This window comes from Eucyclogobius newberryi, unplaced genomic scaffold, assembly GCF_026437365.1.
Source record: "Eucyclogobius newberryi isolate DKJ021-1_F unplaced genomic scaffold, fEucNew1.0.hap1 SCAF_2, whole genome shotgun sequence".
NCBI lineage: Eukaryota > Metazoa > Chordata > Actinopteri > Gobiiformes > Gobiidae > Eucyclogobius > Eucyclogobius newberryi.
In genome coordinates, this window is record NW_027315834.1 from 31,591,073 (window position 1) to 31,879,430 (window position 288,358).

Below are 288,358 nucleotides of genomic sequence, written 5' to 3' on the forward strand. Positions count from 1 at the left end.
TCGTAGGCTGTGGAGGGAGCTGATGTGGTTACATAATGGGAGACAGGACAGTAATCCATAACTTGTTCTGATCAGCAGCTCACAAACTCCCATCTCCTCTGGCAGGTAAATGGGGGGCACAGGTGAGGGATGGTCATATTTATTTGGCATATTTCAGATTGCAAACACCTGCTTAATGTGAGTGGTTTGTTTTATTCATTTATGATAAAGGAGATGAAGCTCAACGGCCAGAGCACAGAGGAGATGATCATGGGCTTCAGCAAAGTCATCAGTTTGTCATAAGCTCCTCATCAGTCAGAGCCAGCATTTCCTGCAGCTGCTGAGTGGAAGCCAGCGCAGATGATGCTGCAGCCTTCCATCTCGCCAGGACCTGCATGCGCCTCCGGGACCCTGAGCAGGTCAGATCACAGCTGACCCTTCTCACACTGGACACTCCCTTCAGACAGGAGGCTACGGTGGACCAGAATCTCTCCCCATAAGATTAGTAGCAGTAGTATTTGTTGTAGTAGTAGTAGTTGTTGTTTTAGCATATATTTTTGGTACATGCTATTGTAAAAAATATTAACTCTATTAACTGACAGTCCCAGATGCTAGCGATGGGGTGATAGTACAAGCTGGACACATGTGTCCTTAACAGATTGAAATTCAGTACATAGCGCTACCAGCTCTAGTGGTAAAACCTCATAAATTATGAACAAGTAAGTATGAGGAGTGACAATAACACTAGGTCTGCAGTAAGCACAGCACGTGAGAACCACACTGGACCATATGACAAGAAATACGTTACATTTTGGGTTGGAACCACTTTTTCTTTTAAATCATGCCAAACCAATCCAATCTTGTAACCACCTACAAGAGCGCACATGTGGTGCAGCGTATGCATGTATTCCCTGTGGACACATTAAACTTAACCCAAGCATTGGACATGACAAATTCAATCCCTTAGGCTTGCCTCTGCTGAGAGCCGAGATGGATGGATTTCAGTGGGCGGCTTACCAGAGCAATGTGGCTGCCACTGGACTGCGTAGTGTTGGGCTAAAAATATTGGAGCCGTAAGATGTGGTCACTTGCCCCCCAGTGCATCTGGTTTTAAGTGTCCCCAAAGGCATCTTAGGCATGAGGACAAGATGAAAAAGCAGGAGAAACTGGTTTAGAAGGAGAAGATGGTTATTTCTAGGCCACAAGGTATCTTACAGTCATTACCAACTTCCCTTTGCGTTTGCCAAAATAACTATACATAGCATTTTTTCAACTGGAGATCGTATGAATTTGATTTTGAGGTTAAATGTTTGGAACTTAATTTAAACTTCATTGCTACTCAACCAGACCTCGACATTATAGGAGCAGCTAATCAGTGTTGACAAACCTGTTTAGGTTTACGGCCCATCAGAGTGTAGTGGTATTGAGTCCTAATTACGGTCGTCAAGTGAACCCATACCAGGACGCTAATCAATAGGCTTCCTGAAACTAATATTGAGACACAACATTTCAAAAGGTATCAATACTGAAACATTAGGACCTTTGCTTTTGTTTTTGAATGGCTACATTAGTGAATAAATTGCACTCATTTTGTGAGAAAAGTACATGGTTTACAAGGTACAAGGAGGGGACAAATGCAGAGGACACATTTTCCAACAGAACAAGAAAGTATACCATTAACCATAAACCTTAATTGAGCCTTTTCCTTAGTATCAAGATTGAGTTTGAAATGTTGGTATTGTGACAACACTAGTCATGCATGTTAAGAGTATTTTAAATGTTTTATTAAATTTTTTACCATTTGTTTCTGATGCAGTACTTCATAACGTACATATTGGGGCAAAGATCAAGCTATATACTGTACAACTAAACTGGCAACTCATACATCCCTGAATCAAAGACGTGCTGCACATAAATAAAAGTGGTGATGATGATTTCCCCGGAGAGCCGTGAATCGCTGCATACCACACATTTATATACGGCCTCTGCAAAACAGCTGTCCAACCGGAGCTGTCAACCCGTCGTGCTGGCCAACTGCCCGGCTATGTGTTTGAGCCACACGCTGAGGAGGGGAAAAAACGATTACAATCATGAATACTTCATAGCTTCTCTGCTCTTGGTCGACACTTAAGCCTTGTAAACTCTGGATTTATCTGTACTCAGCTCAAATAGTCCTGGTTTTACAGTTGAGAAATCTATAGCGGAGATTAAGGGTGTTATATAGAGAATAAAAGAACACAGTCGGGCGACACAGGTGCCATAAAGAATGAACATCGATTAAAAGGCATGATACAGTATTTTCACAGCGTTATAGAGCAGCCAAGACCATAAGGATCTAGACAAAAAGTCAAGCGGGGCAATAAAATAAGTAACTGTATGTGAAAATCAAAATAGAATTTAAAGATGTGGTTGCTGTTTTCATTTATCAATAGTAACAAAGCAAAACGAAAGTGCCTTCAAAGCAGTCCAGACAGTCAAGGCATGAACAACAGGTCATTGAGTAAAACACGTATAACAACTCATGACGAAACCGGGATGGCTGATGTTGTTTGCGTACATGTGACATCATCATTATGAGCATTTTGAGTGTGTTTACATGCGCTCAAATAGTCCGGGTTTTTCAAGTATCCTGCTATTATCTATATCCATGTAAACACTATATGATTCAATATTTTTCTTTTTTATTATAAGGGGAAAAAACACTCTCAGGCCCAGATGAAATAAACAGAACAAAACCAGAAAGTGAAGAGACAAAATCAAAGGGAATAGAATACTAGTAATCTCTGTTCAGCACGTAATCTCATACAAATTTGTACATATCTAAGTTCAACTCAAAAGTCAAATTGTCCACATATCCAGATTTCTCAAAACGGGTGCTGAGAATGTGCAAACAGAAGAAACAAATTTGGCTGCAGCTGCTAATTTCCCAAAATGACTCAAATGTTTTATTGTTCTTATTCTTATTTTATCATTATAACACATTAAAGCTGTCTATTGTACAATACAGCCATTTTTAACAACAAACCCATTTCTGTGACTGCGTGTTTTGCTTTCGGACTGAACTGAAACTGTGTGACTTCTCAACCGTTAAAAATGAATGCGCTCTACAGCCTCACGCTCTTCTGTGAATGTATCTGCAGATATGTTACGCCATATCCGTGCCGCAGTTGCCATAGTTACCACTCTAAATATCAGGGAATACACTGCATCGGTATGTTTACAGAGCGCATCCTGGTTACTCTGAGCGCATGTTGACGTCATATTCAGAATACCGTCATGACCAGGATGAGGCTCATAACAGGGAAACTCGAGCACGTGTAAACGCAGTCTATGTCGAAAAACATTTGTCCTGTGTCAGTATTTCTGTAATTAGTGAAAAGTTTTTTTGGTTGAGGCTCAAAAGGATTTCATTTTCTCTGGGATATATTTAATTTAGGTTTTCTTAACTGTTTCTAACTCTATTTATTCTGCTGGTCGGCTGTATGCCTGTAACGAAAATAAGTTCCCATTGGGGATCAAATAAGGGAATTCAGATTGTGATGTTGTTGTCAATTACAAGCCAAAATTACTTGAAATTGTTAAGAAATTCAAAAATAATTTGCATAAACACCCGCTCTTACACAGGTGACAAAAAAAAACAACACAAACCCAATTCATTCATTCAGCAATATCCCTGCAGCTTCTTACTATAACTTTATTCAACACCAGAGATTAACTAGAAAATTTGCAATGGCTGAAGCCATTGATAGAGTGTCTGCGTCTCTCCCTCTCTCCCTCTCCCCCTCCCGTGTGTGTAGGTGTCCCTCTCTCTCCCTCTCCCTCCATCTCCCCTCTCTCTCGCTCTCTCTCCCTCTCTCTCTCTCTCTCTCTCTCTCTCTCTCTCGCTCGACTGGCTCCGTCACAAAAGCCTGAAGAATAAAGTCTAAAGAATTCCGCAGACAATCATAATGCCCAAATTCATTTAAAATGGGGAAAAAGTACTAATACTTTTGCAAATTCTGTAAAAAGTACAAGTTTTTCAAATGTCAAAAGTAATAGCACACGTACTACTGCGAAAGTGATCGTAATGAGGTATAACATGTTGAAATCGGTTGAAGCGTTAAGGAGCTGAAACTGGCTAAATGGAAAATCACGCAGACACTCAATAATAAAAAATGCGTGACATCACTCAAAATACAAGAACATATAGTGCCTGCGTGACATCACGCAGACACTCAATAAGGCAGTTTTGTGAAGCCAGTCCAGACCAGTCTGAGGACTACGAAAAGTCTGAGGAATAAAGTCTGGCGGTAATGCAACAATTGGATGCCAAACGCCATAAAACAACAACAACAACAACAAATAATAATAAGGTTCAACATTTGGTGATCATAAGATTAAATATGTCTTCCAAAAACAGAAAACAGTATATCACTCCTGTATATACTCCACATTTTTAATCCCTGATTTCTTTCACGCTGAACACATGTTTGATGAGCAAAGGTTTAAAGGCTAAGGAAGACAGTGATATCTAGTGTGCACTTGTTTAATGGCAGTAAACAGCAGCAGAGTGCTCTGTTCTGTCACGAGGAGAACTCACCATGTCTCAGTACAAACTGTATAGAGCTATTCCAATCAGGAGGTGACAAAGCACTTCTCGTGCTTGTGGTGTTGACCTTCTCCTTTAGAACATTCTGTTTAGACCTTTCTGTGATTATGACAGCATTTATGTGTTATGCCATACATTAAATAGATTATTTCTTACTTTAATAGAATTGATATTTTGAAACAGATTGTAATAAAAGATCCTCCACATGGCATTCATGTAAAGCAACCGTGGTATTGATGGGCTGTTTGATATATCGAGGTATCAGAAAGTATCGATCCTTGCGCAACAAAATGTATACTTAAAATGTCTCCTGTATTTTAATGCTTTTTATGTATATTTTTGTAATACATTCTTCAGATTTTTAAGTTTTCTGCACATATATTTACGAGGTTAAGGTTAAGGTACACTTTATTGTCCCCTTAGGTATATTTGTCCTTTTCATTTGACCCATTACTACTGGTATTCATAGTAAGTAGTTTCATACTATTCATGTTAGTTCAAGCATAGGTTGAAAGAAAATAATGATGGCCAACGTCAAAGTGTTCATGGTTGAGGACTTTCAATGCATTTAGTACAAAACTCATTGGTATCAGTATCAAATCGATGTTGCGATATCTGCCATAGTATTACTTGGTATCAAATCAAAAAAAAAAAATCTGTGGAATCGCCAACGTGTTGTGTGAGCGCTAAAACTGAAATGGATCAAACGTAAAAAAAAACAGAACAGTTGTAGGCGCACGGCCCACACCAGCAGCTAATTCAATTCAACGTTGAGACCTAACTTGTACTGGATTGGGGTTTTAAATAATTTCTTTAGATTTGTGAAACAATTAACCTACATTATATGATTTTATTCCAACTAGACATTTAAATAATAACATTCTAAAAAGCACCTAACTCTAACCCTTTAATTGTGATTTATCAGATTTCAAAAATGTGATTAATCTGATTAAATTATGTAACCAATTGCACTATTAAAAGGAAAAAGTGACGTTTGTATAGATTTTTTAAAAGAGGGCTTTTGAAACTCCATTGTGTGTGTTTAAAAATATCCATATACCTGGGGGTCAGAGTGGGCACACGAGTATGGCTGGTGTGGGCATTTCTTCAGGGAGCAGACTGCATTCTCTTTGAAGCGCAATCCAATAAGTCCTTTTATGCAAATGTTGTTTAAGATATAAGGAAATCCAGCCTGGAGGTTAACATGCATGTGCACCGCCCACCTCTCAGTGCTCTTTACTCTTCTCTCCCTTTATGCATACAAACAATGTGCAGAAATATGTTCATTTATGACATTCCATAACACCACGTTTTGGTTGATTTACTGTGTCCATATAGTGGTCACGACCGCTCATCCTTAGTGTTACAACATTTTGTATAAGGTACAGATAATTTTGTTTAAATTATTAAAAGAAAATGTATTAATTAAAAAGGTATATAGTCAAATTACACAAGTAAGGGATGTGACACTGTTTAATAAGTAGTAGTAAGCAAATTAGTAAAAAAAAATTGTTAAAAGTAAATGTTCTTAAGTAAATGTAACTGTGAAGCATTTCTGAATGTTTCCAACTACAAAATTCTCTTTTCAATATTTCTGTGAGGACAACTTTTTTAGGTTATAGTTGTCATATGTGGCATTAATTGTGGCATTAATCCTAATATGATTCACTAAATTGCTCGTTTCTTTCTATTTAATATTGAATGTGTAAACATGAACAGAAACATTGTTTCTGTTTGATCACAAGTGTTACTCGAGGTTACCCCATGGCTCTGGCAATTTTGTGCTTTCTATGGAAGCTGCAAATTTGCATAACTTTGCAGTTGGCTGGGCTGTGGTGAGATAAGGTTCTGTGGAAATCTCTGGTGATGTGTTCTAACACACACAAATGCACTTATCGGAGAGAGCAGAAGATAAAGAGAGGAAAGTTCACAGAAAAGCCAAGGTCATGTCAGATGATTAACAGTAAAACCCTCAAAAGAATTTCCTTTGAATATGAACAGATGGCACTAAGTAACAGTATCGACTATTTTGAGAGCTTGTTGTTAATCTAACTTTTACATACAGCCTACTTCAGAAAATAATAATAAAAGTGTATTGGAACGCACTTCTATGTTATTTTGAAATAATTCTCAGATATGTGCACATGCGCTCACTACAGCCTGCTGTTATCTCAGACGGTGTGTTGTTGTTTGGTGTTGTTATATCAAGGACATTGCAGTGTGCAGGTTGTATCTTGTTCCACTCGTACACACAATGTGTTTCAGTGGGCTCTTGTTTTGATTGTGTTTGCTTAAAACATAATGTTGCAGATTCAACAAGGTGTACTAGTTGGGTTAAACACATTTCAAAAGATTACAAACTATTTACTTCAGAATCAGAAAAAGGTTTATTGCCATTGCTAATGAACATAACTCACAAACGATATGAAAAATAACAATATGAACTTGCTTTGTTGATTCGGTGCAACATAAAACAATGAACAATGATAAAACAACCTATATAAAATCAAAAAGAAAAACAATTTAATCTGCTATAGGATTAAAAAAAATAAATAGGCTCCTGTAAAAAACACTCCCATACTTTAAAAAACAAGATTACTCTACATAAAATAAAAAGAATAACAATTGCATTAACATAGAATAATCAAAATACTATAGACATACAGTACTACGATAATTCTAAACAAATTCGTTCAACTTTAATAAAAGCCTTTTAGTCAGGTGCATAACATGTTTGCTGGGAAGGAATTGGCACTTTTAAGTAAGCAAATATTCAAATTGTTCTTTACATCTTACACCATTTGTCCTGTTCTCTTGTAATAACTTGTTGTGCACAGCTCCCGCGCCAGTCAACAGGAATGTCTAAAAGTCTGTTTGAAAACGTGACTCCTCCTCTCAAACCTGAGTCTGTTGTGGTCGCATTACCGCCATGTGCGCTTAAATGCATGTTTTATTATAACAACTTTGCCCTGATTGGTCCGCGCGATAAACACGGTATTTTTATACGACATCTCATTGGCTGCTGCACCCGACTCTGTAGTGAAACACAGCGCAGAGCTCCTAGACAAGAGATCCATGGGCGTCTGTACTATGAAAAAGTAGTCCCGATTCGCGCGCGCACTTTTCCGCTATAAAACATCGGTAAATATCAAGTTGAAATAGCGATTCGCGACGCTCGTTCAAACGCACACGCACGAATGACGGGTTTGACTCCGTGTGGTGTCCGCGCGGGATAAAGTGTCGAGTTTGTATTGGTGGCGGAGGGATACGTGTCTCATGCTCCACGTCAAAATATTGCCGTGTGGAGACCGCGCCAAAGCTCAGACACAGCGGCGACTCTTGGAGATATCAGCGCAGTGCGGAGCGTCTCTGTGCGCAGTTTACCTCCTGATCTGCTGCTGTGCGCGCACCTCTCTTTGCTCGCTCTTTTTCCACTCTCTTGTCGGGACTGTTTTCATCCGAGACACGCGGGTCGAGACACGGAAGACGCTTCTTTCATATCGTTTTTTTGTCAAGAAATGTCGTTCAACTTTGCGGTCGTGACCCTCGTCTGACGGGGCGGTGCGGCGGGAGTTGCCGCACTGTTGGACTGGATATATAACAAGCCTCCACTGAAGACGCGCCCCCGCATCCACGCATCAAACTACGACTGGATATCTTTTATTTATTTTCTTTTTGTTTTGTTTTTGGGGCTTGAATACTGTCATCTGACGGGATAGGATTTGATTTCACCGGCTTTTCCTTTCGAATATGTTGCTGTCAAAGTTTGGCTCTTTTTCGCACATTTGCAACCCGACGAACATGGACCACCTCCCCGTGAAGATACAGCTCCAGCCCGGTAGGTCCACGGCGCGGAATTTCACTCATTTTTTTTAACTTTTCATGTTTTTTAGTTCTCGTAATGGGGGGTTACGTTTTTTTTTTTTCCCTCGGCTAATTTAGATCTCTAGTGTCGTAAAGCCGAGTGGCGCAAACGTTACTCAACCTGACCCCGGCCGGCGCGCGCGCTTAGCAGGCTATTGCGGGAAGACGACGACTCGTAAGCGCATTTACTAACCGCCCAAACTGGCCCCGTTTCTGTTCGCAGTGAAAGCTGAGAAGGAGCCGTTCGAGAAGGTCTACCAAGTGGGCTCCGTGCTGGGCAGCGGGGGCTTCGGCACCGTGTACGCCGGGAGCCGGATCTCTGACGGCGCGCCGGTAAGTGGCCCGTGTATTTACGACCGTCCATGTGCCGCCATCAAAGCGCTCGCCCTTTTTTCCCCCATCTCTGTTACGCATGTGATAACGCGCATTTCCGCTGCGTAGGTCGCGCTTTTTTCCACTAAACTTGAATGTTTTGTTTCCTTTTAGGTCGCTGTGAAACACGTCGCGAAGGAGCGAGTGACCGAGTGGGGCACAATTGTAAGTATTCTTCTTCCCGTGTTGTGTGCGTGGTTTGTTTTGGTCCCCCCCACCCGCGTTAACGTGTGTGGGGGATGCGAACCAGCGCGCGAGCCCGATGTAAACACGCCCGCGAGCGCGTCTTAAATGATGATTTTTTTTACGAATTGTCTTTTCCTTTTTGATTTTTTTTTTGTTGTTGATCAGAACGGAAATATGGTGCCGTTGGAGATCCTGCTGCTCAAGAAGGTCAGCTCGTCGTTTCGCGGGGTCATCAAGCTGCTGGACTATTACGAGCGTCCGGACGGCTGGCTCATCGTCATGGAGAGGCCGGAGCTCGTCAAGGACCTCTTTGACTTTATCACGGAGAAGGGCGCGCTGGACGAGGACACGGCGCGGGGCTTTTTCCGCCAGGTGCTGGACGCGGTCAGACACTGCTACGGCTGCGGCGTGGTGCACCGGGACATCAAGGACGAGAACCTCCTCGTGGACCTGCGCACCGGGGAGCTCAAGCTTATTGACTTTGGCTCGGGGGCGATTCTCAAGGACACGGTCTACACGGATTTCGACGGTAAGGGGCCGCGTCCGTTTGCACGATTTGGTGATTCGAGGCCGGGGGGGAAGGAGAAGAAGGGCGTTTGTGGTGTGATTAGTGTTTGCATTCGAGCGGGATAGGCCGCCGTGTGGCTGTTTGGCAGAGCCGCGTTTTGCCCTTGATGCTCCCGTGCTATATTCGGCCATGGGAGGCGTTCACGGGGCTGTGACGCAGTGTCTGTTTTTGGTAGAGGGTTTCCTCGCCGTTTACGCCAGTAACACGTCCTGGTGATGTTTTTTCTTTAATGGGGGGGAGACAACTGCGTATGTTATGATTGCAAACATAGGACGTTATCAATAGGATCTTACTATTTTTTGGTGTTTTTTTTTGTATCTGTGAGTCATGTTTGTCTCGACGCACTGACTGTACTTCCTCTCTTTTTTTGTAACGTTGTGTCGGGAAATCGTGTGTTAGTTCTGTTCGGTCAGTGCCACGTAACAGCTGTTTGTTGTGAAACCTGAGTCGTTGGTTCACGTGATGGGCTCTCGTTGCACTTTTTTTGTTTGGTATCCAAGTTCCCTATTTCCTTTCCGAGCAGAGCAGAGCAGAGCAGAGAGAGGAGAGGAGAGGAGAGGAGGAGGAGGAGGAGGAGGAGGAGGAGGAGGAGGAGGAGGAGGAGATGGAGCAGGTCAGCTAGTTTGTGTACTGTGGCCAACTAGAAGATGGAAAGCATTTCAGCCATGACTCAGCCTTTTTAAACACAGACATTTATTTTGGTCTTTTTTTCACTGCGAAGCCTAAACCTCTGCGTTCAGCACCAAATCCTGCCACCGCTCAGTTCCAGTAACTCGACACCCACATAGTCACTCATGCACATCTCTGCTTCACTTCCCGCCGGGCCTCACTAATGAACCGTCCCTCTCTGTTTTACAGGTACCAGAGTCTACAGTCCACCCGAATGGATCCGCTTCCACAGGTACCACGGGCGGTCTGCGACTGTGTGGTCACTAGGCGTGCTCCTTTACGACATGGTGTGCGGAGATATCCCGTTCGAGCAAGATGAGGAAATCCTCAAGGGCAGGCTGTACTTCAGGAGGAGGGTTTCTGCAGGTAAATGTCACTCCTAGCAACTTAGAAATGTGTAGGCTCTATCGCCCTCTAGCTTCTGCAACCGGAACAACTCACATTCTGCATAGACACGCTCCTACCAAGCTGTTCTTGTTTAATTATAATGATAAGAATCTATACACACTTAGATTGTAAAATGCGTTATACGTGACTATTGTCTATTAGTACTTTATTAAAGATGATTAATTTTATTTATTGCAACCACAACCACTTGACTTTGAACAAGGCTAGTCAAATCCTACTTTATAAACAGTTTAGATCTCCCTGGACACACTCTGTGTAACAGCTCACTGAAAACCATGTGTAGTCTTTCCACTGGCTGCCTGTGCCACCTACACAGTAGCATATTGTAAATCCACTCGCCGTGAGTCACTCTAGCATAGCTCGCTGTTCTCGTCATAACACTCTATGACTAATGATATTACATTTTAGAGCCTCGGTTGCTCTCTAGTCTATGTAAACAGAACAACTCTCAGAATAGTTACATTCAAAATGGCTTGCTCGGTCTTCAAGAGGACTAATAGTGTTTTTTCACTTGTTTAGAATGCCAGCAGCTCATCAAGTGGTGCCTGGCTCTGCGCCCGTCGGACCGGCCCACACTGGAGCAGATCTGTGACCACCCCTGGATGAGAACTACAGTGGTGGAGTCCTCCCCCAAATCACCAGAGGAGCCCAGTGTGAACAGTGGGGAAATCCGGCTACGCACCATTGACACAGACTCTTCGTCAAGCACAAGCTCGAGCAAGGAGAGCCTCTGAGGGTGGACCCCAAAACTCTGGACTCTGTGAATTCAAAATGGACATTGAAAATAGACTGTCCGGTCCACTGCAGGCTGAGAAAAATGTACTTTAAGTTTCCTCTTTTGTAGGGAATTTCTAATTTATTACTTTTTCTTATTATCTTCTTTTACTTTTACATGTTTCCTTAAAGGGGAACATTAAAACTGTTTGGGTGGTCTTACCAGCAATATTTATTTCTTCTTTTTAATAACTATATTTGTTTTGTTACTAGGCTGGTATATGCAGCTGGCAAGGCCCTCCTACCAGACATGACTGCTCTCATAGAGCTCTGAAAAAAACCTTTTATTATTATTTAAATGTGTTCATTTTGATTTTGGAGTGCCTTTTTTTAGAACGCTGCTTTTCGGGGGGCTTTCCACGTATCAACAAGTCTATCTTATTGTGGATTGTCCAGGGCCTGGCAGTGAAGTTGTGTTGCACGGTGATGGCGAGCCTACTTGACCATCATTGTACAACCAACCTGTAACTCAAGAGGCTTAAAAGACAGGCGAAATGAAGGAGATGGTAGTGGGGGCCGTGCTACAAAGAAATACTTGAAATACACTCTTTTAAACTGCTGCTCACTCACTCAAGCCTAAACAGGTGTTTTGGAAACTGGATCCTGTCATTTCTGAATGTCTCCAAAATGTCAATCCTCACAAAAGGACCCCTCTGTCCCCCTCCTCTCTCCTTCTCTGACTTGACTTTGACTATTCTCTTAAAGCCTATACCGCCATATCACTGCTACTACAACACTACATGCCCCCCGCCCCCTGACCTCCCTCAGGTTTTGGGGGAAGTGAGAAATGCACAATCAATGCAATATTCATGGACTCAAAAATATTGTACAGCTTGTTTTTATTTTTGTGTGTACATTTTTCTCCCACTTTGCATTTTAATTTATTCGTTAAAAATGTAGACATTCCACACTCTTGTGGCTATTTATTTATTTATTGTCTTTGCTTAAAACCCCCCTTAAAATTTTGGCATATCCTACTTGGCCTTTTATTTTCATTCCTAACTTATTTTTACATTCAACATTTTTTGAGATGTGGAGGATGCACTGAAGCAAGTTGTTGATGTTGAACAGAATAAAACAGTTTACTTAAATTTGAGAGAGCAATGAATGTTATTTAGAGTCTTTAAATAAATACGTCTGTTGTTATGTCAAAAGTATCTGAAAATCCATCTAATTTATGTTATGTCCAAATGATTTATGTGAAAGCAAAGAAAAAAAAAAGTGCTTTCAAAGTTGTCACAGCCTCAAACTCAACACCATCTTTCTGTTTTGCTGTGGGACTTGTGGCTCTGAAGGATGGATATTGCTATTTTTTGATACAAGAATTTCAATTAAACTCCCATTTTTATGTACAGAAATACACCCATGCTTGTCTTGTCTCTTTAACTTGATTCAAAACACACACACAAAGATTTTATCTGACAAACGCTCTATTCGTGTCTGACTTTAGGCTACTTTATAGTTTACATCTTAGTCCAGGTGTTCATTTGCTTGCATATAGGAATAACCATACATTAAAAAAACGCAGAGGAAAAGACAATCAGTTAATGAAGACACTCTCCAGTCTCTGATAAAGGTTTTCCAATTGGTGAGACACAATATGGCATTTGTGTATTTGTCTTATTGCTTAAGTGTAACATGAACAATATTACATAACACTTGTATAGTAACAGAACCCTTGCTTTCTTCTCCAGCGCTCCCTTGGGGTCTGGCCAATGCAAATATATACTTGTCCTCCGCTACTGCAGCTAAATGACTGCAATCCATACACTGTCTCCAGTCATAACTATATATCAATGTGACTAGACCATCTGCATGGGTGAGGAGAAACAGCACCGCTCCCGCTCTGACAGGCTGCAGAAACCTCAGTACTAATCAAAAACAGATGACGAGGGGAGAGGAAGGGGCGCTCCGCATATACAGTAGTAGAGTGGAGCGGCTCTAATTGGATTTCCATGTTACGCCCCCAGCTCGGCCCACTTCTACAATGGCAGGAGTGGATGAAGAGGTTATGGTTCGTGATTCGCCGTGTGTGATGTGTGAGAGGGTCCCAGTAGAGAGCAGTGACATGCGGTGGTCTTTAAGGAGCCAGTGCGTGGATTTCCTATGATGGATGAAGAGTGAAAATAAGCCTACAATAATTTCATTTTGTTCACTAACACAAGGGTATACGAAAACAACAGATGAATGAACACGTATACTCCAACAGGTTGTGTTCATGTTCTAGAACGTGATGATCTTAAATGGGGAACAGGAGCCTGAATCCCCTCTTTGACGTGAAATATCTATAAGGTAAATTCATAAATGAATGATTGATTGATGATTTCTATTAGTGACTGGTGTTTTTGTATTATAGCTGCCCCCCCTCTGTATTAAATATCATAATGACGTGATGTCATCTGAAACCGTTAAATTAGTTAATTAGTCTAGACTGCTCAAAACTAAAGATTTGTTAACCTGATTCATATCTCTGTATTTACTGGGCCTATATCCACGTGAAGCAAAAACTGGCACAAAGTTCAATGTCTTTAAGAGATAAGATTAATATTACAAGTTTGTGAATCCAATCCCCAACACATAACGATCAGGTTCAATGTTTGTGGACTTCTATTTTGTTCAAAAACAATAAAGCTCTCACGGAGTTAGATCGGTCCTTGCCCACCCCTCAATTCTGTATTTGTCATTGTACATGGAAGTTGAACAATGTAAGGCAAGTTTATTTGTAGAGCACATTTCATACACAATTCAAAGTGCTTCACACGACAGGAAAAATGTGTTAGAATTACAAAAAAAATTACAGAAATCACAAAACAGTTTAAGAAATAAAAGAGAAGAGTGTAAAGAAAAATCCTTTCAGTCACATGCACAGCTAAACAAAACTGTTTTTAGCTTAGATTTGAACATTGTCAGAGTAGAAGCCTGTCTCACATCTTCAGGAAGACTGTAATGTCATTGATCAGACGGCTGGTGTTACACATTATGGCCGCACCACCTTGAGAATGCCAGCTTTCGCCTGATCTCGTAAGCGACGCAGCGTTTGGCCTTGGATGGGAGACTGTTGGATAAAACCAGGTGCTTCGCTCACCCTTCCTCTAGTGTTGAAGTACACAGTGAAAATGAGAGTGTGTGAAAGTGATATCACATGCTGTGTAATGTGTTTACATCATGTGGTATTATGTAAGCCCATTCACATGTCTAGACCGTCAACAAAAAATCAAACATATTGGGTAAGCTGATATGTGGTGGGTAAAGGCCATAACTGGGTGGCCCAATTCCATTTCAATCAGATAAAAGACCAAAGGCAACTTCCATCACCCCCAGAGAATCCAGTCAGTAATGAGAGTGATATTTTCAATTAGCAGTGTCAGTTTTATTCCCCATCCACATATTTTGTAACATCCCGCTATATTTTTGCCAACACATACACCATTTGACTAAGTTTACGATTCGTTCTTTCCTTTGAGCCTCACCAAAATGAGTTTCATGCTTCAAATGTTTTTATCTGTGAATAAAAAAATGCACAGATGACATCTTGGTGAGACACTTGCACATGCTTAATTAAGCCTTGCTGCCTGACTCCATGTACAAGTGGAGACATATGGGCACTTGAGTACTCAATAAGACAGCAGGCCCTTAAATCTTTCCCTGCATTTATTCAAGAAAGAAGACATTGATTTATACGCACAGGAAAAGCAGTGTAGTTTTTATTGTTTACGTCTTCAAAATCATCTCGACACATTGCACGAGCTGCTTGCGACCTCAAAGGAGCAATCAGCGTAAATAACACTTTGTTAGACAGCAAGAATATGTAAAATAGGCCTTCCAATAAAATTACCTGCTTGTTAAGTCGCCTTAGCACTGTAAATTCCATCATTAGAGCATGTGGCACTACCAATACCATTAATGAAAGTGAAAAGTTGACTTCTTGCCTTTTTTGCGTATTAAAAAAACTCTCTTTTAAATGATTTGTCAAACTCATCTCATTTGCATCTGTGGTGAAGAGAAGGATGCATGCTAATGTCCCATTGTCTCAGTGTCTCTGTGCTTTTGACATGCAAATAACTCAGTAACTTGTCTTCATCATGGGCCTTCTGCTCAGACTATAGGACTATAGGGGGTGTGATCCGCTCCTACTGTGTAATCCTCATTAAATGTACAGGGCAGATGCCACACTGTTGTCTTAGAGGGTTCAAAGCCTGATCACAATGGCTGGTTAATATCATCCATCAATGACACTTAATGCCACTAAACTCTACTAGACAAGATTCCTCTGCATTTTTGAGTGTAAATGTGAAGAATCTGTGTGCTCAAAGTATCTCAAATCTGAGAGAATTCTTCATCATAATTCCTTCAACACAACGGTTAGTGGTAAGAAACTTCCATCCAATCTTCACTTAAGGTCTCGTGTCCAACCAACAGTGGTACATGAAAACATCTTGCCCAAGAGCACAATGATTGTTCTGGAGGGATCAGAATTGGATACAACAACCTCCAATTCGCTTTACTCCGGAGACATCCAAACGGTCGAATGACATCGAGGACTAAATGTTAGTATGTTACTATGTTCGTAGGACTGGCAGAAAGAGGACACACACACACACACGCACACACACACACACACACGCACACACATACACACACACACACACGCACACACATACACACACACACACACACACACACACACACACATACATACACACACACACACGCACACACACACACACACACACACGCACACACATACACACACACACACACACACACACACACATACATACACACACACACACACACACACACACACACACGCACACACACGCACGCACACGGTTTATTCCTGGTTTGAGCCCAGTTTACGCCATGATCTAGTCCTGGTTTCGATCCATGTTATAGTTCTGCTTTAATCCCAATTCGATATGGTGTTTTGTGTGTGTGTGTGTGTGTGTGTGTGCAAGTATCAGCGTAGCCAAAGACTTTCTTGAACCTCGGCAAACGCTCACTGCTGCCACTATGCAAATGTTTTGGGTCGAATGACAATTAGTCTAATTGCGCTTGTCTGAGAAAGTTAATATTCCAGCAAAGTGTGCTTCTAAATGTCAGTCTAACTCTTTAGGTCCATGCTGTTCCTTAAGTAACAGCTTGCATTGTTCTGTAGATCTGTGAAAGTGGCATTTGTGGCGCTAGACTCAGCAGCAGCAGGCAGCAGGATGGACAAAATCTGGAACGGTTCGTATGAAGTTTTGGGCATCAATACAAATGGAAAGAACACACGGAACATCTTATTTTCGCAGATTTTGCAATGTTTTACTTAACCAGTCTGAAAGAAATTGGATTAGGTGTTAGAGTTAGGGAAGAGGTAGAGTTACAGTTATGTCCATAGGCTTTTAGTGCAGTATTTACTTGTATTTATTATAAAAAAGTGCAATGTTGCTGTATTCACGGCCAGAGAATGACTGTAACGTCACCATTCGCTAGTGTCCCACCTTAAACAAATCCATGCAAATCAGCGTTACCTTATAAAACCTTTATTTCATCACTGTCTCAGGGAGTATTAACAGTGTTCATTGTTGTTCCTTGTTCCTCGTTTGTTCGGCCTCTTAAATTCAGCTTAAGGTCATGTCTTTGTCCCCCTCCCTCCTACATTCTACAGCAAAACGAGAGTGTAATTAGCAGATATTTTAGGTGACAAGTTGCCAGACGCAGAGGAAGAGCCAGATGGACTGGGGGACCATGGACACAGATGGGGGGTGGGTGGCACAGGCTAGAGCCATAGCACCAAGACATAGATATAGTGATACTAGTGATACTCACACTACAGTCATGTGACCTTACTATGTAGTATTAGTGTATGTTTGTGCATGCATATGTTCAAGTTGGTTGTGAATGTGTGTTTCTTATACACACCTAACCTCCCACTCAAAAACAGAACAGCAACGTTGCCAAAACAAATATAGTGCAATCTTTTCTGTAAAGATCTGGAACTCTTCACCAGCTAAAACCAAATCCAAACAAACCATGACCTAATCTTACCAACAGACCACCACCAAAGAAGGAATGAGCCGGGCAGTGAGACAAGCTCGGAGCCCTTTGCAGGTTATTGTCTCAAAGTCAGATTGGTTTGGTATAAAACAGGTTGCCTGGCAGTGCAATCCTTCAAGTTCTTTGTATACTAAGTGATTAGGAATGCAATGCCAGGCAACAAAACAGGATCTACTTTGCTTCCATTTGGAGTCTTCCCATATCCATTGTTGCATAATGATTAGTGCATAATATTGTTTGAATTATCCGGAATTGCTTATTTCTCAGACACATTTTGACCTTGATGTTGTACCAGTAAGTGCTGTGTTTTGTGTCTGTTTGTTGCTGTGGGAGTCATGGGACACCTGGTTTCTGACCCAGGAGGCCACCCTGTTGCCCAGAGCACAGCGCCTCCTCTGGGATGTCCTGCTTCATTAGACACAGGAGCAGTACCTGGGCCGACTGACCATGGGGGACCCACTGTCGTCAGCATCAGCGTAAAGAAACTCATTGATCTGGAACCACACCACACACTGTTTCTGCTTTTCACACTTTCAACACGTGCAGCGGTAACTTTGAAATATTCTACTTATGTCAATATTTGATTTAATTAATGTTGTGTTGCAGTTATTTAGATTTGGATAAAAGTCCAAGACAAACATCTACTGTGATAGTCGGATTGTGGACATATAATGTTATCACCAAGGGGGAATAAACACTGTGTACTGGCACTTTAAATACTCATAGTAAAGGTCTCAAGGCATCAGGCTGACACTTTGTTGCTAAGCACCCACACAACATCAACACAGGCTCAGAGCAGGTGAACTCAGGTGACCGCAGCTGTGCCGAGTCCGAACAATTAATTCCATCGTTTTAGAGAGAAGATGGAGAGAGGGGGGGATCGAGCAGTTATTGGAAGGCACTGGAAACAAAAGCAAGTGAGAGAAAGGTGAGGGAAGATTAGAGGCTATTGGAAAAGTTAGAGTGTGTATTTGGAACAATAACAAGATAATCAGGTTGTAATATGATCAAAGTAGAAGTTGACCTCATGAGCGGAGTGCCCTCTGGCTTTTGTCCATTCAAAACAACAAAAGTGACTATTAGGAAAAATATGGCATCACATCAAACAAGATTCAAGAAAAGGTTGTCAACATGATGAAGATGTGCCAAGGCAATGTCTTATCCCTCAAATGCACAATTGTAATGCCCACAATAAACTAAAATATCATAGTCAAGGAGTAACATCTGATTTCATTTTTAGATCCAAATCACCAGCTAATGCAACACCAAAAGTATAATTTTACAAATAGTTTTCACTGCTCTAAAAATTAATATCTCAGTTAATTTCATTTGAAGAAGCGCTCTGCTATAATAGTACATTTGAACAACTGTTACAATATAGAAATTTGGAAATAAAAATATTTAATAATAATGGATTGGTCTTTTCCAGACACTCAAAGGCGCTAAAAGCTGTGGTTCCTGTTTTTCACACAACAAACAGAAGTAAGTATCAAAATCTGTCAAACTACTTCCCAGTTCTCATAAACCTTTTGGCCCATTGACAACTTTTTTCACGTAGTGAAATGAAACCAGGGTTTGAAATGAAACTAGGGTTTCATTTCACCACAAGGGCGTCCTGGTCTGCCTAAGCCCAGCCAATCAGAGTGTTGCTTTCGACCGTTGCTTCCAGGTTTGTTGGAAAATACAAAATGTATCCAGTTGCAACAGAAAAGTCTTATTACTCCAATTTTAACAATTCTGTGCATTGTTCACTGTATATACTTATACCACAGGAAGCCACAGCTGCCAGTGGCAGACTGGCAGAAGCAGGGCTGCAAATCTGTGCCATCAGTCCCTTTGCCATTCACAAAACACATTCATCAGAATCAGAATCAGTTTTAATGCCATTGTCAGTGAACAATTCACAAAATAGAAACTTGCTTTGGCGTCAAGGTGGAACATAAAACAATGTATAATAATAATAATAATAATAGTAAAAAGTATAGAATATGCCTATAGATAAAAGAAGGGCATGTAAAATAAAATGTGTGGAATGAAAGTGAAGTCAATACAATATATGGAAGGTAAAAAGTATTATTTACATGGAGTATTAAGGTGGGTAGTGTGCCTTGCCCAAGTTGCTTTCCCCGAGTCTGCACTGGTCGGAGATGAGATCACCTTCCAGTTTGTGAGAGAATAATATCTGTTAGTTTCCTTTTCTGACTGATCAAAAAGAAATGGCTATAGTCAAAAGGACCAAAAATCAGCAAAACAACATTGGTGTAAAACTGGTAAAAAAACATAATATTCAAATAAACACTGAAACTGAGAGTGTGCAGGTGAAGCTCTATTGTTTCTGTAACTGGGTCTGAGTATCTGACATACTTGAACTGTTCGGGACATGTTGTTGTGTTTGGAGTGCAGTGGTCACATGGTGCTCAGGTTTCCTCTCTCACACTTCAGCTCAGATGTAGATGCCGTGTGTGCTGGATTCTGTGGGAACTCGCTGATGAACTTTGACCTCATGATGCAGGTGAACTTGGGAGTAAAGAAAAACAAAAATTCTACTATTACTTTTGTACCACTTTACCCTAAACATACTAGCACCCATATAGCAGAAAAAATAATACGTTCTTGTTTCTTTTTTGTTTATGATACATTTCGTAAATATGTCATTTGGTTATTGTATTAAAATTCCTTTATCAGTCCTTCCATATTGGAAAAAACGATATGCAAATGTGGAGATGAGAGTGCAGCTCAGGGATCACTCGTTCCTCTCTCTTCTTTGTGTTGAGGCGTTTCTGTGTGCGACACAAAAGGTCTTTCAGAGCTCTCGTAGTTTGAAGCTGCCGTAAACCATGTATTTATTAACAGTGACTCAGATGACAGTGAGGTGTGAAACTATTTGAACTGGTTTCACTTCAAATCTCCAGGGAAAAGAGACACGTCTATATTTTCAATCGAGCCAGTTTCATGTAGAAGCATTAGTTTATTAACCTGACTTGAATGTAAGTTAAAGGTGCACTGTGTAACTTTTCTATGGAGGGTTCACCAACTGCTTGCCATTGCTTTGCTAAGAATGTTCAACAACATTAAACATATACAGTATCTCCATGGAGACAAGTAGATTGGGCCACCAGGTCAAGTTATACGATGAGAATGAATGTTTTTCAAGATATTCTTCAAAAATCTGCAATTGAATAACTGCAAGACAGAGCAGTTTCTGTGGACTATTCCAGCATGGCAATGCCATTTCCATGGAGACACGTGGCAGACCCTCAACCTGTTACACAGTGCACCTTTAGAGCACAATTAGTTTTTGCTTGCAAAATAAATATAGTATTGTACCAGTCACACAAACTGTGTTGACATTTCAACAGTGAATGTGCATTTGCTACATGCATAAAATAATTGCCAATAAAAAGAACAATGGATGGAATAAAGTTGTTTTTTTTGTTTTTAAAGGGTAAAAGTCTCTAATTCTGAACATATATGGTGAACCAATGATTAGTCGGTTCACAATGTATGTTCAGAAGTGTGACACAGTTACATCTAATGTGTGTTTTTGTACAGAATGTATTACCCTCATATCGTTGTCATAGAGCTGGAATGAGCTGCATGTGGCCAGTCAAAACACAAATATTTCTTTACCCACAATCATTAATAACAACTGTCATTACCACCATTTAAAGTGGCACATAGGCATTATGTTAGCCAATAAGAAGCAGGTGGTTTGCAATGACACAATGCTTCAAGGTATTCATTCCTGACTGAAGAGGACTGGTTTAAATAGGGACTAAATTCTGAAAAGCAAAGACTTGCGGAGTTTCACCGAAAGATCAGAGAGCTAAACTGTGAAAACGGCTGTACATTCACATTCCCTTATTGCAGCTTGTCAGTGAAAAGTCCACATCTCCTGTGTAAAGATGATTAAAGAGTGTGCTTTTGCCACAGGTATGCGCCGACCACTTCACTCATCTCGCTCCCAGGAATGCATGGGAGCAAACGACCAGTGTCCAAATAACTACCTTCTCCAATCACCCCTCCACCTCAGACATCTTCACATATACAGCACTTTCCCTCTCTGTCTAAACATGAGACCCGGGAGGAGTCTGGGAATTAGTGGGAACAAAGAGTTTCAAGGGCAGAATTACGGGTTTGTTTGGCCCTCTAAGAACCTACTGCGAAACGGAGACGCAAATGTCATGACGTCGGCTGTAACTAAGTACAGACTGTTTTGATTATGGAGGAAACGTTTAGCGTGGACGCACAACCTGCTGACTTTCACACCAGAGTTCATTGGGATCACATTACCTCCGGCACATTCCTCTCTCTGTGATTTTTTTCTGCTGACAAAAGAGAAGCAGGATTCGCCCTGAAACTCTACTGTTCTGTAAGGTCAATACACACGTCTTATTACAGACTCTGAGAGGCTTTTGGACATCAAATCTACGCAGAGCAAGTTTAGGGGCCGGCATAAGCAATTTATCATCAAAGCATGTGGTTTTCTTGTTTTCTTTATGTTAATGAAATCAATATTGAAAGCCATTTTTATTTGTTTTGAAAGAGGATAAAATAGGAAACTGTTTAAAAAAAGAGAGTTGATGCTTAAAAGTGTTATTTTTAATTAAGAGTTTTTTTTACAAGGGTGTTTTTTAATAAGAGTTGTTTTATAAGTTATCTGTTCTTTCTTATTCTTCTTTATTTCTTTATTATTATTATACTTCTGTACCTAATCTGTGTTGCAACATTGGAATTTCCCCATCGTGGGACAAATAAAGGTTATCTTATCTTATCTTAAAAATTATGGAATCACACAAGAATTTATTTAATTCAATTCCTGTAATAGTATTTTGTATTCCCCCCCCGTCCCAAATCAGATTGCATATATATACACCTAGCCCTAGTTTGAATAAAAGAACGGATTCGTTTTCCGTTTGGTTTTGATTTCAACGGTTGTTAATTTGTGTGGGAAAAGAGAAGGTCAAACTAGACACTATATGTAGAGCAGCACATAAAGGATGGAAGTTCATTGAAACCTGCGGAGCACACACAGTTAAAGATAGAAGATTAGAAAGACAATCGCGACTTTATCAGTACAGTTTACCAGAAGCAGCTGCAGCACTACATGTTTACCACATTTGTAAGCTGCTCACTATCAAGTACAGTTGAATGTGTTTCGCTAGACGCACATTGACACAAAGCCTTGCACAGATACGTTTACAAAATACTGCAAGTCATTTGGCAAGATTTGATTTTCTGTTCTAACCAGTCACGCTGCTCTTACGAAACAAATGGGTGTCAGTAAAGTCCCTGCACTCGATGTTTCTGTGTCACCTCAGTCAGTAATCCGGTGTTTTACAGTGGCTTGCAAAAGTGTTCGTACGCCTGGGATATTTCCACATTTGTCACGACCGCAAGAACTTTAAGAAATTGTTCGAGCATTGTTTTGTGAAAGGGCAACTCAAGTGGCACACGATTGTGACGTGGAAAAGGAAAATTGTATTGTATTATGTACTTTGTTGTTTTGTTTTTTACTGAAATGTGCAGTGTGCAAAAGTATTAAACCAACAGTGTAACCAATTTCTGTCAGAAGTTGCCTGATGATTGCTGAAAGATTGAACGTTGACCTAATGATTCAATAGCTAATCTCAGTGTGAATGTTGCTGATCTGTGAAGGTTATAAGAGAATTCTGGGGAGCAAACATCATCATGAAGTCCTAGGAACACACCAGACAGGTCAGGGAGAAGGTTGTGGAGAGCTTTAAAGCAGGTTTGGGTTATAAAAAGATTTCCCAAGCTTTGAACATCTCACGGAGCGTTTTTCAATCCATCATCAGGAAATAGAAAGAGTCTGGCACAACTACAAACCAACCAAGACAGGGCCGTCCACTAAAACCTACAGGCGAAACAAGGAGAGCACTGATCAAGAGGCTCCAATCAACTCCAATCAAGAAACTGCTGTTCACAAATACTTTCCATCAAATCTGACTGAGCTTGAGCTGATTTGCTGAAGAACGGGCAACATATTTAGTCTGTGGGTGTGAAAAGCTGGTTCATACCCGAAAAGACTTGTAGCTGTAATTGCAGCGAATGGCGGTTCCATAGTATTGTCTCAGGGAGGTTGAATACTTTAGCATGCTGAACTTTCCAGTTGTTTTATTTAATTATATTGGGAAATCATATATATTGTATTATTTTATTTTCACTTCACAATAGTGTGCCGCTTTGTGGTCAGGTTTGGGGTCACGACGGCACAAGATTTGGAAAAGATCCTAGGGTAAGGAAACTATTGCAAGTCACTGTAGTTTGGATTCAGCATTATTATTCGTCACAATATCAAACTTTATTTCGCAGCTAAGGAATATGTTCAATACTTGAAGCTCATCTTAAAGGTCCAGAAATCAGATAATAATGAGATTTTGGTGTGCATTTACACATGCCAGTGGTTCAGTGGGTTGGGCACTGTAGCTGTGGCTATAGAAGTACTATCAGTGACCCTGTGAGTAACATCACTGTATTTTATTTTAAGTTACAATTACCTAGGTTTGGTATTAGTTTTAGAATCCATATCTTTGAATGTCTGGGTATAATTTTTTGGCAACCCTATTCAGCAATTCTCCTATTGTTTAATTTTCCATTATTTATTTAAATTTTTGGCAATTTTGTCACAGTCAAGTTCAATGTTCAATGTAAATTTCAATGGAACATCTACGCAGCCTTGAAGAAGATACTATACTGCTCATAACATGTCAGTTGGTGACGCTACAGTGCACGTGTATAGCATTATTATTATTTTTCCCATTAATTGTATGTTATATAGTGACTATTCAACTTTATTTTCCAGAGGGCCAGATTTTTTGGAGGCCTCTGGGCCAGAGGTGCATAACACTACTGTAACAAAATTACAGCACAAAATATCACCAACAATAACACTATATTAACTCAATAATTTGAGTTAATATAAATATGGGCCAAAAAAATCACTTGGGGGGGCCTAATTTGGCCCCCGGGCCTTATGTTGAATAATCCTGTTGTATTGTCTTGTTATAATTGTCATCTCTCCCTGGGATGGACTTCAAGGAGACAGTGTGCACCGGAGCATAAAAACCCAAAAGTGACTCAGCGCTTTACGTCTGACTTCTTCGCCCTCCTTCCTCCGCTTCATAAACACTCCATTATTTTCATCCTCTTCGTCTTCATCACGGAACAACTGTGGCTCAGCGTGACCAAGAAAAGATCCTGTCACGACCCAGCCCCCAGTGGAGCAAAAGCTGTGACGTACTTCACCTGCTGCTGCTTCGTGCTCCTCATATTGTCCAGGTTTATTAGAATTACAGCCTAGTTTGTTCTCTCATGCACCCCATGTCCCCCAAGTATAGTGATGCTATTTAGCAAAAATAAGTATATTAGTACATTTTTTATGTTTATTTATATATGTTATAACACATTGAAATGATGTGTAAAAAAACAATAGTGGTTATGGTACAGCACACGCCAGGCTCCCAGTGCAGCGGGCCACGGGGTCGCGGGACATTTGCTGCATGTCCTCCCTTCTCTCTCTCATCCCCCATTTCACACTGTCCTGTCAATAAAGCCTACAGGCACAAAATCTTTAAGAAGTGCATTTAAAAAAACAAAACAAATTTGCCCTAAACAACATGCTTTTACTGTATCTTTTGATTGGATTGGATTGGATTGGATTGGATTGAATATAATAATTTGATTTCAATGAGACAAATAGAGGATTTATGGGGAATTATCCGTTTGAGAGTCACTAAATTGTGATATTGTGAATGGCTTGGTTCCAGGACTGTCGTAATGTGCACTTTTCACTATTAAGTCCTATTCCCACATAGTTCTTCAGTCCCAGAGCGTTGCTCACTCCTGCTATTGGCTCTCTGCATTCTATCACTACAGACAAGTGAACAGAATCAAAATGTAACTTAACTGCCAAGTGTAACCATCGAAACCAAACTCATAACCAAAGAAACAAACACACTGCATCAGACCTTGGAATTGGACTTGGTCTTTACAAAGGAAATTGCAGGATCAATTCAGTTCTGGCTTCATTCACACATGTTCCTGCTCTGGCAAAAAATTCCAGCGTGACCTAAAATATTTGGGTGTCGGAGGGTTTTAGCACATTTATCTGTTCCAAATGAGTTAAAGTACATATTTCTTTCCAAACGCATTAAAACATTGATGTGTTGTTGATGTTACAATTTTGTTATTTGGCATTGCAGATGATACATAAAATCTGAGCGATGTCCTTGTGATATAGAACGTCTAGCTCTTTTGAATCCATTAAAAAGTTATGGATATATTCTGGCCCGCAGGCTGTCTATGTGTTTTCTGTTGTCTGAGTAGTGGTGGTGTGGTCTGATGGGAACAGGCACAAACGGCTCTTATTTCAAAAGCTCATACACACATTTTAACAGCAGGGTAATTTCGAGGGTAATTTCAATGAATACATTATATACACATTTACGATACGTTTTTTGTTTTCTAGAAGTCATGCACAACTCATTATATCGCATAAAACAGCAGATAAATAATGTTTTTTACTGAAAACTAGATAAAATATGAGGATTAGAGAGCAACCTTGTACAGCATGCATGTCTTTTCCCGCTGTACCTTCTTAGCATCCACGTTCTTAGCCCCTCCTCTGTGTTGTTTACCTGGAGCAGTGTAGCCAGCGCAATGGTTGTCACAGTGATCGTGTTACAACTAGGACAGTGAGTTCTGGGAATGAGGGGAGAGCAAGGGACTCCCGATAATAAGCCTCCATTGTTCCCAAAACGCCCTCTCATCTCACCCGCGGTGTACACAGCAGTGTGTATGCACCACTTTCCCATAACAGAAACACACAGAAGCACAACTGATACTACAACCACACACCATAAACAAGAAGACAATACACTTGTCACATACTTTACGTAAACAAGGTGATGGTGGCAGATAGGGAGTTTGTTATCACAAAATAGCAGTTATGAATCCTGTAAACTGGTTTATTACACATGCTGCACGGAACATAACTGAACATTTTTGTTCCAAATGTTTCAAATTTGTCTAAGAGTGATATTTGTCTGAATAGAGAGATAGAATAAAAGCAATTTGTGTATTTATCCCAGAACTACCGAAAACGTACGGTCTAAGGACAGGGTAGAATACTGTTACTGAGGGGTTTTATTATTTTTTATTTTTCATGGCTAAGCCTTCTGAAGGGTCTTTTCTTGTGTGGTTCACGGTTATCACTATTGTGAGATGGATAAAACCCTTTGTTTATTTGACGAGACCAATATCTTTAGAAGAGAATTATAACTTCACTTCAATAATAACTGGACTGGTATGTATTGAGCAATGATAAATCATGCAAAACCAATTCATTTTCTTCAACATATAAAATGATTTATTTAAGAGCACATATTTGACATTGATATTGCCAGTGCAGATCAATTCACAGCGCTTCACTCAACCCAAACAAACACCAACATAACTGAGCCTGTTAAGCCCTTAACCCAACCTGCTTAATAAAGAGGATATTGTGGATTCTTTAGTCATAACCCACGTTTGTTTTACTGATGCCACAAAACAACAAATAATAATATACTACAGTTGTATAGTATAGTAAATGTATATTTTCTTTTAAAAAAAGTAGGATTTTTCACAAGGAAGATTTTGCATTTGTTTCAATGATCATGCAAACAAAATATGACCAAAACTGGAACAATTGGAACATAGAATGAGAGCGTAAGGACTATCGCACATACAATTGGTGCAGTGCATTCACATTCATTTTGTATAAGATACACTTATCCACACCTTCTGCCATCATTCCCCACAGTGCCAGTTCATGTGTAAGATAGACCACATTGCTGCGGTCCATGCAGACAATTTTTTTTCACTGCATAGATGATGACGCTCTCTCCACTGCAGCCCAGAAACAATTCCCTCAAGATTTGTCTTCCTCTCTGCAGCCGAGCCCTCCACAGGAAGACGTGACGTGGACAGAGCTTTATTGGAGGCATTGAGTGCAGTGCAGTATAACCTGACAGGCTGAACTGGGTCAGAGCCGGCATCACAACAGTGAAAGGAGAAAATGCGGACAATGATTTCGACCTAGATTTCTGGCTCTTTTCTGTAAGCGGCCGCTTTAAATCATGTTGACCTGACACAGAAACAGCTTTGTTTTGGACATCACCACCAAAATCACCCCAAAATCCTGAAAGCGAAAAGTCTTTGGGAGAAACAAGTGGATTTTTGTTATGCTAAAAAGACAAACTGTAGATTCTCACTTTAAAATAATTGGAAAAAACTGCAACAAATGACTTGGTTCAGAGGTCGGGTATGACTTTTCTGGTGAAGGATATACTGTATGCCACTGGGATGTACAAAGGTATTATTACAATGATATTTTCAATCATCATATTATAATTCACATTCATTATATTGGTGTCTAAAGCATTTCCACACATGTTGCTACTGAATTTAACCTTAAGTAATAAAGTACCCTTAAAACACATTTGAACATACAGCATTAACATTATAAGTCAGTGCCTCAACTACAATATCAGAACAAAAAGTAATACAAAACTGTCTGGAGCAGTTATCAGTAGACTGGACAGGCAAGAAAAGTGGAGGCAAATCTGTCTTTATCTCACAAAACTATAAGATTTAGCTGTACTTGTTTTATCCTTTATGGTTTTCCCAAAAGCAAAAGTGTCTACAGCTTTTCTAAAACCCAAAATATCTGCTGTTGGATTCTAAAAACAAAAGAGAAGCAGCAGAAGTCTCCAGGAGTCACACCGGAGGAGCAGAGATGTGGGTGAATGCATGGGCTCAGGTGCATCACTCTGTTATCCAACACTGAATGATGCTGCCAAAGACACTTCGAGAGCCAGCGCGGTTTAATAAGAACACAAGAACAGGAAGTACGGGGTTGTATCAGCAAGCAGGGATTCATAGCGGGAATATCATATCATTGTTTGCGCTTCAGTTACTATGGTTGTGCTACTTTTCTGATTACGTCGGGCAAAAATAGAGCCACAAAAGCTGCACTGCTATGAATATATATACATATACATTTAAACAAAACACATCTTAAGTGTATGTAGTGCATTTCTGTGGGTGCTGTGCATTTAGCATGTTTTATTCCATTATACTTTTACGTCTCAGGAGAACATGTCTGGCCCTGATCATTCAAGCATGCATGCTTGCGCTCTGTATTTGCTTATGATAATCAGTGAACCAGTGATGACGTCAGAAGCTACGTACAATGTAGGGAAAGCAGTGTGAAAGCACTGATAGATTCTGTAAAGCCTTGCTGACAGACTCATAGTTTTAAATATAGTATTTACCTAAATAAAAATAGCATTTTCCCTTGCAAAGGATGTTAAATGACAAATATACCTAATGGATTATCATGCTAATGTTATGTTGTGTACTTATATAAGGCATATAACCTAATATAAGTATTTAACCTTATTCATATTCATGATCATGAAATAGTTTTTTATGCATCATTTAATCATGTTTCACAAAAAATGCTTTCTGGATTTTTACAATTCATTACATTCATTTCTTGGCATTTAACTTAGTAATTCTGCAAAATGTAAAATATAGCAGATTTTCCTGAAAGTGCAAAATTGTGTGAAAGTTAAGTTGTTTTTTGTTTTGCTTTTAGGATAGTGAGGGAAATGAGTTAAAAAGATTTTAAGTTCTGATGTGATGACGGACTTCGATGATGACAAAAATCATCTACGCATTGTGTAAACGAGTATTTTGTTTTCAGTTTGTGCGTACGTACAGAACGTGTTCCATTTTAATGTCATGTTTGTGTGCCAACCCCATTCAAGGACGTGTTTACCTTCTGTATTTGCCCATCACCAAAGTAGCCATGATGTCACCAACTGCAACCAACAGCTTACGCACAATAGATAAAAGCAAATTAAAATGTCTTAGGTATCAAGTGTCTGTTTGTTATGTGACCTTTCTATTTTTGGTCTTTGTCATGGTGAATGAACAACGTAGTTAAACCGTGCTTGCAGTAAACACTCGTGGAGTACACATATACATACAGGTGAAACGCACTTCCACTAGAAGAGCAATTACCCACAGTGACATTCAAGAGCCACACTAGTCGTTTCCATTACGTCACCAGCGTCAACACAGAAGCAGCTCACCCAGACTGGACAATACTGATCTCAAGAGTCCCATCTTAAAGGGAACGGATTGTTTTGGTTTGTAAATAAAATACTTTTTAATCTGTCTGTCCCTTTGTCTTAAGACAACATTGACCTTAACATGCTGTCATCATGGGATACTTTTCTATACCATCAATTAAGGCCTTTTAATTGGATTATTTTAAGGGAATAGGCTTGGATGTTAAATATAAAATGACAATCGAGTCAATCAAGAGTTGCATCTCAAATTCTAGTACTTTACTGATTATTAAAGACATATCGTTGTTGTTTTTTCTAATTATTATCGTTTATTTTTATTCCTTTTTTACATACAGTACAAGTCGATCATTACAGAAAAAAAACCATTGTAAACTGCAATAAGTAATAGAAATAGGTCCATTGGCTTCATTTTCCTGTTCATTTCACTGTAACAAGCAGCAGATGGTTTACAGTGGCTTGCAATACAATACAATCCTGAATGTATTGTCTTAAAAAAGTACAGTGAGTTTTTTGAGTACGGTATTTGTATCTGTAAATGTAGGGTTCTAAATGTCACGTAGCCTCTAAAAATCAAAACAGCCATATACAGTGTCTTTGAGAAGTGTTCGATCCCCTAGAACTTTTCCACATCCATAAACAAAAACTTAAATAATTTGCAGTTTTTGTGTGAAATAGCAACACAAAATGTTGTGAAGTGAGAGGATTTAATGGATTAATTAAATCATTCTCTACCAGCTTTGCACACCTACAGACTAAAGAAATTTTTGCCCATTCTTCAGCAAAACAGAGAGAGAGAGCGTTTGAGAACAGTGGTTTTCAGATCATACAGACTCTCATTTGAAGATGCCAACAGGTTTTCTTCGAAGAGTTGGTTTCAACCATCATCTCATGCACTCTGAGCAGCTTCCCTGTCCAGCCCCACAGCCTGATGCTGCACCTCCATGTTTGACAGTGGTGATGGTGTGTTCAGAGTCATGTGCCGTGTTACTTTTCAGCAAAAAAAAAAGATACATTTTGGCCTCATCAGACCAGAGCACCTTCTTCCACATGTTTTTTGTGTCTCCCACTTCTGGCAAACTGGAAACGGGACAATGGCTGTTTTTCTACAATGCCATAAAGGTTAGATTTGTGTAGTGCACGACTAACAGTTGTAGTTTGGACCGATTCCACTTGAGCTGTGGATCTCTGCAGCTCCACATCATGAATGACCTGTCTGGTGTGGTCCTTGGACTTCATGATGCTGTTTGCTCCCAAACCTTCTCTCAACAAACTGTTGTAACCTTCACAGCTGCATTTATACTGAGATTAGATCACAGGAGAACTCTATTGAATCATTAGGTCAACATTCAATATTTCAGCAATCACCAGGCAACTTCTGACAGCCGTTGGTTGCACTCAGGGAAAAGGAGCTGAATACTTTTGCACATCGCACTATTCAGTGTTTAATTTTTAGTTTTTAATCTGTAAATAATTAATCCTTCCACTTCACAACTGTATGCCACTTTGTGTTGTTCTTTCACAAAAAATGCCAATACAATTTATTTATTTAATTTATTCAAGGGTACAAACACTTTTGCAAGCCATTGTAATTGTTTTCATATTTGAAAAGTGGCAACATGACATTTTGAACCCTTCATGTATCACTCGGTGTCTTCATATGTCAAATAATCACAACCAATTACAGGGATGTGGGCAGGGATAGGGGGCTGGGGTAAACAGGAATTGTCTGAGCACTCAAGCTTTAGTTACAGGACAAGTTAGGATTAACATGCATGAAACAATCAAAAATACAATTTGGACTAAAATAATGATGATAGTTAAAGAGGTTTTTGTCTCCTTTAAACTGTAAGAAAGCATTAAATGGTAAATGGTCATATCTATATAGCGCTTTTCAGGGAACCAGTCACCCATTCACACACACATTCACACACCAGATGTACGCAGACACTGGGGGCGAGTTGGGTTAAGTGTCTTGCCCAAGGACACAACAGCAGTATTCACATGAGGAAGCTGCGATCACACCGCCAACCTGCGGGCCAGTGGATCCGACCGCTCTGACCGTACTCTACTTTTAAATTAAATTGTCCTAAAATGAGCAAATAATAAATGATATTTTCAGGTTTATTGAGCTATAAAAGGAGTGGAATAGGTTATGTAGTATATGTAAACACAGATAGCTGGAGGGTGACAGGGGAGAGCAGGAAAAGAGCAATGTTGACACACTTTCATATACGTGCCAAATGCAAATGCAGGGATTGTCTTCTCCATGACATCACAACTGCCCTGAGGGACTCCCAACAACTGCAGGTTCAAATGACCATAACTCTGAACCGGAAACCTCTGCAGAAAGTCCCTCTACAGAACGTCCCTCTACAGCTTTACCGTGCATTTGTAGGAATAAATATTTGACATACAAAATGTTGGTAATTATTAAGTATCATGTCGTATAAAGCACTAAATGTATGCATAATGAAAAGCTTCAGTTGTAGTTTTTGTCAAATTTAACTACACGTACAATTCAGTTCTGATAGAAGCTGTTTGAATACATTTGAATACAAAAAAGGGTTGACCCTAAAAATGACACATTTAAACCAAATTAAAAACTATAGAAAATATACAAAATAACAAAAGACAGTCAGAGGATCGTACAATTCTCATGCCGGGTTAAATGCCAGTGAATAATGTGTGTTTTTAAGACTTAAAAGCATCAACTGAAGGTGCAGTCTTCATGTCTAACCCTGCAATTTAAAATTGAATAAAAATTTTGTTAATTGTTAATCCATGCCTGCCTCAAAAATGCATTATGATTTTATTTTCCCCTCCTCCATCTCTTCTACTTGAACTCTTAAAAAAAGATATCTCAAATTGATAAAACATGACAGAGGCCAGCACGGCTACTGAAGTGGAGAGCATGCAGCGTATTATCCAATGAAAAAATATATATATATATATATATATATATATATATATAGAGAGAGAGAGAGAGAGAGAGAGAGAGAGAGAGAGAGAGAGAGAGAGAGAGAGAGCTTCAGTGTCTCTGCTGCTGCTGGGGAGGTTTTCTACTCAGGAAGCACAGGGGGTTCATCAGCGGGGCAGAACACACAAAGACTGGTCAGGAAAAGCTGGAGGGGAGAGGGAATGACCATATATGGATGTTCCTATATTAATGCATGTTCTATCTGATTAAGGATGAGAGTCTTTGACAATTGTGCAACTAACTGTGAATTAAAACAAGGGCAAGTGGAGGAACTTTCAAAGGTCTAATGGAGATGGAGGCTGTGCTGAACATTCATTAAATTGGAAATGACAGAACATAAAGTGTTGGTATGAGATGATGAGTGACAGAGGGACAATATACAGTAGAGCTGATCTAATGTGGGGTCAATGGACTAAAGTAAGTGTACAAGTGTGGCTTAGAAGTAATATCATAATTGAATGTATACTTCACAATATTCACAAAACAAATTTCCCAAGCTCAACTTTATACATATAATTAACTTAGACAAACTTTACTGATCCACAAGGTAAATTACTTCAACACAGCTCACAAATTAAAATATAGTAATACTTTTTTTTATAACAATGAGCAAATAGAACTGGTGATAAAACTCTAAATAATAATGGTACGGCATCACATAGCATGAAATGTATATCAAACAAAGTAAACATGCGCTGAACAAAAATATAAATGAACCAAAACCTTTTCTATATAGTTCACATATTTGTTAAAAGCCTTACTGAGCAATTCATTAATATTGATATTAATATTAATATTAAAAACCCATCCCACCTCATAGATGTGGCATATCAAGATACTGATGAGACTATATGAATATTGCACAGGTGTGCCTTAGGCTGACCATAACCCTGACTACTCTGAAATGTTGGGTTTGCTTTATTGGGAGCTATATTGACAGTATCTGGTGTGACCACCGAAATAGCTGCCGAAGTTGCTGGATATTGACAGGAACTGGAACACGTTATTGTATACACCGAACCAGAGCGGCCCAAACATGCTCAATGGGGGACATGTCCGGGGGGTATGCTGGCCATGCCAGGGATGGTGTACGGATCCTTGCCACATTATCATTCTGCAATGTGAGGTGATAGTTGTGGATGAATGGCACAACAATGGACTATATTGCAGCAAAAAAACTCTGGCAATTCTCACTCTGATCGGTCAGAGCGGTCACGTGGTCTATCGCGTGGAAGAAGACCACTATTGCACATGTTCGGTGGACGGAGAACTGCCAGATGTAGCTAGCCAGTAAAGGCTAAACTGGCGACACCCGACAATGACTGCGGCAATTGAATTGAATAGGAGGCTAGCGGGCACGTTAACAACTCCATGGAGACAAGCCGGTGGCATACCACTCACCAGAACAAATATAGTCTACCTTTAACAGATGTTTATCCAAAGTTAGAGATATCTGTTACACAAAGCAAAACAGTATAAACAGTATACAGTAATGTCATTCATATAATTTTGCTCTTATTCAAGTCAGTTCTAGACATTGTGGACCAATGTGTTCAGAGCTAGTCTTTTATGTGTCCGCAACAGCTCCGACCCTGGACCACTTTAGATGGATATTACCTTCTGCAGATTTGCGGTAGTGGCAAACAAGTAGTGAAAGATCAGACATGTTATGCTGTGTAATTGTGTGTTGAAGATGGACCGGTGGGTAAAATGATAACATCCTGTGAGACATAATGAATAATTTATTCCTACATAACATTTTAAAAATGCTCATATGGTCATATCTCAGTTGAACTGTACATCCGATATTGATGAACCACATCAATAAAATATTCATGTGAAAATACAGACGCTTTAACATTCTGCATGCTTAATACATTTTGTTCATCCTTTGGTATGTTGTGAATTTAGATTTGTAGGGAAAATATTCATGTGGGGCTCATTCCCAGGGCAGGAGTGTGTGGAGAGTGAAAATTAGGGGTTAGTGTGGTCGTCCCATCCATTTGCTTTCCCTTCAGCCTTATCAGAAAACCATAATTATGATCTCGTTGTCATCAGCCAGTGTCACGGTCACCACGGTCACTACTGTCACCACTGTCCCTCTGAGGCCCAGTATGGTGGCCCGGAGGCAGGGAGGGCACAACCAGGACTAAAATATATTTGTTTAGATGGAAATCACTGCCTCCCTCAGTGATTTACTACTTCCTACAGAAGCACTCAACCCCAGGGCTCTTCGTCAGTGGAGAGCAGACCACACAGAATTGCATTAGTGGAACTGGAGATGATTTGGCCTTATAGAATGTTCATATTGGTGCGCTAAATGTCCATAAAAAGGATTTCATAGTATTGTAAGGATCAAAGCAAAATAACTTACAAGCACAGTCACTTAACACATGTTTACTTTATCTTAGATGTGGAAAAAGGCCTGAGCGAGTTTTGCCATCACATTAATGCAAACAAGCACACTTTCTGGTCCTTGGACAATAAAACACTGTATGTTCAGACACAAACAGCACACAGCGGCATCATTTTGACAACAAGAGCTGCTTTTACAATATCTATGTACTTTGGCAAACCAGATTTCTGCTTGAACAATAATTGTGTACTGCCTCTTTAATGCCATTGCAGAACACAGTAGTATAAAATAAAACACATGAACCAGGACCGAACCAGGACTGAACTGACACACCCAGGGACTGAACCAGAGACTGAACCAGGACTGAACCAGGGACTGAACCAGAGACTGAACCAGGACTGAACCAGGGACTGAACCAGGACTGAACCAGGGACTGAACCAGAGACTGAACCAGGACTGAACCATAGACTGAACCAGGACTGAACCAGGGACTGAACCAGAGACTGAACCAGGACTGAACCAGGGACTGAACCAGGGACTGAACCAGAGACTGAACCAGGACTGAACCAGAGACTGAACCAGGACTGAACCAGGGACTGAACCAGGGACTGAACCAGGACTGAACCAGGGACTGAACCAGAGACTGAACCAGGACTGAACCAGGACTGAACCAGGGACTGAACCAGGGACTGAACCAGGACTGAACCAGGGACTGAATCAGGACTGAACCAGGGACTGAACCAGGGACTGAACCAGGACTTAACCAGGGACTGAACTGACACACCCAGGGACTGAACCAGAGACTGAACCAGGACTGAACCAGGGACTGAACCAGGACTGAACCAGGGACTGAACCAGGGACTGAACCAGAGACTGAACCAGGACTGAACCAGGGACTGAACCAGGGACTGAACCAGAGACTGAACCAGGACTGAACCAGGGACTGAACCAGGACTGAACCAGGGACTGAACCAGGGACTGAACCAGAGACTGAACCAGGACTGAACCAGGGACTGAACCAGGGACTGAACCAGAGACTGAACCAGGACTGAACCAGGGACTGAACCAGGACTGAACCAGGGACTGAACCAGGGACTGAACCAGAGACTGAACCAGGACTGAACCAGGGACTGAACCAGGACTGAACCAGGGACTGAACCAGGGACAGAACCAGGACTTAACCAGGGACTGAACCAGGGACTGAACCAGGGACTGAACCAGGACTGAACCAGGACTGAACCAGGGACTGAACCAGAGACTGAACCAGGACTGAACCAGGGACTGAACCAGGACTGAACCAGGGACTGAACCAGGGACTGAACCAGGACTGAACCAGGACTGAACCAGGGACTGAACCAGAGACTGAACCAGGACTGAACCAGGGACTGAACCAGGACTGAACCAGAGACTGATCCAGAGACTGAACCAGGACTGAATGGACACACCCAGGGACTGAACCAGAGACTGAACCAGGGACTGAACCAGGACTGAATAGACACACCCAGGGACTGAACCAGAGACAGAATCAGGACTGAACCAGGGACCAAACCAGGCACTGAACTAGAGACTGAATGGACACACCCAGGGACTGAACCAGGACTGAAACAGGAACTGAAACAGGGACTGAACCAGGAACTTAACCAGAGACTGAACTAGGGACTGAACCAGGGACTGAACCAGGGACTGAACTAGGGACTGAACCAGGACTGAACTAGGGACTGAACCAGAGACTGATCCAGAGACTGAACCAGGACTGAATGGACACACCCAGGGACTGAACCAGGACTGAATGGACACACCCAGGGACTGAACCAGAGACTGAACCAGGGACTGAACCAGGACTGAATAGACACACCCAGAGACAGAACCAGAGACAGAACCAGGACTGAACCAGGGACCAAACCAGACACTGAACTAGAGACTGAATGGACACACCCAGGGACTGAACCAGGACTGAAACAGGAACTGAAACAGGGACTGAACCAGGACTGAACCAGGAACTTAACCAGAGACTGAACCAGGGACTGAATCAGGGACTGAACCAGGGACTGAATCAGGGACTTAACCAGAGACTGAACCAGGACTGAAAGAACACACCCTGAGACTGAACCAGGGATTGAACCAGGGACTGAACTAGAGACTGAACCTGGAATGAAGTTGGACTGAACCTAGTCTGAACCAGGGACTAAGCCAGGACAGAACCCTGGCCTGAACTGGACATCTTCATAGAGTCTGCATGTAGACACTGCAACAGAGAAATATTCAGGACAGCATAAGAATCAGACTATTACTGTGTTTACATTTCACATTTGTGCACATATTTACTGTTTTTCCCATTCAATATTTGTCCTTTTGCCATGTTTTCTTGTGCAAACAGCCCCTGCATTAATGAGTCGGTGTGGCGACGCTCAGGTGTGTGATCAACCCTGGAAACTGCTTGGAAATGCTTTAATTATTGAAGGGCTAGAAAGAGCTGAGGAGTGTCCTTGCGCTCTCTCTTTCACTCCATCTCTCTGTTTTTCTTTTTTTTTCCAGGATGTGACGAGGAGAGTGCAATTCTGCGTCACTGATCGGCCCACGTCATGTTTGGCTCACTGGTCACGAGCAGCTCCTGACCTAATGGAGGTGGGAGGGGTAAATCACGAGATCACATAGATGCACTTAGATGATGCTTTTGTAAATTACATGTGTGACTCAAATGGAAGAGGAATTGAATTTCTTTTGTGTAATTACACTTGATGAAAGCAACTCCTTCATCATGCACACGTGTGATAAGCTGGTTCATTGCATTGCTTCTTATGAATAATAGGATCGTTGTGTTTGATGCCAAAGTTTACATAGTATTTCAGAGGATACCTGGCCAAGGCTCTCCGTAGCTGGGATTGGCTTTTTTTGAATTTATTTTTATTTTTAAGCTTTCGCAAATGAAGATCACATTTCTGTCCAAGGATGCTGTAGAAAAATATAGCTGAGTTGTTTTTGCTGTGATATTAGGTATATATATATATATATATATATATATATATATATATATATATATATATATATATATATATATATATATATATATATATATATATATATATATATATATATATTATATTATATTGGGTTATAAGGTATTTTACTTCTTTGATGTAAACATATAAAACACAGAACAGGACAGAGAAGAGAGCAAAAAAACCAAATGTAAAGGACACAAAAACATTCAAAGAAACAAAATGACATTACAGTTAAAGGAACATTACACCTGATCAAAAGTCAAATTTACCCATTTCCAAATTAAGTCCAAATGTGATTTCTTTTCCATTTTTGTAAGTTATCTGCTTCCATTTTTATAAGTTATCCTTTTATAGGCTTTTTATTATGTTGCAACACTAGAATTTCCCCATCGTGGGACAAATAAAGGCTTTTCTTATTTTTGCTATGCATCCCTGATAATGTTAGTTCAGTCCTTTAATGTAGGTGCAGTTTGTTTCATCCTTTTTTTCGTGAGGGCTTTCCCCCCTGAGTATGACATGGTTTTCCAACAGAATTATTTCCAAATATTTGATTTTGTGTATATTTGGAAATAATTCTGTTGGAAAACCATGTCATACTCAGGGGGGAAAGCCCTCACGAAAAAAAAAAAGAAAAAAAAAAAAAAAAAAAAAGGATGAAACAAACTGTTTTTTTTTGTTTTGTTTTGGCCCTGCGACAAGTTGGCCACTGTCCAGGGTGTACCCCGCCTAAGGCCCGAAGTCACTGGGATAGGCTCCAGTCACCCGCGACCCCGAAAGGGAACAAGCGGTAGAAAATGGATGGAAATGGATGGAGTTATCTAGATTATTGATGCATTTATACAATTCGGAGGGCTTTGTTTGAGTTCTTGGTTATAATAACTCCATAGTTGTAAATATCCATAAAAGTCGTGTTTCTCAAAGGATTATTTCAACATATAAAAGCTTTTCATTCGATTTTCTTTACAATCTGGTGAAAAACATTTATATATTTTGTTATCAGACCTTAAATCTCAGGTTGGTATTATTTGGTGTAAAGCCTTGATCATAAGCCAATGAGCTTAAGATTTTAACATCTTTGTTTAGTTTGTATGATTTGATTTGCTCCTTCCAGGTCGTGAACACAGATTTTACCCAGGGATTCTCAATTCCCTCCAAATGACCCAACTGTTTGTCATCTGACAGTAAGGCCTGTACAGGAACCACATTTCACTCAATATTTTTCCATTTAGCTTCATATTCTGGCTCACACCAGTACAGCAACGCTCTGATTTGAACTGTAATAAAGTCATTTTTAAGACAATGTAAAGCCCAACCACCCTTTCCCTTTGACAGTTGAAGAGCTTTTGCCTTGCCACGCAAATCTTGAGATTGTTTGGTTCCACATATAATAGCTAGTTGGGGATGGACATTGGGTGAGTCTGAAAAAGATGGAGAAATCTTGGCAAAAAAATAATTTGAATTGTTTCAACTCTTTTCTTAGACTTATTAAATATGGAATAAGATTGCATTTTTCAAGGTCTGGCAAAAAGAGATGCATAGATTTTTGCAAAAATGTTGACAAATCCTTTTACATCTAAAACGTTTGCCATTTAAATAGGTAGGTCTTTATAAAGGTTAAGGGGGGTCTCCAGTAAGACATAATTTAGTTTTTTTAAGAAAATGCTTCACATTAGGTATGAACATTTCTGGTTTGGTGAAACAAAAACAAAAAAACAGAACATAGCAGGTAATTTGATGTAAGCAAACAAGAGGTGGGACCAAGCACAGATTTACCTCACCCCTCTTTCCTTCCTGCCCAGTTAAATTTGGTAAACCAGAGTAATGAGTGTTTTTCTTAAAGCTGTATACCCTTCTGAGGTAAACTCATCGCTCCCTAGAGAATTCTTGTTCTTTAAACTTTTGTTTGTACCCTGTATTCCAAAACTGTATTTCAGCTCCTAATTTTTCATGTAGCACTTTGGTCATGGCAAGGCAAGGTAAATTTATTTATAGAGCACAATTTGTACACAAGGCAAATCAAAGTGCTTCACACAAGAGGAAACAGATGCATTAAAATCACAAAGACACAAAGTCATGGCGGGTAAAAATAGAGAGTATCGAAAAGTATAGAAAATATTTCATTTTCTCTTTTTAAAGATAATTTCAGAGAAAAAAGATTTACATGAACAATATTTAACTTTTGATGACATTTCTAAATGATTTAATATAGGTTTAAATGTGAGGAATCAAGTGGATGCACTGTATTAACCAACATGAATGGAAGCCTCAGGGGAGGAGTCATTGTACGGATGTGGAGGACTGTTGTATGGATGTGGTAGACTGTTGTATGGATGTGGTAGACTGTTGTATGGATGTGGTGGACTGTTGTATGGATGTGGTGGACTGTTGTATGGATGTGGAGGACTGTTGTATGGATGTGGTGGACTGTTGTATGGATGTGGTGGACTGTTGTATGGATGTGGTGGACTGTTGTATGAATGTGGTGGACTGTTGTATGGATGTGGTGGACTGTTGTATGGATGTGGTGGACTGTTGTATGGATGTGGTGGACTGTTGTATGAATGTGGTGGACTGTTGTATGGATGTGGAGGACTGTTGTATGGATGTGGTGGACTGTTGTATGGACGTGGTGGACTGTTGTATGGATGTGGTAGACTGTTGTATGGATGTGGTGGACTGTTGTATGGATGTGGTGGACTGTTGTATGCATGTGGTGGACTGTTGTATGAATGTGGTGGACTGTTGTATGAATGTGGTGGACTGTTGTATGTATGTGATGGACTGTTGTATGGATGTGGTGGACAGTTGTATGAATGTGGTGGACTGCTGTATGAATGTGGTGGACTGTTGTATGAATGTGGTGGACTGTTGTATGGATGTGGTAGACTGTTGTATGGATGTGGTGGACTGCTGTATGAATGTGGTGGACTGTTGTATGAATGTGGTGGACTGTTGTATGGATGTGGTGGACTGTTGTATGAATGTGGTGGACTGTTGTATGGATGTGGTGGACTGCTGTATGAATGTGGTGGACTGTTGTATGAATGTGGTGGACTGTTGTATGGATATGGTTGACTGTTGTATGGATGTGGTGGACTGTTGTATGAATGTGGTGGACTGTTGTATGGATGTGGTGGACTGTTGTATGGATGTGGTTGACTGTTGTATGGATGTGGTGGACTGTTGTATGGATGTGGTGGACTGTTGTATGGATGTGGTTGACTGTTGTATGGATGTGGTGGACTGTTGTATGGATGTGGTGGACTGCTGTATGGATGTGGTGGACTGTTGTATGAATGTAGTGGACTGTTGTATGAATGTGGTGGACTGTTGTATGGATGTGGTGGACTGCTGTATGAATGTGGTGGACTGCTGTATGAATGCGGTGGACTGTTGTATGGATGTGGTGGACTGTTGTATGGATGTGGTGGACTGTTGTATGGATGTGGTAGACTGTTGTATGGATGTGGTGGACTGTTGTATGAATGTAGTGGACTGTTGTATGGATGTGGTGGACTGTTGTATGGATGTGGTGGACTGTTGTATGAATGTGGTTGACTGTTGTATGGATGTGGTGGACTGTTGTATGGATGTGGTGGACTGTTGTATGGATGTGGTGGACTGTTGTATGGAAGTGGTGGACTGTTGTATGGATGTGGTGGACTGTTGTATGAATGTAGTGGACTGTTGTATGGATGTGGTGGACTGTTGTATGGATGTGGTGGACTGTTGTATGGATGTGGTGGACTGTTGTATGGATGTGTGGATGTAGTGGACTGCTGTATGGATGTGGTGGACTGTTGTATGAATGTAGTGGACTGTTGTATGAATGTGGTGGACTGTTGTATGGATGTGGTGGACTGCTGTATGAATGTGGTGGACTGCTGTATGAATGCGGTGGACTGTTGTATGGATGTGGTGGACTGTTGTATGGATGTGGTGGACTGTTGTATGGATGTGGTAGACTGTTGTATGGATGTGGTGGACTGTTGTATGAATGTAGTGGACTGTTGTATGGATGTGGTGGACTGTTGTATGGATGTGGTGGACTGTTGTATGAATGTGGTTGACTGTTGTATGGATGTGGTGGACTGTTGTATGGATGTGGTGGACTGTTGTATGGATGTGGTGGACTGTTGTATGGATGTGGTGGACTGTTGTATGGAAGTGGTGGACTGTTGTATGGATGTGGTGGACTGTTGTATGGATGTGGTGGACTGTTGTATGGATGTGTGGATGTAGTGAACTGTTGTATGGATGTGGTGGACTGTTGTATGAATGTGGTGGACTGTTGTATGGATGTGGTAGACTGTTGTATGGATGTGGTGGACTGCTGTATGAATGTGGTGGACTGTTGTATGAATGTGGTGGACTGTTGTATGGATGTGGTGGACTGTTGTATGAATGTGGTGGACTGTTGTATGGATGTGGTGGACTGCTGTATGAATGTGGTGGACTGTTGTATGAATGTGGTGGACTGTTGTATGGATATGGTTGACTGTTGTATGGATGTGGTGGACTGTTGTATGAATGTGGTGGACTGTTGTATGGATGTGGTGGACTGTTGTATGGATGTGGTTGACTGTTGTATGGATGTGGTGGACTGTTGTATGGATGTGGTGGACTGTTGTATGGATGTGGTTGACTGTTGTATGGATGTGGTGGACTGTTGTATGGATGTGGTGGACTGCTGTATGGATGTGGTGGACTGTTGTATGAATGTAGTGGACTGTTGTATGAATGTGGTGGACTGTTGTATGGATGTGGTGGACTGCTGTATGAATGTGGTGGACTGCTGTATGAATGCGGTGGACTGTTGTATGGATGTGGTGGACTGTTGTATGGATGTGGTGGACTGTTGTATGGATGTGGTAGACTGTTGTATGGATGTGGTGGACTGTTGTATGAATGTAGTGGACTGTTGTATGGATGTGGTGGACTGTTGTATGGATGTGGTGGACTGTTGTATGAATGTGGTTGACTGTTGTATGGATGTGGTGGACTGTTGTATGGATGTGGTGGACTGTTGTATGGATGTGGTGGACTGTTGTATGGATGTGGTGGACTGTTGTATGGAAGTGGTGGACTGTTGTATGGATGTGGTGGACTGTTGTATGAATGTAGTGGACTGTTGTATGGATGTGGTGGACTGTTGTATGGATGTGGTGGACTGTTGTATGGATGTGGTGGACTGTTGTATGGATGTGTGGATGTAGTGAACTGTTGTATGGATGTGGTGGACTGTTGTATGGATGTGGTGGACTGTTGTATGGATGTGGTTGACTGTTGTATGGATGTGGTGGACTGTTGTATGGATGTGGTGGACTGTTGTATGGATGTGGTTGACTGTTGTATGGATGTGGTGGACTGTTGTATGGATGTGGTGGACTGTTGTATGGATGTGGTGGACTGTTGTATGAATTTGGTGGACTGTTGTATGGATGTGGTGGACTGTTGTATGAATGTAGTAGACTGTTGTATGGATGTGGTGAACTGTTGTATAGATGTGGTGGACTGTTGTATGGATGTGGTGGACTGTTGTATGGATGTGGTGGACTGTTGTATGGATGTGGTGGACTGTTGTATGGATGTGGTAGACTGTTGTATGGATGTGGTTGACTGTTGTATGGATGTGGTGGACTGTTGTATGGATGTGGTGGACTGTTGTATGGATGTGGTGGACTGTTGTATGGATGTGGTGGACTGTTGTATGGATGTGGTGGACTGTTGTATGGATGTGGTGGACTGTTGTATGGATGTGGTGGACTGTTGTATGGATGTGGTGGACTGTTCTATGAATGTAGTAGACTGTTGTATGGATGTGGTGGACTGTTGTATGGATGTGGTGGACTGTTGTATGAATGTGGTGGACTGTTGTATGGATGTGGTGGACTGCTGTATGAATGTGGTGGACTGCTGTATGAATGTGGTGGACTGTTGTATGGATGTGGTGGACTGTTGTATGAATGTAGTGGACTGTTGTATGGATGTGGTGGACTGTTGTATGGATGTGGTGGACTGTTGTATGAATGTGGTTGACTGTTGTATGGATGTGGTAGACTGTTGTATGGATGTGGTGGACTGTTGTATGAATGTAGTGGACTGTTGTATGGATGTGGTGGACTGTTGTATGGATGTGGTGGACTGTTGTATGAATGTGGTTGACTGTTGTATGGATGTGGTGGACTGTTGTATGGATGTGGTGGACTGTTGTATGGATGTGGTGGACTGTTGTATGGAAGTGGTGGACTGTTGTATGGATGTGGTGGACTGTTGTATGAATGTAGTGGACTGTTGTATGGATGTGGTGGACTGTTGTATGGATGTGGTGGACTGTTGTATGGATGTGGTGGACTGTTGTATGGATGTGTGGATGTGGTGAACTGTTGTATGGATGTGGTGGACTGTTGTATGGATGTGGTGGACTGTTGTATGGATGTGGTTGACTGTTGTATGGATGTGGTGGACTGTTGTATGGATGTGGTGGACTGTTGTATGGATGTGGTTGACTGTTGTATGGATGTGGTGGACTGTTGTATGGATGTGGTGGACTGTTGTATGGATGTGGTGGACTGTTGTATGAATGTAGTAGACTGTTGTATGGATGTGGTGAACTGTTGTATGGATGTGGTGGACTGTTGTATGGATGTGGTGGACTGTTGTATGGATGTGGTGGACTGTTGTATGGATGTGGTGGACTGTTGTATGGATGTGGTTGACTGTTGTATGGATGTGGTGGACTGTTGTATGGATGTGGTGGACTGTTGTATGGATGTGGTGGACTGTTGTATGGATGTGGTGGACTGTTGTATGGATGTGGTGGACTGTTGTATGGATGTGGTGGACTGTTGTATGGATGTGGTGGACTGTTGTATGGATGTGGTGGACTGTTGTATGGATGTGGTGGACTGTTGTATGGATGTGGTGGACTGTTCCATGAATGTAGTACACTGTTGTATGGATGTGGTGGACTGTTGTATGCATGTGGTGGACTGTTGACTGTATGTGCAGTTCGAACAAAAGTATATATATATATATATATATATATATAAAAGCAAAGTTTTGAAGTCAGAACAATTTTGAAGGGAGGCCCCAGTATGAAATGATATTATGAGTGTAGTTTAAGTTCAGTTTGTGCAACGACCAAGGTCAAAAAGAGTAATCACTTTCACTGATGATTATTTGATATACAATGTTTTGGTTGCAGTAGTGGTTATTACACGTTTAGTATTTAGTTATTACACATTTAGTATTTAGTTATTACACATTAGTAGTAAGTTATTACACAATTAGTTTTTTTAAACATAATTCCATAAATCAGTGGGTAATGTGCAATTTGGGATGACTGGCTTTGTTACTTATCCTATCTTCATTAATATTAATTAATTACATCACATTTGATTGTATTTTGTTGTTGTAAACAGAGCAGCTGCTTTCTAAAGGCTGGTACTGATCCCTCCATCACCAATGCACTTTCAATGGGAAAACACATTAGATATGGCAAACCAGGGCTGTTTTGGCAACTGACAACCACTCAACCACACGTGAGTAACACCAGTCTATACCAACTATGATATTTCTCTACAGATACACTGCTTGCATATTTGTCGCATTACCTATCCTTGATACGTTTGTTTTTTGGGAGTTCAGTGAGGCTGTTAGCTGTATTGTTCATCCACGGCTTTGCCCTCAGTCCCCTCTGAACCCGACTGAACCCCACACAAACATACAGGCATGTGAGGAATACCCACGTGCACCACTAAACGTGTTTGTGCCACTGTCACATTTGGAGAATTTGTTTGGTTTATCGTCCTGGGACATGCACAGTGCTCTTTTGTTATTGGCTGGGGGCTCAGGGTGGGGCTTGTTGTCTAAAAAGATCCTATGGGCATCAGCAACATCCTGGTCTTTTCAATGTCTAATACAGGTTGCATTCCAAGCCATTGTATTTTCACATAATACAGCAGTGAAGTGGGAAAGAGGCCATTTGTCACTGTCCTGTTTCTCCCCGCAGAGCTCCACTTGCAATCCGACTTTAAATACCATCATTAAAGTATTCTTGTCAGCGAAATGCACTTTGTTTTTGACGGTCACATACAGATTGACCGTATTGTCTGTACCATCTGGTTCAAGACACATCCATCCAGGCACAGTTTAACCTCTGCTTTAACCTCCACTTTAACCTCTACGGGTAGTCCACATTTTGAAGTGAAGGCTTATAGGAGTCATTGGGGTCAACAGGGTCAGATGGCACTCATGTGAGAATCATGAGTAAGACAGACATTTCTCAGGTTGACTTGGACTTTGGCGCCACAAGATATTGGCTAATTATTGTAAGCAGTCACACGATCCTGTAAAAGGACTCTTCGCTCTGTGTGGTATCACTTAGCCTTGGAGGTAAATTGCTGCATGTTAACTGCATTTTCTTCGTTCCCTCACTTGAATCAAATAAGACCCACAATTAGGCAATGCATAGTTGAAATGATAAAGACCTGAATTTCAAGCATAAACAGTCATCAGGTAAGAGACACTTAAAGCCCATTAGCCTCTCCAGTTCAATAATGTGGGTGATAGTAACAGGAATGACATCCAGCATGCAATTATGCCAATTCTGTGTTGATTGATTCTCTTTGCAAAAAAAAAAATAGTGCAATAAAATAGTTATAAAACATGACTTTAGCTCGGATTAAAGGTGCACTATGTAACTTTTCTCATTAAAGGTGCACTATGTAACTTTTCTGATATGCACCATGCTTGCCTCCATAAAGATGTTATTGCTTCGTCTCAAACGTCCCACAGTATGACAGCTGATGTATCTGTTTCTATGGAGAAAGACTTTACGGGCCATCACCTGCCACCACCTTGTTCCCTTTGCTGTGTGTGTATGTGTGTTAGTATATTATTAGCTAAAAGTCTGGTTTATTAACCTTGGAATTATTTTGTATTTCTTGTTCAATAGCCTGTTTCTTTGGCAGTTTATACATTTCAAATATATAATCAAATCTGGAACATCGTTCGTTAACATATAAATTCCTGTTCAATTACATATTTAGTTGTCTTTTTTTTTTTTTTTTTTTTTTTTTTTTACTATTTATTGTTTTTGAAACTCACAGCAACAAAAAATACATAACACAAAATTACCTATTTAAAGATTTAGGGAAGAAAATTAAATAATAAGAGGAAAAAAAAATATTTATACATACATGTATATACAAAATTAAGTTTACTTATGTATACACACACACACATACATTTTATCTTATGCTTATATTAGAATAATAAATAATACAAATAAATAAAACAAACAATAAGAATAAGAGAAAAAAAAAATGGCATTTTTAAATCCTGGGTTGTTGTTATTTCCCTTGACTCGTTTCCTGTAACAATAGAACATTTTAATGCCACATATTCCAGGCATTGATACATATTGCACCTTTTAAGCAACATAAACCAGTAGTCAACTGCTCTAACTGTGGGCGCCAACACCAAAATCTGAATAAATAAGTCCAAAAACGTGATAAAAGACGTCAGATTTGAGTTAACAATGAATACAGAAACAATTCTCAACATCGAGTTTAATTTAGTCCAGAGAGACCCCATATCAAGCACCGAGGGGTCCCAACGCAGGGGGGGACCATACAGGGGTAATTGCTCTGTAAACAACGGACAGTGTTGAATAAGGCCTGTATTTTCATAGTGCCTACACAAGATGCCTTTTGTTTAGAGAATAGTGCGATGTAGCCAGGTGAGAGAACCAGGGCCCCAAACAGAGACTATAAAACACGCTCTGCTCCTTTTTCAGAGAATTGGACTCGGATAGAATGAAGTAATCCATTAAACATAATCTACAGGGCCTTGCAGAAGCTCATAATGTGTTCTATTAGCTGAAGACACAATGGAGCGAACTATTATTATGGCTATATCTCGTTATTTGAATGTATGAATACACTAAAAGGGTTCTCACATACAGTGACAGTGGCAGAGTGGTCAGTGCTCAAGACTTACAATGGGTTTCCTTTGACCAAACAATGGAGGCAAATGGAGGTTAGGCAAGTACTATAAATTACCATGAATGTCTATGAGAGTGAATGGTTGTATCTATGTCATGTATTAGATTATGAGGTGTTTTGCACATTACTCCTTTCAGTACAATAAATGCAATGTTATTCATTCTAGTAATTAAATAAAACATATCTGCATTGAGAGACAAGAACATTTACCATAGTGGATGTACAGTGGAAGCGTCTAGCTCTCAAAATTTTACAAAGAAACCTTGCTTTGAAGCGTATGTTTCTTTGCTTTACGTCTAAGTGTTTGCTTCATCACTGCCTTTATACGAGCATCTGTTTGGAAATATCACATTTACATTTTACTGGCGTCAGATTCGTTATTGGTTTAAGTGCACGGAGCAGGAAAATGAAACGTGTTTTGCCATGTGCAGTTAAAACTCAATTTCATAAAGTGGCTTTTGTTGCCATTTACTTTAGCAGAGTTATGTAAAGTCGAGTGCAGGGAGTATGTCATGTCAGAGTGGATGCCAGCCTGCCTTTTGTGAGAATGCCAGTACACTTCGTTCTTCAACTTTTATGCTGTTTTCCATTTCGTATAATGATAAGTGTGGCAGCGAGTCGAGATGCTGGTGGCTCATAAGTCGACTAATGTGTTCTGTGTGAACGCTATTTCAAACTTGGAAGAATGTCAGTGCCACCTTGCTCCACAACTAGCAAAATAACTCTAGTCATTTCTTTTATCAAGTTTTTTTTCCAGACACCAATGTGAACTTAAGAACAAGCAAGAAATGTCTTAAAATTGTAGCTCCAAATTCTCAATTCAAACTCTCAGAATAGTGGTTCACCCCATTTGAGAAAAAAATTGGCTTTCCGAGCACCACCAGAGCTACAACTTTAAAACAGAACTATTCTAAGTATAAATTAGGGATAAACCAGGTCTAAAATAATACAATTGCTATACACGGTACATAAGGTCAAGCCCAAAATGTGGATTATTTTTTACTTTAAATAACTGCATAGGAATCCTCGCACCATCTGAAAATATCTCATGAACCACGAACATTCAGCAGAACACAAACCAACTTCAAAATGTTAAGGTTTAGTTGTAGGTTCTTCCTTCTCGTGGCTTCTGCCTGGCGCACGTTTTAGGATGATGGAGCGCAGTCGAACCAGTGACCTTCTTACTCTGATGTGAAAGTGTTAACATTATGTAGTAGATTGTTATTTGTAAGCCAAAATATTGCTCTACAATGTCTTCAAAACAGGTTCATTGACTTCTTGTTTAAAGAAGTCAATGAACCTGAGAAGCCCCGCCCATAGTGGCCTTTGAACTCAATGTGTGCGACGTGGAATACATTTTTTGAAATAAACATTGAGCAGTTGGCGGAGGTGGTAGGTGCAAACGGACATTTTCTGAGCACGCAAGCCTCAGGACAATACTGAACTACTCAAACATGCATACATCTCTCAGAATACCACTCTAAGTAAGCTTATGATGAGAGATAAGTCAATTTTACATCATCATTACATGTCTACTTAATTTGTAATTGCTAAATACTATATCTTTCCATCTACAGATATACAAAGTCCATTAGAGAGTTATTTGCCACAAAAAGAAGAAAATACATGACAAAATACAAGAAAGATTATAATATTTGCACATCATTGATTGTGTTTAATACCTCAGTGGGTGTAACCTGTGCGTTGTTGGAGTAGTAAAGGAAATAAATGCATTCAGTTGACCACCAGACCTATTTTGATGCAGATCTGGTGTGCACATAATGTAGAGGAGGCTAAAGTGAATATCCTCATAGGAGTTTGGACACGTCAGCCGCTCAGATTCTTGTCAGCAGCAGTGTGAGCGGACGTGGCATTCCTCACATCTGTCTCACACCAGCGTCTTCTGCTCAGAGCCCTGTAAATGGAAGTCATACTGTGAGCGTGCGCAGAGCGAGGAGACCTGCGTGTGGGACCCAAGGCTTCAGAAGAGGCGAGCGGCACCAAATTAACCCGTTTGTCCGTGTTGTGTAACTAAACCCTGAGTGATATTTTAAGATCTTTACAAATCAGTCTGAAGAGGACACCACTGTAATGGATGAAGTGGCAGCTCGCAACTCTATTATGAGAGACTTGACCTGAGAGGGGAAGTGCTTACCTGCAGCTTAGAGCTACTAATTAACCAAGCAATATCCATTTAACCAAAGAAAGCCGGCAGTTAGGGACTGGGACTTTATCTGGAAAGAATAAGTGCATTTTTATCATGTTGAAAGGCTGATGATTGCACAAGCTCGTCACTTTATCACTAATATTTTCATTCAAAGCAGAATTATTCATGTTATAATTGGTTGAAGCAGATTTTTTTGTGTTTTGAGGTTTATTAGCGTCTTTAAATGCCAGTAAAAGTACAAATACAGGAGGCCAATCTGTACTCAAGTAAAACATTAACCTTTAAGTAAAAATACTGAAGTACACATGAAAATTACATTAAAAGTAAAAAAAAAAAAGGGAACTATTTAAGAGTAAAATATCTTGATTTTGAGTCATCCTTTCAAATGTTGGTGATTTTTGCTCAACCAAACTTTGACATTTCTTAAAGTTCTTTTTAAGTTGTACAATTTCACACAGTTTTATATATTATTGTTTGCTCAAAACTCAAAACCTTCAAGCAAAATATCGCTATAAAAACAACTCCTGGAGTAGAAAGTACAGATACTGCTCTCAAATGTTGTGTTAAAAGTAAAAAGTATCCACGGCAAAAAGTACAGATACTTAAATATAGATACCATGCTTTTACTTTGTACTTAGTTGCTTTCCACCAATGGAAGAGAGTCATAAAGAGCATAACATATTTGAACAAAACACAAAACTGTTCACTTCCTTTTCTCCTTCTTTTTCAAAATTCTAAAAGTATTGATTGATCAGTGTAATCGTATATATCTTGTATATATCTTGTATATTCTTGTATATGGCGATCGGTGGTGTGTAGAATATGATCTGATATAAAGTAAGTAAATGATAGCATAAATGGCACATGACATTGCAATACAGAAGTTACACCTGTAAGAAACATCTCATTGCTCATTTGATGTCAATTTCTCTCAAATATAATGTGTCAGCACAAAAACAAACATTATGAACATCACACAAACGCAGTGCAAAGATATGAGTTCTGAGAGCAAAAATCCGACAACGGCGCGCTGTTTAAAGTCGTAGCGCGGTTTGAACAGGCTCTTGTTACATAAGTCTCTGTAGTAGTCCATCTGAGAGTGCTCTGCTGGCTCGTACCCACATGTGAGCCGCAGTGTGTGAGTGGGAGGCGGCAGAAACAGCGGAGAGGGCTGGAGCATCTACAAGAGCCATTCATTCAAAAGCTGGTTCACGCTCGCAGTTTTATTCAGATACTCGCTTTTATCCCCGTCGATTGCGAGGGCTTTGAAAGACCATTACAAGGTTGAACATCAAGTGTGCGCACGGATTGCAAGTGAAGAGCATCACCATGTTTCCACTGGATGAATTATGGCAAAAATCATCCAGAAAATGTTGTATTGTTTTAGATGATGTGGGTAAATGATAAGCTAACAATCAAAAGCATATTGTTTAAAGGCTGCATATTAAATGTAGGCTTAGCTGTGTTCAAATGCCATAATAAAGCATTGATCAGAATCAGGATCATTTATCAATCCGCAGTTGGTGGAATTTGTACTGTTTAATTGGCGTTGTTGGACGGAATGCTTAATACTGTTTTGTCAGAAAGGGGGTCATAAATGTTCCATAGTATGTCATTCAACCTATCTACCTCCATGGAGACAAGCAGGAGACGCCACCAAGGCCAGGTACAGGTCAGCTCTGTGGAGTAGCATCATAAAAACACCTGTAATTGAATAAATGCGAGATAGATAAGTGGAACAATCCTCGTAACATTAACATCACAAAATAATCTAAACAAATGTGAATCAACAATAATTTCCTCTAGGCCCTTATCTGAGAGGGGAACATCGTCTCATTCTTTAAAAACAAATAAAACAGAATGTAAAACATGGTTAATATTGACATATTCTACGTCAGTTAACTGCATTATATAAGTTGCTAAACCAATTGCCTTTTATCAGGACTTGGCACAGGCACATGGTAAAGAAATGCCTTTTAACTTTCATATCAAGTCAATATTTGCCTCGTTTTGCCATATTTCTTCACAACAAACAGCCAGTACGATGCCGTGTGCTCTGTCTTAATCTGAGAGTTTTATCAATCTAAAAAATGTCATTATTTTTAAGTTTTCTTTCTTGTAAAAATGAATGGAAAATATGAGTCTCTTTCTGTTCTGATACCAAGCGTTCCACAGATCCGTTGCCAAATCCGTTCATATTGCCAGCAGTCCATGTTAGTGTGTTTCCGTGTGGGGGCGGTGAAGGCTGGTGAGTAGGTGTCCAGTCTCCACGCTGTTTGTCGCCACATTGTGTAAAAATTCAAATCCGTGGCTAAAGACTCCCAGGAACAGGATACTGTCCAGGCTCGAGCAGCTAGTACTTGGCCACAGGAAGGTTCTTCCAGTCCAGCGTTATTATGTAAAGGGGCCAGATCAAGCTGTGTAGTCATTTGGACACACATCATTTACATTTTCAGCACTGAATGAATGGACGGAGCTTTGATTCATACACTAGGGCTGTATTTTTTCTCTTGAAACACCACTTTTAAGTTTGTGAGCGTAAAGCAGTTTATGATGAGATGATTGCTGGATAAGTCAAGGTGATGGACTTTTAAAACCATACTCTGACATCATTTACATCCAACAACACAGTTTGACTTTACATATGGTATTTTTTTTTATTTTAAACCAAATGGCAAATCCAACAATAAGGTAAGTAAATGCAATGTGTTTAAGTCGATGGAAGATGATGGAACTATTTAAGAGTAAAATATCTTGATTTTGAGTCATCCTTTCAAATGTTAGTGATTTTTGCTCAACCAAACTGTGACATTTCTTAAAGTTATTTTAAAGTTGTACAATTTCATATTTTTTGCTCAAAACTCAAAACCTTCAAGCAAAATCTCGCTATAAAAGCAACTCCTGGAGTAGAAAGTACAGGTACTGCTCTCAAATGTTATGTTAAAAGTAAAAAGTACAGATACTTAAATATGGATACCATGCTTTTACTTTGTACTTAGTTGCTTTCCACCAATGGAAGAGAGTCATAAAGAGCATAACATATTTGAACGAAACACAAAACGGTTCACTTCCTTTTCTCCTTCTTTTTCAAGTCAGGAGACGCGTGGTGTGATCGTGGTGAAGTGTCTTTGACCCTTTTCTGGACACGGGAAAACATACAACCAAGTAAAGCTATTTAGAGCACAGTTCCAAACAATCACTGTGTTGTTGAAGAAAATGTGCATTGTTTGTTTGTTTCGTATGCAAGATGCCCTTTCTGTTGCAACCAGTGAGCGGCAATCAGACCCACGTGTCCCTGACTGTGTGGCATTCCCAGTTCATTTCACATTTCACACGTATCGATTGCCCCTGCATTTTGTCACATGACAAAATGGCCCACGTCAACAACAAAAATACAGGGTTAGGTTCTGCTTTAGATCTATATGTTCCACAGACACCTTGGGGCATGTTCTTCCGGGAAAACGTAAGAAGTCACAGTGTTTTTTTTTTTTACTACACCCAAAGACTAACTGTTTTAAAGGGCCTTTGTGAAGTAAAACCCCGGACCCTGAGGTGATGTCCCGGGACAGCAACCAAGGAGTGCCACCTGCAGGAAGTTCACTGTGTACCAGGCCTTTCAAATGACTGTAACTGCAGATGCTTTTGCCTTTTATGCTGTTCATCCATGAAATAATGTGGGGCACAGGACAGTGACTAGTGCAGCCCCTAGTGGACAATGGACAATGAACTGTGGGGTGGTATCGCCCCACATACATACTTCTATATCATATGAAAAAAATATCTCTATGCACTATTTTTTTTTTTACAATGTATTTGAAATGTATGAGTGATTGTCTTTAGTACTCACACGGGGTTGACAATTCCAGGTAAATCTAATAGAAAGATTGCTGTCAGTTATTCCATACATGCTGAAAGATTTTTTTGCTTATACCATGTAGCATTTTAAAAAATCATCTACAATCCAATTTTTCTGCCGAGCACAGAGTTCAGTCAGTTTGGGTTAAATTCTAGCTCCAAAATGTGAATGAGACAGAGGTGTTTGCTGATGTCCTATGCATAAGGGGGAGGGGGAGCAGTGCTGGGTCAGCTAAGCCCTGCCTCCCCCCTCTGTCCGCTCAGCACTTTTGGGTATATATCTGCCATGAGGAGCGCCAGGTCCAGGAAATGCCACTCACTCTGCATTCAAGCGTACATATTCAACTATTCAACCCTCTCACTCCAAACGCATTATGATACAGTCGCACATGGCAACATGCAACAACCACAAATATGTCATCGTCCCTTTTTTGGTACAACATTTTTCTCATGGGATTTGTGGATGTATGAAGGGAGACACATGTCAAAGGAAAATTTATTTATAAAGCATTTTTAAAACCTCAGATGACCAAAGCTCTGTGTAGGCAGTATATATGTATGGTAATATAAAACATTTAAAATAGGAAAACAGAAAATAGGCAAAAACACAAATTTATTAAGAAAACACAAAAATAAAAACAAGAAAAAGTTAATAATTACAACACAAGATGATCTGGTGGTCTTCACAGAATTAAAGGTCAAAGTAAAAAATGTGTTTTGAGTTTAGTTTTAAACGTCTCCATACACACTGTCCAGAGCAGACATGAAGGAACAAGCTGTTCCATAGTTTAGGGGCCACCACTGAAAAGGCTCTATCTCCTCTGGACACAAGGACTTAGAGGAGGAGCAGTCACAGCTGTGAGATCTGAATATTTGTTGTATTATAATAGCATTTCAAATTGTATTCCTTCTTAAAGCATCATCATTAACAATTACCAGATTTTGATCAAAATAATCCAGACATACACACGGTTGTATGTAAAAGTAGACAAATTACAATGTGTCACCTTTTAATCAGGGATGACAGAACATAAAACACAGAACTTCTTCATGGAGCAGACAGAGGCAGAGGCTTTTCATGAGGCAAGAAACGTTTGACTTATTATAAACCAAAAATGTTATCAGAAAAAAGTATTGCTTCTTGCATAATACTTTCTAGTGTAAAGTTTCCAAAAGTATACCTTTTTCTACTGCCATTATTTCCATTCTTCGCAAGCTTAACACTCCGCAGCTTAGTGTACTTATTGAATCAGCAGCGCATGGGCCAAGTTTGACTTTCTACTCCGATCTCTGCATCACCACTGCTCCTCCCAAGTAGTTTTTAAGATAAATGTTGACAACTGCTGACTCCAGCCTAACAAATGATGCAAGGGGAAAATAAATACTTTCTCTCTCAACCCACATACAAGTACAGCGACAAAGATGTATTTAGGGTATGTCAAGCGCCCTTTCTCTTCACCCTTTACACTGCAGACTTCAGACATGACACGGACAGCTGTGTCCTGCAGAAGTTCTCTGACGACTCTGCCATCATTGGACTCATCACAGACAACAATGATGCAGAGTACAGGGGACTGGAGCAGGACTTTGTGGACTGGTGTCAGCGGAACCACCTCCTCATCAACGCGGGGAAGACCAAGGAGATGGTGGTGGACTTCTCCTGAGGCCACCCCACTGCCCCCTCACCAGTGAACATCCAGGGAAGGGACATTGAGGGAGTGGACTCATACAAGTACCTGGGTGTTCATCTGAACCACAAACTGGACTGGACTCATAACACAGACGCACTGTACAGGTAGAGCCAGAGTCGGCTCTACCTCCTGAGGAGACTCAGGTCTTTTGGAGTGACAGGGCCACTCCTGAAGACCTTCTACGACTCTGTGGTGGCATCAGCCCTCCTGTACGGTGTGGTCTGCTGGAGCAGCAGCATCACCGAGAGGGAGAGGAAGAAGCTGGACAGAGTCATCAAGAAGTCCAGCTCCGTCCTGGGCTGTGCTCTGGACTCGGTGCAGGAGGTGGGGGACAGGAGGGTCCTGGCTGGATTCACATCTATGCTGGACCATGAGTGTCACCCCCTGCAGGACACTTTCTCCGCTCTGGAGAGCAGCTTCAGTGAGAGACTGATCCACCCTCGCTGTGTGAAGGAAAGGTTTCGTAGGTCTTTCCTTCCTGCTGCTGTCAGACCTTATAACAAAAACTGTTAGTCCTATTGTGCAATTCATGTGCAATTCATGTGCAATTACTGTCGTGATCACATGCAATGGTATTTATTTATTATTTATTTTTATTTTTATTATTTTTTCCCCTCCATCCCTTGTTGGGTAATGGGAGGTTTTGTCTATAGGAGTTTTTGTTTATAAGAGATCTTCGACTGAAAGTGTTTTTCAAACTTCCTATAAGTTATCTGTTCTTTTCTTCTGTATCTACCTCTGTATCTACCTGCGTTGCACCAATGAAATTTCCCCATGTGGGACAATAAAGGATTATCTTATTTGATCTTAAGTTAATTCCAAGGTACTGGAGATGAGAATCCGACCGATAGTCGAACCTCGTATTCAGGAGGTGCAGAGTGGTTTTCGTCCCGGTCGTGGAACACTGTCCCAGCTCTATACTCTCCATCGGATGCTCGAGGGTTCATGGGAGTTTGCTAGTGGGGTGTCCTTGCCCCAAGTGGAGGAGTTCAAGTATCTTGGGGTCTTGTTCACGAGTGAGTGAGTGAGGGAAGGATGGAGCGTGAGATCGACAGGCGGATCGGTGCAGCGGCTGCAGTGATGCAGTCGCTGCATCGGACAGTTGTGGTAAAGAAGGAGCTGAGCCGAAAGGCAAAGCTCTCTATTTACCGGTCGGTCTACGTTCCAACCCTCACCTATGGTCATGAGCTTTGGGTAGTGACCGAAAGAACAAGATCGCGGATACAAGCGGTCGAAATGAGTTTCCTCCACCGTGTGGCTGGGCGCTCCCTTAGAGATAAGGTGAGGAGCTCGGCCACACGGGGGGAGCTCGGAGTAGAGCCGCTGCTCCTCCACGTCGAGAGGAGCCAGCTGAGGTGGCTCGGGCATCTGTTCCGGATGCCTCCTGGGCGCCTCCCTCGGGAGGTGTTTCAGGCATGTCCCACCGGGAAGAGGCCCCGGGGAAGACCCAGGACACGCTGGAGAGACTATGTCTCTTGACTGGCCTGGGAACGCCTCGGGATCCCCCCGGAGGAGTTAGAGGAAGTGTCTGGGGAGAAGGAAGTCTGTGAGTCCCTGCTCAGACTGCTGCCCCCGCGACCCGGCCCCGGATAAGCGGCAGAAAATGGATGGATGGATCTTAAGTTACGTTCCTGTTCAATGCTCATCCACTTTTGCATTTTTTACATTGAACCAAAGTGCCTTATGTAATGTTTGATTGATGTAGTCATTCCTGTCATCTCATCCCTCCAATATCATTGTTTGTGGAGTCCCCTCCCCCCCAAAAAAAACATAGCCATACAAACTGATATAACTCAAAGGAAATGAGCTTTATGGAATTGGACAGAGGAGGCCTGTGCTGTTTCATATTCACTCAGTTCTAATAAGGACAAAATGGTCGTGATGTTTACTGCAGTTGTGACGGACCACTCTCTTTGCTTTCATGTGGTCCGGTGGCTTTGATGGTTCACATGAAGGCTCGCGTCCTCTCTTACTACGCACTAAAGCATCGAATAAAACGGGAATCATACTGAGGAAACGGGAGGGAAATTAGAGCGTGTTTTGGTTGAGCGCTTATGGACCAGCGCCACGAGATATGAGAGTGATATAGAATCTGTTTATTAATCAAGTGGGGAATCATTTCTTACATTTGTTTAACAGCTTTTATTCTACCGAAAATCAAATAAAGCACGTCCAAAAGATCTATATTGCAGAGTAAACATAGCTCAAAAGTGTTGAACGGGTCGGATGTACAAGTATCATGCACGAGCAGGGAGTGACATTCAGCGACACAAAGCCGAGCGTATTGTGCAGCGTGTACATTTAAAATGTTGTCTTGTTTACTTCAATGGTCAGTTCTTTAGTTGAGATGGGACAAGATCTTGCAAGATACAACTGCCACAAGACGAGGAAAATGAGCTTGTGAAATTTTATTTAAATTTTTTCAATGAGTTTCCATTTAGATTGGACTAAAAATTGTTCAGTGCTGGTGGGTCACACTGTCATTCCAAAAAACAGACCTTCAATGACAGCAGAATTATTACATAGGTCAAAAACTCTCAGGCAATAATTGTGAACTGAATTTTTACACTTTTTTTTATTTTTTAATTAAGTCAGAATCTGTCCATGTCTCGAGCTTATGGACACAATCTGTCTGTGTCTCGTCTCACTCTTATTCTTTACACCTATTTTTCTTTCTACATTTTTACCATAAGGAAGAACATGGGTTTCTGTTGGTATTTTCCTTAGCGATAAGAGCTTGGGGAATGTTTACCTACGTCCCTGGGGTAAACATTCTTTTGCCTCCTCTTACACCATTTTCATACATGCCGTTTTTCTCTTAGACTAATGATGCAGATAATATATATCACACAAATATATATATATATATATATATATATATATATATTTACATTTTATTACAGTTTCACAGTGTCTTAATGTACGCTCTATGAACCGTTGCTAATGTTGGACTCAACCGTGAGCTCCTTTAAGTAAATACAGTCCACTGACCCTTCCCGTTTACAGTATATACACTTCCTTACATTCATAGTAATACACACATATATCTATGGTTTATTGTACCTACATCTCATCAGCACTGTTTATAAATCCATTATACTGCGCATACATTTTCTGCACTCAGTCTGGAGTCTCTGCTGCCTCGTCCTGAACAGTGGGAAAGTCTGTCACAATCCCACATACATTCTGCTCTACTTCATTATAAATGTTAATACAAAATGTCATTATTCAGTTGTTTGTCAGATTTAGTCTTGAATTAGCCAGTTGGGAAATGCAATTTTTTTGTGTCCCAAATGTTAATGCATTTAATCATTTATTCATACACACTTCATATATTTTGCCTACTTTGGACACGGTTTATACTTGACTTATTTCATCAAATTCAAAAGTATCTGTTTGATGGTGAAACATGTGAATAGATCAACAACATCAATGTCAAAAGTTTGTCTCTTGAGTTTCTCTCAGTAAACTCTAATTGTTTAATGCTGATAACCCAAGACACATTTCTGACTGGAGCAAAGCACAGGTTCATATTGTAAATTTAGCATGTTATAATCATTTTTATGGCTTCATTAGATCTCTATGTGATGATTCTACATGTATGATAAAGTGAACGAACATTCAGAGCATTTGTGAAATAAAGCTAAAGATTGAATAGACTTTTGCTGATTATGTATGCATTATTTTGTGTTTGCCTTTGACCTTTACGCCACCTGCGACCCTATTGCTTCCAGTCACTGATACAAACAAATGTAAAGTCCAATGGAAATATGCATAAACTGCTCAAATATCAAAACTATGCCAATCTTTACAGTCAGCGTCACCAACAAATTAAAAACTACAGTTGCATTTTAAAACAGCATTTCGGCTTCATTGCAGTGAGGTGACCGTCCCTTCCCTTTACAAAGTCTGAAAAGCCGTTTGATTGATCCAGAATGACTGACTGCTTCAATTTCTCTTCTCCGACTGCCTTGAGTAACGGTAACAATCTAAAAACTAAACAAAAAAATGTACCTGTTTAGATATACAGACGACATATCTTTATTGAAACTGCTAATATTAGTCTTTAGGACGGCGCTGTGAACAGACTGATCCCTGTGCCGCCCGTGTGTGCCGTCTGTCTGTGGCCTCTCGAATCCCAGAAAACCACTGCCTTCTCCGAGGTCTCCAAGTGTGTTTACAATCTCCACTGTCAACACTGCTCCGTCTCCCATAGCAACACGCTCATAACAACAACCAGGCTTTTTTTTTTTTTAAGGAAAGAAGGAGGAGAGATGGATTCAGGGAAAAAATGCTTTGAAGTGGTGTCCAACCGTGTGCTAGTGGAAAATGCCTTTGAAGTGAGCAGTGCGAGGTGGTTCTTTATATTTCTGCAGGTGCTAAGTGAACAATGGCGTACAGTGTCGTTTCATAGCAAACAATGCGCAATGTGAAATAGGTCAAAACCTTTGCCATGACGGATGCACGTTCTCTGCTGAACTTTAATTGGATTATAATATGAGGCATTTGCGTGCGTGTTTGATAAGAGTTTTCATCAAATGGCCTAGATTTCAATCGAAAATGTTGAAGGGGTGATGTGGCAAGTAGGAATGGTGTGGCAGATACTAGACATTTGCAGATGTCAATGTATGACCCATGAACTGAAATTAGCTTTTGACTTTTAAAATATATTTATGGGTTGTAATATAATTTGTGGTGTTTTATATGATTTTGTAGCACAAACGTAGGGCAAATGTTCAATGGAATCATGTGATTTCACTGGCGGAAACTTAGATTGACCTCAGAATATCACAGAAATATTCAAGGTGACGATTAAGGTGGTTTTGGCAAATGAAAACCACTCAGATCCATGTGAGTTTGTGAGTCTGGTTTAAAGACATTTACTTTTGGAGTTTATGATTTGTTTATGTAATAGGAGATTAGGATAGACTGCCAATTTGGTGAAGGAAGAATCGAGATTTCTTTGTTTTACTCGACAAATACTTACAAAAATCTTGACTTGACCTGACAATAGTATTTTCATTTTACTCACAAAAATATGACACACTTTATGACAAATTGTACTTTTTGTGAGGATCAAATAGAAATAGAAAAGAAAAATTCCATCCTTTGTTACATTTGTTAATCTTATTCCAGAAGCCACCTGAGCCATTCCACGTAATCCTTTTCCCGGTTGTATTAGCGAACACATTGCTGCCGACCGCGACAGAAAATAAGTTCTACACAGACTAAAAAGTCGTTTTCAGACCGTTCAGGAAATTGGTGCATTGTTGACTTGTTGGTCACATGAACATTGGATATTTTACACAACTCAATCTACTTTATAGCATATAATTGGAGGAAGACTTTCCCCTCAATCTCCATTTAAAAGGCCGGAGTTCCCGCTCGACCGGAAGTACGATTACAACAGAAGAGAAGTGCCCATCCATGGCAAAAAGAGGAAAAGTGGGCGGAATAAGGTCAATAGAAAAGCAAACAAACTGATATTCCTACCCTGGAAATTAAAAAAAATGTGGCTTATTTTAAAGACTTAAAACAGTTTAATTATGGTTTACTTCACTTTGCCTCCAATCGACTCAATCATGGAATTTGGAACATTCTGATTACATAGGATTTTAAAGGGTCTGTATCAATACATCCAAACAAATCTCACTGATATTGATAATATAATTGTCCATAGTTGTTAGGGCCTATAATCTTACTTTGTGATATATTTAAATCTTTATAATACAAAGTAGCAACTTATTGTGTGAAAAGGAGGCTGCATCTATCTGTAACCCTAAAAGAAACACGAGGAAGAAACTTTATTGAGCTATTCATTTGAAGATATTAATGCATGGTAAATTGTGATGTAAGACAGCCATATTTTTCAACGTTCTGCACTTGATGTTGATAATGATCCACGGCTTATGCAGTGTGCAGTAAAGGTGTAGTAAGTAAAGGTTTCATATTTGGGTTCATCCATATGTTCAAAGGTTTAAATGTCTAACCAGAAAATCTAGGTAAATTAGCTTTACTAAACTGTATCGACGATTTCTCTTTTCTTTTACGGAGCACTCCTCAGTTCAAAGCCGGTGCATCTCCTCTCATTTGTAATGTGAGTGAGAGATCAGAGGCCGGGCGACACTGCGATACCAGAGACCAGTACACACAGAATACTTCACCATCACAGTGGTGCTGACATTTGTACACGTGCAAGAAGATATGGGAGCTGGTTTTGACTTCAAACAAAGAGGCCACCTTTTCATTTGTCTGACATGCCAACAACAGCAGCACTCGACCCCATGCTTGGCCCAATCAGCAGAAAAAGGTGAAGCTTCATCAAAAGGTTATATCAAAATTGGGACTAATTTCGTGAGAGGTAAATTGACCTACAATGTGTCAATATTACAATACAATATGTGCACCAAATCTCACAGTTTTCGTGTGAGGAAGGCTGAATTCATTTTGTATCAAATTGTTTTCCTTGTTTAAGCCTTTTTATTTATTATTTATTGTTATTTATTATTATTTATTATTATTATTTATTATTATTTATTTATTATTATTTATTTATTATTATTTATTATTAGGCCCGAGCGCCACAAGCTGGCGAGAGGCCTATTAATCTCGTAAGGCCGTGCGAAGCACGGCTGCGAAAGTGCGCACGTAGTGCGCATGAAATCGAGCGCGAAGCGCTCGCCCACTTCCAAACACTCACTAACGCACTCCTTCACTCACGCACGCCCCGTGCATACTAATTAGTGGTAGGAAAATGGAACATTACCGTTGTAAACGGGCGAAGCCCGTGCAAAAGTGCGCACTAAACAAGCACTTTACATTCGCGGTCCTCATCCCCTTATAAAGCACTCATTTGCGCTAAGTAGCTCACAAATACGTTCCCCATATCTTGCATGTTCCGTGCATATAAGCATGTAATGCAAAAATTTAACATTATTACTGTATAGAGGGCCAAAAACACAAAGTGGGCGGAGCCCACTCAAAATTAACGAAAGTACCCGTCAGTGACCAGGGACCCACACCATGAGGTAGGAAAGCGCGAGCGCTTTCCGAAAATGTATAGTTTATGATATTTGAAAAATGGGAAACATTGTTTTCGCATCGGAATATTATTCTTTCTTCTTTCTTCTTTCTTTCTTCTCGGGACCAACCCCCCTATTTTTCACCCAGTGAACATTGACGAAAAGTCACAAAAATTTGCACACCTCTAAAAATCGTGCCTCTCTACATTCAGGCTATTTCCCTTTTCTAAAATAAAAAGAATTGGCGCGTCAGCGCCCCCAAATGTACCAAAAATGCATTGAGATAGGAAATGACCCAAAAAAAATCTGATCGTAGAATCATGAAATTTGGCGCAGAGGTAGATGGTGACAAGAGAAGTAAAACATATTTATTGCTTCAAAAATGGCTAAACATGACTTCGGAGTTTTTCCAAACGTCGTACTTTTACGAACTCCTCCCAGGGCGTTGGCCCTAAAAAGCTGAAATTTGGTGAAAATGCTACTGAGGAGTGGGATATCAAAAGTTATCCAAATTACATTGATACCTCTCACGGTCTCTGTGCGGCGAAGCCGCAAACTGTAGCTAGAATTTCAGAAATCTCCCAAATTTTACATTTCTGCCGTTTGCGCAGATAAAGTCCGAATTGCGTCAAATTAGAATCAGTTGTTAAACTCTTTGCCCTAAACCTACTTGAAGTGAAATAAATTAATTTGGCGCCACAGCGCCCCCTACAGATTTTATATGGAGGTTAAATGTTTAGTTTTGCGAAATTATATGAAATTTGACACACAACTCAATTTTAGAATGCCCATCAAAAAAGTCAATGAGACCCATGTCATAATTGTTATGGCGTTGCCGTAACGATGACCGAAACCTTCCATGTTATTCCAATGGGGAAATCGCCAGAACATGTTTACACTTTAGACTTTCACAAACTCCTCCCAGGGCGTCAGCCCTATTAACTTGAAATTTGGTGAGACTCATCTTCAGGGGTGGACCATCAAAAGTTATCCACATTTTTATTCAAAGAGTCACGGTGTCTGTGCGGCAAAGCCGCACATTTTGCCAAGAATTCAAAATAAAATAGCTTTTTGATGGTAAGGGGAGAAGATGTGACAGCGTCACAGATTCAGCAGTAGGTGTAATAAAAGGACAATTGGGGCGCGTTAGCGCCCCCTCCTCTTGCGGCGTGGCGGCGGCGTGGCGAGGGCCGATCATTGCCGCTTGCGGCTATATTTATTATTTATTATTATTTATTACAAGGCTAATTTTCAACCGTAGTCCAGGGCAGATGTTGCATTGTCTCCCTAAAAATACAAGTTTAAAATGTATGCGCAAATGATTTACAATTTTCATTCACATCCATTTGAACACATAAACAACATGCACATCCAGCTAAACGACAGAGGCAATAGACAAACGGGATTAACAAACATCCAGAACATACAGCTCACAACAACTATAACAGTGTGTTTTAATCATATTGTAGGATGTTGCTTCTCTGATGCTAATGAGAGAGAGAAAGAGGATTGGCCAAGTGTGCTCCTTCTGTCAATGTCATAATATGTTTAACACACAACTACCAAGCTATAATGTGGCTCTGTTTCCGTAAAAATGAGTTGTAATTCAAATAAAGTTCCAATTCTATCATTCGGGGGTGACAGAATCCAACCATGCCTTTCATTTTAATTAGGCTACCCTTTGATTCCTATGAAATGATTAGTTGTAATAAGAATATATCTTCCCACAATGAACCAACAGGCAGTTATAACATACTGAATAATCAAAATCATGCTTCATAAATCATGAAAATATGACGCAAATAATTAATATTCTGTTTCCTTTACAAGTCAATTCAATATTACATAGATGACCAGGGATATTTAGAGTACGTAAACGTAGCAACTCAGTAGTAAAGGTTTAGCCCTTATACACAGAACAAATACAAGCCTTCACATGTTGGTAATTTATATACATTTCTATATATATTTATGTGAAGGCTGGTGAGCAACATTTGATGGTGATTTGATGCATTATAAAATATGTTTCTATATTGAGTTAACTTCCAATTGTAACAACTCTTGCTCTTTTAAATAATTAGAAATATATTTTATGGCCATGTGATATTTCCATTTTTCTCTTTTAATAAATTAGCAAAAAATTCCACATTTCTGTGTTTTCTGTCAAGATGGGATGCTGAGTGGACATTAATGAGAAATGAAATTGACCTTTTTAAGCAAATGGCAGCAATGAAACAAAAAGTGAAACATTTAAAGGGCTGAATACTCTCCAGTCCATTGTATGTTTCATGGCCCTGAATGAACAGCTCCATCTCTTCTGCAACAGATATGTCTCATTTCCTCTGGCTCATCTATGGCTACAGCACTATAGCTTTTTCATACAGCCCCAGATGCTCCCGGCCGCGTTCCAAAGAGAGTTCAAAGTCGACCTCAACATACGGTGTCTGTCAGGTCAAGTCAAAAGGAATTCCAAGGAGCACAGCGCTCTGACCATAAACCCAGACACTGTTAAATTCTTTCACCCTCTCTCACTGCATCAAAGCAAGTCATTTCTGCTCTGATTTGATACTGAAAAATACAAATCGAAGTCAAATAGGGCATTAAAGGAGACATATTATGTTTTGTATTGAACTACACCATTAGTAGATCATCAGTGGACTTCCTGTTCAAAACCACAGAACTGATAAGCCTATTCATTGTGTCATTTGCATTTTTAAAATTATTTTTTAAAGCAGCTATGTGGCATTCTGGACCCTTCATGTATCGCCCGGGGTCTTTATTCTTCAAATAATTGCAACTAAGTACAGGGATGTGGGCGGGGATAAGTGAAAGCACTCAAGCCTCAGTTGCAGGACAAATCACTATTTAATCAATCATGCATGAAATCAATCAAAATACAACTTTGAGTAATCTAAGGCTGAGGAAACACTGTTGTAACTGGTTAAAATATCATAGTTATTTTTGCATAATATGTCCTCTTTAAGAATCCATTGTCACATATTATAAACGTCAACTACTCACTCTTCCCCTTAGAAGCTGGTAATTATGATGGCACCATTTTTTTCTCAGAGCAGTATTGGCTCTTGAGGTGCAATTTGTTTGTCTTAATGTTTTGGTTGTTTGTCTCGCTGGGTAAAAGGAGGGTTGACCACATCAGAGGAGCCAGTTTAAGACATCGTTGGGCAGTACAGGCCGCTGACAGCTCAACAAAAGCACATAGTGCCACATCTGGCTCCTAGCTTTAAAAATGCATTTTCCTCCTTCTGTGTTTAACTCTGGCACAGTGATTATCTCGGCCACACAATGGAACAAAGAGCTGTTGTGGAAAGATAGTGATGGGAAAAAGGAGCAGGGAGATTTGACTGTCAGTGACGGAAGAGGAGGAAGAGACAGGGTAACAATTTGACACGGGGAGAGAGCAGGGTGCCCTGACCAGCTCAAATAAACACAGCAAAGATGGAGAAGCCAGCGACTGTGAGTGCAGAGTACAACCTCAAAGAGTATGCATGGAAGAAGGAAGTGTTTTGAGATGTTGGCTGCTCTTTTGTATGTGTGGGATGTTGCCATTTATAACCGACCTGCTGCATTACATGAGTATTTTGCCTGTTTTTAATTTATTGTACTAATATAATACATGTTCAACGTAAGGATGTCACAATACACAATTTTAGTGTTACACTTACTGTGAGAAGAAACACAATTTTATGATAATTTACAGTACAATTGGAACCAATGTGATGATATTCTGATATTGTCACATGCCAGATTGGTTTGTAGTTTGTCCTCAAATCATCCGAGTTGTCTTTTTGAACAAACTAACGAGTAACAATGGATATCCCAGGTAAATGCATATACCAGTAGTTATTTTTTGGGAAAATGGTTTCAGCTTTCTTTTAGAAGCACATTTTGAGGACTTTTCACCATTTAGATAAGATATCTAGTTTTAAATTGTTAATTGTTATGACAATGGTGCACATTTGTGATCATTCTGAAACCCATGGATAACTTAAAGGTGCATTATGTAACTTTTCTGGTGTAGGTCCTCCACATCTTTGTCTCTATGGTTATTGCTTTGCCTGGAATTCTCCACAGTATGCCATTACATGTAATATCGCTTTTAATCAATTACAGGTGAGGTGTTGCTCAAAAATACCATTAAAAAACATGCATCCTTACGGTGAGCAGGCGGGCCTCTCCACAGACCTGACCTGTAACTTGTCCTGCTGCTGACCTCAACTTATTTTCTCCATGGAGATAGATACATTTAATGCTATAGAGTGTAAAGCAATGACATGGAGACAAGCGGGTAGTGGACCTTTCCCCTGAAAAGTGACATAGTGCACCTTTAACTTACATCTGTGGGCCTAGTTATGGATCTTATCATGTGAAAATCTGTATCGGCAAATATCAGCCACAGCAGCAGGTACAAGTATCATCAGATATAGTCATCGGCTCAACATAAATAAATAAATAAATAAACACAAAATCAATCTCAGACCATGCTTAAAATCCAACATGGCGCCGGTAATGGACTCTGCAGAGACGGTAGATCTCCTCTGTCCCGTCCATGTCCTCAGAGTAACCTCGTCCATGTGCTGCACAGCTGACTTTTACTGGCACAAGAAACCCACAACACAGTGAACCCAAAAGAACGCGGTGCCCCTCAGACCACAGCTCCAGATGCACCGGGCGAGAGTGCACGTGCGGACACACAAACCAGCCACGTCCGTGTGTTTCCAGAAAGGATTACGTTCGGCCACAACAAACAAGGCGGCCTCTGCAAAGCACAAACTTTATTCTCCTTTCAGGCGCTGGTGGGTTACACAGGCCGTCTTCCCAAAAAAATGCCGGTGGAAAGTTTGAAAAAGAAGACCTCGCTAATTTAGTCATTCCAAAACTGGGCAGACAATCCTGATTCATCATCGTCACTGAGTCATCCTGCAGAGTTCAGCCGCAAACCTTCTCCCCGTTGACTAGAGCAGACTGAAATAAAGCCATCAGTGATCCAAGATTAGAGATGGACTCGTTTGAACCTGGATAGTTTGGTAGATGGGGCCATATTGACTCCACATTTAAGATTTTAGATATTGTATCATCATGAGTGAAGCGTGACACGTTTATGCCAATGGCAGACTCCCACTGCCATTCTCCTTTGATAAGATTGGCATATTGTTGTCCTTTAAGCGATATGGACAACTTTGCCATTAGTATATAGCTACAAAGTGGCAAATTCCATAGGCTGCCTTTAGATTACTGTCATTAAATAAAACAATTGATAGTAATATTATTATTATTATTATTTAGTGGTCAATTTCTAATAAAAGTGCATTAGTCTTATATGTCTTTTTGGTGTGTATTTTGGCCAGTCAGGAAAAGTCTTGGGTCAAAATGCCAAGACAAACCTTTCCGTTATAAAAAAAAAAAAATGTTGAGGGGTTAAAAGGAGTCATATATGCTTTTGTTTTGGTAGTATTGAACTATAACACATGTAGATTACCATTTAACATCTGTTCTAAACTTAAAAGGCTTATTATTAGACTTTAAACTGCAGAACTGATAAGCCCCGCCTCTTCATGACATTTCACCATAACAAGCAGCCAGTCGTCATTTTATTTGTATTTATTTAATTTTTTTAAATGGCTTTGTGACAATTCAGAATACTTCATGCGTCATTCATTCATTTTCTACCGCTTGTTCCCATTAGGAGTCGCGGGTGACTGGAGCCCATCCCAGTGCCTTTGGGCGGGGCACTCCCTGGACAGGGGCCAGCTCGTCGCAGGGTTTTAACACAGACGTAGACACACAGACAACTAATCACTCTCATTCATTGTCATTCACCGTCTTTCATTCACTAGGGCCAATTTACAGTTGCAGTGACAGTTTCCCTCACACGTGCATGTCTCTGGACAGTGGGAGGAAGCAAGAAACACAGTGACACGGGGAGGACATGCAGACTCCACCACGTGTCATTTGGAGTCTTCATTTTTCAAATAATCCTAATTAAGTACAGGGATGTGGGCGGAGATAGGGGGGAGGTGAAAACAGGAATTTTCTGGAGCACTCAAGCTTCTGTTTCAGGACAAGACGCATTACTCAAACAGCAATCAATCAACTATGAGTGAGTAAACACCGTTGTTAAAAGCTCATTGAAGTCAATTTTGCATAATATGTCCCCTTTAAGTTCCCACAGGAGCTTGAGTATACACTATACTTTTTCCTCAACTAAAAATCAATAGACCCGCAACTGTAAAGAGCTTTTTGATACACTATAGTCCTCGTATGCAGCAATTACTCATCTGTTATTCTTGGGCATCTCGCTTTCACAACTACATTCTACAGCATTATTTTACAAAAGGAAAATCTCTCGTTTCAAAACCTCAGATCAATTTACATCCATTACATCTGTGTCTTCAAGGCTGACTCATGCATTAGTCATTGTGCTGAGTCATGTTAACCATAGCTGCTGCTGATGTGGCTCTCTCAGCCCCGGGTCCAGTCAGAGAAACGCACAAACATCTTCTGCCCTGAGCCTCTCGTGAAACAATATTTACTGCTGACTAAGGGGATTTGGAAATTTGTGTTTGTGATCTCGTTATGTCGCCACTCCTAAGATTCCACACATGTTTATACCGTAATAGTTTGATGATTCATGCTTTTTCACATTTGCTAAATCTAAAGCAAGAAGGACTGTAGATATGATCAGAATGTTTGAAATAAAATTTACGATGGAGGCAAAATGAGCTAGAACATAATACATTTTCAGTGATTTTAAAGCCTAAATTTTGAATGATGAGGACAATGTGATTTGGTTTGCTTTTCTTTTACAAAGGAAGGAAACACACACCTCAAAATTGTATTCAAGTTATGCAAAAAGTACAATTTGTGGTGCTGGATGTACTGTAATAAATCTGTAGACAAAATTATAAATATTATAGGAAGCTATTAGACAGTAAATCCTAAAATTCTCCCATTAAAAAAACAAAAATTTTTATATTTTTGGTTGTAAGTGATATAATTGTAACTATAATGAGTCACATGACAAACTAAAGATGTGTCTTATATTGTGATGTTTGGTGGTCTCTGTGGCTGGCTGTAACTGCAGATGTTATGCAGTCAGTCAGGGATTGTGCAAAAGTTTTATTGTGGATATAAGTATAAACCATTACCAAAACTCATCCACTGCACCCAAATATAAACTCAAACTTCCATTACACCTAATGTACCTTATTTTTCTGTTTCCCCAGTGACAGATAAACATTGGTCGTGCTCCTTACTGGCAGACCTCATGGCATTAAGTAATTCAGCTGTGAGGTTAAACAGAGGCAGTGTTGTAAGCGTTATGAGTGTTAAGAAGGGGGCTGAATGTGACCACCTCCCAGCTGCTGCACCTCCAGTTCAGGCAGGTCTGGACTGGCTCCGGCACCTCCACCTTCAAGGGCCTTATCAAGTCCTAACTGCTAACATCAGGAAGCTGGAGTTTTATGGCAAGGTGGGAAAAAAAAGCTTTGAGGGCCACAGGAACCCGCTGAACAAGATCTTAAAAAAATAAAAGGTCTTTCCCAATGATGTGACGAGGAAGTACAAGGAAGTACTTCACTAAAAGACTGCTTATGACAGATGTTTTGTATACAGCTGCTTTTAAAACAACATAAGTATTTGTTCCTTCAGGTGCCATGCATTCATTAGGAGCAAAACAGGACCAGAGGTGGGATTAAACCAGGACAAAATAGATTCCACATAAGACAAGAAAAAGTCATCATACTGTACCCAAATATATACCACTAGCGTAGCAGTACTGCATTTTGATGTTCCTAAGAAAGAAGCGTTTCAGCACCATTACTCCACTCGTAACTATATTTTATAACCCATTTATGTGCAGTTTTGAGAAACATAAACCCACATCAAGTCATCAATTCAGACCAATCTTGGCGATTCATCAATCGAATCATAGTCTTGCACTGCCATCTGGTGGTGAAGTCTTTTCATTACACCACATGTAAACATGGCCTCAAAAACACAATTATGAAATGAATAAGTGAAAAAATAATTCTCGCTAAATATTTAAGTTAAATTTACAATTTCAGTTTATTTAATACCTTTCCTCTGTTTAAAAAGACATGACACAAATAGTTGCAAAAATGGGAAACCCACCAAAAAAAAAAAGAGAACATTGCATAAAATGTCTCAAAATTCATGAATCTACCGTAATACCAAAAAGATAAAATACTTGTTACTGCTGTTCTTATTCTGAGGGCAGAGGATGTGCCAAGTGCTGAAGTCAAGTTTAACAGCTTTGAATTTGCAAACGCTCTTTTTGACCTGGTCCAGTCGTCAAAGCTCTGCATGTTCAGATGTTTCTGAAGGTTCTAGTGTAGTTTCTGAGGGTTCTTTTTCTGGAATCAGAAATAATACAACTTAAAACAGACTGTAGTGGGTGTGTAATGCATTTTAAGACAACATTCAGGTGTCAAGTGAAGTAAAGCCTGATGAATTCCACAAATATAACATTTATAGTAGGCTGCCCTCACCGGTTTGTGGCGTTTGCACACATTCTCCTTCTTTCTCTTCATATCCATATGCACAGATGCACAGAAAACTGCCTTTGGTATTCACACAGTCCTGATGCTCTTTGATACAGACCGGCCCCTCCTGGGAACACTCGTCCACATCTGTCCAAATACAACCAATGAATAGATTAATTTGAATCATTCATTGTATACAGCATTACCTTGTACAGTATAGCAATATATTCATTGATTAATTCATTTATTAATTGTCTACCGCTTGTTCCCGTTTAGGGGTCACGGGTGACTTTGGGGCTTAGAGAAATACATAATATACAAGTAGTGTAGAGAGTATTTTAATACATTTTTGAGGTATTGATTATTTTCACATACCAGTGCAGTTGCCGTCTATGTGCTGGTACCCGCTGGCACAGGTCTTACAGTTTTCTGGTCCTGGACCAGTGCAGCCAGAGCAGACTTTATCACAAGCTGTAGAAGATAGATCATAGATTTTAGATCACATTTTGCATCTCTCTCACTCACTAGATCTGATCATATACAATTTGTTTTTTTGTGTTTATAAAAATTCATAGATTTTACATTTTGCGTACCTTTGCAGGAGAAGGAGCCCTCTGTGTTAAGGCAATGCTCATCCTCTTTGCAAAGTGAGGGGTCTTTAGTGCACTCATTGACATCTGTACATAACATAATTGTTGTATTATAGGTTTTCATTAGGATTTTTAAGGCATATTAACTATTAAGATTCAAAAAAATGTCTCCTTGCCAACACAAGCTTCACTGTCATCTTCTTCCCAGCCATCCTTGCATTCATCACAGTCTTGATGAGTTGGTCCATCGCAAGTTTTACAGGACAAATGGCATTCTGGCAAAAGCAAAAAAGCCAACAGCTAAAGACCCATTTGGTTAAAACGAAGGGAAAAAACAGGTTTGCAACAAATATATGTTTCATTTGTAGCCTGTGTGGCAATACCTGTGCAGAGGGAAAATGTGTCATTCCTCTCTTCATGAAAGTGTCCATCGCTACAGTCTAGACAGAACTCCCCTTCATAACCAGAGTCACAGCTGCACTTCCCATTCCCTCCTCGAGTCCCATCACCATCACACTGTCCATTCCCATGACACGGGCTCTCAGAGCCTCCAACACAGGCTGGAAAACAAAGGATTTTAAAATGTTTTGCATATCAAGTACACAATATCACAGTAAAGGAAGCTCTATTAAGGCCTCACCGTTGCAATCTGGACCAAAAGTTCCCTTTGGACAGCAAACGCGGATGGTCTCAATGCAGAACCACTTGTGGACATCAGGATATTTTGCTTTCCTACATACAAAATATTGCAGCTCCTTAAAGCTCATGCAGGTTAAATTAACTCATTACAACAGTGTATGTCAACAGTCTCCAAACTTAAATGTAGGAACAGTCCGAACACAATATTACTTCCAAGTCCCAACACAAACACAAAAGCACTGTCTATTGTTGTATATTGTTGTATACAAATATATAATGAGTTGTCAGTTAATTTCATAGTTAAGAGGAGAACAGTAGAATGTGTGTTTTTTGTAATATTTAGAATTTTGATCCATTTACATTTCTGGAGGAAAGTGTCCCGTGACAACAGTTAATCTAAAGTTACACCTGTAAAGAGCTCCGCCTCCACCTCAGTTATTATTATTAGTTTTATTTGCATCTGTTGTCCCGCATTCACACTCTCATTCATACACCAGTATAGATGGACACTGGAGGCAAGGTGGGTGAAGTGCCTTGCCCAATGACACAATGACAGTATGTATTATCGCCCCCTTGTGGCGCCTGGCATTCTAACAGTCTCAAAGTCACACAGAAGCTGATAAACTTCTGCAGACATAAATCTAGGCCCATCATTTCTGGTGCACATCATACTTAAGATACTAGATGTCACTCTGTCACCTGCTTGTGTCCCTTAGATGCTTTTGCTTTGCATGGACTGTTTCCATAGAATGGCATTTCACTTATCCATCTTCATGAAGACAAGCAGGTGACAGACTATATAACAGGCCAGATCTGTGGAGAGGCAACAGTCAGAATGCATGTTTGTCATGGGCAGGGACATAGGGATGGGCCGTGGGGCAAAAAAATAACCTAAAGAATTTCCTTCAAATTGATTGCTTAATGTAATCTGCAAATTATGGAATAACTTGGTGATTAAAATAAATAATAATAAATAAATAAATAATAATAAAATGAATTCAATATTTGTGAAAACTGAAGCTGCCACTGATAGAGTAAAATGGAAGAAAGAAAAAGGTTTCACATATTTGCACTGGCCCACACTTACCTCTTAAACCACCAAGTTTCAAAATGCTCTTCGTGCTCCTCTAGCATTTGATTACACTCAAAACTGCTGCTATCACACAAGCCCTCAATAATCTCCATCAGACGAATCTCACTGAAACAGACGATACATTGATTTAAGCAAAGGTCTGTAGCTTGAAACACAATTAGAGAACACGCATGTACACTTTCCATTGCAGTACTTCATTTAACTGTAATTTTCTTCTTCTCATTTGTATAATTGAAACCGACCTAACCTACTGAGGTGCGTCTGTGTTTCACAGGAGTGCAAATACTTCCATTACGCTACAATACTCTTCCATTAAGTATTATTTATACACCGTTATTTTATACACCGCAAATTAGAGTGAAAACACATAAATTAGGTTTTCATACACCCATTTGCACCACTATAGACCTGATAATATATACAAAGATGCTGAAAATATAGATGACACAATTATGGCTTTACACCATGTGGATATTATCATGAAAGATTTAGGAGTCACATATTCCCTTGTGGCTTTTCCTGATTGTACTTTATGTTTACCTAAACGTGGCACAAGGAGGTATCTGGGACGTGTAAATGATAAGTAATGCTATTCAGGTCTGTGTAGCTCTTGAGCCTATGAAATACACATCATTTGAAACCACACGACCCACTCAATGCATCTAAAATAAGGATGTAAATACCTAAATGTGTATGTCTTTAGCCTTCAATTACAGTGTATTATCTGTCTCCCCTCACCTCGTTTCATATTTAGATAGTGTTCTCTCCTCCCAGGCAGTGTTGCCTCCTCCAAAGTTCTGCTTTGCCGTTTTCTCAAAGCCCTGAAAAAAGAAGCTTAAGAATGAGCAACAGGACTGTATTTATTACTGAGTGACATGGTAGAAGAACAGTGACACACAAAGAACAGATCTCCACTCTTGACTCTCACCTTGTTGAAGTTATCAGTGATTGTTCGACAGGTCGAACACGCACTCTTCAAGTCTTTCTTGGCCTCTGCGGCTTGAAAAATCAAAACCAGAATAATACAAAACAATAGCCGCAGCAGCCTCAGATCTAGACCCATGGACAGCAGCATTTCAGCTCAGGTCGCATGCACATCAGGGTGCAACAATACGGAGCTCCTAAGCCACTAAAGCCTCGCATGCGTCAATAACATCTAAACTACCTTCTCGGACCGTTCATATTAAATCAACGTTATCCATGCAAAGCGTGATAAAGTTGTATTTACATGCCGGCTTTGAAAACGGGATGTGTTTTACTTTTCCGCGTCAGCCTCTTAGTCGAATTGTGGCTGGTGGTGATTGGCTACAAAGATCTGTCAATCAAAGATATAACCAATTACAAGCCGCCACGCCCGGGACAAACAGTATTTGTCACGCGGAACATTCAGGAAGCCTAACTAAATATTTTCAATTATACAATTTCGCTTCAAAATATAGATAAGAGACGGGTATATTAACCTATTTGAAGTTTTAAAAATGAAGACTTTTTTTTAACAGAAGCGCAAAACGTGAATAGTACTTCCTGTCGGTAGCGGAAGTCGCGGTCACACTGAAACTGTCATGGCTGAAAAAAGGAATGTTTGGGGACTGTCACTGCTCTTTGTATTACTTTTCGTGTCTCTCCTTCATTTATGTATATGCCCTTTCACAAAAGTAGAAGAGAGCTTTAATTTACAAGCGGTGCATGACATTTTGTTCCACAGACTTGATTTTCAGAAGGTAAGAAATGCGTATCACGTTACTGTTATTGTAAAAATGTCTAAATGGGAGCTGCAACCGTACAAATTGCACACATTAAAAGCAATAATCCGAACTACATGATGAACTATGAACATTTCAATCTTGTATTTTCAGTATGACCATCATGAGTTCCCAGGTGTAGTTCCTCGGACCTTTCTTGGGCCCTTGTTATTGTCTGGTCTCAGTTCTCCAGTTGTATTTCTGTTTCATCAAATAAACGCCCCAAAATTGTATGCACAGTTATTAGGTAAATTGGTTTTATTTGATTCATTGCTTTCCATTTTGTATTTGTTGTAATTGTTTTTGTCGTTTACAGTCCGTGCCTCTTTGGGAGTGTGTGTCATTGGAGCACTTTGGCACATGCAAAAAGAGGTGAGGAGGCAGTTTGGCTCCACGGTGGCAGGACTCTTCTGCCTGACCTGCGCCTCCCAGTTCCATTTGATGTTTTACAGCACCAGGACCCTCCCTAATGTCTTTGCACTGCCTCTGGGTATGTTCTCTTCTAAATATGTGAAACAAACATATTTAATTTTGATGCACCAAATAATGATCATGTTTATTTTACAGTTCTTGTTGCCTTCACATCTTGGATGGCACAAAGTCATGGCCGCTTTATTTGCCTCTCCGCTTTTGTCATAATTGTTTTTCGATCAGAGTTGTGCATCTTAATGGGTCTGATGTTACTGGTGTCTTTACTAAGCAGAAGACTTGGGATAGTAAAGCTAATGTCCTTTGCTCTCCCTGCGGGCATACTGTCTTTAAGTAAGTTACACCTTCAATATCTTAACAGAGAATAAACATGACATGATAATCATTTTTTTCTCTCTACTCAATCCAATAATTTAACAACAAAAACAGGACTACTTTGTTATAATGCAATATTTTCTTTTGTAGGTCTGACTGTTGCTGTAGACACGTTTTTTTGGGGGAAACCGCTTTGGCCTGAGGGACAGGTTTTGTGGTACAATACTGTCCTCAATAAAAGTTCAAACTGGGGAATATCCTTTTATTTCATTTTTGCACTGGGAATGTTTTGAATTGTTGTCAAGTTATGTTGTCCTTGACTGCTTTCTCCCAAACCTCTCCCTTCCTCTGGTACTTTTACTCCGCGGTGCCTCGAGCTCTGGGATGCACTTTGTTCTTTGTCCCTCTTGGCCTCCTTGATCGGCGGATGAGGATTATTGTCTTTCCCACTGTGGGTTTTATCCTCCTATATTCACTGCTGCCTCATAAAGAGCTGCGCTTCATAATCTACACTTTCCCAGTGCTAAGCTTGGTGGCTGCTCGAGGATGCTCATTCATGTAAGTATGTCGTAGTGCTGAAAATATTCTACAAACTAAAAACGCAGTACCTCCCAAAACTGTATTATTACCACAATTCTGTTTTCTTTTCTTTCAGCTTGTCAAACTATCATAAATCATGGATGTACAAATTGGGGTCTGCAGTTGTTGTTGGTCAAATACTGGTGAACACAGGATATTCTGGTTTCTGCTTGTACTTATCCCATCACAACTACCCAGGAGGCAAGGTGATGCTAGAACTGCACAGATTACTGCCATCCCACAGAGGTAAACATATAGAATGTATTATTAACAATATTTACTCTTGATTTTCACATGTTTTTTTTTAGATGTCATTGTTCATATTGACACCTTTGCGGCTGAAACTGGGGTATCCCGATTCTTGGAGCTCCACAAAAACTGGAGGTCAATGTTTAATAGTTATGCTAATTACTTTAAAACAAAACACATGTATTCATCAATGTGTTATTACAGATATGACAAAAGTGAAGATATGAGCCCAACAAATCCAGACATCAAACAGTTTACCCACCTATTAATGGAGGCAAATCTTACCAAGATGCAACAACTACGCAGAACTCATCAACCGTTGGCGTTCGTCGATGGCTACAGTAAAACAGTCCTCAACTTGTTCCACATTCCACCAGTGACTGTGGTTCTACAACAAAAGACTGTTCTGATGGAGCGGAGCAAATACAGAGGACGAAGTGGTGGTTTAAATGGGAAATAATTGTAAGAGTAATGGTTTAAAGCCCTACTGTAATCTAATTTTGTTCAGAAAAAATAAATGTATTTTTATAGTTTACATTTGGTATTAAGAATGTTTTGTGTGTTTGAATAGTTGATTTATACTGGTACAAAAATTACAAATATTTGTTTCTATTGTGCAGCAAAAAAATGAAATAAATTTAAAATATAGTAGATTGTAAGATTTAGACTTTACATTTGACTGCCTTCCACCAATGATACTTTTATAACCAAAATCTGTGTATACTAAAGTTTACATGAGTACTCTTAGCATAAAAATGAAAACGAGTATTTGTGTGCATAAGGAAAACCTTTATTTACAAACCGCAAATTTTGCATGGTTCCAGTCTCAATGCTAAAACATTTATCAAATTAGGTTCTGAAGTAATTTGATATAAAAATGTACAGTACATTGTTTATTCAATATTAAATCCATAATTTAATCCCAGACAAACTTAAATTGTGCTTAATAGACAAATTGTATAATCAAGACAAATGGTTTACTCTCAAAATACAGCAATATAAGAACATTTCAGCAAGTTTAAGTAAAATAGAAAAGTCTATTTCTAAATGACAGTACCGTGAGCCACAATTCACAATAACATTAAATAATATTAACTTAACACATTTTTCAGTCACAGCATTTATTTTTGGGCTAAATTTCATTAAAAAAAAAAAAAAAAAAAAAAAAAAGATCCATAGTGATCCAACATCCTGATGCAATCTCAAAAATGTAAAAGAACTAAAAAAAAAAGAAAAAAAAAAAGATATGTACAGCATTTTGACCTGAAGTAGTTTTTTTGGTAAGGCACAAGGAGAGAGAGAAGACACGAGACAAAGAATATGGTTTACAAGCAACACATAAACCCCTACAACTAGAAACCCCCTCCCTCCCTGATACACTTTCACTCGAGTGAGTTTTAAGTGTTTAACAGTAGTACAACATAATTAACCCTCCAAGTCTGGCCTTTTGCATTGGAAAAAAATCAGTGTATAAATTGATAGTGTACAATTAAAAACACCTCAACTTCACAGCTACGTGGCTTGGTCCTGGTTCTTAAAGGGCTGCTAATGCTAATGCTTGATCAGTATTGAAAATAAATCATTGGCAGGTTAACCTTGAGGAAGAGCAGACCTTCCATGTTTTCCAGAAGAGGCCTAGGCTGATTGAGGGCACAGTTGACGCTTGCTGTGCTGAACAATGTTTCTGCTGGGATGATGCTGGGGGGACAACCGACATAACGGGCGGCTACTTTGGCTAGCTGGGGCCACAAAAACTTTTTAAGGTTCCAATAGTCAAGTGGATCACAGTTTTGATCAAGTATGTCTTCCTCGAGGTACTCCAGCACCGCCAACTCTGAAGACTTTGGCTTCTCCTCGTGTTTGCTTTGTCTGACGTCGTTCATAATAGACCATATGTTGTCTTTCTTTGAGTTTGATGCTTTATAAGACTCGTCACAGCCGTTGGCCAGATTGGAATTTGCATCATCTGAGGTAGTGCGGTCAGAGTCCAACTCATGGATCAAGTCTTGTTTACAACACTCCGCCTCTTCCTCTGTGAAAAGTGAAGTTTTGTATCGCGGGTCTAACATAGTGGCCCAGATGTAGCGCGTGTCGTGAAGCATTGAGGACATCCTACTGACCATAGCCTCTTTGAGAGATTTCAGCATATTGTCAATTCCCACGGTCTCGTCAAATAGTAGATCTATTTTTCTAGTGAGGATGTGTATAAGTGGTATGACTTGTCCCAGAGTGGCAGTGCGAGTGACCATCTCCCTGCTGGCCACTTCGAAAGGTTTCAGTGCATTGCAGACTGACAGCATCACCTCCCACTGATCACAGCTGATGATTTCCCTGAAATTGCACTCAATGGACAGTTCATCGATGGCTTTCCTCTGTTCCACCATCCGCTCCAGCATGAAGAATGACGTCCGCCATTTTGAGGGGACATCCTGTATCAGTTGATTTTCGGGCAGCTCGTTCTCCCTCTGGATTTCGGCCAGTTTTTCCTTAGCCTTTGCTGAGCGGTGCACACGTTCACAGATCTTCCGGGCTATACTCAGGAGGTTTTGAACCATTCTCTGACTCTTTATGGCTTCATTAACAATGAGGTCAATACTATGTCCAAAACACTGCATGGTGGCATTGCCGTGGTCTTCTAATGTGTTTCTAATGGTGGCGTTGTCAGTTACAATGAACCCTCTTTTCAGCCCTGAGGAGGTGATCCAAGTGTCCCACAGATACTCCAGCTGCTTTGGGATGTCCTGCATGTCAGTATCACAGTCTATTTGTGTAACACTGAGGAGAGCCGAGCAGTGAAAGTCCTGACCCTGAGGCTTGACCCTGGACTCATATGATGCCCAGTGTGCGTTCAGGGTCAGGTATTCTCTTGTCTGACTACCGACCCAAATACTGGTGGTGAAGTGCACAACGCCACCTTCAGCTTCTTTCAGGTGGGTCAGCACTACGTCCTTGACCCTCTCATACATGTCAGGTATGGCATTGCTGGTAAAGTAAGAGGAGGGCGGCAGAGAATACTGAGGCTGGAGGTACTCTAGTAGTCGGTTCAAACCAGCATTTTCCACAATAGCCGAGGGCTGCAGATCCAGTGCAAGCATTTCTCCTAATAGTTTGGTGATTTTTTTGGCAACCGGGTGATGTTCATCATACGCTTCATTGTTCTGTTCATATGTTAGCTCTTGTTTTACAGCAATTTCAGCAGAGGGCACATCACCTGAGATAGAAGTCTTTTTAGTTTCAAGAACATGTCCGTGAAACCTCTGCATGTGCCTGAACAAACAGCTCGTTCCGAGGTTTGTTGTTTTTTTGCCTCTGCTCATTGTGCGGTTACAGTGCAAACAAACTACTTTTGTAGGGTCAGTAGAAGAAATGGAGAAATGATTCCACAGTTTAGATGTTTTCTTGCTTAATGCCGGTGACTTTTTCTCTTTTTCAGGAGGGCTTTCAACTTCTTGTGAAGCAAGTTCATCTGTTGGGATGAGGCTGGTAAATGGCAGTGAGATTTCTTCAACTTTTGTGTTTTTGAGGACATCTGGATGTCGTCTCATGAGATGTCTCATTAAACAGCTTGTACCAAAGTCACCCCGCTTTCCCCGACTGATGACACATGGACAATATCGACATAGTGCTTTTAGTTGATCAACTGGTGACACTATAAAATGATGCCACACTTCAGACTTCACCCTTTTCATTATCTTTTTGTTTTGCTGAAAAACTGAGTGGTCCAGTGTGGTGCTCGTTCCTTCTGACAAATCGTAGGGTGAGGAGTTAAGGGATGTATTGTCTTCTTGGGCGGCCAAAGACAGATTGAGACAAGACTCTTGTTCTGAGGTGAGCAGGACTTCTTCACAATCTTCTTTGATATTGAGATTTTGGGGTATATCATCAAATGTTGTTTCTGGTGAGGATGGAAGCAGGGGAGACTTTTTAATGTCCAGTGTATCATGTAGCTGAGACCGAGACAAAAGGGAGGGTGGGGTGGTGTATGGTGGGGGAATGTGATTGCCTTGTCCATTTTCCTCAATTACTACCTCTTTATGAGCCCTCCACATGTGTCGTATGAGACAACTTGTTCCAAGATCTTTGCCATTTTTGCCCCTACTGAATTCATTCATGCAATGAATACACACTGCTTTAGAACTGTCTGTAGGTGACAAGTAGAAGTGTTTCCATACAGCAGACCTACGACGAGTGCTTGCACTTTTGGTGGTCCCAGGAAGCCGCTCTTGTCCTCCATCTGACAGTTCTTCATTAATATCATTGGAATGTGGGGTAAGGAGTAGAGAGCTGAAAGAGTCAGCGTTGGCAAATGGTTCTAGTTTTGGTTCGACTTTGGGCAACACTTCTTTGGATGACGGGTCTGAATTTTCACCTTCAGAGCTGGACAGTGAAGTGATCTTTGAGGCAGGAGCAATGACATCATCTGTCAAGTCTTCATTTTTTGGTGAGCTTGGAGAGAGAGGTATCAAGGGTGAGGTGAGAGAGTTGGTGAAACTAGCTGAAGATACTTCTGTGCCATCTGGGAGAAGCACAGTGGGGTGAGCCCTTCGCACATGCCTCATCAAACAACTTGTACTCAGGTCCTTCTCATTTTTACCTCGGCTGAACTCTTTCATGCAGTATAAACAGATTGCTTTGGTACTGTCTCGTGGAGATATGCAAAAGTGATTCCAGGCAGGGGACTTTTTTCTTGGATTTGACTGACTTCTTACAGATGACAAAAGACTCTGTGTTACAGCGTCCATTGCAACATCATAAAGTGTGCTTGAGTATCCGCTTAGTAAACTAGAATAATCCTCACAGTCTTTAGTTGCAAATGGGTCAACTGAGCTGCCGAAAGCTAAACTTTCATCATCGGGAATGTCCTCTATGCCATTTAGAGCATCACAATTGTCTTGTAGATTTTCTTCATTTCCGTTTTCATAGTTTTCACACTCCATATGATCAGCGTCAGCATCTTGAGAATCTGGTACTTTAGCGTTGTTTACCTGAGATAAATTAAGAGACATTGCAGAGTTTGTATCCAGTGTAGTAGATTGACTAGGAGGAGTGTTCTTCGTGGCTGAGCTCTTGTGCGAGTGAAAGCTGTAGGATTGGAACACGTAGCCATCCTCTCCCTCGATTCTTAAACACCTCCCTTTTGCTTCCCTTTTTTTTCTTTCAATGACGTTGTTAAAGTCACTGTCCAAGTCGTCGCTCATGTGGGAGACCTCCTCCTCCCCATCCATCGTAGCGGCCCAAAGGTTTGCGGTGAGTAAAGAGGCCAGCGCTGTCAGATGAAGGAAGGGTCAGAAGGTGTCATGGATACAGCAGCATCACACAGATGAGTTGGTTTGGATCTGGATGCGTGGGGCACAGGAGGTCTGCCTGTCCCACTCCATTTAAGGAGACCTGAGGCGGATAGAGAAAAAGACATTAATATATGATGTGAACCAATACATATGTAAATCGTAATAATCATCATCATTTTCTGTACTAAAAACAAACAAACACCCACAATCGAAATACAAAATTAGTCAAATAAACAATCATAATCAGACAAATATTTGGTCATTTATGCCTGTATATTGATCTATGGCATTATCAACCTAGGGGTCAGGGCCCATATCTGGGTCCTCAAAGATTTTAGGGGCGTCTCCAGGGGTTAAAGTTGTTAATAAGTTATCTGGTCTTTGTTGTTTACTTCTGTACCTACTTTGTGTTGCAGCATCGGAATTTCCCCATTGTGTGACAAATAAAGGCTTATATTATCTTCTTAGAATATAGATCCAAACTAGATTGTGTGAAATTGAATGAAAGGTTGACATGACGATTGCTTTTATTAAGTATTTTTTTTAATCATTCCTACTGTTCTATAACATATTAATTAAGCAGAAATGGACAATTAGCCTGACCATAGCTTAACAAGAACGTTTGGGTCGCTGACGTACCCTCGGGTCAAATGGGACCACTGATTTGTGATAGTACCACTGATTTTTTTTAAAAAAAACAGACCTTAATTAAAAAGAAGGCAGTAGTTTAATTATACAGATACTTCTACAGATTTCGCATTTTATGTCTGGGAGTTCATCATCATTGTAAATATACTATAAGTGAAGAAAACAGTACACGTATGGACATCCGTAAGTCAACAAAGACGAGGCTTTAACGGTGTATACACGTAGCACATGAGTCTCACAGAAAGAACAAACTTGCATGTACGTTTTGTTTCAGCAGAAGGGCCCATCTAGCTGGCGATCTCAACACCGGTTTTCCGGGTTTAGTCTCGGTGCTAATCAGGAAGATGTGGTGGGGCAGTAAAATTAGCAGTCCTTAGCTTCTAGATGTATTCATTTAAATGATACATGCCGGTATTATATGATCGTGCATATTACGGATAGGTGCGAAATGATATAAACAAGTGTAAAATAATTAAACCGATGAAACATTCAGGAGAAATTTGGCTTGACTACAGTAAACAGCAATCGTAGTGCTAACCATCCATGTACACCATGCTAATATGCAGTGTACAGACAGAAACAGAAACAAAACTTGTGTCACATGGGTCTGAATCACAATAAACAGATAAATATTGTAACTTAATTCAAAACACGAGGCTTGAATGACCATAACAGGCTATATTGTGTGGGTACCACTGGACAGCTAGCAGGTTAGCCGCTAGGCCACACTCAGGACACAAGCTAACCTGCCGAGGCAGAACCAACCGTGGCCACGGACGAACCACACGGATCTGGATCAGACCAGGAATGCCACGACGTCCTGGTTACATGTAACCTACTTTTAGACACATAAATATGACCGCATGGTACTTACTGTGCTGTGTGGCAAAGGCAGCGCTTGGTTTCGGCTCCGAAACAGTTAAATATGACACATTTGACTGATCCGGAGGGGCTCACTTTGTTGCTTTTGTCTCCTGCGCTCTCAGTTCACGCTCGGCCGCAGCAGTACAGCGCCCCCCAGTGGCGGACGGGCAAAAAGCAGCTTCTATAATAGAATAGATCCATATGGTCAGCACTGACTAGTGTCAACAAATGGGTCGTACCAGCAGCAAACAAGACAAAAACCTAAAAAAAAACACTATTCGCATTTGAATATTGCGCAATTGCTCAGTTGTTTCAGATTTGATTCATACAGTTACAAGTACAAATATATGGTGGATGAATTATCCCTTGTCATTGTAGTGGAAACTAAAATCTGTTAAAATCAGTTAATTTCACGTCAAGTGACTTTGAAAAAATTCTGACATTATTCAGCCAGGAGAATCCAACACTCGTGTTACTCAGTTGGGTCTTCAGTCTGTCCAATCTTTTTGGTGACGTTCGACACACTTTTAGTTGCTTAATAGAAAAATAATCAGTTTTTGAAATTCTTAAAAAGCAGTTCTACATTAATTTGCATGTATTTGTTATGGATTTTTTTTTAATTGACCTTTTGGGCGCTAGGCTTGTCACGCGGACGACGCACTCACGCACTGCGTAGTGCGTTTGTTGTTATGGCAACGTGAGTCCTCAGCGTTAGTCCACATTTTAGCCTCTTCTGCTCCCTCACAAACTCATATTACCCACAGACTTGTACTAATCTAAATCTATTTCTAATCCGAGCATGGTGTGCATTTAATTGAGTATATTCTGTTGCACAGCGCTTTGTCTCGTGAGGAAGGACACACACACAGGCTGACAAAGGGCGACGCATTAATTGTGACAGATGGGCTTTTGTGTGCGCGCTACAGCTGAACAGAAACATGACCTCGGCTCCAGGTCTGGCTCTGTGTGACTGTGTTGCTGCTGCTGCTGCGGGTGGGACTTGTCTGCTCTCAAAGCATTGTCGATGTTGGGGGATGAACCTCTGTTCTGCTGCTCTCACCACGGCAATGGCTAGCAAGCAGTTGCTACACACTTCCCTTTGCATTTAAAGCAAACGTATCCGAAACGGGTGACATTTAAACATCACACACAACATGTCTTTTAGCACTCGCTCTCGTGTGTTATCGGCTCTTGGATGAGGACGGTTTTCTCGGAGCCTGAGCCGCTGAGCAGGACCTATCGCCGCGGCTTTGTAAAGCTGAGGACAAGACTCCCTCTCCATTTGCCAACAAAACCTCACAGACGGAGGTATGTTTTCATTTAGTTCATTCTGTAGAGCACAAAGAGTCCAGCTCTTCTCCTGCTCGGTGTCTGCACGTCTCTCACAAACACAGGGACGTGCTCGTTTAAAGGGCTTTGTTGTGTTTGACGCCATTTGCTCCGGATTGGGGGCGGCTAGCTAGTCTAAACTGCTAGCTAGCTTTTAGCTCTGTTATTGTTAGCAGCTTGGCTAATTTGACGCAACGTCCGAACAAATCCATTTGTTTTTTAAGCCAAATTGGCAAGTGTTAACAAGGCTGTTTTCAAACCACAACCGTGCAGTGTGACCGCCTCCCACAGGGTTTAAATGTCCCCGCCTAGCACAGTGACCAGCCCCTAAAGGTCACAAACTACTGCAATTAAACTCTCCTCATTGTTCTGCACAGCCCATCATGACTCAAAAGTTTTTCAAATATTTAATGGAGCTTATTCACTGGCACCATTTCTCTCTTTGCACTTGTGAAATGCACAGAACATTATGGAATCACCACATCACTACAAATATTGGAATAAACAACGTTGTTATTACGTCCATTAGAGCACATATTTAATTGAAATCAATACAATATCTGATAAGTAATATGTTAAATAAAGACTGTATAATTTCAATGTTCAAGTCTGTAAATATTTTACATATGAGTTATACACACACAGTTACTATACTATTTCAAGTATACTAGTTCAAGACAAATGTGCTTCCGGGTGGCTACCTATGTTCACCCTTTTTATGAATGGGGGAGCTACGCTACCTCCATATTAAATGTGCATGTTGTAGGCCTGTTGTCTTGAATCTCCTCAAATTATAGAATGGGCCACAAATATGGTTCCACATCCCCAATAGTTGTGCATAAATGTATGGTTTTACAGCATAACATATAGGTGCATGTCCCGGGGAACCTAAGGCTGACCCCCTTCCTTACATTTTGTCTCATTATGTGTTTTTACAGCAACACGGCGTATCAAAAAGATGAGGAAGAGAGTCCGGCCTCCCCGGGCTACGGCTCCACCGAGGCCCTCGTCTCCAATAAAACCTTCTCCCAACAAACAAATCCTCACATACGAACAGGCCCAGCGCATGGTGGAGTTTGAGGTGGATGGGCGCTTACACCGGATAAGCATATTTGACAAACTGGAGGTTGTCACGGATGAGGAGTTGTTGCAGGAGATGATGGAGTGTACAAGTAACAAAGAAAATGCAGATAAACCACAACTAGTTCTTTTGAGGTCTGTAAGGTTAAAAAAGAACCAGGAGAAAAAAAACGCTGCTTTGGGAATCAGCTGTCACGGAGAAGGACACGGGACACCACCACCACCACCTCCTCCACCTCCTGGTCCCAAACTTCCTGAGCCACAATTCCGTACAATTGATCACAACCTCCAAGCAGTTCGCCAGCGCCCCACAGCTTACTACAAATACACTGACAAAACTGAAGAAGAGTTGGATGAGGAAACCGAGTACGACATGGACGAGGGAGACTACGCATGGCTGGATTTGGTCAATGAGAAAAGGCGAAGTGAAGGCATCAGCCAAGTGTCTTGCAATGTCTTTGAGTTTTTAATTGACCGCTTTGAGAAAGAGGTGTACCTGGAAAGTTTAGACCAGAGCAGTGAGAACCTTACTCCTTTAGACGTTCACTCGGTGTGTTGTATTTGCATGGTCGGAGAGGCTCATAACGCCAATGCCATCCTGTTTTGTGATATGTGTAGCATTGCTGTGCACCAGGAATGCTACGGCGTTCCCTACATCCCAGAAGGACAGTGGTTGTGCCGCCACTGCCTTCACTCTCCTAACCAGCCCGCAGACTGTATCCTCTGCCCCAACACGGGCGGTGCGGTGAAAAGGACCGACGACGAGCGCTGGGGCCACGTCGTTTGCGCACTGTGGATTCCCGAAGTGGGGTTTTCTAATTCCACTTTTCTTGAACCCATCGATGGGGTCCACGAAATCCCCTCGACTCGGTGGAAACTGGCGTGCTATCTCTGTAAAGAAAAGGGCATCGGCGCGTGCATCCAGTGCCACAAAGCGAACTGTTACACTGCTTTTCACGTGAGCTGTGCCCAAAAGGCCGGTCTGTATATGAAGATGGAGCCGGTCAAAAAAGGAGCGGCAGACGATGAGACTGAGACCGACTTTCATGTGAATAAAACGTCCTACTGCGGTTCGCACACGCCTCACGGATGCGTAAGAAGGCCACTGAATATATACAATAAAGTCAAACCAAAAAATGGATTATGTAAGGAGAACGACAAAGGGCACTCTAAAGAGAAGCTGAAAAAGAAGAGTAAAAAAATGGAGCCTGAATTGGAAAGTGATGGCGAGACTCCAGCCAGCCCAGTGCCTTTGTTTCCCACTCACAGGTACAGCGAACACATCTGTACACTAAGATTGATACGCATGATTATCCAGGAAACAATGTGATCGTTAGAACTTGAACTAGAATATATTGCAATTACACCATCTCATCTGGCAGAAATGTAAAAAGGATGATTTCTTTTCACAATTTTCCAGTCTAAATTTGCCTTGATTTAGTCTATAACGGAAACTATTGCGTTAAAAGTATTATTCAAATATTGCAATAATATCAATATCGCAGCATGTATCGTGCACATATCGTGCAGCCATTGTAGGAACTAAAACTAATAATAATGTTGATATTTTTTAGAAAGCAAAAATAAATCTAAAGGTAAAGTGCTTTATGATCAGGCTGCTTAGATCACATTTCATTCATAAAGTGTTAGTTCATAAAGAAGGTCATATAGTAGAGCAGGTCATATAGTGTTGATTGCAAAATTATGACCTTTCTTATTGTGACTTCCCTAAAGTACTCTGTGGCTTTGTTAATTTACTCGTTTCAAAATTGTGTCTTTGTCAACACTCATGAATCTCGAGTCGTAATTCCTCCGGCAAAACAGCCCACCGATACTTTGTTAACTACTGACTGGACTACTATATAGTATCTGTAAAAGGGGCTTCTGTGTCTATTAGAATGTTTACCTATATAATTTGTATGGACAGCATTTGTTAATATTAGCTGCAGTAATTGACATTTGTGTGATGCTTTGCTCCAGGTTACAAACTATACTCAACCAGGTGTCCGTTCAGAAGAAGAGGGCGTTTGTTGAACTCGCACTGAATTACTGGACGCTGAAGAGAGAGTCGAGGAACAACCTCCCCCTCATCCAACGCCTCCAGACAAACCTGCAGTCCAAGAAGAATGCACAACCGGTTTGTCCAACTGTCAGTCAGCCACTGAACAATACCAGTCTATTTGCTTTTACCAGTAGTTTTTAGAGGATACACTGAAGAGCAGCACAACATTATGACCTACACAGTCTTTTATGCAACAGGCTATGATACACTGATATGTATAATGGTGTAATTCAAAAACTGTAACCTTCATTATAAGCCTAGTTAGTTTTCTGTATACGCTTCCACCCTTCAATGTTGGGGTCCAATTTGATAGATACTTCAACTGCGGTCCTATGGTCATAATGTTACGCCCCGTCAGTGTTGTAGAATAGGCCTTAGAGCAGTTGGTTTTGAGTAGAGATTGCCATTTCCCTTTTTGTGTGGAAAATTACAAAATGTGTAGGACCACACGAAATGCGATCGGCAGAAAAAATATGAACACACTTGCTAATTACTGGGGATAAGCGTTCTTAACAAATAAACTTGAATTTACAGAAACATAACGATGAAGAGAGCAGAGCGCTTAAAGACCAAATAAAAGAGTGGCACCGTCTCAGGCACGACTTGGAGAGAGCGCGGCTGTTACTGGAACTGATCCGAAAGCGGGAGAAGATCAAGAGAGAAGAGGTATTTGTGAATGTGTACCGGTAGTTTGTATTTGACCGACCCCAAACCGGTGCCGACAATCAACCTGGCAGGTGCTGTTGGCAACGTTGCACCCAGAGACGCTCCAGATCTTCAGCCAGGTTCTCGGGCAGGAGCACCTAGCCGGGGGGGTTTAGATGAAACCCACTTAGTCACAAGGAGTAACGTGCGAGTATTAACTACTCAACCAGCCCAACTGTAACTCTTATCTCACATCGCTATGCTTCTGTGTTTTTGTGTTTTCCAGATTAAGCTTCAGGAGATCCTTCTTGAGATGCAGTTGACCCCCTTCAGTATTTTCCTCAGAGGCGTTTTGGACCAACTGCAGACAAAAGACCAAGCAAGGATCTTTGCACAGCCTGTGGACGTCACAGAGGTACTGCCGCGGGAGTATTATTCACACTCGGCTAGCTCGGTAGAACGTGAGACTCTGAATCTCAGGGACGATGGTTTGAGCCCCATGACAGCTATTTTCCCCTTCTACATTGGGTTGGACAAAATTTGTCACACTGAATAAACACATTCCTGTCCATTGCATCAAGCTTTCTAATCATTGTTACTCAAATCATATCAACTCGCAGTAAAACGTATATAAAATGTATACATGTGGAACTCTTTGATAGTTCAAGTCTGCAGTATCAAGTTAAGATATACAACACATATACCGTATTTTCCGGACTAGAAGTTGCACCTTTTTTCATAGTTTTGGCCGGGGTGCGACTTATACTTATATTTATGCTTTATACATACACTCCGGAGCGACTTATATGTGATATTATTTGTTATTTTCACACTTGCAACAACATTTCATACTCCAGTGCAACTTATATATATTTTTTTCTTCTCTATTATGCATTTTTTGGCTGGTGCAACTTATACTCCGGTGCAACTTATAGTCCGGAAAATACAGGTACAGTTGGGGTAAAGTTTAGTACACACCAGTATAAATATAATCCTTCAACATATAAAATAATGACAATGTGTGCCTCATAAGTAAGACGCTTGTGCCCATGTGAAATATTATAACGAAATAAAGCCAAGCCATACATTTCTTATCCATTTGTTTCTCTCAGTGGTGATTAGAATTATTTTGCCTGTGAACTTTGTAGTGAAATGTGGGTTTCCTAATAAGAGTGAAAGTGAAACTCGAGCATGCTTCTTGTTGACAGCAGATGGTGATATCTGATACCTGAGGCAATGGTGCTTAGGCCCGGCTAGCTCAGTCGGTAGAGCATGAGACTCTTAATCTCAGGGTCGTGGGTTCGAGCCCCACGTTGGGCGATAACCTTTTATTATCTGACTACCGTATTTTCCGGATCATAAATCATAGTTTTGAATAATAGTTTCGACCGGGGTGCGACTTAGACTTATATTTATACTTATACTCCGGAGTGACCTATATGTGATATTATTTGTTATTTTCACACTTGCAACTGCATTTCATACTCCAGTGTGACTTATATATGTTTTTTTCTTCTCTATTATGCATTTTTTGGCTGGTGCGACTTATAGTCCGGAAAATACGGCACTTCATGTCTCTGCTTCATTAGTTTTATCCAGTATAAGATCTGTGCAAAATATCACCAGTTTTTTTCTTAAAAGGCCTACGGTACATTACAGAATTTCAGAAATGTTTCTTTTTGGTTTTCCTAAATTAGTGCACGATTGCTATTGGTGCCATTACTGTTTTAACTTTATTAAGCCTGTGTTTAAGAGCAATGCATCATATTGAACCCACTAATAATAATGATGATTAATTTAGTTCTGTTTCTTATTTTATATTTTAGGTGCCTGATTACCTCGACCACATTAAACACCCCATGGATTTCTCCACAATGCGGCTGCGCATCGACGGCCAAATCTACAGAAGCTTCGAGCAGTTTGAAGATGACTTTAACCTGATCATTGACAACTGCATGAAGTACAATTCGAAGGACACATACTTCCACCGTGCTGCTATTCGGGTGAGGGATCTGGGCGGAGTCTTACTGAGAAAAGCCCGGCGCGACGTGGAGATCATTGGCTTCGACGCCGAAAGTGGCCTGCATTTGGACGAAGCTCCAGAAGTGAAAACGACGCCTACATTTTCCTGGGAAGATGGTACGTCAACTTAAAAACTGCACAAAAACTGCACTAAAAGAAAGGGTACAAAGAAAATCAAAGTAAAGCACTAACGTGATAGATCAGGAGTCAATCAGTGCCATTTTATGAGATAAATGTGTTAATTGTCAGCACTTTTCACACCCGATTTAAGTTTCGAATAACACCGTAAAAGCACAGGGTTTTCACTTGCTCACCGCACTTTGTCGTCGTTGCAGTTGACCGCGTACTCGCCCCGGCCAACCGCGCCCACCTCCCCCCGGAAGCACAGCTACAGCAGTTACTGGATAAGTTGGATCTGACCGTCGCCATGAAGTCCAGTCCGTCCCGCAGCAAACGACTCAAGCTCCTGAAAAAGGCCATCAACGACGTGCGAAACGAGATCAGTCTGAGGAGAGTCCAGCCCCGTCACCGCCAGAGTTCTTCCAACGCAGTATCCTCAGGTCACACGGAAAAACCTCAAGAAGACAGATTACAAATGAACGGGCATTATACAGACGACGACGGTATGTATGGTGTTGATGTACATTAGTGGCATCATTTGAAGGTTTTTAATGTATTCAATATATCAACTTATGAGCCACAAATGTTGGAATTGGTTTGGAATTGGCTTCACAAATTTGCCATGTTAAACGTAGACCGTATTTTCTGCACTATAGGGCGCACTGGATTATAAGGCGCACTGTCAATGAATGGTCTATTTTTGATAATTTTTCATATATAAAGGCGCACCGGTCTATAAGGCGCATTGAGCGAAACAAAACATGAACCAGACACAATCGCTTCGAGGTCAGTAAGCACAACAATCTTTATATCGGGCGCACTGGATTATAAGGCACACTGTAGTTCTTTAGAAAATTAAAGGCTTTTAAGTGCGCCTTAGCCCTGTTCACACCAAAGTGTCAAAAGCGTCCAGTTTACATTAAGTCTATGTAAATGCACGTCTTGGGCGTCCTGCGTTTTTGCAGCGCGATTCCTGCATTTTGAGCGTCTAACGCGGTGCGTCGGGGGTGTTTGAGCGTCGGCCGCAGAAAAGTTGGACAGAGCTCAACTTTTCTGCGGCAAACGCAGCGCAGCAGCCAATCAGAGATTACGCTCTAGTGACGTGCTACGCACTGCCCGGAAGAAGACCCAAAACAAACCCCGCAACGATAAAAAAAAAATCCTTAGGACACAGCAAATAATGATATAGTTGATTTTTTGGACGCGCGTCCGAGACATCTGCCTTCAACGCCCCAGTCTGAACGCGCGTTTATAGTGCGGAAAATATGGTAGTTTAAAGTGCTCTCAACTGACTATGTTTAGTGTCGAATAATGGCACTACTTTTAAGATATTGTGGGGGAAAAAAAATTGAAAAGACATTAAACTTTGCCAGGTTTTTTTGTGATTATAGGCCCAATAACTCTCAATTTCTCTCAAACTGTCCATGGCAACTACAAAATTTAAAACAAAATGCTATCTCTTTTGAACCGGCCTTCAATATCACAGATAAACAGGAAGCTGAAGCCATGGATATGAACATTGTAGTGTTTAAGTGTTAAGTTTGGAACGGGTTAAAATCATCAAACTGCCATTATAATGACTAAAACTGGACCTGGAAGTAAGAGCGACTCATCACTTATTTGACTTCCACGCACTTTATGTTCTGGATTGCTAAAATGTTTGACCACTTATCCACAAGGCACAAGAAAGCAGTTAAAGTGACTCAAACTAGGAATTACCTTTTTAAGCATTTGGATGAGTAACGAGAAAGGTTAATTTACATTTTGTGTGTTTTTCCCCCTTCTCGTCATTACAGTTGACAAATCTCTTCCTCCAAAACTCGAGCCGTCAAACTCCATTCCGCTCCTCTTCCACTCCGAAGCAAACGCCGAACCCCCGACTCTGAAGCCGATAGACATCGAGCAAGACCGCCACCACGAAAGACGCCGCATGCCGTCGTTATTCAATGAAGAAATACCCGACTTGCTTTCTGCCCCTTGCCTCAACGGACACTCGCACCGAAGTCCACCGATAGACAGACGCGCGAGCTCTTTGGACACGTCCACGGTCGCAGAGCCCACGGGCGCGGTCAACCGTCGGACTGCGGTTTTGTTTAAAAAGTCTAAAGTCACGAGTCCTCCAATACTCTTTAAAAGCGACGAGGTCATGTCCGACAGAAGCAACGGCATTGAGCGAGAGGCGGGGTCTGAAGACGATTTAGGCTCCACGTCGATATTGTCAGTGGTCATACCTAGACTTGAGACCCTCCTTCACAGAAAGAGGAGGCACAGTGGAAGTAGATATGGCGACGAGGAGGAACGAGAGGAAGAGCAAGAGGAGGAGTCGCCTGTCAAACGACTCGACACAGGTGAGCAAGTCTTTGGGGTTTCCTGGTGGCTTAGACGGGACACCGCACGAAATGGCACAAAAAAAAACAACGGAAATGGTACGACTGTATAATAACTGCACCTTAATTAGCTGCAAAAAGCATGAAAAAAACATGACTGAGAAAACAGTTCTACATTAGTTGTTTATGCCACTCTCATTACAGATTTTAGGGCAATTAAGAGAAAAATATGTTACTTTTTTTAACGAACCGTCCGGGCAAGTTTTTACGGTTATTCTTTTAGTTATAAACATTCTACACATTTTAGATTCCAACTTTATTTTCTCATATAAAAAGATGGCACCACTTTAAAAATAACTACACTTTTACTAGCCTTAATAAAGCAGACAAAAATAGAATTCGGAATAAAAAAAATATTATTCAGAATGATTCAGTTATTATGAAATGTATTCATTAGTTGTTCCTATATTTAATCATTCTAAATAAACAATTTCTGCTTTTTCAAGGCTAAAGTGGTGCCGTCTTTTATTGTATGAGAAAATCCATTTAGAGGCTGAAATGTAAAGAATGTTAACAACTAGAAAAATGACTTAAAAACAAACATATTTTTCTCTTATTGCCCTAAAATCTGAGATAAGTGCGAAGAAAACAGTTCTAAATTACCGGTAGTCGTTTGCAGTCTTCAGTTTCCTTTGAATCATAGATTTATTTTGTGTGGGGCTTATTATTAATATCAAAATGTGCTTTTAGATAATTCAACACATTTCTCACATGGAAAAAAAAAACAGCTCCTGTTTAAGAGGAGTGAATTTTCAGTCATTTGCTAATTTAAAACATCCTTCCTGATTAAATTAGCAATGCAGTGCTAAGCTTTACTGGTAGCGCTTGATTCCAACTGCATAAACATTACAATTAGCAAGTACCTCACATATATTAATCAGTCATGTTCATGGCGCAAAATAAACTGAACAAAAATGACTGATGAGCCACTTCTCTTCATTAAAATCAAGTGAAGGTTTACGCGGTTCTGTTTGCTTCTTTTAATTCTGGCCTTAATTTAGGTTAGTTTATTCTGAGCTGATATTTAGACCTGGTTTAATCCCAGCTCTCTGAAATATTCCTTGTTTTATTCATTCATACTTCTTATTGTCCTGGTTTGACCTGGGCTTCTTGCTTGGCTATTGCTCTTGTTTTGTTCTTTATTTGTCTGGTCCACATGGCATTTAACTGGGGAGAGACATTCAGCAAGATTTCAGAGCCGGGAATCGATCTCACAACCCTGAAACTCCATATCCCCTAAGCCACAGTGCTCGAATATTACTGTTTTTGGCCCGGTTAAGTCCAAACTATGCTCGCACTTCACGAGCCATTGTCTTTTTCAGGCTTGTCCAGCGCTTTCTTGGAGGAGGAGCATCAGAAGCGGCGTGCGGATTCCACCAGAAGCGGTCGACGCCGATGCGCCTCGGAGTCATCCATCTCCTCCTGCAGCAGTTTACCAGGAAGCACCAGGTAATTGTTTCACTTTGGTTCTCATTTAACCGCCGAGGTCCGAGGAACATGAGAGCGGTGAATTACTTTAACTTGTGCTGTTGTTTTACATTTAGCACCGTTCTCAGTCTTCCAAAATGTGGGAAGGGAAAACCCGCCTTGGTCCGGAGACACACTGTGGACGACAAAAGTGAATTACTTGCCTGCATAGAAACGGGGAATTTTGCAAAAGCCGCACGGTTAGCCGCAGGTGTGTTTGAATACATTTTCTCAACTGCATCTTGTTACTATTAGTTTGCTGTGCGTAGACCAGTGTCGGTGTCCACGTTTTCACAAAAGACAAATGACAGATATCATCCACATTGGAACAGAAGACATGGCAAAAAAATGGGCTTGAATTAAAACATTTGATCAAACAACTCTCATAACTCGATGAATTCGATGATTGATTGCGCCTGGCTCGTAACCAGTCGCCGTGTGGAGGTCTCTCATCTAATATTTGGGAATAAACTGACCAAACGATTATAATATTTGTCATTTCCGCTGGTGCATAACCGGATAACACTGATTACGCTGTGGCTCTGCTCTCACTGCATGGCTTTTGGAGATATGCCTGTTCTTTGTGTGTTGTTTAAACTCACACTTAACTTGTCCGGTGTTGTCCCTGCTTCTATAGAGGTTGGCAACAGCAATATTTGGATGCCCGCTAGCGCTGCAACAGTTGCACTGGAACCCCTAAAGCTAGTTTGGGCCAAATGTAGTGGATACCCTTCCTATCCTGCCCTGGTGAGTGTTTGTGGGAGCACATGCATGACAGTAAGCGACCGCGCTCTTTCTCATGAGACTTTCCATCACTTCACATTGAGAACGCTTTGGAACGTAAACATGGCACTTCATTTTCAACACGAGACTAGATGTTCACCTTCCAACGTGTAATGCATCCAACACGTCCTCTAGGTGGCAGCATATCACCGTGTAATTGACATGAAATGGCATGAAAGGGCATCAAGAAAAAAAAATGATACAGTTGCAGCTGCAAAAGGGATAGTTCAGTTTGTAAAGAATTGAATGTATGTGTGTGTGCATTGAGCATCAGGACATCATCATTACTTCTTTATTTTGTTTGTTTTGTCCATCCCTGCCGTTAGAATGGGGGACAATTCTGTTTCACGAAATGGAATCCACCAAATTTATAAGCAAATCTCTTTTTAGTTGGAAGCAACCTGAGCATTTACACGTGCTGCTCGCTGTGACGGCTCGATCTGAATCTGCAGTCATTTGTGCTCTAAATGTGTTGCAAAATCACACGGCACATTACAGTTAGATTCAAGTATGTGCTTGTTTATTTGCATCAAAGGTTTTTACAGATATTTTGCTTCGCAAGTAGCTCAGTAGCTCCCCGATTATTTCCCCCCTCGGATGATTGAACCGTCCCTTTGCACCTTATTTGCAGCTCCATTTCTACAAAACCATTTCCATTCTGTATTTGTAGCGTGCTAATGTCTGAGCCCGCTTGTGTGTAACTGTCTCGCTCTCCCGCGGCTCAGATCATCGACCCCCACATGCCTCGCTGCCAGCTCAACAGGGCCTCCATCCCACTGCCTCCCTCTGACGTGCTGCGGATCGGGGAGCAGATGCAGTACAAGGCCGAAGAGAAACTCTACCTCGTGCTCTTTTTTGACAACAAGCGCAGCTGGTGAGTGCCGCGGCCGTCCAGAGTGATTTAAGGCCACACTCGGCTCTACAAGTGGAAGCGTGTCGATCTGTCCATCAGCTCACCAGTGTTCTAGTGGCCAAGGGGCAATCGCCATAGGAACAAATGGCTTTGGCTCCAACAGAAGCTCATTTGATTCTTGCACGTCAGAAGCTAGTTATTTTACATTGTTACTTTCCAAATTTCATTCAATATCATACAACGTTAATGTTTTTTCCACATTGCCACAATTTAAAACTTTAAAATCATAATATTGATCAATCTCTAGTTACCATTTGATTTGAAGTAAAATGGCTTTTTGTAATGGTTTCATGAACTTAACATAAACTATACAGACTTTTAATCTGTGCCGTTTAACACAAACAATATTAAAATTGTTCCTCCAAAGTCTGACCTTAGCTCAAAACCACGTTTTACTTGTTTTTATACTGATTGTCTGTGGACTTCACAAACACGTCCCAAATAATTCCACGTGACTCAATCTGTCGATCTTTGGATTAATTGCCCAGTCTTAGGAGTCAAGGTCTGACAAATCACTGCGACGTGTTTGACCCTGACAAACATTTAAACAGCTCACTGATCCAGCAGAACAATGATCTTCCCAGAGTCCAGTGTGAACTAGCACCTGCTTTTGTCCTTTAGACCTTGAGATACTTCTCATCCTTAAAAGTCAGTGTTGCTTTCAGGGAAAAAAAACAAATCCACTTTGCTCATGATGTTTTTCCCGCTTCAGGCAGTGGCTTCCCAGATCCAAGCTGGTTCCCCTGGGGATAGACAAGACCGTAGACAAGATCAAAATGATGGAAGGTCGTACGTCGAGCATTCGTAAAGCTGTCCGGATCGCCTTCAGCCGCGCCATGAGCCACCTGAGCATTGGACAGGACGAGCCAGTCAGCGACCTCAGTGACTTGGACTGATGTCCTGAACCAGTACCTCGCCTTTACAAAATATCATTTATCCAAGTTTCCACAGCTCGGGGAAAACAGACCACTGCAGAAGAATCTGCTTTTATAAGTGCAGTAGTGTACGTGGGACAGAACACTTTGTTCTTTAAAGGAGTCATTTCCACAACGGAATTAAAGTGGAACATAAACGGATGTGAAACTACAGTGAAATTTTGAAAGGAAAATTACTCGTGGGCCCATAATTTCATAGTGAATATGAGAAACTTTTTTCTTTGACACTACAATTTAAAAATCCATATGCTATTGAATAATCTTGACATGTAATTATGGCTTTATCTTAACTATTCACTATTTTCACAGACCTTTTATATCATTTGACATCTCTCCCCATGCCTTGGTGGTTCATGAGCTCTTAAAGCTGAAGGGAGCTTTTTCAAACGTATTTAACACACATTACCAGGGAATGACTGAATAACTCCCAGAGACTGACTTCAAACGTCAGTGGTCTCTTATTTAATCTTTTTGTCCGGAGTTTTACATTAGAGACTGAAATGTGAACTGCACATCTGCTGAACCAGGTGCTCGCGCTCTCTCCACATTATCTCTCATACACACTCCTTAATTGCCAATATGGCTGCTGCTGAAACAAATGTGTCTTCTTTCTCAGTAAATCCGGGCTTGTAACTGTGCTTCAACTATACACTCAAGGGCATTATGCTGTTCTATTTACAAATGCATCTTAAAAAAAGAATAACGTGGCCACCCGAAATTATCAATTGGACAGAAACATAAGATACAAATGTTGTATTACAATCATTGTGCAAAGTAAAACATTTTATTGCTGGATATAATTCCGCTTGTTACATACAGAAATATTTTTTAGTTTTGGATGCAAAATGATGTAGTGACTTTTGATAAAAGATCAATCGGCCCATGACTGAAAACTGCCTAATTACCTGAAGGTTTTTGGCGCACACTTGAAGTTTTTAATGCTTTTTTTTAATATAAATTGTAAATAATGTAACTTATTTGATAGTTTTGACAGATTTGGGTACTGTACAGGACTTTTTTTAGTATTTATACTTGATGCTTCTTTGGCACTAAACTTTTTGAGTGGTGTTTTCTAAGTGTTATACTGATTATGATCTAAAAGAAAAGGCCTGAATGTTGAGACAATGGCTACAATATTGTGTTTCTGAATTGATATTCCTTTTTATGTATTTTAAGTTATTGAAGTTTATATTGGCTCCCATCTGACATACATTCATTTTGTACTTAAATACTCTCTATTTTTTAATATATTTATGCCAATTTGTTATTTGAATACATACGGTCAATGTTGTAGACACAGGACATATTGTTCTCAAGAAACCAAAAACTTTGCTGTCAAATGTGTTTTGATGATTTTGATTCATTAATTTGTGTGAAACTATTGCCAAATATGAGGTGTTTTGACATTGGACTGTTACTTGGTTTGATGTAGCTATAGCTATAGTGCCTGTGTTAACTTATTGTAAAGTATTTCCATTACTTTATTCTCCAGGAACAACAACTGTGGTGGTAATGCAATAGTGGATCTTGCCTTGTTCTTTTGTATTCTTTCATACATTGTTACTTTTAATGTTCTGTATTTTTACTGTTATTTTTTTTGCTTGCTTTCATTTTGTAATGAACATGCATTTTTTTATACACCAGTGTTTTTTTTTTTTTTTAACCAACTGTTTTGTCTTCAAATAAAAGAGTCCATTGTAAACTTGCACATGTGACTTTTAAAATGATTCTTGAGTGTAACTATTATTTCTAAGATGGAATATGTTTGAAGATTTGCTCCCTAATGGTCAAAATGACTGACCTGTGTGTGACCAACATACACGTGTTTAATTTCTCACTTGCTGCATTTATTTTGTGTATTCTTCAAGTAAATGTGTGATCCTGGCTGTCCCTTAGGAGAGGTCATTCTGCGTGTGTCCACAGAGAGGCGCTGTGGTTCTTTTAACAACCTGCCTTATTTAGGACGTATTTCTCTTCTTTCCATCGCTCCAGGGCCAATGTCTTCTTCTCCGCTCAGGTGAGAATCAAAACTGTTCACACGTGGATCACTGTGTTCATACCATGGATCTATTCATACTGTGAACATTCAGATTAGTTCAGTTCCGTTTGATTAAAAAAAATTAAAAATCTCAAGTAAAATTACGAAGAAGTTTATTGACGTGAGAACAGGTCTTAAACATCTAAGAACACGCCCGACTAGAAGCACTTAATATCAACAAGGATCAGAGTCATCTGGTTAATACAAATTCTTAGAATTGCCTTGTTTATGATTGGATAATGATCTCTATATTAGTTATTTAATGCGTGGCCTTCACGATTGCACTCGGCTAGTTCCGGTGGTGCTGAAGTGCAGAACCTTCACTCCTCGTTCCGTCCATTCTCTTTGCGAATTAGTAATGTCTTGCTCAAATAAATAAAAAAAAAAAAACATCTCACAACAAAGAGCGAGTTACAGATGAATAATCTGTGACAGCATGTACGTATTAAGTAAATATGTCACCAGAGGAAACCTGCCTGTTTATAAAAGTGTTTTGATCTCAAAGCTAAAGGCTAACATACCGAACTTATGAAACAGACAAACTTGACTTTCTTTTATGATCTTAAAGACTTCCCCAGGTGAAGTATTTAAATCGCACTTAAAAGTCTTAACATGCGCTTGTCATTATCCGCTTTTTGTCCATTCATTATTGATTTATTTATTTTAAGAGACTCGACTAATTCCCATGATGAATGAAAGGAGCAGGAAGTGGCGCTCCGCATTTTGAAGGCAACCGGAACAACCTGGCCTAATCATTTATAATGCCATTTTATAATTTTTAGCGCAATTTTGCATAAACTGATTTAGATGGAAAAAAACATATATTTTTTTAAACATTTAAGTTATCGAAGTGCATAAGAAGCTTCAATCTGACATGAATGTCTGTTTTGCTCAAATGCTTATTTTTGTTTTCCTTGTGAATACGTTCTAATACCGCTGTTTGTTAAAGCTTATTTACTGTTGTGTGAATGTGGTACTGTCATATCACTTTGTGTGTGACGTTTCCTAGTGCCAAAGTGAAGACCAAAGCAAGCCACGTCCTTGATGCAAATTCTGATGAAAACTGTTGAAAAATGCATTCGACTTAAGCCAATCTAGCCATTGTTATTTGAAGCTTGCCGCCTTTCACAGAGGTAAAACGGCTTTATAGGGATTAAATGAGCTCGTAATGCCCTCTGATGGAGAAAGCCACCTTCAGCCACACGGTGAAAGACATCTCCCATCTTCTTCATAAACAATTGGCGTTAATGCAGTCACTCAAACGCGGCGCCGCACACCTCGCGCCGCTCCTCTCTCCTGGCTCTGTCTGTCTGTCTTGTGCAGATACTAATTGTGCAGGGAGGTAAACATGGCAGTCAAGTGGAGCGGGCGGCGAGTCAAGCGTGAATATCAATCTCCCCGCATCAGTGTCGTCGGATGACTTTGACAGAGTTCAGCCCTGGATCATTAGTGTGCGCTGGATTACAGGTGGGCCATAGGGGGGCTGACAGGTGCAGGGGCAGGGGCCGGGTCTGGAGTTTGGTTTGTTCGAGATACTTTCTGATCAAATCCTGATTCTTAAAGACCATTTGTCAGATTTTAAAAAATGTATATGTGATGTTTTTTGAGGATTGGTTTACAATTTCTCACTTCTGTCCTTTCATTACTGACATGAAACTGAAGCCTGTTATGACAGATAATATCATTGAAGTTGTTATGAAGATATGCAGCATTTGAGTATATTTTTTAGATTAAAAAAGCTACAAAAATATAAAACAAAAAATAATTAAAAACAAAACACTTATGGTGATATGTAATTCATTTTTATAGACGTTCCACATTGCTCCATCTGATAATAAACTACAACTAATGTTTAGTTGAAGTGGGTGACTAGAGCCCATCCCAGTGACTTTGGGCCTTGGGCAGGGTACTGGACAAGCTAGGCTCAATTCCATTACAGTCCGATTAATTGCAAAGCACTGACCTGACACTGAAATAGTAAAATGTTAGACCTATGATATAAATATATATGTAAACATGGATGCAAGTATACTTTAAAATGAAAATGTAATATTCCAGCAATGTCGGGACATGATGAGTCTCAACAAACTGTCTGGGTACAGTCCTATTTGCCATGCTGTAGATTAGCGTTGCCAATATAGAGGAAGATATAACATCACTGTAGGTGTAGAAATACAAGTACTATTAGTTCAAGTAATTATCCAGGGGCAAATATAACCTGTTTCTTTGTACCTACCTCCAAACAGGCGAGCATGGGGGTTTGCCACTGATGTCGCCCCCTGTTGGGAGGTGTCATGTGGTTCAGGGAGGAGACGTCTCATCTGTGTGCTCATCATATTCATGGGCCTGATTATCAGGAGCCCGGGTCCTGTTCCCCCGCAGATCCACGTCAAGGGGGAGACAGCCAGAATCGCTTGTGTTGCACCTTGTGTCGGGCCTTGACACTAATTTACATTGAATTTAACTTTTTGTTATGAAAAAAAAATTGGTTTATCGATGCCACAACTTTGAATAGTCACAATTAGGGGTGGACAATATTGACAAAAATGTACTCCTCAATATTTTTCGCATACATTTTGATAACGACAAAATCACAAAGCATAAAAATATCTTGGTTGAGGTTCAAATGTTGCACAAAACAAAAACTGACCATAAAACTCACAACAAAAGTACAGGGATATCACTTTATACACTTGTTTGGGAGAGAACGCTTAACATTTCTGTCTCTTTTTGAGCTCATTTTTCATCATTTTACTTAACGACAATACGCTCGATATTCTAATTTCGCACAGCTCCAAAACAACGATTGCGATGATGGAAAAAAATGAGTCAGACCTGGCCCCCGCTGATCATTCACTGATCTTTCAAAAAATACAGTGTTGCCAAGTTTTAAAAATGCACATCAAAATACAACATTTCTGCCTAAAAAAAAATAGTCGATATGTGTGGCGACTCCTAAATAAGGCTCTCCCTGAAACCTTTCCCCATCTCCTGCATTAAACATCATTCGCTTTCCATTTTGGCCGATGCCCCGAAATATAATCTTTTAGCCGGCCCCTCCACCTCCCCGTCCCCCTCCTCTCTTCTCTGCATCTTTGTTTCGTTTGGGTCCCTGATAGGCACAATCTCCGGGGGTTATGTTCAAAACCAGCGGGCCAGAATAGCACACGCCCCGGGTAGATAAATATTTATGGGTTGCGTTTAATTCCTACCACAGAGGGGAAGTGGAAATGGTGTGTTTCCAAGGTAAGCCAAACAAACAACTTCAAAGGAATTTAAATGCAAATGTAAATTTTCCACAGTCACATGTTTGTAAAGAGATTCTTGCTAAGATTGTTATTAAATATGCCAAATGACCTAATTATTTGCAAGAATATGTATCCCAGGATTCACGGTAATTAGGAAAATAACTTTAAATTACACTGCTGAAAGGATTCTATCAGATTCTAAACAGACAATTTGATGTAATTATTCCTTAAAATAACCGTTTTCTAAGTAGGGATGGGCGCTATGGAATAAAATAGTCGCTCAAATTTCTTAGAAGACTGCATGCATAGATCATTATTTGACATTTTGTTGATACTGTAAACTAATACCTGTTACTAATATCTAAAACTTATACATAATAGAAATGGGTTCATTGACTTCTTGAAAGTCGATTTTAAAAAGCTCGGGATTGAACGTCAGTCACTTTAAGTTATTGGCAACATGTAGAAATTGTTTATACATAAGCGAACAAAAACTACAACAAAAAACAAAGTGAGCTGTGGAACAACCGGATAAGCTGCTGTGTCACTAGTTGAAAATACATTCAACGCACTGCAGTGTCGGAATACTTTTAAACAACACTGCGTCTTACAATATCCATAGGTCAGTTTAACATTAGGTGACTGAACATGGCATAAGGTGTGACAAAGGGCTGCACAATAAATCACAAATATCACAAGAATAATGAATATTGCTACAAACGAAATACATCTGAATAACACCTCCATCTGACCGAAATGTTCTGTTTTAAGTGTTATTTATTGACTAATACAGTAAGACATGAACATGCGTGTTTTAAAGAAGACCTATTGTGCTTTTGTCTGCTTTATCTACACCAGAGGATCATTAAATTTTATTTTGGACAGCTTAAATTGCGATACTGATCCAAAACGACTTACTTTAAAAACATTTCCGCTCACTTCCCGGTTGAAATCTGCTGTGCTGTTTTGCGCCGGCCCCTTTTCCTACAGGACGTCGGTTCCTATGGAGAGCTGCCGGTCATTAACTACATGAACATGAACTTGTGCCAAAATGGCTACGCGATACTGGAGAATGCACTTACTTAATGGAAGTAAGTGGGCAGTGGGTGTGACATGGGGAGCGGGCAACACATGGACCTGTGGCGTCTTGTCCCCATGAGAATAAAAATGACTCTAAATAAGAACTTTGAGTGGTTAAATGAGAAGGGGGAACGATCTTAATATGGTTAAAAGCTGTAATTGATAACAGAAGTTATTGTTCCAAAAAGTATATGGAAATACTGCAATAATATTGACATTGCAGTGCTTAACATAGCGTATGTATTGCAATAATTGTGCAGCCTTAGTGTAACAACACTATACTGTCCCCTTTAAGATAATGGCTTCCTCTGAGAGTCCACGCTCGACTGTGATTGGTTTTCATGCGCTTGTCAATCACTCAGAGCATGAGTGGCTGCAATGGGAAACATTCATATATTGTATATAAAAAAAAGTTAAAACTTGTTTATTATCCTGGGTTGCAGTGCAACCTCAGCACTTATTCTTGGGCAGCTGTCAGCATCGCTGCTCTTATTATTCATTGATTTGGAAAGAAGAAAAACGATGGAAAAACATTTTGTAAACGGGTGAGTTAAAAAGCTGAATGGAGCCAAAAAAGAAAAAAAACAATGGTCCCTGAAGGAATGTTTCTGGCTATTTTTAATCAAAAACAAACCACAGATATTTGAAGTAATTAGTTCCACAAACATCCCAGCTCCGCCTCACTGTGTCCCGGTCATGCCAAGAGAGAAAACAAAAACATAAGCCATGTGACTATTGTGAGGTCTAATAGATTTACCCAATGTCTCATTCTCCCATTCACAAAAAGATTTAGTTGTTAAAATGAGAAACTGCTTTTAGAGTACCATAATTCTGTGACATATATTTATGGTAGCCACTGTCCTGTCTAATAAAGCCTACGGGCCTAAAACAGTGACAGAAAGACTGAGATAGACTGATTATATCACAGAGCAGCTTGTCTTGTAACTTTTCTATCTTGCATATATTCAATTATAGGTGTTCTTATTAATAAAACAAACCTTACCTTTTAACTTGGTCTGGTGGTGTAACCTGTTACTCTCAGTGGGGATGGATAAATAAAATGAAATATTCTAGGCAAAATGATAACCTCTACCTGTACCTCCAGAAAAGTTGCATAGTGCACCTTTAAAGATGAAAAATAATAATAATTGAATCTCACTAATGGCCAAGTCAATTGATTTTATTAATGCTCTGCAAGTGATACAGTCTAAGTCTAAGTGACACAGATCATTAGTTAGTCAGTGTGGGGGTCTGTTTAAAAAGGCTGAAGCTTGATATAATGAGAAAATATGACTTTCCAAAACCGACGCATTCAAAGTGAAAATCGGATTTACCTTTTAAGCGTGTAAAATCTCCCATGCTGTTTGTCTCTCGGCATGGGTTCACAGAGGCACAGGGGAAGCGACACTTAGCCTATTCACGTTTTATTCTGGACTTTTGCTAATTATCTTAACTACACAAATAATTATCCCCCACATCAAAGGGCCTGCTCTGGGGGCTCCCCGCAGCTCCACCACTGACGAGCATCCGCAGCAGCTCATGACATTAACACATCATTAGACCACCAGGGCTGATGAGGAGGCGTGCAGACTAATGGGCACCACGTCGGTAGCAAAGTTGTGTTTAAACATAAAACTAAACTTAAACATCTTGATCTTTTTACATTTTGGCTTTAAAGGGCTGAGTAATAATTCAAATGCTGTACTTGTTTAATTTAAGGTGTAGTAATAGCTGTGATATTGTGACGTAAAGAGTCTTAATGAGGATATTTGAGAACTTTAAGAAAGGGTTTCAGATCGTTAAAGTAGTAGGTAGAGCTCTGAAACAGTTGCCCGAGACTTAACGTGTCCCTGGCGCTCACAAACCCTTACATTTTTGGGGCAAACGCACAGCTTTTTCATACAGTGAAGCGAAGCGGGATGGATCGCCAGCTTTGCCGAAGACGCAAAAAAAGCAAACAGTTAATTCCAGGTTGGAAGAATTGGATGAAGTCTGATTTGTCACCACCTGCTGCTTTTAATAGGCCTCTACTCTGTGGGGGGAACAAATTAAATGTACTCTTACATTAAAGAAGTTGAGTTCCCCAGCTTTATTAATATACAGACTGGTGCATTTCTTGCTCCTCAGTGTTGCATTATGGTACGAATTACAGTCATTGCCATAAATGCACAATCAAGTAGTAAAATGTATGTCACAGAGATATGTACAGTCTATTGCTACTCGTAAGTAAGTAAGTAAGTAAGTCAATTTTATTTGTATAGCACCTTTCATAGACAGAAGTCACAAAGTGCTTCACAATACACAGAATAAAACGATAAAAACACAACAAATTTACAGTGAGCAATACATATACAACAATATACAGTATATTCAGCCGCTAAAACAAATGCAATTAAAAGGCTTGACTAAATAAGAAGGTTTTAAGCTGACCCTTAAAAGCAATAACTGAGTCCAGTGACCGCAGGGAGAGCGGAAGATCGTTCCAGAGTCTGGGGGCAACAGCCTGGAAGGATCTGTCTCCTCTGGTCCGAAAACGGGTGCGAGGAACCAACAACAGTTTCTGGTCAAAGGACCTTAGTGAGCGAGAGGGAGCGTATGGTTTAATCAGATCGATAATGTACAATGGGACCTGACCATTTAAAGCTCTAAATGTCAGAACAAGGATTTTAAACTGTATCCGGTACGAGACCGGCAGCCAGTGAAGGGCTTTAAGAATGGTAGTGACCCGAGTCCTGCACCACTCAAAAGAAAACGACTGTAGTGTAGTAGTTGTGACTGTAGCGCTGCCATTGCTTTTAAATATGGCCCTTCTGAGTGAAGTGGCTCTTGCATGTGGCGGCTTCACTGCTGTGTGTCTAAATGTCTGTGTCCAGGCTTTTCAGGGCTAAGAGACCCCCCTCTGTCTCTCATCTCCATTCTGCCGCCTCCCAAGGACACTGTGCTGATTGACGGGCTTAATGTGTATCTCTACAGAATTGGATTTGATCCTGGGGGCTCTGCCACACAGCCTATGTTAGATTTACACTTTTCCTTTCCTCTCCTCTGCTCCTTCTTTCTATGCCTCTGCCAAACAAACACGTCCTGCAGATGCTTTGTGACGAGACGGTTACATGCCTGTCAATTGTTGGGAGGATTTAACTGGGTTTGTAATGTTAGTGACTGAAATAAAGTTTATATTGCTTTTTAGCAGTGTTGGGTAGCGTTATTCTTTAATTAATATTAAGTTACCATGTTAATGCCCTGTAAAATTAACGTGTTAAGTAAATGTACTACTTTGGTATAAAGCTTAGAGTACTCTTGCGTCATCATCAACATTTTATTGTATATCCTATATCATTTGCTCTCGTTTAAATCTTCAAATTGTCTTATTTCACTCATAATGTAGCTGGTTGGGAATGGAAATTGGCAGTCATGGGTTTCAATCTTTTGCCTTAGACTTAAATATGGAATAAAGTTAACATTTTCAAGGTTTTTCTTTATAGAGGAAAAAGGGGTATAGTTTTTCTCTAAAATTATTGACAATAATTGAAAATGATTGAAGTTTTTATGGAGAACTGCACCTAGATATTCGAGAGATTCTGTGTAAATGGGTTGATGTCAGTATGATTGATCTAATATTCTGCTCTCCAGCTCTTTGTACTCTCTTGGCCTTGTGTCGCTCAGATCGGAGGCAGTAACATTCTTATCTGCCTGAAAACCCTGGCATTGCAGTTTAGTCCAGGTTTATCCATTTGGCTTCAGACTGACGTTACTGCTGCATCGGCCCTTATCTCCATCTGTTTCTGAGGCTCCGGCATCCAACAGGCCCACGACATGGGCACAATTCTGTGGAGAGAGGAGATCAGACCATGGCTTTCTGTTGTGTGGTTCTTGGAGAAGCTTTAGGCATTTATCTAACAATAAAAGTATGGATGTGCAAACAGTGCATCCTTCAAGCGGCCCTTTAATTATATTCTGTGATAATGCACAATACTTCTGAGACATTTATGATTTTGGTATTGATTCAGAAGCTAGAGAAACCAAATCTTTGGCAAGTTTATTTTATTTTCTTCTTTTTCTGTTTGGACTAACTTAGCAGGAAGCCAGAGGGCCATCAAAAGTAGGTCTGAGGGCCGCAATTGGCCCCCGGGCCGTAGTTTGGGCATGCCTGGCTTAGAGGGTCCGTGCTGCCCTCTGCTGTCTTGGCAAAATTGGCAATTTTTCACCCCAGTATTGATTTCAGTAACTGATCCAGGCAACAATGCAGCCTCAGTAATATGCATGATGTCATCACATCGCAATACCAGTATTGGAGTATTGATTCAAGTATAATGTTCAAGTATCACAATATTTTGGTGAATTGATTTTTCTTACATCCCAAGTGGCAGCCTACGTTTTGTACTTATAAGACAGAAGTTTCCATTCGTTGCAGGCAAAGAATTAAACAAAGCATTACCTGCTCCTCAGTTTCAACTAAAGGGCCTTCGATTAAACACATCAGCTTTGTAATTGACTCTATTTGTATGGGTTGGTTTTCTATTGATAACAATTGTTTCTGGCCATTGATGGGCTGTTCAAGTTTGTAAAGACAGTACTATTTATTTCAGTTGTAGTAGTTCATATTTGATCAGATTGTATTAATTCTACGTCAATATTGATATTATTGGTTCTAAATGTAACTGATTACAATGTGCTTGAAGCATCTGGTGTAGTGGCTTAGCCTTAGTTCACATTGTGTCCGCCATAAACAAATGTACATTTATTTTGGTGTAAAAATTAAATTGCATGTAGCGAGATAAGAATAAAATATCGTTTTACATCAAGAACGCCAACAGTATTCCGCGCCTCTGTAATGCAATAATGTGATGACCACATTAGGTTCAGATAAAGTAATCTCTGCTCTCTGATATCGGCTCTGATTGGATCTCCTCACTGCTGTTAATGTTCTCTTTCAATTGTCTCCACCCAAACATTGGATTTATAAATTGCCTTTTGTTTCTTCAGTTAAAATAGCTTTGGACTCTTTCTTTTCCGCTCTTCCCAAAGCGATAAACACAAGATACATAATTACAACAACTTGACCTGATATTTTACATTTAATTATAATGAAGATTTACTCATTCATTTTAGCATATCCTTTCTTGAGATGAACCAAAAAACATTAACATTATAGCGTTAGAAAACAAGACGGGCACATTTTTGGTGATGTTTCATTATACAATTGCACTTCTGTTTTTAAATAGATATATTGTCGAATATATTGCTTGCATGTTATTTCTTTTGTGAAACATATGGTATTCCTTGACATTGCTTGAACTGACATGTTTTTTCTTGTTTACTGTAATGAGGATAACTATTTTTCAAAGCCTCCTCCACAATTTACTCATTATTTCAGCTGCAAACCCAGAAAACAACAATTACATTTTTCTTTAATTACTCTAGTTTATTTTTTATTTTAACTGAAGACTATTACCAAAATGGCCTTATCGCAACCTTTTGTAAGTTGGGTCAGCTGACGTAGGGGGCTTAGCAGGCGAGGTGGCATAAAACAACAGCACGTCACTGCTGATGAAATATATTGGAACAAATTGAGTGCTGTACAATACAAGAATATGCTCGTTATCGAATGTTTCATGTTTTTCTGTTTCTGCTAAGAAGTGAAAGAACAGGGGATTTGTGGATGTCGATCGCATTTGATTTAGATTTTTGTATTCCTCAAGAAACCCCTTTGATTTATCTGCTACTTGGTGCTTATTTGCAATTAATTAATCTTCACTCAGACGTTCAATGAATGCTAAAAAAAAGCTGGTCCTTTGTGTTGGGAAAGTTATATTTCACAATGTGGCTGAATAGTGTATGATAAGTTATTTAATATTTCCTACTTTAGGTTCTAGCTTTGTTTGTCCTTTATTGCGTGGATGGGCTTGATTAGTAGCTGCTGGGAGACTGTAGAATGCCAGGTGTCACAGGGAGCGCTGGTGCGTACTGTCGTTGTGTCCTTCACCCACTTCCCCTCCAGTGTCTATGAGAGTGTTAGTGAGAGTCAATGTGGGACACTACATGAAAGTTGGCTACAATCTGACGTGTTCATGAGTGTTCTTTTACACGCCTCAGCAAATAAACAAAAGAATAATAAAAAAGCGAATCAATTAGTTTTTGACACAAATTACCCACATATGTACTTGCACTAATTTCAAAAATCAAATTGGCATTTTTTTGTGGAGGATAGGGCTGGGTGATACATCGATTTGATCAAATTTGGGCTTCCTTGATTTCAATTTCCCCTCCACTTCCTCTAGGCTTCCGTAGCTCAGCCTTGCTACAGGAAGTTCAGCATGTAAACAGCAGCAGGTCTGTGTGCAAAGAGCATCTTTCCAGGAAAAACACAAATTAGAATACATTTGTCTCACACGGGCTATCAAAGTAAAATCAGGAGTGCTGAAGTGTTTGCCCGCTGCTAAGGCAGAAAGATACCATCTCCTGTATGAAAAGCGAGCCCAGACTAGGACAACATTACGGGTTTCCCTGCCCACTGTCCAGTGCAGTCACAGGGACCACAGTTTTAGAAGTGATTCTCCTCCTTCGTTTAATGAAATGTGAAGGAGAAAAGCACAGGACCAGATATGATTGCTTTGAAATCAGTAATGTCATTGTGGTGGTTGAATGATTAAGGTGGCAGCACACATTCCAGGCTCCATATGCAGCCGGCTGCATAAGATTACCGGTATTTTGTCTTATCTCCTCCATAAATGGAGATGGCATTGGTGTTTCCCCATGGCCATGATTTACCACATGATCACTTCTCAATACAATATTAGCAATATACAGTTTTCTACTTGATCTGCTTTTAGCTTTTATACTTTGTGTAGGCCTTTTCTATTTACAGTCTACAACTAAAAATAACATAGACGGGTGGGGAAAAAATCTAATCAAATATTGAATTTTGGAAGGAAGAATTTTGGATTTTTGGAAGTGAAAAATCACTCAACTTTATCAGTTTTTTTCTGTCCTGGTTTTCCCATTAGCCTCTTTAGTGGCTCTCAACTAGGCCAAATCCAGTCTGGTCAGGTCCAGTTCTTGCCTGAGGAGTAGTGGGCACCTGGTAGAGGGTCCATCCATCTCCGATCTGACAAGCCCTGGCTCCAGTCCAGGCCTTTAGCACGGGCATTACAGCAGAAGCACCAGAGAGCAGCAGCAGACGTTGCAGGAGACTCAGAGGGGAAGTGTGTGTGTGTGTGTGTGTGTGTGGGGGGGGGTAGGTTGATGAATCACCCACAAGCTGCAAATGAATGAAAACCAACATGGGAGCCAAGCAAAAACACTGCTAAAATCAAGCCGGGCTCAAATAAATATGGACATTTATGAAAATTGAGAAAATTACCTTTTGCAGTTAATTTGAAATTGGACATATTCACCAATCACTGGTATAAATGAGACATAATAGTCACATGCCAGACTTTGGATGATGTGTACCTGCTACATTTTTTAAAATTGTTTTCCATGGGCAAAATGTTCAAAATTAAGTAGAATATTTGCAATTTCTCTAACTCTGTGAAAATATTAACTGAATATCTAATTAATCTAACCATGAATTGGTTATTTGTTCAACTGACACTCAAATAACTAAAAATAGACTGTAGAATTTAGATGCAAATTTTAGGGATTTATTCTACATTTTTATAGATTTATTCTTCACTTTTATAGAAATGTCATAATCTCAAGGCTTGACTATTCATTGTCTGTATTAAGCAAGACCAATATTATGTTCTTTATTATTTGAGTTGAAATGAGTACAAAGCATTTTTATTTAATTAAGACACTTCCGTGAATGATACTGATGCCGCCCCTGTGATTTCTTATTTCTGAAAGGTTTAAATTGATGTGTGCGTTTTGGGGATTAAATGAGCATTAGAAAGACGGAAAATACAAAGGTCTGGTGAAGGTCACTCCAAATAGAGTTGAGCAGAGATATCCGTGTGTTGCCTAAAACACTGCGAGATCCAGCGTCTGCTGAATCAGAATTGGATCAAACCTAAAGCGCCTGATGTAAATGTATTTTTGGGTGAGCAGCCTAATTTGGACCAACCCCCATCTGAACGAAAACGTGGACCGTGTCATTTTTGTACACTCTTCAATAGATCTTCAGTGGACGTCTCCCAGCATCGTGTTTATGGGAAGCGACGGGGACGGTTGAGCCAATGAAATGTCTAAAAAGAGTTAGTTATGTGGTGCAGCGCTCGCCACCTGTGAACCGCACTAAACCACGCAATCCCATCCCTGTCCTTTTGTTTTTAAGGGCCTCAGAGGATATTGCCGCCATATTATTTCAATGGTAAAATGTCCCAGGGCACAAAGCTATTTCAGATGCTTTACCCGCGGGCTCCAAAGTGATAGAAAAAGAGTAATTTGTTTTGACTTTGCCTCTTTCACAAACCAATCTCCTTGTGTTATTTAAGTCCCAGCGCTTCTCTCTATTCTCAGTGACAGCTAACAACAAATCTTGGTTTGCCATGGATCTCATACTATTTTTAGTTTATTTTCCCCCTTTCCTTTTTTGCACACCCCACTCTCACACTCATGCAAGCATAGGTATAATTGTCAATGTTTGCATATGAGCGTTTATTTATTCCCATCGTGAAATCCTGTCACACCAGACAATTGCAACGCAAATTATGCCGGTAGACAAGGAAAGCGTTGTAACTTTGAATTAAGAAATGCATGCATGCCGAATTCCCAGTGCACTCATATCTAGGCTGGCATGATCCGAGGATACAGATAAGAAGCTGGAGAGCCTAGAATAGCGACACGGTGACTAAAAACACCTGATGGCCTCGGAATAAGATTCATTATGCCTGGGAGTGTAAAGATTCAGTCCCAGCCGGTTGATAACTAAATCCCACCGGTGACTTCTGAGCTGCTCTCTTCAGCCACAGGACAGGACTCCAAAAATCCTTTACTCTAAGTAGCTTTGTTCACAGTTTAATCACTCACAGAGAGTGGAGGCTACAGTATGCAGAAAGAATGAGCGTTTACCTTATTCACACATACTGCATGTCTATATTAAAGTATTAAACTAAAACAAAAATCTGTGTGGACCCTAGACTAGATTCATTGGAGGGCTGGATCGGTATCAGGGCCTGCTAGTTGAAAAGCCTGATATTGTGGTGGCCGTCCCACATAACAACTTGGCAAATTATCAATCGCTAATAGCGGTGGCAAAATAAGGAAAACCTTTTATATATATATTTTCCTTTTCTATCCAACACCCGTTCTACTAACATACTTCTGGATGCCAATTTACTGCCCATGTTTTGTTTCTCTGTACATTCTGGGAAATTAGAGTTATGCAGTAAAAAGAGGAGGTGCTGCCGTACAGGAGCCTTCATATATCCAGGGCTCTAATTACTTCCACGCTCCTCCCTCGTGTCTTAGATGGATTCTCCGGAGGCAGAAGTCTAGGATCAGCACTTTCGATCCCTCCTACCTTCCCCTCTCTGCTGTTTCTCCTTTGTCACAGCAGGCACAGTGTTATTAACCTTCTGTCTACTCATGCAACTAGGACAATACACACTGTAGTGCTTTCTCACCATTTTGGTGCCACAGAAGCTCATTTGAGACTGCAGCTCCCTGTTGAATAGCTCTCACTGTTGTTTCTCCTTATAGAATTTTGCGGCAGTGGGATGTGAGGCATAGCAGAGCATTGAGAGAGTAAGCTGGGTGAAGACAAATTCAATTTTTTGCACTTTACATGAAAAAAATACAGTGTTGGAAAGTATTTTGATTATGTAAGACAACATTGCTGAAACAATTCATTTTTATTTCTCTCACATATCCTATAATGCAGGGGTGGGCAATAATTTTCCTCCGAGGGCCATATTTGAATCAAGGCAAGTAGCGGAGGCCCGCGATCATTGGTGTGAAGAAAAAAAAATCCAACAAATTAAAGATCACTTCTCTGTCAAATATAGGCTATTGAATCTATTATCTAATTCATTTCATGTCATATCTATTAAGAATACAAGTGCAGACAGATGCCAATATTTTTTTAAATATTACTTGGCATGTTTGGCGGGCCAAATTATAAAGACAAACGGGCCACATGTGGCCCGCAGGCCGCAGTTTGCCCACCCCTGCATACAATCTACTTTTATAGATTTCCTAAAATGTCAACACTAACCATTTTTTGACCATTAACCATCATGAAATGATAGCAAACAGAGGTTAAATTATGTCAACTGATAAAAAAGGTTTGAGAATACATTTTGCCAGTCACACAGCTGATTGACAGAATTCAACCTTCTTTGGCAATGGACTTTACCTTGAAGACTGAGGGATTACACAGACTTTGTGAAATAAGAAATGATATAGCCTGATGGCACTCAATTTCATGCATTCTGCCACCAATATTTAAATAAAGAAATAGGCACGGATTTAGTTGAATGACTCTTTGTTAGATGTTATGTTTGTTAGACTGCCTTTGAAGCGATTACACTGACTCATTCCTAAAATGTAAAACAACTCCAAGCTGTTTACACATAATCTATCACTCGTCTTGTCTGCCTGCAATTGAGCTAAAAGCCAGACAGTTGCAGAATGGCAATAAAGACGTGAGAAGTGATGTCTTCGACTTCTAGAATCTCAAGCCAAGTAAAGAAATCAAGTTAATCAAGTAATGTTTGTTGGATTGTTAGAATAACTACTACCCATTGATGTATATGAAATCAATGCAATCCTTTGTTGATGTTATAAAATTATCCATATCAAGTTGACTTCATATTAAAAAAATAAATTATATATCGTAATTATTATATATATTCACAATTCCATAAATTATATCATATATTGCAGACTTAGTAGTGTAATCAAAGTGATTTGAGACTCAATTTTGATCTTTAGTTTAGTCGTGATTCTTTGGATACATGAACCTCAACCACGACATTTAAAGGCAGGTTTTTAGTATATTTCTGATGGGTTGCCATGATATCAAATCAATATTGTCATTGGGAGAATGCCAAAAAAATACAAATTAAATACATATATATATATATATATAGGTGAAGCATACAGAACCGAACAATCCCCCTGAGCCACAAAGCCATCTTCTGTGCTCAAACAACCCTAGGCAAAGCATAACGGATGAAATATACATTTCAATTTACAAAATAGAAATGGAACAAAGCCACTCTCAAGCTGAGGAGTCTTTTCAGATCCCTTTTCGGACAATTTATATTTGATAAAATAGTTTTTTAGCAAGTAGTCAAGTTGTCCAGCTACTTTCTATTATATACTCCCTAGGTCATCATTAACTCAAGTCTATGGAGTCTTATTTAAAAAGTAGCACTTAACCCTTCACTTTAAGGAAAAAATGAAAACGTTTTATAGGGCACTATGTTTAGATATAGGTTGGCTATAGTCTATAATATAGTTATATTTTATTTGAGTAAAATCCTCCATCACACTTTTCCATTCTGTGTTATTTCAGTTTTTTTCACATTATGTATCAGACTTAAAGTCTCTCTGTACCTTTTCAGTTTGTGTGACATTATTGTGCTGCTCGGCCTCAGCAGCTTCTCCTCAGCCTCCTGGTCAGACACTCTCCTTCTTAAAACCACTCACACTGACATGTCTAAACTGATGTTTAGGAGAAAAACGACAACAAAATAATGTCTGGGGAAAAAAAAACCTGGAGGAGAAGGAGAGATCCGACTCCTTCAGATGGACTGGCGGACGCGCTTCAATTTGCAGATAGACTGTGGAGCTGGAACCAATATCTTGGCTGATACTGATATTACTTCATGACAATTTTAGCGGCTGGGCCAATATTTCTGTGCATCCCAAAATACTGGACAATCTTGCTGAAAATCCTTTATAGCCCACACAAACATCACCATCATGTTCCTAATATTCAGAACAAACATTGGTTGCAACATTGAAATGAGCGCAGTACTTTTCTGATAGAAACCTCAGGTCTGCGAGTGCCCTTGAAGTTTTTGAAGTTAGGACTTTTACCGTCACCTCTTTCTAGTTCACAGCAGACAAGAGATCTGTTTTTGTTTTGTTGCAGTGAAAATTGGAAAGCCTGGAGCTACCCGAATATGAAATGCAGAATCAAATCAAACTCTCTTTTGAGGCCAGAGTGAGTGCTGCCATAATCACAGTGCTATTGTTTCTTTTTTTTCTTCTGGGTCGCATCACTTACAACCTTTTCTGTGAAGCATTAATGGCACATTTTGGTGAGATTCTCTGTAATGCATGTTAATTATAACCCTTCCCCCCCCCCCCCCAATGTCAATGTCCATATGCTATCACACATAATTGGTCACAGGACACTATTTTTGATGACGCTAACATGTAGCATGTTTGGAAGTGCCTGTATCACACACTGTAAAAAACAATCTCTTTGACTTGCTTTGTGTATAAGGCTTTGTCTATAAGTGTTGGTTGTGATCAAATTCAGGGCAGTGCGAATGTGCAGAAACTAGAAGAATCTCTCTCACACAGTAGATACACAGAGAATTTCTGTTGGCCCCAGGGGCTGAATAAAGAGATGAATGCTCACAAGTGGAGCAAAGGAACGAGAGCTCTTTTGTCCTATCACAGCATACAGTGGCAAACAGTTCTGAGCTATATACTCCTCTATAGGATTGTGTAGTTTGTCTCAAATCCTTTTTTTTAAACACCCTGAGGTGCTGTCAGCTCCTTTCCCGACAGGCGATATGATGTGTTGTCATAGGAACATGCACAGCTGAGTGTCACACAACTGTATTTACTTTAATCGTATTGCAGAAGTGAGAGCATGAACTGTAGAAAATAGCTATTCAACATTTTCTGCAAAATTATTTCTATCAAACGATTCAAGTGAAATATTCCTATCACTGTATAGCCATTGAGCTGATATTGTTTCTCTGTTTATGGCTCTCGATGAGAGTACTTGGAGCACAACATATTTTAGCCGATCATAGCAACACATTGGGTCACAAAGTATATCTCCAAAACTGTGACAAGTAAAACAATATATAGAGTGTTTTTGTAAACTTGTAATTGTGCTTTGTAACATGCTTTTAAGAGCGTGAATGTGGGTGGATAGTGAGTGCTACTTTTTGCTTGACCCATGTGCTACACTCAAAGGTGGTGCATGGGTTAAAAACACTTTCTTATTGTACCATTCACGTTTTAAACATAAAAACAAAAACAAACATAAAACAAGCAACAAATAAATTGCTTGTTGTGGAGGGAAAGAGGCTGAGTTCTACCACAGACGCCTTGTGGGTCAACCAGACCTGAGGAACGAGGGCTAAATGTAACTGTTTCCTTCTTCCTCCAGTGTTTGTCTGGTTTTGAGTTGCCCCGGTCTTAAATTGTGTCAATAAATTGCATTTACTTTACCCCTTTAATCATTGACAAGCATAATACTGGATAGTTCTCCTTCACCTAGCAAACAGTAATCTAATGCTCTCATTTCAAGCATTGTATCAGAAATAGAAACGTTTCCTCGATTGGGTTTCCTATGGTGAACTGGTCAAATTAAAAATTTGAATGGCACGCTCTGCACAATCAGCCACTAGGGTGGCAGTAGCTTGGTTGATAAACCGTTCGTCTTATCTGAAGGTCAGCAGTTTGAATCTCACATTTGCCTGAAGAACTGTCAGAAGCTAGACAGTTTGAATTCTGCTCCCAGTACACTGTCGCTCTCACACTTAAAGCTCTTTACGTCAGAGAAACACTAACTGATCCACATACTATTCATACTCCAGTGTACGCACAGGAGAGGGGTTGAGTGTTCATCTCAAGTGTGGAATAGCGCTTTGTAAATGTGTTTTATTTTTACCACATACTCTGACCTGAGTAGTAATGGCAGTAAAATGTCATTGTGATGTGATACAACGGTGATGATTCATCTGCAACCCAGAGTCATGAGTTTGAATCCGGTTATTACTCCAAACATTAATAAACGTTTGTAAAGGGAGTCAAATGAGGCTAGAGCTGGGTTGAAATAATAGATTTTCCGATTTTTAATCGATTCGCATATTAATGACCGATTATTGATTCGTATGTCCAAAGATCGATTTTTTTATTTATTTATTTTTTTATTAAAATTATTTTCTACATTTCCCTCAGTGAACTTCAATCTACCTTCAAGAAAGATAATTCAGGACTCCTGGATTATCTTTCTTGAAGGTAGATTGACCTTTAACCTTTTCATCAGTCTTCCAGCCATCAGTAACTACCAATACTTGTAAGATTTGCTGTTCAATATTGATATAATACTAGTTTTAATATGTTGCTTCTCTACACAGTCATGAAGTGAAGGAAACGGTTCAAATACATTTTTCATTTTTAATAACATTAACCCCCGGATCGAATCAAAATCGGAGCGAATCGGATGGGATCTGAGAAATCGGAAAAAATCTATTTTGAAACGAAAAAATCGGAATCAAATCGATTCTTGAAATTTGAATCGAAACCCAGCTCTAAATGAGGCACATATCTCTGGACGATGTCAGAGCATTAAACTCTGAGTCTGAAGTCTGAGATGGATCAAAAGGTGCAGAGATACTCCAAACTTTATTTGAAACACAAAACTTGCCTGCCCTACATCTGTTTCCACAGTCATTTATATCCAAAAAGCCAGTGTCTTCAGTTTGACTAATGAATAAATTCCACTGACATGAAACTGATGCTTTTATGTTCTCGTTCCAATGCACATCAATCCAAGAGTAAGTAATCTCCCTCATGGTGGTACATAAAGCAGGAAGTACAGAGAGGTGCAAGTCCATCCAGCAAACGTGTTGTCAAAAGAACGATCCAAAATGCAAAACTGTTCAAAATAATATTCAATGAAACAAAACTCAAAAACAAGCACACAACAGGCATGTCAAAATAAAACACTAAGGACATGAACAGGGTAAAAACCAAAAAACAAAGAACCAGTAGTAGCGATTTGACAATTTCACTTATAAATTGTGATCAATCCCTTTAGTTGTTTTAGCCCTTGAGAATCCCATGACATGTGTAATGTAAAAGTAAAGTAGCAGCAGACTTCCGTCCACTCGGGCTCTTCCAACTGTCTTGGTTGCCTTCTTCCTGTCATCATAACTTGTTCATTATTTTCTGACCATGACATGTTGTGACTGTCCCTTGGCTGACCTGTCTCTCCTAATTTAAGTTTGTGCTGTTCAGATTCATGATGTATCATTGGGATCAAACTGGTTCCATTGTGGCAATTGAAGCCCAACAGCCTGTCTCATCTACACCAAACAACTTACCCCCCCTCCCCGCCAATGCACACCACTCAATGATTACTAAAAAAGATGCCGCATCAAGCCTAGCCTATTATTTCCAATTTCTCCAGGAGAAAGTTGATCTAATGAGCATTATCGGCAGCTAATGGGAATTATAATTAGTCAGATGCAGCAGATTATCTATGCATAATTAGCTGTGACTGTCAGCTCCAATTAGCATGACAGGAATTAGGAGACTCCGGAGTTTGGAACGGAGATGAGGAGAAGAGGGCAAGGAGCCACAGAGAGGAGAGGAGGAAACGAGGGTAAGAAGGACGGAGACAGCATAGTGCTATACAAATGATGGTGTCGGTGCATTTATAACTTTTTGCTAAGCGTTTGTGGAACTTTAAGTTGGCTAAACATTGGAAATGGTTCATAAAGGAGACAACTGACTGCTTCAACTTAACCACCCAAATGAAATATGACTTATGTTGATCGCAATTGTATTCATGTATATTCAAATTGCCCTTCCACTCAATCTTCTCGTTCTCCTATTCATCCTTCAATCAGGTATGAGAGGACACAAAGCCCGAGTGCCGATCGCCTCCTCAGAATTCCCAAACCACCCTTCAAATGTCACTCGTTAAATGTCAATTCGTCCACCATGATCATTGTCTTCTTACGTAACGATGACTCTTATTCGCACAGTATTCTGAGGTCGTGGTCCTTGCTAGTTAAGTGTATTATATCAAGAAAGTGCAAGAAAGTGGGCGAGGATAGGGAGTGCACTCACTTTCTTCTGCGTTCTTCGGTTTTGGACCTAATTGAGTGCAAGGTGGTTAATTTATGTATTAGGTAAGAGGAGAGAGTGGGTTGATTGAAGAGGCAGTTTTTTGGCTTAGCCTTGTGTCGACGAGGATGTGTGGAGAAAATAGGATAAGCATGAACGGTATTTATTTGGCATGTTCAGCGTTGATGGGATTGAGGCACAGTGACAATGACAAGAGCTCAGTGTGGCAGCGTGTGTTAATATTTTGAAAAATGCATAATTCATAAAGTATCACAAATATTGTCACAGTAGCCTTAAGCAAAATGCTCCTGATCACTTGGGTTTATAAATTGTAGTTGAAGAAAAAACAATTTTCAAAATGAATGAATATGATGTTTGCTGTTGCATAGCATTTTCATTTTTGTTTGGCAATTATGCAATTTTAAATCAGTGCCAAGGGGTAAGAGGTTTTTTTTTTATAATGCACAGCTCAGAAATAGACTGCAATTTTGGAAAAAATAATGTTTTTTTCCCCCCAAATGTGAATTCATCCATTGCTTTTCCAACCTTTTTGGATTAACTACACAGTTTTTAGTTGAAAAGATGCTGTGGCTCACCATCCACTAACATCTTATCAAATAACACCAATAAGAAAAAAAGACTGTCACTGTGTCTGGCTTTTAGAATTTTTCAATAGTGATCATTTTTGTGCCTTTTCTGGTTTAGAAGTTTGATCACAGCACATCAGACTGGCAACTTATTAAATAACTGTATGAATCAGTCGACTCCGAATGGAATTTTTTTATTTTCCTGACAATCACTCCCGGCACACAGATTTTCCTAGGCACACTGGTTGCAAATCAAGGAATTAATCATTGCATGTGGGCATAATACTGGTGTCCCTAAGCAACGATGTAGATCTCTCCCCTGTATTGATTCTTCCCACAACAACGGTCTTCTTTTTTTGAGCATCGTCTCCAGGCACTTTGAACTCAAACTGACATGGCACACGTTTAAGATTCACTGTTGTAGAATATTGAATGTAGAGAAAGTAATTTATAAATGCTTTAGTAATGCAGAACACATATTCACAAACCAACGCTGTTTGCTTTGACTAAACAACATACTTCTCATAATGTATTGAACGTGTATTAAAGCAACACAAACTCATCTGCTGTTGTCAGTCTCGAACAAAGCACGATGCAATGTTTTTAATCAGGCTCATTTCTCCTGTTCCTGCGGAAGTCCTCTGGGAGCACGTACAGGAGCGTGCACGCTGCTAAATAGCTTTTGATTGAGAAAACATTGTGTTGCATTTGCATAGATAATGTGTGTGTATTTGACCAGGCTGCATGTGACAGGAACAGACGAAAGGTAAACAGCAGTAGTCAACAGTGGGGGCGACGGAGAGCCCAGAGTACGACCAGAGATTGAGCCAAAACCATGTAAAAGAACACATAGTTCACACAATACAGTTGGTTTAACACTGGACGTAAATACACAAGCACACCACATGGGAGATAGGGTTAGTTTTGAGAGAGTTAATGGGGTTTAACTCTGCGCTCCCCTTTTGTTTAAATTATTGATCAGTCCAGGCTCCTATATTTACCAATGGATACATGGATCTATCAGTCTGTGTTGTTGTGATTTCGCATGCTTGGAATACAAAGTAGTTGTGTCATGAAATACAGTATTATTATTTTGTATTTAAGGATAGACGGACACAGCTGCCAAGTCCCTATGAACATTGTTCAATCTGTTTTTTCACTGTCGCCCCTCGAGGCAACTGCTGTTGTGATTAGGGGCGTTAAATATAAATTGAATTGAACTAGTATATATATATTGTTTCTACTGTGTTAAGTTACCCGTGTCTCCTTGGTAGAATTAAATTAAGAATTAACTTCAAACCTTTAAAAACTGTTCAGTATAGACCAGGGGTCTCAACCTTTTTGCCTCTGTGAGCTACTTTCACTAGCACAAAACAACCATGAGCTGCTCATGTTCCCAAAAAAATGTATAGATTATGTTGGACGAAACAAACTGTAGTTTCTGTCTGAACATTTATCACACTACATAGTACAAACTTATGTATTATTATTACATTGTATTTATATAGCGCTTTTCCACCTTCAAAGCACTCAAAGGACATGTTTGCACAGTTTGCACTTCCATTCATTCACTCTTTTGAATCTTTCTCCATGAATATGAGTCAGATTAAAAAAATACATTTTATAACAGGAGAACAAGGCTATATGGCAGTCCTTTTCCTAGTGGCCCTGATCAACCAACGCGTCTGATTTGAAACCTAACCAAGCCCACCCCAGATAGCAAAAGACGTTGATTCAACGTTGATTTATGGTCAGATTGGTTATTTTTGGTTGACGTTGAAAAGTCAACAATGATTCAACGTTGAATCACAGTTGAAATACCAATGGTTGAAAAAAGGTTATTAATTCAACATTGTTTTAACCTTGTATTTTAGGGTTAAAATGCCAACATTGATTCAACGTTGTTTCAATGTACATAGACCTGATCATTCTGCAGGTGCAAAAAGAGCGGGAAATGTTTCCCGCTCTTTCCCTCTTTCCAGTGTAATTTTGCCTGTTCACTCAGTCTAACTCGGACACGGAGGAGACACGTCTGCGCTTTACAGCACTTATTCCCAGTGAGACAACTTACGGTGAGTCATAATGATTTTTGTATTATTGAGTAATTAATAGAAATCCCACACAATCATTCGGCTACAATAAATTTGTAAAGTAAGCTTTTATTGTTAACCTTGTAACCTTGTTAGCTAGCGTCTGTTAGCTGCAGCAGCTAACATTTACAAGCATTTAGCTTAAAGCTTGAATTGGGTTGAATATCCATAGAGTGGACCAATCTATTTGTGATATGTGGACTCGTGGAATAAACTCGGGATTGTGCGCCCGTCCTCAGGGGCCGACCACCATGGGGCCGGGCCGGCCGCCGACCACCATGGGGCCGGGGCCGGCCGCCGACCACCATGGGGCCGGGGCCGGCCGCCGACCACCACGGGACCTGGCTCACGGTGAGCGGTGTGGGGACAGGCAGCCTCGAGACACGCTTTGACTTTGAAACAGTAAAATGTATTTATTCACTGTAAGTTCGAGCTCAGCTGGTCTTCCGCCTGATGTTTAATAATGCGTGATAAGCTGTAGTGTTACTCTATTCGTCCAAATGCACCTGTAAATGCACTATTTCTATGTATTTTGACTGAAAACCGCTTTACTGCGCGAGCCTTAAGATGAAAAAAAAGCTTTATTTTGGCGTGCTCCGGCTTCCCCTGCGACTCGGAGCGGCTGTGAGGCACTTCGGTGCCACATGCGGATGCAGCGCGGCTGAAAATACAGGGTTTTAGCACTTTTCTTTCGGTGACTTTGTATTTAACGACCTGGGGTCGGCAACCCTCGGCTCCGGAGCCGCATGCGCTCCTAGTGGCTCCCTGGAGATTTGCGTCATAGCCTGCGAGACACGTGCACTGCGCGCGCAAGGGCCAGTTGTAAATAAACCGTACCGACAGATAGCTGATGAGAACAGAGGAAGAATGGACGGAATAATTTGCTTTCATTGCTAATGCAGAAGGTTTACATGCATATTTGCTCTGTCATGAGAAGTTGTCAAACAAAAAGTGTCATTTGGAATTCCAGGATGACACGAAGGATTCTCCGCAAATACAGTGAAGGAAAGGGACATTCAAATGGCAACATCACCAATCAGCAAATCAAATACAGTAATTCAGCTCAAACATACTTTGCCTGTGAGTCGTGTGATGTGAACGATATAAAACAGTTGTGCAGGTATGTGAACTATGAGGGGGTGACTTTGAAGAAATGATCAAGTATTGAATTGCACAATATTGCACATTAACATTGTAATGGAAGTTAAACTTAAAGCACCAAATATCGTATAGCAGAGTAGTCAGGTGGTACGTCACTCGTGCGCTGCAGGAAAAATAACCATTTAATCAGGAATGCTCATTATGTATTTGTAGCCTTGTCATTTTGATAGTAGGATAATATAGCTAATGTATATTTAAAGCCTTTGTTCCCTTCATATAAGGCGTATAATTTTTTGCGGCTCCACACAGCTTTGTGTTTTTTTGGTCCGATTTGGCTCTTTGAACATGAAGGTTGCCGACCCCTGAGTGTATAGCATATTTTTTCATTTCCTGTTTTCTCATTACTCAGCCATACTTGTGATGGTTCTGTTTTCAAACAGTTTATTTGGTGGATAATTATGTTTATTATTGTTTACACTTAATTATTATTATTATTGCAGGAACATTACTAATTTAACTATTTCTTCTACTTTCAGGCCGTGCTGCCGTGCTGATTTGGAGAATAAAGATCATCACAGTAAAGATAATCCAAGTACAGTTACCATCACCACCTCACTTTCCACTTTATCATGTCCTATTGGACTAAAAGGCGTAGGGTCAGGAAATTTGTCAGCGACACACAGAGGGATATTATTAAGGAATACAACGAGGGTCTTGAACTTGATGGTCAAACTAATAATGTCCAAAGGTTTGTGGATGCAGAACCGCTGGTCACTATTGTACACCAGCAAGACGCATCATTAGCTCCTCATGTACAACTAGAACATGGCCTTGCAGTGCTTACTGCAGTTCAGGAAGATGACTTTGCACAAATGGAAAACAGTGACATGGATTCCTATGTTTCTGAAGATGAAGTTGAGCAACATTTTTGTCCTGACTCAAGTAGTGAGGGTTGTAGTGATGAGGAGGAAGGGCCTAATGAGGATCTGCTAATGACAAGCTTAAGATACTGGGCAACATCTTACTCCATCAGTTTAGTTGCACTGTCTGCTTTGCTCTCAATCCTGAAGGTATTTCATCCTAGGCTCCCAAAAGACGGAAGGACTCTTTTAGGGACACCAATAAAGTGCAGGGTGGGGAATACTACCATTTTGGCTTGGAGCGAGGTATTCTTTCAAGGCTAAAGGGTTTGTGTTTCCCTAGGAACACCAAAAGTCTGTCATTGCAGTTCAACATTGATGGACTTCCACTCTTTAAAAGTTCAAGGCTTCAGTTCTGGCCCATACTTGCTCTTCTGAAGTGTAACTATACCGATTTGCCATTTATTGTTGGAATATTTTGTGGATTAAGCAAGCCGAAGTGTGTATTTGAGTATCTCCAACAATTTGTGAGTGACCTTAAAAGTGTCCTGACTAATGGCATTGTTCACAATGGTAAACGGCTCCAGGTACTTGTTTCCTCATTTGTGTGTGATGGCCAGCTAGGGCTTACATCAAGAATGTTAAGTCTCATAATGGTTACTCAGGCTGTGATAAATGCGAGCAGGAAGGGGTCTGGAAGAACAAAATGACTTACCCTGAAACCACTGTGAGACTTAGAACTGATGCAAGTTACAGTAATATGACTGATGAAGGACATCATTTGGGAGTAAGACTCAGTCCTTTAACAGGCATTGTGCAAATGGTTTCAATGTTTCCCATTGATTATATGCATCTCTGTTGTCTTGGTGTGACAAGGAAACTGCTTAATATGTGGTTGAAGGGAAATCTAACCATTCGACTTAATTCACAGACTGTTAAAGACATATCACGCAAACTGTTGGACTTGCGATCACATACGCCATGTGATTTTAACCGCAGACCAAGGGCGTTGAATGAGCTGGATCGGTGGAAAGCAACAGAGCTTCGGTCATTCATGCTGTATTGGGGTCCTGTTGTTTTGAGAGATTCTCTCCCAAGTGAGTTGTTTGATAACTTCATGATGTTTTCAGTTGCCATGTATGTGTTCTTGTCTCCTGGCATGTGTGGTGAAATGATTGAATTTGCACAGACAGTAATGATTTCCTTTGTGAAACACTTTGGGCAGTTGTACGGCAGGAATGAGATTGTATATAGCATACATCAACTTATTCATTTGGCTGAGGAATATAAAAGGTTTGGTTCTCTGGATAATGTGTCTGGTTTTCCATTTGAAAATTATTTAGGCCAAATGAAACGCCTTTTGCGCAAACCCCACCAGCCTTCCAGCCATCAACGTGATTCAATGTTGAAACAACGTTGCATCAACGTTGTTTCACGTTGATGTGAGGTTGATACAGAATTGAGTTTTCAACGTTGAAACAATGTTGAAAATTATTGTTGATCTGATGTTGTTTCAATGTACAGATAGGCGTTAATATCAACGCTATTTCAATGCTGATCAACACGAGCAACATGTTGTTGATTCAATGTCAGATATCAACGTTGATTCAATGAAAAGCCTGATGGAACATATAACGTTGATTCAATGTAATTTTGCTATCTGGGACTGTTTACTGCCTGCGCCCCATAGTAAAGAGAAAACAGAAAAAGGAGACGTGTCACCTCAAAAAGCACCCGAGAAATGACTGCGGAGAAAGAGGAGAGTAAAGTTTGTGCAGGTCTACACAGAGAGAAAGCACTTACCGTATTTTGTGCACGAAAAGGCGCACCAAATTATTAAGCGCAGCATCAATTAATTGTCTACCATGGGTCCTGGTCCATACATAAAGCGCACCGGACTATAAAGTGCATTAAGATAAACAAACCAGACAGATAAGTCAGAGTCAGTTGAGCTTTATTAAACGCGTTCAACTCATTCAGATCAACATTGTTCAACATCAAAACACACTCTGCTATCGCTAACAGACACCTTAGTATAATATCCAAATCAATTCTCAGTCAAGATCACTTGTAAACACGTAAAATACAAACACACAACGCACTATGCTACCGCTAAAAGACACGTTAGCGTATTCACAACAACTCCCAGCCTCGTTCAGTTGCAACACTTAAAATACAACCCAGTACTCTCACTTTTTCAGTTCATTCCTCGTCCACAAATGCCGCCGTGTACATCCTGCATAGGGTGACCAGGCGTCCCGAACCAGTCATTTGTCCTGGTTTTGCACAGGCTTCGTCCCGTGTGGTAAAGAGAAGCAGCTCTTTGGTCAGTGTGATCCCGCATCTCGAGTCACGCGGAAGTTCAGTGATGATTCCAGCTTTGGTGCCTTCCGGCCTCTGACCACAGTTGATTGATAAGTTAGCCCAGAGTTTAAAGTCTGCATCGTAAGCACATTTCTTGCCATAATATAACAGATCCATGGTCTCTTGGCAAGAGCCATCTTGGGCCAAGATTCTTGGCGTCCTTTATTTAGGTGTCGGCGTTGTGCCCATTTTGACAGAGGGCTGCGAGTGCCGCGTGTAGTGGTAGACTACTGTTCCCAGAATGCTTTGCATACATGTTGTTGGGACTTAAGTACCGTAAATCTAGACATACATCGGCGTCTCTCGTGTCCCAAATCTTCTTTATACACCGTGTACCACACAAAATATCTTCGAGGTCAGTAAGCACAACCAAAAATAAACCATATATTAAGCGCACCAGACTATGAAGCGCACGGACGGCTTTTGAGGACATTAAAGGCTTTTACATGCGTCTTATAGAGCGGAAAATACGGTAAGTGCTGTGAGGTTAATGACATTTAAGCATCAGTGATCAATATGAAAACTATAGACAACACCACTGTATTGTATCGCTTACCCACAAACAGCTGGATCTGCAGAATGTTGTGACAAACATGTTGGATGCCCACTCTTCATAAAAACTATGTTTTTGGCTTCTTTGCAGTGCTCATGCTGCTTTATTCCTGGATGCAGGTCACGGCTCCATAACCAAGCTTGGCTGAGACAGTTCATGTTTTGGGAATCCCTTCTAGAGCAACTCGAAATGGGGCTGCAGATTGGAGACCTCTGGGATAGAAAATACACCCTGATACCCTGAAGTCCTTTATCTGCAGAACCAAACCAACACAATCATATTGACATTATGCTAATTATAATGTAGAGTGTAAACAAGTCATGAGTCACAATGGCACAGTGTAAACTTGCATTTTGAAAAGCAAGAAATGGAACAAATTAATGCTTTGTAGTAGAAGGCTCACACTGGTGCTTTTTTCTCTAAATTGGGTGCAGAAGACAATTAGCGTAGCATTGCTTAAACACTGCAGGCGGAGGGAAAGCTGGTCTCGCTTTCAACACGCCTTAATCAATAAACAAAAGTATCAGGGAACGCTTCATTGTGTCTTGAAAATGTATTATAAGGGTGAAATCGCATTGAAAAGTGACAAGCAAACACTTATGGCGTCACCATTGTTTGGCCCAGTATAAAGAATCAATGGTGTCTGTGCCATTACCGTGATGGACAGTCAAACAAAGACTTGAATGGGGCTCAATCAATGGCCTCTTCGTTTTTCACAACCGGTTTAATTATTTCAGGACATTTATCAGGCTGCATTAGCACAATCCCTACTGTAGAGATAACAGAAGAGCTGTTAGCCACATCAATAAATGAGACGCTATCAGAGCTGAATACTCATTGGTATCGCTGAAGGCTTTACAAATATGTCTGCAGAAAACCTTAAAATATTGTATCTTCACGTGTTCAGTAATGTGTGTGTGTAGCTGAGCAAATGGGTGTATAGAATTTAAAAAAGCAGCTTTATTGCTATTGTCTGTGAAAAAAATTCACAAACTACAAATGTGATTTGACGTTATGACGCAATATAAAACAGTAAATAACAATAGTACAGTTCATGCTGCGTTCATTTGTATGGTGGCCCACCACGCCCAAATCCTGAACACCAATGCTAAAATACCGCCTTTAAAATGACCTGACCCTGCCTTTGTGGAGTTTGAATTTGTCATTAAACTGAGAATAAGCTCATGTGTAGCATAAAACACGCTTCATGGCATGTAGGCCCTGCTAGGTGGCATCAAGGCAACAGCTGTTGTGATTTTGGGTGTTAATTAACACATTTTTACTAGCTTATCAGAGTTTCTGAACAACTCCTCAGCTACACTGGAGTGAGGATGAGCGGAGAAGCAGTTACCCATGGCATATACACACGTACATATGCACCACACACAGAGCGCTTAGAGGAGAGATGAACGAGATATTAGCGCTCCCGTTGGTTAATCTCATCATCTTTACTCCGTCGTTTGGTTTGCCGTGTTGTTGTTAACAGCGGAGGAAAGCTAATGCGTTAAAACGGCCACAACTTGTGGGTGTTAACGGGCCAAAGCCACATTCATCCTAAATAGGTTATGAAATTTAGTAGTGAAGGTTTTTATTTTCTCTCTTTGCCGAATTATTTAATATATAATCAATGCAATAATTGGGCTTGGATACCAATTTGTGTGCCTATTATTTTATTATAGCCTAATAAAACAAATGAAATAGCCACATGCGACATTCACCAATCAACACCGCCACGCCCCTGAGGCCAGGGGGGACTGGGCAGACCCAGGATAACGTAAGACATGAATCATATACAAACACAACAGAAAATATAGCCGCAAGCGGCAATGATCGGCCCTTGCTACGCCGCCGCAAGAGGAGGGGGCGCTAACGCGCCCCAATTGTCCTTTTATTACGCCTACTGCTGAATCTGTGACGCTGTCACATCTTCTCCCCTTTGTTTTACCATCAAAAAGCTATTTTATTTTGAATTCTTGGCAAAATGTGCGGCTTTGCCGCACAGACACCGTGACTCTTTGAATAAAAATGTGGATAACTTTTGATGGTCCACCCCTGAAGATGAGTCTCACCAAATTTCAGGTTAATATGTCTAACGCCCTAAGAGGAGTTTGTGAAAGTCTAAAGTGTAAACATGTTCTGGCGATTTCCCCATTGGAATAACATGGAAGGTTTCGGTCATCGTTACGGCAAAGCCATAACAATTATGACATGGGTCTCATTGACTTTTTTGATGGGGCCAAAATTGAATTGTGTGTCAAATTTCATATAATTTCGCAAAACTAAATATTTAACCTCCATATAAAATCTGTAGGGGGCGCTGTGGCTCCAAATTAATTTATTTCACTTCAAGTAGGTTTAGGGCAAAGAGTTTAACAACTGATTCTAATTTGACGCAATTCGGACTTTATCTGCGCAAACGGCAGAAATGTTAAATTTGGGAGATTTCTGAAATTCTTGCTACAGTTTGCGGCTTTGCCGCACAGAGACCGTGACAGGTATCAATGTAATTTGGATAACTTTTGATGTCCCACTCCTCAGTAGCATTTTCACCAAATTTCAGCTTTTTAGGGCCAACAGCCTGGGAGGAGTTCGTAAAAGTACGACGTTTGGAAAAACTCCGAAGTCATGTTTAGCCATTTTTGAAGCAATATGGCCGACATTTGGTTGGGCGGACGGCGTTGCCGTAATAATATTTTTTACTTCTCTTGTCACCATCTACCTCTGCGCCAAATTTCATGATTCTACGATCAAATTTTTTTTGGGTCATTTCCCATCTCTCAATGCATTTTTGGTACATTTGGGGGCGCTGACGCGCCAATTTTTTTATTTTAGAAAAGGGAAATAGCCAGAATGTAGAGAGGCACGATTTTTAGAGGTGTGCAAATTTTTGTGACTTTTCGTCAATGTTCACTGGGTGAAAAATAGGGGGGTTGGTCCCGAGAAGAAGAAAGAAAGAATATTAAAGCCGCAAGCGGCATCCAACGGCCCTCGCGGGCCGCCGGCCTTCCGACTCTGCTCTCTGCATTTTACAGAGATGGCGCTAACGCAATTGTCTAAGAACTAAGACAGCGACACATTGGACATGTACAATGCTGTGCTTAACCAGTGCAAATTAACACAAATGTCGGTCAAATGTGCAGCTCCAGCGCACAGAGACCGTGACACTTGGAATAAAAATATGGATAACTTTTGATGCTCCGCTTGTGTAGATTATTTTTCCCAAATATGAGCTTGATCGAGCTATTGCCCACAGAGGAGTTTGTTAAAGTGTGAAGCATAAATGTGAACATTTCAAGGATTTGGCGTTTTTCCCATTTGTGACAGTATATTTGCAGCTCCACGGCACAGAGACCGTAGCACTTAAAATCAAAATATGGATAACTTTTGATGCCCCATTTGTGTAGATGATTTCCCCAAATATGAGCTTGATCGGGCAATCGGCCTAGGAGGAGTTGGTGAAAGTGTGAAGCGTGAAAATGTGGTCATTTTGGAGATTTCGCTGTTTTCCCATTTCTGACATATATTTGCGGGTCCGCCACACAGAGACCGTAGCACTTAGAATCAAAATATGGATAAGTTTTGATGGCCCGCTTGTGTAGATGATTTTCCCCAAATATGAGCTTGATCGGACAATCGCCCTAGGAGGAGTTTGTTAAAGTGTGAAGTGTAAAAATGTGGTGATTTGAGCGATTCTACGATTTTCCCATAAGGATAACATGGGATGTTTCTGTCAACGCTACGGTTACGCCGTACAAAATATGACTTTGGCTCTCATACTTGTATGATCAGGATGGCAAATTAGAATTTAGTGCAAAATGTCATGTCATTTGGAAAAACTATTGTTTATAGGCCACTCTGAAGGCCAAATAGTCAGAATTCTGGGAAACGTTTGCGGCTCCGTCGCACAGAGACCGTAAAAGTTATCCTTAAAATTTGGATAACTTTAGATGCACCACTTGTCTAGAGGACGTACACCGATTTTGAGGTTGGTGGGCAAAACGCACTAGGAGGAGTTCGTTGAAGTGTAAAACATAAAAATGTGGTAATTTGAGAGATTTTGCGGTTTTCCCATAGGGATAACATGGGAGGTTTCTGTCATCGCTACGACTACGCCGTAAAAATTTAGGCATTTTTGTGATTGGCTTTTGTGATCGGGACGGCAAAATAGAATTTTGGGTAAAGTTTAGACAATTTTGGTAAAACTAATTTTTGACCTTCAATGTTAATTTAAAGGTCACTCTGTAGGGGGCGCTATCGCGCCCATTTCAATTTTGTCATCATAAACTGGTCCAAACTAGAAAGTTTAAGAACTGATTCAAATTTGGTCCTAATCGGACTCTTTTTGATCAAATGGGAGCAATTTTTAGATCTGCAATATTCCAAAATAAGTTGTCCAACTTTGCGGCTGCGCCGCACACAGACCGTAAAAGGTATCTCAAAAAATTGAATAACTTTAGATGCCCCACTTGTCCAGAGGACGTACGCCGATTTTGAAGTCGGTGGGCAAAACGCCCTAGGAGGAGTTCGTCAAAGTTTGACGTAAACAAAATGGCTAACTCAGCTTGTTTTCATTTTCAAAGGAAGATGGCGGCCATAGGGTAAGTTTGGGGGCGTGGCCACAATGATTTTTTTTGTTTATCCTCACGAGAGGAATGCGTGTCCCGAATTTCGTAGCTTTACGCCAAAGTTGACCTCGGGGCGTCTCCCATAGGCGCAATGTATTTTGACTTTTGTCGGTGGCGCTGTCGCGCCATTTTTTAACGAAAAAAAAAATGGCCCAGAAAAAATAAAATTTTTCGCCGATTCTGAATTTTGGGCAAAGTTTGGTGAGTTTTTGAGCATGTTCAGGGGGTCAAATTAGAGATCAAAGCGCTGAAGAAGAACAAGAAAAATAATAATAATAATAATAATAAATATAGCCGCAAGCGGCAATGATCGGCCCTCGCCACGCCGCCACGCCGCCGCCACGCCGCAAAAGGAGGGGGCGCTAACGCGCCCCAATTGTCCTTTTATCACGCCTACTGCTGAATCTGTGACGCTGTCACATGTTCTCCCCTTTGTTTTACCATCAAAAAGCAATTTTATTTTGAATTCTTGGCAAAATGTGCGGCTTTGCCGCACAGACACCGTGACTCTTTGAATGAAAATGTGGATAACTTTTGATGGTCCTGAAGATGAGTCTCACCAAATTTCAGGTTAATAGGGCTGACGCCCTGGGAGGAGTTTGTGAAAGTCTAAAGTGTAAACATGTTCTGGCCCCATTGGAATAACATGGGAGGTTTCGGTCATCGTTACGGCAACGCCATAACAATTATGACATGGGTCTCATTGACTTTTTTGATGGGGATGCTAAAATTGAGTTGTGTGTCAAATTTCATATAATTTCGCAAAACTAAACATTTAACCTCCATATAAAATCTGTAGGGGGCGCTGTGGCGCCAAATGAATTTATTTCACTTCAAGTAGGTTTAGGGCAAAGAGTTTAACAACTGATTCTAATTTGACGCAATTCGGACTTTATCTGCGCAAACGGCAGAAATTTTAAATATGGGAGATTTCTGAAATTTTAGTTACAGTTTGCGGCTTCGCCGCACAGAGACCGTGAGAGGTATCAATGTAATTTGGATAACTTTTGATGTCCCACTCCTCAGTAGCATTTTCACCAAATTTCAGCTTTTTAGGGCCAACGCCCTGGGAGGAGTTCGTAAAAGTACGACGTTTGGAAAGACTCCGAAGTCATGTTTAGCCATTTTTGAAGCAATATGGCCGACATTTGGTTCGGGGGACGGCGTTGCCGTAATAATATTTTTTACTTCTCTTGTCACCATCTACCTCTGCGCCAAATTTCATGATTCTACGATCAGATTTTTTTTGGGTCATTTCCCATCTCTCAATGCATTTTTGGTACATTTGGTGGCGCTGACGCGCCAATTTTTTTTTATTTTAGAAAAGGGAAATAGCCAGAATGTAGAGAGGCACGATTTTTAGAGGTGTGCAAATTTTTGTGACTTTTCGTCAATGTTCACTGGGTGAAAAATAGGGGGGTTGGTCCCGAGAAGAAGAAGAAAGAAAGAAAGAAAGAAAGAATAATATTCCGATGCGAAAACAATGTTTCCCATTTTTCAAATATCATAAACTATACATTTTCGGAAAGCGCTCGCGCTTTCCTACCTCATGGTGTGGGTCCCTGGTCACTGACGGGTACTTTCGATAATTTTGAGTGGGCTCCGCCCACTTTGTGTTTTTGGCCCTCTATACAGTAATAATGTTCAATTTTTGCATTACATGCTTATATGCACGGAACATGCAAGAGATGGGGAACGTATTCGTGAGCTACTTAGCGCAAATGAGTGCTTTATATGGGGATGACGACCGCGAAGCGGTCGTCATCCCAATGTAAAGTGCTCGTTTAGTGCGAACTTTTGCACGGGCTTCGCCCGTTTACAACGGTAATGTTCCATTTTCCTACAACTAATTAGTATGCACGGGGCGTGCATGAGTGGAGGAGTGCGTTAGTGAGTGTTTGGAAGTGGGCGAGCGCTTCGCGCTCGATTTCGTGCGCACTACGTGCGCACTTTCGCAGCCGTGCTTCGCACGGCCTTACGAGATTAATAGGCCTCTCGCCAGCTTGTGGCGCTCGGGCCTAATAATATTTTTAGCAAAAACAATATAGCCGTTTTTACTATAACAACAAATGATACATCGTTTGAAAGCTCTAAGCCTTCCCGATGCCGCCATGGGGTGGAATCATCATTACGAGCGCTTACGCGCTCGTCACTCCCTATTCCGTCGGGATGCCCCGCCCACTCCCCATAGACTTCCATTGATTTGAGCAGATACAAGCATGGCCCATGCCTGCGGCATGGATTCTCGCGTACGGGACGATGCCAGGAGGGTTTTTGGAGGAATGCAGCGCTTCGCGCTGCTGTTGTCAACAATTAGTGAATGGGCTATGCCCATTCACTAATTGTTGACTATTTCTGTCATAGCAGGAGTAAGTATGCATGATCCATGCCTTCGGCATGGGCTAGTTCACTGTACTTGCCAGGGGCGACGGGGTACCAAACATGCGGGCTGCGCCCGCATGTTTGGTCAGACAGTTGCAACGCTGCCTTCGGCAGCGTTGCGGGAGCAATAGGCCCTCCCCCTGCTGGGGCTCGGGCCTAAAAATAATAATATTTTTAGCAAAAACAATATAGCCGTTTCCACTATAACAACAAATTATACATCGTTTGAAAGCTCTAAGCCTTCCCCATGCCGCCATGGGGTGGAATCATCATTACGAGCGCTTACGCGCTCGTCACTCCCTATTCCGTCGGGATGCCCCGCCCACTCCCCATAGACTTCCATTGATTTGAGCAGATACAAGCATGGCCCATGGCCCATGGGTTTTTAAAGGAATGCAGCGCTTCGCGCTGCTGTTGTCAACAATTAGTGAATGGGCTACGCCCATTCACTAATTGTTGACTATTTCTGTCATAGCAGGAGTAAGTATGCATGATCCATGCCTTCGGCATGGGCTAGTTCACTGTACTTGCCAGGGGCGACGGGGCACCAAACATGCGGGCTGCGCCCGCATGTTTGGTAAGACAGTTGCAACGCTGCCTTCGGCAGCGTTGCGGGAGCAATAGGCCCTCCGCCCTGCTGGGGCTCGGGCCTAAATATTCCGATACGAAAACAATGTTTCCCATTTTCCAAATATCATAAACTATACATTTTCGGAAAGCGCTCGCGCTTTCCTACTTCATGGTGTGGGTCCCTGGTCACTGACGGGTACTTTCGTTAATTTTGAGTGGGCTCCGCCCACTTTGTGTTTTTGGCCCTCTATACAGTAATAATGTTCATTTTTTGCATTACATGCTTATATGCACGGAACATGCAAGATATGGGGAACGTATTCGTGAGGTACTTCGCGCAAATGAGTGCTTTATATGGGGATGACGACCGCGAAGCGGTCGTCATCTCAATGTAAAGTGCTCGTTTAGTGCGCACTTTTGCACGGGCTTCGCCCGTTTACAACGGTAATGTTCCATTTTCCTACTACTAATTAGTATGCACGGGTGTGCATGAGTGGAGGAGTGCGTTAGTGAGTGTTTGGAAGTGGGCGAGCGCTTCGCGCTCGATTTCGTGCGCACTACGTGCGCACTTTCGCAGCCGTGCTTCGCACGGCCTTACGAGATTAATAGGCCTCTCGCCAGCTTGTGGCGCTCGGGCCTAATAACCTGTTATTAAAACAAGCAGTGCTAATTAGCGCTTCAGAGGGAGGGTCGCCCACCAATGTTATTAAAAATGACAGATGTCATTGATAATTGAGAGATTATTGTTTCCGTCCCGCTAGAGAGCTGTTTTTAAAAACAGAGCTGTAATTTCCATATAATTATGTTCTGGTCATCAGAATACACAAACACTCCACTGGGTCCTTCTAAATCTGACCATGTTTGCCAAATTTACAAGGACTTTTGCGTTTTCAAAATTGCTGCTTCGTCATGACCACACCCTGAGACTTGATGCAAATGTTTTTAACAACTTTTGATCCCGGATATGTCTTGATGCTGTCCCAGTTTGGTGACCATCGGATAGAAACCCTAGGTTTGTTTAAGTGCGAGGGCTGTAAAAGGGAGTGTCTGCAGAGCCGCGGCGCGTAAAACTGCGGCGCTATTTGTCCGCGTTTTAGCGCCGTTTTAGACCGCGCCGGGTTAAGGTTAGGGTTAGGGTTAAGGTTAAAGGTCCCATAACATGCAAAATCAACTTTTCAGAGCTTTTAACCTTCTTACATTGCTATTTGTGCTTCATATATGTACCCAGAGTGTTTTTTTGATTGATTCCCGCAGTGTTTAGCTATATTACAGACTATCTCCTTTGCTCGAATCTCCAAACTGACGGGGGGTGTTCACAGGACCGTGTCATAATCACAGGCACGCGTCATCATCCCCCCTCACCCTCCCCCCTCTCCACCCGCCTCCCCCTCCCGCCCCCTTCCCCCTGGCTCAGCGCTGCTGTCTCCTCATACAAGCCCCGGAGTTTTTCTGCTTCGATTTACGAGGAAACACGGCTCAAAGAGGCCCAAAACTTCATTAATGATAGTGCACTCTTTACTATTATCACAGTGGTGAAGGTTTATGAGGCAATTGATGCAGCAACCGGGACAATAAACGGAGAGAAGTTCTATCCGATACCGAAAAACCAGGAAATAAGAGCGCGATGGACATAAGACTTTTATATATATATATATATATATATATATATATATATATATATCTATAGATCTATAGATATATCTGTTCTGCGCACGCTGTAGAATAAACACCAGATTTATTTCGGCTCAAAGTAGTGTTGATCTGAAGTTCTATCATTTCTCACTCACTCGCGCGGCAGGAGCGGCGCAGCGCGGAGCAGACAGCTGTGGGGCTACGTCACGGGTGGGCGGGGCACACACGCGCTCTGAGACTACGTCACAGGTTGGGCGGGGGAGCCAGATCGCTCTTCGCAAGGGTGGGGGCGAATATCAAACCAAGCCGTCTGCATTTCCGGGTTGGTGAGGGGGTCCAAGGTCTGGGTGATATTTCTTAACTATTATGTTAAGGGTGTTGCGCAACCCTTATTATTATCAATTATACACTTAGGATAGACTACGAAACGTGAAAAAAAGCATGTTATGGCACCTTTAAGGTTAGGGTTAAGGTTAGGGTTAGGGTTAGCCATGAGGCTATAACGGGCTATAAGGGAAATGCCGCGGTCCCTGAAACTGCGCGGGAATTTGACCGCGCCGCGGCTCTCCAGCCACGGCCTTTGTAAAACGGCTTTTGCACCGATTAGAAAAAAAACAGCAACTGTATTTTTATACACATAATTTTCAGACATTGTATTTTTATACACTGAAATTTTAAAACCAAGTTTAAACTGAAAACTGAAACTAAACAGCATTGTATTTTCCATTGATTTTTAATTTTAATATATATTTTTTACCTAACTTTCATATTTCATGACTATTTTTTTACTTGACTGAATGTTTAAAAAAATCAGTACACACAATTCAAAAGCAAAAAATGAAATTACGTAAATTGACTGACGTAAAATAAAAGATTTGGTAATAAAAACACAAAATAACCTTCACACATAAATGATGCTGTTTGAGGTTATCATCAATTTCCATAAGCTTCTTCCTTTGTCCATTTGACAGTCAAATCATCCATCAGTGCAATTTTCTTCCATCTTCACCACAAAATATGATCATTCAAGCCTCAGTCATTACAATAACAAAGTCATTCCCCAGCACTATCTAACGCTTATTGACAAACGTGAATTGGGAATTATTTCTTTATACGCCATCCCTTCAATCAATCAGGCCCATCTAAACTGTAACTGCTCCTTAATTTCCCTATATTGATCTGCCACAACCAATGACTAATTCATGCATAGTCATGGACACAATTATTCCTTATGTCCACAGCAATGTACGCACAGAATCATAGTTGGTTTGCTGAAGGGTGTGTTTTTGTTGAACTGGTGTGGAGTTCTGAGATGGATGTTCACCTGGAGTGTAGAGAACCCTGCTGAGAACTGTGAACTGTGGGAGGTCCTGCTTCAGCTCTATAATCCTCCACTCCACCTTCCTCTCATCTTCCCATCTGTGCGCTCTTCTCCCTAGCTCTCTCTTTGACACTTGACCATATTTTAAAATTTAGTTTTATTCATGACGGAGAGCTGAAGTTTTAGAACTTTGATGCGGTGTTGAAATGTATAATTTGGTCAGCAGTGGCTCAGCTGGTGGAGGTTTTTTTATGGTTTACTGCCATATCTAGTTCTGAAATATTCTTCTGTTGAGCCATAAATAATGATATATTAATAACTGGTGTAGTCGGACCAGCTGAACTCCATCATAATTATTCATTTGTATGACAATGGAAACTATAGAGGGGACGTTTTACAATTTTGCTGTTTTTCTAAATATAAATTCTGCATTTAGACCACATGGTAAATATTTAGACTAAATCGTTTGCCTCGGGAAATCTGTTTTTTTCTTTCTGTCCTCTGTGTTTCCAGACAATGGGTCCTTAGATAAAAAGAGCTTAGAAAGATTATCCCCTTGGCTTGCATGCCATTATCATTAATCAGTGCGTTATTGACTGCTCTGTCCTTTCCTGTTTCAAGTTCAGGCCTCCCTTAATCCACACGTTTTGCCCCAAAGACACACTCTTCAGTTTAGACTGTGGATGAGGGCTGTTTGCACCAGCTAACAGTCACAGCAACACCAACCCCAATCCTAACAGTCATGAGACCCTCAAGTAAGACCCCTACGACTACCCAGGGGAGGAAAGTATACTGTTACTCACTCAAGTATTTAATATTGTCCAATACTTCCCGGGAAAGTCATGGCACAATCAAATCAAAATAAGCAAAATTGTCAAATTAAGTCTGAACATACCTATGCTTTTCCATTGTTTAAATGTCAGTTAAAATTACTATCCAGTCCTTGATCGATGTTTCAGTTTGTATCAGTCATTTCTTTGTAATGGCCTTCTTTCTTTCCCTCTGCCAGCAGTATGTTCTAGAGATATCTATAGATTGTGTCCATGGAAGAGGTTTTCGTGCCCAAATAATAGTTATATATATGTATGAATAAAAACTACACTTTTAATTGTCTTAACAAAGCATGAACTAAGACTTAATTCATAATGAACAAAATGGTTTATTAAGAATGATTCAGGCTTAGTAACTACTTAATATTGTAACTTCAAACCCAATTGCCAAGTCTGAATCCCTCCTAATAATATGTGTTCATTACGATTTAAGGGTTTGTCCATGTAGTTTTTATAACGTGGTATCTATAGCTTTGCACTTCGAAATACATTTGAAATAATAACCATGTTTTGCTTGATTTTAATGGTGCATAATTTGGCATATTATATCAATTTATGACCCATAATATCATGTGATTATGATGAGCATTTACATTCGACTCACTAAAACCTTGTTTATTCCCTTTCGGGGGATCAGCTGATTTGTGCTTCGACAATTAAACACCTACAGTGCTGAACTTTATAAAGACAAATAATAATAATACTAAAGCAACGGCATTCATTAAGAGGGATTTCACTGACTAATTATCTGCTCATTTACATTCTTCCAACATTTTAATCTCTCTCTTCTGAAGGGATTTGAGCTGTGTTCTTCATTATGGAAGGGCACATCAGTTTTCCCAAATGATAGAATCTTTATCCCAGAGGAGTTTAAGGCCATTGCTAAATATCAGGAAAAGGTTTAATGAACAGAATAGGTTGCGTTCATTCTAGAATTTGATGATATCATAATCTCAGATGGCAGGTAAGGACCTATGTGGGTGCTGAGGTCCTGAATTGCCAATGGTGTTACTCGTGCACTTGTAGATGAGCAATAACCCCACGTACTCCGGTGTAAAAATCGTTCTGAGCATTTATTCCACAGTTTGAACAAAATTACAGGAGAAATCCAAAGCTGGCTATTCTCAAAAACAAAACGCTACGCTAAGAAAACCATATGGCTCCTCCATCTCTGTGTCCTTGGTTTGCGTGTGTACCTGGCCACGCCCCCTGAGCGCTGTCCCTCTTAAAGCGACGGGAACCCAACCGCACCAGGGCAGGCAAATTACCACTAATAAAAGTTACGAATATAACAAATGTAATCGAATAATCCAAACAACCAAAAATATTCATTAGTAAAACGTAAATTTACACATCTATAACGAAATATCAAGTTTTCCAAATTAACATAAATATATAACTAAACTTGGCTCCCACATACCGGCCCCTAATTGTGACCCTATAACACAATTATCAAACATAAACATGTGGAGTCAAAGTATTCAAATATTCTGCATGTCAGAACTTAAAGTCTTAAAGTGACTGTCTCAGTCTGCTTCTTGTAAGAGGCAAAGCTTTGTTATTGGCCTGTCCAATGTACTAGTCCTGGTTTTGATTTTGACTTGACGTACCATCCCAGACTTGTCCGGAGTTGTCTGAACAACTTTTCCTGTGACCCAGGAGTTGCGAGGGGAAGAGTCATCAACAAGGAGCACAATATCACCTATGGCAAGGTTGCGGGACGGACGAGCCCACTTTTGACGCTCCTGTTGATGGGGCAAATATTCTCTTGTCCAGCGCTTCCAGAATATTTCGGACATATACTGAATTTGCTTCCATCTTTTCCTGGCGTAAAGATCCTGTTTATCGAACAAACCAGGTGGTAGGGAAGGTTTGGTCTTGAGGAGCAAAAGGTGGTTTGGTGTAAGCACCTCGAAATCATGTGGGTCACTCTTGCTTTCCCCAACACAAATGAGCAATGGACCTGGTTGTTGGCATTCTTTTGTAACAAGTAGCTAACTGTTCCGTATCCCTCTTCACTAGCATCGGCAAAATGATGCAGTTGGTTGAACACTGACTCGCCAAAGCCCACAGATTTAAAGCATCTTGCAACGCTTATGTTCTCCAGTCGGTGAAGCTGGTTCTTCCACGCAGACCAAAAGACTCGGATAATAAAAAGACTCTTGGAAGAGCACTGAAATCCTGTAGGCATTTCCAAAGTGCTCTTCCAAGAGTCTTTTTGCTTCGTTATACCCGCGTGTGGGTTCCATGTGTAAACAACTCCTAATCAACTCCCTTGGTTGTCCACTTGTATACTGCTCCATGTAGTACAGTCTGTCCTTGTTACTTTCAGTCTTATCCTCCACACCATGTTCAAATGCTCTGATGAACAGCCGATAATCCAAAGGGTCCCCTCTAAACACAGGAATGTTCTGAGGCGGTAGGGTAGCTAACCGTTGCTGCTTTATTAGCATTTCAATAACATCTTGTAATCCATTTGCTGACTGTGATGTCATAGTGTCAGCAAAACTTGTTCTTTGTACACTTTGTGTGCCAGCGTGCTGCGCCTGCCTTTGTTGTGCTGGCGGTTGACTCTGTGACTGCATGGGAGCTGGTAAGTTGTGAACTCTGTTAGACTCAGCGTAAGCGTTCATTCCATTACGAATAGATACTTTGGAGTCACGGTCTTCGTAATCGCTTAGGATTTTGATCTTTGCCTCATTTTCTGCAAGAGCCGTTTGGATTTCAAACTCCTGTTTTTCTCTTTCAAGCTCCTGGTTTTCTTACAAATGTGGGTGCTGAGGTCCTGAATTGCCAATGGTGTTACTTGTGCACTTGTAGATGAGCAATAACCCCACGTACTCCGGTGTAAACAGGAAGTGGCACTCATGGGAGACGTGGAGGCGATGTTCCACCAGATGTTCCCATAGTTTTCAGCAAAATGTTTGTGTTTCTTCCAGTGAGGTTAAGCTCCTGCATTAACTCTTCAGTACAAAAGCTGGCAGTACTTCCAGGGTCGAGGAAAGCGTGAGTTTGTGTCACCTTTTGTCCTCTTTTCGATTTGATTTTGACTGGAACTATTGCCAACATGTGCTCCATGTCCTCTGCACCAAACGCTGATGAATCCATTCCCACGAATCCACTCACAATTGACTCTGATGGTCTGTCTTCATTTCCACTTGATTCTACTTCAGAATCTGCATCTTTGGTTCTTGTCTTTATGTGTAGCACAGTAGGATGCAACTGTGAGCAAACCTGGCAACTTGCTTTCTCCTTGCATGAGTTACTCATGTGTCCCTGTTTCAGGCAACCAAAGCGCAGACCTTTAGTTCGTAAAAAGTCAATCTTTTCTTTATGAAGGCATTTCTTTAGCTTTCTGCACTGTTCCATAGCATGCTCAGCATCATGGCAGAAGAGACAGGGTTTAGAAAATGCGCAAACCGTTACTCTTGGATTAGTGTCTTGGTAATAGTTGGTGATAGTTGCTGCTGTAGTGAAGCCTTTCCGGCTGCTCCCACAACCTATGTAACTTTATGAGAGATTTACTATTTTTAAAAGGAATATCTAAAATAGAAATCCACAAATGTAATCTTGTATTTGGAGTTGGGTAATAGCACTGCATTCTGAGGCTGTTGGGTTAAGTTTAGAAAAAACAACAACACAGACATTGAACTATGAGCCAGTTTTGTTTCATGTGAATAGGCCCAGTAATTACAGATATATGAACCATAAACTAGGTCAACAAAGATTTCCTGAAGATGTGAAACGGGCCTTTACTAAGACTATGTTCAAATCTAGGCTGAACAAATATTTTGTTTAGCTGTGCATATGACAAAGAATTTTATTTGCACTCTTCTCTTTCATGTCTATCTATTTTGTGTTAATGCATTTTTTCCTCTTGTGTGAAGCACTTTGAATTGCGCTCTACAAATAAACCTGCCTTTCCTTTCAATCGGACAAGTAAATAGCAAATTTTACCGCATAATTCTGACCTGACCTGGCCTTGAGCTCAATTTTAAACTATAGGATCCCAAAATGTTGAAAATAAAATATTTGTTTTACTACAATATTACCACTTTTTTCAAATGCATTATTAGTAGTTAAATTACTGTTAATGTGTAGCTTGGCTTACACTTGTGCTCCTCTACTAACCTTGGACACTGGAAATTAAAATGTATTTTTTTTTACATTAATAGCTAAATCTGGTTCTGAATTGAAAATGTAAAATATGTGTTCTTTGCTTAATGTGAGATACTACAGATAAAATTAATTGTCCCAATGTTTTCAGTTGGTTCTCTCAACATATATATACATATATATATATATATATATATACAGTATATACATTTTTCAATCTACACCCAAAGATGTTTTCATTTTTGCATTTGCATTTTTGCATTTATGGATTTAAAAGCTAGAAAAGAATAAAAACTATGTCGACATAAATGAACGCTCCCCCCGGAGGAGTTAGAGGAAGTGTCTGGGGAGAAGGAAGTCTGGGAGTCCCTGCTCAGACTGCTGCCCCCGCGACCCGGCCCCGGATAAAGCGGCAGAAAATGGATGGATGGATTTATTTGGGACATTGTAACATTGTAAATGGATGTTATTTCAAAATGTATTTGTTTGTCTAATTCTTGGCCTGATTTTTAAGTTTTAACCCCAAAAAAGAAGGCAAAATTTGAATACTATCAAAATAAAAGCCTTTTACATGAAACACTACATTATACCAAAGTCTTTTGTTTCACCTTAACCATGATTTAAAAACAATTATTCAGAAGTAGAATATAAACGTGAAGTTGGTTAAACTTGTATGTGAACTACATTGAATGACCTTAACATGACCTTCATCAGCTCCTGTTTTTGAATGAGGCTGATGTCACCAGCTTCATGGACCCCCGTCATTCATCCAATGCCCCACAGTGAGATTCTCCCTGGTGTGAGGTTTCTCCATGTCATGGCAGTCGAGTCTAGCTCTTCTGAGATTCTTTGCTACATAATACGCCCTCGTCACCCAGGCACCCAAATGGAAGTTGGCTTTTGGGAGTAACATTTTCTAATAGCAATTTTAATAACTTTCATTTATAAAGCACTTTCTTAAAAACACGGCTTACAAAGTCTTCATACAGCATCCTACAATGCAAACAAACAAAATCATATAGAAGAAAACAAACAATGCAGTTAAAGCAGACAGACAACAAATTAAGGAAATAACGGGGGGTATTGGAAAAATACAGTAATAATAGGTAAAGGTCATCGGATTAAAGTGAGTTTTAATAAACCTTATCTACAAGGGCAGGAGAGCTGAAATCCTGCTTGAATACATTATTTAATGAAAATGAGATGGATGTGTTTGGCCAAGGATAAAACTTTTAATCCTTTCCACATTACCATTTAAAATAAATTAATATTAATACATTCAATGTGCTTCTACTGACAAGTGATATAGGCCTGTCTATTAAAATGCCAATCAATGTGTTTGGATCAGAGAGAAGCATTGGATTTGATCACAATAAGCTTTACATTTTAGTAATTGCACAGCCCTTTATGGAAGTGATTCAATAACAAATTACTAGCTGAAGCTATTTATTAAAAAAAGAAAAATTAATGAAACTATTTTGGTTTGGCACAAATCATGAGCATGTGCCAAAGTGTATTGTGTTTTTTGCTATTTTATTCTTCTTTTATTCTTTTCTAACCCCAGAGAGTGGTGAGAAACACAAAGTACTGTGAGAGAAGTGGCTTCAAGCAGAGAAGTGGAGCTAGCTGCTGATCGATACAGGACTAATTGGAAAATAGCAGCAGGAAGTGTGGTAATGTGTTTGCCCAGTTGGGTCCTATACTCCTGTGTCCCCGCTCTTAGGATTAGGGGTGGAGCTTTCATCAGAGGATGGACAAGGCCTGAGCCAATGTCGGGTCAACATCACAGTTTATTTAGAGGTACTGATACAGAGATAATGTTAAATATCAAATTCACTTGGTCACGTTTACTTAATAAATTGTGTTACTTGATTAAAATGATTTAGTTGGATTTGGGTACATGGTGAACTGTACATTTTATGTCACTTACTTTGACGAGTACAAAATCCAAACAGTGAGAGCAGAATCTGGAGCATTGGGATTTGTTGTTGTGAAAGTGTTTTGGGAATTGGTTTAAACAAAAAAACAAAAAAATCCCTTACTGTGACTCAAGGGCTCAGTGTGTGTCGCCGGAATAGGCAGTTCTGATGTGAGTGACAGTGATGGCCACGCTGGGCCTGTAATCCAGCCATTCCAACTCGTCCCTATTCCCCAAGCAGTTCTTTCTATAACTGAGAGCAACACTCTCGATCTGGGAGACAAGATGAGGAAACAGTACCTCAGCTCAATGCGACAGGGACATAGCCACTCATTTACTCATTTGTTATTCCTCCAGAATCACTCTATCCCCCTAAATGTATTTTTCTTGACCTCCATTTGATCTGTTGGCTCTTCTGTGTGACCCCTGACCTCTCAAATGTGCTCACAATCAAAATCCCATTTCTCAGCCTTTCACTTTTGGTCTTAGCAATTCCATCTTTCTAGTATCCAGGACAGTCTTAGAATTTCAATCATCTCTTTCTGAACATGTGTCTGGTTTGACTTTAAATGATAATTGCATGCTTTTTTCAGCTTATTTCATACCATAAATGTATTTAATGCATTAATTTAGGGCAGTCCTTGCTTAGCTGCAATTAAATTCCTCAAAATCTTGAAGATTATGGGGCTTATTTTACATGGTCAATTAATATGAATGATAAAACTTTGGAATTAGAACTATAGGGGATTATTAAATATTTTGTGTCTATTATTAGAGTCCAACCCAAGAACCCAATGGAAAGTCACCATTTTGTGCTATAAGGCAGGAAACTCAATAGTACTGAACACTATCTCAAACATGTACTGTTTGGATTTGAATTCTATAGCTAAGAATAATTTTTGTTGTTGATTACCGTACTTTTTGGACTTTAAGTTGCTACTTTTTTCCCACGTTTTGATCCCTGCGGTCATTAAAACGGTGCATCTAATTTATAGATTTTACTGGCTAACGGCCACCGGGGGGGCACTCTAACAAGAAGCGCAAGCGTTTGACACACTGTAGAACACGACGTCAGGGGACACATCATGTTTTCTATATTTTAAACTTGAAAACGCTGTGTGTTTTATTACAATCAGGTCCATATTTATGGATAAATGAGTCTAATGAGGAAGTGAATTATGAGGCGGCGAAACGCAAAAAGACACGCAGAGCGAGGACATGCGATATACGACTGTCTGCAGTTTAGAACCTGCCGCAGTGAAATTAGACTTTCTTGGCCAGAACTGTCTCTCGGGTAAAAAGACAACATGTGCATCACTACCGTAGAACATATTTCTGTGTAAAGATCTCATGTAACAACGTAACTCTCACTCGAGTTAGTACAAGTACGTGCTCAGGAGCAGATGAACCAGATGTGAAGACACAGACACAGGTAAATCAGCTCACACAGAGTAATCAAGGACAGAAGAGACAGTTGGGACAGCTCAGACGTATTCTTTGTATGTTAAACTTCAAAATGCTGTGTGTTTATTACAATCCAACGCATATTCACTGAGAAATTAGTCTCATTCCCGGTTCAAAAGATGCATCACTACAGTGTAGTGTTGGGCAGCTGCGGTTTATTGATGGGTGCGGCCCGTTTATGTACAATTACTATTTTCTTCGTACATTTTGTGTGTGCTGGTTTTATTCAGGAGTGCTGGGATGCATCTTGACATTTTCAGTAAATCACATTCATCTTTTCTTTTCTTCACACATGCAGCATGCCCATTTTTCCTCAAACGCTTCCCTTTCATTCTTTGTTTTTCTACTTTTCTCATTTTTACCTTGAAATATTATTTGTCAAGCTGTTGGCCCGACATCAGAGCAGGTGGTCACTGCCTGAGTTCTCCCTCACTTTTGATTCTTTGACGTTCAACCGTTTATTGAGGACATGCCTTTGAGAGCCCACATGACACATGCTGTCACCTCCTTTCAGAACAAACCCTGGATTTCTGTTGTACTCTGCAGGTCATGACCATTCTTTCATTCTTTCAGACTTCATGGCGTGGTCCTTTACCTTTTGTTCAAGGTAAAGCAGAGGTACTATGAAAGACATGTTTCATTCTAAAACGCATTGGAACAGAAGCTTGAACTATATTGAATTGCAAAAGACCACAAATACCATAAAGATCGTACAAATACCACATAAACCCAAATTTGCATCACAACCAACCAACATTATTGTTTTAGGCTGATTCTCACCAGCTTTACTCTTGACGTTAAGTATAATCATGTTAAATCATGATATGTAAATGCTTATTTTACTTTTGACAGCCATCATACAAAATCCTTCACCCCCATGTTGTAATCTCAGCGCTTCCATTACTGAGTTAACAAAGTCGTTGACAGTTTTCCATCAGCTGCCTTGGACCAAATTAATCTATGTGTTCTCTTTCCTTTTAGCTTCATAATCACTGCTGAGCCCTTATCACACCGACTGCACCTTAAAAGCGCTCTCCTCTTTTATTCTTTGACTATCTCAGCTTTCTGCAACACCATTTATTTTGGACCCCAGACAAGCCAATCTTGTTTAGCGTGCGTGTGTGCTGCCTGGCTTTATCAGTATCTGCACCTCCATCGGGAGTCTTGATGAAACCTAGAGTGGTGATAAGGTAAGCCAGCCAACGAGATATATCCATCATTCTCTATACTTACTTATACTATGTGCTGGTTGCTTATTCTGTAAAATACTCGGGGATTAGACAGAAAATTCAATATACTTCAGTAATGAGTCTTTTCTTTTGTTTTTGACCTTTTTGACTGACAATTAAGTTACCTAGCGTACTTTTCGGACTTTAAGCAGCTACTTTTCCCCCATGCTTTGCACCCTGCAGCCAAATACAACGGCGCATCTAATTTAAAGATTTTACTGGCTAACGACCACCGGGGGGCACTCTAGCTCGAAGCGCAAGCATTTGACACACTGTAGAAGTAGACGTGAGTGGACAGTGGTCACATGTCATGTTATCTGTATTTTAAGCTTCAAAATGCTGTGTGTTTTATTACTAACAGACTCATATTCACTGAGAAATTAGTCTAATGAGGAAGTGAGACACACGCGGCGCACGGAGCTGCAGCTATATATACAGCTGATACATTGAAATGAGACTTTCTTGGCCATGCATCACTACGTTGGACCAGTGTAAATATCTCATCACTCGCTAAGCAGGAGCAGATGAACCACATGTGAAGACACAGACACAGGTAAATCAGCTCACACAGAGTAAAGTGATGTGTTTTGTGTTTTATTACAATTCAACTCATATTCAGTGAGAAATTGGTCTGCGGTGATGGTCTGCGGTGTCACGGGTGCGCCACGAGATCATCATTTTTTTTAAGGACATAGCATTTACATTACACAACATGTACTATTTATTGTTTCTTCTTTTTAAAATGTTGTTGGTGCAGATTTTATTCAGGAGTGCTGTAGAGCATTTAAAATGAAATGCAGTGCCAATTTTGATTATTCTTCCCAAATGATATACAATACTTGTTACAGTGCGATGCAGTGTAGAGGGCATTATAGTCACTCATTATGAAAAAACTAAAATAAATCTTGAAATTGACATCTCCAAATGTTTTTTTTACATTACCGTACTTTTTCAGGCTATAGAGCGCTACACATACATGGTAGTCTCCTCTGACTACTATGTGTAAGCCTGTTGTCTTTTGAACCATGGGTCTTGGGCGGCGCACCCCTAATTAGACTAATTTCTCAGTGGATATGAGTTGGATTATAATAAAACACATAGCATTTTGAAGCATAAACAGAAAACACATCACAGCTGTCCCTACTGTCCCTTCTGTCCTTGATAACTCTGTGTGAGCTGATTTTGCTCCTGAGCTTGTGCTTAGCGAGTGAAAGTTACATTGTAACATGAGATATTTACACAAAAATATGGTCCGCAGTAGTGATGCGGTTCAGGTCTGGCCAAGAAAGTCTCATTTCAATGCGGCGGGTTCAAAACTGCAGAGTCTTTGTGTCTTTGTGTTTCTTGTGTCTTTGTGTTTCTTGTGTCTTTGTGTTTTGCCGCATCTAGATTCACTTCCAGTGAAGCACTGTCCACTGACGTCTTCCTCTACAGTGTGTCAAATGCTTGCGTTTCTTGCTGGAATGCCCCCTGGTGGCCGTTAGCTTGTAAAAATCTATAAATTAGCCGCACCGTTGTAATGACCACAGGGTCTAAAATGTGGGGAAAAAGAAGCAGCTTAAAGTCCAAAAAGTACGGTAGTCTTAAAATACATGGGATCCTTAAAGGATGTAATTTCTCTACTTCCCTGAACTCTGTTGCTGTGAACACAAGGTTGTTTAGTCTAATCAATAGCTTGTATTGGATCTCCACTCCACTGCCTCCTCCCCCTGTTTTTCAAATGGCCGTTAAATCGATGGGAACAAATGAAATTAAACTCCTGGGCCGCTCAGAGCAGCAAATGATTTTCCTGTGATTAATAACAGACTGTAAATACAAGAGGGTCACATCAGCGCTGAGATCTTGCCCTTTACCCTATAACAAGATCAGAATAAAGATATGGTATTGTACTGCATATGCATTTGGTGTCGTGTTTGCCTGAATAAATAAACTAGATTTATGTTGAAAGGTGCATTAGGTACGATTTAATTTAATTACAGACAATTAAAAACAATCTCAAGATGAACAGTTGTATATTTAAAATATTCTGTTATGGGTAATGAACTTTACTATCCTTTGTGCCCCTCTTAGTTATAACTCTCAAGTTATAAATATTGATAACAATTTAAAAATATCTTTTGAATGGTGAAGAGTCCTCAAAACGTTGCTTGAATAGAATACTAGACTAGAACATAAAACCTTGAGCTGGCTTGTCTGATTGTATTTATTAGTATTTTTTCATTATGTTTATTATAGGGACAGGACAAAAAAAAAACATACTTAAAATTTAAAGCACAATCAAAGCCATATCCATGAGCCAAGGTTTCCAGTGTTTTTCCTTCTAAACCAAAAATAACCAGGAAAGTAAAAGACATCAGAATTTAAACAAGACAGACAGTGGAATGGACAGAAGCTAATAAGCTAAAGCTAAAGATACACTTGAGTGTTGGTAATTCTCTTTAAGAACCCCAATAATTGCAAGAGTCCCATTAAAATGCATTGTGCTGAAGCGCCTGTGCAGAGAAATGGCTTTCTCCAGTGCTTCTTGCCTCGGCCCATTTATTAAAGTGTGTTTATCATTCATACTGACCCAGGTTAACTGTCCTGAGACTTATATTTAAGGCTTCAGTCCCAGTTGGCAATTAAGTACTATTCATTACAGCAGACACACAGCCCTACAGGGGAAAAGGTAAGCACCGTGGCAATAGTATATTGTAGCAATGAAGGAGGAAAGCAAAACAGGGACATGGTGGAGGAGAAAGGTGGTTGGTGATTGCTAATCAAACAAAGGGTGTGTTTGGAAGCAGCTGAGATGTTTGGTGAGGTTCACTCTATACAAATTTGGAAATGTGTGTGATATGCTAAGATTTGATATTGGATGTTTAAAGATGTGTGGCATGATTAGCTTTGACATGCTCAAGGGTGGCACTAGAGAGAACGCTGTACAACCATGTCGGTGTAATCCCTCATTCGTCCAGGCGTGTTCCATAGTAGAAAAAGCTTCAGTTGTAGTCATCTGGACTCAGTTTGAAAAAATAGACGTTTCGACTCTCATCCAAGAGTCATTGTCAATAACAGAATTTAGGTCGAGAGCTAATCAGGTACTCAGGGTGGTTGAGCCAGGGTCTCACAAAGACAAAGAGGTTTCTAATAGCCCATTAAGATTCTGAATAGGCTAGCTCGGTAGATACAAGGGGGGAGTTTCTGTTGAAACAAACAACTCTTTCTACTTCAGGAAGGCTCCTCCCAATGGGCGGGTCTTACCACAGAACAGTATTAATATCGGAGTTCTCGACCTAAATTCTGTTATTGACAATGACTCTTGGATGAGAGTCGAAACGTATATTTTTTCAAACTGAGTCCAGATGACTACAACTGAAGCTGTACAACCATGTCACTTCCCTGACCTCCAACATCCAGGGTAGCCGCTATGTTCCTCACAGCTAGTGCCTCATTTTAGTTGTGCGTCAGCGTGTTTCCACCTTGCTAATGTCTTTGGCTCGTGTCGGTTCAAATTGTGAGGTACAGCATGCAGCTTACTTACAATATTCTCAAATTAACTACCTCTGGTTGCTAATCTAGAACTTTGTTTGTGTCGCTGTGTGATTGTGGACTCTAGCGGAACACTGTGATTGGTTGGCCCGCTCCTTGTAGACTAAATTAATTAATTCACACTATCAGAAGTGGAATGCAGGTTCATATTTTTAGTCAGTCATGTGTTGGGACTACCTCTACTGTGGCTCTGGGGCCCACTGCTATTTTTGCTACCTACTGTTATCTCTTCAACCAAAAATAAATGATAAAATAAACGCAATGGAACCTTAAGATGTCTCTCCAACTTGCTACGTGTGTGCCTTTATAATGGTAGAGTCATCTTTGCTCTCCAGGTAGTTTTATAGTTAAGATTAGATGTTATTTGTTTACCATACCTGTAATTCCTGACCCGCACTATGTAACTCTTTTGGGGTAGTTCCACCACCAACTCTCTGGAGATGTTATTGCTTAGCCTAAAAATATGACAAAATCTGGCATTAAAGGAGCTACATGATATTGAGGCAGAGAAGACATTAACCAAGAATTCTTCGCCATTGACAGATTTTTTTGAGACGTGACGGAAAATTCGATCACTTTAGTTTTACATAGAATATCAACATTTTCAGCATCTATTTTCTTGGACGGATTAGGCCGAGACTGAACTAAACCTGCATTTCCTCAGGGTGACTTGGCCTCACCTCTGCAGCCTCAGCACAGCATGGCTTCACTTTTTTCTCTCTTCAGGATTCCGCCTTTTAATGCTGCGGTTGTTCTGACACAATAAATGTGCAGCATAATGGGCAGAAAGCACGTTTAGATCATAAAAATACAAAGAACAGTGAGGAATGTGACTGCAGTGTTTGTGTGAAGGCTGCATTCATGTGTCACGTGTACAAGAATCATTACAAGAATAAAAACAACAGAACATCACAACAAAAACATTGATAATAATACGATGATGTTTTTGAAAAAGTAATGGTTTTAGTCCTTTCTTAAAAGCACTCATTGTCTGTGGAGCCTTGAGGTGGTCTGGTAGGGCGTTCCACAAACTGAGAGCAGCAGCCTCAAAGGCCCTGTCCTGAGCAATGTCCTGGGCAGGAGCAGATGGTGCTGTTGGCCTGACCTGGGTCCTGGCTGAAGTACGCAAATGTACTTGATGCATAAAAGTGCTGAATATTGTCCTACTTTATTGCGTTACATTAGTAGAGCACAGTTTATTCAAGATGTACGGAGTGTGGCAGCTCAAAAGTATGCAAAATTCGTTGATCTGGTTAAAGACTGATCTTCGCCTGAGCGTTGAAATTCAGCGCACGACCCAAAATGAGTTTGACACCCCTGCACTTGTTCGTTTCGTTGTAGACAAAATAAATTAAATATAAAGAGAAAATAATCAAAAGTCCCAAATGGAGAATGGATTTTTATATTAACTGTTAATCTATTACATTAACATTTTAATTCAAAGATCCAAAAACGCATCCATTGTATCATTTTAGATTTTAGAACTTTAGGCCCATCTAATCCTGTACAAATATTATTTTTTTTGCATAGAGGTGTGCGTCGTATCACAACAGCCGACACACAGGTATATGCCACCAAGTAGAAGTGGGGCTGGATTTGCGTGTACCCACTACAAATGTATTTGTGATAATGCGTAACTATTACTATCCCCACGATACATACCGGTATGTGCGTTCTCTCAGTTCAGACCTGTGGAAACTCTACCCTCCTCTTTCCTCATAGTCACTTTCTTTGAAGAGTTAGCCCTCCTCTTTCTGTTTTCTCTCTACAGAGCGCGGGCTGCAGCAGAGGGCTGAGCAAACTCGGATAAAACAGATCAGGTCCGCTGGGGGAAAACCATCAATCGGCCTCATATTCACGGAGAGAGATGCAAAAGTATGAATGAACAAAAGTATAAGCCGACATCGATGCAGTCGTCACGCGCATGACAGCCGCAAATTCAGGCTCATTCTTACAAAACTTAATACAAATGTTCTAAATTTACCTACAACATAAAACATGACTTTAGCAGGTCAGAGACAAAAGTTTTCTGTCTAAAACTGTAGAACTTATTTGGAGTCCAGAGCAGAGCAGAAGGAAGGAGAGAGAAGACGTGATACAGTCTGTGGGGAAGAGGTGTGCAGGGCATAAGCGTAAATAACTTAACCTTATCATTGACTAAATAAGAGAAAGCGTGTGAGGCTGAGTAAAAAGAGGATTTGAGCAAGTTTGCCATCAGTTTTCCCCAAACTGATGATGCTCTCTAGTGTTGCGCAGGTCAGGTTTTATTCCAACCCACGGGTCCTGCAATTTTGGTGTTCAGACTCGGCCCAGCCCTGGTAAATTGAAAAAAATTATGCCATATTGTGCCCCACTCAATTTACCCTCATCTGCCCCACGTCCATTAAAAAGGCTGCGTATTGAAATACCATCTCATTTGGATTACAGTTTTGATTCAGTCTGAAAATGTACCTAAAATCTCTAAACTGTTGGCAACATGTAGGATCTGCACCTGATTAATGATGCATTTTAACAGTCATCAGCTCGACTGATAATCATTTAAACAGGAACTTGAAGTTTGCGAAGTACTTTTTCATCCTCTCTCGCGAGAAAGCCCAGGAGTAGAGCCAGACCCAGGTAAATTGGCTCACACAGAGAAATTAAGGACATAGGGGACAGTTCAGATGTGATCTCTGTTTGTTAAGCTTCAAAAGGCTTTATGTATTATTACAATCCAACTCCTATTCACTGAGAAATTTGTCTAAAGAGGAACTGAATTTAGATGCGTCTAAATGCAAAGCTACTAGTCTTGTAATACAACGGTCAGTATTTTATAACAAGCCCCTCAATCAAATGAAAATTTCTAGACCCGATGGGTCTAAAGATAACCTGCGAGCTGTAAGCCACCCCCTTCCTCCCCCGGCACCAGGTGGAATCAGCTGCACACTAGTTTAAATGGCGGACTCATTTGCATGCACCGGAAGCTTACGGCACCGCGGCGTCCAAGAACATGAGCAAACTCGTCTACCACTCTAGAACTTTTCAACTTTCAAACTGCTGAGTGGAATCAATGCTCACTAAAAACAGACTGAAGCGAGCGCCGGTAAGCACTCCACCCAGTTGGGTTTAATTGAAAAACCATGTGTCACGACTACTTAAGGCAGCGTTCAGCAGCGTGATGTAAACATCACCTTTTTGGACAGTGCATAATATGCACTGTATTATTGTACATACACAGAACGGCACTTCACTCTAATAGTTGGATTTCTTGCTAATTTTGTATCAATTCATTACTTGCTAATTTGAGACATGATTGAGAAAGAAGTTCATAGCTGTTAGAAATTCATTGGTTTAACTATTTAAAAAAATACTTTCAAAACCCAATGTTTAAATTGAATAAATGTTTATGTATAAGCATATTTTGTCTTACAAAGTTTATTATGATACAATATTGATGCGGTTTTCTTTTTTCTAGATTCTGCTCTATAAGACTTGTACATAAGAGTCTCTTGTATTCAGCTCACTGCACCACAACCTGATGTTATGGTCTGGGATCCTAACACAGAGAATTTCATGCCTTTCATTTGTTGCATTTTGATGTTCACAGTGTAAGATGTGGTGATTCTTTCTGGCTCTACAGATTGCTTGAGCCAACACTGTCTGCCTTTTGAAGAATGGGCCCCCAACTGGTAAGGGACGGACAGTTCAAACATGTTTTTATTTACCATAGACCAAAGCTACCTCAAGCTCTTGGGATAACCTGATAACTTTACCTGAAGATTCAGCGCTAGGCTAAAACAGTCAAGTATAGATTGATTGAGTCGCTTTTAACTTGGTCTTGGATGCTTAAGGATGCTTAAAGGAACATTCTTTCATGGGATCAAAATCCTAGAATCTTGGACCTTCAAACTAGGATCATCTGTTGCCTATATACTGCTGGTAGATAGCACATAACATTGAAAATGAAAAAGCAGCAAAAACTTGCCACAACTAATGTTCGCGGACATTTAAATCTAATCAGAATCATCAGAAAAAGGTTTATTGCCATTGTCATTGAACACAGTTCACAAACATAGGAACTTGTTTTGGTGTTAAGGTGCAACATAAAACCAAAAATAATAAAATAATAACAATAGCAACATCTATAGAATCAAATATGGTATGCATAAATTAAGAAGTTACTAATACAATAAGGTAAAACATAAGCTTGGTCTCAGTATGTACATATATTTACACAAACATTTACAGATGGTCAGAAATAGTGCAGAAAATGAACAGTGCTTTCATAGTATTGGTTGAGTATTGTTAAATTAGCAGGTGTTTAGTGCTCATGAGTCCAACAGCGGAGGGAAATAAACTATTATTATGGCGGGAGGTTCTAGTCCGGATGGGATCATCTCCACTGTCTTCTGGTTATTGAGCTCCAGGTTGTTAACGCTGCATCAGGAAACCAGCCGGTCCACCTCCCTCCTGTAGACAGACTCATCCCCGTCTGAGATGAGTCCGATGAGGAGAGTGGTCTCGAGCCTGGAGTAGAAGGTGTTAAGTTCCTCAGCCAGTTTTTGGTCATCTGCAGTGTTGGGGGCTCTCAACTTGTAGTTGGTGAGAAGCCCGAGCCCACTTTACACATAGTCGGAGTTGTTCTCAGAGAATTGCTGCTTCAGATACGTATTGTATTGTGATCTAACTTTGTAGCACTGCCTCCTTCGGCTGCCTTAACTCCCTCAGTTTTGGTGCGAACCATCGTTGGTCATTATTGAAAGTGACTTTGGTGTGTGTTGGTATAATGCTGTCCTCACAGAATCGAATGTATGACGTCACAGTGTCCGTGTACTCTTCCATCGGTGGCAGCTCTGAAAACCTCCCAGTCTGTAATGTCCAAACACACACGTAGCTCCTCCACTGCCTCATTGGTCCACTTCTTAGAAGTCCTCACTACAGGTTTGGAAAGCTTCAGCCTCTGTCTGTACGTGGGGATCAGGTGAACCATGACTTGATCTGAAAAGCCCACCAGCGCGACCCATGGCGCGGAAGGCGTTGCTGACTGTTGTGTAGCAGTGATCCAGAGTGTTCTGCTCCCTGGTCGGGGCTTTAATAAACTGTCTGTACTTAGGTAGTTCATGGCTGAGATTCCCCTTGTTAAAATTGCTTAGGATAAAACACAAAGGTTTGTTCCATGCTCAAAACCTGGTCCGCAAGCGCGTGCTCTGCTTCCTTCATGTTCACGCTCGGTGGGGGGAAAAAAATATGTATTAAAAAATATATATATATATATATATATATAATCAATTTATTGCTGCCCTTGTCTTTATCTGGTAATAATATATTCAGCATCATGTGCACCGCCCCAAGGCTATGGGAAACAATTTATTTTGTTCAAAAAGAAATCCATAGAAATAGAACCCTCTTTGTAAACTGAATTGCTTTAGTTTGTTGTTCCTTATTGTACCCAAAAGTGAACAAAGTATAAAAATGAAGAAGTTGTCTTTTTCCGTTCTGTTTACAGAGCTGTGTTAATGCTGCATTGATCCCATTGTTAACAGAATATATTGTATAGATTCAGTGCTGAGGTTTGGCTTGTTTTGAAGGTGTAAAACTTATTTTGTCACTACCTGCATTTCAGATTCGACAAAGTTTCCGTGGAAAATATACTACTATATGGTCTTTAGAACAGTTGATCCTATTAAAGAACAACAACGACAACAACAACATTGCAGTGCCTGAATTGTTCTCCTACTCATGCTGTTCTGTGCCTGTTTGTGGGTAACTGTGGATCATTGCCAGATAAAGCCTTACATATCCAGCACACAACACAATTCTAAAAAGTCACATACCATACTGCAAGTCTGTCTTGGCCTCACTTCCTTGCCTCCATTTACTTTACTCAACAACTGTTGGTCTCAGATGACGTGTGTTGATTTATGTTGTTTGTTTCCTTACAACTAAAGTTAAAAAATACTAACCACACCATCCAATGTGTCACACAAACATTTCTTTAAATGTTTCTTCTGATATTTCTCATGGGTTCAATTTGTACAGACTACACTTAATCTGTACCTTTTGTTCTTGTTATCGCTCTTTCCCAGTCTGCAGACCTATATCTGTCTTCTCTTCTCCTGCCACACATCATGTCAAGAATCTGATGAAGTGTACCAGCCTCCCTTTAACCTCTGACCTCTCTGTGCAGCAGCCAATCAGTGAAGGTGAGTCCTGGACACATTCGGCACATGGGACTATGAGACACACACACACACACACACACACACACACACACACATAGAGCGGGTAGAGTAGTTGCTCTCTGACAGGTTTATGCTGAGAGCTCTCGCACTCATCTGGCCTCCACTGGTATACGTTATATTCCTTAAATACTTTGCCAGTATTCTATTTGCTTTTGTTTGGCGTGGACCTTGCATGAAAATAAATAGACTACATGATGTGACTATAGAAATGTTTCTGCATCACAATATATTTTTTGTACATAGAGAACATTTTATGGTTTACTGTGTGATGGCCCAAATTATGATCAAACATTAATATGCTTTCAACTTTTCAATAGGAAAATCTATTTATTAACTCGGGTCAATTATAATGTTTGAGGACAAATTATAAATGTGAAACGAGATCCAACCAACTCCCCACATCTCAGGGAATGTCATAACCCAGTGTCAGGGTAAGTGAAAATGCAGTTTGTTTTGGTGCACATCATTAACTGTGTCCTCGGGGGGTAAACACAATTGTTATTATATGAACAACATTCAGATGAACATAAGCATCTATTTATAAGATTTGTGCATTGTGCTTCCAGTTAAATTAGTTTTCTGACTTGCATTCATAAAACACAAACAGAATGCATTTAATTATGATATATTGTAGATTGAATGTGAGAGTGAACTGTCTGTAATGTCTATGTCTCTGTGTCAGCCCTGCGACAAGTTGGCCACTGTCCAGGGTGTACCCCGCCTAAGGCCCGAAGTCACTGGGATAGGCTCCAGTCACCCGCGACCCCGAAAGGGAACAAGCGGTAGAAAATGGATGGATGGATGGATACTGTAGATTAGATGTCGCATGTGACATTAATTTATTGTTACAACACCTCAACAAAATAATGTAAATGTTGAACAAAATCCATAGAAGCTGACAACATCTGGGATTTAAACAATTTTAAGTCTCAGCCTTTGAATTTTTTTTTGGTTTTTGGGCATTACCAAACTGCCGAATTGTGATGATCAGGCGCGCGAGCCAAAAATAACAAAGAATAAAACTATAAATATATTAGAAATAAATAGTACACTATCTGCAGCAGGTGAAAGATTGAGTCCATGTTCATCAGCAGTAGGAACAGCATATTAAGCAGCTTGAGAGTTTCCTTTTTTAAAATAGTGTTTTTTTTAAAATAGTGGACAGAATTGAATAAATAAATAAAAAGTGCTTTTTTGTTCAGAGGCTTTTTGTTTGCTTTTTATGTTCAGTGGGCCGGATTAAAACATCTGGGGGGCCGGATGCGGCCGCATGTTTGACACCCCTGGTTTATGGTATTGGGCATCACGGTAGCGCAGCAATGAGTCCTTCACAGCAAGAAGGTCCTTTCACTCCCAGGTGGCATGTCTTATGTCTGTGTAGGTTTCCTCTGGGTGCTCTGGTTTCCCTTACCACTAAAAACAATACATACAATATAATGCTGGTGTATGAATGAGTGTGTTGTGAGTGTGACTGCAGACTGAGGGAAAGTAGCCCATGGCTATAATCCGGTGTTTACGACAGCATGATAAAATAAATAATAGTTATAATAGTAGTGTAACATATAAAATATATGGTGAAATAAAGGGCTTGTTTAAAATAGGGCATTAGAAGTCAAATTTACTTCTAATCTATAACTTCCCCAAAATTATTGTTTTTCATCAGAAATGGATTGCCGCGATCAGGAGGCACCAGTGGACTGATTGCAATGAGCACTTTGCCTCATGTAGCTAGTTCACACATTAAACTAAATGAGCATTTCACACAATTATAGAAATTAGTCAACTATCTGGTTTCATAGAGATATTACCTGTGGGAAGAGGATGAGTGCCTGTCCATTGCAGGCTTACCACAGTTAATGGTTGTGTTGCATATGTGAGTGCTGACCGGAGTACAGTGAGAGGTCTGACTGCACAGTGGAGTCCAGCCACGTGTTAAAAGCACTCCCAGCATGCACCAGGGCCTCCACTCATTTGACACCCTTTTATTGTGAGGTGTCCAACTGAGAGTGGGATGTTTGGTCAGATAGTTTCATTGGCAGACTTCACTGTACATATAAGATAACATTTTGTTATAGATAATTTAATGCCTTGTAGCAAAACATTTGGCTATGACGGGGAAACAAATCTGTGCCTTTCTTCACAAATGCTGTATGGTTTAGAGTCAGAGCTGAAAATGGAGAGGCTTTTTTTTAAGTGATACGAATACTAAATCAGGAGGATTTTTTTAGTTGTTTTTACTTTATATGAGGGCTTCACTCGTTTACTGCAGTGACTGGTTAGATTTATGAATGCATTTGCACAGTTGCAATAAATATAAAACCTGTAGGTATATTTGTATGTACAGTATACATATAACAAATAAGATGCTACTGCTTGAATTTAGTCATTTCATTCTTCATTAGTATGTCCCCAAAACATCAACATTTCACTTTGATAGACAGACCAGTCCAAATATCTATGGCGAGTGAATCTTACATTTTATTGTCTTTAACATAATTTACTTAAATTAAAATAAGTTCTGAATTGAAAAATGCTATAGAAAGGGATGCATGTCTGCTTTTTACAGAAACTCATCCATGCACAGCTAGAAAGAAAACAAAGAAAGACATAACAGTCCATACATTTTCTGTTAGAATATTTCTAAATGACTAATTCCCCCATTGTGGGACAAATAAAAGTTCTCTTATCTTAACATAGTGTATTGTAGGTAGACCAGATATGGGCAGTTGAACTGTTGCAGTATCTCTAAATTAATTTTGTGTTTAATGTCACACGTAAACATCTGCATAGTCCAGTGTTGTACCTTGTGTTGTGCTCCGAGATTCACTGAGGTCAAGTCATTTTGTAGCACTAGGTCCTTGTGACGTTCACTTTAGCCTCTGTGTCTTCATCCTTTGTTGCAGACTTTCTGTCTCATCATTACAGTCCACTTGCACACAACAGAACTCTTCTCCATAGACACACTTAACATGGATCCCTCTGTTGTGATGTAATTGCTGGTTCGCCTTGGAGAGTGCCGTGCATCGATAAACAGGAAACAGCAGATGCTAACATTGTTTTGCTTAGTTTGTCGGCTCAATTCAAGTCGCCGCCACTTGAAATACGGCAATTTACCACAACATTACAGGTCAGCATTTGGTGAGAAATTATTGTTATTTTCTGCGTCTATCTGCATTCCATATTTTGCTGTCATCTTGTTATGTTGCGTCGCTCCTCCTTATCTAAAATGGAACTGGAGGAGAAGTGCTCGACCCTTTTGGGAAGTAGTACCCGTTATGGTATAAGACAGTAGAAAGTCCTTTAGACTGCACCGTTCTGCTCCAAAGCAAACCAGTGGAAACACAGCTTCAATTAATATAGGCTCTTTAGCTTCATATTTAATTTATTTATTGCTCTTTAATTAAAGATGTTTTGTTCTTATTAGTCAGGACAGCTTTAGCATGAAATGGGGATGAGAGCAACACTGCGGCTTGCTTCACACAGCCTGGCATGTGTGCTGTTCTGTAGTTCTCCTCCATGTTGTTGTTGGTGTGATGTGCTCTACAACATACCATAAATTCCAATGTTTCTTTAGTAAAGCTGTGTTGAAATGTGCTAAAGTTTGCCAATGTGGGCCACTGTGAGACGAGTTGTAGATACTTTTTTTCAGTTACAGCTCTAGACCAGTGGAAGTTGGAGGAATATTCCCATGATAACGTTGACATGAGCGTTGTGTGCATGGTTAACTGATTTTAACCATCACTAAATACTGAGTGTATATATATAATATATACTATAACTATATAATATATACTATAATATACTGAGTGGAGCACAGCCCAATTAACATATCTGAAAACAAGTTCACTGAAACGCCAAAATAGTGAATTTATTCCATAACAGTTCCGTGCAGTCAGTGCAATCAAGGCAATCAGTGATTGACCAATACAATCTAAAATTACCGTGTGTCATAACTTTATATGAATTGTTTTAAAATATATACAAATATATTGCTGCTCAGTCTGTGGCCGTGTTCAGAGGCCTGTTTATGCTCCGCTCTCTAACATGAGCTTTTAGAACTTGAGCAGAAAGCAGCTTCTTTTAGAGGTCTGTGCATGTGCTCTGAGGACCACACAGCCTCAAACCCATAGATCTGTGCTCAAACCACGCTGAATAAACCTGTGTGGAATAGCAGTAGGACAGGCCTTTGCGCTTCACGTGGGAGGCCTAACCCTAAAGAAAGAATTGAAAATGTGGATCCTACATGAAAGTATGAATCCATTGAGATTTACTTCATGCACTGCAGGGATGTGTTCAGATGCTGCTGGATTAAGTGGAGGGCCAGGTTTATGGCCTCGTCTACACACCTTTAGTCCAGGAGAAGTAGTTGCACTCAGAGAAATACAGTGCTACATGCTCACCAGTGGTTCAGTGGTTTAAGGTGTGGCACATGTGTGGTTGGTACCACCGCAGTGGTCCCCATTTCTATGCTGTCGACATAAAGCCTGCGGGTCAGAAAAAACAAAACAAAATAGTGGCATATGATGCAGCATTTCTGACACAAAAATGAAATAAGACATCTCCATTGTTTATGAAGGAACATCATTATACTTTAGAAGAGAATTTAAAATCGTTTTGAGAGAATTTTTTTAATCCACATAAAACGTTATTTTTGGTATGAACCTACTGTTGGTGACATCTGTATTGCTGAGATAATTGTCATTCTGCAAGTTCAAAGGCCTTTTAATCTCTAAACAATCATCAGTATCATCATCATTTTCAGCACTTATCAACAATGTGTTCTGCTCAGTGCAACTCTGTGCTCTTTGTTACAAGTTTGACAGATTCACCACCATAATGTTCATCAAAGCGGTGTATATATATATATATATATATATATATATATATATATATATATGAAGTAGGAGGAGTAAAGTCACTTGAAGCAGAGAAAGTCAGCTGAAATTACCGGTAAATGGGGAAAAATTATAAATCTTATTTAAATAATATTCTCTCTGATCTAAGAATATGGAGGGAAGGTGATGACTTCAAAATGATCAGCCGTCTGCTTTTTATTTTCATTTTTTTCTTTCCGATGCCTGGGTTGAATAATTTAGCACCAGTGAAATCACATGAGCTGTATCATCAAACTCAAATCTTGTCTGTGTCAATGATGCCTCTAATTGGAAATGGAATGTTCTTTTTCCTTTTGAAAACACTATTGATTATCGAAACGTACATAATTATTATTGATTTAGACTGGTCAACTTGTGGAATGGTCTAACAGAAGAATTTAATTCGAAGCGGAAGAGTAATTAATAATTTGCTGTAAAAAGGGTAGACACAATGAGCTGTGACTTCAGTTTTCACCTTTTTCAATAGATTTTTTTCATGCTGAGAAATGTTCGCATGATGTACTCATTTGTTTTACCAAACTGAAGCAAACACTTTATAAATTGTCTGTCATTTTTGGGTCCTTGAAATATGGAGCAGACCAGACCTATTCTCTTTTGAATAGTATCCAGTTAGCCATTGAGAGTTGTTTAGTCTTATTTTTATCTCATCTCATTTGGAAGGTTTAATTGCGTGTCCCATCATGTTTTTTTGTGTTCCTCCTGTTGCATGTATTTGGATTTGCCAGGCAACTACAGCCTACCTTTATACAAGTTATAGTATTATAAGAGCCCACATTTTGAGGGATAAAGCCTGGACTACATTTAAGTTGTGCATACAACTAAAACAACTGAACAAACTGAACAAAAAAAACACTCTGAGTTTATGCTTATTTTCAATTCAGGGCTGTCACTAGACCTTAAGACTTAATTGAGGGGCCTGTGTCCCAGTATTGCTGAAGTGGTGCACCTCTTGAAAATGAGCAAGTAATTTCCTGTAATCTGGTGAATTTTAGAGGAATGAATCCAAATGCCCTGATAAATGCCCTCTGCTGCCTCCCTTTGCTCCTCCAGAGACGTGTACGGGGCATCTGTGGTTCATAAGAGTGCAGCCTCCGGGTCTGCAGATTCATATTGGGGAGCTTGAGTGCTTGTTATGTGATGTCCTTGCGCTATTGGATTCACACACATATTCTTTCATAACTGTTTACACATCTAACAATGTCATTATGTCCAAAAATGAAAGTGACTTAAGGTTTTCTCGCTATATACTGATATGGATCACATTATGACTCAACCAGGCAGCGCTATCATAGGTCTCATTGGTGCTGTCCCAACAAGCTCACAGTAGACAATAGTCTACTGCACACTGTGCGCTCTTGGCACATACCTCCAGCACAGATAATGGGCTTGGTCTTTTTATACTGGGGCACAGCTGATTTATAGTGGGTCATGTAAAAAGGGTCTGGTGAGGTCCCTGGTTCAATTGATATACAGCACCAGTACATTGTTTTACTTTTCATAAACTAGCATGTGTTATACGCTTGTTATAAAGTATTTTCCAAACTCTAAATTCCAACACCACTATCTTTAGAAGTATAGATAATGTAAAAAGATGATTCAAGTTTGTGCACTAATTACTCTCTTATGTTAGAAGATTCAAAGGATTCTATTGGCTGGTAGTCTGTGTTTTACATGTACAGTGATCCCTCGTTTATCGCGGGGGTTACGTTCCAAGAAGAACCCGCGGGAGTCGAAATCCGCGAAGTAGAAACCTTCATTTTTTTACAGTTATTATACAATGAAATACTTCATAAAACATTGAAAACAAGGAACAAAACCTTTTTACAGGCCCAAGCATTTGTTTAACAAATAAAAGTACTGTATAAACGTTTGTACTGTACTCTCACCGCTCTCTCCCGCCGCTCACACACGCCGCTCTCACCGGCCTCGCAAACTTCAATTTGACAAGCGGTTTTACGTACGTGTACATATTAATCCATAACGTTATTGACACACAGGTAGAGAAGACGCAGAGAGACTGTTTAGCCAATCAGAATGCAGAACACAATGCATGATGAAAATCCGCGAAGCAGCGAGTCCACGAAAAGTGAACTGCGATATAGCGAGGGATCACTGTAATCAAATATTGTTCACGGTGAGCTGTGGAGACAGATGGTGACAGAGGACTTATTTGACAGGCAACCTGGACTGACCTGGACCTCACAAACCGGATGAAACGGACCCAAGCCTGCATCTGCTCTGTCCTTTAACCGCTCCAACACTGCCCCAGCCACAAGGGTACATCTGTGAATAGATGGCTTCCCGCGGGTTCCCAATGGATTTATTTTCACCTGTACACCCATCTATCTCCTCCTCTGTCCAACCAAGACACCTCTAACCCAGTTTATCTGCTCTGACCTCTTCCTGCAGACTCACAACATCCATATCTCACTGACGGACTGAAAATTACCACACATAAATGGGTCTTTTCCATTAGAACCTACTTGGCTCAACTGTATTCGGCGCGATTCAGCCCAGATTAAGTGTATTTCACTTTGGTGGTACCTCCTCAGACCGCATACCTTTTTAGTACCCTCTTTCCGCTTTGGCAAATTTGAGCAAAGCAGTGACTAAACATGACGTCCACAGACCGTAGGACGCTGATTGGGTAAAAGCCTACTGTTTCTCGTGAGCCATTTCAGCGTGGAGTATGAGACAGAACACACCTTTGTCTCCTCCATAAACTTGCAGCACACAACAGGATTTGAGTGTCCAAAATCTTTTAAATGTGAGAAAAGAAATGCAGACCACAGACATGAAGAGAATCGTCATGATGTATAATCCCCGCGAGCTAAACAATCATGGGGAAAAAAGACAGCTACGAGTACGATAATAAACAAAGGTCGATATAACAAAGCTAGTGTTCAAATCTATCAGAGCATTCCACTTGTAGTTTTAGCTGTGATTACGATTATTACACCCGACGATTACAAAAAATTAGTAATTGAAAGGTGATGATGAACAATTAATGACCACAATAACCTCTTTACTGCACGCAGACAGAACCGCCCACTGCTGCCTCTCCCTCCACCTGTCACAGAGGGCGTGGCTACAGGGCGGCTGCTGCTGCTGTGTGTCCTGTCTACATCAGTGACCCACAGGAAGCTGTCTATCCAGAACATAAAGTATCAGAGTTTTTTCCCCTTGTATTAATCTGTCGAGCAGACATCCTTTTGCGTCAAAACATTTTTGTGCTGTTTTCATGCCCAGTTTTACACAGCACACGGTGCACCTGTTGTAATGGAAATGCTATCAGAGCTGAATGGGGCCAAGAGCACGGAGCAGAGTAGGTTCTAATCAAAAAGCTGCATAAGGACTGTACAATATGGAAGAACTGCTGGTATCTATCTAAAATGACTTCTGTATGCTGACAATATTTAAATAGTATAAAAGAGAATTTGAACCATACACAATAAAAGACCACCATATTTGTATAGTACAATGATGTAAAATGAATGAAGAAAATCTAAGTTAATAAGTCTACTTTAAACCATAACATGAATTTATTTGTATAGTTAAGTCCTCCGGTGCAGAGAGATTGTCATGGAATTAGACATACACCGATGCTATTCCGTAACACATAGAGAACACAATTCAACCTAGAATATGAAACGACAAATCAGACATTTGTGTGGCATGCATGGGAGAAAACGCGGGGACTGTGTCAGCCAGGCCGTTGTAAGGAGCCTGGCTGACCCTCCTGCGTCTCACCCCCGCGTCTCACCCCGTTTTTTCCCATGCTGGTTGGTTTTATTAGATATTCTGGAATAGGCGGGTCACATTTCTCATTGGTCAGCCTCACATCAAGGCACTTGGTATTTTTCCGTAGAGATAAAGCCTGCAAGGGGGGTGCAACTCCCCCCCCTCGGGCAACATTCTTTGGCCCATCTTTACGACCCCTTCACAAACAAATGCTGTCACACACCCGTTCTTCTCTTAGACTAATGATGCAGATAAAATATCACTATTATGCAGATAAAATACATCACAGAAATATACTCATATATTCACATTTTATCACATTTCCCTCCTGTTTATCAAAGCATTAGTCTACTGTCTCATATGCCAAACACATTACTCATTTCAGTTTTCAACATGTCTTTCATATTGTTGTTAAAATGACACTTTTACACACAAAAAGTTACGCACATTTTTCAACATTGAACACACTCCTTTTCTCTCGGCCCACAACATGTCTACTGCATACATAGTGATACGTAGTATCAGGTGCTACTGGGACCAGATTGTCCACTAACCTCTCGACCTTGACCCTGCGGTATGGTTCTGGGTGATGCTGATCACAAAAGAGATACATAGGCACAACGTCCTAGTCCTTCCAAGTGCCCTCTCAGCACTGTGTGCCCACACCACCATACGTCCTTGCTTGGTTTCTTAAGAGACCTTCCTCCGCTGCTCGCTTCGGTCACACCTATGACACATATGAACTGGTACATTTCCCATCTCAATTCATAATCTCATTAACATTGCATGTAGTTATGTTGTAGCAGAAAAAAAAACTCTCTTAGTTAGTGCAAACAACAGTGGCTGTATAATATGCCATTGTGTTTCTTCAGCCTCTGTCATGTCAATTATACATTGTACATTATTACACAACCTTTCTTCAAGTTGATCACTTATTTTCTTCCCTCTATATTCCATTTACCGTTATACACAGTTGTGTATGTTGATCGATTGTCCCGATTGTCCCATTTGTCCCGATTGTCCCGATTGTCCCGATTGTCCGGTGCATAATACAGGTGTTCAGCACCCATATTATCGTCATCGCTTGTGATGATGATAACTGTTGATTCTTTTGCCACAGAGTATGGTACTCTGCGCACCGTAGCCTCTGGCTCTCGTCCATCGTAGCAGAGTATCGTACTCTACCGTAGACTCTGGACAAAACTCATACAAACGAAGTCCTGCGTCTGCGATGTTATGGATCTGCCGCTGTGTTGTCCAGACATTTCTCTCACTTTCCCATGAGAGCACCCATGTTCTCGTCCCTCCAATGGTCAGTGTGAGGACGACACGGTGTGGCTCCGTCCCCTTGGCTGTCCACTTGGCTCCGTCTCTGTAAACACCACATCTCCAACACGTTCTCTGTGGTGATAAACAAAGTCTTTTCGACAATTCAGTGTATTTCAAACAGTTTTCTTGTTTACAATTTTTTTTTTTTTTTTAGTAATTATTGCTTGATTCGGAATATTTGTTTACACGTACATCCCCCCGTTTGATAAATGGCCTTGCCCATTTCTCAAACTTCTACATTTAAACAAACTTAAATAATCCAAATAGTTTACAACGTTCACTAATCCAGGATGTAATCAAGGAAGAGATGGAATTGCGTCTGTCACTCCAACTCCGAAATGTCACCTCTTGACCTTTCACAGTTCAGTGGTCACATCCCTGGCTGAGCCCCCCCTTCCACGGCGCTGGGCCCCCACCCTGTGTGTCTGTAATCCGACACTGCCAAACCTATCTGTTTTACCACCATTTGTTTCAAACTCTAAATGTTTCAAACTCTAAATGTTTCAAACTCAAAAAGTCTCAAACTCTAAATGTTTCAACCTCTAAAAGTCTGGTGTCCACGTGTGTGCGCGCATATGTATGTATGTATGTATGTATGTATGTGTGTGTGTGTGATTCAAATACATCAAACAATAATAATTATCTCAATAATTCCCCCGTTGAGCTGGCCATAAGGGTCAGTTCACAACTTAGAGTATTAACATCAAATTTCACATCTCCTCTGTGGGTGTGGCCTGAATAAAATCACCCATCTAATGTAATATGTTCTTATCTTCTATATGTGCTTCAGGTGAGTTTCAAACTCGATCTCTCACACCTGCTCATGTGGTGCTTTACAAACATTGTGTATTAGTTTGTTCTAGCAAGTCTATATGTGTATTAACAAATCAAAATGATCCTAAACCTTCCCCTTGGTTATAAGGCACATCATTTTGTATCAACCCTTTTTTCCCCTTGTCTCTCTCTATGTCTTCCTCTCGCAACGGAGGAAACACCCATTTCCAAATTTCTAAACCTGCTTTTTCTTTCTCTTTTCACTTACTCTTACCCTCACTTGTAACCTGCTTTTACTTTCTAATTGCTTCTGATATAACTATCAGACACTGCATCCCCTGGGATTCCCCTGTTATCCTTCATAATGTCCCTGTCATTCTGCTTCTAAACTCATGTATTGATTACCCATCCCCCTGTTTAGTTTTCACTATCTTCAGGTAATCTGCGGGTCTCATAAAATTTATTCTACTCCCCCCAGGCCCTTCCTGTAGTCTAACCCCTCTTGGCTCCCACCTGAGTCCTATAATGTTTAAGTCCTGTTATCACTGGTTTTCATAACTTCTATAGCGTCTAATTTTAGATGATATTGTCTTATTTAAATCTATTCAATTCTTGATTGAATCTCAACAATCCTTCAGGTATTTACTTTAGAATGTCAAATTCTTTCCCTGTTAATTTTAACTTTTCCTATTACCCATCAATCAACCCCCCCTGAGGTGTTGCTGTTGATACGCAAAGATAACAACATCTGCTCCATCCTGAGTCCTCCAGATTCTTTGCCAGTCAATATCCCCTTATCTCTGACTATCTTTTATGACTTGGTGTCGTTTGCCTTTAGTTAATGACCCATTCATGTCTTTCCTGGGAGGGCATTGGACGTCACTATTTAACTTATTCCCTCACTTACGTCTACATGCAATACGAGGTTTCCTCATGATAATACAAATAAATAAGTTACTGATATAACTTTTACTATCACTTTACTTACTACCCATTCTACTCCTATGTCCAAAAACTTCAGCAGTCACCCATTTACCCATATTATCACTTCCAGGCCTGTGCCTGCATTTGATCCTAAATTTAAAAACCCTTCTGTCTTTTCGTCCTGTACTTTCATCTAGTCATGCATTATGGTTACATAATAAGTCCAAAAGATAATTTTGTCAAGTCCAAAAATAAAACAAAACAAAACGTGGCTTTGTTTGGTGCACACAAAAAACACGATACCGTAAAAACACAACTTTTGTCTTCTATGTCGGGGACAGGAAGTGTCCTGTCTGTGATCACATTCCCCAAAAAATTGGCCATCTATGAAAATCTGAATTCATCTTCATCTCTTATCAAATTTAATAAAATCTTTATAATTGACTGTTGTCAATCAAACAAAACCCTTAAGTTGTTCTACAGAGCTCTCAAATACTAAAATTTAAAACCAGCTGAGTTTAGTTTTACTTATTTCATCAGTTCAGAGCGTCCTCTGAACTGCTTTCCCGTTCTCCTGCCTTGTTGACCCCCCTTATCTCCCCCTCTCTGCCACGTCATCTGAGCACCCTGGAAGTCTCCCTCCAAAATCCTCTTATGACTTTTCCTTTGTCTTTTTACAGTTTGGGGTGATAATTTTGGCATTATTTGGTCTCGGTCGTCTGAGAGAAATGCTACTTGCTTTACAGACACGTCATATCTCAAGCTTCTAGTAGAATTTCTTATTGATTTTCCACCGGAGATAATGCTAGGTGTTTAAAGATTCACCCGTGACTGCAAATTTTAGATCTCTCAGAATAACGCCTTGTGACCCTTGTATGATTAATTGTGATTCACACTTGTTAGTTAATCACTTATTAATCCTCATTCACACATTCACACTTCTCTCTTACTTACTTCGCTCGTGCACAGCGCTTACATTCACACATATTTCCTCAGTAATATTAAACTGGGTATTTCCTCAGTAATACCTAAACTGGGTATTTCCTCAGTAATACCTAAACTGCGTATTTCCTCAGTAATATGAAACTGGGTATTTCCTCAGTAATACCTAACTGCCTTGCTTTATGTGAGAAACTTATCTCGTCCATAAGCCTACAATATTTTTCCAGTAAATATCAAACTAATGCATAAAAACGTTTTATGGCTAACTCTTTTTCACACACAAAATTTTTGTCTGACCTTCTTCGTCGCCTGTGTTCTCCTGCTGCTTCGAAACGACGCGCTCTCCTCGCGGAGACTGAGGTGCGATGGGCGGCCACGGGAAAAGTGGACTTCCTTTAGCTGTGCACAGACTTCACCGATTCACCGGTCAATCTCCGCGAAGGGGCTGCTTGTCATCCGGCTCGAAGGACCAGAAAATGTCATGGAATTAGACATACACCGATGCTATTCCGTAAGACATAGAGAACACAATTCAACCTAGAATATGAAACGACACAGAAACATCAGACATTTGTGTGGCATGCATGGGAGAAAACGCGGGGACTGTGTCAGCCAAGCCGTTGTAAGGAGCCTGGCTGACCCTCCTGCGTCTCACCCCCGCGTCTCACCCCGTTTTTTCCCATGCTGGTTGGTTTTATTAGATATTCTGGAATAGGCGGGTCACATTTCTCATTGGTCAGCCTCACATCAAGGCACTTGGTATTTTTCCGTAGAGATAAAGCCTGCAAGGGGGGGTGCAACTCCCCCCCCTCGGGCAACATTCTTTGGCCCATCTTTACGACCCCTTCACAAACAAATGCTGTCACACACCCGTTCTTCTCTTAGACTAATGATGCAGATAAAATATCACTATTATGCAGATAAAATACATCACAGAAATATACTCATATATTCACGTTTTATCACAGAGATCTGGGCGGCAGTCGACGGCAGGGGCCTCGGCGACCAGATCTCCAGACACAGAGACTAACTCTGGGGACATGGAATGTCACCTCGCTGGGGGGGAAAGAGCCTGAGCTTGTGCGGGAGGTGGAGCGATACCGACTAGATATAGTCGGCCTCACCTCCACGCACAGTTTGGTCTCTGGAACCCATCTCCTCGAGAGGGGCTGGACGCTCCACTTCTCTGGTGTTGCCCGCGGGGAGAGGCGGCGGGCTGGTGTGGGCTTGCTGATAGCCCCTCAGCTCAGCCGCCACGTGTTGGAGTTTACCCCGGTGAACGAGAGGGTCGCGTCCCTCCGCCTTCGGGTGGGGGACAGGTCTCTCACTATTGTGGCGGCCTACGGGCCGAACAGCAGTGCAGAGTACCCGGCCTTCTTGGAGTCCTTGGGAGGGGTACTGGACAGTGCACCGACTGGGGACTCCGTTGTTCTACTGGGGGACTTCAACGCCCACGTGGGCAATGACAGTGACACCTGGAGAGGGGTGATCGGGAAGAATGGCTTCCCCGATCTGAACCCGAGCGGTGTTCAGTTATTGGACTTCTGTGCTAGCCACGGATTGTCCATAACGAACACCATGTTCAAGCACAAGGGTGTTCATCAGTGCACATGGCACCAGGACACCCTAGGCCGGAGGTCAATGATCGACTTTGTTGTCGTGTCATCAGACCTCCGGCCGCGTGTCTTGGACACTCGGGTGAAGAGAGGGGCAGAGTTGTCAACTGATCACCACCTGGTGGTGAGTTGGATCCGCTGGCGGAGGAGGAAGCCGGACAGACTTGGCAGACCCAAGCGCATTGTGAGGGTCTGTTGGGAACATCTAGTGGAGCCCTCTGTCAGTAGGGTATTCAACTCGCACCTCCGGGAGAGCTTCTCCCATGTCCCGGGGGAGGCTGGGGACATTGAGTCCGAGTGGACCATGTTCTCCGCCTCCATTGTTGATGCGGCTGCTCGGAGCTGTGGTCGCAAGGTCTCCGGTGCCTGTCGTGGCGGCAACCCCCGAACCCGGTGGTGGACACCGGAAGTAAGGGATGCCGTCAGACTGAAGAAGGAGGCCTATCAGGCCACTCTGGCTTGTAGGTCTCCGGAGGTCATCGAGGGGTATCGGCAGGCCAAGCGAGCGCGGCTCGTGCTGTCGCAGAGGCAAAAACCCGGGCCTGGGAGAAGGTCGGGGAGGCCATGGAGGAGGACTATCGGTCGGCACCAAAGAAATTCTGGCAAACCGTCCGGCGCCTCAGGAGGGGGAAGCAGTGTCTCACCAACACCGTTTACGGTGCGGGTGGAGGCCTGCTGACCTCGACTGGGGATGTCGTCGGACGGTGGAAGGAATACTTTGAGGATCTCCTTAATCCCTCAGTCACGTCTTCCGAAGAGGAAGTAGAGACCGGGGACTCGGAAGCTGGCTCATCCATCACCCAAGCTGAAGTCACTGAGGTTGTTCGCAAACTCCTCGGTGGCAGGGCTCCGGGGGTGGATGAGATCCGCCCTGAGTACCTAAAGTATCTGGATGTTGTAGGACTGTCTTGGTTGACACGTCTCTGCAACATCGCGTGGCGTTCGGGGACCGTGCCTCTGGACTGGCAGACCGGGGTGATGGTCCCTCTGTTCAAGAAGGGGGACCGGAGGGTGTGTTCCAACTACAGAGGGATCACACTCCTCAGCCTCCCAGGTAAGGTCTATTCCAAGGTACTGGAGAGGAGAATCCGACCGATAGTCGAACCTCGGATTCAGGAGGAGCAGAGTGGTTTTCGTCCCGGTCGTGGAACACTGGACCAGCTCTATACCCTCCATCGGGTGCTCGAGGGTTCATGGGAGTTTGCCCAACCAGTCCACATGTGCTTTGTGGATCTGGAGAAGGCTTTCGACCGTGTCCCTCGGGGTGTCCTTTGGGGGGTGCTTCGGGAGTACGGGGTCCGGGGCCCTTTGCTCAGGGCTGTCCGGTCCCTGTATGACCGGAGCAGGAGCTGTGTTCGCATTGCCGGCAGTAAGCCAGACCTGTTCCCAGTGCATGTTGGACTCCGCCAGGGCTGCCCTTTGTCACCAGTTCTGTTCATAATTTTTATGGACAGAATTTCTAGGCGCAGTCGGGGGTCGGAGTGTGTCCGGTTTGGGGACCACAGGATCTCATCTCTGCTGTTTGCAGACGATGTTGTCCTGATGGCTCCATCAAACCCGGACCTGCAACATGCACTGGGACGGTTTGCAGCCGAGTGTGAAGCGGCTGGGATGAGAATCAGCACCTCCAAATCCGAGGCCATGGTTCTCGACCGGAAAAAGGTGGCTTGCCCTCTCCGGGTGGGTGGGGGGGTGTCCTTGCCCCAAGTGGAGGAGTTCAAGTATCTCGGGGTCTTGTTCACGAGTGAGGGAAGGATGGAGCGTGAGATCGACAGGCGGATCGGTGCAGCGGCTGCAGTGATGCAGTCGCTGCATCGGACTGTTGTGGTGAAGAGGGAGCTGAGCCGAAAGGCAAAGCTCTCTATTTACCGGTCGGTCTACGTTCCTACCCTCACCTATGGTCATGAGCTTTGGGTAGTGACCGAAAGAACAAGATCGCGGATACAAGCGGTCAAAATGAGTTTCCTCCGCCGTGTGGCTGGGCGCTCCCTTAGAGATAAGGTGAGGAGCTCGGCCACACGGGGGGAGCTCGGAGTAGAGCCGCTGCTCCTCCACGTCGAGAGGAGCCAGCTGAGGTGGCTCGGGCATCTGTTCCGGATGCCTCCTGGGCGCCTCCCTCGGGAGGTGTTTCAGGCATGTCCCACCGGGAAGAGGCCCCGGGGAAGACCCAGGACACGCTGGAGAGACTATGTCTCTCGGCTGGCCTGGGAACGCCTCGGGATCCCCCCGGAGGAGTTAGAGGAAGTGTCTGGGGAGAAGGAAGTCTGGGAGTCCCTGCTCAGACTGCTGCCCCCGCGACCCGGCCCCGGATAAAGCGGCAGAAGATGGATGGATGGAGTTAAGTCCAATGTCATAATTGCATTTGCCTCACAATATAAACATAGAATTTTGTTGATTTATTGAGTATATATATAATTGTCTAACAAATCATTGAAACAGACAAACAATAAAACTGACATTAATGAATGTCTTTCAGTGAAACAAACATTGTCCATCTCTGTCGGACGTTTTAAACCTTCCTTCATAATTAAGTGTTTTGTTCTATTTGAAGAAATACGCTAAATACATTTTTTTGTTTTTTTGTTGAATCAGTTTTATTTTATGCTCCCATCCCTCTCTTCGTCTATCCATCCCTGACCCCTGCAATCCCAGTTTGTCTGACGGCCCTACCCCTGTGGCCTCACAACATCCATATCTCCACTGATATACTATCTAAGTGACCCTAGACCATGGGGTTTCTTCATTGCTCAAATCTGCTATCCCCTCATCGGATGCATGGATGCTATCTTGGCCCCCAGGCAATTTCAGAGCCAGTCATATGTCACAAGTAGGTATCAACTCTTATTACAAGGGCGAAGGGTTCAAGGCAAAACTCACTTATCACTAATGGACATAGCTTTCTCCATATGTCCAGTCCTGTGCAGCATATCACCACATTTCGCCTCATTTTTTGGCCGTTTGTGACCACCAGCGCAAACGTAATACCTCTCCCCCCTCTCTCTCTTGATTTACTGGACTGTAAGCTGCCTCTCTGGTGTATTTCAAGGTTATGGAAAAAGCAGGATTTCACAGTAGTATCAACTATCAGGATATATATTACAAATTGGTGTGATTTATTGCTTTGTGTTCATTTTGGCCCAGTTTAGCAAAGTTGAGTAGAAAAGTTTTTACACTATGTAGCTAATAATTTCGTCTCATCTATTACATTTCCTGTCGCCTCCAGCTTTTCTCTCTGTGTATTTTTAAAACATAGTTGGAGGGTCTTGTTTGGGATCAGCTTAATATTGTTTTTTGGAATAAGAAAAAAGTTCTGTTGTACCAGTTGTCACAACTTGTATTAAGAATATGTTGCGGCTTATGAGAAAAAGTATAGTGCGATATTGGTCAATTGTCTTCATTTAGTGTTGTCTTCATTTAATGTCTTTTAAACCTGGGAACGAGAAATTATTTATCTTCCCAACAGTGGATAAACAGCTTGAGGAGTTCATTAACTCTGGAAGCCTTGCTGTACAGGTGACTGTTGCTCTTTAAATACAAGTAAAGTATTCTTAATACTTTCATGATATGATACATAGCTCACTACAACAATATGGCAATATTGTGTTAATTAATATATACATATGGTATATTAAACATGTATACAAACAAGCTACAAATACTTATTCTGTATATATATTTATGTGTCTGACCGTGGCTAAACCAGTTACATGTCTACCCGGAGACATTTTGAGTTATTCACAGATTCTGAAAGTGTGAATTCAAAGCTTTCCAATGATGTCTCTCTCATGTAGATCTGATAATATTTGAGTAAGTTGTGGTCATTTGAATGTATACAACTCTCAAACCCGTTCACTGAGAAAACGGGGCTCAAAGTTTCTCACCGGAGTGAGCCCAGAGTCACAGGGGGGCTCATTTGCATCTCATTGAGATAAGCCCTCCCCCCTGTCACACTGACACCACCTTCCCCCTACAGCTGTCACTGAAGACTCAAGAGGAGTGTTGTTATTGATGGTAACTGGACTGGAATCAGAATTAGTTACTGTATTAAAATGGAAATACTTGGATTACAAAAGGCCCCGAATAGCATCAATGAATCAGAATAGGGTTTATTGCCATTTGTCGATAAACAGAATTCACAGATGATTTTGTACATAATAAAAATGTATTAATCCAAGAATGTGAAAGTTATTTTCACGTTAACAAATCACATCTTTACCATCCAGAAGTCGGAGTTGAATTAAATATTTACTTTTGATTCAGCACCATAAAACAAACACATAAAGCACAACCCACATGTAGCATGTGTGTCAATATGCCACTGGGCTAAATCAGAAGGTAGGTTTGACTCAGGGAGGTGCGTGTAAGCAATAATACAAACTAGTGAATCAAAGTGTGGCTGTGCCTTATATATTTACAGTGAAGGTTTACCAACATACAATTAATCCAATATTTACAAAATGTACAATCTGCAGATGTTCAATGGTTTCATATACTGAAATACTGAAAGGTTCACAATCTATGGTTGTATAAATTGCAATCCAAGTTCAACACGATATTCAGCATAAAACATCCAGTGTAGGAAGTGCACACACATATTAAATAACATTTGCACATCTCAATGAAATAGCAATAAAGTGTCCATGAAAGAGCAAGCAACAGTGTTTTTGTATTGTCCAAAAGATAGCGCTGTGACTTTACATTATATAAATACCTTTCGTTAAGATAAATAACCGGTTGGTACGGAGCTAACAGGTTGATGGCAAGTTTAGCTTCCAACTTAGCCCCACAGCCCGGAGCTAAACCCAGGTTTTGCCACGAAAACTTACTTAATGCATCATAAAACAGACATAAAACACAACCCACACAACTTACGGGTCAAGAAATACTACATAAGTATATAATTTGTACCAACAAGACGCCGAAAAATAACCCGATTCAGTGCACTGAAGCAGCATGTTAGCTTAGCATTGCTCCTGTCTGCTCCGGTGCGCACCGCCTTAAAACACAGCGTTTTAAGCAATTAGAGTAAAAGTATCTCAGTTCCGTTGCAATGAAGTCCAGGTAATCTGCACAATATGCATATTATGCATATTGTGCATATTTTTAAAAATTATATATATAGATATATAATTTATTAATTATTATATATAATTAATTATTATTATATAATAATTAATTATATATATAGATATTGCCTAAGGCCCGAAGTCACTGGGATAGGCTCCAGTCACCCGCGAGCCCCGAAAGGGAACAAGCGGTAGAAAATGGATGGATGGATATATATAGATATAAAAATCAGTCCAATATGCATATTGCAAAGTTGCGCAATCATTTGTAATTATTTTATGTATTAATCATGCGTTTGTTGGATGTGTGGGCTTGATTTTACTCTTGACACGACATGCATCGCAGAAGCAGCCGTCACATACGCACAGCCGCAGGGGGAAACGCAACACTTGTGGAGGCGTGAGGATTTCGGGACTAACATCACTCCTCAAAAACTGCACGTCTGAAATATGGGATACTACTAACTACTAAATATTATACCCTGTGCCAACACCGTGAAGGCTCAATGACGCGGCTCTAGATGTGCTTTTCCTGTGCGCCATTCCTGTGCCAACACAACAACAGCTCCATGACGCGGCTCTAACATTGCTTGTAAACTTGTAAATTGTAAAGAAATATCCAAAATAATCCCATCCAGCGATTGTCCTCACGTGTTGTTCAGTCCTGCTGTATGTGATTATCTAGATTATTTTATTAGGCATAAAATATCATATCTTCATCTTATAATGGAAAAATATGGTATGATATGGACTCCTGATAAATGTGGTCCCATACCTCTGTATCGTGCCAGTCATGCGTCAGGACATGGCTCGGGGGTCAGGTCACCTCCGAATGAGATGGCTTGATGGTGATGATGGTGCGTACGTGTCAGTTTATGTCACTGCCTTTAAAATGATGTGTATTGTTGTTCTACAGCAGGGACCAGCAACCTTTGATGTTCAAAGAGCCAAAACAGACCAAAAAAACAAAACACAAATCTGTCTGAAGCCGCACAAATTTAAAAGCCTTATATAAGCCTTATATGAAGGGAACAAAGGCTGTAAGTCAGGGGTGGGCAATTATTTTCCTCCAAGGGCCATATTTGAATCCAGGCAAGTAGCGTAGGGCCGGCCCGCGATTATTGGTGTGAAAAAAAAAAATCAAAAAAATTAAATATCAAATAAAATATCACTCTTCTGTCAAATATAGGCTATTGAATCTATTATATAATTCATTCCACGTCATATTTATTAAGGATACACGTGCAGACAGATGCCTAAGGGCAAAAAAGAAAGATTTTTTTTTGTTATGAATATAAAGACAAACGGGCAACAGTTTGCCCACCCCTGCTGTAAGTGTATATAGCTATATTAGCCTACTATCAAAATTACAAGACTACAAATACATAATGAGCATTCCTGATTAATGTTTATTTTCCCTGCAGCGCCCCCTGGAGAGAGTGACGCACCACAGGACTACTCTGCTATACGATTGGTGCTTTAAGTTTAACTTCCATTACAATGTTAATGCATCATATTTTTTGCATTGATGAAAATATAGAAATACAATGAAGAAATCATATTTTTGGTGTCATTTTTATTTTGAGGATTAGAAAAAACGCAGTCCACTTCAAACCTTAATAGTAATACAATCCTCTTCTCTTTTCCCCCGTATCTGGGCAACAGTGGAATTGAACACAGCCTGCAAATATATATTTGATCATTTCTTCAAAGTCAGTCCGTCAAAGTTCACATACCTGCATAACAGCGCTGCCTGTTCGATATCGATCACGTCACACGACTCATCACAGGCACTTGAGTATGCTGGAGCTGAATTAATGTCCTTGATTTGACGATTGGTGATGATGCTTGCCATTTTAATGTCGCTTTCCTTCACTGTCTTTGCGGAAAATCCTTCATGTCATCCTGAAAATGTCTTTATGACTCTTTTTCTGTTTGACAACTTCTCATGACAAAGCAAACATGCAGACAATCCTTCTGCATTGGAAAGCAAATGATTCGGTCCATTCTTCCTTGAATCCTCATCATTTCTTCCGTTACGGTTTGTTTACAACAGCCACCTGCCCGGCACTGCGCCGCCCACGTGCGTTGCGCTGAAACGAGTGTCGCAGGCTGTGATGCAAATCTTCGTTGATAGAAATGTTGAAATTTAATATTTCCATCCATCCATCCATTTTCTGCCGCTTATCCGGGGCCGGGTCGCGGGGGCAGCAGTCTGAGCAGGGATTCCCAGACTTCCTCCTCCCCAAACACTTCCTCCTCCGGGGGATCCCGAGGCGTTCCCAGGCCAGCCGAGAGACATAGTCTCTCCAGCGTGTCCTGGGTCTTCCCCGGGGCCTCTTCCCGGTGGGACATGCCTGAAACACCTCCCGAGGGAGGCGCCCAGGAGGCCTCCGGAACAGATGCCCGAGCCACCTCAGCTGGCTCCTCTCGACGTGGAGGAGCAGCGGCTCTACATCGAGCTCCCCCAGTGTGGCCGACCTCCTCACCTTATCTCTAAGGGAGCGCCCAGCCACACGGCGGAGGAAACTCATTTCGACCGCTTGTATCTGCAATCTTGTTCTTTCGGTCACTACCCAAAGCTCATGACCATAGGTGAGGGCAGGAACGTAGACCGACCGGTAAATAGAGAGCTTTGCCTTTCAGCTCAGCTCCCTCTTTATAATTTAAATTACTTTACATTTAAATTTAGTATTTATTATAAAATTTTTACTGCATTGGAAAACGTTTAGAATGTTTGCGTCATGTTTGTCCTCTTACACTAACCATATTAAAACAACAGATATCCCCCTGTCTAGTTTAATATCCAGACATTTTTGGAAAGCTCCAGGGAGCCACTAGGAGGGCGCTAAAGAGTCGCATGTGGCTCCGGAACTGCGGGTTGCCAACCCCTGTTCTAGAGGATGAGGGACAGATACCTTTGTTAGGGACAGTGGATATTTACTGTGCACGGGTAAATAAAGACCCACCCATTCTTGGTAATTGTTTGCAGAAACGGTCTCCTGCAGTCAAAGTGTGTGCAGTGTGGCGCTTCAATCCAATAAACTCAAGGCAAAACCTGCATGGACCAGACTCCAGCACACAGCCTCTACGTAACGTTCTCCGAATGCACTGCCGTTTGTGGATCGTTTGAAAATCCTATACGCACGAACACACTTTATGGATTAAGTGCTAAATGTGAGAGTCCGGATAAATAAATGCGGAAATGCACAGTCTGCACCCGTGCATCTACTGCCAACTGGACCGGCAACGTGGCTTGATATGCTGCTGTTATGTTCTGCTGTAAAACAATACATTTATGCACAATAATTGTGTGGGATTCAAGACAACAGACCTACAACAACTGGACAAATACCGACCATGGGCTACGTGAGTTTTACTGTTTTGTGTCAGTTGAGGGAACTTCTGTAAATGCGCACATACCTATGTTTCCCGGTACAGATGTTCCCCAATTCTTCGGTGTGGGGCATAGTGGCCCCAAAGAACATCGGTGCTGGGGAACATACGTACCGAGGAATATTGGTACGTGCCTGTCACCCTTTGCTAGCTTAGCCTGCTGTTAACTTGGATCCAATATCACAGAAACAAACTGTGTTTTATGTGATGAAAAGTGGGGCTAGAGAGAGACCTGAGTATGGTGCACATACTGCAATGTTCTTGCAAGAAAGGCCTGGAGAAGGACTAATGTCATCACAGAGACAAAAGTGGGCCGAATATGGGCACTGGGAGAAATATCTGATATTGGCCTAGGATTCCACCTTGGCCATACATGATTTTAAAGCTTAGATTCTCTACAAAACATATCCATATTTCTGACAGATTAATGTCCCAATATTTAGCCCTATGTCATTTTTCTTCGCTCCTTTTTGTGTACGCTCTGACCATTCATGGCTCTGACTAAGACAGGGCTGGATTTAAATAAAACTTAAGTTAAAGTTAACAGCACAGATCACACCAGTGACATTAAAGTGTGGAGAAGATAGAAGTTTGTCATCAGCTACCATACGCTGCTACTGCTGTTGTCAACAACATCATGCTGGATTATATTCTCTACAATAGTTTGAAGGATGAAAATGAATCTTATTTGTGAAGAGTTGGGATCTGATGTGGCCTGTCTGAGCGGTGAATAATGTAAATGTGTCCATTTTGATGCTTTGTTTCTTTCGATCACTTTAGTTAGTGCTTAGCACATGAAGTGCTACCACAACATTGTAAACATTGCCTCTGTTCTCTCATTGGCTACTGTAAAGTGCATGTCTGTATCTGTGTTTACTGGACTCACATTGACATGTGAATGAGTCGGTAAAGGACGGGTTAATAGTCAAAATTTAAGCATATTAATTACCGCAACGCTCACACACAAGATATTTAAAAAAAAAAAAAAGTAGTGCAAACAAATTTCAGCCTTTTAAAGTTCACTGTTAAAAGGCAGAATAACAGTAAATGGGCCCTTAATAAACCACATTTAAAATAAATAGAGACTGACGCACTTTTTAAAATTGACTGCTATCACCTTTTTATTTTAAATGACTAAAGATATCAGCAGTTAAAATATTGGCTATTGGCAACCTTCTTTATATATTGACTTTGTATGGGCCCCCCAAAATCTGTATTTGTTGGGCCCTAATTTGAACATTTCATAGTGATTAATCAATACAACAGTCTGTGATAATTATACTATATCCTCAAATAAAGTAACACAATACATACAATATATAAAGTAACACAATACATACAATATATATCTACATTATCAATGTATGAATAATATTTTTTGTACTATGTATCACGTTTTACAATGTTCTTTTTTGTATAGCCTCAAGTCACAGATTTTTAAATGTGGTCACAACTTCTGTGCTGTAGTTTCTGCTCTGCATCTTTTACACATCCATACACACTCCATTGACATTGCAGCTGTTTTATGAACACAAATGCGACTTTATGCAGGAGCCCATCCTCCAGAGCAGAAACAATCATATTAGACATGGGCCTTCTGTTTGCATGTTAAGCATACTTACTGTATCGATGTGCGACCATCCTATATCGAATTCCTCTCGTCACTTACATGCAATCAAATGAACTTTGCATTGGGCAGAGTGCAATGATTTTACATATAATTACCATTTAAAACAGGCATATCCCAGTGCACGCAGTGGCAACAACATCTGCACTGAGTAGATGCAATTATGAACTTTGACCTAGTTTAAACACGTGGTAGACCCCAGCTGCCACGCTCCCTACCATAACTCCAGTGTCTTTCAGTGTTTTCACTGCGGCGATTACTGCAAAGCAAGAAAGTACACAAAAGTAATGCAGTATTCAGATGACATACAGCAGATGGTGGACCAGGAGTTTTTGCAAAGTGAATCTCCAAAACTCACTTGCCACTATTTAAGTTACATAAAGTCTTATATTTATGCAAAGAGTATTTAATGTGCTGAAAATATTGTTTGGTATTTTTTTTATTCAGGATGCATGCTTTAAACACATTTTAAATGAAAGGAATTATGGAGGATTTTTTGGAGCCAAATCTGAGTCTCTTTCCTCGTGGCGTGGACAGCTGAGTAGTTCATTCACATGTCAATCATAGAACGCACCTACTGCTCACCTGCAGCCTCGTTCTGGCTCGTCCCCAGAAGAGCAGCACGTTTCCCTGTGTCTAAGCGCATGGATCTATCATGATATAGTTCCCTCAGAGTCCTGGACAAAATTAAGACAGAGAAAGACAATTCGAGCTGGCTCAGAAGAGACAGAAATCTACGGAGACGAGAGATGCGATACGATCTGTCGCGCTAATAAACAAACGCACGTGTAGCCGCAAGGCTTTTATGTGCTTCTGCACGGGGGGAGTGCGCATGCGCACATCCGCTTGAGCTCTCAAGTTGGCAAAAAAAATCCTCCATTATTCCTTTAAGGTTTAGGTTTCGAAGACATTATCCAATTTATTTTCCTTTTTTTTTTTTTAATTTCCCATTATTTTTTATTTCCATCTTCTCTGGGCTTATATAGTGTATGTGGTACTGTGTTCCCTAGAGATATTGTCATGTCTTCTCCCAGGCCTGAGTCAGTCACTGGTACAAACCTCCTCTTTCTTACGCCCTATTCCTATCTCCTCCTGTCCATTCTCTATCTCTGCCTGTCTTTCCTTTGGCTTTTTAATCCTATTTAGGCATGTGTGATGGCCCACTGGTCTCTACAAACAAACCATTTTGTCCAATGCAAGCCTCATTCCTTCAATGTCTTGATAGCATCAGCCTGCCTTCAAGCTATTGTATTTCTCTGGCTTCCTTGTCTGTCTGTTGCCATCTCAAGAATACCAGTAAATGGGAAAATGTTTGATTAAAGCAAAATGGAAATCCTTCTTGACCTCATCTGCAATACATGAAAACCTGTTAAATCATTATATTTGTTGTGCGCTCGCTGTTGAACGCCAAAAACTTTACATTACTGGCCAGAAGAGCAAAACGATCAGAAAAAGCCTGTGGACGTACGTTCCATTCCCTGGGGGTGAATGCAAGCTCTTCACGGCTCCTACTCAACTAAACTGACCACATGCAAGTCTGCACGGCCTAGTCTGGCCCAGACCGTGCAGTACCAGGTGTCTAACACCTGAGCATTTGGCTGAGTTCCCCATATGGGATGTGGAGGTGTCCAGCAACCGTGAGTCGGGGTAAAATGGAAAAACTAAAAGTCAAAACATTTTGTTTTGAATTAAAAACTCTATTGAACGAATCATACACAGTTCAACCATATACAGGGACGTATCCCTTCGTTAGAGACAGTCCCTTGTCTCTGTGTTCCACGGACTGTCCTAATTAAACTGTATTCATTATTCTATAATGTATTATTTGTGTTATTTGAAAGTTGGCCAAGTTGTTTTAATATGAGTATCTTGTCCATATGGAGATAGGGCATGTGTAGCTTAGGAAAAGTACTTTAAGGAGTGCCCCAGTGCTGAAAAGTTGGAGAACCACTTAGGACCATTTTGCTCTTTGTGGTTTGTAGAATATGTATGTGAAGTTCCCAGCTGTGCCTCTAATCTGCCTGTGTCTGTTTGAAGTGTGGATTGTGTAGCTGCACATCTCAAACTTCATATGTTGAGGGAGATGACACTTGAGTCCTAGTTTGACTTGATAGAAACTAAAGACAGACTATGCTTACCTAAGTCTCCCTATTTCATTATAAAAGAAATATGCAACTGCAGCACAAATAGTATAATTATGTAATTCAGTCCAAACTGCCTGGTCAGGTTGGTGCCCTTTGGAGCACTTGATGCCCTGCGCACAGGACGTTTTGTGTGTAACGGGAGCAGCGCCACTCGCGTTACCTCTCGTTACCTCTCGTTACCTCTCGTTACCTCTCGTTACCTCTCGTTACCTCTCGTTACCTCTCGGTCAGGGCCGGCCCAGCCTATAAGCGAACTAAGCAGCCGCGTAGGGCCCCGAGGCGTTAATAGGGCCCCCAATCTGGCAACCCGTCGTATGCGAAGTGCAAGCGCAGCGTGCTCCACTAGTGTAGTAGCGCTGCTGGCGCGGCAGCGCACACAGCGGTAACATAACGCACAAACCGCATTTATTTGTAATGACAATCTGGCAACCAAGACACCAAACCTGCGTTGATTGGTCAACTTCATTGTGCGCGAGCAGAAGAGCAAAACATAAACACAACACAACGTGGTCCCGGCGTGGTCCTCATGTCCAGAAGAATATATCTCCTGGTGCCGAAAAACGAAAGAAGAAACTTCTTGACGATGTAAAGAAACTGAAAACTCAACAACACTTTCCAGGTATTGAACTTCTCTTACAAAGAGACGGTTAATGCTGCTGTTTGAAACAGCACGAGTCTGTCACGTTAGTTCGCTCAGGCTGGAGGCGACGAGAGCTCTGCCCCGCGCACAATAATATGTCTGAATGAAAGATAATAAGCTTCACATTTACACCAGCCCCGTAGTGTTAGCTGCAGGTGAGGCCGGTGAGGGGCGTCTATGCCCCGGGTCATAAGAGGCGGAGATCCGGACGAGCGCCGTCTCGTCCAGAACCTCTGACGTGAAACTTTGGAGTGAACAGTGTGCGGCCCCTGTCCCGGGCCCCTGTCCCGGGCCCCTGTCCCGGGCCCCTGTCCCGGGCCCCTGTGCAGCCTCAGTTAGAGATGAGCGGGTTTGAGTTTGCGTCCCCTCTCTCTCACATCACCATGTGTGAGATCAATCGTGACTCGTGATGTCTGTTTTACTTTGACTTCTTAAAGTGCAATGAGAGGAATGTAAAGGTTTATGCACGTCAGGTCCATCAGCCAATCACATCGCAGCATTGTTTCATGTCCAGTGTGTGATGTTCAGATCAGAACAAACATTTATATTCTAATTCACTTTTAATAGAGCAATAAAACATTTCAATTTATTTAAAAAGCATCATTAAACTATTTGTTATAAATTATAATTAATTGTCAGTGAAAAATAACCAGACATATTATGATTACGTCTGTTATAGAATAATACTATATATTTTCATACAAAAGTGGCAAAGCTGCAGAAACGCAGTCTCTTCACTATAGCTAGGTTTGGACCTTCACTTCTCGTTCTGTTCATTCTCTGGGAATAACATGTTTGCACTGTTTTATCAGTGTTAATTGTTAATCAAGCAATGCTTATGCCATTTGTTTAATTTAATATAACTTGTTTTGTCACTTTAGCAAGAAGGAACAGTTGGGAGCTGTAAAAGATAAATTAGTAAGGATAACTATTAATTTTACATTTTCAGTTAAAATGAATCAATTTGATCATAATTATTTTTCATAGCCAATATTGTATTGAGTAATTAAGTACACTAATGTATTAATAACTGGCTTTAGTCATTTTCTCCTGGCAGTTTCATCACATCATCATTTTATAGCATTACAACCTCAACATTTTACTCTTACTTTAGCCGGCTGGACCACATTAAAATGCACCAGAAGACCCAAAAAAGGTCTGAAAATCTCTGGGGGAGGGCCCCCAGACCCCCCCTGTTCATTAATTTAAACTGCTAATGTGGCTGTCAACCCTTAACGCCCACAAATACGCCCAAAAACATATCTGGGACGTGTGTTATTTGTTCAGGGAGTAGAGGTGATGTCAGCGGAATACCAAGTTGCATTGTGGGATTTAAGTTATCAATATTTGAGCTTGTGAGGTGTTGAGAATAAACTAACTGGCAAACAGATGCCCTGGAGTTTTGGTGCGCTTTGTTAGCGTTGAAGAAAGTTCCCATATGTGAATTGTTTACTGACAATGGCAATAAAACTGATTCTGATGACGTGGTGAGGGGCCCCCAAAATTTTTTTCGCTTAGGGCCCCCTGAAGGCTTGGGCCGGCCCTGCTCTCGGTCACTGTGGATCACTTTTAATATTGCGGGTCCACAACCACGTCACACACAGGCAGCTTTCTGTGCCGTGCCGAGAGGCGTGCAGAGGGACAGGCATGTGCGGAGGGACAGAGGAGGGACAGCGGCACGGGGAGGGACAGAGGCATGCAGAGGGACAGAGGAGGCACAGAGGCACAGGGAGGGACAGAGGCATGCAGAGAGACAGAGGAGGCACAGAGGCACAGGGAGGGACAGAGGAGGCACAGAGGCACGGGGAGGGACAGAGGCATGCAGAGGGACAGAGGAGGCACAGAGGCACAGGGAGGGACAGAGGCATGCAGAGGGACAGAGGAGGGACAGAGGAGGCACAGAGGCACAGGGAGGGACAGAGGCATGCAGAGGGACAGCGAAGGGACAGAGGCATGGGGAGGGACAGAGGCATGCAGAGGGACAGGGGAGGGACAGAGGCATGCAGAGGGACAGAGGAGGGACAGAGGCACAGGGAGGGACAAAGGCATGCAGAGGGACAGAGGAGGCACAGAGGCACGGGGAGGGGCAGAGGCATGCAGAGGGACAGAGAAGGGACAGAGGCACGGGGAGGGACAGAGGCATGCAGAGGGACAGGGGAGGGACAGAGGCATGCAGAGGGACAGAGGAGGGACAGAGGCATGCAGAGGGACAGAGGAGGGACAAAGGGGGGACAGAGGAGGCACAGAGGAGGGACAGAGGCACGGGGAGGGGCAGAGGCATGCAGAGGACAGACAGAGGAGTGACAGAGGCACAGAGGAGGGACAAAGGGGGGACAGAGGAGGGACAGAGACATACAGAGGGACAGAGCAGGGACAGAGGCACAGATAAGGGACAAAGGGGGGACAGGGGAGGGACAAAGGAGGGACAGAGGCACGGGGAGGGGCAGAGGCATGCAGAGGGACAGGGGAGGGACAGAGGCATGCAGAGGGACAGAGGAGGGACAGAGGCACAGGGAGGGACAAAGGCATGCAGAGGGACAGAGGAGGCACAGAGGCACGGGGAGGGGCAGAGGCATGCAGAGGGACAGAGAAGGGACAGAGGCATGCAGAGGGACAGAGGAGGGACAGAGGCATGCAGAGGGACAGAGGAGGGACAAAGGGGGGACAGAGGAGGGACAGAGGCACGGGGAGGGGCAGAGGCATGCAGAGGACAGAGGACAGACAGAGGCACAGAGGAGGGACAAAGGGGGGACATAGGAGGGACAGAGACATGCAGAGGGACAGAGCAGGGACAGAGGCACAGATAAGGGACAAAGGGGGGACAGGGGAGGGACAAAGGAGGGACAGAGGCACGGGGAGGGGCAGAGGCATGCAGAGGACAGAGGACAGACAGAGGAGTGACAGAGGCACAGAGGAGGGACAAAGGGGGGACAGGAGGCACAGAGGAGGGACAGAGGCATGCAGAGGGACAGAGGAAGGACAGGCTTGAGCGGAGGAACAGAGGAGAGAGACAGGTGTGCGGAGGGACAGAGGCATGCAGAGGGACAGAGGAAGGACAGGACGCATTTTACAGCGTGACTCATTCTAAACCAGCAGTAAATGTGTGAGAGGGGCACAGAGGCAGGCTGTCCCTCCGCTGCTCTCACGTATTTAAAGATTGTTGACACTGGACATTTTTCTAATACTCAAAACAGGTGTAATGTGCACACTTTTCCCCAAACGTCTCACACCCCCCTTTGGCACGGCCCTACGTCCACCCAAACGGACCCGCCCCAGCCCATATTGAGAATCTCTGGTATTGCCCCTTCTGAGTTGACAGTGTTTTTTTTGTGGCTTTCTTTGGCTCCTTTGTGCCACCACAGTGGTAATGTTTTGCAATTTAAGAGTGAACATACCGGTCCAGGATGCCTGAAAATGCCAATCCATCTCCACAATAAACCTTGTTTAACACTGGTAAGGTCACTAAAGGGATGCTAGGGTGACGGCTTCCCTGATCAGTGGCTCATTTCAATGTTGGGAGTCTGGGGATCACACTGGGGTTCTGACCTCCTCTGTCAGACCAAATTAATGAGGTAATTACAGGCTCAGGTGGAATTAGCGTTAGCCACCTTAAGTGCCCTCAGGCAGGCAGGAGGGGACGGCCACTGGCATCGCAATCAGCAGAGCAGAGGGCAATTATACAGGATTCCATAGTTGGTTTCTTGGCCACTGTTTTAAAAAATAAATAAATATTTGTTTGTATTGGGATTTTAAAGCATATTGTTTGAATTACTTTATGTATGAATGTGAGTGTGCTCTACAAACAAATTTGATTTTCCTTGCCATATATACATGTGAGATGTTTAGTATGTGGGTTAATTTAAACATTCTTGGGTCAAACTCCCAAGAAAAGCAAATGCATATAGAGTTGAGTAAAGTTTGTATTATATTATTGTATTTGATTATTTGCATTGTTGTGTGCAGGCATTATATACAAATGGCTATAGAGCGCTCCTGAATAAAAAACGTGCACATGAAATTTACAAAGAAAAAATAAATGGTACATATACGGGCAGCACCTGTCAATAAGCCGCAGGTGTCCACGTTGTAACATAAAATAGTCGATGTGATGCACAGGTTGTATTTTGACCCGCGGAACAGGCCAATAAAGTCTCATTTCGATATGGCGGGTTCTAAACTGCAGACCCCCGACTATCGCATGTCCGCCCTCCACGTGTGTCTTTGTGTTTTGTCTAGATTCACTTCCTCATTAGACTCATTTCTCTGTGAATATGAGTCTGATTGTAATAAAATACACAGAATTTTGAAGCTTAAAATTCAAAGACAATGTGTCCCCCGGACAATGCAGGTTCAGATTATCATCGAGTCCTTGGGCAAGACGCTCCATCCACTTGGACAATATAACAAGGGAAGCCAATACAACCACAAGGAGAACATTCAAACTCTACAGCAAGAAGACCCAACTGGCCTTATTGTAATGAAGAGCTTTGTACTCTCACATTTTAAATCAATATTGTAATTACAAGATACTATGTCATAAGTTGATTATCTCATATTGTCATTGCATTATGAATGGATTGTGTGTATTGATGACATAAGAGGGATTACTTTGAGAACACTTTCACTCATTTCTCTACATTTCTTCAAATATTGTCACTTAAAATACATTATTTGTATTATTATTTGCCTCTTAACATATTCTTGAATACTTTACCTTAGCATGTCATGTTTTAGAACTTAAAATAATTTGCATTTTGAAAACCATTTGCTCAGTAACGCATTCTCTCATTATGATTGGGGTTTGCACACCGTTCAATTGCAGCAGAAAGAACTACCATGGGGAAATAAACTAAAGCTAGCTGTCCCCACACATGCAAATGTGAGCAAGCAGTTGTAATGAATGCAATTTTACAGCAGGAATGCTCAGAACGAGTCTGACATTTCTGAATAGACTTTAAAAAAGCGCAGGAGACCTGAGTCACTCTGATTTCACAAATCTTTGTTCAATAGTTTTAATGAAGCATGAATGAAGTTTAATACAACTCAAGATATGTTTTAATGAGGAAACAATGTTACAACATGAATAAAAACTCAAAGTAATTTTTGCTCAATATGTGTCCTGATGTTAAACTTGAGATATATTAACCACAATGACTACCACCAAACACAGTTATCTGAAAAAAAAAAAAAAACATAAACCTGTCATATGCACTTAACAAAATTCCATAGACCTGTAGTGTAAGGAAACACAATACGAATTGTAATATCTTGTCCAGAAGAGACCAGGACCAGCTAACCTCTGTGCCACCATGACTGAGTGTCATTGTGTGGTTGGTTGGAGAGTGGATGTAGCAGGCACAGAATGGCAGCCACAATCTGCCCTGTACAATACACAGTCGGGTATATGCATTTTTGATATGATACTTGATGCATATACAGTTGTAAACTGCAGTGCAGAGGAGAACCCTCATTTTGAATGAGTTAAAGACACAGTTGGGTTTATAACGTGTAGTTTTTCTAATACCAGTCTCTGTTTGAAGCCACAGGGCGTTTTCTCAGGCAAACACCCAGACTCTTACTCTTATTACATTCATTCTCAGAACTTCTCCATCTGTCAGAGATAATTAGGTTCTCCTCACACACTTTCTCTGTCAGGGGTAGCACATGTCCAATTTTCCCATAACCCTTTGTGACATTAAATACAATACTTTTGACAATTGACACAGATGAAAACAAAGTTAAAAACTGTTAACCGATACATTGAATGGATCTAAACAATGCTTAAATGGCTTGTAAAAGACAATTTACCCAATTGGCCACAATGGATTTAAAAAATAAATAAAATCAACTCTAAACATAAATTATCTTTTAGTACAGATGACACAGATACAACTTTCAATGCAGAAAATTACGTGGGATTTTGTTTTGTTTTGTAAATAATTTAGGTTTGTATTAAATTAATAGTAATCAAACACTTTGTTTTGAATTTACATATTTTTTCCGACACAGGCCTTCATGAACTGTGTGTCCATGGACTGCTGCAGCTCTCAGCAGTGCAGCTTGTTGTGGTGTTTCTTGTTGATTGTCCTTTGTGCTCGTCCTCTGGTGTCAGTCAATAGTTAGGTTCCTGCAGCTTTGACTTCTCCTCCGTCACACAGGACAGCAGACCTGTGGAGCACTCTGCTGAACCCTCTCTCCTTCTCCCCGCTGTCCTCTTGTCCTGGGGCGATCCATGTGACATCTGTCACTGACACACAGTACCCACCTTTTTGATGTTTTTATATTGTAACATGACAATTCACTCCTTGTCACCACCTTCATTCTTTGACCCTTTATGTTTGTTGAGCTTTTTTTTTATTTTGGTCGTCTTTTGCTAATGGAGCTTTCAAGGCAACCGTTAACTGGGACCTTTTTCTCCTCCAACTTGGATGAATGACCTGGAAGGCTGCTCAAACTGGTCATTCTTGCTTGCCAACTGCCGGATGGTCGAGGGACTCCCACTTGAGACCACCATACACGTTAAATTGTCGTACATTTCTTAAAACAATAGCAATAACCGCACAAAAGTGGATAAAACCTTTAATTACCCGCCACATAAATTATGTGAACCTTTAGAAACTGTCCACTATTTATGTCTTGTATCGCTTCATTCTATTGGCCAATACTATTCAATACAAATGGGGGGCAATGAGTTCTAGGGTCCAGTCTCTAATAGAAATGATCAGGTTCAATGATTGTGAGTTTACCCTTTAGATAATTCAGGGAAAAGTACAATGTCCCCCATCTGGGATGTTCTAGAATCTGAAAACAACCAATTATATATTAATAATTATTGACAAGTAGACCAATCAATGGGCTTTACCTAGATTTGCCTAATTGAATTGAATGTATATAGGCCTACGTTTTACCAATTTCTCACGTTGAAACAATTACAAATCTTTTCTCATAGTGTACTCTTTAAATTCCCTGTTTTGTTTTTTCCTTTTCTTTTCCCCTCACATTTTCCTAGCCATGGTTCCTCTTCTACTTCTCCTTTCTCATCTTCCTCCTCTTTTCGTCTTTCCGCCCAATTATTATTATTATTATTTTTTTTTTTCAGGCTCACTGAACTAAGAGAAAATGACATTTAATTACAGGAGAGCAGTCACGCAGTTCGGCTAATTACGATCCCAGGAGTTCAGTCATCATATCTAATTAACTTTCACTTTCATGAAAGCTTAATGCAGGACCGAACCCCTGCTCTGCATGTGTAACACTTCAGCAATATTGACAAGTCACTGGAAATTAATAAAAAAAAAAAAAGAAACGAACGTATCACCAACGAAAACATCTTATCTTTTAACCTCTTCAACTTCTCCACAGGCTTTTTGGAAAATACGGATGAGACTAACTGATCTTGCGCTACTTAAAAATAAATGAACCTAATCAATCAAAAAGAAGGTGGCGATAATTCATAGGCGTATTGATTGTTAAAAGCACACGCCACAGTCTGATTCACATTCATTATGACACTCTCAGAGGACGATCAATTCATTATTATGCTTGCCCTTGACCACATTGTTAGTGTGCTTACTGAGCCATAATGCAAAGTGTATCCAAGTGTATGCAAGATTGTTGATGGTGTCATTCTTCATCTAACCAGGGAATTGGATTTATTAGAGCCATTTTGACGAGCACTTTTGTTTGCTTTGAACTGTTATGAAGTACAATTATTGTGCCTGAAGTTATTTGAATCTTCTCAAGAGTCTTCTTTTTTCTTACCCTGCAATCTGATCTTACCCCGTTTGCGTTGTAGTCTTCTAGGGCTGCAACTTTTATTACTTTGCTAATAATCTCTTGATTCTTCTTCATTGCTAGATTATGAAATGTGCATTCATAGATTTTTTTTTTATTTTTAATCAATTTGAATGAGGCTGCGGAGTATGTTTTGATGGAAAATACCTACCCCTCGCTCAGACTGCATGTGGAGTTCTGCGGAGTTGTTGCAGACAGACGGAATTAATCTGGAGCTCTATTTTCACTGGACATCCCAACTCTCTAAAGCTTTTTCCCTGTATAAATAGTACAGTTCTTGCCGGAACACATGGGCTCGCAGCTTCCATAACCTGTGAGTTGAGACGGCAAGAGAGCATCAGAGCTCTGCGTGCAGTCTTGAATTGCAATCCGCAAGAAGACTGATCCAAGACAGCAGACGCAGTTACTCCACGTGCCGTCCACGAGCAAGGCATTGTGTTCAAGGGGAGGTTCTTCACGGAAACCAAAAAACATATTTATGCACTGTTTTGAATTACTGCTCTGTGTTGATAATAGTTTCATTTTATAGTCCTAGCTAAGTAATTAGTTGACGACTATTAATCCCAAGCTTTTGCACCTATTATTCAGTGCTTTGCAGATAATACAGTAATTTGGTTTAGTTCCATTGAGTTCCAACATCATATCTACTGTCCAAGGAAGGCCTGACCAGAATTAGCAGTTGCACACGTCACACAACTTTCTTCATTTATGATTGACGCAAAAACATGTTTTATTTGTACCTTTATGGACAGGGCCTTCTTTTCACTTTACAGTACAATCTTGCTCAGGAGACCAAACAGAAAAACATTACTGATTGGAGACCTGACCGTGTACTCGAGTTCTGTAAAGGGCGCCGAGGTACATGCTTATTTGCTTTATTTTTACAGGCTCAGTACAAAGGTAAATTGCAGAGTTGTCATGGTTTGCACACCATCTCACATCTATTTTCTACCATAGTTCAGGGATTTTTTTCAGACTGCAGTTCAGTCCAGACTAAAGCCATGATCCTGTATGCGCTGCACATACAGTGCTTTAGCATTACTCTGCACTCCCCACACATGCAGTGGTGACAAATGTTAGTAGTCTGCCATAATACCGCAGACATCAGCTCTCCCCAGCAGCAGATTAATGCCTGTCTTTTATTATTCTGTCCCACTGTCCATACACCATACACCCATTCATCTTACGGTGTCCATATCTTTAAAGGCACATGTTAAAGTATTTGCAGGTTAAAGCTGATGGACGTGGCTGTGTAGTTCTAGATATTAGTTAAAGATACTAATACTCTAAACCAGGGGACAATAAATAATTCATGATTAGGAAAATAGTATATTTAATGTGAAAGCTGATTGATTTCATGCAGTTACTCTGTACAAACAAGTTTGGTGAAGGTTCATGAAGGTTTGCAAATGCTGAGGGGCACTTTTCAATTGGTTGCATTACAAATTACAAAAAAAAAGTTTACTCAAAGGCCGTGGCTACAGAGCCGCGGTGTGGTCAAATAGCCCAGCAGTTTCAGGAGCCGCGGCACGGCCATATAACTTCATGTCTAACCTTAACCCTAACCCTAACCTTAACCCTAACCCGGCGCGGTCAAATAGCCCAGCAGTTTCAGGAGCCGCGGCACAAAATAGCCAAGCAGTTTCGGCGGCGCGTGAATGAAAAAAAATGCTACTCCATGTCTGACAAACAAAAAGCTTTGAAAAGCTTAGAAACGTTATATTTCAAGAAGGCACATTATGCTTTTTCAGGTACTTTGTATTAAAAACTATATGTAGATTGTGATTTAAAATGTTGTTAATTTTGAACAATACAATATCTAAAAATGCTTACAAAAGAAATGGGACCACTGACTGTTCAAAACTGCAACAAGCATTTACATGTTTTTTTTTTTTAAGTGGCTATGTGAACCCTACATGTAACACTTGGTGTCTCCATTTTAAAAATAATAGCAACGAAGTACAGGAATGTGGGCGGGGATAGGGGAAAAGTGAAAGATGAAAAGAGGATTCTTTTTTAGCCGGTGGCTGGAGAGGCGCGGCGCGGTCAAATTGCCGCGCAGTTTCAGGGACCGCGGCATTTCCCTTATAGCCGTTATAGCCTCATGGCTAACCCTAACCTTAACCTTAACCCTAACCCTAACCTTAACGTGGCGCGGTCTAAAACTGTGCTAAAACGCGATCAAATAGCGGCGCAGTGTCAGGAGCCGCGGCGTGCGGCCGGCACAAAAATAACATGGCTTTTTCGGCCGCGCACCGCGGCTCTGCAGACACTCCCTTTTTTTTAAGCCTCAATTGCAGAACAATACACGATAACTCAAGCATGTATGTCTTTGAGTGACCATGCATTGTTGTAATAAGGTTAAATGCTCATTAACATTGATTTATTATAATTTGTCGACTTTAAAAATCTGACTTTTGATTAATTATTATTCATTGACAAAAATAAAAATATAATGCATATTTTGTCATCAAGTAAATTAGAACATTGTTGCTCAAGTAGTATTTCAGCTATTTCAAGTAAATGCACTTTAAGACTTTAAGTATTTGTTATTATTCCAGTTACTGTATTCCCATGTGTCCTATGGGAGGTCCATCTAGTTGCAGGTTAAATCAGTGGCCCGGCTGTGCATCGCACAGAGCTGTGTTTGGCTTGTCTTATCAGTCTATCGACAGAGAACCTGCTGTCTGCTGTTGTCTGCTGCTGTCAGCTGGTGCTGGACAGCCTCACCTCAGAGGAATGCTAATACTAATGCAAAGTCCTGTGGTTTGTCCACCTCAGCACACATTGATCCCCTGCAGGAGGGGTGCAGGACGAGGTGCAGGTAACTGATGGACTGTCCTGAGTGAGTGAGAGGGGACTGGGACATGTCACAGCTGCTACATTAACGGAAGAATCTAATTATGCACCAAAAGATAAACTGAATAACGCCTCAGTTTATATTGTCGTACATATTATTGCCACTTTCCATCCTTTTCTTGTAGATAACTTTGCTATCGAGCTAAACATTGTTTAACTGTTACCCAAATATGCCCAAAATATATTCCACACAAATATTGTTTTCTTTCTTTATTATTTGTTTTGGAAAACAAAGTAATGAAGAGAACGTTTTAATCACATGTACAGTTGTTAAGGAAGCACAGAGGACAAAGAGAGTGCAGTCTGTCTCCTAAGAATAGCATCAGGATATATCATTTAAATGATTAAAAAGTAAGGTTCAGGCTTTTAGATAGGCTTTGAAAACACCCCGTCCAAATAATTTTGTCCGGGGGTACGGGGGCTTAAAAAATGTTGGTTATAGAAAGCCAATATGCATATTACGGTGTTTTTCCGACGCTTTTACAAAATAAAGCGGCTGAGGTTATCTCAGGTTATGCCATGCGCTGTAAACAAGCGCCGTAATTTACGCCAGACGGCGCTCTGCGTGCGCAGCCTCTCGCGCCGCCACTCGCACCACCTGCGCCTCTCGCGCCGTATTTTACCTGGTATTTGGCCACACAAAAAAGTGTGATCTGCTTTTGAAAGGGATCCCTTGGTTCCTTCTGAAGTTGATCCAGCGCGCCTTACCTAGTTTTGGTGATCTTCGTCAATTTAATGAGGTTTCGATGAAATTCTGTCAAAGTGCGCAAAGAAACGGGGAGCTTCGGCAACGCGTAGCTTCGGCATTCTCCGGACCACGGCTTGGCAGCCAATCAGAGCCAAGCACACAAATTTCATCGACCAATCAGCGCGCAGCATGCAAATTTTCACTTGTAAACAGTAAGCTGTCATGGCCATGGATGTATTATATTATCTGGATAGGGTACGCCCCCTCTGCCTCTGGCTCCAAATTGAGTAGTGGCCACTTCGCAGAATGCAGCCTTTTGGTCGGACCATTTCAAGAGTTCGGCCTCTAAAATTACCAAACATGCTAAATTGTTTTTAGTCTAAAAATAAAATAGAAGGAATTTCACTCTTCAACTGTTTCTAAAATACTTAAAAAATAAATTTTTAACCTTCCGGTGAACGGTGTACGCGCACCGGGCGCGCACGTAACCCTCATGAACGAGCCTCGGGAGAACACGTGACGGAAACTAAACACAAGCAGAAGAAAGTGACGAGACGAGACCACGATACACGTAAGTTGTTTGTATGTCATTCCTCACGTTTCACACATCGTTCCATGTGAAGTGTAAAACAACAATTACACAGTTAACACGAGCTAACACGAGCTAACGTAAGCTAAAGTTTAGCTACACAAAGATGCAACAACACGTCATGATGGCTCGTGCTTCTGCAAATAAATAACTAATTATTTATCTTACTAAATGTTCTAAGAGACAAGAGGTTATGCACAGATCAAGGAAAATTAGAGAAAGAAGGGAAATAAAGTGATGTTTGTATTATGTGCTATAAAAAACTACCAATAATTCAAATATAACCTGCTGAAATGGGTCATATCTTACACATATAAATGTAAACGTATGTAAAAGTTTCAGTCCTGTACTTACAGGGGCTGAGACGACATTTGAGGTTTTATTACCCATTTAATAATGAAGTGTGCTGTGTTTAAACAGCAAAGCACACGCTAGTTTTCAATAGGAATGTCATGGATTTACTTCCATGGCTGTGCCATGGGCTCGCCCGTCTCTCCCATAGTGGCCAACCTGTACATGGAGCACTTTGAGAAGAAGGCACTGGCCTCATTCTCAGGCATAACCTCAAAACTGTGGCTTCGCTATGTCGATGATACGTTTGTAACAATCAAGGAACAAGAGCTGGAAACCTTCTCTGATCACATCAATGCTGTGGACCCACATATCAGGTTTACAAGAGAAGACGCTAAGGAGAATCGCTTGGCCTTTCTTGATTGTTCCACGATCAGAGGAGAGGACGGGAAACTCCAAATAGAAGTATATAGGAAACCTACACACACGGACCAGTATCTGCTCTTTGGTTCCAACCACCCACTACAGCACAAGCTGGGAGTGATCAGAACCTTACAACACAGAGCTCAAGGTGTGCCCACCAGCTCAGAGGGCAAGAAGAAAGAGGAAAAACATGTCCGAAATGCCCTCTCAGCCTGTGGTTACCCCGCTTGGGCTCTCAACAGAGTGAAGAGAACCAAGAAGCAGGACAAAAGGGAAACTGAACAGAGAAGGAAGGGTGTTTCTATCCCTTATGTGTCTGGCCTGTCGGAAAAACTGCAGAGAATTTTTAGACAACACGAAGTCCCTGTTTATTTTAAACCAGGAAACACTTTAAGACAAAAACTGGTTCATCCTAAGGACAAGTTGCCGACTCAAAAACAGAGCAATGTAGTTTATTCGATCCAATGCAGTGAAGAAAGCTGTAAAGAACGTTACATAGGTGAGACAAAACAGCCTCTACACAAGAGGCTCTATCAGCACAGAAGAAATACAAGTTCAGGACCTCAGAGCGCTGTGCATCTCCATCTTGAAGCCTCTAATCACTCGTTTGAAGACGGTGAGGTGAAGGTTTTAAGCAGGGAGAAAAGATGGTTTGAAAGAGGAGTCAAGGAAGCTATTTTTGTTAAAAAAGAAAGACCTTCTTTAAACAGAAATGGAGGGCTAAGGTTTAATCTCCCTGGTATTTATAATGGGATACTGAACCCCTGGAAAGGTAGAGGACCAGGACCAGGACATGTAGATGCTAATCAGGTACTCAGGGTGGTTGAGCCAGGGCCTCACAAAGACAAAGAGGATTCTAATAGGCCATTAAAATTCTGAATAGGCTAGCTCGGTAGATACAAGGGGGGAGTTTCTGTTGAAACAAACAACTCCTTCTACTTCAGGAAGGCTCCGCCCAATGGGCGGGTCTTACCACAGAAGAGTATAAATATCGGAGTTCTCGATCTAAATTCTTTTATTGACAATGACTCTTGGATGAGAGTCGAAACGTCTATTTTTTCTAACTGAGTCCAGATGACTACAACTGAAGCTTTTTCTACTATGGAACACGCCTGGACGAATGAGGGATTACACCGACATATTTCCATGGAACATGTAGAGATTTAGCAAACATGTCAGTTATGTTCTAACTTCTAAGGTTTAAACTTATGCATAAGTAAATGACTTTTGGTTCTAGCTTTAAAAATTAATGTGAAAAGAGGAACTTTTGTGTTACAGAGCGAAATGTAAATGTGTCAATAACATATTCCAGCTTTTCTCTGTTAAATGTGCAGAATATATCAATGTTCTAATGAGTATCTTTCTCATCTTCAGTGCTGACCAGTGAGTTTAGTCTGTCTGTGCTGTCCAGAGCTCTACAGGTCACTACAGGTCTCTACAGGTCACTACAGGTCACTACAGGTCACTACAGGTCTCTACAGGTCACTGCAGGTCACTACAGGTCACTACAGACACAGTCATCTCAAGTAAACTCCTGACGACTCCAAAGCAAAAGGTATTTTAATAATAACTTCTGCCTCGACTAAAAGTAAACAGTGTAGAATCAGTACTTTGAATTTATAAAATGTCTGTTTTGTTATGACCAAAAAAAATAAATGATAATTGTTCTTCAAAAGAGCCACTGCTGTGTCACATGTGTCTGTAAAGCAGCTTCAGGACAAACATATGAAGTGTATGTTATATGACTTGTATAAATCTAATACATATGAAGTGTATGTTATATGACTTGTATTATCTAAACATGTGACATGTTCTGTTTGTCTCAGTCATACGATGGAGCTGAACGGAGGAGTTTACTGAAGTACAGAAGACTGCGTGCCATGGAAACAAAGTCTTGTTAAATACTGAGATATTCAGTATTTAACGCAATAATGTCACATTCATGTGCATATAACTGATGTAAAAAGAGTGTTTATTTTACCATTATTATTAGTATTATTTTGTCTTACGCTGTTTTTATTTTATCTTTATCTTTATTTCCCCCCTCCATTCCTTATTAAGGTATGAGAGGTTCTGTCTATAGGAGTTTTTGTTTATAAGAGTTCTTCTATTAAGATCGATCTATTAAGAGTGTTTTTTAAACTTCCTATAAGTTATCTGTCCTTTTCCTCTGTATCTACTGTGTTGCAACTACAAAATTTCCTCATGTGTGGACAATAAAGGAATATCTTATCTTATTCAGTTTGTTATATTTGACTTATACAGGTTGTTTTATCATTGTTAATATTTTTATGTTGCACTGAATCACCAAAGCAAGTTCCACTGTTTGTGAATTATTTTCTTTGACAATGGCAATACATTTTCTGATTCTATTAATGATGATAATAATAATGAACAGTACACAAGGGACTCCCACATTGTGGCTTTAAAACTCATTGGAGCTTTAAAACTCAACTAAAACTGGCTAAAATCAATTTATCATTTGTAGTTATAATCAGATTTGCATTTATTGAATAAGTTCATTCATGTTCATTATTCTTATTAAATACATTAATAAACAAATGTGTTTTGTATTTATTAAAGATTGACATGACACAAAAACGACACAAAAGGAAACTGAATATAATTAAATACTGTTTAACTCAATTATGTAACAGAATCGATGATTATATTTTATACTTCTTCTCATCTGATTAAAAAAAAAGCATATTGGCCAAATTATATTATGTAAATAAATAACTGAAAAGTTAATAACAAAATAAATACCCAAACCAAAAACTACAGAAAATGATGAGGACGTTATTCGACCTCTAAATGTAATTCATTGTCATTAAACCAGACTTTTTATCTTAACACTTCTTTATAATTCTCTTAAATATCAGAGCTTTACAACATGATACATGTATATTTATAGATGAATATAACAATCCATCATTATACGTTACGTAAACAGACTATTTCAAGCCGAATCATTCCAAAAGTCCGTGTTGACTGTTCTCAGTCTTTCACGCTGCTGTGACGTGCTCGCTCCCGACGCCAAAGCCTCACGGCGATGACGTCACAAAAGTGGGAGGAGATATACCAGTATTCAGGAAGTAATGCGGAACTAAAAAACTTTTTTGGAACCATGCGCCAATGAGCAGCTCCATAGGCTTCAATGGCGGCCATCTTGGCTTCCGGGGGCTTGGTCATGGCGGACTATCGTCAAATGCTTCCCGGCCCGATTTAATGATAATATTCATTTTTTTTCTAAGACTTATTAATAAAAATGACCCCGTCCTTGCACTCAAAAATGCCTGTCCACATTTCAAAATACCCCGTCCAAAATACGGGAAGACGGCCAACTATCTAAAGGCCTGGTAAGGGTTATGCCTGCCCTCAGATTGAAATTCTTAAAACACAAAATAACAAGAATAACTACAAGTGGGTTCACCCACAGTCCGAGGCTGTATTTCAACTGACAATGCTTAAGGGCTCAGGGTCAGTTAAAGTAGTTGTAAAGTGTTGTATCTTTTAAGTTGTAGCATTGTGTATTCTATTTTAAACTGAAGCCCTTCCACTACCTTGACAGTGGAGTGGCATAAAGTATGAGCTGTTTGTGATTGTAGCGCATTGTCATCCGTACTCCGCCTCATGCTCATGATTCATGTGGGTGTGTGTATGTGCGTGTTTGTGCATGTTTGTGCGTGCGTCTGTCTATACATAGTGTGGTGAGGGTTGATGTAGAAATGGTGAAGACGGGGGCATGATTGGGTGTTTTTTTTTTTTTTTTTATCTGTAAAGCCCTTACAAAGATACAAAGATTGTATTGTAATAAAATCTTTGTATATTATTAATACAGTTTGACTGATACTTGTTAGGTCATGCTAAATACTAGGGTTATTCCAATACCACACAAACAATGCTAATATGGACAGAAGATGCATTTCTTTGATGCCTTCACCTGTTGTTTGTATCCACACATCCGTGGCACAAAAGCAAATGTCCTTAACATTTTGAAACTGGTAGCTTATTTCAATGCTTTTTAAAATGGTTTCATTTTTATGATTGGTTACTTTTACTACAATTTTTTGTTTCTTTTTTTTTGCTCTTGCAGCTTTATCAAAATGGAGTAGCATTCTTCTTCTGCTCTTTGTGGTATCGGACTAAGGATTATTCTGACAACATTAGGTTACTACACTATGATTAACATGGACCATATAACTTTGCTCTTATTCAAGTAGATTCCAGTTTTATCATTGTACATTCACTTACTATTTTCAATTTAGTCCTATGCAGTATATACAATATGCAATACCATCAAAACAATGTTTATTTATGCCACGTTTTGGTTGGTTGTGTACTGAACCTAACCCCTTTTCCACCAGTCTGTGAACTCCCTTGGATCCTTATGTGGGTGAAGCCTTCTTGTCTTGCAATACAAGATTAGAGCGATATTATGAGGAATTTACATTCATTAGTATTGTTTGCATTTTCTCCCAAATCTACTTGGCATGTCTAACGGTCTATTCTTGATATCCCCAAGCAACATACTGGTTCATGCAATAAAAATACCAGAACAACTTTTCCATATCTATTCCTGTTGATTATATATAACCTGTTGAGTGTTTCAGCCCTTCCTCAGCTCCTCACCACTCATCTTCACTTCCCACTTATCACCACAGCAACTGAAGAGCTATGCAAATGCCTGGAAGGGAAAGGCCAGATCTAATCTTAAGGTTTATTCTAATTAAAAGTGATTTACTTTCACAGAATGTACCCCAGAGACGAGCTTAATGTCCTGCTTGCAAATAGAGATGGCATTCTCTAAGTCGATTAGGTGGAGGAGATGCACTGAGGCAAAGTGACGCTACATACCATTATTTAGCATGTGGCATGTGCAGGGGGACAATATTTAGGATTATAAGAGCGACAGGACGGAGAAAGGTCAATGTGTTCAAAGCTACCAATATTATGTTTATAAAGAGACTAGAACTAAACAACAGAAGTTTTATATTAAGCTCAAATAAAGTTTAGATGAATACAAATGACTGCAGAGGTCGCCTGGCTGGCCGAGACCACACGCTTTGACAATACTTTACAAAGACGCTCGTGTCTGGAACCATTTCCTGTCTCCCCAATATCCGATTTGCAAACATATAAACCAATCACAGAAACACATTGTCTGTTTGTGTCTAAATAGAGATGTGGGGCTTACAAGTAAAAAAGGGATGTTTCTGCATTTGCTGTGGATTTACCGTATAAAGTTAGAGGGGTTTTCGATACTGTAAATGGTTCAGACCCTTTTGCATCCTAACAGAATGTAGGAGGGACTGGCCAGGCACCTGCAGAGGACCATGAGTACAGCCGTAAGCTGAACTGTTTCCATGGAGATGAGATAGTTGTGCCTTTAATCTTCCATAGCACGGCACTAAACTTTTATAGCTTGCATTTATTTATAGCCCAAAATACCTTGCAAAATGTGCATTTTAGGGTGCCTGGCGGCCGAGAGAACATATGCCAGGGTCTGGTCAGCCAAGATTGATTCCCGGCTCAAAAACTTTGCTGGATGTTCTCCCTGCCCTTCACCCCTTTTCACCCTATACTGACCTGCCAAATAAAGCCTGGCCAAAAATGAGTGGGGAAAAGGACATTTTAAGAAACAACTTAAGCGATCTTTCTGTGAGTGGGGTTGCCTAGCAGACTTTTGTTTCCATGGAAATAAGATTAATACCTTACTGTAGAAGGTTCTAGGCAAATCAGTAACATCTCTATGGAGTCAAACATGTTGAGGACACAAAAAAGTGTACCTTTTAAGGCTTAAAGTTAAGGCCTTGTCAACTGTAATGGTTAAATCAAAGTTGCAGGTCCTTCACAGAGTTTATAGATTGCCACTATAAACTGAACTATACAAAGTATCGCCTGCAGCTGTTCAGATGCTCAGTGGAGCAGTACAGTAGATTGGCTGGTGATGATTGTAATGCAGTGAATGAATTGTGCATTTCCAGAGTGAGCCCTCATTGACACGGGCTCCATTTAGCGCTGTCACTGCCCTCAACACCAGCGCCACTTAGTGAATAAAGGTCACACAATCAGGCATCTGCAAGAACAGCTCATTTGTCATCCTCCACAAACGTGTCCGAGTGCGATCCTGTCCGCAAGGCTTGATACTGCAACAAGCCGGAAAGGTTAACAGATTCACACAGCATCAGCGCCCCGCCCCTCCCCTCTCTCCTGTCTCTTCTCTCTGTCCCAATCACGTCGGCTCCATCTCAACAAGCAGCGTGCGCCAGAGCAGAAAATTTACTTTGAGAGCTACCGAGACCAAGTGGTCAAATTGTAGTCAAGGAAAAATACTTTCATCACAAGTACAAGTAAAAGAAATTCAAAAGGTAACCTGCATTTTTGATGATTATTACTGCTATAAGTGCTAACTAAGGATTACTTGTACTGTTGCTACTTCCACCACCACCAATACTACTACTTGTCTTTATAAAACCTGAAGCGTGTATGTGTATTTTAGATTAAGGGCCACTGCATGCTCATTGCTACGTCTGATTATGCGGCACGTTAGTGGAATCCTGCTGTGTTGATAAAACAGATGTGCAGACCTAAAAATGTGCAACTTCCTGAAAATCTTTTTGTCTTAAAGATGAACTTCTCTTGTCGAGGTTGTGCCACCTGATTGTCTCCATGGAGATGTTTAAGTTTAATGATACTGTGAAACATATCGCATTGATTAAAAGCTATAGTGGTGCCACCAGACAGTTAAATCCATTGCCTATTTATGGTCTTTTGATTGAAAGAAGAAATTAATAAGTACTTTAATTCAACTCGTTTTCTATGGTAACGTGCAACATTTTATATTTGTGCCACGAAATAATAAAAACTAAGTAAGAGAAGGTTAACACAGCTAGTTTCAAAACAAAAGCTTGACTGGTATACTTGGTGAATAGACTGTCAAGTTTGCCTTTTTTCAGGAGTTACACATAGTTCTACATGCTGACCTGAATAACGCCACTTCCACTCTGAATCCTTTTGTGGGCTGAGTGTGATCGACTATGGATAAACAGTGACTAATTTGAGCTTAAGATGTGTGTCCTTTGAGTCCTGTCTTAAACAAGTCTTATTGTGTAAGCCTGCGCAGCCTTGGGCATCAATGCGAGCCTGCCAGAATGTCATCTTCCCTCCATCAGTGAACAAAAAGCACCAGAATACACCATGTAAATAAACAAGCTCAAAAAAACTTAAAGGGACATTGAGAGAGACTCGTACAAGTACCTGGGTGTTCATCTGAACCACAAACCGGACTGGACTCATAACACAGACGCACTGTACAGGAAGAGCCAGAGTCGGCTCTACCTCCTGAGCAGACTCATGCTGCAGTATCATTGATCCAGGCTGCTCCCCCAAAACGTTATAAATGTTAGTCGTCGACCTGAGAATGAGGTACTGTAAGTATGCATTGTATTTATTTATTTTTTATTCTAATTCTGAATCATTTTATTTATTTACTTTTAGTTATTAATCTATTATTTAATCAGGTTAAAACCCATTCATCTCAAAAACTCTTTATCATGGATGGTTTGGTCCAAAGTAAAACTATCAGCACTCCCATCATGAAAAACATTTACGCAATAAACAAGATACATTTTAAATAATAAATAAAACAACTACTTTTCAAAGTACAGAGTAGACAACTATCATTATCTTACAATATTCTATCAAAGCAGCTTAAAGTTTGGAAGGCATTATGTCTAAAGATTTTAGAGAAATGTGAATGTTTGCACCCCGCCTGCTGGATTTAGTTGTCAGAAGAGTGGAATCCGGTCTACATTTCACCCACTCAACCAACGGGAGGCCAGTGGAAATAGCCCACTGTAGCATGTTCAGCAGAGACATCACTGGTGAAAGAGTTTTGGTTTAAGCTTCAAAAGAAACAACTAATCAGTCCATCAGGATTTTGTATTATTTGATCACTCTATTCAAATTAAATTAATCTGTGTGAATGTTGTCTGCAGCTTCATAAAAGTTAAGTGCAGTTGAATATCTCTCTGAGGGATTAAACTATTGTACACATTTTTTGTTGAGTTTTTAGAGCTACTCGGGACTAAATACTTGCTTTTTATGGCTGGGAATCACAGGGTCTCTCTGTATCACACTATGCTGATACATGTAATAATGGATACAGTAAATTAGTAATTATATTCTACAATACATCGATGTGATAGATGGATATAAGTTTAAGATTATTATAGTTAGACCTATATTTTTGTGTTATAACCATGAAATGTTATGATGTGTCTAGTAAGCTGATTGTGATAAAATGTGAATATATGACTGACCGTGGCTAGACCAGTTACATGTCTACCCGGAGACATTTTGAGTTATTCACAGATTCTGAAAGTGTGAATTCAAAGCTTTCCAAAGATGTCTCTCTCATGTAGATCTGATAATATTTAAGTAAGTTGTGGTCATTTGAATGTATACAACTCTCAAACCCATTCACTGAGAAAACGGGGCTCAAAGTTTCTCACCGGAGAGCCCAGAGTCACAGGGGGGCTCATTTGCATCTCATTGAGATAAGCCCTCCCCCCTGTCACACTGACACCACCTCCCCCTACAGCTGTCACTGAAGACTCAAGAGGAGTGTTGTTATTGATGGTAACTGGACTGGAATCAGAATTAGAAGTTACTATATTAAAATGGAAATACTTGGATTACAAAAGGCCCTGAATAGAATCAAAGAATCAGAATAGGGTTCATTGCATTTGTCGATAAACATAATTTACAGGTGATTCAGTGCACCAACAATGGTGCACTGAATGATTCAACACAAACAACAAAAGATAAGATAAGATAGCCTTTAATGTTACAACGCAGTAGATACAGGGGGAAAGGACAGTAACTTATAGGAAGTTTAAAAAACACTATTAATAGAAGAACTCTTATAAACAGATGCCAGGGCCAGGTATACAAACTGCAACGGGTCCATGGCTTTGAATATATGAGATATGAGATAATAGATATGATATGTACACCACCAGAGTCCAATTACATCAGAGATCACATCCTCATCCTCTTCTTCGTCTGTGCACTCTTCTGTGCTGTGACTCTCGGCTCTTGGCATCAAAGCTGTAAACAAATAACAGGACATTTGAGAAATGGCTAACTATTTCACATAAAACACTCATTAACTATTTATTTTTTTTAACACAATGTGAGAGTTTCAATATAAATACCTGAAGTGCTGATAACTCTTGGATCTTTGGAAGCCGTCTGAAGAAGTGGGATATTGAGGTGAGACTCAGGAGAGCTGTTTTCCACTACCTGATGACAAGGGCGACAATGTAAAAAAAATGAGAACAGAAGAAACAAATCTTAAGCAGAACAGAGAGCAGCACTGAAGTTTTGCCAGGCTAATGTTTACACATTACATTAGTCAATAATATAAACTAACCTCAGCGAAGTCTTCCAAAGCGTCAACCCTGGTCTTCATGTATGCTCGCGTGATAAGTCCAAAGCCGCAATCAGGGGAGAATTTGGTGTGGCCAGCAAACTGCAGGCTCACCTGAAAAACAGATGTTGCTTATGGTTAATTATACTCTAATCATTAAAACATGAAAATCACCAAAATAATGTTTTACACTTACCACGCTTCTTAGCAGACTTCACGTAGAGACAGGTCATGTCAGTCAGGGTGTCTTTGCCAATTCTGAAAAGGGGAAAAAAAGGATTAGGGTTAACAGTAATATGGGAATAACACGCTTCACAGATAACAGTTCACATTGTGACGTTAACGGTGTATTTAAGATGCAAAACGCGGAGATATTGGGACATCTGCCCTCGGCTAGCGGGGCTAGCTAGCTCACTTGAGATAACACGGCTCGTAAAAGCAAAACACTAAAACATAAACATACACTCGAGTTTAAAACCGGCGCACATTAAAGTGATTAAAAGTGGGTGTTTTAGTCGCAAAGCTTACCTGGTTCAGCCGTCCTGTTGTCTCTTCCAACACCGTGCACAGAGACACACAGGAAGCTGATAATGACCAGGCAAGCGTGTGATTGGTTCGAGTGACGCAGTGCGTGCGTGACGTGCAACGTACGTAAGCGACCAGAAGTGGTATCGGGAGTTGTAGTTTTTTTCTCTTCCCACGCCGAAAAATAACCCGATAACATAGCAAAGTTTAGCTTACAACTTAGCTCCGAATAGCTGCGATTAGCTCCGGGCTGTGGGGCCAACAGCCGGTTTAGCACCATAAAACAGATACAAAGCACGACCCACACAACCCACGGGCCAACCCACGCCGAAAAATAACCCGATAACATGGCAAAGTTTAGCTTACAACTTAGCTCCGAATAGCTGCGTTTAGCTCCGGGCTGTGGGGCTAACAGCCGGTTTAGCACCATAAAATACACACAAAGCACGACCCACACAACCCACGGGCCAACCCACGCCGAAAAATAACCCGATAACATGGTGATAACAGCAAGTAATCACATTAAGCCTGTATTGCAGAGTGCACTGAAGCAACATGTTAGCTTAGCATTAGCTCCACCGGAGCGGACAAGTAAGATTCTAAAGTGATCACGAGACCGCCTTAAAACACAGCGCTAAAGCAATAATTTAGTAGTAAAGTAAAAGTGTACCTGAGTAAACAGTTCCGTTGCAATGTAGCCCAGGAAATGTAAGCTCTGAAGACTGTGCTCTCTGGAGTAATGAGAGGAAAACACGGAGCACGCAGCTGCCATGCGGATCACAGCTGATTGGTGGAAAATGTAAACAATACGTTGGCTAGAAAAAGGTGACGCCCCCCAGGAGAGCAGGAAAAAGACCCGAAAACTCCACATTTTTAACAGCTTAATGTATACGTTTAAGACAACCAATAGTGTTATCTGAAGCACACAGGGGCTTATTCATAACTTCAACTAGCACATTCTGCAAAAAAACGAAAATCACACATTTGAAAAAAAAAATCTTTTTTCGGGTTTATCTCAGTTTCACCGAGGCCGACATGTTCCGGCATTTGGGCTGCTGCGCCACATATATGAGTATATTTCTGTGATGTATTTTATCTGCATAATAGTGATATATTATCTGCATCATTAGTCTAAGAGAAGAACGAGTGTGTGACAAACTGCATTTGTGAAGGGGTCGTAAAGATGGGCCAAATGATGTTTACCCCAGGGGGGGTGACAGCCCAGAGGAGTTTGGGTAATGTTTACCCAAGGCTTGATCTCTACGGAAAAATACCAGCTGTAAAACAAGTGCCTTGATGTGAGGCTGACCAATGAGAAATGTGACCCGCCTATTCCAGAATATCTAATAAAACCAACCAGCATGGGAAAAAAACGGGGTGAGACGCAGGGGTGAGACGCAGGAGGATCACGCAGGCTGCTTACAACAGCTTGCGTGATCAGTCCCGGCGTTTTCTCCCAAGCTTGTCATACAAATATCTGATATTTCTGTGTCGTTTCATATTCTAAGTTGAATTGTGTTCTCGATGTGTTACAGAATAGCATCGGTGTTTGTCTGATTCCATGACACTGATTTAAACAGTGTGTCTTAAGTTAACACACACACACACCGTTGACACACACTGAACGCCGCACTTTATGGCTCTTAAGAAGGTTTTAAAACAACTTTTGGGGCACTTCAAAAAGGATTTTTATATGTGCATAAATCTCTCCATGGCCTAGCACCAAAGTACATCTCGGACATGTTAATGCCATATGAACCATCTCGGACTCTGAGGACCTCAGGGACCGGCCTCCTGCTGGTGCCCAGAGTCAGGACTAAACATGGACCGGCCTCCTGCTGGTGCCCAGAGTCAGGACTAAACATGGACCGGCCTCCTGCTGGTGCCCAGAGTCAGGACTAAACATGGACCGGCCTCCTGCTGGTGCCCAGAGTCAGGACTAAACATGGACCGGCCTCCTGCTGGTGCCAGAGTCAGGACTAAACATGGACCGGCCTCCTGCTGGTGCCAGAGTCAGGACTAAACATGGACCGGCCTCCTGCTGGTGCCAGAGTCAGGACTAAACATGGACCGGCCTCCTGCTGGTGTCAGAGTCAGGACTAAACATGGACCGGCCTCATGCTGGTGCCCAGAGTCAGGACTAAACATGGACCGGCCTCCTGCTGGTGCCCAGAGTCAGGACTAAACATAGACCGGCCTCCTGCTGGTGCCCAGAGTCAGGACAAAACATGGACCGGCCTCCTGCTGGTGCCAGAGTCAGGACTAAACATGGACCGGCCTCCTGCTGGTGCCCAGAGTCAGGACAAAACATGGACCGGCCTCCTGCTGGTGCCAGAGTCAGGACTAAACATAGGCCGGCCTCCTGCTGGTGCCAGAGTCAGGACTAAACATGGACCGGCCTTCTGCTGGTGCCCAGAGTCAGGACTAAACATAGACCGGCCTCCTGCTGGTGCCAGAGTCAAGACTAAACATGGACCGGCCTCCTGCTGGTGTCCAGAGTCAGGACTAAACATAGGCCGGCCTCCTGCTGGTGCCAGAGTCAGGACTAAACATGGACCGGCCTTCTGCTGGTGCCAGAGTCAGGACTAAACATAGGCCGGCCTCCTGCTGGTGCCCAGAGTCAGGACTAAATATGGACCGGCCTCCTGCTGGTGCCCAGAGCCAAGACCAGACACGGAGAATCTGCGTTCCAGGTCGGGAACAGCCTTCCCGAAGTTGTGAGACAGGCCCCCATCCCGGCTGTGTTTAAATCTAAGCTAAAGACTGTATTGTTTAGCCGCGCCTATGACTGAAATACATTTGACATACACTGTTTTATATTCTTTTAAACTACATTGTGTTTTTATTTAACTTTTTAAAATGTGTCTTAACATTGTAAAGCACTTTGAATTGCGCTTTGTACGAATTGTGCACTATAAATACATTTTTGATTTGATTGATATGCATATTACTGACAAAAAGAGAGACACGACGCAAAGCTCTGTGTGGAGAGGAAAAATGATGGTTTGAGCAGGTTATAGTGAGTTTTGCGAGAGACAGGAGTTTTCTGTGAACAGAGGAAAACAGAAGAAACGGAAAACTTTCTCTGCCACTGCTGCAGTTCTTGGGCCTCAGCTCAAAGTTTACAATGCTGCCTCTCTCGGTGACAGAGCAGAAATCTGTCTGTACTTGCCACAGATGTGAAGAAAGCATGCGTTTTCAGCCTGGGAGCCCAATTCAACAAGTTATTATCAAGGTGCGGGGGTGTGTACGCTCACATTGCCGCGTGGCAAAGCATCCCATTGTGCTTCTGCCTTTATATTTAGAGCGGTAGGACAACAGTGCCATCTCAGACAGTCTGGTGGGTGCATTTCCATATCTCCACCTCCTTGATCCATTTACTGACACATACATGTCTCTGTCTATGACCTTAACATTGTCCCAATCCATTTGGTGGTTCTCCCGCTTGCAGCATTTGGAAATGGTGGCCTCAAACTATTGTTGTTCTTGTTTACACCTGGGATACAGTTATGAAGAAGTTGGACTGCTGCAAGTAGGAAGACGGCACCAAAACCTGTTTAAATCAGCTGACCAGTGCCATCAGCAGAGTGCAGTTGAAACATGTCAGTGTTATATACAAACTTATACAAAACACACTAAAATATGTAGATCATATTGCTTGGTGGCTGAAGGCATAGCATGTATGCGAGTCTCTATGTACAGCCGGCCGCAGCATTGTGAGTTCAATTTTGGCTTTGATAATTTGCTTTATGTCCTTCCCTTTCTCATTCCCATTTAATTCTACGCTGTTCCGTCCAATAAAGCCTATGGGTCAAAAAATCCTTAAAAAAAATAAATAAAACTAACTGGAACAACCTACACATTTAGTTGATTGTGTAGGTTGGAAGGGTGCCTTCATTTATTTGTTAAGTCGATAAATTGGTCGATGGTTCCAAAATTTGACTGACTAATTCATTTATTTAGATTTTATATAATTGTATATGTGGGGCAGCAACAATACAGGTGAGAGAATACAGGTGAGTTAGCTTAACATTTGGGAGTGAATCAGCCTTTTACCTATAAATACTATATATTTGCTTGTACTATTTTGTATGAACGTTTTTGTTAAGAGTCAGATGGTCAAATCATAAAGATACTGAATAGTTTAGAGAGCCTTTGCCATGCCGCCTTAGTCAACTAATCGATCGGCAGGGCATGTTCTTTCTCTTCCTAATTTTGAAAAATTATAAATCCCACAAGGATAATAGCTTTTTGATTTGAAAAAGCTTTTTCAACACACACCCTCAATATACTTAGATTTCATAAGATGTATTGTGCTGACTTGACATCTACATGTTGTCCTGTTTTTCTAATTACGTTCAGTTAATTCATTAATTTTCTACCGCTTGTTCCCGTTCGGAGTTGCGGGTGACTGGAGCCTGTATCAGTGACTTTAGGTCCTTATGATTAGTTAGTTAGGTTCTATCCTACCAAACTAATTCATCTGGGATAAATGTTTATAGTTTTACTTCTGTTAAGTTGCAGTGTTAAGTTGCAGTTGCAGATCTGAGTTCTAAAGAGAATCCTTGAAGCCTTGAAAACAAAGACTGTGTCCGAATGTCTATACTCTTCTCTACATAGGGCACTATTTACGGCTGACGCTGTCAGTGCTGTCCAGCAGGTGAAAAACTAGTGCACTCAAAATTGCCCATAATACACCTTGAAAAGTAGTGTCCAGCGATGGTCACTAGACCATGTCCTTGAGCAGAGCAGTGTGTCCTGGTGCAGTGGTAACAACCTAGAGTTCAATGCCCAGAAGATTGTGGAGATGATCGTGGACTTCAGGAAAGTCACAGCCCCCCAATCCCCCCTCACTATCACAGACTCCCCCATCACCACATGGATTCTTGCCGCTTCCTCTGCACCACCATCAACCAGGACCTCAAGTGGGAGCCCACCATCAGCTCCCTCACCAAGAAGGCCCAGCAGAGGATGTACTTCAGCTGAAGAAAGCCAAGCTGCCAGCGTAGATGAGGGTGCAGTTTTATCTGGCCCTAGTCCATCCTCACCTCCTCCATCACCGTGTGGTACACTGGAGCCACAGCCAGGGACAAACAGAAACTACAGCACATTGTGAGCTCTGCTGAGAAGGTGATCGCTGCTCCATCTCTGCAGGACATGTACGTCTTTAGGACTCTGGGACGAGCAGGACCATTCTCACCCTGGATATAGACTATTTGAGCCACTCCCCTCAGGCAGGAGGCTACGGTCTGTCCGGACAAGAACTTCCCGCCACAAGACTAGTTTATTTCCTTCTGCCGTTGGACTCATGAACACTTCTAAACACTGTCACTTTAAAGGTGGTATGGACAATTTTTTTCAGCAAATTTTTTATCATATTTCCTCGTGGCGTGGATAAATCATTTGTCCTGCCACGTATCAATCATAAAAGGCACCTACCGCTCACCTGCAGCCGCGTGCGGTTCGTCCCCACGTTTCCGCGTGCCTAAGCGAATGGATCTATCATAATATAGTTCCCTCAGTGTACGGGGCAAAATGAAGACGGAGAAAGACAGTTCGAGCTGACGCAGAAGTGGACAGAAATCTACGGGAGACGAGCGATGCGATGCGCTCCGTTGCGCTAATAAACAAACGCACGTGTGTGTTGTGTCAGTCCGCACGGGGGAGTGCGCATGCGCACTTCCGCCTGCGTTCTCAAATCGCCGAAAAATCGTCCATACCGCCTTTAACTACAATTATATCAATCACTCACTACACTGCTCACTTTCTGCACTACCTCTGTAAATTCAACTGTAAATTTTGTGTACACGTAAGCCTAATTTGATCTTATAGTACATTTTTATTGTTTTTCTTCGATGCATGCCCTATTTGCTTCTATATATCTTGGTTCTATGATTGTTCATTGTTGTATGTTGCACCGAATCACCAAAGCAAGTTCCTATGTTTGTGATTTTCTTCATTTACATTGGCAATAAACGTTTTTTTGATTCTTATTCTACTACATAGTAATGGAAACACAACCAGGCCAAGTAGAGCCGAGTAGAGTAGAGCTCAGTAGTGTTAGAGTTGTGGCTCAACACTGATTTTTCAAAACCCATAACACAACACTGTATTATTTGTACTTTTCTGTTGTGATATCCTACTTCATCTTTTTGTTCTTCTGACATTTAGACAGGACTATCTAAATATCATGCAAAACTCCATAACACCCATTGCCTCAAAGATTTGATTTTGGTCACGACTTGATTAAAATTTCAGCCTACACTCCCTGCATATTGTCCCCGGAGCCCATCACTCACACCCCTTGCTCCTCTCACCGTTCTCTTGTTATCGCAGTAGGCCACTTGTCCCAAATGACCTTGTTCCTATTCCTGTTGTTTTTAATACACCCCCTGCCTTTACATGGCCCGTAAGTCGCCAGGTCTTTCTCATTAAAACTGCAAAGATGTGTACAGTTTGGAGTCGTAATATAGATGGAACCCTAAACTATTTGTTAGACACAGTGTTTGAATCGTAAACCAGTTTTAAATTATACCACAAAATAAAAATTGGAAACATTCATGTTTTAACCATACAATACGTTTCAACTTTGTTATCAGTGACAGTATTACAATATTCATGTTTGTAGTATATCAAATATGAATATTGCAAATGAAAAATACCCAAATGATAACCAGATACACCAATAATCAGATCTGAGTATTGGTGCGTTTACATTCCCATGAAAAATCATCAAAATCACCTGGTGATTAAAGTGAAATGTTAGTGCTGTTTCAGAGTAATTGCTATATTTGAAAGACAAAGTAAAATGTATTTTAAAATAACTCTAGATAACATTTTGTCTTTCATTTGTGTGCTTCATTGTCTTTGTCAAGAAATCTGATTATTCACATCAGATGTAACTATTTATATGAATTTTGCTGTGCATGTAAAAATAGCCATTGATTTACTTCAGGTTATTTAGAGTTCTAGTATATTTAGGAATGTATTCATATGCATTGAAGTCTGGTTAACGACATGCATGAGTAATGAGCAATGTGATAGATGCATCTACAGGCAGATGGGGATATGCAAGTATATCCAGTAGGCTAAAGTATTCTATCAACGAAAATTATAATATTTTTAGATTATAGTTTGGAAATGCCAAGCATTCTTATTTTTTTTTTTTAATCCAATGTCTCTACTATAAAGTATTTATTTATATTTGTGTTCACAAAACCAAATGTATTCTCCACTCTCTCATTGTTTAGAAGTAATTCAGTGTGGTGATGTTGCTGTATTTAGTCAGTATAGATCCTGTACAGGCTGATTGAGAGGACTTGTTAAGAAGTCCATGCTAGTGATTAGTACCAGATTAATTTCCTGTCCTTTGGTGTGAAGCAGATCCATTTACACTCATTTAGAAAGAGCCAGAGCTACACATGAACCACGTGGCTGTTAGCAGCTAAGTCCACGGTCATTGCTAATCTAAGGGCACCCGCGGGTAAAAGTACTGCATGCATTTCTGCGTATGCACGTGTGACATGGGCACCGTATACGTTTGAGCTAATGGTCAGGAGGTCAAGCTCTGGAAAGGTTGATTTGAGGGTCAATGGCACAGTTCAGGTGGGGTCAAGCCTGTAATAGGAGATATTTATCATATACAGTGCATTTCTTGTTGAAGAGCTGTGAGAGGAGAAAGTGCGGAGTCATGTACAGGAGATGGCATTTCTGGTGTGCACAGCTTCTCACCTCGCAGTGGCCTCCAGCAGGGAGCAGTAGCTCCTTTTCTTCTCCTGCTACCTCCTCATATAACACTTGCCCTTTGAGCACCTCTGCATCCATAGACCAGGTCCTCAGAGAGGAAGCGTGGGCACACTCTGCTGCATGGTCTTTATTTGGTAGCAAATGAGAATAAGGAAGACTGAAACGCTCGGACCACTGGGTGGCACTAGCGGCCAAAATCAATCAAAGCCCCTGCAGAGAATGTGTCTGGCGCACACAGCTGTATATCCTTTCTTTTTCTACCTGATCAATGATAAGTTACAATGTACCATATTTGTGATTCGATTATTTCAGTTTTGGGACTTTTGTGAGAGCATTGTAAGCCAGTGTGAAATCTGCCAGAACCCCTGTAGGCAACTCTCCGAGAGACAGAGGGGAGAGAGCACTGCACCAAATACTAAGCATGCAGCAATGCATGCATCAGTCTTGTACTGTAGAGCACAGGGGTAATGAGAGAGCACTTCACATTCAGCTCCTGCCTGAGCCTAAATGTCATCGGCCAAAGAGCAGCAGGTTAATTGTAAGGATCTCACTCCGACTGTCTTAAAGTGCACCCCTAAAGGAAGAGCTGCCCTGCTCTACAATCAGGACACTCTTTATAACGCAAAGCATTCAGACCCTGGTTTAACCTTTACTGTGAATTATTGTATGCAAACCACTATCGCCATACAATCCATCAGTATTAGCAGCACTGTAAAAGTGCAGAGATTAACACATTGAAAATGCTTTTTTGGAATAATTTGTAAATGACTTATTTCAAGGACATTTCAAATGAAATTTATGCACACACTGAAATACAATACTGTGTAATTTCTACCTCACATATGTCTGCAAAAATGCATAAAACATGATCTTTTCCTTCAGTGAGATTGTGAAAATTGTTCATACACCACAGCAGTAGTGCTATATATAATGTGCAGGTGCCAGGTTGTTTGTGTTTGAAACCACAAAGACAGCAAAGTGGAGACGAGCCTGATGGAGTTTTGACAGAGGTTGTTCATTCCATCTGTCAATCTTCACTTCATATCCTCTGCTCAGAAAACACCAGTAAAACCTGCCATCTTGTCCCGCTCCAGAAGATGAAAGCGAAAGAGGAGGAAAACGGTTCACACTGACAATGTTGTGCAGTAATAATGCAGATTTTATTTTGTCACTTTAGGTTACTTTTGGCCTGCTATTACAGCAACTATTTTAATGAATTTGTCTGTGGTTATTGGCAGTGAATGGCACTGGACTCATATCAATTGTGAAAACAGTTGATCCACATATCTTGTTAGCTCCAAAAATTTTTGTTATTCCGTGCTCACCGCTGTAATGTTTCGAGCGCTGCCCTTCATCAGATCAAATCAGATCAGATCAGATCAGATCACTAGATTGCTTACATTCTTTGTGTTGTTTCTACAGATAAATAACAGTATACATTTTATACATAACAATTGAATACATACATTACATACTACACTTTTAAGGAGTGTGCAATCCAAAATCTTGTTTGCAAAATATATTGTTATACAGAATGATCCTGCGACATTACTTGTGATCAAAAGAACGACAGCCATTGGCTAGAGCTACACTCCTTTTAGGGTGGATGTGCGTGTCTCTTTCCTCTTTTATTGGAAACATAAGAAAAAAAATTCCCTTTGGATTATTAATCTTTGTATTTAGGCGTGGGTGTCACAATATGATAGAAACTTTTATTATCACGATGATATGAACATTTATTATCACGATTATATTTGTGCAAGATCACAATTGTATTACAACTCATGTGCACTTATGTCTTTAAAGAGGTTACTAAAGCCAACTGCTGTTTCTGGAAGAGAACAGCTGTTGATTTTCGCATAGAACTGTTTTAAACGGAGAAATACCAATTTGTGATATGAAAATTTCACCAAATGATAAACTTGAGATTGTGATCTCTGACAATCTATATACAAGTTAAAATTAACATTGTACTCCATTTCGTTTAATTCCAGGACAATGATTCCTTGTACACAGCACTGAGAGTATAACACAATTCACTGTGTACAGTTTAAATGGCCTTTTGTCATCTCAGTTTTGCAGCGACTTGACTATTATTTCCATAATTAGTCTGAATCCATTCTCTTTTAAATATTAATTCTTTCTTTTCTTTCTTTGCCAGCGCCCGAGGTATGTAGCAGGTGTTCTTATTCGAGAGGGCGAGCAGCAGAAAACAGGAAGTGGCTCTAATGAATGCTGTCCCCAGTGCACCCTGGGTAATAATCAGTGCTCGTTTGTCATAATAGCAGGTAAATAGTGAGGCTGAGGCGCTGTAGTCTTCGCAGTAGGACACAGGCAAACTGTGGTCCACAATCATTTTTCACTTACATTTATTAAGTCAAGCCCAGTTTCACCAGTTTTATTATGGTTTATAAGTGTTTACAGGTCATGCACTAAAACGCAAGCTGCATGACATATTAAGCATGGCCGTTAACATTTTTCATTTCAGCATTTGTGCTTTTAGACACTCATTTCATTATATTTTTCAGCGCTACCTGATACGAATTAATTATCTACTACTACTTTCAATACGTATTGAAACTAGATATTCATTTGAACTTTTAATATAAGAAACATTTTTATTTATTAATTAATTTAAAACAAGGATAGTGCACACATTTAATCTCCAAGAGAAAAGACCAGATTTAGCGACAAGCTAAGTTTCATCTCTATATTCTTTAGGCAATCAAAATCAAACAACCCTATTTACACATCTGCACCTCTTCTATATACTAAATACATCATCATTTAATCAACAGAAATTCTCCACAAATTAAATTCAAGATACAATTATAAAATTCATCAGTAAGCATGCATAAGCATTTCAAATTATTATCCAATGAATTAATACAATTATCACATAGAAATACTGAAGCTGCCAAATTCATCTTTAACATTAAATACTAATATTAAATTAAAATTCATTATTGTTCTTAACTACTAATCAGTTTCATTATAATCATCATGACCTTAAATATTCACAGAGACTCACTAAATGAATTAACAATCTTATCAACAACACAATTTAATAATTGAAAACACAGTTAATCTACAACTCAATCAGAGAGTTCACATCACATTAGAAGAGTTCCATGTTGACGAGCCTCTGGTTGTGTAGGAGAACGTCCCATCACAGTGTGCTTAAGCGGAATGTTCAAATCAGAATGTACAGATGAAAGCGGTGTTCTAGTCATCTGCTCTTATCGTAGCTTCAGGCCATATAGCAATGTGAAGAATTTTACAGAATCACATGTTCAAAGTTTAACATGTGTCTTTTCAACATGGTGATAGTTACTTGCTTGAATAATGTCTTCCCTTTCTGCGACCGGCGGGTTATGCAATAAAGTGTATGAGAAAGAAATCATGGTACGAAGAAAAGCCTTAGATGTATTTAACAAGTTGTGATTATGTCTTAAGGATTCCAATGTTAAATTTGGTCACTTTATTTAGATATTTATATTTAATATGTTTATCAAAGGCCATCAGAATGGTCTGTATGACTATATGAAATACTTTTGATCTAGAACATTCTTTATAAAATATTGATTGGGCCTTTAACAGTGGAGTTTACGGCCTCCAAAATGCACCTGGATTCTTTTACTGAATCATAATTCAACAGTGGAAGTGCAGCTCTATTTCAAGGAAATTTAGTAGCGCTTCTCGGTGCTCTTGCCGTCCCAGTGAAAGATTGTACAAGATCAGACAAACGGTTCAAATGACCATTGAAAATATTACCATTTCTCCACTTTATTTAGGAAAAGAGATGCCCATTTTCCACCTAGTCAACCACAGAGATCATCAAAGTCATTCATTTATTGATTTGTTTACGCTTGTTTATATGTTTGCTACATATTGCTTTTTTAAGTTGTAAAAAGATGACTGGGTTTGTAACTTTTAATGAACAGCTTGCTGGTTTTCTTTCATTGGGATCTTCCAGAGTTAGCTCAAGCAGGAGAGGCCACAAGGGCTTTTTCATGCTGTTCATTACATTAAGTCCTGAGCGAGATGGTTAGTGAGCTCACACTCAGTGGAAGATCAAATCCCACAAGTTATTCCTCTGCTGTTGAAAGCTGTACATTTCTTTACTGTAAGTACATATGTTATTACAAAGTTGTTGTTTCACTGTTGTGAAAATACCACATGAATAATTATATTTATACAACAAATTGAAACAGAAATGGAACTATACATATGTTGTTATGATGATAGTTCATAGTTTAACCCTGTGTAACTTTTCTGGATGAGTGTCCGTCACCTGCTTGTCTCCATAGAGATGTTTTTTTGTTTTATGGCGACATACATCCCCACCACCAGGAACCTTTAAACTTAAAGGTGGAATGGACGATTTTTTTCAGCAAATTTTTTTATCATATTTCCTCGTGGCGTGGATAAATCATTTGTCCTGCCACGTATCAATCATAAAACGCACCTATCGCTCACCTGCAGCCGCGTCAGGCTCGTCCCCACGTTTCTGCGTGCCTAAGCGCATGGATCTATCATAATATAGTTCCCTCAGTGTACGGGGCAAAATGAAGACGGAGAAAGACAGTTCGAGCTGACGCAGAAGTGGACAGAAATCTATGGGAGACGAGAGATGCGATGCGCTCCGTTGCACTAATAAACAAACGCGCGTGTGTATTGTATCAGTCCGCACGGGGGAGTGCGCATGTGCACTTCCACCTGCGTTCTCAAATCACCGAAAAATCGTCCATACCGCCTTTAACTAAACCCCTATTTGGCCAAGATTAATTTTATATAAAGATGTTTTTATGTGAGCATTTGCATGGGATAAGAAATGTCATTAATTCACTTTAGGGCATCAATTCTTCTTGGTCCTCGGTTGTCATGAGGGGATTGTACTTCCAGGGTCACGTATTTACTGCAGGTTTTTTGTGTTTTTACTTTTTAAATGTAGAATTGATTTAGAGAATGTTAATGTTATTAATTGTGTTAAAATCTGGACCTGAAATGGAGGTAGAGACATTTTAAAACAATTTACGCTTCAATATGCACACTAAAAACAGCCCAAATCACAGACATGACTAAATGACATGCGGAGCTCTAAATTTGCTGTAAAAAAGTAAATTCCAGGAAATTTTTATGGACATTTTCACAGATATGGACGATTCGCAGGGGATGAGAAAATATTACACTATACCTGAAGTCCCATGGTAAAGCTAATCCCATCCATTTAATTAATTTTAATTCCTGCATTTGTCAATAATAATTGTGATAATTAAAAGGCTGTTCAATGTTTGTATTAATTTGTGTATATTGTACTATTTATGTTTTGGACAAAAGTATGTTTTACTTGCTTGGATTGCATATCGTTCTACAATGGTGCACTCCTCTTAAGTCTATAAATCTCAACAAGCCATGATCAAAATGAGAATCAGTTGCAACCTATAAAAGTGCTGGTGTAAGTGTGCGTGAGTGGAATGGTGAAGGGATGACGACCAGACTGCAGCGTCCTAATTAGTAATGCAGGGCTCTGAGTGAGTCTTTAACCTTAGCCGAGTTTAATCATGTAATTAAGGCAAAGGGAAACTGCTTGTCTAATACTAGGACCACTCTCACATATCCTTCCAAACACTGTCTAGACTAGAGTTTGCAGAATGGAGACATCATTTTGTGACCTTTAAGACAAGGAGCGAGTTCTCTAGCTCCAGCATTAGTCATTTATTTAGCCTAGTGCTCCTCCAAATCTTACCATGCTTCTCCACCATGCTGAATTCTAATGTGTATACAAATTCAAATGCTGTGAAGAGCTGCTCTCTCCAGACAAAATACAAGTTCCAGAATAGCTTTAGCCACACACTCGACCACCATGGCTGTTTTTATGGTGAGAACAATTTTACATTATCTACAATAAATTCCTCTTGGTTGACAGAGTAGCTAACCCACACAACACATCTTAAAGGGCCCATATCATGCAAAATCGACTTTTCAGAGCTTTTAACCTTCTTACCAGTATTGGGAAAGTTCACTTTCTACATGAACTAGTTTAGTTCATAGTTCACAAATTTTAAAATGAACTAGTTCAGTTCATAGTTCATAATTCAAAATTTTGAACTAAGTTCATAGCTCAAAACAAATGAACTAGTTCGGTTCTTTTTTTCAATATTATGCTATAATTTTTCTAAATTATTTCCATAGCCCATAAACAACCACAGGCAGCAATTATTGTATTAGTTTAAGCCTTCCCCCATTTGTTGCTGTCCATTCAGTCCACACTAGCAGCAGTTGCAGCTTTCAACCCCACAGTATATTTTCAGAAACACAAGGTAAAATTTGCTGGGCAAAGTTTGCACAGAAATGTTAGATTGTTCCCATCCTCACCGACCTTATCATAAAACTCACGTGACTGGTCGTAGGGCGACTCCTGCAGCTCTGTTGCTGTCGCGTTCATGCTGCTTTGTGTTCTCTACAACTTCGGAGCTCTCACACTTTCCTCACAGTTCACATTCATGAACTTTCGTTCAATGAATGCGTTCAGGCACAACACTGCTTCTTACAGCGCTATTGGTACTCCTCCCCTCGGATGAGCAGACAAAATGGGGCTACTCACCAGGATGAGTCAGCCTGGTGAGTGCCACAGCACTCTTCTCTGTCTCAGCCCATCCTCCAGGAAGTACTCTGTACCTGTAACACGCCTCCCTCTCCCCGCGCTCGAGAGGAACACAGTTTGTTTCAAATGCTACTTCTTTTGTTGCAACGCTGCTGCGGCTGACATGTGCTGCTGTGTCATGCCCTGTGTACCGCCGCACGCCCCTGCCTCTGTTTACACCTCCACCATCTCTATGCTAAGCTACGTCACGGGGTGGGCGGGGGAGGCGGATAGCTCTTTGCGAGGGTCGGGGCGAATCTCAAACGAAGCTGTCTGCATTTTTGGGTTTGTGAGAGGGGTCCAAGATATGGGTGATATTTTATCTATTTAACTATTAGGATATGGGTGTTGCACAATACTTATTATCAAATATGCTCTTAGGGTAGGCTACGAAATGGGAAAAATAGCATAATATGGGATCTGTAAACTCGCATTGAGAATTAACCAACCAATTTCCTCCTTGGCTTGTACCACCTATAACAGATGCTGATCACTACAGAGATGGTCCCGATAAGAACTTCAGTTTAAAAGTGCTCTGAAATTATATTCATGACCGCTGCCCTCAACTTCAATGCAAAGGCTTGACTGCAATTTTGGCTGCCACACAGACAAGTTGGGTCAAGTGTCTTTCGCAACAGTGTTTTGTATGAGATAGCTCAACTATTTCCCAATTTCAGACTCTTAAACACCTTATTGCGTCACAATGTTAATATTAAATGTTGCTATGCCCGCCATGTCTTTTCTTTTGATGCCAAATTAGACAGCTCTGGCCACAGACCCAGAGCCGACCGCAGTCGCTGTCACATGGACACGCCGCACATCTCACTCCTCTGGAGCCTGTTTACAGCAACCCTGCCTTAACTGCAAATCAAATAATTGGCTTAATTATATGGCATGGAAGATTGAAAGCCGGAACGTCTTTAAAACATCATTCAAACTGGTTTTGACATTCACTTTCAGGAGTTGGTACTTGTTACATTACCTTCATTTTTACTTAAGTTACACATTTGTCATCTGCATTTGCAACATTCTTGTTAGTTTTTAGATGATGAGTTTCCCTGCGATCTTTTAGCTCAAAAACAGAGTGACGCATGTAGAAGTATTTCACCAACACTGGCCTGGAATGAAGTCAGAGATTTTAATATAAGGGAATTTCAAGCTGACTAATGCCTGTCACTTTAACACGGTGTGGCCTATTTAACACTAATCAAATAAAGCTCTAAAAGATCAAATCAACTATGAACATCGTTTGCCTGCAGCTTTCAGAATGTCAGGCCTACAACACACTGCATTGGATTTACAAGACGATCACTGTTCATTGGCCACTATAATGTTTTCTATGGTAATGACTCCTCCCCTCTGCTCTGACCACAAACCACCATGGCCCTCCATCTCTCCCTCCCAAAGTGATTGTTGACGGGTCTATTAAGGGGCGAGAATATATTTTCTTCGCTCAAGGCCCAGCCACTCAAAGGGCTCATATCCGCTTGTCGGCTGGCCTTATTTATGCCCCGTCCGTGTCAATGGGACGCGTCAGGCTGACTTGATGCTGTGATGGGGCGTGGGCAGCCGGAGATGCCCTTGATGTAACATAGAGGGATGTGGACAGTGGTTTAAAGTAAGTAAATGCAACCTGGGATATTGCTGTTTCTACTGCAACCAGCCCACACAATTGATACCTTTTAGTGTAAGACATGTTTATATTTTGTCTGCTTGTCATGACTTCAACTCTCACCTTGGACCTAAAGCTAACACTGCTGCATCACATCTTTTTTTAAATTTAATGTACAATAATTAACCCCTGATTATATTCTCATTCCTTTATTAATGTATCAACACACATGACAATTTTAATCAATTTTCTCCAGGTTAAATAAAAGTTCTATTGTGCGATGATTGGTTTATGGCATAGGCAATATATATATATATATATATATATATATATATATATATATATATATATATATATATATATATATATATATATATATATATATATATATGCTGTATAATGAATTGCTTTTACTTTTTACTAAGGGACTGAGATGCAACTGTGAACATAATTTATGGGCTATACCAATGTTTGAGTTTAATCAAATCAAACATTGCATATTCCTGTTTAATTATATATAATAATATACACTAGCTCCATTCAATGTATTCATTATAAAGTATTTCGGTACATTGTTTGGTGTAATCCCTCATTCCTCCTGGAGTGTTCCTTTGTAGAAAAAGATTCAGGTGTATCATCTTGACACGGTTTTAGAAAAACAAGACGTTTCAACTCTCATCCAAGAGTAATTCTTACATTGTTTATTCAATTTTGTTTGTTTGGCATGTTTGCACTCATAAATGTTTAAATGATCCAATGACTTGCACTCGACAAACACCTAATGAACCAACACATTCAAGCATAGTGAAAGGAAATACCCTTTAATACTTCAGTGTGTCCTCAGAGAAGCATTTATCCGTTTGAAACAACAGTAAGAATCTAAAGTGTGACCTCTGCGGCTTGTATTGTTTCACACCTTTTTTTTTTCTCTGTGGGAATTGGCCTGTAATTGCTTTGGTTCTCTCCCTGATCCATTTACATCAAACACAGCTTTCTGAAGGCCCAGACATCATTTGTACTTGACACATGTTCTCTTTTCTACTGCTTTTATGCCAGTGCTGTCTCTTCAATGATGTTTATTTGGGTTCGACATTGCTTTCAGACCAGGACCCACGGGAAGGTGGTTATTAATTCAAAAATACCACATTTTTGTTGTTTAATCTGAAGCTGTCACACGTCAACCAAAACATTTAATACAATTTCTTCAAAAAGTCAATAAAGTAAACAACAGCTTCGTATGAATAAGAAAACAATTGTGTTTGTGTTTGGGATACAAAAGCATTTTGTAATCACAGTCACACAAGCTCAACAATAGCCAGACACAATAAACACTTGAACAGCTATTCAATATCCCCTCAGCTTCCCCTCTCTGCAGGCGCTGAATATTGAGGTGTGCATTTCAATTATTCTCAAACTCGCCAAACAAGAGACCAAAAAACATTCCATAAGGACCAGGGGCATCTCAATTTGATAACCCCCTCGTCTCGATGTAGAGGAGCCCACAGTAATTTGTTTACGCTGGACAAACAAGCAACCAGAATGTGTGAATGGAGCAGTTTCTGTGTAAAAATAAGCTAAATTACTGGATCATTCTTCACACATGTACTATGCATCACTTGTGCATGTGAATGTCATATTAAAAACAATTCACTCTTTAAAGGGAGCAATGTATTATAATCAGTTAGTTCACCACAGCAGTGTTATATTTCTATTAGTATTTTTAACTCATCTTGACTAATTGACCAAAATTACGCTAAAAGTGCACCAAATCATTGGAGATGAGGATTAATATATTCTTTTTTTTTTTTATTTTGGAGGAAGGATCCCCGGACCCACATATTCTGGCCACTCCTTGGTCTCAAAATCCTGGAGGCACACCTGATACGGACAAACCAAACAAGTAGCATTTACACAGATGAAACAAAAATACCAGCTGTTGATCCTCAAACTCCAGGCCAAGGTTAAAAATGCATTAAGGTAGGTTTATACTTGATGCAACTGTGAGGTCCACGAGGGTCCGCGTGGCAAAATGTCATCATTTTTGCCGACACGCCCCCTCGCACCCCGTTCTCATGGACATATTCCGCGGTTCCACGCGGAAATGAATGGTATTTCATAGCAGCTAGCTCAGATTTCTAATGTTGACACTGCATCAAACCGCGCAGGCTATAAATACTGCCAACGTCTTCTTCGCTGCCCTCCGCATGTCTTTTTTTTCCCATGCGGAATTTACATACGAAAAGTATTATCTGAGTTTTACACAAGGCCAGACTGGGGCAAAAAGTGGCCCAGGAGTTGAAGGCACAGTGGCCCACTTTACATGACACCATATCACTTATGCCTGACGGGGGGTGCTCTCCCAGTACCAGTACTGTTAAAGTCGCAGGGCGAGCGTGCATGCTAATCGCCCAGAGAAGTGGTGATACTCAAAAGGGCAATTTTTAGAAGTGGTGGCACAAGTGGTGCACTTAAAGCACTGAGAAACAAATAAAAAATAAACAATTTATTTGCCTGAAACTCAAATTAAGGCTTACTTAGTGTGTGAGACAAAGCTTAGAGGGTACTTGAGACAAGAAAGCCTATTTTTATTTTTATCCTATATCAGATTTTAAAAGTTTTTCTTTATGCATGCCCTTTTGAAAGAAACTCAATGAGAGAAACTCTTTTTCGGGAGTTCCCTGTCGAATACAAAACACATTAAAAAACAACAAAAACAACTGTAAACCTAGATACAATGACAATAAAACAAAATAAAACAAATGTATAAGCCATACACAATGTGGAATACAATCATTAAATACAAGAGTGCTGGCACTATGGATCGTCTTTTAAAAGTGCTTTGAAGTAATTAAAAGGTTTGAGTTTTGTTCCATAGGCCGGGAGCAAAGTAGCTGAAAGCCTTTTCCCCTAGCTGCGTATTGATTTGACGAGACTCTAAAATAAGAATATCCTGTGATCTTAAAGGAATAATGGAGGATTTTTGGCGTGCAATCTGAGTCTTTATTATTTCTTCATGGTGTGGACATCCGAGTAGTTCTCCCACATATCAATCCTCCCTTTCGTCCTACTGTTCACCTGCAGCCTCATTCTGGCTCGTTCCCAGCATAGCAGCACGTTTCCCTGGCTGCACATGCGTGGTTGATACGCCGGTGTGTGTTTAGCGAGTTCCTTCAGTGTACAGTACAAAAATGACGACAGAGAATGACTGTTTGAGCTGGCTCAGAAGAGACGGAAATCTGCCGGGACGAGCGATGCGATGTGATCCTTCGCGCTAATCCATTTAATTTATTTATTTATACAGGGAAAACCCTATGAGAAAAGTTCTCTTTTTCATGGGTACCCTGTTAAAACACAACACAAAATAAACAAAAAACATAGGATACTAAAACACAAATAAAACAATCAATAAAATCAATCAATACATTAAAAGAGAATAAACAATCAACAAACGCACGCGTAGCAGCGGAGCTTTTGCGTGCTTCCGCACAAGGTTCGATGGTAGGCGGCCTCCCAGAAAGAACAGGAGGGTGGGGGGTGAGTGTGCGCATGCGCATTTTTAAAAAGGGACTAACAGTCGCTTGAGTGTTCAAAATGAAAAATCCTCTATTATTCCTTTAATTGATGAATATCTGATCTGATGTTCAGAAAAATAATCAGGTAAAATCCCAATACGAGCTTTATAAAAAAAACTTTCTCTGTTGTACTTTGAGGCAAATGCTTTTGTGATTTGAGCTTTACAAAAATAAAGCTCAAATCACATTCAAAAAACATTTAATTAAGTAAGAGCAAGTAAGAGAATTGACAAGTATTTTGGTAGATGCCGATAGTTTGCGACTTGTTCAGAACTGTATCCCAGGTGTGAGAAAGTTGGTGCGTTGGCCGTGTTTCCTCCCTGACTCAAAGGAGGTGCCTATTACCCAATCGATAATGTGGCTTGCCCCCTGCAGTGGTCAGAAATGGCTTGAGCTGTTACCTGTTCCCTTGGTTACGAGCTCAGTTTCATCATTTGATAATCCCTTTTTCAAATGTTTCTTTTTATGATTATTGAACGTTCTCCCTGATTCCCCTTTGTAAGTTTTGTTGCATGACAAACAAGGTATTTCAAAGTTTTAACACTGTGAGGACCTAATTGGAGTTAAAATAGTTTTCTCTTACTCCTTAAATATTCCCACTCCCACCAGGTGTCCAGAGGATAAGTTGTATACATTTCACCCATTGGAAGTCTTGAAGCAGGTTTTTTAAATGGGTAGGGCTTATGGCATCAAAATCACAAAATCCAACATTGAAAACACATACTCTTTACCTTTTTTTTTACAACAACATTTCTCAAAGCAGTTGTCTCGCCAATTTTTCCGTAAACACTTTATACTGCATTTCTCCTGTGTGTCTCTGCTTACACAACAAAATCAATAGTGAGTATACGTCCTTGCACTCAACACAGCCTCTCCAGTTATTATGGAGGGCGATGTACTCCGCAACCAATGTGAATAGATATAATTTTTACAGTTGAGGAGTGGGAACAACCGGGTCATACACACATTCGCCTTGCAGTTTTCATATAGCGAATCGGAAGTGAGTTTTGATGTTTGTTTTGTCTGATGTATTGAAGTGTAGAACAAGGACAGGGGACTCCTTGGGCTGTGCATTGCGCTCTCCCTCTGACTCTAATCACCAGCTAATTAATAGTTTATGCAGCAGCTTTACCAAAACATGTTGCCATTAACCCGAATATGTGATTGATGTAGCCTCACTATATAAACTGCCTGCAGAGCTGGCATTTTCCTCCTGCTCCCGCTCATGTAACCGTTCTTGGTATTTATTTGTAGTCTTCCATGTATTATATAGTTCTGGCCATACAAATACTAAATATAATTGTAAAGCTTACAAGTGATACTGTTTTTCATTATTAGTAGGAGTTGCTTGAATTTTGCACCTAATTTACATAGCTTGTTTTTGTTTTAATTTACCCTGGTGCTGCCTCGGTGACATTGAGTTTTGGATATGTTTTAGTGCGTATGTATACACACTGGACTATAGCCAATAGCTAATTTCAGAAAGGGGAAATTCATTTGATAAAATCCAAGACCAAGAACAGACATTTCATCTTGAAATACACTTTAAAATAATAACAGATTAGAGAATATAGTGAATAGGTGTACGTATGCTAACGTAACATCTTCAGCTACATGACGCACAGACAACAAACGTCATATTACATGTTACAACAGTTAGTCAGATAACTATAGCTTAAAGATCATGCTAACAAGTTTACCAAAGCATCAGTATTACCCCAAATCACTGAATCCATCGAATTCCTCTTCCTTGGTGTCACTTCTAAACAACTAAGCCAACTCCGGAGGTAGACATCTGCGTCGCTTCGAGCCTAGAGCGCCCTCTCACGGTTGTCAGTGTGAAAATAATGAACAAAATTATATCATAATGTGTTAATAATATCACATATAAGTCGCTCCGGAGTATAAGTCACACCCCGGCCAAACTAGGGAAAAAGGTGCGACTTACAGTCCGGAAATTGCGGTACATCCCTTTATAGTCAGACACCTATACAAACGGTGATGAGACATTATTGCATAGTTGTTGACACACAATTATCCCCTAAATTTTGCTTTACCTCATTTTTTCATGTCTTGCTTTTAACTCGAATATAGAAAAAATACTATTTTACCCTGAAATCCTGATTTCCAAACCGACAAATGTGAACAGTACTCGTGTAAATTGAGACTAAGGATGTTTATAACCTTGTAACTAATATGAACAAGGCCACTAAAAGAGATTGAGAGTCTTACCAGGTGATTTGACAATATTGTTTGAGAGTTTAAAAAGGTTAACTTAGTAATTTGCATTTTTAGTACTCCTTAGAGTTTAGAACTTGCCATTGTTGTATACTGCTACAAGCTGCAGTATTAATAATGAATGTAGAGGCAGTAAAAAGCTAATGTAACAGTCCCATTAAAAGTAGATTTTATGACTCAAAATTACTTTAACGCGGAATGTGTTTAAGTGTCATAAATTTGCTGCTAAATGCATTTTTAATGTAGTGTCTGACACAGGCTCAATCTCTGGCTGGAAATGCGCGTGTTGTTTTTCTAATTAACACATTTGTTGTTTCACTCAATAATCATCAAATCACATATCTCATTTCAGTAACCATTTGACAACGTAATCTTTTCATCACTGGCTTTATTTGATGCTTCGTATTTCCTCTTCCTCCCCGCCTCTTCTGCCTTGTATTAATAAATTTGATTTTACGGTGAGATATGATGGTGCTTCAGGAAAAAAAAATAGATACATAAAATGGATAAACACATCTTCCACGAGTCGTGTTTTACAGCTCATGGAGAGGTCGTTGAATTAGGCGTGATGCAAACACAGCAAATTGAATCAATTTTCCAGGTCTAAATAGAGGGGAAAAATTGTTGCTTTAATTATGTTTTTGTTTTTTCTTTGTGCAGACGAGGCGTGAAGAGGGAGAAGATATCGTTTTACAAGAAGCCTGCATGGTCCACTTGAAAAACGGAAACAGGGACATAATTAAGAGGTAGATGAAGCATGTGAAACAAGCATTTGTTTAGAAACACAATGAGGTACAGACATCTGTGTGAAAAATTAAACTTGTGATTTATGTTACAACAAAACACCAATTAAAAATGTAGAGCTATTCATCCACAAATTAGACCGTTTGAATTCCACAAGCATTGTCACACTACTAAAATGTTTAACCTCAACCTCAGTACTAGGGCTAAAACTACATTTTCATAGCAATTAAAAAAAACATTATATATATTTTGATTCACTATTTTCAAATTATAATATTTTTTTGTATTTAACATAATGCATTTTTTTAACACTAACTTTGTCATACTATTTCTGAACCACATCCTGTTCAGCGTATAAGTCCTAATTGGTCTATTCAAAAGGTCCATTTACAAATTAAGTTGGAATGTAATTTATTTATTTCATTTTTTAAATGTCAGTAATAATGTCTCTCCTGTCCTTGATTGTTTGTTCAGTTTGTGCCGGCCATTTCTTTGTGATTGCCTTTTTCACTGCAAAAAGAAGTATGCTCCAAAGCTATCCTTTTGGTATCCACTTATCGTGTCCATGGCAGGAGTTTTAGACCCAAATGTTGATACTAGTTTAACTTTGTAGCTAGATGCCGACTTTTTTACCACCATAAATGCCAATATTGAGGCCTCTGCTTCTGTATTTAGCCTTGCCCATATTTGTGTGAGTTGGAAAGCTGTCCGTTCATGTTAAACACTGCCTTTGGAGGGGTAAAGCCTACACATAGATTCACTTCTACTATCAGTTTATCCAGGCAGGCTTTTGAATTGGAGGAAGTTGCATAAAGCTAGCAACTCAAACATACTTAAACAAATCTTGAAAGTTTAATTTGCCATATCTCCACTGAAGTCTATTCATCCAGTTAATGACTCGGAACTCTTGGCTTTCTCTTCCATGTCTCTGATTGTAAACGTTTCTGAAAATCTACCCTTTAATCCCCCAATTATGCTGAGTATAGAGCCTTTTTGACGGTGAGATGAAATGATTACAGCCCGAGCTTCTTCAGTCTAACAGTGTGTCATTTTGATTCATGCCAAAGCTACAGAATTGTCCGAGTGTCCCGCTCCATGTTCCCAGGGACGTGCTTGTCATTGTTGTTGACATATTGATCTAGAGCAACCCTGCCTTTTGTGCGGACGGTCTAAGGCACTTAATGATCTGGGTGTAACACAAAGCTTCCAGCCACGCCGACACATTGACAGGCTGTGATTAAATCAGAGATGGTGGCCGTACAATGATGATAACACTGAGGGCACCTATCAAAGGAAAGGTTACAACACAAGCTCCCGTTCACACAAAGATCCTTATTGGAGAAGACTGAGGAAATTCATTTATTTGTGACTTTCATTACGCTTGCGAGTAATTGCTTTTCACTGTAAGACAAAATGTGTCAGAGCAATGCAATGTAAGAAAAAAATCATGTATATCCGCTTTGGTTTAATGCGTAACAACCAAGACCCCAAGGCCAAAGATGGCGGTCCATTCAAGTCAATGGCAGCTGCTCATTAGCGCATATCGCCAGTTAGCCTTTAGCTCTAGTACACAGTGGCCCGAAAGTTACGTAGGCTCGCGTACCATATGATCACGCTGACCAGCCACAGCAAGAGTTACTATTTTAGCGTTATTTTAGTTGCTCCATGGTGCCTACGGAGCGAGAGGTGAGCCCACTGTCATTGCATAATCATAAAATCAAGCAGGTTCACCCATGGATCTATTCAAATATCAGGTTCACCTTAAAGTCTAGCTCATGGCCTAATGCTGTTGTGCAACTTCTTAACCTTTACAAACACAATACATCAGAGCTTTTGATTATTAATGCAATTTTGTTTTCATACTTGAATTGAATTACCGGTATTATATTATATACATAGTGCTAAACTGTACATTCTGTATGCGTATTTACCGACATCTATTTATTGTCATGGCTCTATCAGTCAATATTTTACAGTTATTATTCAGTGTTTTGTGGTGTATCGCAAATGAAATATAAAACCACAAACATACCATGGATCTATTATATTATCTGTAACAACGGACAAAATGATTCCTGATTCATTTAAAAATCAAGATTCAGTTAACAGTACACATTAAACAGGTTCTGGAGTGTTAACATAGAGAAGAATGTGGATACTATGGGGTCACCTTTCCACTTCCAATTCCATTTTAATTTTTAACGCCCCAAATCCCAACAGCAGTTGCCTCGATGGGTAAAATGAAACGGTCACTAGACCAAACAAGGGATAGTTCCTCAGGCAGTTGAGGAGCATCTGGGTCGAGGGTCGTGGGATGGGGTATCTACAGTGCAGTCATCACAGGAGCAAGATATTCAGTGTCTGAAACACAACAACTCCCTGAGAGGAGTGGAAGAAAGAGAAAAACATGTGAATAGCAATGAACAGACTTTAGGTGAACTAAAATATTAAACATTATGTTGAAAAGGAAAGTAGGAAGAAGCAGAGGGTAGTACTCAAGCTGCCATACTTGCCCCGGCATAAAGATCCAAATCTGACCTGTAATTTGTCTGGTGGTGCCACTTTCTTGTTTCCATGGAGATAGACACATTTTACTATCCATACTATATTAGTAGTAATAGTATTAACATCTCCAATGATATCTTTATCATTATGCAGTCCTGTCTTCTTCTTTCAAGGGTACAGACCCTTATAGAGGCTGAAAGGGAAAATTAATTTCAGCTAAACACTCCTGTATTCACTGTGACTGCCACTGACTTATGAATAATTGTTTCCAAATGTTATACTTTGCCTGTCATCTACTGGAGCCGTGCAATAGCTGTAATACATCAGAATTAGGCCGCTGGTGGCAGTCCCTCACGTAGGCGCCGTCCTAAGGCGTTAAATACATAAATCGGGTTTAAATGAACACACACACCACTTGTCCAGCCTGGTTTGCAAAGTAATTCATCTTCCAACTCCATGATTTTGTTATTCAGTCCAATTGACAAGTAATCCATTGCTGGTGTCCTTGTTGTCAGCATTAAGGTCGCTTCTGATTGTTGCATTGAGTGAACTGACTTGCAGCTTTGTTGCAAAGGATGATGTGAAAAAAGTCACTATATGTATCCATATGTGAGTTATGAGTGTTGTTTGGTTAGGTAAGATACTGCACTTGACGTATGACACATGGGATGTTCCATTTAGAGTGACCAAGTTCACCGAAAGTCTGATTTATCTTATACAGTACATAGACGGTAGCCTACATCAATATGTTATTGATTTAAAAATATATATATATTAATGGAAAAGTAGTAACCAGTACAGTTATCATTAAAATGGTACTGCAGATACTTTGGTAGCATAAATGACAAATTCAGTCTGCACAGTGTTGTATTTTATGTAAATATGACATAAGTAACATTTATTTTAATAATAAAAAGGAGCATAAGCAACAAGCACATGTTCCATAGGTGAAAGATTGCTCCTCAAAATACAGATATAGCATATTTCTTCTTTTCTGTTACTCTCCCTTCACACATGATATTTTGTTCAGGATTATTTTTCCTTGAATGTTTACGCGTTGATATTCAGCGTATGGTGCCGGACCGTCCCGTGGACAGCATCGCCAGTGTGCTGTGGCTTTGAGTGGATTAAACCTCATTATCGTCAATTAGTTTTGTGAATTCACAGGGAATAAACTCACATGGTGCTTTCAAAAACCTTCAGAGAGGCAGCAGATTGGGCTATAAAAAGAATCTTCTTAATTAATACACCAGAGATCTGTCTTTATTTTTTCAAATGATGCTGTTTTCATCTTGTCAGGAAAACGATGCTCACAAACAACATAATCCCACGCTTTCTAGTTTAAATTTTTTTCTGCATTTAACATTCAATCTATAAACTTGTCAAGTGTTACATTGCTCCAAAAGAGTGGGATTTGGTCTACTCAGTCAAAGGGCAGTACATTTATTTTAATTAGGACTTTAATAACCTTCTATCCACTGTATACATTTAATTCAATGTGTGTTAAATTTTACACTGCGCATGAAGCATAGAACATATAGAGATGACATAATACATCTGCTGCATTTGTAAATACATTTTCTATATAATCAAAAACAAAATTGAACATTTATTGAATACCTCACTCCTGTTATGTAAGTTAGCCTGAGCTGACTTGTTTTAAGATGACATATCTTCAAATTATGTGATGAGTTAATACTTTATTCACTTTATTCACAGGAATACAATAAATGTTTTATAAATGTCTGTCAAACTCTTCTCTCCATATATGAGTTTTTAAAGTCACAATGCAGCTCTTTGTCATTCTGACTCCAGCCGTGACATTTTCCCTGATGCGTACATTCTTTATGATTGCATTTGTTTTTGTTATATACTGTAGTTTGGATGAAATGTATTTTTAAACAGAAGCCAAAGAGCCAAACACAATAAAAAGTGACAATACCCATTTCAGTCGTGCAGCACTTTGCAGCTTTTGTTCTTGTACATATTCTGAACTGTAGAGAATACCACTGCAGGCGGCTGAGTCACAGCTGCAATAACAAATTATTAATACAATCTATGAAAGTTAGATTTGTGTAAAACATGCCAAACTCCTTATTTTCTGGTCTTCTAACAAATTATAAAATAGCTCAAGTTGAAATCATATAGATTCCGTCGGCATCTGAGGGAACGCCCACTAACGCACGGCTCAAATACCTCCGTGGGGAAATCATTTTAATGTAGAAGAGCTATCATACTCACTGATCAACAATTACAACACAAGCTGTGTTTGTCCAATAACATTAACGGAACCTGCGTTACCACAATGCTAGCACTGTCTGCTGTATGTTCACATAGTTCTGAAATTAAGGGGATGATGATATAAAAAATAGTCTCTCAATTTCTCCAACAATTAACATTTCCCTGTAAATAGTGAGAACTTTGACATGGGGTTATGCAAAAACTGTGCACTGCTTACGGAGAACTTGTTCTTATAGACTCAGCTCTGTGGGATATTACAGGCCTGCTGCTGTTGTAATACCCGGCGGCACCCCCTGGAGCCTGTCTGCTTCCACATGCTCCGTGCTTCTACGCTCTACCCTCTAACCCCGACTGTACTTTCAGTCTGTTGGATTTGCACAGGGTTAGGGTTAGGGTTAACCCTAACCCTAACCCTCATATTTATTTTATAAAGCTTTACCTCCGGTTCTTTTCAGATCGCTTATGTAGATGGTATAGCTATGCAGAAAGCCCTAACTTCCCTAGCCAGAGGGACCAAATGTATTTTTAATTGCAGGGAACAGCCAACATTATTTGGCTCAAGAGTCTGTCTTGTATTGTTCCTCTGTCTGCATGTTTTTCATCCTCTGCAAGTTACTGTGGAATAGTGCATCCAGAATGTATTCACTTTTCCCCACATTTTGTTATCTTACAGCCTTATTCCAAAAAGGTATTTACCTCAAAATTATATACTTTATAATGACAATGTGAAAGAGGGTTGTTAGAATTATTTGCAAATGTATTAAAAAAAAAAAAAACAACATACTCAAAATCTGAGCTCAGGTACTGTTACATAGTTTTTCCACTGATGTTAAGATACTTCTACAAATTCCACCTAAATTCAGTTGCATCGAAATGATTTGGAAAAGCACACACCTGTCTAAGGTCCCATAGTTAACAGTCAGAACACAAACAAAGCCATGAAAACCAAGGAATTATCTGTAGACCTCCGAGACAGGAAGGCACAGATCTGGGGCAGGGTACAGAAACATTTTTGCAGTTTTGAAGGTTCCGATGAGCACAATAGCCTCATCCCGTCATCCCTCAGCCGTCATCCGCAAATGGAAAAAGTATGGCTCCACCAAGACTCTTCCTAGAGCTGGGCCTGGCCAAACTGAGCAATTGGGGGAGAAGGGCCTTAGTTGGAGAGGTGACCAATAACCCGATGGTCACTCTGACAGTGCCATCCCTACAGTGAATCATGGTGGTGGCAGCATCATACTGTGGGGATGTTTTTAAGCAGCAGGAACGGGGAGACTAGTCAGGATCAACAGAAAGATGAATGCAGCAGTTACAGAGACATCCTTGATGAAAACCTACTCCGGAGCGCTTTGGACCTCAGACTGGGGCGAAGGTTCATCTTCCAACAAAACAATGACCCTAAGCACAGTCAGGAGAACAGAGGAGTGGATGTAGGACAACTGTGTGTGTCCATGAGTGGCCCAGGGCCAGACTTGAACCCTCTTGAACATCTCTAAAAATGACCACCAACCAAACTCATTGGGGTTTGCAGGTTCTGCAAAAGGAGAATGGGACAAACTGTCCACAAATAGCTGTAGCAAGCATTATAGTCAAAAATACTTGAGGCTGTAATTAGGGCCAAAGGTGCAAACAAAATATTGAGCAAAGGCTGTGTATACTTATGTACATATGTTTGTTTTTTAGATACATTTGCAAAGGGTTAGGGTTGGATTTGTTATTTTTAGTTGCTTTATCCGGTGTTCTATGTTTAATTTTTTTTATAAAAAGATATGTAAATGATTCAATGTTATCCATTCGGCCAACAGTTCTCTCTTTGCTCTTTCACACAGTTTCTATATTTTTTATCCAGCAGCATGTAATAACTGTCATCTGGGACGCCAATGAGCCATGCATTAGAACCAGTAGTTTCTCTTTTTATCTGGGCAATAATCTCAGAAATGTCACGGCGGCCATTACACAAGGAAATCATGCTTTACTGGGTTCACTTCATAAGGAGGAGGAAGGGAGAGATTGAGTGGGAGGGCGATTCTCATAATGTCATTTGGAAAACCTCATAAAGTGGATTTTGAATGGACACGGGGGAACGGATTTCTGCCAAGTGCATCCTTGTGTAAATGGTATTTTATGTGGTTGGTTATGCCAGAAATGGTCATAATTTGGTATATCTAAGCCCGACCCAAATCGCATTGAAATATTATAGTTTTGTTAGAAAAGCTTTCAAGAAGAAAAAAAAAAAAATTGCAATTGAAAAGCATAATATTTTTAAGGCTGATGGTCATGCATTTTATTGAAATTTCCCTAACTACTTTATTACTGGTTAAATTTCAGTCAATAAACCATTTATGTTGTTAATGAAGACATTCTACTTTAATATTAGGCTGAACAAAATAATATGTCTGTTTGCCGTACCCCTACCAACCCGGTATGAAACTAGCCGACTGAAGAAAATAAAATCAGCATTTTGTTGAAAAAACGTCAAAATCTTTTATTTTTCAATTATTTCGCCGATTCACCGACCGGTCACTTCTAAACCGCTGTGTTGAATATTTTTATCATGCTTGGAAACCTATCTTACACCCCAAAGGACTGATAACGCATTGCACAATGCATGTGCGTACTCATTTTCGGTCCTCCACATGCTTCTGTAATTTTGCCTTTTACCAGTTGGTTTGCCTCTGTCGGCGCCACTGAAGTCTCCATAGTACATGTCACTCTCTATCACGGTGTGACTTGATTTAAATTTGCTTTGTCCTTCCGACCCTTTTGGGGCCAAGCTGATGCCAACCTAACCCAGAACGGAGGGCTTTGATTTAGGCTGGACTGCGCAGGAACTGGCCTCTGTCCTTTTGGCCCTTTAGGCGCCAGGCTGGGGTAATTTTTTTGCTCAAAAAGGAGTTCTTTGATACAGGCTAGAACAGGCTCGACTCTTGGGACTCGGGATTGTCCTTTTGAGCCTTTTGGGGCCAGGCTGTTGCCAACCTAGCCTAGAGCTAAGGGCTTTGATTTAGGCTGGCCTGGTCCTTTCGGCCCTTTTGGGGAAAGACAGACGCCAAGTCTTAGCCCAGAAAGAAGGGCTTTAATACAGGCTAGACCTAAAAGGTTGTGGACTGGTCCTTTTGGCCCTTTTGGGACCAGGCTGTTGCCAACGTAGCCCAGAATGTAGGACTTTGATATAGGCTGGACTGCGGGGGCTGTGGCCTTCTCCTTTTGGCCCTTTGGGGTCCAGGCTGGTTCCAAGACTTAGCCCAGAAAGGCGGGATTTGATACAGGCTAGAACAGGCTCAACTCTTGGGACTCAGGATTGTCCTTTTGAGCCTTTTGGGGCCAGGCCGTTGCCAACCTAGCCTAGAACTAAGGGCTTTGATTTAGGCTGGCCCGGTCCTTTTGGCCCTTTTGGGGAAAGACAGACGCCAAGACGTCTTAGCCCCAGAAAGGAGGGCTTTAATACAGGCTAGACCTAAAAGGTTCTGGACTGGTCCTTTTGGCCCTTTTGGGATCAAGCTGTTGCCAACCTAGCCCAGAACGTAGGACTTTGATATAGAACTCAATGCATTCTGGGATTGAAATACGCCCATCACAACGAACACGGCGGGAACATGAAGGCACCCGTGTTCCCCGCATGTTCCCCCCGCTCGCCTTCGCTACCAAAATAAAGGATAACGACGTAGGTCGATTGAAATATCTTAAAATCGGGAGATTTAGTCTCCCGATCGGGTTGATAGAGACGTTTTCCGTCATTGACTGTTGAGTAAAAAAATGGCAAAAAATTTTTTTTGCCTTCAAAGTACAAAAAAAAAAAAGAATTTACCTACCAACCGACCCACTTGAAAAATGTTGGGTCGGGTTACAGCAAACACACAATTTATTTGGGGTAGCCTTAGGGGAGTGCCAAAAAAATTGAAATAATATGAAACTTTACTTTATCATTATCACGTCCAACATACTGTATCGACTATCACGTGACACTATCATGTCGTGACACTATTGTATTGTAAGACGTGTATATTTGAAATAGTTGTTCCCAACCCTATTTGTTAGCAATGCTTGTGCACTTTGCTATTATTCATGATTTGCATTTTTGCTACATGCAGGAGAGGCTGGATTTCAGACAGTCCCATTATTATCAAAACCAGATCATGGCGAAAAATTGCAGCAAAACAGGATAGAAATAAAGGCAATCGAGAAAGCCGCGGCAAGTGTGGCCAATCAATGCATGCAAATAGGGCTGACATTTTAAACCACCTCCCATTTTAAAGGGACTTTCAGCACTCGACTTAGGGTAAAGGGTGAATACTGTAATACTCTCCACTCTGTATATGTAAAAGCATACATGTGTCTTGCGGTTTCAAAAGCCTGTTTACTTTTGCCTGTACAGTCGGGTCTGAAAGGGAAGCACATGTTGCCTGCATGTCATGTTATAGTGCACTTAAAACAACCTGCTGACAGTCTGTTTTGAGCTGCACTCTCTCTCTTCTGGTGTTGCCTCTCTCTGTCAGACAGTGCAGGAGAATGGTGGCTATAACATGATCCACAGCCCCTTGGGAGGAGAGGAGATGTCTGAAAATCTGATGCTGCTTTAGCACTATAAGCCTCTGTCATCTCCTGCTGTGTGCAGTTGTGAGAGGATCCGGATCTAACGCCACTCTGAGAGCACAGGCAGGCTACTTTTATCTACACTCTTAGCCATTGTTTTTGGATATGCATTCAAGTCAAGTGTGATGGCTGGATACTGCACCAGCTTCCTTTTGTTTTTATGAGGCAATCTACGGACTGAAGACACGCAAATAGTGCCCTCAAACATACTCTGGTGCCCAGGTTTTCTCCATCAAAGCACTTTTAACACTTTTAAAGTATGTTGAATAGATGGTATTACAGTTTGTTTTTTGGGATTTTGTGCCCCCTAGGCTTTATTGACAGGAAAGTAGTGTGAAATGGGGGATTAGAGAGAAGGGAGGACATGCAGTAAGTAGTCTGCGGTATGCGTGCTGAGCCCTAACCACTCGACCACCGGGCAGCACTACAGTTTGTTTTCAAGTATTTAAACAGATCCTTGGTACCATGTGGCTGTACACTTCAGTAAGTGGCTTTATTTTGTTTTGGCTCATTAAAATGTGACCGTGTTGAAAATGGCAAAAGCTATTGATGAGTATAATGGATTGATCCCTGGGCAGTGACAAAAGACCTTGATGCCCCGCAGACCACTTCAGGCCTGTCTACAACTCACCCTGGTTCAACTGTGGGGTCCACCGTCCCAACACTAATCTTTACTTCCCAATAAAAGCTAGTGTCCTGTGGCTGTGAACTCTAAATCAGGAGACTCTGTCTGTCGGCCATGATGGAAATGAACAGCCTTTGCTGCAATAAAGAAGAAGCTTTTATCAGCTCACAGTGAATACCACAAGTCAAGCTTCTAGGTTGATTCAGATGGACTTGTAAATGCACTCTGCAAGACTAAAATAGTATGTGGGTGCTGCCGGGTGGTGGAGTGGTTAGGGCGGCTACACTTGCTGTTGTTGTGAGTTCAAATCCTGGCTCTGACGGTTTGCTGCATTTCCTCCCTTCTCTCATTTCCCGTTGAGCTGTCCTGTCTAATAAAAAGCCTTCAGAACATAACATCCTGAAAAAAAAAATAGGATAATTTAGTTTCAATATAATTTCATATCGTTATAAATTGTACACTGTTTAAAGGTTGAATGGACGATTTTTTTTGGCCCAAATCTGAGTCTTATTTCCTCGTGGCGTGGACTGCCGCTTAGTCCTGCCACGTATCAATCATAAAACGCACCGCCCACCTGCAGCCTCGTGCGGGTCGTCCCTACGTTTCCGCGTGTCTAGACGCATTGATCTATCATAATATAGTTCCCTCAGTGTACGGGACAAAATTAAGACGGAGAAATACAGTTCGAGCTGACTCATAAGAAGACGGAAATCTACGGGAGACGAGAGAGATGATGCGATCCGTCGCGCTAATAAACAAACGCACGTGTGTGTTGTATCAATCCGCATGGGGGAGTGCGCATGCGCACTTCCGCCTGCGCACTTCCGCCTGCGTTCGCAAATCGCTGAAAAATCGTCCATTGCGCCTTTAAGCCTATTTGGCATAGTTTATACTATACATGGCATATTGCATAATTGTTTAGAGAATAGCGTTAGTATTAGTGTTTTTATAGCCTCAATGTATTCCTTTTTTCTTCTTGGATGGATAAATAATTAAAAATAATAATAGTACAGCCCAACTTTCATGTTCAATCCAATTGCAGCGCATGTTGCTCCAGTTCCACTTTTGAGAATGTTTTGGATCCACATGAAGCACACACTTTCCTGCCTCAGGTAACTTTCCCCAGAACTGTATATCCTCTCAAATCAATGTCAAAGTATACCAAAGTATATATTTGCATGATGGTTTGGACAATTTTCAGACAATTATTATGAACCATTTTTACCCAGCCAATGATCAAAATCTCCATAGACTCATCAGGTCCATTACAGCATGTGTGCTGCATACGGCAATCTTTGTTCCATTACATCAGTGATGAAATATAATAAAAACCCAAGGGTCTTTATCCAATGGCCCGTGGTTCTCCTCAAACGTCAGTATGTTCAAGTACATACAATGTTCCAGCAATTAGAGATAATTATGTTTTCTTCCATTAAAAATAGTTCTGCACAAAACACAGATAAAAGTACTGCATATAAGGAATTACAATTTTAAGTAACTGTAAATTACCTCCTATATTTTTCACTTATAGTTATAATTTATTGAGCAAAAAAAAGTAAGACATATTTAAAGATAATCATTAAAACCATGTGCACGGTGGCCAATAAGGAGATCATGATTGCTCTGGGTGAAGTCTGCATGTCCCTCACATGTTACTGTGGGTTCTCGTCCTCCCACCATCCAAACACATGCATGTGTTAGATAAATTGACAACTGTAAATTGCCCCTAGTGAATGAATGAGAGTGAATGGTTGTCCTTGTGTCTATGTCTCTGTGTTAACCCGGCAACGAGCTGGCCCCTGTCCAGGGTGAACCCCGCCTAAGGCCCAAAGTCACTGCGATACGCTCCAGTCACCTAACGAGAACATGAGGTGGAAAATGAATGAATGAACAAATGAAAAAAATGAATCAATGTTAACTGTCAGCAGACTTTTCCATTCCTGTTAGTCCAGTGTAATGAACTTTCTTGCTTGCATAATTTTGATATTGATACTAACCCTCTCCTATTCTCACCATATAGTTTTATGATGAAGTAGACCTCTAAAGACAGAGTTCTCACATTCAACTATATATCTCCTCATAAAATATTCATATGCACCAAGCTCTATCTTTGAATGAAATAGTCTATATATTACACACCAGCATACACACATTATACTTGCCTCTTGCATATTCATTTGACAGAGAGGGCATCTGGACACAGGGAAAGCACTTAGAATATGTATTTCCTGTTGCATAGTGTCTTTAAGCCATGGCAGTAAGTTAAACCGTGAGTGCATTGTTAACCTCAGGCTTATGGTGTGTTGTTTGTAAGATGCTCTCCATCTACACCCATATGTCTATAAAAACTGCATTTCATTTGCATAAGTCATAGGCTTTATGGCGGATCAGAGTGTAGTGTGCCATACATGTGGAAGAGAATGGAATTGGAAGCCTGAAGTAGTGGAAAGAGACCCTAAACTACTCATCTTTGTCCTGTTTTGTCTTTTTTGTTCACTACTCGCATTGACATTTGACCCCTCATTTGGTTTTCATTTGCTGGTTTCTTCATTTTAGAGGCGAGTATGCACCGTTTTTCACCATGACTTTCATTATGATGCTTTTGTTTTAATCTTATTTTTTTTCCCCAAGATGCATTAGATAATTTTTGGATAGTATTTTTTCAGAGCAATTGACCATACCTGACAGATTTGACTGCTCACTCGCAGTCTTCCTCGGAGAGATCACCTTATTTTGCAGTGCCATTTTCAGAGGTAACAGGCAGTATGAGAGCATCTGCAGTCTGACTTCTTCAGGACAGTGTCCCAGGTGTATGAGAGTAAAAACGTCCCATTTGTCCTGATTTATTGACCTGTTGGCACATTGCTGAATTTCACTGTCCTTAATTTAATTAAGGTATATCAGGGATATACAAGGATACTGCTAAATTCACTTTTCTTATTACTGTATTGTAAACTTAATATTTTTGTTTTAGAGCAGGCTCCCAGAGTACTCCTTTTGCTTTATTGAGCAGCATAAAGCCTCAGTCTTAATTCTGTTAGATCTGAGTGCTGCTTTTGACACTGTCGATCATGGGATCCTCTTACAGAGACTAGAGGACTGGGTGGGCATCACTGGCACTGCCCTAAACTGGTTAAGGTCCTATCTGGAAGACAGGAAGTACTTTGTTGAAATTGGTAGCTGTGTCTCAGACCACATGACCCTGACCTGTGGAGTGCCCCAAGGGTCAGTCCTGGGTCCCCTTCTGTTCAACCTCTACATGCTGCCGTTGGGTCAGTTGATACGCAGTGAAAATGTGTCCTATCACAATTATGCAGACGACACTCAGATCTATGTTTCACTATCGGCAGGTGACTATGGACCAGTAGATTCACTCTGTCACTGCATCCAACAGATCAGTGTGTGGATGCAAAACAACTTTCTCCAGCTGAACTCAGACAAGACTGAAATAATCGTTTTTGGCCCACAGAACCAAAGAGAAAGTGTTAGCGGTCACCTCCAGAGTCTCGCTCTAAAACCTACAAACCAAATTAGAAATCTGGGGGTAATAATGGACTCAGACTTGAACTTTAATAGCCACGTCAAATCAATAACATCAGTAGCTTTTTACCATCTAAAAAACATTGCCAAAATCAAAAATATAGTGTCAAAACCAGATTTAGAGAGACTTATCCACGCGTTTGTCTCCAGTAGATTAGACTACTGTAACGGCCTGCTCACTGGCCTCTCCAAACGAGCTGTAAAACAGCTGCAGTACATCCAGAACGCTGCTGCTCGGGTCCTGACTAGAACCAGGAAGTATGATCACATTAGTCCTGTTCTCAGGTCTCTGCACTGGCTCCCTGTGGCTCAGAGAATAGACTTTAAAGCAGCTCTGCTTGTGTACAAGTCTCTCCATGGCCTAGCACCAAAGTACATCTTGGATATGTTAGTGCCATATGAACCATCTCGGACTCTGACGACCTCAGGGACCGGCCTCCTGCTGGTGCCCAGAGTCAGGACAAAACATGGGGAATCTGCGTTTCAGTTTTATGCAGCTAAAATCTGGAACAGTCTTCCTGAAGATGTGAGACAGGCTTCTACTCTGACAATGTTCAAATCTAAGCCAAAAACAGTTTTGTTTAGCTGCGCATATGACTGAAAGGATTTTTTCTTTGCACTCTTCTCTTTTGTTTGTGATTTTATTAGTTTAGAAAATCAGTTGGATTGATAATTTTTAATTTAGTTAATTTTATTGTATTTCTGTTTCTGTAATTTCTTTGTGATTTGAATGCATTTTTCCTGCTGTGAAGCACTTTGAATTGCCTTGTGTATGAAATGTGCTCTACAAATAAACTTGCCTTGTCTTGCCTTGCCATTAATATGCTTCGTAGCCTATGTCCTGAAGGCAGTGTGCCAACTGTTAGGAAGTGAATTGATGAAGGTCAAACCAATAAAATGGAGGATTTGGCCAAGTGTAAAAACATGGGTAATCTTTTAAATTTTTTTGCAAATGCAGCATTTCAAAAGGACAGTCAGGAGTTAGAGACATCTACGGTAGCCAACATTGTGGAGTAGACGCTGCCAAATGCAAGACAGAGATGAACCTCTGCCATCTGGGCTGCTCCAGGCTAAACTCCAAACAACTCCATTCCTTCTCAAGCTTCTTTTCACTGCAGTTCAGAGTTTGTGCATGTTTTTAGCTTGTCATGCTGATGAACCAACCCTAAAGACGTCTGAACCTTAAAATAAGGATTGATTATGGCAAGTATTCATGTTTATTTAATTATTACTTTGTTTCGGGAATAGTATTGGTTAATGTGTATTATAGTTTTATGTTTGTTAAGAAAATGTAAGCAGGGTAGAAAGTTGAACATTACTGGAATTGTGATGCTCTGTGGCCTAGTGGATTTCACATATGCCAGATTCCATGTGCAAGAAAGGTGAAGACAAACAATAACGCAAGCACCGTAGCAAACAATTCTAAAAAGAAATCCATCTATCCATTTTGTCACTCATTATTACAAATAAAATGCAGGAAAAGTTTGATCACAAGAAACACATTTTTCAGTCTAAAGTTCAGTTCAAGTTTTTTTCATAGTTCAAGTTTTTTTTGGTTAACTAAACTATTTTGTAAAATTGACGAGCTTTACTGTTGCTAGGTAACAGTTATGGAATTACCGCTACATTCCACATCTGCTGCTCATGTCTAACCAGAAAGTAACACCACTAAAACCTTTGCTATATTTATATCAGATTCAATCTAATCTTTTTATCCGCGCTGCTTTATTTAGACTTTGTTCATGTTGACCTTTTTCTTATTGAATTATATTAGTCCACACTTTCACGCTTACACCATGCTTAATGCGGAAGGTATAATTTCAGTGTAAAATAAAGTTTGATCCATATATATTTTGAAAAGCGAACATCACAAATCTCAGCCTCGACGACCTCCAATGTTCTATTCGATATGTCTTCTCTTTGCTGAGCCACAATCTTCATTCCAAACCCTTGAGGATTTATCACTCTTAATTATCTTAACTCTACTGCTTAATTCTCGCCTTGTATCTAGCATATTTAATCTAGGCTTGAGCAGGGCTATTAGTTACACTCAACATGCACAAGCTAATTGATTTAAGAAGGCGCGATGTGCTTGTTGGGGCTGATGGCTGTGTGAAAAGCTAACATGAAGCGACTGGGAGCTGAGGGTTTCCAGGGCTGCACTAGGTTAGAATGTCTCTCTAAACTTATTTGAGCAGCTTTGATCTTCAATTTGAGTTTATTCAATTCAACTCTGGCTCTGTTTAATGGATTTATTAATTATTGAAGTAAATAGTCAAAAGGTAAACATGCAGTACAGTATTTTTCTCATATTAGGTTTCTGACAATAGCTTCATTTCATTTTATTCAGAAGATAAACACAGATTTAATATTTTATTGTAAATGATTATATATGAATATTACAACTGTACCAAATGCATTGCATAGAAACATGACCATCTGAATTTTCTTCATTTTTTTATACTTAGAAATGGCTGTTATTGAATACAACTGAGATACAATGTATGTAAATGAGGCATGCAGCTGGGATTATTATTTCTCCTGATTTGCATGGTGTAACTTTTTGGTAAATCTAAATATTTGTGGTTAGTGGGACACAAAGGCACCAACAGCTGTGTGTTTAAATGTCATGCTTGTCGCTGAGGCTGCGCTGACATTTGGGCCGCTCACTTCCACCTCTCTCTCTGGCTGTGACTCATTAGCAGAATCAGGCTTACTCAGGGCTGCTGTTGTGAATAAATGTGATCTAATTGATTGCTGACCTCTCACTTTAACAAGCCCAAACCTTCACCAGTAAACCCCGGCTATTAGTGCTTGCACATCAGTGGGTCTGTGTGGGGTTGGTGCTACATATGCAGAAGAGGCACTGGTGGTCTGGGATATTGATAATGGTATTGGGGGACGCTGGGTTTCGTGTGTTATTAATCACAGTAGTCTGAGCAGTGACCTTTCCCAGAGCGCAGTGCTCGCGGCCTGGCTGTACTCTGGACCACCGCACCCCCTGGGGGCTTCGGTCCCACATCAGTCACCCTACGTCCGCTAATGTCAACCCCGAGCCCCCGTCCCTCACCCGGACACTGCCTCCACTGACACATGCATTGATCACTCGACTGTCTGGAGGTGTGGAGGCAGAACGGTGCATGTGTGTGTTTTAATACAACGCCAATGGAGACTAGTGAGCCTAATTAGACTTCACATCTGGGTCTAATGAGCAAATCAAGAGCCATCATTGATCAGGGATCAACTGGCCTAGAGATCTCTTCTGATTGGTTGAGAGCTCCAGGGCTGCTGGGTTAAATATTCCGCTCACACTTTAGGTATTGGGGGTCTGTTGCTTTGCAAACAGAGCAATCTGACCCGGCTTTATGCCTTACAGAGCTGGGGGAAAAAGGAGAAGATTTTCCCTACTCTGCAGCTTGGTCTTGGAATAATCTACAAAAGATACCTTGAATTAAAGGCTGTTGGGTCACTTGATAAATTAATCAAAAGTATGGTGATAATATTTTGTGATTTTCTTTTCTTTTTCTTTTCGTGTTGATTGTCTTGCTGATACTTGACAAGGCCTCTCTTGCAAAAGAGGTTCTGAATTGTATAAAGATATACAGACAAAAAATAATTTTCAGAATAACCATAATACTTAAAATACTTAAACATATATTGTCTCGTGTTTGCTTATGCGGTTCATCAACATGTGAGTCAGATTTTCCTCTCTATTGGTCTCCTGCATCATTACATTCTTTTGTTGATCCTAAAATCACAACGGCAGCTGCCTCACCAGGATTCACATTTTGTTTTATTTTGACCAACAAAAACAATTTAGAAAATCATCTTTGTTTAATTAAAAAAAACACAAATTAACTGACATTCACTGGGAATAAGCACATGAATACTGTTCTTAGAGCCTTCACCTCCACAAAGTAAAACTGAAAAGGGAGACGAAAAATAAATGTGAAGGAGAGATCCAGTCTGCTGGACGAACAGGTCGGGACATAGGGGCCATGGCATTATGTTAAGTTACGTCATATACCCTACTTGGTTCAATTTAGGCTTGGGACTGCAGTCTGGTGGCCCGAATATGAACTTGTGTTGTGAGCAAATTTTGCTATTGCTATTGCTATTTTTTGCATTGCGCGTTAGTCACCTACGGTTTCCCCAATTTTCAACTAAATGTTTTGACATGTGTGAAAAGGCCGGGCCAGATTGCTATGAGTGTTACAGTCAGTTTGTGTCCTCAAGCCTAAACGACTCCTATTGTCGCCAGTTGGGTGCAATAGTTCCTGGATTTGTTGATGCTTTCATTTGCCACACACATTGGAGAGCACTTGTGACTTCTTTACAGTTACAGAATGTGTCACAGTCTGGTCAATATATTCTTTAGTTGGTGTGCTTGTTGGCAGCAAAAGCGTCAGCAGGAGACTGGGGCCTGAGGGACTACATCCAAGAAAACATCCTGTCTAGAGCGTTCAAGCTCCAGCTGTCAGCTCACAACCAGGATTTATGCACAATCACACTACCAGGAGCGCGGGACAGTCCCAGATCAGTAATCAGGGTGCAATTCAGCAGCAAACATTTAGAAAGTTCCAAAAAGGAATTCATACCACACTCATTTAACTCACAATCATATCTGCAAGTAAGTAATGTATGACAGTTCTAAGACAAGTCTTCTTCATAATGATGTATTCAAACGCCCAAAAGTTCTCTTGTAATCGTGTCTCTTTCTTTGTCTGTGTGAAAATGTTCTGAAGAATAATGGGCTTTTAGTTTGTTATTTGTGTTGTATTAAACCGTGGCACACTTGTAGTTCTATGCATTTTCGCCAATTGTAGAATTAATCCTACAGAGAAAGCTTTTTCTTTGAGGTTGTCTTTCATTATTTACCTATGTATTTTCTAAAATTTAAAACAAGTGTTTTTGCAAATTTATAGTCTAACCTGGATGCTGCAATCAGTCAGAAATGTACAAACTTCAAAGTGTAAACTCCCAAGGGTTCACAAACACACGGCAGCACAATAATCTCATCCAAATTATTCCAGGATAAAAGGCGCGTGGAAGAGTGCAAATCAGCATTTATATTTGTTGAGCTAGTCAAGTTCCAATAAGCACTTTTCATAACAAGCTTTATTCTAGTCGGTTAATGAGGAGCGTGTCTCTGTATTGTTGATTATGTCTCCAGAGTAACAAATGGGTCTTATTTCATAATAATGATTCCCGAGGTTTCACCCCAGTGACTGTCTTCTTTTGTTAACAATGTTTACTCTGTGAATTTATAGTTGTCACTGGCAATTTTTTTTTTTTTTACATTGTTTGAGTATCCAAAAAAAATGTATTTATATTAAACAGTTTTATTATCGTTTGTGAACTAATTTAGTCTTCAACTTTGAATAGAAACTCATTATAATTTGTTACTGCTGTTTCAATGTTTTGCTGTCAAAAATATTTTTTGTTTTGCATTTCAAAATTGGCTTTTGTATTTAAATGAACACAATCCCATGACTGATGAAAAATACATACAAAAATAACATTATCTTGAGCCCAACAGCCCATTAATATGTCCCCTGTTTCCAGGCATAATACCGTTTCCCCACTGACCTGTGAATGTGTGCGTTTTTTTCTTCTTCTTGCCCCGTGTATGTTGTCTGCTGCAGAGTGTTTAGAGAACAGATTTCTTTGACGTTGACGCGCACCAAGGCAATACAGATTTGGCAATTAACCTTGATGTCACTGTAATTACCAAGTCACTTTAGTAAAATGAATTAATTTCCCAAAAGGACCTAAACAAAATTACCTCCTCTCCTCCTGAAGAGAGCCAATATGGCGTCTGTTAATTGGGGTAGGAGAAGTGAGCTGCTGCCATCTTGCTGTCTTGAGTTGTGTTCCGTATGTAATGCAGCGCTGGGGGGATCCGGAGCTGTCCCGGGGCCTCCTTTGGGGTCATGCATTATTGACATGCTCTTGTTCATCCCGTGTCGTCTTGTATGCCAAAGTTATAGTCCCAAGTGAAATTCAATGTGAAATTCAAAGGATCGCACGGTTTACCTTTCATAACTTGTGATTTTACTACGTGTGTTTTGTCCTCTGCGTTTAAACGACCCTTCGAGCCACAGGGACAACCTGTCAGGAGCCGTTGTGCGACACTGGGCCACCCATACAAGTGCACTAAATGAAGTGATAGTATTCAATTAAATTCAATTATAGCAGGTTTAAATCTGCATGAGAAAATGAATAACATGTCTGTGTGTGTTTTGTCACGATAGAGAAATTTGTCCTCTGCATTGGATTGATTTTTTTTTCCGGTGACTGCTGTAGGGAAATGCGTAATTATTTTTCATTCATGTTTAAAAGCAACCTTTGACATGATGAGTAACTGCAAGTCTGAATCGTAATGGCACAGAATGAATGCCTCAATAATTTAGAACAAAATTAAATAAATTAATACATTCATTTTTTGACCATTGACACTCCCTTTTCTAATTGCCGTGTATTTTGTATTCAAAAATGTATTTTTTATGTCCAAGATATTTTTAAATCCACGTTTCTTAAACATGTTTTTATTGGAAAATGTTAGCAGAGCGCTCAGTAAGATTTCCATGTATGCAAATGTAGTGGCTCTCTTATAAAATGACTCTTGCGCCCTCTCCCAAATTTTGATTTGCAAAAATTCATAAAAAAAACAATCTTTGTCGTAGAAAACTGAAAACATTTATAACCGGTTAATTTGTGACCGGGCACGGTATGTCAAAGTCACGTGACTCCAGCTCAAGTTTTTATTAACGCTTTGCACGTGTCGTCACGTCCGTCAGAGGAACGCCCAAGACAGACGGCAATACTACTTCCTGTGCTCGGTAAAGATAGAAAGTCTTCTGAAAATCTGTCCCTTGTTGAGCTAAATTTCATTGATTTTGCTTGTAAAATGGTGATATCATGTTGTGTGGTTTGCTGCACTCACAGGCAAGGCTGTAAACCCAATGTAGCTTTTTATTGTGTACCTGTTGATGACGACAGAAGACCCTAAACCCTCCAAGTACGCATGGATTTGCAGTGAGCACTTTTTACAAGGCAAGTCAAATGCTACAAATGTACGACATTTTACATAACGCCGATTGTTCATGTTGTTTTTATGCGTGGCATGTCTTTAGCTATCCATTTACAGGGTGACTGAAAATGAACTTACATTAGAGTTGCATAATGGATTGCACATTCATTCACATAACTTTCACATAATACATTAGGTTACATCCCAGTCCCAGTTAGTTTAGCACACTGAGAATATTGTTATTAATTGCAATGACTGTAGTGGTGACTTTTCATCACTCTGAACTATGGAGCTATAATAGTATAATTACTGATAAATTGTACATCAAATTACTTTGATGATTCAAAATGTCTTACCTTTGCCACTATGAGGAACCTCGTCCCTCCACTGTAACGGTAGGACTCCAAGTGATGGGTCACAGTCGCTTTTGAATTTGCTCCAGTGTAAGGGGACACATTGTTTACAACATAATGGTACAAATTGTGGGGGGTGTATGCGGGTAAATTTGGCGATTTGATTAAATCGGTGAATATGGACAAAGGGAGAAGGTACGGGTCAGTTTTTAAGCTGATTTCTCCAAAATATCGCGCTTTTGTCCCCCTAATTTTGATCCCCTTTTTTCCGCGGTCAAATGGCCGCACGGTTTCAGGAACCGCGGGACTTCTCTTATAGCCATCCATCCATCCATCCATCTTCTGCCGCTTTATCCGGGGCCGGGTTGCGGGGGCAGCAGTCTGAGCAGGGACTCCCAGACTTCCTTCTCCCCAGACACTTCCTCTAACTCCTCCGGGGGGATCCCGAGGCGTTCCCAGGCCAGCCGAGAGACATAGTCTCTCTAGCGTGTCCTGGGTCTTCCCCGGGGCCTCTTCCCGGTGGGACATGCCTGAAACACCTCCCGAGGGAGGCGCCCAGGAGGCATCCGAAACAGATGCCCAAGCCACCTCAGCTGGCTCCTCTCGACGTGGAGGAGCAGCGGCTCTACTCCGAGCTCCCCCTGTGTGGCCGAGCTCCTCACCTTATCTCTAAGGGAGCGCCCAGCAACACGGCGGAGGAAACTCATTTCGACCGCTTGTATCCGCGATCTTGTTCTTTCGGTCACTACCCAAAGCTCATGACCATAGGTGAGGGCAGGAACGTAGACCGACCGGTAAATAGAGAGCTTTGCCTTTCGGCTCAGCTCCCCCTTTACCACAACGGTCCGATGCAGCGACTGCATCACTGCAGCCGCTGCACCCATCCGCCTGTCGATCTCACGCTCCATCCTTCCCTCACTCGTGAACAAGACCCCGAGATACTTGAACTCCTCCACTTGGGGCAAGGACACCCCACCCACCTGGAGAGGGCAAGCCACCTTTTTCCGGTCGAGAACCATGGCCTCGGATTTGGAGGTGCTGATTCTCATCCCAGCCGCTTCACACTCGGCTGCAAACCGTCCTAGTGCATGTTGCAGGTCCGGGTTTGATGGAGCCATCAGGACAACATCGTCTGCAAACAGCAGAGATGAGATCTTGTGGTCCCCAAACCGGACACCCTCTGACCCCTGACTGCGGCTAGAAATTCTGTCCATAAAAATTATGAACAGAACCGGTGACAAAGGGCAGCCCTGGCGGAGTCCAACATGCACTGGGAACAGGTCTGACTTACTGCCGGCAATGCGAACACAGCTCCTGCTCCGGTCATACAGGGACCGGACAGCCCTGAGCAAAGGGCCCCGGACCCCGTACTCCCGGAGCACCCCCCAAAGGACACCCCGAGGGACACGGTCGAAAGCCTTCTCCAGATCCACAAAACACATATGGACTGGTTGGGCAAACTCCCATGAACCCTCAAGCACCCGATGGAGGGTATAGAGCTGGTCCAGTGTTCCAGTGACGAAAACCACTCTGCTCCTCCTGAATCCGAGGTTCGACTATCGGTCGGATTCTCCTCTCCAGTACCTTGGAATAGACCTTACCCGGGAGGCTGAGGAGTGTGATCCCTCTGTAGTTGGAACACACCCTCCGGTCCCCCTTCTTGAACAGAGGGACCACCACCCCGGTCTGCCAGTCCAGAGGCACGGTCCCCGAACGCCACGCGATGTTGCAGAGACTTGTCAACCAAGACAGTCCTACAACATCCAGATACTTTAGGTACTCAGGGCGGATCTCATCCACCCCCGGAGCCCTGCCACCGAGGAGTTTGCGAACAACCTCAGTGACTTCAGCTTGGGTGATAGATGAGCCAGCCACCGAGTCCCCGGTCTCCGCTTCCTCTTCGGAAGACGTGACTGAGGGATTAAGGAGATCCTCAAAGTATTCCTTCCACCGTCCGACGACATCCCCAGTTGAGGTCAGCAGGCCTCCACCCGCACCGTAAACGGTGTTGGTGAGACACTGCTTCCCCCTCCTGAGGCGCCGGACGGTTTGCCAGAATTTCTTTGGTGCCGACCGATAGTCCTCCTCCATGGCCTCCCCGAACTCCTCCCAGGCCCGGGTTTTTGCCTCTGCGATAGCACGAGCCGCGGCTCGCTTGGCCTGCCGATACCCGTCGATGACCTCCGGAGACCTACAAGCCAGAGTGGCCTGATAGGCCTCCTTCTTCAGTCTGACGGCATCCCTTACTTCCGGTGTCCACCACCGGGTTCGGGGGTTGCCGCCACGACAGGCACCGGAGACCTTGCGACCACAGCTCCGAACAGCCGCATCAACAATGGAGGCGGAGAACATGGTCCACTCGGACTCAATGTCCCCAACCTCCCCCGGGACATGGGAGAAGCTCTCCCGGAGGTGCGAGTTGAATACCCTACTGACAGAGGGCTCCACTAGACGTTCCCAACAGACCCTCACAATGCGCTTGGGTCTGCCAAGTCTGTCCGGCTTCCTGCTCCGCCAGCGGATCCAACTCACCACCAGGTGGTGATCGGTTGACAACTCTGCCCCTCTCTTCACCCGAGTGTCCAAGACACGCGGCCGGAGGTCTGATGACACGACAACAAAGTCGATCATTGACCTCCGGCCTAGGGTGTCCTGGTGCCATGTGCACTGATGAACACCCTTGTGCTTGAACATGGTGTTCGTTATGGACAATCCGTGGCTAGCACAGAAGTCCAATAACTGAACACTGCTCGGGTTCAGATCGGGGAAGCCGTTCTTCCCGATCACCCCTCTCCAGGTGTCACTGTCATTGCCCACGTGGGCGTTGAAGTCCCCCAGTAGAACAACGGAGTCCCCGGTCGGTGCACTGTCCAGTACCCCTCCCAAGGACTCCAAGAAGGCCAGGTACTCTGCACTGCTGTTCGGCCCGTAGGCCGCCACAACAGTGAGAGACCTGTCCCCCACCCGAAGGCGGAGGGACGCGACCCTCTCGTTCACCGGGGTAAACTCCAACACGTGGCGGCTGAGCTGAGGGGCTATCAGCAAGCCCACACCAGCCCGCCGCCTCTCCCCGCGGGCAACACCAGAGAAGTGGAGCGTCCAGCCCCTCTCGAGGAGATGGGTTCCAGAGCCCAAACTGTGCGTGGAGGTGAGGCCGACTATATCTAGTCGGTATCGCTCAACCTCCCGCACAAGCTCAGGCTCTTTCCCCCCCAGCGAGGTGACATTCCATGTCCCCAGAGTTAGTCTCTGTGTCTGGAGATCTGGTCGCCGAGGCCCCTGCCGTCGACTGCCGCCCAGATCTCTCTTCTCTTATAGCGTCATGGCTAACCCTAACCTTAACCATAACCTTAACCTTAACCTTAACCCTAACCCTAACTCGGCGCAGTCTAAAACGGCGCTAAAACGCGATAAAATAGCGGCGCAGTTTCAGGAGCTGCAGCGCACGGCCGGCACAAAAATAACATGGCAGTTTCGGCCGCGCGTCGCGGCTCTGCAGACACTCCCTTTTTTTTTACCCAAAATTCAGGATCAGTGAAAAAATTGTTTTTCCAACACAATTTTACAAATATATGTTTTGTCCAAAATGATGAGCTGAACGCAATGATGTATAATATGTAAATAGCTATATTTTACAAAAGCTCTGCAGCGCCCCCTTGAACATTTGAATTAAGTCAAAACATTTACTTTGACAGACAAATAAAATTTGGCACAGACGTTCTTCATCAAAAAAGCCATTCTATCTGCAAGTGTGTTACCGTGACAACCTGACAGATTTACTTTTGATGCAGACAAATTTGGCACAGACATTCTTCACTAGCAAGGGCCACAACCCCAGCTAAGATGCAAAGTGATTATTGACATACGAGAGACATGAACAACACAAGTCTACAGAAATTAATGCGGCCTTTTTGGCCATGGCCGGCTTTACTTATGATTAAGATTATAAGAGTTATTTCCAAGTTAACTGTTTTTATTATACTTCTGTGCCTAATCAGTGTTGCAACACTGGCATTTCCCCACTGTGGGACAAATAAAGGTTATCTTATCTTATTTTATCTTATACGCTTAAATCTGGGGGTATACCTGATTTTCAAACCACACAAGGAGAAAGTAGGCATTTAAATATATCTAACTTGTCCCTAGCTCTCACAAACACTTTGTATTCACGTGCATTCATTTTCAGGTGCGCACATGGCTTTAGAAGAGCTTTTTCAGATGGCAAAGTGAAGCTGGGATGGACCACTTTCTGTTTGAAGAAATACAGTACATATTATTAGCTGCAGACAGCGCACAGTGGTCTCATTTTGTCACTTACGGCTGCTTCTAAAATAAACTCCACAAAACACAAAATTCACTCATTTACAAAAAAAATTCAACTTGTTTGATATATTATTTTAGATTAAATATATATTTTCCACTGCAGACTTTTCTTATCTCCTCTGACAGAAAAAGGCCAATGTTACAGAAACAGACCCGAGACTTTTTTAACAACAACAACTCTACTTAGGAGACTTTCATGATGGCTGACTTTCCTCCCTTCACTTCCTGTGGTCTTAATCTCCTAAGGGCCTTGGTGACTGTCAAATCTTAATGCTTCTTCTATTAGTATGTAAATGTGTCATAAAATGATGTTTTGGAGCTTGGCAGGATTTCTCAGGTGGTGCCAAAATAAGCGACTGCCTTGACAGATTCTTAAAAAATAAAGAAAAATTAAATAAAACAAGTAATATGATTCTCATGTGTATCCCATCATGCATCGCTTCCAACAGAGCACCAATCTTATTAAATCATAATTGTCTGTTTAACCTTATTAGAGGGATAATTAGTGTTTTTTGTAAATTTTGAATAATTTAAGCAATTATTACATTATTAAAGCATCATTATGAGTTTAATTTCTTCATTTATTGGGTGCAGTCAGGTGGCGCAGGGGTTTATGGGAGTTGGATTGAGCAAATGCACTTTACTAATGAAACTGTTTAAAAGTGAATTGTCTCAAGTTGATATTTGATCTGGATTTGGGTAGAGTGGCATTTAACTGTGTATATTGTGATGTGAAGATTTGTTAGATGTTTGTGTAATGTTATTGGCCGGAATATAAGTAATAATTTGACGTACTATAATTTACTTCAAATAACGATATAATGATATAGCATTTTATATGATTTTATAACTACACAACTATAATTTGTGAATGTCGTTGTTTACGTCTGAAGGAGTTCGGAAACAAATCATTTTCCTTCAATTTGAACAAACGGCTAACAGACCATGGCGATGACAAAAACTATTTGATTAGCATGTCTCACTGCTTTAAAACATCAATTGCTTCACTAGTCTGCAAACAGAAGAATCACTCCTTCCAAAAATTATAATATTCTTGAGAAATTGAAGGGCGATGCCAAAATTTTTACTTAAATATAGAGTTTGCTGCTTACTTTCTCAATCTGTCTTGCAGTCTAAGTCCATGTGTGTATATTTCTATTGAAATAACCGATCAGATCCATATAACATCATTTCTTTGTGTCCTATCATAATGTATCCTCAGACTAGCATAGAGTTGTTGTTTTTTTGTTCTAAGGCAGTGTCTTGCTATTGCTTATCCCCTGAATAATGAGCCCCGGTGTGCGACAGGCCGCAGCTAAAACAAAGACTTCTCCCTTGCGTGTGTTACAGATTATATGACAATGGACAGGACCCAGCCCGCGGACTGAACTGAGTCAATTAAGCATGAACGCAAACCTTCAGTGTGCATTTTAATGGAAGCATATAGAGAAGTGTGCTTAGTGACCGTAGTCCAGACCTTGCTGCAGATCATTAGCTACCAGTACATTTCCCCTGGTCTGTGGTCCTGTTCAGATACATGCATAAGGATCCCAGTGGCAAGGGCCAGCTAATTGCAGCTGAAATGGCCCCCTGTGGTAGATTGTGACAGTAGCCAGGCTAGTACTGACACCAACTGGCTTTACATTAAGGTCATTCAGCTACGTATGTATACATGTAAATGTCCATGCAGTTACATGTGTAAAGAGCAAATGTGTGGGGGCAGTCTTTTCTGTTTCATGGGGATCTACGTACATTTTGGCCCACATTGTTTGTGACTAAATGCTGCTAAACAAAAATAAATATGTTTAATTTAAATTAATAACATAACCTTGTATTATGGTTTAATTTGAACGTATAGTCTATAAACATGTCACACATTCCTTTTAAGCTACCTCGCTGCTGTATATATTACAAACGTGATCAGAAGACACCTCAAATTACTGGAATAATGTTGTTAAAACTGCATATATTTACTTAAATATACATACATATTGATTACTTAAATTGAGTATTAAATTAATTGATCATGATTACCTACATTTTATCACTATAGCAACCCTGGGGCCTGCTCGTTCACACTTTCTGCTGCGTGTGTTTGTACATGCACAAGTCAACAGCATTACATTTTAAACTTGTACATTTCTAGTTTATTATTATTTCGGTTCAACTCTGCTCATTCCGGTCAATGTGCTTTCCCTCAGCAGTAAACTTGTAACCATGGAGACACATCGGCAGGCATCACATGTAGATTCATAAAATGGTAAAATAGGTAGAAATATCAGTCATTTGGGGTTAAAACCTACACACGCCAATTTAATATTCATGGTAATATGAATTATTTGTTACCAATTTTAGCAGAGAAACATTTTTTGAATTCGCGGTACAACTGCACTTGAGTAAAATGGATTCTTAGCAACATGCCACATTTTGTCACCTTTCTAGATGATCAGAAACATATTAATAATAGTTTCGAGCTCAAACATTTTGTACATTTTGTCTTTGCAGAGATCAAGAGACATAATTGGGCAATAACACAATAATGGCAATTGAAATAGTGTGTGTGTGTGTGTGTGTGTGTGTGTATATATTCAATATTTGCAGTCTTCTGAGATGATTATACTTTGTGATTGAGAGCACGCTGTGAGGTTGGAGAGTTGATGGGGCAGGTAGAGGTGAGACTGTGATGATCCAGGATCATCCCTGTGTCCCCCCCGATCAGATCAGACTATAAAAAGGCATAAAACCTTATGTCTCTGTGCCGTCTGTTGCTGCCCAGATCTGAAGGAGCGAGGACTTCAGAGGCCATGAAAGGTCAGGACCAGGTGGATGCAGTGTTGGTTGGAAACCAGGTCGTCCAGCTGCGTTCTCATTCTACTTACCTATTCCGCAGGGTCAACATGTCCAACACTATAGCAGTCCTCTTCTGACATGCACTCTCCATGGCACCGGAAAACCACAAGAACCTTGCACTCCATATACAGCACAGATGTCAATATTATTCTTCATTTTCTTTTCTATTTTCATAAATGTTTTAAGTTTTAGATTTGGTACAAATAGGCCATTTTTACACTTCCACATAAAATCAGACACTATACAGACGCTATATATTATACACTTTCTAAACTTGCACCTAAAGATATCTGGATTAGATGCTGGTATCAAATGCACGTTTTTGATCATCTTTATTTATATTATACTTATTTGAAATGCTACTAACTCCACTGTATAATAGCCAGAACATAAGTATTTTTTTATGGTACTTCATTGAGCATTCTTTCACACATCCCAGTCATTACAACCCCTCTGTTGTTTCATCTTTATGAATAAATCTCTGAAAAAGGGGCCCATAATATGAACTGTCGACACCAATTGTAAATGCAATAAAACAGACCAAAAATTAAATTCCTCAACCATAAAATTCTGTATAGATGAAGGAGTCTTACCTCGGCCGGCTGCTTGATTGAAATTCAACCCCTATTATGGAGCTTGGAGATGGCGCATGCATCCCAGTAGATTCCCCTCATTTCCCAATGGTCCAAGTCCACTTCGCCTGTTACTCCCTAATCTGTTATATTGACACAAAATATGCTGAAAAATGTTTTAGCTCATGGCCATCCGAGTTTGGTCCCTTGTCTAGTCTTAATTTGTGCTAATCATTTTAGAACAATGCACTGACGATGCATATATTTTGTCATTTCATCGTCTTGTTCTTTCTGCATTGCGTAAGTGCTAGCTCAGTCTTGTTTGTCCTAAAATATTTATCTTTTCTAGTTCCGCGTTGACCCACACTCCAAACCAAGTAGAAATCCACCCAATCGCCTTGTCTTTCTGCTGTGACTCACTTTGTCCTCTAAACATTATAACTGCATTAAACATTCACAATTTTATGTGTAATCACTGTTTTTCCCCTCTTTGATTCCATATGGTGATCTCACATTTAATACCCACATTTAGTTATCAGAGTTGTCAGTATTAAAATACTTTTTGAATGCCAAGCCTCGCCCCAATGATTAACAATTCACAGAGCGGCTTATTAGAGCAATTCATCAAATTAGTGGGCAGCGCTGATTAAATCAACCAGGTAATAAATGCAATGATCTAAAGCTTTCAGATGCTCAGAGCCCTCACACTCCACCTGCCCCATTAGAAACCAATTTATACATCAGCTTTCACCAGAAAAAAAAGTTGGTCTGCGTAATTAGCAGCTCTGCAGAGAACTACATGCATTAAGGAGGGCTCTAAGTGTATAATGCGTGACATAGTATATGGATTGTTTTCAGATGCCATAATGTGATGTGAGGCATTTTCCCTATTGACTAACATTGTATAACAAATATTCATAGTCCAATTGCAATACAGTGACTAGGCCCTTTTTGACGCCAGATTGATAAGTGTATCCCTCTGAATTGAGTTCTGCAGATTTATCGATCTGAACAGGCTCTGGCAGAAAGCAGCCATGAAAGGGCATAACGTCATGATGAATATTTTAATGTGATTGGTCAAAGTGTCGCAACAACAGGAACAAACCGAGAAATCAACTGGTTATTAAATCCAGTCAGAGAAAAGTACAGACTCCTTCCCCGTCCTGAACACACACAGCGCTTCTTAATAAAAAAAATATTTAAAAAAATCCTTAAATCTGCTTAAATAGGCCAAAGTACATTTGTTTGTTTAGGTTTGTCCTTTTCATCTTGAGTATTCTAGGCGTATAGAATGTTGTGAATGCCAAGTAAAACCCAGCAATCAACATACAAGTCAGAGGCAACTGTTGTTGTGATTTTGGGCCTTACAAAAATAAATTGATTTGATTTGACAAGTAAGTGTAAGCATTTTGATAGCATATTGATACCGTGGTTAGCTTTCCTGCCTCACTGCAAATTATATTATAAATATAATATTATGTCTTGGTTTTGATTCCCAGACCAGCTGGGACTTTGTGTAACGTAGGGCCCGACCGATATGGATTTTACAAGGCCGATATATAGGAAATTGGAGGTCGACAAAGCCAATACAACCGCTGATCTTGTCCTACGACCAAACACATTTTTTCCCCATTCCCCACTGACTTTCTCTAACTATTTTTGGCAGCTTACCCCACTAAAACTCTGAGTGTGTCCCTTAATAATTAATTTAGCCTCTTCATCCTTATTTATAATTCAGGACTTAGATATAGACCCCCGAATCACTCCAGGAACATAAGTGCAAGTACAAGGCGGTAGCAGAAGTTGGCCTGCTACGAGATATGTGACCTTTATTTTGCTTGTGTTTGTAGGTGCTGGGGATGGTCCTGCCATCTCTGTATGCAAAACTAAACTGTGAATGTTAAATCAAGGCTAAACAAGAGCCAGGAATAAACAAAGAAAAGGTCAACTACATGCAGTGGTGGTAAACAAGGACAGAGCCACCTTGACCTATATATGCGCATTTTACTATCTTCAATTCAATACATAATTCTACAAATATTGCTAATTCAGATGGACTAAGTAAAAAGTACAAAATTGTACAGTAATGATAATAATGTATTTGTCTTATATAGTGGTTTTCCGGATGTTACAATTTTGTTCATCATTCATTCATACAATCTTTGCTGGTGGTGTTATAGCCACAGCTGCCCTGGACCAGACTGAAGGAAACAAGGCTGTATATCCACCCCTTCAGCCCCTCCGACCACCACCAATCATTCACTACACACACACACACACACACACACACACACACACACGCATATTAAGGTTAGTGAAGTACACTGAGCAGTGTTGATACATGTAATCAAACCAAGACAAAAGTAACAGTAGCTACAGCAGGCACCATAAAATGTTAGTGTCCAGTCTAGGATAAATTATGAGAATTTAGTTGCTACGGACTCTAGAAACACACATTTTTACCGTTCTTGAAATGTAATTGTATTCCTCCTTGCAACTAAACCCGACTAAAGTGCTCACACACTTGATTATCGCTATTGCCATACAGCACAGCAGTCTGTAGAAGAAGGCTGAATCTGTACAAATTTGCTTACTTTGTCCATATGTGTTTTATGATATTAGTATTGTTTTATCTTACTGATGTTGTTGTTGTTTAAAAAATAATAATGAAGTTTTATATTTGGATACATCTTTGTTGACAGCTTCCAGACAGGGATTGATGTTGCCACTATGTGATAACTGTGGGCTAGAATCACATTATTCTAAAGAATTGTGCTTGCAGACATTGTAACTTTAATTCACAGGAGCTGGGAAAAAGTTTTTGGGCTTTAGATCCATGCAAACTGTTATTTTCAGTAATGGCCATTTTGCTTAAACTGTGTTACTCTCCTGCTGTTAGCCGCACAGACGCTAGCAGCTAATATAGGAACTATGTGTGAAATTGTGTAAAATATAATTTGTGGAGGAGTGAACGAGGGAAACATTTATTCTGTGATATACTGTGAAACATGGACAACCGAAACACAATGTATAATTTCAAAAGAGTGACTGGGTATCACTTTTATTTTGCTTTTTTATCATGCCCTTTATCACCAGTTAGCTTTATGCAACAATTGCGTCACTGGGTGATTGGCAGTCTTGTTTGGAGCGGGTCTGGACCTCAGCGTTTTCAATAAACAGGAGCTACAGATGTCTGAGTTGGCAGGTGCGGAGCTGTCAGTCTCGTTGTTAAACTATAATTGACAAAAAGGAAGAATAAACAGCAGATGACCCATGAGAGGATCTACCGAAATTGAATATGACAGAGTTTGGTGAGTGAGTCAACTGAAAGCAGGCTTTTTTCACATCGTTGCAGCCGACAGTGTTAACGCCACCAGTCACTTACTAATTGGATTTGGCTGTGACTGTGGCTCAGAGTGTTTCATGGAAGAAATATGAGTAATACAATCACTAGTAAGTTTCAAACTGCTTCATCATAATCGTATAGACCAGTGGTTCTCTGGCAACCCACTTTTTATAATTGGTCTCCAGTTTTACCTTTTCTTTTTAATTAGACAGCCTATTTTTTACAAAGTTACAAATGTAATACTGAGAAAGGGTAATAATAGAAATGATTTTATCCGTACGTTCAAGCCACTGTAATGCTGTTACCGTGGCATTTGGTGAGGCAACAATTCCATTGTATCTGTGCAGTGTCACGAATGACAAAACACAAAGTCAAAGTCTGGCTCAATGACATGCGCTCTGACGGTCACCACTGTCCTCTCTGCTGCGTGGGCAGTGTGCCTGTCCCGAGAGCTGTGCTCGGTTTTTAAATTAATTAATTAATTTATTTATTTATTTCGAGCATATATCTGCCTTTATAATTAAAATGTTTGCTTTTTGTCTTGATCTAAGTGAAATGTAAAGTAAATGAATGACAAAAGGTCATAATCGCCTTATAATTTTCAAAGGTGATTTATTTAATAATTTTTAGAATTGTTTTATATTTGGACATTCCTTAAGTTGTTCTTTCAGTTTGTTCCACAGGTTTATTCCCTGAACAGAAACACAAACACATTAATGTTTACACCCTCCCTTTTTGAAAAAAAAAATATTTTTTGTCACTGTACAATTTATTTCAGATTTAATCATTTCTTAAAAAGTGAATTGGTGTGGTCCCTATGGCTCACTCCATGTAGTATATGCATTGCTTTTTCTTTGCTAGATGAAAAGTTGCTGTAATTCTGTATTATAAATATTACCCCACACTTCTGCACAGTAAGTAAAATATGGCAAAACTCCCGAACGGCATAGTGTACCTAACACTTTTGGATTTAGAAGCTGCTTTGCCCTATTTTTCCTACATCTTTAGACTTTACTCTTATTACGACTGATGATTTTGAGTGGATCAATTATTAGACCTAAACATTTTCAATATTTTTCCGTCCAACTTAATTTCATCATTTGTTCTCCCATTCTCAAACACTATAACATTTTTTCATCCAAATTTAATGTTGTTGTTTTTGGCGGTTGGCAGCCAACTGAAAAGGAGCATTTACCGCCACCTTCTATAGTTGTACGTCTTCAAAGTATGAGTTTTTAATCTATACTGAAAAAAGAGAGCTCCTGCGCTCCAAATTAATTGTCATTTATTTCTTCCTCAGTCCCATATTTATTTCATGCACCAAGAACTGTAGATTACCAAACATATTGGTGTCATCAGCAAAAAATTCAAGCACCTTTGACACATGACTTAAATCATTTATTTAAAGAATAAATGAAATTTCCCCATGTGGGACAAAGGAATATAAATTTCCCCATGTGGGACAATAAAGGAATATCTTATCTTATCTTATCTTAAATAATTTGGGACCCAACACTGCCCCCTGTGGGATTCCAAGAAATGTCTTTTACACATTGTTTTCGATCAGTCAAGTAACTCCTTACTCAGACCAATGTCTTAACCCATGATCCCATCTTTCCAACTTTGTAATAGGATGTTAATATTAATGGGATCAAATGCTTTCTGAAGATCTAGGAAAATTCCAATTGTGTGCAATTTTACATCCAATGAATTTCTTCTATAGAATCTAATACTGCTAGTGATGTTGACCTTTTTGATCTGAAACCATATTGCTAAGTGTATTATTTTTGTCTAAAAATGAATCAGTTCATTTTACGACTAGCCTTACCGTGGATGATTCACAGCTCCAAAAACACACTGCACTCATGCTGTATTTAACAAAGGCACATGGAAAGGATGTGATGTAAACGCATTACAACATTAGCCTATATTAGTCAGATGATGTTATTTTATGAGCAGAGGAGAAGCATCACCAGGTCTCAGAAAGGCAGGGAAGAAACAAGTGCAGTGGATGCAGTAGGGAAGTCATTCCAAAGGGAAACGAGTATCATGGATGTAGTTTTCTGTAGAGCTACAATAGAGAAATGTAGCGGAGTGAGGACACATTGAAGTATACGGAAGGACGGAAATTTATTGCATTGACCTTGATGTGTATTTTAAATTGCAAATTTTGCATGTGTGATTATTTAGTATGTAGTGCGTTGCGTGTATATAGACTTAATGCCATTTCCAACTTCACCCTTTCTGTGTTTTCTATTGCGCAGTTAGGCCCTGTCAGAGAGCATGAGTTTCATACAGCTGCCGAGTTGAGCTTTTGTTTTTGATTCGTTTCACTTTGTTTACCACATCATCAAGCTCCAAAGTGACTAAATGAGCTGCCACCTTCACTGTGAATGTAAATGAGCTCAATCTGCAGGGGAAGCATTAGTGAACCTGCTTTTGTTTGTGCTAAAGTGTGGTTCTGACTTAGTACGTGACACATTGCCTTCCGCATCCCTCGACTCTATCTCTCTCACTCTGCGGAAATTCAAATTATGTAATGTTCGCAACTCGGCAAGCATCAGATGGCTCGTGATGAATGGCTAATTAAGTATGAAGTTGTTCCAGGGATGACCAATGGGAGATGGGAAAGCAAGAGAAAAACTTTAATTTTGAAGCAGCCAATTATCTAGTCTGTGCCATTTCCATCCTGCAGATAGCTGTGTGATTAAAGGGTTTTGGTCAATCAGAGCGATAACAAGCGTAAGACAGAGCAGAAAAACAGCCAGAGTTATACAAATGATGAGAAAGTTCAATTGGAAATGTGTTTTCCATATGAAAAGAATGGTTTGCAATAATAAGATATGGACCAGGGCCGCTGGCCTTTACTCGTTTAGTTGATTAATCAGTAAATGGAGTTTTAGTCTTGTTCAAATTTGCATTAGTCAAATAATTGTATTATTTTGATGATAAGGATTTATATATGGCAAAAACAGAAAGCTAGCTGAAGATTTGGGAGTAAGTCTTGACTTTATATTAATTCAGTTTGCTTTTCTGTATAAATTGTTGTTTTTGCTTTAACTGGTGCACTTGCCAGTTTCATAACACTTCCCCTTTAGTCGACTAATCGATCGACTGGACAATAGTTGACCAGGAATTTCTTTAGTCAACTACAGCCCTAAAATGTAACCTAGCAAAGGTTACATTTTCAAGATGTTAAATTGATTTCACCTCTCCTTTAAAAGATGGCTACGGTAGAAATTATTGTTCAATGTTTCTGCATGTTCATTAAGGTCAAGATGAACTTGATGAAACTTCTGGCTTCACAAGATTATAAAAGGAAGACATATTCACCTTTAAAGGGCAGTTGCATAAGACAGATACTTGAACGGGCACAAATCTTAAATTTTGTTCTTCTGAAGTTCACATGTATTGGACCTATTTCATCATGTATATACTACAAAATACAATGATAGAGCATGGTTTAACTTTTTTGTTTTTTGTTGACATCAGATTTTTTTTACTTTTTTTAATGATAGAGGGGATTTGGATATAATATGTTTTATAATATTTAGTAATCTTACAAAAAATGTGTATACAAATTCAAACTTTGCCTATTTTTCCTTCAAAATCCTTTTGTACAATCTGTCTAATCGTGTTAAGTACAGATTGTAATGTACAATGTGTATACGTGCGACTTTAAGAGCTGATCTTTTCCCCATATTAATCTATGGGTGCAAATGGATTCAATAAAGTAAAAAAAAGTACCTACGCTGCAAATCATAATACCGCATTTCACCTTGAAAACGCTTGTGCCAAAGCTGTGAAGAAATCGTAGCTTGAATCAAAAAAGATCATTGTATCTGACTTATCTAGTAATAGTTAGTATAATTATCTGACTAACTGTTGCTACGTGGTTCCCTTAGATGCGGTGAAAGTACATCTTGAGCTTTTCCCTTTTACTGCCCACTGTAATAGATTTTTTTCCCTATCTCATAACTGCACTTTTAGTTAAATAAACTCGTTTCTATTTTGGACAACAAAGCGTGGCTAGGTGAGTGCTTCACAGCTTACGCAAGCATGTTGAAAGGCCATTACTTGCCAGTGCTAGTTAAATGAGCATACAACATTTACAGTGCATAAGTGATATGCTGAGAGAGCAAACTGACAGAAAAAGAGTTTGCATCTAGAGTCTTGCTTTTCAGTTTATTTTGATCTATGAATATGTAAACTAAAGTGGTGCCCCCCTCCTCTAATGACATTAGAGATAAACAACAATGTATGATATGTATCCTCCATTATCAGCAACCCCAGTGGCCTAATTCACTGTCATGTCAGCGGGGCTCTGTGATTGGTTACTCCCTGGAGACATTTGTCCAATGGGAACACAAAAGGTCAGGTTGAAACTCAAATGCAGATACAACTAGGTGAGGTATAGTTTACCACACGCACAAACAGGAGCTGTGCAGGAAGCCACCCAGACAGAGGCATGAAATATTAATGACCTGGTTGAGACCGGAGCAAGCCTACAAAGACATGAATAATCTACAGGAGTATAACATAAACACACAGGTCTCCCCATAGGGCGCTAACAGAGACGTTTAGCTCCACTGTGGGCCTGAAGGGATTACTCTGTTTAGCTCATTTACAATTAGATCAGGGGCACCACAATCACTGCATGCTATTATTCCACTGGATGTATTTGTTCTAGGTCTCAAATGTGAATTAGAGAAAAAAAGCAATGTTCAGGTAACGATGAAGACTGTATAAGGTTGTGTAAATGGACCGCATTTATGTCATGCTCAAAGCTAATACATTTGAATACTTGATTCCCCAATATTATTGGGTCTCCATTTCTTACTTTTGCATGTTAAAGGTGCACTGTCTAACATTTCTGGTGTAGTGTTGCCTGGAAGTTCTTTAGTAGAGACAAACTTGTGACGCTACCAGGCTTTATATATAAAGATATTTTACTTTAAGGTAACAGAGTGACTTGAGTGACATTACTGCATGTTTGTACATATAAATGACTTGCAATCTTAAAAGAACAGTGCATTTATGTCTCTGTATAATTCATTTCTTTGATATTTTTAGTTATTAAACTACACAAAATCATTCTGGTTTATTGCTCTTTTTTGGAGTTATATGGTTAGTCACTGAGTCAAGAACTTCTCTTCAGCAAATGAGTCGGTTATTAATGTTTTGCAAACTACAACCACAAACTGCATTGGTCAGAGATCGTAATGCATTTCCTCTTTGCTCTGATCCCCGGCGCTCCCGTGTGCCTGTGTCAAACACTGATAGAGTAATGTACTTTAGAGTGACATTAGTGTTCGGTCAGTGGCTCATGAAGGACAACAGCAGACCACCACCAGCTGCTTATGTTTTTCATTTCTCAGAACAGGGGCGCAGGTCAAGGAGATGTGCCGTTTGATATTACTCAAACGCACTATTTCACATTACCGACGACAACGGGGCAAGTTGCTTTGTTTTGTTTATGTTCATGAAATAAAGATAGAAAGATATATTTATGTGTATTGAATGAGTATTAAAAACTATACATGAATTGGATCTGTACAAGAATATTTATTTACTAATAGAGTATATCACTACATGGCTGGTCTGGACAAACCAGGTTGAACTTAAATGTCTGATTTGTCCTCAGTTAATTTCTATATAACTAAGAAAAACACAACTATTAACAACTATGAACTATTGTCATTGCAGTGTCCAGTGGTCTGTATTCAGCACAGTAGTTCCAGCAAGTAAATCTCTACATAGGGGGACTAAAGTATCCCTTGCCTGAAATAAAGTTCCAGTACAAACAATCAAAAATATGAAGTGTGACTTTGCCGCTATGGGACTTTTCACTTGGTGTAAAACGACTTAAATAAATTGAATGAGAATTGAAAGCATTAAAATCATACAGGATGTAGGATGTATTTCTCCCCTGCACAGCCTGGATACAGTGTTCTAATTAAGACAGATGTTGGGCAGAGTGGAGGTGTGTGAGCGAGGGGACGGTGAATTTATCTAACCTATCTGTGCCCTTTCTGTTCCCACTCCTACTCCTGCTCTGGTCCAGTCCTGTTTTACTCCTGCACAAATATATATTGTGTTACCCTCGTACGGTGAATATAGCGACAGCACAACCTATGTCCCCATTGTCACACATTTAGGATCTATAAATCATGCACGGCCTGGCTCTTTGTTAAATAAGACTATACAATGGAAGTGTTGTGAAACTCATGCTACTTCCATTTGTTCCGAATGTCACTGGGATATAATGCTGTGGGGATTCTTAAAATACCATACTGTACAGAGCAAACTAAATGGTTCACTGGAATCTGGAGAGGATTACGAAAAAGAAGTACTGTCACTTTGAAATTAATGGAGAAGTAAAAGCACCATCACTACTTTTATTGTATCTACTACAAATGACCATCACTGTAAGCAGCCATATTTCTGTTGAGCGAATCCAATGCCTTATTTTTCTACTGTTTACTTACCATATTTTCCGGACTATAAGTCGCACCAGCCAAAGAGAAATGCATAATAAAGAAGAAAAAAACATGTATATGTTGCACTGGAGTATGAAATGTGGTTGCAAGTGTGAAAATAACAAATAATATCACGTGAAATTTAAATTGCTCCGGAGTATAAGTATATAAGTATAGATATAAGTATAAGTTGCATCCCGGCCCAAACTATGAAAAACGGTGCGACTTATAGTCCGGAAAATACGGTATTCACTCCGGCTCGTGGCTAGTATCGCTTTATCGCACAGTTTGATTTTTGATCCTCATTGACAGATAATTATTCAGTATTGCTTGCACACACACTGCACTGTTTGGAAGAAGCGTTATAATTAGGTAATGAGTCATAAAGAGGGAGCTTCTTGATCTCGTTTCCAGAGCTTAATTAACCTTGGAGTGTGTGCTGTCCCCCGGTGCAGTGGGACGAGCCTGGGTTACCTCTGCGCCTCTGTCCCCGCACCGGCCCACAATGACAAAAGGATGTACCGTGTTTCTGCACGTCCTTCTGGAGGAAGAAAAACAAGCCTTAATTGACTGATTAATGAATTTAATGTGCTGTTTGTGCTACATCCTTGTGCAGTAAAGGCTCACATACATATGTGCTACGTCTAATAATAACCTTGTAATGATGACATCAGTAATGTTAAAAGGTAATAGTCACTCACTTTAATCACATTTTGCACTTTGCTACAAATTAAAGTTTATGAAAACTTTTTTCAAAAATGTGTTTATTTTATTGAGTTTTAAAATTCATTTTTAACACTCCGGCATACACTATCTGTCCCAATTAATCCAGTCTTTTCAAAATTTAAATTGAGTTTTAATGTAGTTTTTTTCATTTTGCAAATGTCTATAATAATTTCAGTCCAGTCCTTGTTCGTTGGTATTTTGTATGATCCAAAGATATCTGCTGTTTGTGTCCATGTGATTTTTAAGGCCCAGATACATCGTTCTGGGATCGAATGTGATGTCGATGTCAAAAACTGTTAGGCTTTGTTGATCTCAGTCCAATATTTCAGGATAGTCCCAAAACACATGGTAATGTGTCCCTCTGGCTGCTACATTTTCTCCTGCATTTAGCATTTCCTTGTGAATAATGGGCATTTTGGCATGTTGTTATAAAAAAATGTGAAACCTTTTCCAACAGAATTCCCTCCAAACATGTGATCTTCGTCCGTCAAAACCAGGTCACCTTCTCTTTCTCTTTTTTTGATGAATCCCGTTGCTAATTATGCTTTATAGTGGGTTAGCAAAGAAAGGCTAACATAACTTATTTTCTTCTGAATGCAAGGATATGGAAGTCACCAGCTATTCTTTTTTTAACTTTTTTTTTTTTGCTAATGGGATTATATGACGTTATGTTTTTAACCCTTACAATTTTGACTCATTAAAGGGTACATTTATGTAAAACTGACTTAAATGAGTTGTCTTATAATTGATTGGTTCATGTTTGTGTTATCCTGTATTGTGATACATTTTAGGCTTGAGTGCTACCCCCTAGCTCCACCCATTTATCAGTACTTGTGATCATTCAAAACATACATGTTCAAAAATGTCAATAAATAAATATCACTTCTGTAGTTTTGACCAGGAAATCACAGTCATAAACCAAATACACCTAAAATATGCATTTTTTTACAGTTGCTTCACTGAATCTCAATAATCAATATATGATCTACAGTTGTAGTTGTGCAAACTGGATTCAACAATCCTCAAAAGTACTATTTGTGCTGCGTTTAAAAAAAATAACATGGGTAGCATTGTTTTTAGCTGTCGGGTGCGCAGTTTGAACTATGAGTAATTCTGCTGACGTCTGTACTATTATTCCACTCTAAAGCTTCAGCGCTGCTCATCTCCTCGGCCCCCTTTGCTCTGGTGTAACATTTAAGAGCAGAATCAGGGATACAAAAATAGCCCCGCTCGTCCCCCTCTCTCCCCCCTCTCCCTTCTCTCTGCGGGCCAACCTGTTCTGCACACCCCATGGGTACGAGCCCACTTCTGACAGGACTGATGTGTTCCTGGTCTGCCCCTCTTTGTCCGGGACACCCTTGGGTCCCGCGCACTCACACACCTGCCCCACTGTCTGTACCTCCATCTGGATCCTCCCTTGAAGACTGGTCCTGGTCCACCTGAAATGGCCGCTCACTGTTTTTTCAGGTCTGATTTTTCAAGCGTCCAGGTTAATATTCATCAAATGTAATCAGAATGTGTCTGTTCATTATCTGTACATTTTTCAGTGTCCTAAAATATGCTTAAAATGTGCTGTTTGTGCTACATCCTTGTGTAGTAAAGGCTCACATTCATAGTGCTACGTCTAATAATAACCTTGTAATGATGACATCAGTAATGTTAAAAAGTAAAAGTCACTCACTTAAATCACATTTTGCACTTTGCCACAAATGAAATGTGATTTTTTTTTGTACGTTTATTTTATTTCAGACTTTAAAAGATAATTTTTAACAGTCTGGCATACACTATCTGTCCCAGTTAGTCCAGTCTTTTTGCATTTTTAAATTGAGTTTTAATGTAATTTTTTTTCATTTTGCAAATGTCTATAATAATTTCAGTCCAGTCCTTGATCGTTGGTATTTTGTATGCTCCAAAGATATCTGCTGATTGTGTTATTTTATTAAGATATTTCTAAAATATGCTTAAATTAGTGATTTTTTTTGACAAGAAAAAATCTTATAAAATGTATGTGTGTTTTTTTCATGATGTTTTTGAAATAAGCATAGCAGTTTCTTCAATCTGAGCTTTTAATCTGTTGGCGTTTCAGCGTATTTCTAAAATAACGGTTCTTTCGTCCCGGCTCAAGCTTTGTCCTGTTTCGATCCTTCAGAGTCCGGTGGTGCGACAGGTGAGGCGCGTGCACCTGTGACCGCTTCACGTTTATTCTACTTCATTTGCTCCTCATCACGGCCCTCAGAGTCCCTATGACCACAGCTCGCCCCCGTCTGTTCTGCCAGGTTTCTCCCTCCCCCCGCCTCCCCTCTCCTTCCTCTTTCCTCATCAGAAGTAGAGCCATATGGCCAGGTGCGCCGAGCCCTATCCAGATTTTAAATTCACAGCCCGCAGGTTATTATTGTATTTCAGAGGGACAACATGCTTTACTACACTGATAGGGAAATGTTATGAATATTATGAATTTAATTATATGAGATTTAATGTAATTCTGCTGTACTTAGACATATTTGTGTGTCTGTTAGAGTTATATCCAATCCAGCTTTATCTATTCTATCTATTGCAGTGCAGTCCACACCAGTTATAAAAAACACAGCGATGAAAAAATAGACACAGAAAAGCATTAGATAGATAACAAATGCATTGTACACTATAAAAGTCAACAATTCAATGAAAAGCCAAGGAAAAAAGATTAGTTTTAAGAGCTGACTTAAAGCAGAACGTGACTGGGCCTGTCTAAGGCGCAAGGGCAGCACATTCCACAGTTTTGGACCCGCGACAGCGAAGGAGCGATCTCCTCTAAGTTTCCTCCGTGCTTTTGGGACCAATAACAAGGAATGATCTGCTGACCTGTTGGGGCGTGGGGCTGAATCCGAGCGTACAGATAATGTGGAGCAAGACAGCGAAGGCATTTAGAAACCAATAAAAGAGTTTTTAAATCAATACAATAAGAGAGAGGAAGTATACTGTTATACTGACAGATATGCTGTAAGTGAAAATGCTTATTTGGAGATTTTTTGTATCTTTGTATTTAATTATTGAACAAATTAAGTACAACCCTTTCTTGCAGTAAATTTGCCCCCCAGAAAGTGCATTGTAGAACTTTGTGACATAAATCAGACGTCTTCATCTATTTCAAGTGTATAAGACAGATCAATTCAATCATTCAATTAAATCAGATCAGATCAGAGCCCACTTCAGAATCATTACTACCGTGGAAGACGTGGGTATTTGATCACTCAGGACTCACAATGGCAAAATAAAAGCCCACTCTAGAGGCAGTCTGTGCATGAACAGAAGGGAAGGTGACTCAGACAGGTGTGCGCTCGACATTGAGATAATGAATGGAGACAAAATCATTTGTATTCATTTCTGTGACCTACAATCTCAGAAAAGTAAAACATGAATGAAACACTGTGGCCTCAGATGATATTGGACTTTTTAGGATGAAAGCTAATGGAGGAAGTCATTATTCCGCAATTACTGATTTCAGAAATGAGTGGGATTAAGCTTTAGTGCAATGGTCACCTTTTTGACCACGGCATTACTTTGCTCATAAAGTAGTAAATACATCCACATAGTACCTCTCTTCTTTTCATAAATGCTAGTCATACAAGTACGTTTAGAAAGACTCCAAAGGCACAAAAATGTTTTTCTCTTTTGCTCGGTCAGTTTGCTCTCTCAGCATATACACTTTCACCTGGAAACTATAAATGTGTTCAATCTGCACCTACTTGTATTCTTTAGACCTCTTTTACATATCCATTTTTCTTACACAGGGACATACATATTAGCCTTTCAAGTTGAAACAACACACAAAAAACCTTAAAATCTTGGATCATACGGAAGGTTTTGTTCATATGGAACTCTAAGTCTGATTTATTATATATAAATATATATTACAAAATTATAATAATGGCTCAATATGGCAAAACACAACATGACAAAATTACGGCACAAGTCCATTTTCAAATTAAGTCATTTTTATTGAGTGCCTGCGTGATGTCACGCAGGCACTATATGTTCTTGTATTTCACATATTTTTTATTATTATATTTTCCATGATTTTCCATTTAGCCAGTTTCAACTCCTTAACGCTTCCAACAAATTATACCTCATTATGATCGCTTTCGCAGTAGTACGTGTGCTATTTGAACAACTTGCACTTTTTGCAGAATCTTCAAAAGTGTTTGTACTTTTTCCCATTTAAAATGAATTTGGACATTATGAGTGTCTGCGGAATTCTTTAGGCTTTATTCTAGAGAGAGCGAGAGAGAGAGCAAGAGCGAGAGAGAGAGAGAGAGAGAGAGAGATTTGCGTCATCCATTTATTTGTGATGGCCTTTTTTCCTGCCGCCAAGAGCACGTTCCAAATGTATCTTGGAAGGAGTTTTCAGGCCCAACTTCTAAAATTGAGAGGGGGATGTATATGTCTGTCATGGAATTAGACATACACCGATGCTATTCCGTAACACATAGAGAACACAATTCAACCTAGAATATGAAACGACACAGAAACATCAGACATTTGTGTGGCATGCATGGGAGAAAACGCGGGGACTGTGTCAGCCAGGCCGTTGTAAGGAGCCTGGCTGACCCTCCTGCGTCTCACCCCGTTTTTTCCCATGCTGGTTGGTTTTATTAGATATTCTGGAATAGGCGGGTCACATTTCTCATTGGTCAGCCTCACATCAAGGCACTTGGTATTTTTCCGTAGAGATCAAGCCTTGGGTAAACATTACCCAGACTCCTCTGGGTTATCACCCCCCCTAGGGTAAACATCCTTTGGCCCATCTTTACGACCCCTTCACAAACAAATGCTGTTACACACCCGTTCTTCTCTTAGACTAATGATGCAGATAAAATATCACTATTATGCAGATAAAATACATCACAGAAATATAATCATTTTATCACAATGTCAACAAAATGAAGCAAGATATTTGAACCAATACAGTTTTATGATTCATATGCTTATACATAAAAAAGCCTTATATATGAAAATAACAAAACCTACATTATAAGATACACATTATGTCTTACATTTATGTGCGTAAAATACAAAAGAAGTTTCAAATTGTTATATTGAAATAAAGTTTTTGTCTATTCACCTGCAGAGTCTCGCTCTCGAGATATATATATCAATATTTTTTTATTTAGTTAAATAACAAAGTAGCCTACAAACTCCCATGATTCCCTTTTCTGGTCCAGGAATAAGCTCATGTTATTGTTGTTGAGAGTTAGAAGTGGTAACCACTCTGCCACCTGCTCAAATAGAGAGCGCAAAAAGCACTTGACATAAAAAAAAAGTAATAGAAATGGTCGGAGAGGAGCACGTCTGTGTGGAGAGGAGGAGCGGCGCGAAACCGCAGCTTTAAAAGAGAGGATGTGTGAAATTGAAAAGGATAAATTCAGAGCAGGATTTTAGCGATGAAAGTCTGGTGACCGAAATGTGTGTCCTCTCCTCTGCTCCCGTTTTAATCTGAGCCTTTGTTGTGGTGGCAGATTGTGGCTGTCAAACACTGTTTAATGGCACCACGGCAACACGGAGGACATGGGTTGCTATGCTTCATGAACAAATAGGTGAAAGAAAAATGTCGCGAAAAATAAATAACAGTAGAATAATCAGATAAACAAATAATTACATCTGAATTTGATGCATGTTTGCATGCCCAAGAGAAATATGATCACCCACAACATAATAAATGAACAAAAACCTCTTAATGTGTGGGTACCATCATTAATAGCAATAGGAAGCTTATAATCCATCTACATTAGCTCGGATGCTATTAACTGTGCATGCAGTAAACTTACTTGAATAAGTTCCTCGCATTGTTTTACAAAGTGCAGCAAAGCATGGCCATAAGACTGTTATAGACAGATCTGCTCATTAATATCCCCATCTGGCCGTCTCTTAAAAATATCTGATGGATAATAGCTGGGGCGCGTGCTGACAGTGCGCTCCGGCCAGCATACATCAGAGTCCACTGCCTCCTCCTGCTTTATGGCCTGCTATTAGACCCAGGCAGCTCCAAGGCAACAAACCATACATAGCAAATACCCTCTTTAGTAATATGATCATTTATAAACGGCATGGAGTGAGTGAATAACTTGCACAATTCCCTCACATAGTTTGAGTTTAATAGATAGTGTGCAGACATTCTTCTGGAATGCGGCGTAAAGGGGAGCTCATGGGGATGATGGAGCGATGGCCGACCTATGCCTGGCAGCTTTTAATAACTAATGAAAATACTGCGGGGAAATGTGCAAAGAGAGGATTAAGAGGGGAAAGAAAAGAAGACAGTGAATGATAAAATGGAAGAACTGCAGGGAGAGACCAGAGGGGGAGACGGGGACCGGATTTGACTGAAAATGAATAGCTTTGGGAAATTTAATATAGTGAACTGGGGGAACTGTCTAAAACACCTTCTGTTGAATTTTTAATGTTTTGAGATTCAAGTATTAGTTTTCTAGCAGTGATCTAGAGAAATGAAACTGTGAAGATGGATGGTGCCGACAGTCCTGGATGTGTTAACCTTAAATAAGTATTGTTGATCCTTGCAATAGTTCTGGCACCACATGGACAGATACATTTGTTTCTCTTGCTGAGTGGACTACAGCGGCTAGTTAAAGATTTTCTGTCCCCAGCCACTTCCCCCTCCCAAAGGAGATGTGGATGCTCTTGAAGCAGCTCCTCTGGGATATGTCCAGAACATCAGGAACACATTGGGAGGTCACTTCTCCTTACAACACGACTCTTAGCTCCTCCTGAGTCAGCGGAGAATGTGTCACGACAAACTGTTGAACATGCTTTAAGGTCACCTTATTCCCCCAGGTTTTTTTCTGTGTAATGTATGATTTTGCAAAATGAAGTGTTAGTTTAGAATGCTGAGAAGTATTCTACCGTATAATATCACTTTTGCATAGAAATCAATCCTATAAAGTCCCAGTAGGGAGAGAGGATGGGGTGATTAATCAAAAGATCGAGATATTCCGTTGTGTCTCATCGCCACTGATAGTCGTTTTTAATCGAGAGTTCCACAGCCAAATGGTTTAGAATAGAACTCAGACTTTGACAGAAAATGTTTGGTTATTTTATGAACAAATCTGGTAATAATCTATGAACTTAAAAAACAGCAGAGAAGATTCTCAGAGCCTCATCACTGATTTAGGAAATGTCAATTATCGAGGAGATTCACAATAGTGTATTTTAGACGCTCGGAGGGCAGAGGATTTTCTAACCAGAGTTCCTCAAACTAGTGTGAATGAAGCTAAATTCAACTCCAAGAATAATGTCAAAGCATGGATAAAAGCTCAAAAAAGTAAATTTAGCATCATGTGTCCTTCAAATGAAACAGATTACATTTCTGTATCATTTATGTTCATGAAATCATTATTAAAGGCCCTTTTTCAAATCAATATTTTCTTTAATTTAAGCTCCCCTGTCCTTAGACCCTCCTGGCTTTTTTTTTCTTTCTTGAAAATACTAAATATAATTGAAAAGACTAAATATAATTGAAGACTAAATATAATTGAACCAAACACCAAGACCTCTGTATCTACCGGCGTTGCATCAATGAAATTTCGCCATGTGGGACAATAAAGGATTATCTTATCTTATCTTAAGATTGAAGAAAACATCTCTTTTTTTACTTTTTACATCTCCATATTCCCCAGCCCTATGTCCCAGATCGAGACTTTTTGTCCACTGATTGCCTGTTTGTATTTAACAACTCTCTGTCCGTGGAAATGAATTGCGTAACCATCAGATGCATGCCTTTTCATGTGTCTCGTTTATACGTATACAGATACAGTCAATAGATGCATTTGTGATTAGGTCAGAAGCCACAACACTGCAGCACACGTCCACGTTCCCAGCATGCATCTCTTCGACAGCTCCTTGATCTGCTCAGGTTCCAGTCTCTGTCATCTCTTTGCTCTTTTCTTTAATAATGGAATCTCCAGCTGTGTCTCTGAACTATCAAACAAAAACAGGGATGGGTTAAAAAAACCCTCTCCTCCCTCTGTCTTCTGTGTTCTTCAGAGGACGATGACAGCACATTTAACTTGGCCTTTACTCAAGAAACATTTTGCAAACGGCATGTTTTTGTCAGCGTTGCCAAAAATAAGCATCTTTCAGCTTCAGTGAGAGATACAAAGGGAAAGGCCCATTTATCCTTGTGGCTCTTTAAACCAGTTGGGATTTCCTAAAAGACATATTGACAGCAGACGCAGGATGTTCTGTTAAGGATTGTGTGCTGAGGGAATTCTATGGCAATGCATCATGAAAGATATAAAACACAAGTAAAAGGCCAAACAGAGTCAAAGGCAGAGAGCCAGGACATCAAAACTGATATTATCTACCACATACTGCAGTAGCAGCATTAAGTGTAAGTATAATATCTGAAGAGTATATGCTCAATCAGTTTTGCTTGTATTTTGTTGACAGTTGACAAATATTTAAAAGGCAATTAAAAAGTAGGATGTTTTCATGCTTATGTCAGTTGTTGATGTAGAAGTAATATGTAAGATAAAAGAAAAGGCAATTAGATACAAAGAAAGGTGCAAATAATAAAATAGGAGTAAAAATAATTGTTCAACCTTTCAGATTTTCTTACTTTGGTTGATAAGATTGTTTTTAAGGTGACATTACTCTTCTTTGAACATTTTATAACTTAATCAGCAGCTGCGACACAAGGTATGAAAGTATGAAAAGAACATCCAGGTGCTACTTTGAATGACAAGACTACAGCACACTTCCAATTCAGGGCCACTATTTATAGCAGAGGTGTCCAAACTACGGCCTGGGGACCAAATGCAGCCCTCAGACACATTTTCTTGGCCCTAAGGCTTTGAGATGAATTGGCTGAAAGGTATTTTTTTACAAAAAGTTTAAAAGTCTCTACCATTAAAACCTTTTATATGACATTTCAGTGTAAAACAGACCTGATATTAAAGGTACTGAGATTACATGCTGACTTAAAGGCGGTATGGACGATTTTTCGGCGATTTGAGAACGCAGGCGGAAGTGCGCATGCGCACTCCCCCGTACGGACTGAAACAACACACACGTGCATTTGTTTATTAGTGCAACGGAGCGCATCGCATCGCTCGTCTCCCGTAGATTTCTGTCCACTTCTGCGTCAGCTCGAACTGTCTTTCTCCGTCTTCATTTTGCCCCGTACACTGAGGGAAACACCAGACCTAGAAAGGCATCATCACCTTTCTACCAAAGCTCTAAAAATCCAATGAATTATTTACCTTACACACCAGGTATAGCCAGGTAAAACCATTGGGGATCTTCAGGTAACGAGCACAGGGAAATTAAATGATAAAGAAAATGGCAACGGGGCGTATAATCGAGGGAATACCTTTTGCATTCAGATTTGAAAACCCCTGTGTGTGAGTTGGTAAAGAGTATCACATGCACTGTAAATCCTCACAGGGATACACATTTACAAGTTTTTTTTCTTCTTCTCCACATTGCCTGAATCACACACAAGTCTAAGAATACATATAATAAGTATAGTGCACGCACAACACTCCACCATCATCAATCTCCCGCCTCAGAGCCGTTCGCCCCCCGAGTCCGGTGCACTGTTTTTGGCTCTGTCTCTGTGCAGGTAGGAGGTCTCCAGACACTCCACTGTTCGAGCCCACTCCACATTAATGCAATATACTACTCACATTAAAAAGCCTGCACTGTAAAACCAAATGTGGAAGTTGATTTGTAACTGTCAATGTAACTCAAATAGAATGAAAGTTAGTAGCGTGTATGAAGAACACATCAAAATATGCAGACAAAAGGAAAGGGCACTAATTCCAGTTTTAAGTAACAACCAGTGTTAATTAACAACCAACCACAACAACAAAATATACTGAAATAAAAGCATGCTATTTTTATTTGGAAGTTTTTATTACACGAAGAAAGAGAAAACAAATGTGTTAATTCCTTTAGCTATAATATTCCACTGTAAACTAAACACTTTGCTTTAGACTATATTGTGAGTAAACCATGCACGGTTTAATAAAATAAAACTATAATTAATGGGAATATTGCCATAATAAATTGTAGTGATTTATTCTGGAAGCATTCCTCTGGTACATTTATTCTTATTTCACAGTGATACTGATGTTTTGCTTTTTATTTACTACTATACTATCTTCTGATGGTCAGTTTTATGTATGCGTGAGAAAAGAAAAGTCATTCTGATTAATAACTGATTCTTGACTTCATCCATTTGCATTTTTATTTTTATTGTGAAAATGCCTTTTTTTGAACACATTTTTCCTGTTATACATACATACTGTTATTACTTTTTCTATTTTCAATTACCACAGCATGAAACCAAAAGGGTAAAAAAGAAAGATGCATTATAATAACACCTAAATTGCTTTGCCAATTCAGCTCTCCCAGTTGAGTTCTTTTATAGTGCAGTGTGTCCCCCGCTGTCCCGCTCTGAAACCCGCGTCCCCTTCTTATGTCCCGTCACCTCCAGGAGTGACGGTGAAGCAGAGACCGCCCCTTTGCCCCTGTCTGAATAAGACATGCAGTGTATTGTTTGTGTCTGTGCGTGATCTGACTCAGTGTTTCCAGTACACCACCACCACAGTCTCCAGTGACTATCTCCTCTCTTGTACTGGCACGTCTTCAAAACTCACACAGTAAAACAAACAGCATTCAAATAGACTTAGACTTTGCTTTTTCAGCCAGCAGACAACTTACTTTGGCTTGTACTCACATCGATAATTGTTTAAATTACAATTATGCACTGTAACTGTGGCCAAAGATATTTTTTTTACACATTACACAAGTCATTTTAAAATTCAGTTCCAGGATATTGTCATAAATTGATTTTCCTCGGTCAAAATTAAATACCCTTTCTGGTGGATAGTTATTGGATAATATTTTACTGTTTTAGGAAGATCAAAATATGTTCTAAGTGATATCTATTTAGGTTATTATCATGTTCCTTTTTTAACCTATAGAAGCCAGTTATTGATACAGCATTATACCTAAGAAATAGACACAAATTTACAACCTTAGTTTAATTAATGAAACTTCCTTTGATTATTGTCCTTACTGATAGTGTATATGTTGTGCAGGTGCTATTTTCCAACCCTTCAGGTGGACCGTCCGCTGGAATGGGGTCGTGAGGCGCTGAACACGCCCGGTGCTCCTCCACAGCTGAGACCTCGTCCTGCCAAAAGGACTAGTCCCAGATCTGCTGCAGCTCTTTACGCCTACTCTGCACTTTACCGGCCAATAACTTGGAACGTGGAACTTATAGATAACTTTTAGAGAAACCTTAATACAGTTTTTTGGAATGACTTAGTATTTAAACCCGTGCAATTTTACGGAAAACAGTTTTATTGCCTCAAAAGGTCGGTAGTCCAGCAGTGATTTTCTGTCGGCAAGGATTTTCTGTCTTATGAGGTAAAATAGTGCTGGATGTATCACTTCTACAGTTTTTGAATTTATTTTTCCTCCACATTGCATTTATACTACTGAATCTTAAAATATAGTTTCCCACGCCTACATTTTTAGTTTATTAAGACATGAGTTTAATACAAAACCTTTAACAAAATTAGCAGTTCCTGATTTGCATTTCAGGTCAGTATAGTAAATATAACATTCACCCGGAAAGCATGCTAAAGCTCCTTTACCTTACATGTGCTATAATCTATAACCTTTATTTCTATAATCTATAATCCCTTGCTATTATTAAGTGTGATCTTTTGTTGTTTTTTTGATTTTGCATTTTATACTACTTTTATCTTGTAACATTTTACGTACGTTTCCTATACTGTGCATTAAGAGCAATGGAATCCCAGTATAACGAATGGGCCCGTTGTGCTCTTCACTTTATCATTCCCGGAGCCATCTCTGTAATTCCGGTCCCACAGAGGGCTCGGGCCGGCTGCGGTGGAGGCGGCTGGTACAAGCTCTGCATTTTGTTCTCTCCACCTGAGTCCTGCTTTCAGCCTATTCCCACACCACGTCTTCCTACCCCTGCTCTCCCTGCCTGCCCGTGATTTGTGGAGCCCGCTGGGGAACAAGACGGCTCTCCCATAGGTTAAAATCTGCACACAATGAGCCCCTGTGTCCGTGAAGGATGGCCTACATGCCTCCCCATTTGTCTGCGCTTTATCCCCATCTCCCAATCAATTGTTAAACCCCAAAGTTTGCTTAACATGCAGTCCCCGCGCTACTAGGAGAAAAAAAAGAAAAAGAAAGAGGTGGAGCGTGTGCAGAAAATAGAGGCGAGGATATAGAACCCAGAAAGAGATCAATGTTGTCCCAGAGTGGAAGAGTAGTGGATGAGCGAGGGACTTTCTTTGACTTTCAAGGTCCTAATTAGGGACAGGACAGCCAGTGCTATACCTCTCCAGCTGACATTTAGCTGGACATACTTGATAAATGTCAGAGCACCGCGTACAGCCACGACAAATGGATGCATCAACAACGGCTTAATAACCTTTACTGATAGCCCTGCCAGGAATTCAAATTCTTTATACGCTCCGCTGTGCATCCCTAAAACTCCAGGCTCTAATCAACAACGCTGCGGAGAGGTCTCGACCAATAACGTGGTAAAACAAGTCCGCCAGCGTGTCTGTGTGTGTGTCTGTGTGTGTGTGTGTGTTTCTGCGTGCATAAACTAGCACACTGCACGCTGCTGGTGCCAAATGATGCTGGCCAGGATAGAGGAGACCTTTGTACGCAATCAAAGAAAATAGAGAGCGCTAGACCTCCCCGGTATCTTGTATTTCGAGATAGCAACGGAATTAATCAGCTCCCAGGACATTAGCAGGGGAAGAGGCAAAACATTGAGTCATTTCCCAGTAATAAGATCATTCAGGAAATAAATGTCACATTCATAATAAAGTGTACAATGCATTCATTATTAAATCGCTATAAGTGGGGCAAACAATGTTAGGGAGTCTGTTCAGTCTCAGTTGGTGTTTTCGGGGCTTATTACCGACGCGCCTGTCAGTTTACACAGTGTTTCCACATTAATAAAGGACAAGCCAAAGTCTGCCTTGTGTCTGTCCTGTGGAAGCGTGGTGTCCCAGTTGAGACTTGGTAATTGGTGCGTGATGGGAAGTGATAGAGTGGTGCGAGGTTTGACGAGTTGTAAATGTTTGTGTTATCGTCAGGGCTGTCCCGATTCAGATGACAAAAAAAACCAAAAAAAAAAACATGGCAGATCTGGGACAGGCAAACAAGTGTATGTGATCACTCTTCTGTGTAATTGTTGAGAGGTGGTTGGTTGACGTTAAACATTTACTTTTGTCCATGGATAATTCCTGAATAATATTGCCTTATTTAGTTACAATCCCTCACTGGAGTTCTTTTAATAGCGTCGTTTTGCGCTATTAAATCAGTCTTTTTTTTTATACCTTATGCATTGAAGAATTTAACTGTTGAAGTCTGACAATCTGTTCTGGGAGTGGACATTTGATCATATTTAAATGCATGTGTTTGTTTTTAATTTTACAGTTTAGGGTCATTTAATTTAAGGTAACAATGATAACTTAATTCTTTATGTATATAAATGACCATTTTGAAAAAATATTCATTCCTTGACAATTTCAACCTGTATTTTAAGTTAAGTAAGCTTATTTATTTGAAATATTTATGAGATTGATTTAACAAACATACATAAAACAATGCCAAAACGTTAGTATTCCATTTTCTTTGAGCAAAGAAAGGCTCATTGAATATGGATGAGATCATGTTCCTACACAAAAATATCCTCGTGAACTTGGCCCAACTATGCACTTTAAAACAGTTACTTATCTGATCTCCATTTTCGCTTTGTGATAATTCTGCTTATCCCAGTGATTACATTTAACAGAACAAGCCCCAAATGGACATGGCTTTCTTTTGAAGTCTGTCTTTGATATGGAGAACACACATATACACTGCTATATTTATTGTGCTGATTAAATTAATTGTCTAAATATATACGGTTGTACATTCTTTCATTGTGGCTTTCCCTAGGCCTACAATTATAGCGGTATTATCATCCCGAATGCATTATTAGCTCTCTGGTACCGTGTGTATGACTTTAAGGACGACGCACACCTGCTTATGCATATGTGGGTAGCATGTTCGGCATTGTGCTACAGTAGCACGGTGGCTAATTGCCTCTCCTGAGAAATAATGATATGACTAAAACAACGTCGCCTTGAATACGGGAAAGATATATGGTATGTTGTGCGTGCGCTTGGTTATACACAATCTTTCGTTTCCCTTCCGCTGGTAAAGATGGGAGTACAGTAGGTTGAGTATTCAAAGGCCAAAACCCAGAGAAACAGAGATGGTGCAACAATTAATTACGGCTAATTAGATGTATCCGTTATATTTACTAGGCCGACTATAAATCAAAAGGCCAGGCTATATTTGGGGCCTAAAAGACTTGTAACTAAGAGGCAGTGTGCGTGAATATGTGGATGAATGTCATTATGTGTGTCTTTGTGCAAACTGCTATTTACTGTTGATTTTCCAGGTGTGGTTAGCTGGGTCACCGCGGCCTCCCTCCTCTCAGATTAATAATCCATTAGTAATCCATTTCACTAATGAGCACTCAGCGGAGAGCGGGGACTGAGCTGGGACACTGCGACGGTCAAAGTAAGCCAACTGCATAATTAATGTTTGAGCCAATCACGTGTGTTGTTACGGTTTTCTCCTCCAAGAAAGAGATGTCACCTGCCCAATGAAATGTGCTGATTGCTTTGTATGTTTAGAGAGGGTTAGGGTTCCAGGTGATTAACAAAACAGATGAACTATTCAAGTAATATTGTGGATTTTTGTTTTGTATTTGGGCTATTCAGCTGAAATGAAATGTGATGTCTGAAAGGTTTTTTACTTCATAGTGTACAAATGTTTTTTTTTTATTACAACACATAACACATCTTTGAAAAAGCAGTTGCGCTTTCTATTAAACACAAGAACGACTCAGTTGAATATGAATAATCAGAGAGTTCATGGGAAAAACTGTGCTGCTCAAGATGAAATTGTTTTCTTTATCTAACCAAATAAGAACCCATTTATATCCAGACCTATTTTACAAGATCTAGTTGGACATTAGGCCCTGGAATTGGACCACTGGCTATAGAACTTTGTGATTTGTATAGATTATTAAGCAGAAAGTGTAGGACCCAAAAGCAGAAAGAACACTTAAATAGTCAAAAACTGGTTTATTAACAAAAAGTCGAGATAAGGAGGCAGACAGGGATGTAACAGCACAAACCACCTGGTGACGAGTGGCTGTGGAGCTGCTCGTCTTATACCGGATGAAGATTGAAGCCAGGTGGGCAGTCCAGAGTAGCCACGCCCACACAAGAGACAGGTAGGGGAGGAGGGAAGAGACAGGAAAAACAACAAGTCTGGACTGGAACAGACTGTGACAAAACTGATGGCTTTACATTGCAGTCAGAACATGTCCATGACTGCAGCTCATGAATGAATGATGAACATGAGTAACTTCATACCGGCATGGTTGTGCTTTCATTTGGTGGTATTCAGGATACAGTTACTTTCCCAAAATGAAAGGAATACATTGTTGTACTTGGTGACACAATTTAGGTTTTGAACGGCACTGCATTAGTTGGGGGGGAAAACAACCTCGTTTTGTGGGGGCTTGTGTAATTTTCTTCAATCTTTATTTTGTGATGAATAAATTAATAGTGCAACAAACACAGCTTCAATACAATATTGCGTTTTTTTACACTATTATATAATGCAACTTAAAGTGAGAGTAGTAGTGTTACATGTACAGAGACATATACATGGATGCAAACATAAATACTGTACATTTCTTTAGAGTAAACCACACAGGAAGAGTCACTGCTTCATTAAGTCCACGCCTGTCTCACGGTGATGAGCGTAGCACAATATATCTGCTGTTTTAATATACCACATGGGAGATGGTGGCACCATAAAGCTGTCTGGCACATGAAAATGAGCTGGTAAACACTGAAGATACCTTGCGCCCACTGCCAATCCAGCTACGACTAGACCAATTTAGATCCTCTTTTTCAGGTTTAAACACGAGATTTCCCTTGTGCCTTACCTGGCTCCCCACTGGGGCCTTGTGTTCCCCTGTTTAGCAGTCAAGACAAGATGGAGACTGACAAAATACCTGCATGAGCTCTGTGTGGTACGCCTATGATCAGGTGTTGGGTCTGGTCTATTGCCTTGAATCCCAAACTCCTGTGTTACACATGCCTTTTCCTCTTTTCACAATGTCATACAGTTAGATTTGTACTCTTTTATTCTGCCCATATTTACTTCCTCGTCATCTTGTTGTTGTTTTTCCTTACAGCAGACTTGGGTCTACAGGGAGGGAAAAGGGTGCATTTCAATCATTTGAGGCAGGTTTAATCATGACACTTAACGGCAGAAAAAGTTTCAAATATAAGACTTGAGTGGTTTCTTGATGGTAGTAAAACGCTTTCTAAATGTGACCATTGCCCATTTAAAGGGACAATGCGTAACTTTTCTGTTGGAGGGTATGTCATCTTGCCTGGAATGTTCCACAATACAGAATTAGACATATCAGTGCTATCAGTTTGGTGAGGAGTGAATCAATGATCTTTTTGTAAAGGGATGGAAGGAAATTTAACCTTTTCCTGCAAAAAAAAAAAGTCTTGCTGTATCATTGCCCATTAAAGAGTCAGCACAAGATGAAAGCACACAAAATAAGATGTTCAATCTGAACAGAGTAAGTGAGGGAAATGTTGTGGGCGGGCACATTGTTACCTCCGTCCATGCTCAGTGCTGAGATCTGACACCCTGTTCTCCTCCTGGTCCCTACACACCTCCACTGCGCTCCCCAAGGGAAAGCCCATATCCCGCTCCTTCGATTGCCCCACATGATGGATGTGCAGTGAGAGGAATGGGCTGTCCCGCGGGCCATAGCGTCGTTTCTGGGTTAAACAGCATCCTATATCAAAGGCATCTATACCTTCAGAAGCAGGAAGCCGCTTTACTGGGCCGCAAAAGCACCGCAATCCATTTCTTGTCAAGCGGTCTGAAGTCTGTAACAGGAACTTGGACAGGCAACGCTTTGGGGAGAGCGGGGAGACGGGGGAGCGAGGAGATAAATACGTGCGGTGGTTTGGGGAAATGTTTGAACCCAACAAACACTCAGTTTAGCTTTGTTATGACAGCTATAGTGCTATTATTAAAAGTGCACATGACAGGTTCTCATGTTTTTCTAATTATGACTTTGTTTGTTGGGTTAGTCCCTGTAGTACATATTTACCATAGTTTCACATCACTCATTTCCTGCCGTTGCTGACCTGTAGTTCCGCATGCTCTTCGAAGAACGCTATCGACTCCAGATGAATGGATCTTCATCTGCTTCACAGTTTATCTGCAGATTGAAGTAGAGTAGGATCTCTCCATCACTGTGGTTCTCCTCGATGTTTCTACTTCCTCCCAAAGAGTTGCTTTATTATTTGTCAAATCGTAACAATTGTGAAATGTATTTCTTAGCATTTTTGCCTTTCTTTACAGTATGGTTGCTAGGTAACAGTTGTGGAATTACCTCTGCTGCTCATATTACAACTATAAACTTCACCAAAATTGTCAAACTAGGGGAAATTTGTGGTAAAATCTTAAATGTAATTATGTTCACTAACAGGGTTCACAGACATTGAAAATGCATGAAACAATTGAAAAAAGGCTGAACGTCCTGGAAATAATAAATGTCCTTGTCCACCCTTTCATTTGCTGGATCTAATTAATAGAGATGAAATTGCCACAGATCACAGAAAAAAGCAGTTGGAATTTTTTTTTTAAAATCTTTAATGCACCAAAATACTGTTGCATCACACACATTTAGTAGTTTTTTAAGTTACATCATACAACTTATTTCCCATACCAGACAAAATGAACGGTTAGTTGTTATTTTCCATTATAATATGTGCAATTTAATCCTATAATACCATTTAAATGAGTAGTTAACAATAATAGAATTTTACCTCAAGAACACATAAAATATGTCGACAAATCTATGTCTAAATATACAATGCAACCATATCTCACTGCAGAGAGAATATGTGAACAGAATGAATGCATTTACCTTGGTGTGTAATTCATTTGCATTAATTGTAGACTTCGTTTCAGATAGATGTTGATTACATCATCATTCGTAGATGCCATTATTATAACTATTATTTCAAACAAAGTGATGTGAAAAAGTTTCCAGTTTAATTAGTTCATGTTTAGTTCTGCAATAATAACGTCCATTGTAATCGCCTGTCTCACCCCTTATCGAATCCTCTCATAGATGCCACTTTTGGGTCACATTATCTTTTAAATTCCACGTCAGCCTCATCCCCGCTCCACGCTCTTTACTTCCTCTTCACTACGAGCAGAAGTTTCAGCTCTGGTGAAGCGTCCGACCGGTGCTGCATGTCGGGTCAAGACGACAGTAGTGGTGCGCGGCAATTACATACCGGGGCCATGACCGGAGCACGGTGGAGATAGGAGACCGACTGAAGCCTCCTCCGTTTACGTGAATAACAATAGGACATGTGAAGAGCAGGGATGGAGAAACAGACGACAGAGAAGCCTTTAGAGCATCACGCCGACCTGTTTGATCCCCACGCGTTTATCGGGATAACGCTGTGTAATAAGCAATTTGAGAAATGAGGAAATGAGTTTACACCTGTCCCTTTTGATAAGCGAAATGATCCATTCCATTGATATTGATAACATTACATCACTTCACATCCCTAGTTCTGATATGCTACAGTTGATTAATAATTTAGAGAGTTAGTCATAATGATCACAAATCCTCTTCACGATGTTGACCTTTACAACATGCTTCAGTGTGTCTATTTAGCCCTTGTTTTCAATTGCCAACTCTATTCTGGGATATCACTTACTTATCTGCTCCTCCCCCGCTCCACTGTCCTCTTTTATATACGAGCCATGTAAAAGGCATTAATACTGTATCATTCATTACACGCTGCCGTTTTACTCTGCCCCATGTGCCAGCCGGGCTATAGTTCACATGTATGACGCGGCCTGTCGCGTGTACATGCCTGCACCTCATGTGTTTGCTGAAGATAACGGGGCTGCTCTTGGGGGCCAGTAGTGATTAGACCATCTCGTCTCCACCGCAGGGCACCCCTCGGCACCCACAGCCCACAATGCCTTTAATGTTCCTGCTGATGTACAAAGCCCCCAATGGTATGTGATTTTATCTGACTTTGAAATGAGATTGTGAGCAAGAAAGGGACAGCAGCACCATCATTTTGCAAAATAAAATAAAAATGAAGGCATTTCTATTCATATGTTTATTTGAAGAGGAGAGTGCATCTTAATGAACACAAGGAAATTGTGTAAATATGTAAAAATGCCAGATTTAGCATGAAGCTTCCATCCGTAGTCCTCATCGCACAAACCTCATTGCTACAGTAGGCCAATAACTATCAGTCATTATCACAATAAAAGGGTAAGTATATATGCTCACATTTGATAAGTTACTAACCATTTTAAGTTGTTTTTTTAAAAGAGTAAAACGCTTCACATTCTCTGATTGTGGATGGTAGACTGTCATTTACCATTACATCAGGATTGGGTAAAATACCAATTAATAAATTTTCATTCACTCATTTGTTCATTTCATGAAAATTATTCATTGTCAAATGACATTGTTTACAGAATAATTAACAAACATTCGACTGGAAAGGAGGAATTAAGAAAGAAATTAGAAAGAACAAAGTTTGTGCCTGTAAATGTCTTGGCTGAGGTTCA

At 40.5% G+C, this 288,358-nt stretch overlaps 5 protein-coding genes, 1 long non-coding RNA gene and 1 other non-coding gene across 9 annotated transcripts; 5 read left to right on the top strand and 2 right to left on the bottom strand.

The window, feature by feature from the left end:
- Positions 1–8,056: 8,056 nt before the first annotated feature.
- pim3 (Pim-3 proto-oncogene, serine/threonine kinase) lies at positions 8,057–12,770 on the top strand. The gene is made up of 6 exons (XM_072455031.1): positions 8,057–8,405; positions 8,655–8,764; positions 8,918–8,968; positions 9,155–9,518; positions 10,416–10,592; positions 11,154–12,770. The coding sequence occupies exons 1-6, from the start codon at positions 8,318–8,320 to the stop codon at positions 11,366–11,368; spliced, it is 1,005 nt and encodes a 334-aa protein (XP_072311132.1). The 5' UTR covers positions 8,057–8,317; the 3' UTR covers positions 11,369–12,770.
- A 58,066-nt stretch (positions 12,771–70,836) lies between these two features.
- Positions 70,837–74,800, bottom strand: creld2 (cysteine-rich with EGF-like domains 2). The gene is made up of 10 exons (XM_072455033.1): positions 74,467–74,800; positions 74,277–74,359; positions 73,533–73,643; positions 72,447–72,538; positions 72,190–72,366; positions 71,983–72,081; positions 71,810–71,893; positions 71,592–71,687; positions 71,223–71,363; positions 70,837–71,087 (listed from the first exon to the last, which is right to left on the bottom strand). The coding sequence occupies exons 1-10, from the start codon at positions 74,611–74,613 to the stop codon at positions 71,026–71,028; spliced, it is 1,092 nt and encodes a 363-aa protein (XP_072311134.1). The 5' UTR covers positions 74,614–74,800; the 3' UTR covers positions 70,837–71,025.
- Positions 74,801–75,066: 266 nt separating this feature from the next.
- alg12 (ALG12 alpha-1,6-mannosyltransferase) lies at positions 75,067–77,330 on the top strand. Its single transcript, XM_072455034.1, has 9 exons — positions 75,067–75,259; positions 75,395–75,527; positions 75,597–75,770; positions 75,848–76,042; positions 76,175–76,277; positions 76,358–76,582; positions 76,680–76,849; positions 76,912–76,987; positions 77,057–77,330. Exons 1-9 carry the CDS (start codon positions 75,101–75,103, stop codon positions 77,310–77,312), a joined length of 1,491 nt encoding a protein of 496 aa, XP_072311135.1. The 5' UTR covers positions 75,067–75,100; the 3' UTR covers positions 77,313–77,330.
- Positions 77,331–77,620: 290 nt separating this feature from the next.
- zbed4 (zinc finger, BED-type containing 4) lies at positions 77,621–83,814 on the bottom strand. Its single transcript, XM_072455035.1, has 2 exons — positions 83,663–83,814; positions 77,621–82,240 (listed from the first exon to the last, which is right to left on the bottom strand). The coding sequence occupies exon 2, from the start codon at positions 82,075–82,077 to the stop codon at positions 78,415–78,417; it is 3,663 nt and encodes a 1,220-aa protein (XP_072311136.1). The 5' UTR covers positions 82,078–82,240; positions 83,663–83,814; the 3' UTR covers positions 77,621–78,414.
- Positions 83,815–84,289: 475 nt separating this feature from the next.
- Positions 84,290–97,606, top strand: brd1a (bromodomain containing 1a). 3 transcript variants are annotated; one of them, XM_072455036.1, is made up of 13 exons: positions 84,503–84,960; positions 85,920–87,330; positions 88,042–88,210; positions 88,658–88,789; positions 89,055–89,183; positions 90,595–90,907; positions 91,126–91,413; positions 92,707–93,258; positions 94,620–94,746; positions 94,842–94,975; positions 95,402–95,511; positions 96,273–96,421; positions 97,173–97,606. In XM_072455036.1, the coding sequence occupies exons 2-13, from the start codon at positions 85,940–85,942 to the stop codon at positions 97,354–97,356; spliced, it is 3,678 nt and encodes a 1,225-aa protein (XP_072311137.1). In that variant the 5' UTR covers positions 84,503–84,960; positions 85,920–85,939; the 3' UTR covers positions 97,357–97,606. The 3 variants fall into 3 exon arrangements, 2 of the variants coding, with proteins under 2 accessions (XP_072311137.1, XP_072311138.1); XM_072455037.1 differs by having other exon boundaries at positions 84,506–84,960; positions 88,042–88,198; XR_011928149.1 differs by lacking the exon at positions 95,402–95,511 and having other exon boundaries at positions 84,290–84,960.
- trnak-cuu (transfer RNA lysine (anticodon CUU)) lies at positions 90,016–90,088 on the top strand. Its single transcript has one exon. It is a non-coding gene; the product is annotated as a tRNA-Lys (tRNA).
- A 3,153-nt stretch (positions 97,607–100,759) lies between the features above and the next one.
- LOC140367101 (uncharacterized) lies at positions 100,760–188,723 on the top strand. Its single transcript, XR_011928103.1, has 3 exons — positions 100,760–100,900; positions 156,993–157,109; positions 188,591–188,723. It is a non-coding gene; the product is annotated as an uncharacterized lncRNA (long non-coding RNA).
- The last annotated feature ends 99,635 nt before the right edge of the window (positions 188,724–288,358 follow it).

Coding starts and splice junctions, on each gene's coding strand:
- pim3 (XM_072455031.1), top strand. CDS start 8,318: ATGTTGCTGTCAAAGTTTGGCTCTTTTTCGCACATTTGCAACCCGACG. Junction 8,406..8,654: donor GAAGATACAGCTCCAGCCCG/GTAGGTCCACGG, acceptor TTCTGTTCGCAG/TGAAAGCTGAGAAGGAGCCG. Junction 8,765..8,917: donor GGATCTCTGACGGCGCGCCG/GTAAGTGGCCCG, acceptor GTTTCCTTTTAG/GTCGCTGTGAAACACGTCGC.
- creld2 (XM_072455033.1), bottom strand. CDS start 74,613: ATGCTGCTGTCCATGGGTCTAGATCTGAGGCTGCTGCGGCTATTGTTT. Junction 71,688..71,809: donor GGGCTCCTTCTCCTGCAAAG/GTACGCAAAATG, acceptor TATCTTCTACAG/CTTGTGATAAAGTCTGCTCT. Junction 71,088..71,222: donor TGTGCAAACGCCACAAACCG/GTGAGGGCAGCC, acceptor TTCTGATTCCAG/AAAAAGAACCCTCAGAAACT.
- alg12 (XM_072455034.1), top strand. CDS start 75,101: ATGGCTGAAAAAAGGAATGTTTGGGGACTGTCACTGCTCTTTGTATTA. Junction 76,043..76,174: donor TGCGGGCATACTGTCTTTAA/GTAAGTTACACC, acceptor TTTCTTTTGTAG/GTCTGACTGTTGCTGTAGAC. Junction 76,850..76,911: donor ATTACTGCCATCCCACAGAG/GTAAACATATAG, acceptor GTTTTTTTTTAG/ATGTCATTGTTCATATTGAC.
- zbed4 (XM_072455035.1), bottom strand. CDS start 82,077: ATGGATGGGGAGGAGGAGGTCTCCCACATGAGCGACGACTTGGACAGT.
- brd1a (XM_072455036.1), top strand. CDS start 85,940: ATGAGGAAGAGAGTCCGGCCTCCCCGGGCTACGGCTCCACCGAGGCCC. Junction 91,414..92,706: donor GCATTATACAGACGACGACG/GTATGTATGGTG, acceptor TCGTCATTACAG/TTGACAAATCTCTTCCTCCA. Junction 95,512..96,272: donor ACCCTTCCTATCCTGCCCTG/GTGAGTGTTTGT, acceptor CCCGCGGCTCAG/ATCATCGACCCCCACATGCC.